Below are 202,821 nucleotides of genomic sequence, written 5' to 3'. Positions count from 1 at the left end.
CAGCTGTTGTAGATTAAAGGGCTTAAGCTTTAAGAAATTAAAAGTAAGAGAAAAATGTCTGGTTGCTCATTGCCCTGACTATCCTGTAATTATACAACAGAAAATTTCTGTTAGTTTGAAGAAAGTTTCAGATTTTTCTTCACTTTGGATGCACTTCATAAATGATGATGAGATGAGATAGCCTTTATTTGTCAGTTGCAGGTCTTTTGCCCACAACCGAGATGACAGACCTTGCCGACCGTACATACAATACACAAACATCACATTGGGGAGACAGGTCAGGCTAGGTAGCGAGGAAAAAAAACATTGAAATGTGTAACACAAAAGGATAATACAAGAATGCACAGATATCAACACACCATAGCACAATAAACACAGACAAGCAACATGGGAAAGAGTTCCAGTGTGTACATCTGATCTGGGACCGCTGCAATCTTTCGACTGCGCCTCCAACTGACCCGATGTCCACATCAGAGGGGAGGTAATCGTTGGAGGTGGCGTTGGATCCGGGGTAGGGAGGGTGATGCGTCGGTGAGTGCTTATCAGTATCAGTATATGTATGTGTGTGCGTGTCCATAGTTCAGCTGAGACAGTGTCCTTCGCCCTGCCAGGCTAAGTAAACAGTCTTCCAGCCAACCCTGGTGACCTTGCATGGAATGGGAAGGAACAGATTAAACACAGTCGTTATCAGGGTGTTTTGTTCAGCTCCGGCCTTGCAGCTGGCGCCGAGAGGGAATTAAAAAAACTAAAATATCAGGAACTTCTCTGTCATTTAACTATTACTTGATTACTTTGTTATAGTATGAATGGCCCTGGGGGAGAGCTTTATCAGTAGAAAAAGCTGATAAAGGAAAGATGTCGAAAATTTATGCCCTCTAACATTTTCCAAAGCTCTTTTGGGCCGGATTGGAGTCTTAGCCCGGCCAATTCTGCCCCCCTGGCCTTATGTTTGAGACTCCTGCACTATATAATTTCCTATTTGACGTAAGATATGAAAACATAACAGCCATAACGAAAACTCTAGAACTGTTTGGATTCATTTATAACCATGAAAACCTAAATAATAAATTAACACTTAGATAACAAAACGTATTGCGAACTAATCTGTGCATTCAGAACAATACTAAGAAAACTTGCATGTGTGGGATTTGGATGTGTTTCCCACACTCACTGCATAACAGCTCAAGCTCCCTTGCAGTCTTATGTCAGTTCTTTTGAACTCTTATCACCACTGTCCTTTGGAAAAACAAATACACACATGTACAGTTTCACCTCATCACTTATTAATTCAATAGTAAGGTTTTCAAGTACTATAACAGTTCACCCAAAGCTAGTATGAAATTGTCTGTAATTCTATCCATCTATTCTCTTTCGCTTCTAAAAGCGTATCCCAGCTGCCATAGGGCGAGAGGTATGATCTATAATTAACTGACAAAAAATGTCCAGATGAGGATATTTTTACTGCTCTGAAATCTAAATTACTATTATAACAGATGATTATACATACAAAAATCCGATATTTTGTCAGTTACGAATAAATCATTCTAAATGTATTAAATGACCTGTCTCCAAAGGTCCTTTTAAAGTAATTCATAAGTTTCAGAAATTGTAGTTTCAAATTTAAGGTGGAAACTTGATCCTTTTGTTACATATCAAATTATATCTTATTTGTATATCACCTAATAACTGTTACAAAATAGTAACACTTAATGCGTTACTGCTGGGATTTCTGACTTTGCCCCTGGAGATGAATAAAGTATCCATCTATGTATGTATTGAAAACTCTTCTATTTCCAATTTGACTAATATAAATTCTTATGGCTTATACAGGAAATTTAAACAGATTTTAAATTATTTTTCTCCTCATTAAAATAAATTAATACAAGAAAGATAACCAAAGAAATTAGTGGCAAATATCAGCTTTTATTGCCAGTAGGAATTTGACTATATGAGAGAATATGATGCATTTTATTACAACATGAACTTTTGCATCAACACGTTAAACCAAATCTTCTTTAACTTAGTTCTTCAATCAGCTTATCGCTATCTTTTCTCTTCCCTTTCTGTAAATTTTCAACTTCAGTCTTGGCTTTCTGCATGCTGTTCCTTGCACTCTCTCTTTTTCTGTGTTCGCTCCACAGCTCAACTGCCAGTCTATGAATCTGATGTACATTGTCAATCACCCAGGCTTGAAAGAATTCACACTTCTTGCTTGCCAGGAAGTACTTCCGTCTCTTTTCCACTTCCTCTCCATCTTTAGACAGGGCCATTTTGGCCCGGGAGAGCACAGAACGAAGTTGACTCAAGGCTGCCAGGGAGTATCCAGCAGCATCCTTTCTGTCTCTGCCAGTCATGATGTGAGCCACGGCCTCCACGGCCCTGGCAGGGGCAAGAAGGTCCTCCTTGTCAAGGTAACCTCCATCTAAAATGAGAGCTTCTCCACAGCCTAAGGCCTCTTGGAGAGAGGTGAACACCTTGCTTGAGTTCAGTGCCTCAGACAGAGCAAGAATCATGTCACAGAACTCAAACATCAGTGAATCGGTGTCACCGTTAAACAGGCACAGGGTAAAAGCATAGCCAAAAAGTGCATTCACTAAACCATAGCAAACCAGAGGAGAAGGATTTGGACATAAGGAACTCAGCTTTGGAATTTTTGAAGAAATTGGGGGTACTGCTGAACTTCCTTTGCCTTTGCTCGTTTCCTTCCCGGTTCCTCCTTTCAAGCTTTTTGGCTTTGATTTGATTCGTTTCTGAACACCTTGTGAGGTTTTCACTCCATTATCAATGTCCTGCTTTTCCATAGTTGTCACAGTTTCTCTTTCCTTTCTGCTTACTTCTTCCTCAAGCACTTCCACCAGTGCTCTGCCTCCCTCCTCATGTTCTTCCCACCATGGCTTCCAAAGGGGAACCAGGCCACCAAGAGCTCCATCCTTCATGAGACTCACAAAACTCTCTTTCTCTTTGTTGTTGAGAAGTTCCCACAGCTCCTCTTCTGAAAGTTTGTCAATCTCGAGCCCTGAGAGCCGATCAGCCAAGTCCAGCTCTCCTTGTGCACTTTCAGCATCCTCATCAGTGTCTCCAGGAATCAGCGCACCTCCTCCAATCTCTTCAAGTTTTCCCAAAATATCCTCAATCTCTGTTGCATTCTCTTCTCCAGATTGCTGAAGCTCTGCTAACCTGGCCAGGAGCTCCACAGCCTGCACTTTCTCAGCTGCCTCTCCTTCCCTATCATCTGTGTCATCTGACACAACACCCGCCTCTTTTAACAAACTCTCCATCCCCCCTTGTGTCATTTCTGCCTTTTGTTTGAGTCCCACAAGAATCTCCTGCATTTTCTTTCTCCCTTCAGTCTCAGTTGTCCCCATTTCCTTCAGCTCCTGTAGAACAGACTCCTTGTAAAACTCTTCAGAGCATGCAGAGTGATCAGGGCTCTTGTAGCACTCCAGGCCACAGTACTGCAGGTTACACCTGGGACAGGTGTAGCAAGGAGGTTTACTTTTACACAACATGCAAAGTCCACTTCTTCCAGAGACACCACCATCCTCTGGAGCATTATCATGGCTCCTGGCAGGTGTGAGAAGCTCATTTCCAGACGTAGCTCCTCTGTGCGGAAGCAGAATGCCATCTCTGGTCACTGTTTCGGACTCCTCATCCGTCCACTCCTCCTTTGGACCGATGTCTGTGAGAAGACTCCTCACGGACGGAGGCAGTCCCCGTCTAATTACTGGATTCATTAGAACTGAACCGACACGCGGTTTTGGAAGAAATCAGGAGAGAGCGTTATGGTGCAGGAGCAGTAACCTACAGATATGGAAAAGGCACGTTAGTTTCGATTAACGACACTTGTTAAAGTGCTACGAACGGAAAATGCATATTTTGCGCAGCGTCCATCATTTATCAGCTTTAAAAATACTTTAAGCATCGCCAGAATGCTTTCATAACCTTATAGCCGTTTCTTTTTTAATGATAAATGCTCTACTTACTTCACAGCAATTCGCACTGGCATTTGTTTTCCCTCTCACGCCGCCACGACGCCTTTTGATGACGTAGAGCTACGCAGTTTTCAGCGCTGCGCTGACGTAAGACTGCAGTTTTTGTGATATTGCATAATAATAATTTGCATAATTACTGGATTGTTTTTATCAGTAAATCTACATTAATAGGATTACAGGGAGGAAAAACTGGGTAATCAATCCAGTTTTAGAAGAAAATCATGTATTAAAGTAGTTTGCATTAAGACATTTTTTAAAAAGCAAAAATGTTCACATTTACTGAAAAAAAAGATGTAGTGATGCAAATTAATTCAAAAATTCTTATCATTCAACATCTTGAAAAAATAGTATTCATCATACTTTAAAGACATCATAGTATCGTATAATCCTATTACAACATTTTGCTCTGGGGCTGATGGCTTCTGGTTCCTAGAGCTTCTGAACGCAGAATGGGAGGCAGAGTCTTATTTTCCCATGGAACCAGCTCTGATTTTGGATTCTGGTGACAGACACCCACTCTGCTTATAAGATTAGGCTTAACACTTTACTTTTTGAAAATGCTTATAGTTAGGGCTCGGTTAGGTGATCCTGAACCATCTCTTACTTATGCTGGAATAGGTTTTCCTGCAATGGGACTTTGTGTGATGCAATGAGAATTTCTTCTCGACTCTGATCTTCCTGCTCCACATGTGTTCATACACCACCATGTATCGTTGGATTTTATCTTCTCTTTCCACCACGCCAATACGCTCCTGGCACATGGCTACCTGAGCCTGGACTGTGCAAGGTTTCCTTCTGTTTCTTCCTGTTAAAAGTATGTTTGTCCGTCCCACTGTTGCCATGTGCTGGCTCACAGCAAGTCTGATTGTTGGGGTTTTACTCTTATAGTGTCTTTACTTTACAATTTAAACCGACTTAAGGAGACTGATGTCATATCTGAGACTAACTAAATTTTCCTAACTAGGTGCAGGACACCCTGGGTAGCTTCAGGGGCATTTCCAGTCAGTCAGAGAGGCTAAAGGTGAATAAGAAGATTTTATCCCAAAATAAAAACCAAGCAAAAGCACTTGAAAATTGGTTGTAAGTTCAGTGATATCAATTTTCACAGACCTCCATAAAAGAAGACAGCAAATAAACTAAATGCTTGATGAGCGCCAGCATAACCCTAGGGCCTTCTTTTAGCGCTTCGCTTGGACAGGTTTCCAGTCTATCTAGGGCTAATGCAGAGAGAACCACATGCATTCATATACAGCCGATTTAGAATCACCAGTTAACCTAACATGGATGCATTCACACAGAAACCCCCATCTGACCAAATTATAGTAGGATATGGTTCCTGCTCCTACTATTAACAACACATTACTTATTTGGTTTACTTATATGGTTTAAAAATGTGATGACAAAATTAAAGTAAGATTTGATTTCTGTAAAAACAATATACTTTTATAACCAAAATGTATTTTTATGTAATGAAGGTAGGCTAACAGGTTTTAATATCATATATCATTTAGCAAATATGCCGTTTATAGTGAAAACATAATGAGAATATTTATTTAACATTAATGCTGTAAATAATTACTTTGGTCTACACTACGATTTTTCAGTTAATCTTCATATTTTTAATCTCAGATTAAGCAGATAAAGCAGGATTATCTTAAACTATGCTTTCTATCAGCTCCTCATTTGATCCACTGTCTTAAATAAGTTGTTTTAGACGTTTAGATGTTCTTACTGGCTGCCTGTCCAAAACAGAAGTTTTAAACAGCGGGTGGGCGGAGCTTCAGCCATAAAGCTAGAGATGTGCGATTGAGATTACCATCATTTGCCGCTCTTACTGACATCACAACGAGCCAAGTCAGTAAAAACTGACTAAAACATACTGTTGAAAAAATCTGAAGCCTAAGCCTGCTTGTACATATGGACTACTGAGCTATTAGAACATTTTCCCAAAAACTCTTGTAGAAAATGGATTTATGGAAAATAGAAAAAATAGAGAAAAGCATAATCGATCCCTGGTCAGCATGGTGGTGCGGTACATGATCGCCTCATAGCAGTAAGGCTCCTGGTTCAAACCTGCCAGCCAGCTAAGGCCTTTCTGTGTGGAGTTTTTGTGCTCTTCTTGTGCCTGCCTGGGTTTTCTACAGGTACTCTGGCATCTTTCCAATACATGCTGGTTAACTGGTGATTCTAAATTGTCCACAGGTTGTCTGGGGCCCTATTTGTAAGCACTGGGTGGCTTTTTCAGAGCCCCATTTAAAAAAAGGCCATTTTTTGTGTAATCATGATTGTAACTGCATTTTAATTGATTTGTAAATTGATTTGCATAGATGCGGGCGTGAGCTAATGAATGAGTCAGTTAAAAATGACAAGTGAATTAAAAATGTAAATAATTGCCTCCCTTTAAACATTGGAAATTAAATGTCCTAATATTTTAATAGGATGTCTCCTTTTTAAGCCTGACTTTTTGTGTGTGTGGCATGCATGTCTGAGTTTGTTGTGTGTGTCTTCCTGACTGCACTGTGTGTCTACATCTCCCGTAGGGCTGTTTGCTATGAGGTGATTGTCTCCTGTAGGGGGGTCAAGCATGGTAAAGGTCATGCAGGTGGGGAGTTGTCAGATGGCTGTCCACCCCTCACTGGGCCAAGGGGCTCTCGTGCCGCCTGTCAAAGCCTGTGGCGAAGCAGGGAGAAGAAAGGGTGTCTGGAGACGACGTGTGCCATGCTGTCTTGGCCCCGCCCCTGGCTGCCGTGCCAGCAGTTCTAGGTAGGCAGCTGCCTCCTCTTATCTCGCTTTTGCTTCTGTCTTATTCCCTGTGACATGTGTAGTACCCCAACACAAAAGCTCCATGACTTACTCACTGACTACTACACTGATGACAAGAAGTAATGCAGATTCTTATCCATGTTAGGGAGGCTTTCAGACCAGGCCCATTTTCTTTCTGAGACTCCTTTAAAAAAAAACAACAACTTTATTTTCCATTTATTAGTACAGATATAGAAAAGACATAAATAGTGTTTATGATGGTTCTATGGTTAGGGTCATAACCACAGGACTTCCCAGCGAAATGTTGTGTATTGCCTAGACTTATGGCTCCTGGCATAGATACAATCTTATAATTCTCAAATGATAATAATACTACCTAAAATACCCCCATTATTCATTACACATGTGCCATCTATGTGCCAACAAGGTGGAAGATTTTCTATACCGATTTAAATTGAACGCGGGAGAAAGTATATTATAACAGAAGCATTATAAGAGGAGAAAGGACTTTGAATTAAGTAGATCAGCATCCCATGGCACTAGCTAATATTATGTGGGTCAAATATGGACTAAATACCACAACATGCCTGACATTGGGGCAATATAATGTTAACTTATTGCTGAAATCAGAGTCATCTTGAGTCAAAGACAACTGTAAATACAGTCCATGGTATCTATCCTCTTATACCATGGTCTACAGACTGCAGGAAACTCTGAATTGTCCTCATAAAGATAGATGTACACACACACACACACACACACACACACACACACACACACACACACACACACACACACACACACACACACACACACACACACACACACACAAATCCTGTTGTCTGCCACCAGCTGATAGGTGACAGGGAGCAGGCTCTGCCTTTTGGGCATGTCCAGCCCTGGAATGTCTGAAGCTGTCTACTGTACAGCAGCAGGGTGTGTGTGTGTGTGTGTGTGTGTGTGTGTGTGTGTGTGTGTGTGTGTGTGTGTGTGTGTGTGTGTGTGTGTGTGTGTGTTTGGAGCAAAAGAGAGTAGACGTATGTTGATGTGGACTGTTCTGTCACCTGTCAGCTCAACAGGATCTGGCGTTATAGAACACCCAAAAGCAAGGCTGTGTAATGGTGAGTGTATTAAGGGTGGAGGGTCCTGCCTCTGTTAAATATCCGGCTTCCATTTGAGGAGCCAGAAGCCAGTGTTTCATTCTGACTGACAGAGATTCTCACACTTTTACTTCCTCTTTAAATCCCATTAAGTGTAATGCGTGGAACAATATTCTCAGGAACATGATGAAATTATTTTTGACCTAATATAAAATAGCAAAAATATCACTGGGGGTATTAAATAGTAAGAGAGAAGAATGAGAATGACTCCTTGTAAAACATTAAATAATATAAAAAATATCTTTTGCAGAAGTGTCTAAACTGGGATTACAGCAGCACATTAAGTTTTTGGAGAACACAATGAAACAAAATTAATAAAGAGAATCAACATAGATACAATAACAGTATATCAGTCAATACCCAGTTACAAAGATATTAAAAACATGCTAAACCGATATAAATTTTATGGATCGTTTAAGAAGTGCTAACATGTTTTTAAAATTGTATGTTGGACTGTAATAACAGTGGGCACCATTCCTTCTGTTTTTGAGTTGTTCCCATCGTCATTGAGAAACTTGTACAACTATGATTGTATGAATGTGGTTTGAAAGTCTGTGTGTGTGTGTGTGTGCGTGTGTGTGTGTGTGTGTGTGTGTGTGTGTGTGTGTGTGTGTGTGTGTGTGTGCGTGCGTGCATCAGTGTATGTCGCTGTGTTGGAACTGAAAGCTGACATAGCAACACCCTGTTTCCCCCCTCACCCTTTCATCTTTCCTCCACAAACCTTTTTTCATGAATGAGCTCCTGCTTCCACACCATGAGAGCATCAATGTACTCCTTCAATAATTCATCTCTGGGATCTATTATTTACATATCACTTTTACTTCATCACAAAAAGGCATCAATGTTCACCCACACACCTTTCCTCTCCCTTTCTCCCTTCCTTTGCCAGGTCACTCAATCCACATAAACAAATCCCTGTTTCCTGGGCAGCTCCTCAGTCTGCCTCAGCTAGTGGACTCTACCTATGAGCATGTGCTTGTCTGTGTGTGTGTGTGTGTGTGTTTGTGCAGTGCAGCGTGTGATGTGCTAAAACACAGGTAGATGGGGCGGTAGCCTCTCAGTGACCTAAAGCGGCTGCTGACAGCAGTGACAGCAGAAACAAGCATGGAGAAGCAAAAAGAAACCTCACACCACTCTAGAAGTCAACTTTCCATGTGTCGCTGCACCTCTCAAAGCACGCAGGAAATAAAGGGTACAGTGTATCACGGTAGCCTACACCAGTAATTTCATGTACTATCCCCTTTGTTTACACCAGCGATTTTATGTACTGTAATTTTGCAGGCTTCAGAGTTTATACTTTTTCTGGTAGTTACTCAGTCAGTCATTCACTGGTTGTCTCTCTTCTCTCTTTTTTCAGCATCATTTTTTTTTACAATCTTCCACTCTAGATCTGTTTCTGTGTGTTTAAAAATGTATTTTTGTTACTGTCTAAAAGGTATAGATCTGAAATTGCTGAAATTTCTATGAATTCATTTCATTGCTGCAGAAACAGCAACCCCCTTCAACCCACTATTGATGTTTGTAAGTTTTAAAAGTTTTCATTTTGTTTGTCCTGTTAAGCTACAGGGCAGCATGCTGGTGTAGCAATTAGTATTGAGCCCTCATAGCAAGGTTCTGGCTTTGAATCCAGTTTGTGGCCTTTCTGTGCCCCTCTGTGGGTTCTCTGTCTGAGTGGCTCCAGCAATACAAAGATATGCACATGAGGTTAATTGGTGATTCTAAAATGGCCAAAGGTGTCTGTCCATCTGTGGAAAGACAACAGGTCCAAGGTGTCCCTCTCATTCAATGTCAGCTGGCATAAGCTCCATCCCCCTGTGTGATCCTGAACTGGATAAGTAGAACAAAATCGAGGGCTGGCTGAATGGATGGATGATGAGCTAGAAGCTCTTCAATAATCCAAACTCTGCCCTTCACATTATTATGCTGTTTGCCTTTATATGCATTTATAGATGTTTCTGGAAGCCTTTATCATCACAACAAGGTTTAAAGGCAAAAATCAAAATGCATTTAATTAATTTCATTTCAAAGTTTTTAAGGTAACAAAATAAATAGAAGATAATAGAAATGCGAGAAATACATTTAATGTTTATTTATTTTCTTTAAGCATATCTTTATTTTGCACACAAACAGATGTACAGTGGGGCAAAAAAGTATTTAGTCAGCCACCGATTGTGCAAGTTCCCCCACTTAAAATGATGACAGAGGTCAGTAATTTGCACCAGAGGTACACTTCAACTGTGAGAGACAGAATGTGAAAAATAAATCCATGAATTCACATGGTAGGATTTGTAAAGAATTTATTCGTAAATTAGGGTGGAAAATAAGTATTTGGTCACCTCAAACAAGGAAAATCTCTGGCTCTCACAGACCTGTAACGTCTTCTGTAAGAAGCTTTTCTGTCCCCCACTCGTTACCTGTATGAATGGCACCTGTTTGAACTCATCATCTGTATAAAAGACACCTGTCCACAGCCTCAAACAGTCAGACTCCAAACTCCGCCATGGCCAAGACCAAAGAGCTTTCGAAGGACACCAGGAAAAGTATTGTAGACCTGCACCAGACTGGGAAGAGTGAATCTACAATAGGCAAGCAGCTTGGTGTGAAAAAATCAACTGTGGGAGCAATCATCAGAAAATGGAAGACATACAAGACCACTGATAATCTCCCACGATCTGGGGCTCCACGCAAGATCTCATCCCGTGGGGTCAAAATGATCATGAGAACGGTGAGCAAAGATCCCAGAACCACACGGGGGGACCTGGCGAATGACCTGCAGAGAGCTGGGACCAAAGTAACAAAGGTCACCATCAGTAACACACTACAACGGCAGGGAATCAAATCCCGCAGTGCCAGACGTGTTCCGCTGCTGAAGCCAGTGCATGTCCAGGCCCGTCTGAAGTTTGCCAGAGAGCACATGGATGATACAGCAGAGGATTGGGAGAATGTCATGTGGTCAGATGAAACCAAAGTAGAACTTTTTGGTATAAACTCAACTCGTCGTGTTTGGAGGAAGAAGAATACTGAGTTGCATCCCAAGAACACCATACCTACTGTGAAGCATGGTGGTGGAAACATCATGCTATGGGGCTGTTTTTCTGCCAAGGGGACAGGACGACTGATCCGTGTTAAGGACAGAATGAATGGGGCCATGTATCGTGAGATTTTGAGCCAAAACCTCCTTCCATCAGTGAGAACTTTGAAGATGAAACGAGGCTGGGTCTTCCAACATGACAATGATCCAAAACACACCGCCCGGGCAACAAAGGAGTGGCTCCGTAAGAAGCATTTGAAAGTCCTGGAGTGGCCTAGCCAGTCTCCGGACCTCAACCCCATAGAAAATCTGTGGCGGGAGTTGAAAGTCCGTGTTGCTCGGCGACAGCCCCAAAACATCACTGCTCTCGAGAAGATCTGCATGGAGGAACGGGCCAAAATACCAGCTACTGTGTGTGCAAACCTGGTAAAGACCTATAGTAAACGTTTGACCTCTGTTATTGCCAACAAAGGTTATGTTACAAAGTATTGAGTTGTATTTTTGTTATTGACCAAATACTTATTTTCCACCCTGATTTACGAATAAATTCTTTACAAATCCTACCATGTGGATTCATGGATTTTTTTTCACATTCTGTCTCTCACAGTTGAGGTGTACCTCTGGTGCAAATTACTGACCTCTGTCATCATTTTAAGTGGGGGAACTTGCACAATCGGTGGCTGACTAAATACTTTTTTGCCCCACTGTATACAAAACACACCCAAACCATGTGAAGGCAGAAAGCTACATTTATCAAAATGCACCCCAGTCAAACCGACACTCAAATCTTTATTTGTGGTTTATTGTATCATGAATGGCTACGTCTCAGTCTCCAATCCCTCCAGTCCACTGCCAATGTGCCTCTGGGCAAGATATTGAACCCCAGATTGCTCCTGATGCATACATCAGTGTGTGTTAGTTAAAAAGAGTGCTATTAGGATAGCCACTGTATTTTTAGTTGACAGACCAACAAGATAACAGATTTGATTTATTGGTAAGAATCTGATACAAAAGCTGAAAGAAAAACTTATAATTATTATAATTAAATAACGTATGGTAGTATTGCATGTGGGGAATGTCATGAAAAAAATTCCAAACTTGAACTGAGGAAACATTTTTTATCTTCAAACTCACAGTAAATAATAAAGGAAAGAAAAAATGCAATATAACGTACTGTATTTACTCATCTCTACACTGCACTTTACTCTGGGTTAAATTTGAGGGATGTTTTTATAGATATGACACACAAAAAAGAAGAAGTGCTGGGAGGGTTTTCAGACTTGCCTGTAGATTTTTCACAATAGCAGGTTGTGTAACAAGTAAAAAGCCTTAGGGAAAAGCGCTTGAGACATGCCTGTCCTCTTTAGAGGAGAGATAGACATGACAAAAACAAGTGGACATTCAAAGCCCTTAACAAGCAGTGGTTAGTCATTACAAGCTCAAGTTGCACAGGGACAGAACTTTATTTCAGATGTTAAAGGAGATCCCAGAAATTTAAAAAAGTCAGGCTGAATTACTGGGAATATTTTCCTTTTAATGGGTTAGTACAGATCATAGTAACTCATCCAGTTTAAGCAGTATATCTGTATCTGTATATATATTTAATATATATCTGGAACACAGTACAAATAACACATGAAACTAAAACAAGATATCACTTTCCTGTGTTTCTGTTTCCTCTCTGTCCTCTCTGTCTTCTTAAGCCATGAGAAATAAGCTTCCTACTTTTTTTCCCCTCTACTTGCCCTTGTCCCTCTCTCTTCTTCTCTATCACACCATTCCCGCAGGAGACTGACTGTGTATCGGTGTATCACCCGCATCCATCTCTCTAACCTCCAGCCCTGCCTTCCCTCATCCCCACGAGAGGGAGCAGCAGATCAAGAAAAGGGGAAAGATTCGTGGAAGGAGGGAGGGAGCGAAAGAGAAGTGTTTCTGTGTCCCAAAGGATTGTTCTCTGTCTGTCTAAATCAGGAAGTGAGAATGTGACGGCAGGAGAGACAGAGCAGAGACATCCTTTCAGTGTGTGTGTGTGTGTGTGTGTGCACCTTGTTGAGCTGAGGTGTCATATATGTGAAGATCACAGCTTCACGCTGGTGGCAACCAGGGATGATGCTCTAAATCACTGAAATGCCAGAGACAACCGTTGTGATATGGGCCGTGTCTGTGTGTGTTTGTGCGCGTGAATGTCTTTTGGGACGTTTGATGGAGATTAATACTACTTTTAGAGTCCAAAAGTGAAAATGTTATCTAGTATGTCGCCTTGGGAAAAAAAAGTGTGTGACATTGTCTGATATAGACACACACACTCACTTGCACAAGTGGTCTAGATCACCAGTTCTCAGCCTTTTGTGTCTAGTGTATTTGAAAAGCCTGAAAAGTGAACTGAAGCACCCCTTCACTGACCATCCATGAAACTCTCATGTTGAAAATGTGATCATTTTAATTGATTTTTTTGTTATTTAACAACAATAATAATTTAAAGCACAAATAGTAGCCTCGATTTTTCAAGCATGCATCTATTCATTTTAATTCCCATGATATTTATTTTCATTACAACCATTTGTCCATGCTTTTTTGTGTAAATGTAAACAAATAAACAAAACACTACTATGTTTTGTTTTTGTTTTATTTTGGTTATCTATAAATATTCTCCCCATCTTACTAAGTTTGGTTGGGAATCACATTATTCATAATACTCACTATCCCCAGCATATGCACCCACACACAAACACACCTAGCAACATAACATTCGCTGCCTTCCTTGGATGAATAATTAGATGGACACGGAGCTGTCTCTCTGTTTTCCCCTCACACATTAAGCTACATGAATGTAGGCCAACTCACTGTCGACTTCACTTGCCTCTCATCACAATCAAAACAACACATAGATGTTGTCTTCTCTTGTTCATCAACCTCTGTCTATCCCTTGTTACCTCTATCTATCTTTAACTTTCTTTTTCATGAGGTGTGAGTCACAAAGAATTGTCTTGCAGATCAGCAGCACAACTGTCCCCGAGAAGAGGCAACATACACAGACTCTCACACGCTGACGTTGATATAGTCATAGTCACATCATTATATCTGCATTAGCAGGGAAAGCCCTTCACGCTCCAACACCTACATGCCTTCAGTGCAGCTTCTCATGTGTGTTGTAACTGATTTACAGTGTCCCTGTTCTATCTTGACAGATCATGCTCAGGAAATATGTAGTACATGGCATATTATGTTTGTGTCATATACTTTATATATAGCATAGCTCTGACTTTTGAATACATTTCTTTAATTGAGACCAAGAAATAACCAGAAAAGTTGGTGTATTGAGATAAAAGGAATATATATAAGCGGCACGGAAAGCTGCTTTTATAGTTGCTATTTAAGCACGGTTATAAAGTTTGCTGAATAATGGGAAAAAAAAAAAATACGCAACTAAAGACAAAAATGTCTTATTCAAATTCAAATGGGAATTTATACCCAGCACATCATTTTGACAAATTCCTACACCTTTATTTTTATCCTTTTTAGCATTTTATCTAAAAGACAATGAGAATTGTGGCGATTTGGACACAAAATGTAAATTATAACCATGGATAATAATGATATTCCACTATTTATGCCACATCTTACATACTGAGCTCCTTTTGATTGACTTAAAACCCCCATTTGATGGCAAATCTAGTTCTTTGTAACTAACAAAGTTATCATTAATGTAAAACTGGAATGAGTTCAACTGAGACACTGTCGTGTGCAAAAGCCACATTTTTGCATGCTCATGTCATAAATCTATCACTTTGAATAGCAAATAAGAGTAAAGTACAGACCAGACAAAAATCCTCTATCACTAAAAGGTATAATACACAAATACAGGCAAACATATGAAAAATGGGTTATGTGACTGGGCCATTACCTAAAGCAAGGTAAAGCAAGACAACAGATGAAATATTGAGAAGGGACAGGGGAGCACTTGGCATTTTGGGCACGCACATTATCACGCACTCGTACTGGGTTAGTGTTAGCTGGAAAAGGTTGTGCGTTAGGGTCTTTGACAGTGCTCTGACCCTGGCTGCGATGTTGACATTAGTGGACACATCACCTCTGCTTCGGGAAAAGGCCGACGGTGAGACCGCCCTCAAGCACAACACAAGGTTCTCTGTGTGAAGCACACGTTTATAGGCTTTGTGAAGGTAGAAGTATTAAATCAGTAACCTCTGCATCTCAAGTTAAAAAATAACTGTATAAAAGCAACTTTTCATATTCATCATAGCTTTACAACACAATGACAAAGTCTGGATATTTTACTTTGCTTGAGCCTTTGTGTGACTTTACTTTCTCATCGCTGTCATGTGACATATCAAGTTTTTGTCTTTCACAGATTGCTGTGCCTATGCTGGAGGACTGCGTGAACAGCAGAAGAACAGCAAAATGCAAAGAAAGAAGCATGTAAATGAATAACGCAACGCTGATTCCAACAACACGTCTGTCATCGACAGTGGAGACGCGGGTTCTCTCAGCCGTGACATGGAATTGGTGAGCAGGAAAAGATGGAAAGATCAACAAGAAAAGCAAACTAATAGGTAATGTTTGCTTTCAGCTTTAACCCTAACAATCTGTCACTCTTGTCTGTGTTGTTGTTTCCTTAACCTCTGCGTCTTCTCCATATGTTTGTCTGAGCACATATGTATGAAAGCCAGAGACGTCTCTGCTGTATGGTGTGGAATGTCAGGCTTGTCTCATCAGATTAGGGTGCAGTGAGGAGGATGGTGCCTACAATTGTACTCAAATGGAGGCACCTCAGCGATGCATACTACAATGCCACCACCCTTGATCTCCCCCACACCGCATGTCCTTGGCACTTTTTAGTTTAAGGGTCTTTGTTCCCCTAGGGTTAGGGGTTAGAACTGCCTCTAAGAAAACTGGCCTGGGGCAACCTTGTACAAATGAGTTTGCTTTGAAGTCGATGATGATGTGGCATTTTACTATATAGTAAAATCTATCCCTATGTAGCTTTTTGCTTTGTTGCAGTTTGTGCTTCAGCTCAGTTTACAGTCCGCTCCCTCCAGCCTCAGCATAAATAGCCAATTTGGCAAAAAACTTTATATAATTCATCTGTAAAACTGTTTTTCTCTCATTCCCTCATTACTCGTGTTTTCCTTCCACTTTTCTAATTTCCTGCATCTTCTAGCTTCACTTAGATTTTCTCTTGACCCCTGGCATCCATCCATCTATCCACCAGCCCTTTGGTATCTTGTCCATCCCTGTGTTTGTCTCCTGTCTAGCCTCGAGTCACGCTAAACACAACCTCCATATTATCCTCAACCCAATCACCTCTCTATCCTTGGGCCTGACGGTTGCAGGTGGATGTAGCAGGTCTGTCACAAGGTGGCAAATCTGTCATTTGCTGTGTTGTGCACGTGTGCGTTTCTATGTGTTTCAGTGCGGGTGGGTGGGCAGATGAGCGTGTGTATGTTAAGAGGGGCATGAAGACAGCTGTCATGCTGTCTCAGGATCATATGCTGGCTGTCAGAGATGCTGTAAAGAAACTGACATCCAAACCATGCAACACGCATACACCGCACATGAACACACAGAGAGAATTTGGACATTTAAAGCTATTTGGGGATTTTTAGAAATACAAATAAATATTTTAAAACGTACATTTTTCAGTGAAAACAGTGACAGTGAAGTATCCTTGCGCTTTAGGGAGGCTGACCTCTGCTCTGAAACATCTGTTGACAGAGGTCAAGTAAAGAGAAACATTCCCTATTACTAAAATATTTTGATTCATTATTTATGTTCATCAAACAAAGCAGTAAAAAGTGTTCATAAACATGACATGACTTGCACTGGTCCTCACATCTGATGTCCCCCTTTTTCAGGTCTTCTCCAGTCTGCTTTGTGTTTGTTTTTTAGTTTTCTCTAAAGTCTGTGCATGTATAAGAATGTACGCATGTGCCTCTGCTTGTGTTTGTGTGTGCATTAATAAATGTGCTCATGCATGTCTACATGTAAGACTGTGTTGGGGGATTTCTCAGGAGAAGGTGAATGTCTCATTTTTTGGTCCCCAGCCTGTCCAGGTAAATAACACATTCACACACCAGTGGGCAAACCATCGACCTCCCCTTTCACGCACATCACCCTTTTCTCGTGTACACTATTGATCCCCTCACACTCTTCTCTTCTCTTCTCTTCTCTTCTCTTCTCTTCTCTTCTCTTCTCTTCTCTTCTCTTCTCTTCTCTTCTCTTCTCTTCCAAGCTACCTGGTGGTATTTCTTTCTGATGTCCAGTGAGACAGGGGAGCCAGGCAGGTCTCCACTGGCCACAGTGCAGCTGTCGTTTCAGGTTAAAGCAGGCGAGAAGTGGCTGAGGAGGAGGTGGAGAGGAATGAATAAGTGAAGAGGCTGCAGACTGGACTCATGTTAAATGTAGAAAGGCTAACAGACCAGACTGCTGTTGATTTCTCTCTCTCTCTCTCTCTCTCTCTCTCTCTCTCTCTCTGTGTGTGTGTGTGTGTGTTAGTGTGTGAGACAGAGAGAGTGAGAGAAAGAAAGAGACTGAGTATGATTCTACGTGTGCACATGGGCGATACGGAGGACCTGCTGCCTGTCCCGCTGAGCTTCCAATTAGCACACACCACTAGAGCAGGACACATACACACAGAGACACACAAACACACACGGAGGACCCTAGAGAGAGGCCTCAAACCTGCCTGTCAGCTGCTGTTAGATCACACTGCACTTAGCTGACACAACAAAACACACAAACACCTACACACTTATATGCAAAGTTTTACAGTGATTAACATTCAAGGATAAAACCTGCGTTCATATTCAGTTAAAGTTGAGGGCGCACTGAACTGCTGCTGATCTGGTTGCTCGTGAGAATATTAAAAGTTACGAATGTGTTCATAAAGAATAGGAAAAGTATTTAATTTAAATTTGCTTCAAGTTCTCTCGAATCCTTCTATCTAATGTATGCGAACACACACACACACTAACACAATATTATCGCACAAAAACCTTCGCTGCACCACCTATTTTGTCCTTGTACATATTTTAATGATGTCATCAATAATAGACACGTTCTGAGGACAGGCAAAATAGGATCTTGCAGCGCTGCCACACACGTATTCAGACGTGCATACGCTCAAAAAATGTGGGTCAGGCTGTGAGATTTCTTAATCTTTAATTAAGAATATCTGCTGGTTTGTCAGTGAGCCCATTAGTGTGCCCTTTGCTGGTGAGCCTCCCTCTCTACGATTGGCTCAGCCTTCTGCACTGTGTCTACTATCTACTACCGAACTGTTTTCAGAATAACAAGCCTGCGCTAGATCAAATAAAAGAGAGCTTCCTTTTATTGGTTTGTAAATATTTTTTTTTTTTTTTTACTAGATTGGATTAGTAGCCTGCCTGGTATTCGTTTAGAATAATTTTAGCACAGGTCTCAGATGCTTAAGTGTGCGTGAAACCTAATTCTAATGGTCTTCGCCATTTTGATGATATGATATTGACATATGGGAAACTACATATAATAAAATCACATCATGTGTGATAAATTCAGTGACGCTGAACTGATTGCTGTTGAAAAGTCTTCCGATTCTGCTCCAGCAGAGTCATTAGAAAGCATCAGCCAAAGAGGCCTCTGGTAAGGACTGGGAGATGAGATAAATTTAATCTCACTGCACAAGAACACTTCAGCAACTTGACATGAAGCATAGAGATGACAAAGGTCATTATGAATGGCAAAAAATAACAGATTGTGTCCCACTCCTAGGTCCTTCCCAAGTCTGACATCACCATCTTAGTACAACCACTCATCAAGGTCACGAGTCTTTTTATGCAGCCCCCACCACCTCCAGTTCTCGCCTTGAACTTTGCATCTTAAGAGCATCTTTCATTAAAGCCAAAACAAATCTACCTTGGTGCGTTCCCCCGGGTGTGATTGACGTGACACCACAAGCTCAGGGCCAAGCAGAAATGAAGACTGAGAAAGAGCTCGGGCAGATGATGAGGATGAGGATGAACTGAACGCAGACACAGAGGTGGTGGCCTTCTTCCTGCCTGCTCAGGGAGAAGATTGTCCTTGCTTTGTTAAATGATTTCTTCCAGCTGAACTCTTCCCCCAATATCAGTCAAAAAGAGATCACACAGAGAAAACGAAGATTGCATGTATACCCAGAGTTCCCCGGGTCACCTTGGCATACAGCTCACGCAGTAAATCAATCCATTTATTGCCATTTCAATAACCATTCAGGTTATTTTTGTCACTAGATGCCGTTCACTGTCCAAGTTACAGTCAGAAACTCACAAAGTATTCTTTATATTTTCCAAGACGTGCACATTTTATAACTTTTATGTAAAAATGAGCTGGTTTGGAAGCCAGTTCAGTTTGATTGAGCTAATCAACACAAATACAGATGCAATTTAAAAATGACTCACTTGTGTAAGGAAAAAATACATTTTAATGCTGCCCATAAATATTTTGGTGGGCAGGATGATGTGCAGACATACCCTAGAGTAAGTTTCTTTAATTCATGCCCATCTGCCTCTCCTGGCATTTAGGACAAGAAACTGATTGAGCATTCAACCTTTTAAAAGATTTTGAGACCATCAATTTTATATCACAACCCAAACGTGCCTTTTCGACCCCTTCGTGCATGTATTCGCTAGCCTTACCTCTTTTTCCCACTAGATGGAGGTGTGATACTTCCACAACACTCCTTCATCCATGACGCAGCACAGAAAGTAAACTCACCCAGAGGTCTAATTTACAAACTCAGCTCAAATTCTGTAGAGGTAAATACTGAAGATTCTGTATTGTGAGGATTTTTAGGTCAGTATAGCTTGATGTTTGCAATATTTTCATTTATGACCTGGGAGATCTCATGTGTTAAAGACTGAGCAGCTATAGCACAGTGAAATGGCATTAACGCCATGCTCAGAGGCAAATCAAAAGCTTGTTCTACAGGAACATTAAGCCACAGATTTACTACCCTGCACAGGTTTAACCTGCCAGTCTGGAACTGAAGTGGAAACTTCAAAATCAACTGGAGAAAGACACAACGACCATGTTTTCCACAACAGAGTAAATTGAACACTTAAATATGATCCATTTACATATTGCTGACATTTAACTAATTTGTTCCCTTTCTTTCTTTCTTTCTATCTTTCTTTCTTAAATAAGGCTGATTCAAAATGTCACTTGCTGATTAATGGCAACATATGGCTGCAGCACATGCCCTCTAACACTACTATATAAGCTATGAATGGACATGTTCCTGTGATACACTAAAACCTGTGGGTGTGTCCAAGCATGTGTCTGCTACTGGACGTTATCGGCATGTGATCAAAATAGTTTCTGTGTGTATCTTTCCCGTGCATGTGTGAGATACTTTCACAGTATGACATATGCTTGAAAAACACATATGTCAGCAAGTGCTGGCATATGCGAATGACATATGAACACTGTTTTCACTACACGGGCATGCGTGTGTGAATTTATACATTGAGGGTAAGCCTGTGTGTGGTAGTAGTAATCCGCACCAGGCAGCTGCGCTCGTTCGTATTCAGCCCCAAGGCACTTCTAGGCCTACTTGCTGATTAGGGATCAGAGAGAGAGAAAGAGGACAGAGTGAAATGGTATAGAGCGGGGATGAGAGACAAAGAGAAAGAAAAAGGTCCTCTCTCATTTAGTAAAGAGTTTGTTAATGTCTATAATCCCATTAAGCAGGGGGAACAGCTTGACCCCTCACATAACATGCATTAATATGTATGGGCGAGTGTGTGGTTGCAGTGTATATTCTTTTTCTCTCATACAAACAACCCCAGACACTTGATACAGCGCATCCAGGAAAAGAAATTGATTGCCCTTATAAACATTTGATAAGGCCCTAATGTAACATTGCAAGCTGTTAAGGAGAATTGGAGCAGCGAGTCATGAAAATGACATGTAAATCAAATGAGCGTTGTATATTTTCAGGCACAATTTGCCAGCAATTATTGTGTTGACCTGGCTCCTCGGTTGACAAAAGAAACCTGTTCCCTCTGAGGAGCAGGAAATCAGCTTTTCAAGTGCTCTTGTGTTTGAAGAGTGGTGAGCAAGGCAAGGCGTGATTGCTGCACTCTGCAGAGAGGATCGCACATGGGGTGATTTCATACAAGGTGAGAGAAAGCAGTGAAGGCCAAAGCTAGTTGTTTTCTTTTCCTTCACAATATACATGCAAGCAGCACTTAACTCAATGTTATCTCAGCTAACTCACACTGAATCGATCCATGCTGAAAAAAATATGATAAAGAAGAAGATTCAGTATTAAAAAAAGAAAAGAAGACCCTCCAGCTTGTGGCCTCCTTCAACCTAAAGCCCCGATGGATGGATGGATGGATGGATGATATGTGCAAAATTTAACCTGAATTCCAAAATGTTGGGTTGCTGTGTAAAATCTAAATAAAAAACAACATACAATAATTTGTGAACCTCAAATGTTATTCACAACAGAATCGTATCACAATAGAAAAAGTATTAAATTTCTAAGCTGAGAAAATGTACCATTCTAAGAAAGACATGAACTCATTTTGAATTTGGTAGTAACATGTCTCAAAAAAGTTGGGGCAAGGCTATGTTTACTACTGTGTAGCTGTGGTAAACATGGGCTTCTGTTAACAGCAGACTGTAAACATCTGGGAACTAAAAGGAGAGGAATGTTGTCCCATTCTGGTCTCATATAGGACTAGTAGTCATGAGTCTTCTTCATCATATTTTTATTTTATTCATACTATCATGATGCACTAAATGTTTTTAATTGATGAAAAGTCTGAACTGTCTGCAGGCCAATTCAGGACCTGGATTCCAGAATTGAGGGTGGGGGTGGGGGGCTTTTTTAAGTGAGCACTAATAAAAAGCCAGATGGTTCCTTTCCACTTTAGTCTGGAGGATGTGTCCATGTTTTCCAAAAAATAATTTAAATTTTGATTTCTCTGACCACAGAACACTTTTCCATTGCGCCTCAGTACATTTGAATGTCACTTGATCTGGAGAAAATGCCAGGATTGCAGGATCATGGTCACCCATGGCTTCTTCTTTGCTTGATAGATGGCAAGATGAACTGCATTCAATGACCTTGAATGGAGGAAGTGTTACTGAGCCCATGCTGTGATTTCCACGCTTGTTCTTAATGCACTGCTGCCTGACTGCCTGAAGAACATGAACATCTAATATTGATTTTTAGTCTTGTCCCTTTTATATTGAGGGACATTATTCAGAAATTCTCTAAAAATGTATACACTCAGTTTTTTGCAGACTTGTTATCCTCTGACCATCTTGACTTCTTAGAAATTCTGCCTCTTTGTGATGCTCGTTTTTGAGATGTCCAATTTTAAAAAACAGATATTACTGGTATTACTTGTGATTACTTACATGTGTTCCCACTTAACGTAAATAGTTGCAAAATGTTTCTTCAGTTTCTCCACTTAGTTTTCCAGCATTTTTTTCCTGCCACCTCCTGCCGCCATCCCAACTTTTTTGAGATTCGTTGCTCCCATCTAATTCAAAACATGCCAATGTTTTCCATGAAATCAAAAAAGTATATCAGTTTAAACATTTGGTGCGCTTTATGTGTTCTATTGTGAATAAAATGTGGAGTTATGAGATTTGAAAATCACTTAATTTTGTTTTTATTTACATTTTACATGTCATTCGAGGCTCTTTTGGAATTGGGTTTGTATTTACATATAAGCAGCTGGATAGCTAACATCTTATGCACTGTATAATGCACTGTATATTAGATGTGATATAACACAAGATTTGCCAATAAGACTGCAAATCCAAACTGAATTGGCTGGTTAAAACTAATTAATTGACTGCATTATTTTTACACAACCAGAATCAAATGAAATGAAATGACATGAAATAATAAGCTTAAAAACATTAAATAATGTTGAATCAAGAAAACATTAAATAATAATAAAGTTACTCTATTTGGATTGTGTTGAAAAAAATTGCTACAAATCTTATGAACAATTATTTCACATAATAAACAGACCTCTTATCACTCTTGGATAGATTAAGGTTCTGTTTAAGCACAAATTTTCTTTAACTAATTTGTTTTATAAGATAAGATTACATTGTTTGGAAACATGTTGTTTGTCTTGTTTTTTGAGGAAGACTAGTGATGGTATACCTGTTCTGAGTTTATGAGTAACGCAGTACAGAGTACCTTAAAGAAAAAACAGCTTTCCTTACATGCATATTTTAAACTTGCTCTAAAATTTTGCATAAACTACAGGAAGAACTTTTGTTGCCAGTGGGAAATCTCTGACATACTCACTAAATTGTCATATACATTATTGATGGGATACTTTAAGTGTTCCCAATAACTTAGAAGTGCACAGAGAGACACAAAGGCACCAACGTGATGACGTCATGTTGAGCACAGTATATACTGCAAAAGAGAGGAAGTAGTGTTCATGTTTTCATTTGAAAATGAATGTTAAATTCACCTCCACATTAAATGCGAACAAATTACTTTAATTGCAGGTCATCATAAAAGCACCACTGCCTCAACAATGCCTTCTGAGTGCAACTCAGCAATTTATTTAAATTAATAAGACCCTCCACAGCCACCATGCCCGTTTGGGCTCATAGAGCTGGGCCCAATGGGCTGAGGCTCGTCAACAAGCACGCCCTAAAACACATCCAGCCATCACAGGCACGGTAAACTAGTCGCTTGAATCACTGGGCGTGATAATGGATGGAATTTTGTTTCAACAAATAAAGTTCAACTTATTATTTAATTAGGCTGAAAGTTAACCTTCACTCTTTATTATCTCTAATGCATATAGACCTGTATTATAGCATATTAATATATATTAACAACTCTCACTCTATCATGCTATCATGTAGTTACCTGTGGTCTTACATTTATTTTAGTTGAAGAGAAGCTTCATATGTGAATATGGTTATTTACACAGCATGTAAATAAAGTTGGAGCAGCATCTACAAACTGACAGTCATTTGTTTATGACTGATTCATTTAAAAATATTTTATAGATGAATTATAAGTAATTACTCTGTGTTAGTCCTGCCACACACTGTCCAGGGTGTACCCTGTATGACAGCAGGATTAGGCTCCAGCCCCATTCTGCAACCCTGAATTGGATACGCAGAATAACATGGGTGGATTTAATTTAGTAGTAACAGCTTTTTGGTTGCCATATTGTTGAAATTCCTTCTCTGTCATGACACTTTGCTCACTGTTTGTTATTGGGAAATAAACTTAACTTACTTAAGAAAAAAATATATTATAATGTCTATGATTATATCTAGCTTATTAAAATTAATAACCATGGCTTGATGAATTGATTGCCTTTAATGTTTTCAGAACATTAGGTCTAGAAGCTGAAGCAGTCGCTGCTGACCGACATCGATGGAGATCACTAGCTGCCCGATGCGCCGCCCGGCGTAGGAGGAACTAAGTACTAAGTAAGTAAGGTCTAGAGGTAACTGATGTTTGATGATAGAAATTTCTTACTAATATTTACTTAATGGCTTGGAGGAATCGTCAGTCTGAAGATTGATGATCAGTTTTTACATGGAAGATAATTTGAAGATAGTTTTTACAACTTAGCAACCCAAAAAGTTGTTGTGATATTAATTTGGAGTGGATTTAAAAAACGTTCACTATGTGATCCATAGCACAGTGGGTAACAAATGACTGAATTTACTACTTAGAATGTAAATTTCCATTGTCTATGTAACCATTTTGCCTCACATTTGAGTTTCGGTTATAAAAGACAACCTTCAGTCCATTTCTTCCTAGATTTCCTCAAGGTGCAATTAACAATGTCTCACTTGGCCACAATATTAAAGCCACATGTCTAATGCCATGAAGATGTCCTGTATGTTGCCAAAAGAGTTTGGATCAGTTGGGGTATGGACACTAGATCCCATGAGTGTTCTGTTTGGCAACTGGATATTTAGATCCTTTACTTCTTGTTCATTGCGAGGAGAAGCCTCCATAGACTTGCAGTCTTGGTAGTTTGTATGCAGGTCAGAACCTAGTGCTTTTTGCAGGGTCCTGCTAGGGGTAGGCACAGCCTTTTGGGAGTGCCATGTGTTGCTTGACCTGTGGCTGTGATTAGGTAATTGGTAACACTGATACTTTCCACAGCTCAGTCCCATGAATATTGTAGCTAAAGGAGTAATTCTCTTCACTCCATTTGTCCTTGGCTTTAATATTGTGGGGGTGATCAGTACTAAGTGTTACAGGGCAATGGAAGTGGCAACAACTAAATGGGGTGTTGCACCGTTTTTATCAATTACTTCCGAACTGTGCTATTTATGGCACGCAGGCACCTCTCTTCTGAAAACAGCATATGATCTGAGGAGAAATTATAAATCTCATAATCTCACCAAAGGCAAATAAAAGATGGATTTTCACAGTTTATGTTTTTAGAGAAACAAATTGACTGGTACATTAGCTGACCAATCGTATCTCAGCTTCGAATCAGTTTTTATCCAATCACAGAAGAGAGCGATAGTCTTGCCCCTCCCAAAAACTGGATTCTGAAAAAGAACGTCATCTACCTTTTTACGTTTAGCTTTAGCAAAAATTAGCTAGGTGTTCAATCATAGATAAATCCTGCCGAACCAAGCGTATTTTCTTTTGAACCGACAGCCTAAGTAAGAGCGATATATTTGGCGCTCCCTGGTATTACAGTGCCAAACATGTATGTAAAAGCCTTACGTCGATGCAGAGACATGTTGAAAGGAGAACTGGTCGTGTGAAACGCTGGCTAGCTTACTCAAAGCTAACTGACGAACAGGGGCCGAGAAGCGAAAGTGGCTAATATTAAGGACTGCTAAGCCTATCACAACAAGGCTGGGTGTCTTAGCATTTCTACCGTGATCACGAGAAGAGGGGCTGATAGAGGGAGAGTGAGAGTGATTCCTTTCATACGCAGTAAGTAACAGTTGGTACTCGGAATGAGCAACGAATCTACACTGGCTAGCGACCCGCTAACGTGTAACGTTAGACAAACAGTTTGACAACTGTGAACTTCGCTAGCTGGTTAGCTAGGAAGTTAGCTAACCAGAGTGGCCTCTGTTTTAGGTAACGAGAATCGAGAATTGGCTTGATTTTACTTCAGGATCTCAAAGTACCGTTATTTATATGTCTTTATTGGGACAGGGAGTACGATATTGTCGTTGACGCCGGTGTAGCCACACTTACTAACACGCCCGAGCTCCATTCAGGTGATTTTCACATTAATTGTAGCGTTTCACGCACTTGTCAATATTCAAATGGGTTATCAGCATCACTCTGCTGGCGGATTAATGATTATCATTCCAACGTTTGGGTCTATCCATGTGATCCGAGAAGGTTTGGTTTGTCTTTATTTGCTTGTGGCATGTGTCGACAGTTTTTCTCCACTAAAATTATTTTTAATCTGATTCATGAATATTTGCAACAGGTGCGACTTACGTGGAACTAGTTTTAACGTGTAGCTTATTCTGGTTACTGCTTAGCATAAAGCTAGCTTTTGTTTTAGACGTCAACATATTGTTTACTAACAATGTACGTAGTAGAGTCTAGCTTTATTTAAAGCTTCTATTCCCATTTGCTCCCATGAAGCTCCAGTACAGGGATTAACTTGTTTTATTGCCTTGTTGTGGGTACTTTTATTGGGTTGTTGGTGTGTGTGGCAGTGTGTTTGTGTGACGGTGTATTCCAGAAATGGCAGCAGCATCAGTGGCATGTTTGTCTTGGCACCTTGATGTGAAATCCTGCAATAGCCATGCTCTTTTAGCCTATGACTGCACTGGGTGCATGGGCTTGTCCAAAGGCCTTTATCTATACCCATGTGGTTACGTTAGTGTGAACTGAAAGGGTTCACAGGCAGATGCATGCTCAGATGTAGTGGCAAGCCTTGAATAACTGAGAGATTAATTTGTGTTTCTGCTTATGTCTCAGAACAGGGTGATAGTATTGGTTAAGATTCTTGAATCAGCTTGTGGGGTTATGTAAATGCTGTGCACGTGCTTTTATAATGTATCCCAAAGGAACTGAAAGTGGTTTTAGTGCATGCTTAAGTACTCCTATGTTTAAAGTCCCTCATCATTTTGCCACTTCTGAGAGTTGAGAAATGATGAGAAAACAGAGGTACATATATACAGTGCAATGCAAAAGTATTTGCTCCCTGTCTGATTTCTTAATTTTTTAAACTTATTTTTCACATTTACATGTTTCAGATCATGAGACAAATTTTAATATTAGACAAGGCTAACCTGAGGAAATATATAATGTTGAATCAAGAAACCACTTAAATTGAACCTGCCTGACAAAGTGAAGTAGGCTAAAAGAGCTCAAAGGGCAACACATCATGGTACGATCTAAAGAAACTCAAGAACAGCAGAAAAACAAAGTCACTGGCATCTGTCAGTCTGGAAAGTGCTTCGAAGCCCTTTCTAAAACTTTGGGAACCTAGCAGACCACGGTGAGAGCCATTATCCACAAATGGAGAAAACTTTAAATAGTGGTGAAGATTCTCAGGGGCTTTTGACCAAAATTACTCCAAGTGCACATCAGTTACTCATCAAGGAGGTCACAAAATAACCCAGAACAGAATTGCAGCACACTCTGTAAAGTCAGAGATCATGATTTAACAATAAGCAAGCGACTTCTGTGGTGGTTTGTTGCTTCAGGATTTGGACAATGATCCAAAACACACCAGCAAGTCCACCTCTGAACGTCTCAAAAAAACCAAAGAGAAAATATAGGTTTTGATGTCGCCTAGCCAAAGCCCAGACTTGAATCCCTCTGGTGTCGCTGAATTAAAACAATTCTGCAAAGAAGAGTGGGACAAAATTCCTCCACAGAAAAAGCCTCATTGCCAGTTATTGCTGCCAATGCTGGCACAACCAGCTAATAGGTTTAGGGGGCAATTACTTTCACACATAGGGTCAGGTAGGTCTCAGTATTTTTTTTTTTCCTTAATAAATTGAATCATCATTGTATTTAACCAGGTTATCTTTGTCTAATATTATAAGTTTGATGATCTGAAACATGTTACAAAAATGGGGGAAAAAAAAAAAAAAAGGAGGGGGCGGGGGCACTTTTTCACAGCACAGTATATTGCAGAGAAAGCACCTGCAGTCCAGTATGACATGACACGTGTACTTTCAACCTCTTTGGTCTGGACAGACATCCCCATCATCTGTTCAAAGGACACTTGTTCCAGGAAATTGACAGCTTCAAAGATGAGTCAGCAAAGAGAGGGGGGATCTGTTTGTTTCACTTGTCAAATTTGTTTAAAAAAAAAATAAAAAAAAAAATCAGAAACTTTTTTTGAGGTAAAGTTGTTTTAATCTTTTTAATCATAACTGAGAACAGTGTGTTATACCAGCTGTTCACTGCCTTCTTTATAAAATCATCAAATGTGGATTTGGCTAATGGGTACTAGCAAAAAGATGATTCATGGCTAAAAGTCAATATAAGCACATTAGTAGAAACTGAGCATTTACATGCCTGTATGTTGTGGATGTTCTCTTCAGAGATGGACTCAATTGTAGAGTTAAACTATAACAGTCACAGCTCAGTTTGTTTTGGGTTTTTTTGTTTTTTTTAAATATTGACTAGCTGCATGTGTTTTTTATAATTTGTTTTTGGTATTGTGATCTAAGGTGGTCATAGCTTTCTTAGTTAAACTATGATGCCTTAAGCTTCAACTATTTGCCATTGCCATCTTGATATTTTGGTAAATCTGACAGTGACAGACATTTAACAACTTATCAGTCACAAGTTGTTGGCATACGCCGAATAATCGTCCTTTCCAAACATGAGCATAATTTGCAAAAGTTCAATTCATGATGCCCTGGAACTACTGTCAGTCTTCAGAATGGATTTTACTTAGTTCATACAACAGCAGAGCTGCTGGGCTCTGCTATGGGGTTATAGCAAATTTCTCCAGGTAGAGGATAGGAATATAAATCTGAACACAAATAAGATTTAAAAAGAAAAGTGAATACTTTGGGAAAGAAATATGACCAATGGTTACTTTTGAGGTGGTAATGCAGCCATGTCAGTTCATAAGAATAAATCAACAGCACTAAGGTGTTTCCTTTATTGAGTTAGCTTTGAAGTTGATGACTTCCATGCTCCCTTTAAATATGTTGCATTACAGTATAGTTGTTGGGTTAACTTTTTGTTTCCTAACTCCACTACTTTAGTTGTGTCCAACTAAAGAAAGGGCGCAGCAGTGGGATATTGTCATGGGCTAATATCCCATTCAGGCTTTTACTTTTTACCTTAATTTCCCCTTATCAGCTCCTCAGCATAGTACAGCACCTCTACAGCAAGCTACACTGCTACCATGCTGCATTTCCTATCAGTCTAATATTATCATCATGTCTTTTTCCCCACACAAAACAGTACAGTAGTTTAGTAAGGTGATGCTGACTTCTAAAGGTAGATTGGCCATTATATCACACACTGTACCTTTCATGTCATCGAGTCAGGAGAGAGAGCTGTAAGACATTAGTAATAGTTCACTGTGTTAAGCCTGTGGTCTGCATTTGACGAGCTAATCTCACCCTGCGTGGATCCTGTCAGCAGCTGACTGTTAAATTGAGTTAACTTGTTAAAGCTATCCTGAAGCTGAGAGTGGTGTTTTTTTCTGGGGCGCCTCAAACAGAAACCAGTGGGGAAAAAATATTTTGGCCTAGTAAATCATAGCAAATCCCGCCTCTGCTTTTTGGTCACCTTCATAAACTACATGAATGTTCAGACAGACATACATGTGGCAGTTCATGTGCAGTCACGTCTGGCCACTACCACTGTTGCTATGACAACCACTCAGCTGCCACTCCAAGCTGGGTAGCCATGGAGACATCAGACTTTGGGTGACATCAGTCTGTGGTGTACAAATTACCTATGCTGGTATTTATTTTTAATGAACACCTGGGGAATTGGCAACTGCCAAAGATTTAGGCTTTTAACCAAACGGCAATTATCAGGACTGTAATAAAATATTTTTAATGAATTTAAAAAAATTGTTTTTTTAAGTGGTTCAAACTTGAATGTGTATCATATGCCAAAAAATAGACTTTTTTGGCATATGATACACATTCAAGTTTGAATACAGACTCTGCTTTACCTGTGTAAGCAGTCAAATGTTAAAGGCCCACTTTGAGCCAGGTATGGTACACGTGATGTGTATGTAGTTGCAGCATAGGTGAGAGCAAATAATGTTTTTTGGTGATTGTGGAAATTGCTTTGATATCTGCTCAGTGTTGTGTGTGTGTGACCGCATTTGTCGTCAAGGTAATAATTCAAGTGTTCTGGACTACTGATGCTTTTCCTCCCTTTGATATGTGATCAGTGACCAAGTGTGTTTGTCTGTCATGCACCTGTTGAATATCATCTAAATTTTGGAAGTCACATCAAACGCTTTGATAACAAACCATTGGCACAGTAAAGAGGGAGAAACTTGGATAAGCATTATTTATGTCTTAGAGATCAGAAGATAAAAAAAGAAAAAAAGAATTCTTTTAAAAAAGGATTCTTTATAAAAATTAAAAACAGATTAGACTCCTTTCAGTCATTATAGAAAGCAGAAGTTTGAAGGAAAAAAAAAAAAAAGTATTTTCTTAATTTCAAAAGTTTATCCACTGGTTACATCATACATAATTTAAAAAACCCAAACCCTTGATCATTACAAAGAAGGGATCTTGTGGTTGTTTTACTCTGGGGTGTACTTTGCTGGCTTCTTATGGGTATGCTTTAGGGTTGGGCGATTGGACGAATATATCGACTATTGACAATAGGCTGAGCCTATCATTGATAGTTTTTACAAGGGCCATTTATTTATTTATTTGCCCATGAGTAAGTTTGCTAATAATGGTGGAGCCTAATAGAAGCAGTCAACAGAAAAAAAAAAAATAGCGCTGTTTTAACAGCACCCTCTTTCATCTGCGAGCAAATGCACCCTCTTCAGAGTTTGCCCAAATGCTTGTTGATAAAGCTACAGAAGCTGGTGATAGCCTAGCATATTTAACTGGATGGTGGACACGTACATGCTCATGCAAGTTAGAGTACTTTGCTCACACTATATGTCTGCACAAGTGGTACACTACTTTGATTACATCCTTATGTTTACCTCTTTCATCTGGTTTAAAGAAAGCCAAAGAAATCCCAAATTGGTGACTTTATTTATTTATTTAGTGCTGTCAACATTAACACGCTGTCATCACGACTAACGCGATTAACAATGAACCCATCTGGAGCGTAAACGGAGTCAAAATCCCTGAAATGTCTCTGTCAACACATTTCGGCAGTTTGTCCAAATTTTGTTCATTCTGCGCTCCAGATTGGTTGAGAGCGTTAAAATCGTGATGACCGTGGTTAACCCGCGTTAATGCTGACAGTATATTTTTTTTTAGTTAGTTTGTCTATGTTTGGACTTCTTCTGTATTGTAAACGCGCAAATCAGTCCGTGCATGATTGCATTGCCCCGCCCATAAAAGTCTACCCATGCGCGAATACATCACCCATCGCCGGAAATTTTGCAAACACTGCCATATATATCTTGCCAACTAATTTCACCTTGTATCAGCCAGCAGCCACTTGCAGTTGGTTGGGGAATATATGTTTTTGAGATGTTACAGGCAAATTTCTAGGACAGTAGGACTGGAGCTTTAGCTATAAAAATGAAATGAGATGCACCTGCCATTGCACAGCTCAGACTGTTACTTGATTGTAGTGCTGTCAAAATTGCTCAAAAATCACATTTGCTTATTATTCATTCATAAATTCCAAAACAATTCCCAAAGAATCAAACTATTTGACTGTGCGCTACTTTGACACACAGTAGGGCTGTTCAATTAATCGAATGTTAATTTCAAGTACAGTTTTGGCTTCCAGCAGTTAAACAGCATAATATAGATAAAGTGTGATGTGTGAGTGAGGTGCATGCTGTCAGCCTGGCAGTGTAGCGTGATATTAGTTGTCTTTGAAGCCTTTCTGTTCTTTTAGTTAGGTGGGGGAAAGATGAGTACACAAAGCGGTCTAAATGCTTCATATGTAGATGAGGGTGACTCACTCACTGAGTCCCCTTCATCTATGTCTAGTTAGCATTCACATGTGTCATTTTGTTGATGAAATCTGTGTTTTTAGATTTGACTTTAAATCATAAGTTAATAGCAAACAGTGGGCACTTATCTATTTTTATTTTTTGAGAGGAACCTTTTAGCTCTGTCCACATGTACATTAACAGACACCATCCTTTGAGTATGCCTGCAACTTACTTGTAAGTAGCACTTATTGATATTTTCAGATATACGGTATGGGTTATTGTGCAATTTCCGTGGCTAAGATTCCATTAAGCAGTGTGACAATCAATAAGACTGTAAAAGTTAATGTTCTCACATTGCATAACCAATAAACAGACTGGATAGAGAATTTCTCTCTGCTATCCAGCAGCGTAATGCTGCTGTGCATTTAGCTAATGCAGGTGCAGTTATTGATAGATAACGCATCCTCTTGAACACTCTGTGAAGTTTGTTAATGCTTTTTGAAGGCAGTTCTGGCTACCCAGAGAAGCTTTTAAACTTTCTTCTGTCTCTTTAAGGATAAATCTAAGTAGCTGCTATTTGTGGATGCGATGTGCAGTGATCACCAATAAGAAATAAGAAACAGTTGATATGTTCCTTAAGCCTTACATAGAAAGTATAAGAAACACAGGAAGAAAATTTCCAGCAACCCAAAAGTTAAATATTCTCCTTAAATATCTGTGGGGATATTTGTAGTCTTTGTGTTTTCAGAATATGCCAAAGCCATGTGAGATTTGTAAGCTGTTTATTTTGGCTAAATAACTTTTTTTCATATCACCCAGCACTAGTTAGAAGAGGAGATGATGGCTGTAAAGCAGTCAAAGATGGGTAGATACCAAAGAAATGGTAACATTTCAAAATCATGAATATATTGCAAGAGAACACTATTTGTCCTCCCCTAGTTATATTATGCAAATCTTTATATATTCCTTCACGATTTCTACAACCTTTCCTAATATCATTAGTAATCATGAAGATTGAAACTTTAATATTGTCCAGTTAGTTTTTCTCAAAAATTAATGGTTGGTATGACTGGCAGTTATCAGGTCTTACTAATACAAATCTCTGATGGATAGTTTGGAATGAGTCCGTCTGTATTTATCATGTATTGATTAGAGCAGGGCGATATGACCAAAAATAATTATCACGATATACATTTGAAAATTTGCGATAACGATATAACTAACGATATAATTGACACTAGACAAAATACTTTACAACTCCACAACTTTATTAGTGCAAAAAAAACCCCATCAATGTATTTTCACTTAAACAAGCAGCTGTTTTTTTTATGTGCATTAAAGTTCTATAAAAATTTAACAGTGCAAATGCAAATTCCTTGCTGACAGTTTAACCAAAAGGCATTTCCAGTGGAAATTGGCCGACATATCCTCAGCTTAACCATGTATAATATCCACAAAACTTAAAAAGAGGTTATACACACACAATGCGGTAATATTATGTTGAAGCACATTACGTATCACTCAGCGAGGCTCCTGCCTACGATAGTCATAATGCTCCGACAATCCATCAAGCGGTGCGGGTTCGTAGCTTAGCAAAGTCGTACTAAAACATTTGACAGATTTTCAAGCGCCGTGTACCACACACAATCGTTTCGAGGTCAGTAAACAAAACCAGAATTCATACATAAGGCACACGGGATTATAAGGGGCACTGTTGATTTTCAGAAAAATCAAAGGATTGATTTTAAGTGTGCCGTATTTTCCAAACAACACGGTAATAATGACAATCTGCTAGCATGCTCTACCAAAAATAGTGCTTTGTTGTGTATCTGACGGACAAAAGCTAAACCAGTGCCACACCACTGAAGTTGCAGCATTTTTACAAACCAATTCTGGTTCATCCGTTTCATTCAACGAACCGCTTTCGCCCTTCTCATTCTCGGTCGCCGCCACGCTTTTTCCACCATGTGCGTATGAAAACAAAGGCACTGCACATGCGTGTTTTACCCATATTATATCGCGATATTTCATTTTCTTATCGTTGCCCAACATTATACCGGTATTACCGTGAACGGTATGATATGGCCCAGCCCTAGTATTGATGCTGATAAGGGTTGTCACCATACTGGAATTTCAAAACTTGATACCGATACTCCGTACTGTTTTTGATACTCAAGGGAAAATGTAATTTCATTTGAGATGGTGATGGTAAAATGCAGGTAATATAACCAGGTACAACACAATAGCTCACACATCTAAATAATTTAGTAGAAGGAAAAACGGTTTGCTAAAGCTAAAACATGGTATGATTTATGATCAAAAAGTTGATTGCTGTAAAAGATATAACCACTCACTACCTGCATTTTAAAACTTTAAAAGTCACTGTTTGTATCAGTGTTATTCCAAATGAGTATCTAATTCAATATTAATTTTAGTGTGAATTAATATCTGAGTATCAAGTTTTTTTTTTTTTTTTTTTGACTACCCAAATGCTGTTGTATATAAACTGAATGCAGTGTCAGCAAGCAACTTTCACACAATGCTACTATAAATCTAGTAGAGATTGAGAACACATTATGAATAGTGATAAGTTATGTGTTTTACTTGAAACAGCATTTTCTGCACTTTTCCTGAAATCTACCAAACACAGTCTTGGCAGTGAATAATTAAGACTCTGTATTGTAATCTACCAGCATAGTAGAAACATAATTAACTGTTCAGTACTGATTCATTGTCTGATTTTCTTTCTCTGTCCCTTGTTTCTTTTTGTTTTTCCTCTCCAACAGCTAGCAGTGGGTCTCTCAGGGCAGAGCCATGGGTGCGTTCCTGGACAAGCCCAAAACAGAGAAGTACAACTCACATGGCGAGGGCAATGGCCTGCACTATGGGCTAAGCTCCATGCAGGGCTGGCGGGTGGAGATGGAGGATGCTCATACAGCTGTGTTGGGCCTTCCAGCCCTTGGTATGACTGACTGGTCCTTTTTTGCTGTGTACGATGGCCACGCAGGCTCTAAAGTTGCCAATTACTGCTCCAAGCATCTTCTTGAGCACATAATCACCGCTAGCTTAGGGGCTGGAAACACACAAGGCTCTCAGTCTGGATCAGACGGCTCCAACGCTTCAGTACCAGTTCCGCCTGCAGTGGAGGCTGTGAAAGCCGGCATCCGGACAGGCTTCCTGAAAATAGATGAGCACATGCGCAGCTTCTCCGACCTTCGAAATGGCATGGACCGCAGTGGCTCTACGGCAGTGGGAATTCTTCTGTCACCTGATCATTTCTTCTTCATTAACTGTGGGGATTCTCGAGCAGTTCTCTACCGCAATTCACAGGTGTGCTTCTCCACACTTGACCACAAGCCTTGCAACCCACGTGAGAGAGAGCGCATCCAGAATGCTGGCGGTTCAGTGATGATTCAAAGGGTTAATGGGTCACTGGCTGTATCAAGGGCCTTGGGGGACTATGATTACAAGTGTGTGGATGGTAAGGGTCCCACAGAGCAACTGGTTAGTCCTGAACCAGAGGTGTTTGTGATGGTTCGGGCACCAGAACAGGATCAGTTTGTGATTTTAGCGTGTGATGGAATCTGGGACGTTATGTCCAATGAGGAGTTGTGCGAGTTTGTGAAATCGAGGCTTGAGATCTGTGATGATCTGGAGAAAGTCTGCAATGAAGTGGTGGATACCTGTTTGCACAAGGTATGTACTTATTTGTTTTGGAGTTTATCATTTGTATATTTTGCTGTGACATCCTCTGCTTTCTTTTGACCTATGGAGACGTACATGTGTAGAAAACTTTGTCAGCAAGATGTCCATTTGAATTTCCTGCCAGCGAAGAACACTATATGATGAAGAAAGTTTTAGAGAATGTGTTTTTTTTTGTTGAAAAAGAGCTATTTGTAACTGCTTTAATGGCTCAGTAAACGTTCCCTTACTAAAAAAAAGGAGACAGAGAAATTGTTTTGGCAGTCTTGAAAACAGGACAAAGTAAAAATGAAAAGAATGAAGTACAGAGCTTTGAAGTACAAAATGCTTGAAAGATGGCTTCAAGTCTTGCAGGTTACTCCTTAATCCTGACCAGCAGCTGTTATCTGCTTGAATTCAATAGATAATAGAGGGGGAAAATGCATTTTATTGCTTATTTACTGTATGTTTTTGATACCGTCATGTTCTACTTGGCTCTGAGTTACAGTGCAGGTTATTCAGTCACTTATTCCCTATGAAAAATGCAAGCTATACAACATCTTCTCTTAACCTGCTCTTTCTTCTCTTTCTTTATTCGTCTGTCCTTTGGTCCGTTTTAGGGGAGTCGGGATAACATGAGTGTTGTGATAGTGTGTTTGCCCAATGCTCCCAAAGTATCCGAGGAAGCTGTGAGGAAAGACACTGAGCTCAACAGTTACCTGGAGTCTCGAGTTGAAGGTGAGAGTGGCTGAATGGAGAAAAATAATGTTTTATTCAACGTATTAATTGTCTTTGTGTGAATGAATTCTACACATAAAATAGGGTATTGAGGGGAAAAAATAGGCAGCTGGGGATTTATTGATAACCTTCCTTTATAAGTTTTTTTTCCCCCATATTTACACCCATCTTATTTCTACTGAAAATGTGCACCATATCTGTATATTCCCTCGATTGACCTTGCTACTTGCTATTGTCTAACCTCCAGCCAAATTTGCTCAGGCTCACAGCAGAAGAATGACACCATCATGACCTCCTTTTCCACTTCAGCGAGCATCTCCCCTCTTTATTCCCTCTCTGCTCCTCTCCTCCCTTCCTTCACTCAAACATTCACTGTCTTGTTGGAATGAATTTCCTTCTCCTTTCCTGTACTCTTTGCCCATTTCTTCTTTCTAATTTCAACCCCTTTTTTTTTTATGTCTCTGGGAACACAAGACCCTTTGAACACAGAGCAGCCTTCTGGTCAGCTCTCTTCGTTCGCTATGTGCTGTTTGAGATGCCGGTCACTTAAGAAATACATTTTTTAGCTCTGAGGAATAACTTAAAATGAATCCTTAAGGTTTTTGTTTTTACCTGTCCGATATCAGTCTCATCTTGAAATAAAATTTAAAAAAAAAATAAGGCCTTAAAATCAACCGTAAGAAATTGAGATTAAAAGACAGGTAATTATTTTATGTGATAAAGTAAGTTCATGTTGGCTGAAAAGCACTCTAAAATGGGTCAAAATCATTCCACTTTTGAAGGTACAGTTCAGAAGTTCAAACAGTGTTTGTGTAAAGCAGGCTAGATGCTTGGCTTAGGGTACTGTCTAATACTGGAAGACAGAGGAGAGAGGGAATAGAACAAAACAGAGAGGGAGGAATTCTCTGGCGGAACATTATCTTGGCCTTATGCCACTCCCAACTCAGTTGCAGGCCTCTTTCTGTCACCATCTTTCTCCCTCTCCTCGTCTCAGAAATACACTGGCTTCCACAAATTGACTTGTATGTTTTCCATCTTCACTTCCTTTCTCCTCATTTGTCACAATTTTGGTCTCTGTCCTTCTGCTGTTCTGCTCTCCCTCCTCTGTCTTTGCACAGATGTTCATGGCTATCATCAGCTCTTTTAATACCGACTTGTGTAACAACATGTCTGGTGCTGTTTTAGAGATGCTGTCTCGGCCAGGGGAGGAGGGGTTTCCAGATCTGGTAACAGTGATGAGAAACCTGTCCACTGACAGCGGCATGCCCCCTCTGCCACCAGGGGGTGGTCTTGCCAGCAAGTAAGCACCATTTGACATTTATTAAAATGTATGATTAAAATATGAAAGCGTTAAACATCTGTAATACTTCATTATGTGCTCAGACAGTGATAATTACAGAAATGTTACAATTTGATTTATTTTTAACAGCTACACCTTTACTCCACTTAGTCTTCCACTGTCTTGTAGCTTTGATTGATGGCTCCAACCAATACCTTTATGAAGTTTTTTGTATCTGTGTTCCACTTGCAGACGCAGTGTTATTGAAGCAGTATACAACCGTCTGAACCCATACAGGGAGGAGGATGGAGTAAGTATCAGTATATAGAAACATAGGTGCTTTGTCTTTGACCATTTAGACATAAAATACTAAAAATGTTAAGGGCACATGGCAAATTTGAGATTTCAACTGTCTTATGTCTCAAGTTTCTTTAACGTATGACTTTAAATGCACTTAGTTGGTTGTAGTTGTACATTTAAATTAACAGTTGATCAGCTAATTATGTAGTCACAGAGTATGTGTGTACGCTCTGTGTAGAATATTCCCATGAAATACCAGTGGGAGATCTTCTTTTGTTAATCTTATGTTGATTCATCTCATGAGGTGGCCTAAGCTGGTGATTTATAGACAAAGTATAAAATTACTGACTTAAGATGTGGCTTTGAGCCCATCCCCTTTCAGTTATGTTAAATGCTGTTTTTCTCTACGCATGGTGCAAGATGATACAGCTTTGTCAGGAAATGTTTGAGTGGAACTATGAAGTTGCAAGTGAAGACATTCATTTTCAGGTTATCTGCTTCAAATAGGCTCTTTTTAATGGTTCATTTTATTTGCCTCCACCGCTTGGAGCTTTCTTTATCCTAACAGAAAAGTGTATGATAAAGACAGGCTTTTAAGTGGAGTTATCTGACACTGGTATGAGAAGTTTTCCCATGTTTGAGCATGAGAATGTGATATGTACACTTCTAAATTTACTTTGCTGCTGAATGGTAGATGTTGCAAATTTTTTAAATTTGCCAATAAGAACACAGGCATTCACGCTCTTATACTGACACCCATTCACATACTGAATGAGGTAGTAAATCTACAATAAAATAACAGCAGATAAAGGCAAATACTAATAGCAAATAGAAGAGAAGAACATCCACCATTTAAAGCTTTCAAGTTTAATGTTTAATAAAAGGGTTTCCCCTGTAAGCCTGGTTTTCAAATGTTGTAGTGGTTGTAAGTGACAGTGGCAGGAGATACTGTGCAGTGACTTTGACAGTGCTGTTTAACTCATTACATTACCTTCTGCTTTTGCTACTGGCAGACGTTTTCCACTTTAGTCAGCATTTTAAAATTTGTGTCCTCATATTCGCCGTTGACATATGTAGACACTGTTTTATACAGCATGTGAATACAAGATGGAATCCAAAATTATGTCCCAAGGAAAGTAATGACTTATTTTTATTTGCCAGTAAAGACAGACACCCTTTGTTACTGTGATTTTTTTTTTTTTTCTTTTTTTTTTTTTTTTTTTATTCTCTACAACCATAGACTGTATATGAAAGATAGCAATGGATATTTTAGTTTCAAACTTTGCATTTTAAATTCTTCAGTGTAAGCATTTTGGCTACCACAACTTTGGTGTTGGAGGCAGAAGTGACCTTATTTGGACAATAAGGGTGTGTACTAAGCTAGCAACTGGCAAACTTAGTTGACAGTTTGTAGACTGCACTGGTGCAATACACACTCTACTGCTAATTAGTGCTAAATAGTAGACTAATAAAATACTAGGGTATGAGTAAACAACACTGAAGGACAAACACACGGGTTGTATTACACAAGCTGTGTTATTTGTCAGATAATAAAGGCACCAGCAGCACACACAGGCTGTTCAATTTATTGACTAAACTTAGTGACTGATTTAGATTCTGTTTGTGGAATTCTGACAGGGGATGGTAGCTAAGATGGCTATTTTCATACCCTAAATAAACTGAGGGGCTGTATGCAGCACCAGTGTAAGAAAAATAAAGATTGTTTTGAACTGTGAACCATTCAAAGCTGAAATGAACATAATGGGTCTGGTTCACTTGAGGTGGATTGCATAAATAAGCTTTTCACTAATGTTTATTGGAAAGTTAAAAAAATGTCCTGGTGTTCTTTTCTAACTATTGATGCAGCTTCATGTTCTTTGAGGTAATGGATAGTGTGTTATTGACTGAGGGTGCCAAGGCACTTGTTGAGCCAGGTTTTTAACCTGCATTTATATTTGCAGGTTACAACACATAAGCTCATTATAACCATAGAGTAGGAAAAACAATCAGTTTATATGAACAGTATTTTTATTGTTGTCCTCTTTCAAATATAGGCCTGTTTCTCTATTTCTATTATTATTATTATTATTATTATTGAGGTAAACTGTTTGAGTGCTTATGAAATGTTTGCACTCCAACAAGTTTTGTCCAAGGGTTCCGTGTTTTCTACAGAGATGGAAAATACAGAATTTTAAATCTTTGATTTTGCAGCTGTTGTTACCTGCCTGCATGTTTCACACAAACATGTTCTTTGACAATCACGACATGAAAAAAGGGGATACATAAAGAAGTTAACTGCACAATTAACTGATTTCTTTTTTTGTGGACCCATTTATTTTATTTTAAAAAGAGAGAAACGTTTGATTGTTTTCACTATTTACTTGCCACTTAATTACTTTTGGTATAGTACGAATGGCTATGGGGGGGGGTGTCTGTTAAATTTATGAAAATATAGTTAGAAGTCCAAAATTTATGTCTTCCTTCACATTTATCATAGCCGTCCAGTGGGCCGGATTGGAGTCTGTCGGTGCAATTTTGGCCCCTGGGCCTTATGTTTGAGACCCCTGTTGCAGTAAATGGCTTACAGTATTGCATGTGTGAACTTGTAAATGTTTATAAAGGATTGACAAATTTTGTGTCTGTGAGAGAATCTCACACTGAGATTGAGGCCACTATCGTGTTGTTTAGAATGATAAGCACTGCAGTGTCCTTAAAGAGCTCTACCTGCATATAAGGGGTCTTGTGTGGTGTGGGTGTGTGTGTCCTGTTAGCTGGATGTGATATTTGCCTCATGGTGTTGTCTTGGATTTTCTGTAATGAGTTAGAGGTACTGTGATTGTTTGCTTTGTGTATACATAATCATGGAAAAGAAATGCCTACATGAAACGGATATTGGCGCCCCCTTAAAACTACAGTGGGTAGGTTCTGTGTGTGACTGTACACTGTGACAAAAAGTTTTGAGTGCTACCACCTGCTAGGTGTTAGGAGAAGGAAACAAGGCTGCTTGTCATAACATTGTCAAATAGAGCCATCCTAGTTTAACCTCGGCAGGTTTCTTTGTCTACATTAAGTGGCTAAGCCGTCCTACACAGCTGCTAGAAAGAAGCATGTCATAGTAGCTCAATTAGTGCTGGTTGCACCCTTCATTTAAACATATTTTGCACATGGTGTGTAGTAAGGTACGCACCTGTAGTCACATACACATTGACAAGGGATGTATCTATTGTCTAACTGTGTGTTCACCCTCTGATTAACGCAGCCCTCCTGTTTCATTTGGTAAGTGATCACATATATAACTGTTACACCCCCACCTCCCCCTTTTCCAACCCCTCATCTACACACATGCATACAACCACACATGCACACATGTGTACAAACACACATTCTTACAGGCATGTAAGTGGTGACCTGCTACACAAATCCTCCCTGTCACACCTTCATCTGTCTCTACTCCCTGCTCTGATCTGCTGTCCTGCATGTGGAGCTCCATTTAAGAGTTTAAGGCGTGTTCATGTGGACGTCTGCAGACATGATTGTCGAGGTCTGATGAGGATGAATGATAAAGGTGTTTCTAGTCCTGTCCGTCCCCCCCCCTCTCACGTCACAGGCATACAAACACGCATGCACTGTTCCTACACGCATGCATCGCTGTCTCACTCAGTCTTTCAGCAGCTGCACGCAACTATACAACAGTCTGTGTTTCTGTGTCCCTCCTCGAAATAAGACGGAAGGCCTTGGAGTTGTTTTGTTGGAATATGTTAAAGAAAGACTCCGGAGATGGAGGTTGAAAACGTTTACTGCCTCACGCTGCTGTTGTAACAGCATTGTAAATATATTGTGTTGTTTCTTTGTTGAGTTGTGTTGGTCATAAGGAAAACTGACCTTCAAGTCTGGGTTTGGGGGAATAAATCCTTGAGTTTTACTTTTAAAATGTTTTGTTTAGGTTTTTTTTTTTTTTTTTTTTTTTTTAATAAAAAGTGTCTTTTTTTTTCTTCCCACCCTTCTCTCCTTCCTTTGTTTCCTGACTTTTCTCTTATTTCTTCTTCCTCTATTTTACTCTCCTTTGCCTCCCTGTTTTCTCCTCTCCCTCTTTTCCTTTTGCAGAGTGGAGCGGAATTGGAGTACCACTGGTAGCTGTCCAGCACAACTGCCTGATCGAAAATACAGGACCACTATTCCACATGAGATTACATTCTTTGTCACCTTTTTTAATTTTTTCTGTAATTCATTCCCCCCCCCCCCCCACACTGAGAATAACTGAAGCTGAAATCTTGGTTTTAAAAACACCTAATGTGGAGGACTGCAAAACTGTTTTTGTTCCTTTTTTTTTTTTTTTTTTTTTAAATAGACAAACTATGGGGGGGGGGGGCACTGCGTTCATGTTCCGACTCCAGAACTACATCTACAATATAAACACAGCGAGGAGGAGGAGAGGCCAACAAGCACAGTTTCTCTTGCCCCTTGTTTTCTTTTTTTTTTTCTCCTTTTTTTTTGTGGATTTGCAGAGACAGAGGTCACAGGTCTGAATCTTTTAGGGTTCTGTGGTGCCTTGCTTAGACCAGAGAGAGAGGGAGGGAGAGAAGGGAGGACCTCATAACTCGCCAGCCAGCCACGACCAAAACCAACCACTTGTGGATTCATTGTAAACACTGAGAAGGCTTAAAGTGGTTTGTGGCATTATTTGTTTGGAAGTGTGAACTTTTTCTTGCACCTGACGGGGAGTTGATCGACCACACAAGCCTGCAACTCAACTACACACCTTAAGCTATACTGTCCAGTTCAGGATCTGGGCATTACTGGTACACAAACAGGAGCCAACTCTTCACTTATTAATGGACATGGCTCACTGGAGATCACCTTACAGAACTCACAGAAATGTAATAAAAATAACTAAATGAATCACTATCCAAAGACCTTGAGGTTAAACCCTCAAATTCAGGGTCTGAAAGCCTGAGAATCCACACCTGACGATAAGGGGAGCACTTATGTGAGAGACTTTCTGGCACCAAATCCCAGTTTGACTCCTGGATATTATGTCCAGACTTAAATGGGACGTGGACTGGTTTGCCCAGCTGCAACTACATTAAACTTGAGCGTGATAGCGACTCTTCTTGCATGTCTGCTTACTTTCTGTCTGCTCATCTCTTTCAGGATATTGTCACTTGATTTGTCACTCTTCCCTTCTGTCTGCCTTATATTTTAATTTTTTGTTGTTTTAACTTCAGTTTCTCTGCTGCTTCATGAGGCAGAAGAGACTCAGCTCTCATTTTGCATTTGCAGACAATGCCAGAATCATAAGCTTTTGAGCCTGCTGTTGTGGAAGATATTATAGAAAGATAGAAACTGTATATGAAATTCATAAATATAAAAAATATATATAGGGAGATATCTATATAGACAGAAATATTTTGATTTGTTTGTTGTCCCTTAAATTCCCAGCCATGGTATTCATTGCGGCCTAATCTGGGGGGGGGAAAAAAAAGGGGGGGGGGGGGACACCCCCACCCAATAGCCCAACCCATGATGCTGCACGCACTGTTCCCACACAGCAGCGTTCCAAAGACAGGGTTTGGGGTAAAGGAATTCCAACCGCCCCCTCATCCTTAACACATGCGCACACACAATCCTGCTCATGCTACAGCTTGCCTTTTTCTATCTCTCTGATATCCTGTGTGTGTGTATATATATTAAAAAAAAGAAAGAAGAAAAAACAAAAATACCTTTTTTTGGGGTTTAGATTGTAAACATTTATTTACTTAAAAATATGCTTTTTTTTTTTGGTATACTTTTTTTTTTTTTTTTTTTAAATTACTATTGCTGTGGTCGTGTTACAAATGGATAAAGAAAACACGAGGAACCTGAAACATACCTTTTACAACATATTGGGAGACTTTGGTTTCGGCTATTCACTGTATGAAGTTGAAGGAGGGACACTGTAGGCTGAGGAGAAGGGGTTCTCCACTGAGAGTTAAATTCGCAGTCACTGAATTGGTGTTCTTTTTCTTTTTTCCCCTCTTTCCCCACAACCACCTTCATTGACTTTACCTTGAAGGCACAGGGCAGTTGCTGATTTAGGTTGGGTTTGAGTTTACCAGGAGTCTTTTGTGTTAACCTAAGCACTAAAAAAAATTGATGGAAGCTTTAGAGATGGATATTTATCAGGAAAAAAAACTCAAGTCTTTTACAGTGTGCACACACATGCATTGTCTATGTGTGTGTAGTATTTAGATGGGGTTAAAATATGCTATAAATACAAACCTGTAATATACAGGTATATATATTCAATCATTTAATGGCAAATGTAATGTGCTTTCTGAAGTGGCAGTATTGGAAGAGAATAGACCTAACAGAGATTGCTGGCTGGTTAATGTTATTGTGGTACACTTGCTCTTGGTGCCATATGACAAATAGGTACTTGAATGTGTAGTTCTTTTGCAGTTACAGTTGTTTTAATGCAATGGTATAACTTTTCTTTGTGGTGGAGGGAGTGGGAGGGGTGGTATCTCCTATTGGTGCATGTTTTGTGATTGAGGAAGGAGTGTAATTTGCGTGTGATATGCACTGGGTGGGCGGGTGGGTGATAATGTGGACAATGTTCGGTGTGGTGGAACACAATGTTGGAGAGGAAAGGCAGTGATAGAGGAACAACCTGTAGATGAACTGGAGCACAAATGAGGATATTAATTCACTTTTAGGTACTTAACGTACAAATTAATTTCCCTTATTTTAAACCCCCCAAACTGCATGTTTCCCATCATTCCCATTGTGAATGTTGTCATATCTCAGATTCGCATACTTTTTAACATTGTGCAAGCTTTTACCACACTGAACATGGTCTTCAGTTAAGGTTTTTGTTTAAGCTATATCAGACACTGGGCTTGGAGAGAATTTAAGGGAGGGAAGGACAGAGAAACATTTATTTTTCTGAATGTAATTCTTCATTAGTCACACTGATTCCACTGCATGGACGGAATACAAGCAGCACTGCAGGTTCACATTCTCTCCTCATCGGTCATTTAATGGCAGAACAAGCTACCTTGGCTTCCTTTGTTTAAAATAAAATAAAATATATACTTGATCATTATTCTGATTGTGGAATATAATGTCAGAACTTATGTGGGAAGACATAAGATAAAGGAGTTTTTGAAAGTTTGGCAATGCCTGGATAATTTGACCCTGACTTGTTGCTATGATTTAACGTTCTGTTGAGTAAAGAGAATTTTACAAGCATTTGGTCTCCTGAACCTGTCAGTTATTTTTGGGCCGGTTTGAAGGTTTGCATTCCCTGTGGGCTTTTTAGCATAGACATGTGTTTCTGGTCACTCTTTATATACAAGTAGAAGTTCTGTACAAGAATAAGTTACCATATAGGTCAGAAAAGAGAGCAGTAACTTCAAATTCAAATTTTATTTGTCACGTACACAGTCATACACAGTACGATATGTAGTGAAATGCTTGGACAACTGCTCGTGACCTAAAGAAAACAAAAAAGGAAAAGGCTATGAATAAGATAGGAAATAAATATGAAAAATTAAAAAGGGTAAATTTAACTAGGAAGGAATAAAATATAAATTAAGGTTAAAAATGAAATAACTGTACAACACAAATTAGAATGAAGGGTAAATACTGGGAGAATAAGATAAAATATATAAATTAAAGTTGAAAATAAAATAACTGTACAACAAAATACACAATATAGAACTATATAAGAATGTATGAAGAAATATAAATAAATATATACACAATAACAGCAGCATATACACAATAACAGCAGCGTGATTTAAGTAATGAAGTGAAAACAATGTCCAGAATGTCCAGTGTGTGTAAGAACTCGGATGGTGCGCTCAGCTGACCGCACAACCCTCTGTAGAGCTCGTCTGTCCTGCATGGTGCTGTTCCCGAACCAGGTTAAGATGTTTCCCGTCAGGATGCTCTCTATGGTGCACGAGTAAAAGTTCCTGAGCACCTTGGAGGGCAGTTGGAAGTCTCTCAAGCGTCTGAGGTGGTAGAGACGCTGTCGGGCCTTTTTCACCACGGTGTTGATGTGACAGGACCATGACAGGTCCTGCGTGATGTGAACTCCGAGGTATTTGAAGCTGTCCACTCTCTCCACTGGGCACTCGTTGATGACAGGGGTCTGGTAGTTCCTCTCCTGCTTAGTGCTGAAGTCCACTATCAGCTCCTTTGTCTTACTGACGTTTAGAAGGAGGTTCCTCTGGCACCAGTTCTCCAGATTCCTAATCTCCTTCAGGTAGGCCGTCTCGTTGTTATCAGAGATCAGGCCCACCACGACGGTGTCGTCAGCAAACTTGATGATGGTGGTGGAGCTGGTAGTGGCCACACAGTCATATGTGTACAAAGAGTACAGCAGGGGCTCAGAACACACCCCTGGGGGGCTCCAGTGCTGAGAGTGGTGGAGGCTGAGACATGTCCGCCCATCCTTACTGCCTGTGGTCTGCCAGTTAGGAAGTTGGAGATCCACAGACACATAGATGAGCTGAGTCCCAGATGCTCCAGCTTGGTGGTGAGTGTGGAGGGAATTATGGTGTTAAATGCAGAGCTGTAGTCTATGAAGAGCATTTTAACATAATTCCCCCTTCTAGTGTCCAAGTGAGTGAGTGATGTGTGGAGGAGATGAGAGATGGCATCGTCTGTGGAACGATTTGGACGGTAAGCGAACTGTAGTGGGTCCCAGTGTGTCTGGTAGTGAAGAAATGATGAAGTCTCTGACCAGGCGTTCAAAGCACTTCATCACTACTGAGGTGAGGGCTACAGGGCGATAGTCATTGAGAGAAGCAGGGTGGGGTTTCTTCGGGACAGGAACAATGATGGACTCTTTGAAGCATGTGGGGATCACCGACTGAGATAGAGAGATGTTGAATATCTCAGTGAACACAGGAGCTAGCTGGTATGCGCAGTCTCTTAGGATACGACCTGGGATGCCGTCTGGTCCTGCTGCTTTCCTGGTGTTCACTCTCTTGAAGGCTCTCCTTACTTCATGCTCGGAGATGACGAGCACGTTTCCGGTGCTGGCAGTATCTTCCTGTCTGCAGCCGTTAGCCGTTAACTCTAACATTAAGATTGAAAGACTGACACAGGCACACAAATGTGTCAAGGGTTCTTTTTTTTGTAATTTATCATAAGTCACAAGATGGTAAATCAGTGGCAAGAATAATACAAGATTGATTCCTAGAAATCTGTGATACTGTAAAGTGCAAATTAAAAAGGAATTCTATCATTTGTAAATCTTAAACCCATGTATTTTCTTCACAAGGGAAAATAGAAAACATCAAATGCTTAAAGTGAAAAAATGTAGCATTAAAAAAAGTCCCTGAAATGTTTAGACATTTTTAGCATCCCTTCTTCTCTCGACAACAGTTCATTAACTTGTAGGAACTGAGACCAGTTCCAAAGGTTTTCAGTTTGATCTTTAATCTGTATGGAGGGCTCAGGGGTTAGAGGTCACCAAAAACACACTGCTAGTAGAGTTAAAGCATACCTGGGTAAGGAAAATAGTGTAACACTATCAGTCATGGATTAGCCTCACCAGAGGCTGGACCTCAACATTACTGAAACAATGTGGGATCATCTTGATAAGGAACTCTACAAAAGGCAGCCAACATCCAAAGAAGAGCTTTGAAACGTTCTTTAAGAAGCCTGGTCAACCATTCCTAAAGACTTCTTAAAAAATTACAAAAATGCTTACCTACGAGAGGCTGTGTTAAAAATAAATAAATAAAGGTGATCACACCAAATATACACTTTAAGATTTGTTAGAACAAAGTCAGATGAGTGAAACTCCCCTTTCTGCCAGCGTTAAGAAGTTTAAGTATACATTTAATCCCGGAGATAATATAAGATAAACAAGTGCAATTTCAGCAGTACATCTTTCTACATAAATGTGTAAAAAATAAAGACAAAGTTCTGCTAGCTCACTGTCTAGAACGTCCCGTATTTATTAACAATGACGTTTTTGTTAATTGACAGCAAATTTTTCTATTTAGTTTGCAGAAATTTCTAAAGATGGTAAAAAAAAAACGGGAATACTGTATTTCTCTCATTAACTAATGGATACACAATTAAAACACTTTATCGTAGTACGAATGACTGTGACAGAAGTTATTGATCAGCAGGAAAAGCTGTAAAATTTACAAAAACACAGTTAAAGTCTAAAAATGTATGTCCTCCAACACATTTTCCAAAGGCATCCTATGGGCCGGATTGGAGACTGTCTGTGTCCAATTTTGGCCCCAGAACTTTAAGTTGGACACCCTTGATTTAGGTTGTATTTTATGTATATTTTTTCAGTGTAGGATCTGTGAGCTGTGAAAGGAAATGTTAATCAACACGTTGTGATGCGTTTTCTAAAAATTAAAGAAATGGAGTAGCTCTTGGGGTTTTGAAATATCTTCTGTATTTTAATGTTGGTGTTAAAGTTCACAAATCCCAAAATAGGAAACACATTTAGTTCAGGTGCATCTTTATCGCCTACAATATTAAAAGGCATCTTGCACCTTGGTGCTTTTGTTTGGTTCGGAAGGTTTTGAAGTAACTGATGTCTCAGTCGTAGTTAATACTGTGTACTGAAAAAAACCCGCTAATCTGTAACCAGTCCCATCAACTCTCCACTTTATCACATTCCACAGGTGTGTCAGAGACAGGCTCTACTCCGTGTACTATGACCCTCTGACTGTAGTCATATATTTAATCTGCGCTCTCCGAGTCACTCATTGTTCTTGAGGCGAGCTACACAACCCGACACGGTTCGTTTTAACAAACAACATGAGTTATACAAACGACTCCGACAGCGTGGAGCTCGGGGAGTGCACCAGAAACCCGGGTTATAAGGATGCAGACGGAGACGGGCCAGCAGCGAGGGACAACATCAGCGTCTCCGACAGCGAGGAGAAGCGGGACTCCATCGGCGTGAAGCGGCTCTCAGACGCGCGAGATGAGTACACGCAGATCAAACCGTACGCCGGGATGCCTAAGGAGGTGCTGGTGCTGTACTCCTCTAAGGCCCGGTACCGAGTGCCCCGTGAGATCCTGTTCTGGCTAACGGTGTGCTGCACCCTGGCTCTGGTGGCGGTCACCATCGCGGTGATCGCGCTTTCTCCGAAGTGCCTGAGCTGGTGGCAGGCCTCCCCGGTGTACCAGATTTACCCCCGGTCCTTCAAAGACTCCGACGGGGATGGGGTGGGAGACCTCAAAGGTAAGACACCCAAAGCACTGCTGCAAGCTCCGATAACGACTATTCGAAGATTTTCATTAAAACAGGTGTTTTTATGGACGACACCAATGACGCTCCGCTTCCAACAGTGGAAGGCACATGCTGTTACACTTTTGAGTCACTTAGAGCGTTTCCATATTTTAATGTGCATTTCAAACTACTGTACTTTTAACACCTTTAGGCCATATTATAAATACTTCCCCATATACTCTTATAGATTTGAGTAGCCTACTATTGAAATCCTGCAAAATCGCTGTGATTTTTTTGCCAGATAAAGCCTCCTATGAACTCTCCAGTCTTCTTCTTTTTTTTTTTTTTTAAAAAAAAACCATGTAGCACCCTTTCTGAGATTGTGGATTTACAAAAATTTGGCAAAGTATACACCGTGTCCTGGTAGATTTTTTACTCTGTCAACCTAACAGCTGCTCTTATCAATTTCTTATATTTGGTCACTTATACAAGAGTAAATTATTAACTTTATTTAACCATTAGTAAAGTATACCAAGGGAATTGTAAAACTGCATCTCGTTGTTTTCAATGGCTCATTTATAATATTAAATATGCAGATGCTTTTTAGAGGGAAATGACAGCTGCTCTCACTATATTGCATTATTTCCTATAAAAATTTGCTAATGCAATGCAGTATTATCTTTTCCTATCCATAGTCCTTCAGTTTATTAGGACTCTGAATTTCAGCACCGAGTGGTTACAGTAGATCCTGTATCTCCTGTCTGACAGGCATCAGGGAGAAGCTGGACCACTTTGAATACCTTAACATCAAGTCAATTTGGATCAGCCCTTTCTACCGTTCTCCCATGAAAGACTTTGGGTATGATGTGGAGGACTTCCGTGATATTGATCCACTCTTTGGAACCATGAAGGACTTTGAGGACCTCCTGGCAGCAATGCACAGCAAAGGTGTGCACTTTGAATACCCTTGTTTATGTGAAAATGTGAAGCTAGAAGGTGGTTTTGGGGAGTAAGATTGTTTTTTTATAGCAGGCTGCATGTCTGACACACAAATACCCATCTCCATTTCCACCAGGTTTGAAGCTGATCATGGATTTCATTCCAAATCATACCAGTGATCTACACCGCTGGTTCAACTTGAGCCGGACTAGAGATCCTCACTATGAGGATTATTACGTCTGGACTGACTGCAAACCAGACGGACCGAAGCCTAATAACTGGGTTGGTGCTTGTACTGTTATTTTCTACCTGGTCTATGATTTTGTCTTCTGCACATTTTCACTGAACCTTCACCAAGTTCATAGTACTAAAAAGGTGCAATGTACTGGAATTTAGATCCGATTTGTTTCCCATCTTGCACTCAGGTGAGTATCTTTGGGAACTCATCATGGACATACGATGAAGTTAGAGGGCAATGCTACCTCCACCAGTTTCTCAAGGAGCAACCAGACCTGAACTTCAGAAACCCAGATGTCATCAAAGAGATGATTGTAAGATTACTGGAACATGCAGTGACACACACACGAACAGACACACAAAAGCTCAGCTACTGACTCATTTCTTAAAGTACATTCAGTGATGCATGTGCTAAAATCATGTATTTTCTTCATCTGTTCTGTCTTTCACTGTATTATCATTTTTGTGTCCTTTGTCCACATTTAACAGTAATGTGTGACACACTGATTATACATTAACTTGTACCAGTTAACCTATGTTTTTAATTGTGGCTGCACACAGCGCAAAGTACAACAGAAGCAATAATGGGCTGTACATAAACATTATTTCTACTCAACTGTCTTTGCTATAGTTGAATGATTTTATCTTTCTGCAGCCTTTTCACACATAATGTAGATGCTAGTTTAATTGCTCTATATACATTTTTTCCCCCTCAATTTTAGGATATAATTCATTTCTGGCTGGAGAAGGGAGTGGATGGCTTCAGGATGGATGCAGTGAAGCACATGCTGGAGGCTCCACACATGAGGGATGAACCACAGGTTGATCCAAACAAACCACCCGTGAGTGTTAAACTACACATCTAACCTCATTGGTTTTGTTGAGTTCAGATAAAATCAATAGATGGGCACACTGAGGTCATACTGAGATAGACAGAAATAACAAAAACATATCTCCAACAACACTACACCACCACCACTAGCCTGAACCTTTGATAAAAGTCATGATAGATCCATGCTTTCATGTGAATTGTAACCTCAGTTTCCAGGAGTGACAACCAGTGTGGTCTTCTGCTGCTGTAGCTCATCTGCTTCAGGGTTCAAGTTTTTCGGTATTCAGAGACGCTCTTATGCACACCTTATTTGTGATGATGTTTTTTTGAGTCACTGTTGCATTCATATCCGCTCAAAGCAGTCGGGCCATTTTCCTCTGACATAAAAGCGCTAGGACTTTCAAGCATTTTTAAGTTGGGAGTTGTTATGATGCAAAATCAATTTTAAGATTATGCATTTGTTTTGGTAAAAGATTAACCACCAGGTTAATTTACCCCTAAGTCGGGGCTCATTTTGCCCAACAGCCACGACTGTGGAAAAAGAAAACCAGAGCCACGTTTTGGCTAAAGCAATCACACGTGTTTACTCACTGGCACTTCATCAACATGTGATATAACTTTATAACCTAAGATAAATAGCTTTTGATGTGAAACTGATAGATCATATCTGTTATGCCAATAAAAACTTCGACAGGCAAAAAGCATTTTATAGTGACAAACTTTAAATGTGGTTCAGGGGGTTGGGAAGCTCATCTGTAACCGGAAGGTTGCCCTTTCGATCCCCCAAGCTCTCTCTGTCCTGGTCGTTGTGTCCTTGGGCAAGAAACTTCACCTACCGCCTACTGGTGTTGGCCAGAGGGGCCGATGGCGCGATATGGCAGCCTCGCTTCTGTCAGTCTGCCCCAGGGCAGCCGTGGCTACAACTGTGGTTTGCCTGCACCAGTGTGTGAATGTGAGAGTGAATGAATAGTGGAATTGTAAAGCGCTTTGGGTGCCTAGAAAAGCGCTATATAAATGCAATCCATTATAAATATCTACTTCATCTATAAGGTTCTTTGTTCCGCTTCTTCTTCTTCCAAGCTGTCACTTAGAGTTATGCAGGCATAATTAGATTTTATTGACTTATGTAATATCTGAAATGTCCGAGTCCAAAATTTAACAATCTGATCCATGAAAGCAGCTTTACTGAAGAAGCACTTTCCCTTGTTGCTAGTAGAACAAAATTAATCAAAAGCTGAGTGGGACTGTTCACACTGTGTATGATGTATCACTGATTATTTATCTCTAGCTGAAATGTCAGCTTCATAATCATGTGAAGAACACACGGTTTGTGAAACTCAAAGGGTTCGTGATACATGCTGAATTAAGGTCAAAGAGGCTGAAGATATTTCTCACAGAGGAAAGATTAGAAGCAAAGGAGCATATTTTGGTGGATTAGCAAGTCATTGGAGTTTACTTACGACTGCAGGGTAAAACCATAACACTGGGACTCTTTTACTCACCGATGACTGAGAATTTATACCCACAGATTTGCAGTTAGGTTACATTTTTACAGTCTGATCATGTTTAACCACGAGGTAATCTTTAAAAAAAACAACACTAACTCTTTGCCATCTTAGAAACAGTAATGCATTTTTACAAACCACTGGAACTACAATTCTGCAATTGAGAAAGATATGTAAAAGTTTATAGGTGTATTAAGAGTTTTATCACATCCTCAGTCGTGATTCAGCTAAATATGAATCAGAAACCATCTGTCTCTACATTATTGCTTTAGTGGTTTATGCTGTGGTTGCTGTTGGCTGAATGGTTCACTTGCCTGTTATTAGGCCAGCTTAATGGCTTGAGATTATCTTTCACAAAAAGACATGCACATTAGGTGTAATTTTAGAACTGTGACATCACTGTCTCTGTGCAGGTCTATGGCTCATTCCCTTATATCTGTAAACCCAATGCTTTACACTCTGGTAACACCAATAGTTGTCCAGTGAGTCAGATTTCCTCAGCGCCTCCATAATTAGAACTTAACAAGATGTTTTTTCTTCCTTTGCCTTTCTCGCCCATTTTATTTGGACAGTTACAAAAATAACAAATCTGAAGAATTAGCAGAAACTTTCTTAATCCACAGTTTCTCACTCAGCAAACTTTGCTCAAAGAAAATACAAACTCTAACTCCAGCACACAGCCTGAAAGTAGCTAAGCTATACTAAAATTGCATAATCACTACATAACCTTATACATATTTCTATCCAGGAGTTGGTAACTACAGAGTGGGATCTTCACAGTGACTACACCACCAGTCAGGTGGGCTTGCACGACATACTGAGGGAGTTTAGAGCACAGATGGACATCTACAGTCAAGAGCCTGGCAGATACAGGTAGGAAAGTGATTAAGTGCATTCAATATTACTATGGCAGAAAAGACAAACTTGTAATGCACTCGCCTACTTAATTATTACTACCTGTAATTATCATGTCACAATCATCCTTAATTTTAAAGACCTTTTGCTTATGCAATGCACTAATGTTCAAACCAAACGATTTCATTAAATCGTTTGGTTTGAAACGATTTAATGAAATCTAGAATAAGGAATTAAGCCCAGATTTTTTAAAATGATTTCAAATAAGGACACACTGGTATTTTAGAGTAAGATAAACAAAATCAGCTAATGGACGATATCCTGACATAAGTCATCGTGGTTTCTGTGTCATATCACATGCTAAATAAATTCCTCCTGTGCTGCAGATTCATGGTAACAGAGTCATACGATTATGAAGAGGTGTACAAGACCATGATGTACTATGGCACCAGGCTGGAAAAGGAAGGTGACTTCCCCTTTAACTTTTACCTGCTGGATCTACCCCAAAACACCAGTGGAGTATGGGCTAAGCATCTGGTCCACCTCTGGATGGGCAACATGCCCAAAGGAAAATGGCCCAACTGGGTGGTGAGTTCTTAAACTCATATTTATTTCCTCGCTTTTTACAATTGTAAAAACCACAGGATCAGTAGCGTCATGTCCTGCATACTGTGGCACATAACATGCCGAAATCATGTGTCGGCAGCATTCATAAGAATGAACTGTCGAGTCATCCTTAGTAGACTGTCTGCCTGAGATCATGCTTCTCACACTTGTGTTGTCATATCTTTCAAACCACAGGTCGGTTTATGTATTTGTTAATCATCAACCCCTTTGCAGTGACAGTTTGACAAACACTAGGCAAAGAAATTAAATTTGTCAAAAACACTCCTGTAAAACCTAAATAATTAGTAGCTGAGTAAAAGTAAATTAAGCATGTTTATTTTCTGTAATTATTATTGATTAGGCTCAAAAGTATAGCCTTTTTACTTTATGTGCATCTTCAGACTTTAGCACCTAACACATATTAAGAAAACAAATATGTTTCAGCCCACCTCCTTACTTCCTAATTTCTTAATCAACCCTTTGTCTTGTTTTTCTCTTACCTACACTGTTATCAGGTTGGAAACCATGACAGGACTCGGATTTCTTCCAGTGCTGGTCGACTCTATGTTCGTGCCATCAACATGCTGCTGCTGACCCTTCCAGGCACAGCCACCACCTACTACGGCGAGGAGATCGGCATGGAGAACATTAACGTGACAGCAAGTCAGATACAAGACCCAGCCGGCAAATACAATACAGTCAGTACTGTGCACACACTGAAGAAACCTTTAAACCCTCACTGTCACACATCTCTGTGAGAGCTCCTTAAAAATAACCAGTTTAATGTCATTTTATTAATAACAATAAATAAACATAAATATAACAACATAAATGTCTTTACTTTAAAGGACATTTTTGCAGTCTTGTTGCATCTAATACACTGGCGACTGTATACATGAGCAAATATACCAAAATGATTCCTCTGCTTTCACTGCAGAGTGCCAGTCGAGACCCTCAGCGTTCTCCATTGCAGTGGAATGCTGACACGAACGCAGGTTTTAATGAGAAAACAAATCTCACCTGGTTGCCACTACACCCCGATTATGAAACGGTCAACGTGGAGGTATAGATCTGTTTTTCTAATGTTCAACTTTGAAGAAAGATCGTTTTCTTATGTGTATCTTTCTATGGTTCATCTGTCCTCCTCCCATTCCTTTATTCCCAGGCCCAGATGAAAGATGATGGTTCTGTTCTGGCTCAGTACCGCTTCCTGAACACCCTGCGTCAATCAGAGCTCCCCCTTAACCGTGGATGGTTCTGCTACGTCCACGCTGATGCCAATGTCTTCTCTTACATCAGAGAGCTTGATGGACTTAAGCGAGCTTTCCTCATAGTGGTTAACTTTGGTAAAGAATCAGCTGTCACAGATCTCTCCTCTGTTCGTGAGCTGCCAGACCAGTTGAAGGTGCTGATGAGCACCAACATAGCCAATGATGGCAAAGTGTTTCCGAAGTCTCGCATCCAGACAGAAGTAGGAGAGGGTTTGGTGATTCAGTACTCCACCAACACTCGGTTTAATCCCAACCATCCTGAAGAGTGCTACATCTCTGAGAAGGCTTGCTATTTGGAGACCATAGACATACTTTATAAATGCTAGTAAAAATGGAGATGAGTATCCAATAACTGCTGTATTACAGAAACCATCAAAGCATTAAGATTTTTCTCTGGTGTTTCCTCTACAAGGTAGTGATTTCTTATCTTTGAAAGTGTAATTGCTGTTATTATTATTAGATTTGGGCACCAGTCTGTCTAGTTGCCGTGATGGAAGATGCTCCGTTTTTCATGCCCGACTGCTTCTTCATAGCCTCGCTATCTTCTCCGCTTGCGTGGAGGCCGAGGAGGGTCCAGGCCAAGCTCCATGTACAGAAATGCAAGCTTGAGGGCTTCCTTTGTTATGGAATAAAAAACAACAAACAGTATGTATCTGTCATCACCCATCCAAGTGCTAAAACTCAAACTTTTACATTCATAAGGCAAATTATAGATTATATATTAAGAAGGCTTTCTCAGATTTGGCTGTTTATCACACACGTACATGACGTCATGGTGCATTTGTAATAAACAAAATCACATCTACAGGTAAAAGGACTCCTTGATTTAACTGACTTTGTACCTCAATTTTAAAGCTGTGAGACAGATAGTATATTGCAATCAAGCGCTTGCTCTGTGCTTACTAATATTTCATGTCTCAGTGTTGGTGTGCATTCTGATGGGACATTAAGAACTCATAATTTTCAGAAAGTAAAAATGTCTCATACCAGAAAATATTTGTGTCCAATTTTCAGATAATTTGTCCTTAAAAAGACTGCAAAATAAAAACATCGATCTTTTCAAGAAGGTTTTAGCTTCAGGAAAATTAATTTACCTCCTCCAGCATTAGCTCAAAGTCTTCTGTTCCAAGGTGATTTGCTCCAGGTTGGATATTCAGAGCTATGTTTGGTGCTGGTTTACACTCTAAAATTAAACATACACAAAGAGATTCAAGAGCCAAGTACGGGCAGAAGACAATACTTAAAATTAACATTTTCTTTAAAATGTTCTTTTCTCTGCTCCCCTTCTCTGCCCATTTCCCCCCCAAATCATCTTTTTCAGTCTTCTGTCTTTGCTTTCACTCATTTATCCTCCCATCTGATATCCCCCTGCCTCCCCTCCCTGTCTCTGTGGTATGGACTGTTTCACAAGTGCGGTCTTGACCTTGACAGCTCCCAGTCTGTGGCGTCTAATCTCTTGCTCTGATACACTATCTCTTTACCATGCTAATGGGCCTGCCCACCCGCCTGGATGTGTCTATGCCATCAGCACTTTATCAAAGACTCCGGAGAACAGAGAGAGACAGATTAGGGAGACATATACACACACACACACACACACACACACACACACAGACACTTAAGCTGCCTGGTGTATGTGTGAACAACAGAAAAGTGAGCGAGGGTAACGGAGAGAGATAATGTGTGCATTTGAAACAGGAGCAGAGGAGGCAGTGCGAGAGAGAGGGGTGTAAATAAGGAGTACCACCAACGTGGTGAAGGGAGATTATAAGTGAGAGGGAGAAAGAGCCTGTCAGGGGGAAATTAGAGCAATTAGCTGACACACACATACGCACACTCACAGACACACACACACACAAAACGCATGTATACACAGAGGCAAGCTTTACTACAAGGTGACCTATGCAACATTTTGGTCATCAACTTAAATGCTGTTAGCACTTCCCCTGACAGATAGCCATGCATCTGCTACTGCTACCTCTCCCAACATGCACACTGAAACTACTATTGGGGGATGACCCTATGCTATTAAAACCTCTGATCATGCAGAAATTACTCCTAAAAAGACGAGGACAATGTATGCTGAGATGCACACAAAGACAAATGCACACCCCCATAGAATGAGGTACTCAAACACACAATAATATGCATGGCTGCAGACTTGGAGAAATGACTTGATTACCTGACTTTGGCTTCATGCTGGAGTGTGTATGAACGGCTTTCTTTAGTTGTTCAGTGTATTTAAGGACGCCTGCCAGAGGAACCATGTTGTCACCACTGTAGGCTGTCAGCAGCATCGATGGGTAATGCTGTATCACACAAACACAGACACACACACACGCATTTTAAATTACATACTGTAGTTTACATTATGATGTTTACCAAATGTATTAATTATCAATGGCCCTAAATGTGTCCCTACAGTGTTTCATGGAATTAAACCAAACATCCTATAATAGATGTCATTAGTTTTTTTCAAAAACTGGCTGAAAAGCTTTAATTGAACTAGAGCTGTTTTGAATAATGGCTCTGGACCAAAATGTTAGCCGGGAGAATTTAAAACTGGGTTTCAGCTTTGGCTGAAATAGATGTCAGTTACCTCGCATTAGGTACAGGACAATTTTTATTGCATTGGAAATTTGAAATCAAATACACCAACCTGGTCCACCTACAGGTAAGACTGAGTCCCAGAAAGGTTGGGACTCACCTGCAGTTTCTTACCTGCTCAAAGCATCCGTCAATGCATTTGATCAGCATTCAACTATGATTGAGGTGATTGAAACACGTATGTGCATATGCAAACAAATGTATAAAGCAAAACATTACATGAAGTGGTAACACAAACAAAAAGACTATTTTCTGTTAAGCCAGTTAAGAAAAATATAGCTGCATTTTTTTTTTATATTCTGTTTTCCTCTCCATACCTGAGGAGTGATGTTGTGAAGGGGACAGTAGGAGGTGATGATATGTCTCTGTTCTGGGTTTCCCACTGGGTCCCCCCATTCATCTCTATCCTCTAAAGTTAGAGGCAGGCTGTGATCCTCCATAGTCCCTAACACATCCAGAAACGGAGCCTGAAAACAGGAAAAGGTGTGGTTTTGGAAGTGTTTAGCTCACATTTTTACTACAAGTAACTATAGAAAGACTCAGTCAAGAATATTCATCATTTTGGTCAATTTAACAACAATGTTGCATGGTTCAGGGTTTAAGCACAAAACCTCCAACGATTTAATTTCTTACCTGCAGGGTGACAGCCCGCATCAATATTGGGTGTCTGTTGCACAGAGCTCCCACTGGCACAGCCCCAGCACTGCAGGCTGTAAGAGCGGTGAGAGAAGGAGAGGAGACTCCTAAGGAGAAAAGGTGATGGAGACAGGCTTGGAGGTCCTCAACTCCTCTCCGCTTCCCTCCCACGCAGGCTTGTCTGTGCCAAGAAAGGCCACGCTCCCCTCCACCTCTACAGAGTGTAAAAGCAAAGAACAAGTTACTTCAACTCATGGGGAGCACAAAGTTTGAATTACATATTTCACTTGCCCGCTATGACAACAATGACTTGTCTGTCATTTCCCTAAAACAATGTCAGTTTTGGTCATATAAAGCATGTCTCTCATCAGTAAATAACTTTTTGAGCCAACAGGGTTTGGTTAGCTTCCTAGAGGAGTGACATTATACCTGACATGGCAGTAGGCCAGAGCCCAGCCCTGCTCCAGCATCACTTTTTTCTCTGGGTAGAACTCCATGTTAAGATCTCTGCCATAAGCACCATAGACATGGACCAGCAGCGGTGCCTGTCTCAAATGCTCCACAGGTACTGTATGAAACAATGTCACAGGCACAAAGGTACCGTCCTACAAAAACACACAGAGATGCACTTTCAGACTAAAGGAATTAATGGTAAATTATCTAGAAATAAGTCTATAAAATTTGCTACAATTATACGCCTCTGTGTTAGGTGATGATGTATGAAGAAGCACAAAATGCCCTTCTCTGTATGGTGATAAATGCTAAATGCTTAGAGCCCTGCTGACATTGTCTTATTATTTGCGCAAATTATATTTCAAGTTTCCTCACTTGGCTGCAGGCCTCCAAGCGTGTAGTGATATAATCAGCTTGGTTCTCTGGGGAGGATCCATCTCCAGTGCCTGATAAAAGGAGCCCATTCTCAGGGTGTAGACAGTATGGAACCGGCGGATGGACTGGAGAGGATATCAGGAATTCTAGCATATTTTGTTGGTCAGCCAAGCCTGGTTTCTTGGTTTTAATGGCACAAGCCCAGGATGGAAGCTTTAGCATGAGTGTAGAAATAAAAAGCTTTGAGAATATATTAATAACACTAAACCACAAACCCATAAAATTACAAAAAGTAAAGACTAAGAACAACCAAAAGGTGGTTAAAGTCTCAAACGCTAACAAGCACATAAGTATGCAAGAAATTGTGTAATAATTACCTGTACTATGTTTGCATTCTTGGGGTGGATCAGAGGGACCACAATGAGAGCTAGTTCACTAACTGGCGTTCTTGCAACCAACACACAATGGTCTCCAACCACGTCCATGTCTTTAATTGTAGTGCCAGGTTCAGGCGCAAACAAAGAGACCCAGGAATCCATTGATGGCTCTGAGACAGGAGCCTGAACCACCTGGAAATTAAACGGAAAGATGAATGTCCTTCACTGAAAATCAATGTTTTAACTGGATATTAAATGTAGCACTCTGTAAAATACCACTGGTAAGTTAAAAGAGCAAGTTGTGAATAGAGACCAATTGAAACAGAACATAAGGAAAATTATAGCATGTCAAAACACAGAAACCTTTTTAAACCATTTTAACTTCTGACATTTTGTTTTCCATGTGCATTTGAAGAGAAAGTGAACAGTAGGTAAAAGCAGGTATACTCCTGTAGTTACAGAGTACACTGCATTCATGCCTGAGTCTGAATCATACGTGGTAAGTTCTGCTAGTCATTATGTATTTATATATGTGTATTTTTGTCTGCATTATTCCTTATATTGTCACTATAGGACCAAACACTTATCCAGGTTTCCTTGGTAATGATGGGCAATCACTCATGTAAAATCTAAAAATACTAGTATAATAAGCCGACTTCTCCAGTGCTCCACGTGGTATAGGAGATTGAGCTGGCGTGGCTGAACCACAAATGGATCTAAATTTGATGTTGCTATATCACTTAGCAGCACCTCTGAACTTGTCCTGCTGTTACAGTTGATGGTCAGGATCTGTCGGTCTCTGGTCAGGGCAACCTCCACAAACACACTGGGGAGATGTCAGCAGGTCAATTAGAGATGGTGTGGGAGTAGACGCAGCTTACATGCTGCATCGCTTACACTTACTCAGGCTGCATTTCCTCAAATACAGAGGTTATCCTGCTTCCACTGGAGGTGAGATCCAGACGAAACACTGCGCTGGAACGTAGACCTTCCAGAGTCGAGTAAAATAGTATCTCATCTGTGGCCCACTCTTCACACATGCACACAATAATATGCAGTATTTTAAGTTTTACATCAGTGCTCTTACCTGTAACACAACTAAAATGAATTTTTATTGTGCAAAAAATTACCAAAGCTAAAGACTTTCTCCAGGGTTAGTGTCACATGTTGGGGATGCAGAGGTAGGAATCTTCTCCTTTCAAGCCTCACGACCACACACCTGATTCATCACAAAATTAACATCCTCTTTCTAATTCAGTAAGTACAGTAGTTTAAAATGCCTTGTTTGATTTACCTCAGCTCTTCCGTGTGAGTACATTTTAGCGACGCTGCAAGATGCCTTTCCTGTGGGGATAGACGGATTCTCTGGACCGTCCACTGAAATCTCTGCTTTCTCTTATTATTTTCAAGTCCCGTCTTCTCCAACTCTCCAGAGATTTGTCTTAGATTTAACACCTGCTCTGGCTCCAGGTGACCTAAAAACAGAAGAAATAAGTTGGAAAGATTTCTAATGATGGACTGCATAAAAAGTTGCACATGCAGTAACAGGGATATAGTAGAAAAAAAAAATCCCTGTTGAGAAAATGGTCTTCTGCTGCTAAACTTTAGGCTTTCAGAACTGCTAACATGAGTGGTTTAAAGACCCTCATCATGTTTGCTGCTTACTCTGTTTCTTGTCCATTCTGTATATCCCATCTTCTTCAGTGAAATATAAATGGTGATGTCCAGAGACCTTTGACAAGATAAATAACAACAACAGATATGATTAACATAATTTGAGGCTACCAAATAATCCTTTTCATGATATAGAAACTCAATTGCCAAACAAGTCATATTTATTGTTGTCCATCAGTCCCACTAAGATAATATTCAAAATCATTATAAAATAGACAAATCCAAAACGAAAGGGCATCCTCACCACTGAGTAATCAGGTATATTGGAGAACCTGTGGTATGCATCCTTTAATCTCCTCCTGAAATACTTCTGTAAGTCCCTGTACCTCTCGAGTCCGGAGCTTAGATGGTCAGACGATGATAACGAAGTATCCTAAAATAAAACAGCTTCAAAAATTACTGCAATATTCCTCCACCTATTTATTGAAGTGTCACAGTCTTTTTGAGTAAGCAAAGCACTACTGTACTTATAGTGTGAGCAATAGTTAAAGATACAAGCGCTATGTTCAGCAAGTCATTGTTAGATAACCTGGCTGCCTAACAATGTCTGTTTTTGTGTAATTCTAAGGATTGACAAGGAGGTGACATGAAAAGTGTTCAATGATAAAACTTAAGTTTCGGGAAACGTGACTGTTTAACTCTGAAGTGAGCAAAACACCAGAAGATTTGTTTATTGCTCTAATTGTGTTTATTAAATCTATACTGATTTTTTTTTTTTTTATCAATGATGGAATTTATTAAAAAAAAATAGATGCTATGATGTCATTAGTTACAGTTTTCAATTGTATGCAAAAAAAACCCCTGACTTTTAAACAGATATTTAAATTTCTTTCAGTAATTTTGGTCTGCTATTTGTTACAAAACTAATTATCCTAATTTGAATAATATTAGAAAAAAAAAAAATTACAAATCTTAAGCTAAATTTGAGTGAATCACTGTTAAAGTATACTGCTTTTATTTGAACATGACTGGCTACATATACTTTGATAAACCACAAATTATAATGAAGTCACCACAGTGTTTTTTCATCCTTGATTACTTAATGCTTCTGTTTGAAAGAAAATATAATCCAAATTCACAAACAAATTCATTTTAGAGGTGTAATTAAAACACTTTGTGCAGAAACACTCAAAATTAAGATCTATTATGATCACATTCTTGAGTTTATAAATTCCCCAGTGTGATTGGCTGTATTGAAGCAGGTAGATGAGAGCCTGGAGAGGTGGGGGTATGCTTTGGGGAGAAGAGGTCAGCAGAAACAAGACAGAATACATGTATCTGAGTGAGAAAGAAACAGGTGTAACACTGAAGAGAAGAGGAGTGAAAATAGAGTTTAAACACCTGGGGTAAACCATCCAAAACGAAAAACAGTCCACACACAAAGATAGGTGAAGGAAAAAGTGAAGGTGTGGTGGAGTGGGTGGGCACGATATATCAAGGGTGATTTGTGACTGAAGGATAGCAGCAAGAGTGAAAGAGAAGGTTTAGTAGATGGTAGCAAGATCTACTATGATGCATGGTTTGGAGAGGGTGGTGCTAGCAAAAGGAAAGGAGGCAGAGCTGAAGATGATAAGATTTCCACTGGGAATGACCAGGATTAACAAGATTAGTAATGAGTACATTTGAGGAACAGCTCAGATTGAGCAGTTTGGAGACAAAGTCAGAGTGGCAAGGCTGGGATGGTTTGGACATGTGCAGAGGAGAGACAGTAAATATAGTGGCAAAAAGGATGATGAATATGGAGCTGACAGGCAAGGGGAAAAGAGATGATTCCTGGATGTAGAGAAGAAGGACATGCAGAGGGCTGGTGTGACAGGGATAGGGTGAGATGGAGGCCACTGTGGTGACACCTAAAGGGAGCAGCTGACAGTAGACAAAATAGTCCCATACGACTTTATATTTGTCTTGTCAAACCAATAGGCTAATTCCTATTTAAAACAATGATAGTGATGGCAATGTAGGAAAGGCTTTTATAAATAAATGACTGCGTTCATAAATGATCCAATTTGAATCTAAAGTTATTTTAAAATGCTAACCATTTGGATAGAAGAGCTTTGGGCATATTTATATAGTACTCACATAAACACATGCATAACAAAACACATAGGAGGCGTTTGCCAGCACAGCGAGCCAGATTCAGAGTGTCAATTTCAGCACTATGCCCTTATCTGTGTCTCCTTACAAGACTAGTTTTGTCAACCCGGCAGAAAGACACGGTTTTCAATAATGAATGAGTTAGCGTTATCAGCGAGACGGGAGACCAGCATGTAATTCTGCACCAAGCCAAAGGTAAGTAAAAACAGCATCTTTAACGTTGAATGAACTCCTTACCGACGAGCAACAACGCTGAAGGGACCAGGAGAGCCATGTTTTCCGTTTACAAGCGGTTAGCTCCCAGAATTTTACCCGAAATTGCATCGGAACACGAGCAGATAAGAAAAACAAAGGCGATATACACGCCATGACAAATGTTTAACCGTTAATGAGATAAAATGAACCGGTGACAGCGACGTTTGCGTGATTTTAATTAGCTAACGGTTACTATCAGGTACAGTTAGGGCATTTTAATTGCCCTATAATCCTCGCTGCTTTCTTCTACGTTAATTCTTCAGCTACGCACAACAGCCAGCGAGAACATTTTCAGGCACATGTACGATTTCCTAAACGAATACCCGCTTGATGACGTAGCGAGCAATGCCAGGCAAAACTAATCAAATCCGTTTGTGAGCAGCCCTCAGTTATAATTGTGAAATCGAGCGCGATCGTTTAACATGCCTGGACTTGCAAAAGTGTACGGAAGTAGCATGCATCCTTTGTGGGTGTAACAGGTGATGACAGTGAAGCGGTGTATGTGATCATTTCTGCATCGCTATAGAAAAAAAGCCTTATTTTTTTGTATTACCGCACCGCTGTAACTGTGACAGCTGCATAAACAGGATTTAAACAAATGCTTACGGGTTTATCTCCTACCAGAAGTACGAAGATAAAATGGACAGGGACTCTTCTGGTGCTGCAGAAAGGACCGAGCCGGCGTCACCTTTGGGGAAAAATATTCACGAAGACACTCGCGCAACTGATTCCCGCGCCTCCCGGTCAGGGACCTGTAGAAATACTGATGTCGCACGAGCTAGGTGGACCCTGCTGAGACAGGTATGCAAGCACAGAACTCTCATGGTTGCACTGCTGTCCCTGAAGGAAGAACAAGGATGATGGGAACCCAGAGTTCCCTGTCAGGCTTCCCAAAAACTCTATTGTTTACTTAACTTTTAAAAGGATCATGAACTGCACTGTATTTACTTTCTTGCCCCAAAAGGAGGGGGCAGTTTCTGTACAATCTGATAATCCAGCACTTAATAATAAGTATAATAATAAGTATAATAATATACTTATTACAGTACAGCAGTCTTTTTTTCTGCTGATCTGCTTTAACATACAGTATTGTCTGAATTATTGTATAACACGTCAGCTTCACAGCTTTGCTGGTAACAGTAGCTTTGTTAACACTTGAAAGCCAACTTTTCCCCTCCCCACAACTTCTGAAAACCTTGCACGCACTAGAGCAGTAACTGTTCCCTTACATGGACATTATGCAGCTCTTACATTTGGCTGACAAAAATATCTCCCTCCAGGAGGTGCAAAAAGCCCCAGACTGCTTTTTGGCACTTTTTCCTGAACAGTAATAAACTGAAATTGTATGGACTGCATATTGCACAGTACTGTGTTTTCCATATACAGTATGTTGTATGTAGTAGTATAGTAGTAAGCATAATACTTAACCTGATTTTTTGTCTTTTCTTTCTAAAACATTTATGCAACATAATGAATACTTTCACGGATTTACTGTGTACAATAACACATTTGTCACATTGCGTGGAGAGAGCCCATGGAGACACAGGGTGAACATGCAAATTCCACACAAAAACATCCCAGGATCTTCTTGCTGTTAGGCAAAGTTGCTAACACTACACTACTGTACTCAAAAACCAAACTCAATCTTTTGTGTTTTCTTTCTGAAAAAATGTATTAAACATAATAAATACTGTCAAGGATTTACTGTAAACAACAGATCATTTGTCACCATATTTAAATGTTATACTAATCCCAAAAGACCTCTTGTCTTTTGGACTGGAGGAAGGCTGTATTTATTTCCACTTTCTTATTTTCTTGTCACAGGTGTTGCGTCAGAAGCAGGTGGAGAATCCGGAGGTCAAACAAGTGTCTGTTCGCAGGTTTGCCACATTTGACCTTTTCAGCAGAAAAAGGCTTGTGGCACGAGACCACAGTGATACCTCAGATGACCAGTGGGTGGAGTACAGAAGTGTCTACTTTCCTGAGTACAGTGCCTTACTTAGGTACACACACATGAATGGATCCACATAAGGCTCTTGTTTCATTCTGGCATTTGTAAAGCACAGTGACACTGCAAAACACAAAGGGCCATTTTGTAATACTGCAATATTATACTAGTTAAAAACTACTGTGAATATTTTTTTACAATGTTATTTATCTTGTGTCATCAAAAGTAAAGACTTTAGTAAAGTTGAGTTGATGAGAAAAACAAACAAAGAGAAGTATATATGAAGTACCACAAAGCTTTGGTCGTGTGGGTGGAAAGAAAATATCTAAAACATGTTTTGATTTTAAATTAAAAGCAGATTTAAAAAAGGAATAATTTCATATGTAGCAAAAATACAGCCCAATGCTTTTCTGCAAAATAGCTGTGTCAGAGATATGTAAAAATATGACAAACCTAATTAGTGTTCACTTTTTGATGCTTTTGCTATTGAACAAAGCTCAGAATGGTAAATCTGCACTTTAGTCTTCTTCATCTATTATCTATATAAAAAAAAGGATAGTTTATGTTCCAAGCGTGCTGTATAATCATTTATATTTTTGTATCTCTAAGGGATAACATGGGACCTCTTAGAGTTAATGAAGTGCTCAACAGTTTTGACAACACCGGTAATGTCTGTAAGTACATGCTTTATCTTACTAGGCATTGTCTTTGTAATGTGTTTGAGTGTTTATCAGAGCATGCATATGATTATGTTCACAGCGGAGTTCATTTTACCCATAGTGCTCCCTGGCTTTTATCCTTGACACACAAGCACACCCACGCTACAAGTTTGGGTTAACCTCATGCTGTGTTCTGTTAGTGTTTGATTGATGGTTTGATGCAGGTGGTTTGATTCCCTCTCTCTGAATTGGAGTGTGTCTCTCATGTGCTGCTTCTACAGTGATTTATCATGTGCTCATTCCTCCCAACTACCTTCAGATGTCCTTTAGAAGTAAAGTGGGTTGCAGTCTTATTGCTTCAGTCGACACTGATGAGTGGTTTGGGAGAAAGGAAAGACCATGAGTCAAGGAGGGATTTGCACATGCTCCATGATATGGAGTGGTCACTTCACTCGCTCTGACCTTCATTCTTTGAAACTGTTTTAAAGTGTTAGACTATCAGAAGTGGGTTTACTTCTGATTTTTTTTTTTATTCAGGCTGTTCTGTACAGTTTCTTGTTGATGTATTGTAGCACTGTGTATTTAACCACAGCGGCAATTTCAGCTACAGTTTGGATTTTTTTTCTCCAAAATGTGATTTCAGGCAATTCTTTATATGCACAGTTAATGTAACTGCAGTTGTTTCTTACAATTATCAATGCATTTTGCACAATCCGTGACTTGCCCAAAATATAACATGAATGTTTTGTCTATATTAGTAAAAAGATCTCTTTAACTATACCTCAATATTAAAAATATTGCAGCAACATGACAGGAACAAATGTCTTATTGCAATATGAACAAGGGATTTGTAAGTATCATGTTCAATATATGTGCTTCTTGTTCACTTTGAGCCATTTTATACAGGTTTTTGTGAAGCTCCATCTTCCCAGGCATGTGACTGGTTAGAGAAAGGTCATGGGTTAGTGCTACTCAGCCAGATGGTTCCACGGGAGTCAGGGGTGAATGCCATGGCTAGAGGCTACTTCACTGCACACTGGAATCAGATTAGTAATGACAGAGCTCAGTGGCAACTCTCATTCCAACCTGCTAGAATGGGTAATCCTTTTTCTCCACAAGGAGACAAGAGGATCAATACTTTTTTCTTTGGAGAGTGAAAAAGAAGAGGTCATCATGTTTTTGGATTGTTCCACTCCACTTCACCGCTCTTTCTGGTTTGCAGATACCTCATTCGCTCTGTTTTTCATTCTTTTCCTTCTTTAGAGTATATATAAAGTAGTAACTTGTATAAAGGCTTTCTCCTTCACACAAGAAATCTCCAACTACTTAGAGCATACCCCCTCATCCACATTCCTCTTTCTCAATTTTCCCCTCTCACCATTGCTCCCCTTTCTTCCTTCTACCCCTCCACCTCTCTGTCTTCCCAGCTGGAGTCATGCTTTGCCAGATGGGTAACTGAGTTCCTGACTTGGTCAGTGGATTAGCACAGCCGGAGATGAGAGCATAGAAGAGGAAAAGGGGGAGATGGTGGGTGGGCATGCCGGAGGTGTGTGTGTGTGTGGGTGTGTGTGTAGAAAGGAGTAGAGAGCCACCAGCAAGGGGACCTCACTCGTCAAACAATAGGGCAGCCATCTCCCTCCTGTTCTCCATCCCATGTTTGGGGCTAGTAATGCGTGAGATCAATTAGGACTGGTTGAGAGGAGGCACTGAAAGGCCCAGAGGTGACCCTGTCAGAGCTCTGGGGTATATTTTTGAGGGCGGGAGTCAGAGAGAAACCTCTCTAAAATACACAAACACACATACTTACTTATGTGTGCTCGTCACAAAGATATACAGGCAGGGACAATACTTAGAGAATCTACTGCTACTGTGCTAATTAACACATATTCATTTCACCCACCACCACTCCCTCTCCACCTTTCCTGCTGTCTTGATAATCCCCTACCCCTGAGGTGTGGACAAGCCCAAATCCTAGGGGTCCTTGTCCTTCTGAATAGCGGGCTAAAAAGCCTGGCCGGATTAGCACACTGCTTCCAAAATGTGTGGACTCAGCTTAAAATTGCTACCCCCCCTCTCAGCGTGACCCTCTGTCCCAGCTATTGTATTTATCCCACAGTATATTGAACAATATATTGTTTCTTAAGGCGAAGATAAAGTCAGTACTTTCATTTTAAGACCAGTGGACCTTGCAAGGCTTCTCAGTGAAGAATTTAGGTTATGACAAATGTATTATGGATAACTTTTAAATAATGTACCATTTTTAATATATGGGATGATACAGTTTCCTTTCTTCAAGCTTGTGTTTGGGTTGTGCTGGAACCTATCCCTGTTGTCATAGAGTGAGAGGTGGGGTACAATCTAGACAGGTGGCTAATCTATCTCCTATAATGTATATATGGATTAATATTAGTGGAAAATGCTGGTATAACTACCTTTCTAACACTACAACAAGGCAAGCGGACTCAAGAAACTACTTAAGTGAGCAGAATAAAATAAAAGTAAGAGAATTAAAATGGCAAACCTAAATAGCTGCTTTAATATCTTTTTCCACAAAATCAGAAATCATTGACCTACTACTACCTTTTCTTTTTTTTTTTGGAACGGAGTGGGTTCAGGTTTGTTTTCTGTGGAATGACATCAGTCAGACCAGGACTTGTGAATGGCTCTTCCTTGGGGAACCTACATGTCCTAAAGATGGCACACACTTGACAGGTGACTGGAACATGACGTTCACTTGGTAAAATATATACATAGAAAGCACCCCATCTGGTGGTTATCCAGAGGTCATGAATCTGCAGTAACATTTGCTGCTTGTTATGTCTTTTCATTGTATGATTGGGACTATTTCAGTCTGGACTTGATCACTTTTAACTATCTGAACTCTGAACTCCTGACCTTCCCGGTTCTTTAGCTTGTAATTGTTAGAAAGCTTTGTATGGGTGTCGTTAGGAGTTTTAGCAGTGCTTGTTTCCGGCTAAGGGGTCAGGATTTTAGCACACAATTCATGCCCCTCGGGGCACAGGATGTGTGAATGTGTGTGTGTCTTTAAGAGGGTTTGGATAAAGCTTGTTGACGTCGCGGGGCTTTTGGTAAGAGGGCTTGTTGGGCTGTGGGGTTACTTGTTGGGTTAATGTTTCAAGCAAAGGTCACTGTGACAAACCAAAGTGCTTGTATGGACACACACACTAATTTTTCTTGTGTGCATGTGCCAGTACTTATAGCATTACACGTTGTGTCGGGATGCAAATCTGTTTGTATTTCCACTTTGTGGGTTACACAAATTGTTTGGGGACAAAAAGCAAGACTCCATTATGTAAATCAATACATTTTAGGTGGAAGACATGATAGAGGTCAGGGTTTGGTTAAGATAAGGTTTAGTGTTATACATATAGCGGTTGTGGTTATGGTTATGGTTACGATATGTCAGCAGGAAATGAATGTAAGTCAATACAATGTCCTCTGAAGCACTGGAAACATGACAGTGAGATTGTGTGTGCATATAATCAAGAGCCTAGCGTCCTAATGAAGCCTAATAGAAGCTTCTTCACTACAGCTGTCATTGTCTAAATGACTACTAGCCTTTCAGCCTCTCAGTCATCCCTATTATCTCCCACAGACTTCACCTATCACCCCTGCTGGTAAATACTATAAACCCTGAATGTTTGAGTGTTTGAGGGAGGGTTGTGGAGAGCCGATTTCTGATGTTTGTGGTGGTATGGGGGCTGTTTATGACTGGAGGATGTATTTGGAAAGATAAGAGGGGTATCAGCATACAGAACATACTAGATACATAAATAGCCTATCAAATAGGCCATTGAACAGTGCACGTGCAGGCTTGTGTTATTGTCACTTTCTGTTGAAGTGGTGGACAGGTATGTTTGTATCTGTGTGTTTTCCGTATTCAGAGGCACTGTCACCTTTATGTATGTGTGTTTAATGTTTTATACCAGTGTCTAAGTGTTCTTAGTGACTGTGTTTGTGTGTGTGCACACGTTTGAAGCTGCACATGTGCGTGTGTGTTGTAATAGGTGCCCCCCCGTAGCCTCCCCTTGTGCCAGGCCTTTAGCGGAGCCCTGTTTGCATAATTATGCTAATTCATTGTGCCATAGTGCTAATTAGACCTTGTTAGACAATAGCGCTAGACTGGGAGCTGGCTGACATACACACACAGACACACACATAGTATGCTCTCTCAGACTGTTGTGTCAATGACAAGGTTTGCGGTCCCCCTCTGCGCTGTTTATAACATGCTCTCTATAGAAATGGCTCTCTACTGGTGTGCTCTGGACTGAGCTCAGGTGTCTCTTACGATTTTGATTTAAGCTAATGGAACAAAAATCAATGTGAAGCAAGACTGCTACACGAGCTTCTTTACAATATAACACAATTGGTACATGCCCTTATTTTCATTGTCTCTTATTTCTCAAAGCTGTTGCTTAATTGCTCCTTTGCCAGCAGTTTTTCTAATCTCTGCTTATTTTATCATTGTACATTATGATGATAAGATATAATGGGCACTTCAGATTTTATTCAATAAACCATATGATCTGAATATGAGTCAATCCAGACCCCAAGCAAAAAATCCATGAATATCTTACGATTTCCAAAAAATCCACATTTCTTAGTTTCTTATTTTCTAAAAAGGATGGTGTGATATTCTAATAGCCTATTATGTCCAATGTAATCGATTCAAAATAATAATACTAATAATAATAATAATGAAAAATAAGATAAAGTCAGCTTGGTGTTATATATACTTCTCATGAGCAACCTACCATCATTTAACATGCTCCAAAAAAGGCTGAAGAGGCTTGAGATGCTTTTGATGGTAACTGCTTGGATCTCTTGTTTAATGGGAAAAAACATCAGTTTTGGACTTGTATTGGTTTTATATTGAAGCCTGCAGAAGAGGTTTCACTATCTATCTATGAAGGAAGGATAGATAGACACACTATATATATCCACAACAATTTTCAGAGTTGCTGTTCTCTTCAAGCATTTTGTTTGTGTGGCTTTGTTTTTGATAGACGATAAGAAATTGTTTGGTTAATATGCCTCAAATAAGCCAAATGAAATGCACAAAGCACAATTAAATGCTACTTTTGTATGTTCTGTACAGTTTAAAAATGACACATTGGGGGGAAAAAAGTCCAGCATTTTTAGCCATCTTCACAGCAATTGTTTCTAAGTCTATAATTTAACCGCTAAACACAAAAAGACAGTCGCACAGTAAGTGGATGTGGCTTAGTGTGTATGCACATGTGCTTGTTGTGCGTGTGTCACTTTGTAGTGTAGGAGTGGGGGTTGGAGGTATTGTAAGTATGACTTGAGTGGCTTGGGGGCACATTGAAAGAGTTGCTGGTTGATTTAATTGAAAGTAATTGATTTTTGCTTCCGTACCCTTGTCTCCTCCATCCGTTGACTGGAGGAAATAAGAAACAGGGACTCGCCTGAAGTACCGTTGGGTGTTAGAAGCTTCTTGACACTCGAGAAGTAAACAGTCGCCACACTGCATCTAAACACAAGTTGATGCTAATGTGCAGATGCAGGCTGAAATGTTTATGTACGTGCACGCACACACACAGACACACATGCAAATGCGTGCTGAAGGTCCCTGCAGTACAGCGTCATTATGACTTTGAGCACAATAGTGATTGAAGGTGAGCAGTTGGGTGTAGCTTTGCTTAAGGAGTTCTTTCCCTTTATAGCCAGTAGTTGATTTTGTGAATTTGTGCATGACTGAGAGTTTGTGTGTGTGTCCAGATGCGTGTGCACTTGCGCACTATTACCAGTAAGCGGTGGGGATTAAGTTCAGGAAATGAGTAGAGCGTTAAAGGGTGCTTCCCTGCCTAGCGCTCTTGCATTGTCACCACTGCTAATACTCAGCTAATTACAAGGACATACTTTAACAGCAAGCTCAGCCCGTAACCCTCATGTCTCTCCACTTGGCTCCCCCTTTTCTTAGGTTACCCCCTTACCCTAGAATTAGAGGATGAAAAAAAGAGTGAAAGAAAAGAGAAAGAGTAATAACAGATCGCTCCCCTCCCTAAAAGCTCACCCTGCCTCTGGACGGATACAATAATTGGATTTTTCCCCATTTAAGTCACCCAACCCCTATGTGCCCCTCCTGGCTGTGTTCCCTATCGTGCATAAGCTCTACATACACTGGCCTCTTCAACCATGTAAAACATACACACAAAGAACGAGTGTGTTAGAAGAGAATATATATCACTTAGTCACGTTTGCTACCACTTTATTTAAAATCTGACAGTCTGGACAAAGAAGTGGTCTGGTAGTTATACTTTCTACACAAACAGTGGTAATCATGGAAAAAAAACTTGTTTTTTACCTGTAAAAAGGAATGTTTTAACCTTCAAATATTTCAATCTGCGCTCAAGCATAATGATTAATTCAAATCTATAAAAGCTTCAAAGGCATTTTTCTGATTAATCAAGTACGCAATATATGATCTTTTACATTGTCACAATGGTGAATGCCCACTTAGGCATAACTGCACAGTAGCATATAAAAGTTGGATAAATTTAGTCCATGCTGCATATCCATATCCATGCTGCTTCATTCAACTAATTGACAAATATATACCTATAGCATTAAAAAATACATCCTTGGGGATAAGATGGGGTTTTACTTATACTAACTGTTGGTGTGCTCTTTGTGAATGTGCCTTTTGTGTGTACCATAAATGTATGCACAAACACAAATGTGCTGAGTATGTTTCCATTAGAGAGCTAAGTGATTAGTGTGTGGTAGTTAATTTGGCTCTCCTCCCACTTGTACCCATCAAGTGCACCACTATGTACTTTCACAGGCACAAGCGCATGAGTGTGAGTGTGTTTGTTTATGCGTAAGCAAGTCTCTGTGTGAATGTCCCTAATGATGTTTTAAAACAAATAGATGATTAATGTGATTAGTGCGTTAGTTGGAGAGTGGAGCAGCTATAGCAAATGGCTACATGGCCATATGGGAATATGTTTTGGCTTCACTCCAAACACTCTGTTTGCGTTTGTGTGCTACAGAGTTTATTTGCTTTGCATTGGTTTCGCTATTTTCACCTGCTGTAGTGCTATGAAATTGAGTTGTGCTCTTTTTAAATAGCTTTTTAATCCAGTTTTTTTGTGTGCGCTTCAGTTGGTGACGAGGTAACTTTTATAAAGCTGGTGGAAAGTGTTTATGTTATACACAGGGCTCATTTTCTGTCAGCACTTTCTTTTATCTGCAGAAACACATCAGGTCTTGTTGGATTACCTGGTGTAAAGGCTTTATCTTTGTATTCACTTTAATTTGAAGTGTCAAAATGGACGTGCAAAGTATGTTTTTTGACATCACTGTAATTCTGATAATTATCAGTAAATGATTACAGCTCACTGCATCATTAGTGCTTGAGACTATTTGTCAAAAAGCCCTAACAGAGAGGAGGAGCAGCTGCTTGTCAACCTTGAGCCTTTCAACATGTCTTTGCTGAAATGGCTAATGTGTTTGCTATTTAGCTAAAGAGCCATTAACTTGCTTTGTGACTCACTATATAGCTTTAATGCACAAACTGCTACAGTCACTTGTTCATTCTGTCAGTCTCTCTCTCTCTGTCTGTCTGGAGACTCTCTAAATAGCCCCACGGGGGCCTTTAACTGTCAGTTGACTGTGCTAATGCTAGGTGTTGACGCTAATGGCTGTGCTACATGCTAATGTGAGTTAGTGTAGGCCTTTGAGGGGAAAGTTAACTGATTTTCAAGTGCCCCCCTGAGAGACTGCCCTAATCAGTAACAAGCTGAAGCATCTCTCTGGGGCTCCAGGTTGAAGAGACTGGAACTGTTGTGGCTACGCTAGCTGGTAACTGCCATAGTGTGGTATTTACTCTGTCTTTTAGAACATAATGAGATGGAAGTTGACTGAGTTTGACATTAGACTTGTGAGAAAGCTACAAAGACTAAAGGGGTGATATAGTAATAGCTGTAAATGCATATATGGCACACTATAAATGTATATACTTATGTGGACTTTGGTGAACTTTAGACTTTTTTCTTTTACTCCCTGGTTCTTGCTTGCTTGTTCTCTCTCACACACATACAGGCGTCTCTGTATCTGTCCACAGCAGGCCATGGCGCCACAGACCTTTGTGTCTGCCCACTGAGGCTGAAATATACTCTCTCTGACTCCCCCACTCTCTTTCTTTCTCTTTTTCTTTCACATATGCAGTGAACAGAAGGAAAAGAATAGGAGAGATTACAGGAGGGTAGTGAGTGAGGTGCAGGCATGAAGAGGTCTAGTCATAATTTTAAAACGAGCCCAGCTGTTTCTCATGCACCATGATACTTTGCAAATTATAATTGTATAGTAATGTTTTTCTGTGACTAATCTAGGTTTTAATGCATATCTAACTGATAATATTATGATAGAAATCCCTTTATTGGGATAGATGTTTTTTGGTAGCTGTAATTTAATTTTGTGTCATTGCAAAGACAGAATATTCACATAGTGGGTTTTTTTCTCCTGTTTTTATAGCCATGTATATCCGCAGTGGCTTTTTCGTTAATTTTGGAGGTTTAATGTTGACTAGGAAAATGATCGCATAAGCTCTGGCGTTAGGAATATGAAAATCTTGCCTGAAAAGGATAACCTTTTTATAAATGATTAAAGAATAGAGTTATTTATTGGAGCCGTATCTCGTGCCAAAGTTTCTTGTTTTTTGAGACAATGGCCAAGAAGACACAATACTGTGGTATCACATATCTGCTCTTTCCAAGTGAAGTGTTATATATTTGGGCTGTACAGGAGCTGATGGAAACAATTAAGAAAGAAGGAAAAGGTCTAATATAAAATATTACAAAATAATGTATACATAAAATCTGAAAAATAGGTTTAAAAAAGTGCACAGTGCTGATAAGCTTTTAAACAAGCTAGGCTTTCATGTCATGCTAGTTATTTACTCCCATTATTCTTTCATTTCTAAAGATAAAATACAGCCTCAATATCCCATTAGATACTTGTGCTAATGAACAAAACATACATTTTGAGGCCTTATGTGCACATGTGCACAACAAATCGGTGTCTCAGTAGGGACAGAGGGGATTACTGAAAGATTGGTGTCCTACCCGGTGGCTGGATGGATTCCCTCCAAACTCCCAATGCTTCCCCACTGGGCCTTTTATCGTGTGTGTGTGTGTGTGTGTGTGTAGAGTAGAGAGTGAAGGTTAAGTGCAGGATCACAGATGGACACATAATTTTTAGTGCCCTATCTTCTTCCTCCCTCCCTCCTTACTATTTCTGTGGGTCTCTTTTTATTCTCTACTTCTCTTATTGTGGTTTTAATCCTAAACTAAACTTTTTTTTAGGTTTTAGCTGTTGGTATTTAGTGGGAGGCTAAGTTTACCTGCCATAACTATAGGAAATCTTGAAATTTTTCAGAAATTTCCATGGAAAGCCATAAACTAGTTCCCCTCTCACCATACTTTAAGACCATATCAATTATAAGGCCAAAACAAGACATTAGTAGGTGTTATTTTCGGTTTGTGAGTGAGTTTCAGTATTTACAGAAATATTATGTAATGGAGAATGTGATTAAACGATAATAAAAATGATAATTTGGTGTCAAGTATAATTATTTATCACATGTAAGTTTAAAATTCATCAGATTACCTCATTCAGACCTTCAAATGCTGAGATTTTTCTGAAGTAGTAGTTTCTAAAGAAGTTGTTTAAAAGATATTTCAGTGGGGCAGAGTGGAGTAGTAGCTTACCACGTCAGTGCTACAGGTTCTAATTTTCTTGTACTGCTGGTAACATCTTCGCTCACTGATTCATTGCTTTCCACCCTCTCGGCTGCACTTCTTCCCTCCCTCTCTGCCTTCCTGGCACTCTCTCCACCCACCAGTGATTGCACAATCTTCCCATCACCACCACAATCATAACAGCCCAGAGTCTGTGCCAGTGTGTAACCACCGCCAGTCTACACACACGCACTCGCACGCGCACACGTGTCCTCGAGGAGACATACAGCTGAAGCTTTTATGCCGCTTTCCCAAGTGGCTGTTTTCGAGCACAGCCACAATGGAGGGCCTAATGTGGATTTGTTTAGAGAGCTGGTTAATTGGAGTAGGATGCTCTAATTGCACCTCTTTCATGATGTGCGTTTCTGCATGTTTGTGGAGGTGTGTGTGCGTGTGTCACCTGGCCTTTGTTTGGACTGTGTGTGGGAAAACATTTGCTCAGCCATAGCTACAGTATATAAACACTATAAGCTACATAACACGCATAAGGGGTGTAAAGTGCCTAAGTACAGAGAGAGAGAGAAAGATAAATAGTGCACCTTGTAATAGGTATAAGCTGGTGTATGTGCAGAGTGACCAATGTATCTGAATACACAACTGTGCATCTGTCTCTTTTTGTCAGTGTTGTCCCCCAGCTGGGGGTGCTCTAAGTCTTTGTATGACTCTGCTTTAGTTGCTTATGTTTCTGCCTGTGTGGATGAATGCCTGGCTGTGTGTACAAAGAAGCTTCTGGCCACTTTTAGCATCTTTGTTGTCATGCCACAATGTCCTTTTAAAGAGGAACACTAAACCCTGACACATAGTGGAGATACCCACACACTTTCTCCCTATCACACTATCAGGTTCTCAGCTTCCTCACAAGAAAACTATGACTGACAAATCAAACATCCTGATGCTTCTGCATGGCATCACTGAATAACAGGCATTGAAAATCGGCTGAATAATATAGCCTTTTCAGTCTGAATTAGCACTCTCTGCCACCGTTAGAAAGTATTTGGAAACATTTTAGGTTTTTATTTTTAGCTCTTTCTAAATATTTCCTGTCACTTTTATTTTCACCATTTCTATTTTCACCTCCTCTCTCTTGACTTGTCTGTACTTTCTGTCAGTCGAGTTCGCTTTCTGTCTCAGCTCAGCATCCACTTGATGATGATAATGTGCGAGCGGGTGTCTCTGTGTGAGTGATAACACATGGCATGCCCTACGTGGGCCATAGGCCTAGATTTAATCAATCATTGTCATTTAAGGCCATCCCTCAAGCAAACACACACACACACATACACGGATGCAGACCATGGCACTTTAGTGGTCAGCTGAAAATTAGCGTTTTATACTTTGCTTGTCCGAGAAAAGACACGGACACTCTCCATCTTTCTTTAGACTTTTCCTTCTTTGTTTGTGTTCTTCTGTCATTTTTTTAATCATTGTTTGGTATTATGAGAGCAGAGAGTGATCTCTTTTGTTAGCATAAGCGTATGTGTTTGCCCTTCTCTTTGCCTGAGTGTGCCCCTATGTGTGTGCCTACATGTTTTTGAAGGGCCAGTCTAAATGGAGATGTATTATTAGTAACCATTCTGAGTTTGGCCACTGTTGTCCTCTAGCAAGGTAATCAGATCACTTAAAAGGCTACTTGGTCTATGGTCTGTGGCCTAAAGCTTTCTGTCTCTCCTTGTATGTCTCTGTCTCTCTCTATCCTTTAATGCCCCTCTCCAGAACACACAAAAACCCCAGAAGCCATGGCCATCACCCCTTATCTTCTCTCTCCTCAGTCAGCCGCTTCTCCTCACTACCACTCCTGTCCTTTACCTCCATGGGGGGAAAAAGGACAAGGTCATGAAGATAAACATAGAAAAGTGAAAGTGGGAGCAAGAGGGAGAGAGGGAGGGAGAGAGAGAAAGATCTGAAGTGAACCGTCTCATTTGGACATTAGCCCCTGGGCTGTGGTGGTGAGAGGCCAGCTAGCCTAGCGGATAATGCCCAATTGTGTATAAGGCATTTTTTTTTAGCTTCAGTTAGCTGGCTGCTTTGACAAGCTATTACTGGAAAGAAAGGAAGAGCAGGGTAATGCAAGGCCTCTTGGGAGGGTGACTATGACTGTATATATGTGTGTGTACATATATATATATATATATCTATATGTGTGTGTGTGTGTGTGTGTGTGTGTGTGTGTGTGTGTGTGTGTGTGTGTGAGAGAGAGAGAGAGAGAGAGGTGGATAAGCTGCCTTTTGGACCTAGTGGCAAAGACATTGCTTTACTTACACATCACTGGTGGACTGAAGAGTGTGCAATACACCCGGATGCATAATGGTCTGTGTGTGTGTGTGTGTCTTGTCTCTTGACAGCATGCTTAGTGGACTATTTCCATCCATGCGTGCATGGTGATGGACAACATTGCCACAGAGAGTCAGCTCTTTGCGCTGCATATGAACCTTGTTCACTTCAGTAGACTGTTTAGTGAAAGGTCTCTTAACTTCAGTGACACGGTGAAGGTTGATAGTGGAACCCTTGAAAATTCTCCTATAGAGATACATGGGAAAGTTAAAAAAAAGTCTTTGCAAAGATAGTATATTTTAGTTATGATTGTGTTAATAAAATAACAGTTTTACTGGTAGCCAGTGGCCTTTTCTGTTTGTTTGTCCGTGTAATAAAAGTTACAGTTATGCCTACATTACATAATGTAGAGTGTGGGTAAGCCTTAAGCTTCTTACTGTAAAATCTGTGTGGAGTCATATTTGTCCTGTTTAACCGTGTCCCAAAGATATGATAGCTAAGAAGAGATTTTTTTCTTTCTTTAAAAAATGTAATAATGCAGCATTATATCCTATCTAGTTTTCTTTTTAATGACATTTACCTGTACAGATATGCCATTGTGTGCCACAGTGTGATGGAAGGCTCAGTTATGTTGTTGTAATGACCGATGTTTTAAACTCTGCTTCTTTTCCTCTGTATCTTTGTTTGTTGTCAGATGCATGCATTTCAGTAATATTTACCACAACACCCATAGTCCTGCGCTCATGAGTGTTCGCCTGTGTTTTTCTTTGGTCTGACGTGGTTGCTTAACAGCCGATATCCACAGACTGCATGACTGCTGAAAGGCATTTAGAGTCAGTCTGTCTGGGGTACTTTGATCTTAAGTGTCCATCTCAGAGAATCTGTAAAATGCTCTATAGATGTTTACGATGACTCAGAGTAATTTTAGCCTAAAATACACATTGATGGAAAGCACTGGAAAATGGATATATCTTTACGGAGGTCAGGTGGTCACATAGAGCCTTGTATCTACAAATTTATACTCTCTGAATAAGTGTTGACTTGTTGCACCCAGCCATAAGTCTCATTTTTCCAGTCTTTCTCAAACATTATGAATCTCTCGTTCATGTTGCAGTTTTTCGTCGTTTCTGTTTCATACTTCAAACACAGTCTTGGTCATATGGTGTTAATTAAAAGTGTTTGTGTCACAGTGAGGGTGACGTTTGACCACTTGGATGTAACCTCTAGGTGAACATTGTTAAGAAAGAAAGAAAGAAAGTGTACTTTATTGATCCACGTGGGGAAATTCCTCTCTGCATTTAACCCATTCACTCAGTGAAGCAGTGGGCAGCCATTGGGCGCCCGGGGAGCAGTGTGTAGGGACGGTACCTTGCTCAGGGGTACCTCAGGGTAGCTGTTCAGGGGAATCGAACCCCCGGCCTTGCGATCATGGGGCCACCACTCTACCTACTGAGCTATCCCTGCCCTACAGGGATAGCTACATTGTTAGTAAATTTGAAGAAATTCCTTAAAGATGTCCAACTCATTCCTACTGGAATGGGGCATACGGACAGACAGGCATGTGTGTATTGCATTTAAAGATGAAAAAATCCAGAAAATATGATAGTCCTGTTCTTCATATTCAGCAACAGCAATGTACAAAAAGTAAAATATTGCTGGGATGGGATAGCAGGGGAGAGGCAGAGAGAGAGAGGGAAGAGGAGAATGCCTAATAGAGATATATCATTACACTGTTATATGTGTAATCTATTGTGCTGTCATTGAACAGCAGCAGCATGGGTTTGGCAGTAGGCCACGCACACACACAGACACACACACAGACACACACACACACACTTACACACAGACACACGCACATGCTGTGCCTCCAGTTGGGCAGTAATAGAGGGTGTGAGTGTATTAGTCGCTACAGTCCAAGTGTTAAGTGCTGGCCTGGTGTGTGTGAGATCGATGACAGCCGGCCCCTCATTCTGACACACACACACACACTCACACACACACAAACACACAAACAAACACACACACACACACACACACATCAGACACTGTGACACATAGCCTGAGGTCAGGGGTCATACACAAACACCTCAGTCTCTAAAACGCACTCAGATATCTCTCTGTATTTCTGTGTGTATGTATCAAAAACACTTTATATGTCTATAACACACACATTCACACACTGCCATACATATACTCATCTTGTGACCGTGGGGAGGGGCCTGCTGTCAAGCACCGGTGGTCCATCGATACTCTGGCAGAGCACTAATGCCTGCTGTCTGCTGATGGACACTGGCCTGCCTCCAGGGACCATTAGACTCACTGGGACACAGGCAGACACACAAACGCAAATCAGTACACTAACATGAAACACATAAACAAACCTAGTACTCTCATGAACCCACGAAACATAGCGTTTTCATACAAAAATAAAACAATCTGCATGTAAAATACATACATACACATGTTTTTTCAATAATATTATAATGCACTACGCAGCTACACATGGAGCAGTAGTGAAATCTGCTTCAAGGGAATGTGAAATAAGGCAAAAACAATGACACAATAATTATAATTGTTAGGCATAAGACATTATACACGTGGCTACTATAAGGACACTTCACTATTACCTAATTGGGCTCTTAATACTATGTTCATGAAATCTGGGTGATGACCAAATAAGGATAGTCACCAGTATAAGGGGGCAAAATGAGATTCAGGGAAAGGTATTCCCAATGTGGATATTTCCTGTTTTGGGGAACTTGAACCAAAATAATTTTGATGGATGAATGGCATAAAAACCGTTCCTTTTCAACCATATCTCTTATATTGAATCTGGCATCTTTACGTTGGATCTAAAATGACTTTTCCAAAGTTTTTCTGTGTAGGTCTCTGGCAGTACTCGTCATTTCCTGCACTATATTGCTAGGAGTCTATAATCCCAATGCACAATCCTCTTTTTTCCTGTCCTGAGCTGGGCAGTAGGGTCACGAGGTCATCAGTGTTCACATGGCTAAAAATCATCATAGTGCTGCAGGTTCAAGTGCTATGTTCTTATCCTTTGCCTTGCTAGCCATCGAACTGCAATCCAGACACCATTAGTGCTACTCTTCTCTACTTTACTGTGGCTATTTGGTCCTTTTCTTCATTCTCGTTTTCAGACCCTTCATTTTTGTAGCTCCCTCAGATTCATCCAATTGAACACACTCTCACAGATCAGTATTACTCACTGAGTGTCAAGCTCAGCACCTTTTTAGGTGAATTAGCTGAACAGCATACGCGCTGAAGTGTGTGAAAGAGAAGAAGATGAGAGAACAGATGCCTGGGAGGCCCTAAAGTGGATGAAGTGCAGTTGGTTGGAACTCTCTCGGTGCAAATCAATTATCTGTAAAGCTGTATGATAATCAATACACGAAAAATTGATTTAACAAACCAACCTCCGTGTCACTAAAAGGACCTATTTTTGTTATTATTGTTCTTCCTTCCGTCGTCTTCGTCCCTCTGTCAGCCGTGTCCCAGAGCGTGTAACAGTTACATCTCTGTAGAAAAATATGTTAAATCAAAGTGAAATGAGGAAAATTTAACAACAGCTTTTTTTTCAAACATGTGAAATTGTTTTAGTTTGAAGGGCAATAATCTCCACGCTCTGCCGATCCGTAACTTTTAAAAAATATTTTCTTTTTAGTTATATTACATATTCAGCAGCCTTTATTAAAATCAAAGAGTTATACTTAATAAACATCACAAAACAGCATTGTTATTTGATTCAGTACTCTTCTATGAGTTCCTCATTATGCCAGCTAATTACTACTCAGCACTGTAACGGCCTTTGTTTTATTGGCTCAGCACAATAAAAAGGCATCCCTTGAGCTCAGAAAGAAACAGTCCCATAATAACTAGGGGAAAAGCAAGAAATAATAAAGCCTTTGATGGTGTTTGGAGTATGTCCATATTAGATGAAAAAAGCAATAATTAGAGTTGATAGAGATTTATGGCACATAAGCGACTTGATGTCTTCTGAGATTTATGTGTATATGTGACTGCTGTGTTAGTGGAAGCCAATTTTTTTTCCTTTCTGTCCCCATGCATGTTTTTTTTGTTTTGTTTTATTTATTATGGGGAAAAATAAAGTTGTCAGCAAGAACCAGGAGGAGAGTTGCAGAAGACACAAGTCTGTGAGCAACACAGAGGCGAAGAAAAAGTGAAAGATGATGAGCCAGAAAGCAGTGAAAGGACACCTTGAAAGAGAGAAAAGAGAGAGATGGGTCCTGACAGGAGAAGGGGACTGTCTGTAGATTTGCCTGCATCAAATCCAGGCGCCTGCGGGCATCATCACAGTACAGGCATATACACACACAGATATACACACAGATGCACAGTGATAACCCATCAGCACTGGCCAAGTGTTGTTTAATCCAACCTGACTTGCACTCGACAGAAAAAGCAAATTCACTTCCACTCACAGTCTGAAAAACGGAGCGCTCTTCACATAAATGGCAGCGCTCTGAATTACCCCGTTTATATGTGTGTGTGTGTGTCTTTGTGTATGTGTCTGTGTAGCTCATGTTTTTATTTTTGGGATGTTTTTTTTTTCAGTGTGTCTGTGCGTGTGTTTACATGTATTGGTGGTGACAAGCTCTTCAGCAGTACCCCCTTCATTGTGTGACAGGCAGATAGCTAGGCTGCTCTGCTCCCTATTGTTTGGGGGCTGTCATCAAACCCTGCTTGTACAGCCAGTTATACAGCCCGCGCGCGTGTTTGTGTATGCATGGGTGTGTGGGAGACAGAGTTTGCTCTTTGTTGGTCTTTCTCATCTTCACATGTGCTAATGCATGCACCTGAACCTATTTGTGTGTTAATGAGTGCATGGATGCACCATGTGCACAGGTGAGTGTGTTGGATTTGTTTATGATGGTGGTGCAGTGAGAAAAAGAGGAGGAAAATCAGCACCGACAAGCCATTGTTTAACAGACTTATATAGTTTGGCTGGAGCACTCTACTGTACTCCCCTCTCCTCTCCATTGTTATGTGACTTGTCATTAAGCCCTTGTTGCCCAGTCAAAATGTGCAGGAGTGCTTGTTAGGCACAGCGCTGTCATTTGTGGAGAGGAGTAGGTGAGCCTAGCACACACACATGCACATGAACACACACAAGCAGAGGTACAAGAGGGCAGAAGCACAGAGTGGGTACTGCAGATGTTAAAAATTATTTTTGCTCAATATCTATGGTGCTCGATGTATTATTAACATTCTCATGTAATGCTGTTAAAAAAGGCACGAGCTGTGTTGATGAAATTAGAAGTCCTGCATTGTTGAAAGAGTAAAGGAGAAAATTCCACACAGTTTTTGGAAGAATAAAAATTTTTTTTTTTTTACATAAGAGGTGGAAACTAGAAGGAAAATCCTGTGACTGTGACTGTTCTTGAATGAAATGAATGCAAATAGAAATTAAGGATATTCTTTGGTATTCAAAGTTGGGAAATAGATTTTAAAAAAAAAACCCAGAGATCAGTTTTTATTGTTTTGTGTAAATTATTGCTCAAAGAAGAATTGTATGCATCTTTTTATATTACATTTGAAAGTCCTGTTTTAGTTTAACTATGAGAAAAAAAGTGCAGTTAAGGATGTTTGTTGTAATGGGGCTAGATTTATGCTTCTTTGAAACAGTGGTCATATGCAAAGAAAAGGTGCTTGCAGGAAGTGGCCCACTTTAATGTTAACAATAAGTCAACCTAAAGGAATTTGCACATATTGTGCTCATTTGTTTTTTTTCACAGCCTTGAAAAGCACATCACAAACATAGGCACAGACATATCTCTAGATATCACCACATCACCACGTCTTGGGTGGGAAGTTTAAACACTTCCATTGTACAATAAAACACTGATCGACATGATCACCTGCAAAGCTGGACTCATCAGGACAGATTGACAAGCAGGCAGGCAGACAGACAGTTCAGTATCCTTTTCTAGTTTATTTCCTGTGTCAGGAGGGGACAAGGACAAACAGGTGACATCACTTCCTGCTGAGGACAATCACACAGGAACGGGTCAGGAGCCTCCAGAAGTGCCGTCATTGCCATAACAACCTGACTGACACGCACACACAAACGCAGAGGCAGTCGCACACATATACACAGTCTGACACTATTGTTAGCTCCTAGCTGCTCTGTTTATTGATATAATTTTGAAGCATTGTGCATTTCTGTCTGCGTGGCTGTCTTTCCCGCAAATTCACTTCCTTTATGCTTTTCTGTCTGCCTCATATTTTGGTTGGATACATTGTGAATTTGGTCATATCGCTCTAATTCTTAAGCTTAATCCTGCAAAACAGTTAAACATTTTCGGTTTTTATAAGGCGTTCTCTTAACTTGCGAATTCAAGTTGTGTTATTTAAAATGAACTCCCCTTAAAATTCTACTAGGAACAGTTTCTGTCATATTTCTGGCCTGGACATAGAAAGGAGGCTGGTCTCCAAGTATTCAGCTACACTTGAAACCCCAGAACTATTCCAATTGTCTTCAAACCACGTCTTTATTGATATATACTAAGGTGTCAAAACTCGTCACTACAAACAGGCGGGGTCGCCAAATGTCATCTTTATGTGGGGAATGAGTTAACCATCTAAAAGTGTTGCCGTTTGAAAGACATTTTAACATCTGAAATATTTAAACTATGTTTACAAAACATGCCTGGAAGTAACTAAAGTCTGTCTGATACTAAGCATTTATCTCTATCACAACCTCTGTCTCACCTCTTTTAAGTTGTGTTAAATAACAAAAAAAACAAAAACATGATTGAATAGTATGAATGAATTGTAATCTTTTGAGATTTTTTTATTTTTTTTTGCATTGAAGGGTCACTTATTCAATCATAAGACTCAGTACAAAACCATCAAAACATAAGAGGTACAGTAACATGTTTACTACTGCGTACATCAGTTTGGTATTTTACAGTTATCTGTCCAATGGAAAAAAAAAATGAAGACCTTGTGGAAGTAGTTGGATGAGGCTTCTCATGGTCACAGTGCTGCTCCTTGTAGCTGCAGTACCTCTTCTTTCCTGAAGGTGGGAGCAGTGGCTGCAGTTTAATAGCTCTGGTAGAGGAAGAACTACAGCGCAGGCAGAGCAGCTCCTAAAAACGGTGGACTTTCCTTGTTTGAGTAAGAACAAAACACGAAATTCAAATATTGTGCAAATAACTGTGGTTGTTTATTTCTCTATTAATAAAGTTTTACTTATGTAGCTGAGGTGTAATGTAATGGCTATAATAAAATGTAGTTTTGTGTTTGTTTGTTTTTTATTAATTCTTTTTGACTGCAATCTCTTTTATTTTCCCACTGGTGAACTGTATAGAAAAGGGTACAGTAAACAGTTGATTACACATTGCCACTTTCCACAGATTCGCCTTGATGTGTGCTCTTATGTGTGCGTTAATTGATTGTCCCATTGTTACGGATTGTCTTGTGGTTGCCATCAGTCAATAGTGCCAGGTCTTAGTATTCCTGAGTGAGATCAGAACAAGTAGGGAGAAAGAGGAAAGATATCGATCAGGTATGATGTACATCAAGTTCCAAGTTTACCTGACTTCCAAAATGCTGGCATCATCACCGCAGCACACCGCTGATGCCCCCTTCTCCTCTCACTTTCTTCCTGCCTCCTTTCCTCACTGTCCTTTTGTCTCAGCTGTGTGGATTTTGTGTGTGCGTACGCATGCTTGAGCTGCAGATAAAGACTAAATTGAGCTGTTTTGATTGTTCAGTCAGAGCGCCCACAGCACAAGGCCCCTCGGCTAAGGAGCGCGCGCACACACACACATGCACACACTCCTTCACGTTGAGCCCTGTTCCAGTCACTCTGCACTTGTTCCCCAATGCTTTTTTTATTAAGTGTTGTTGGCAACAGCTGGGAAAATTCTTGTGATTACGAGTCAGAATAACTTTCTGTCCATGGAATGAGGCGGGCTATTTGTTAACACCAATCTCTGAAAATTAGTCCTCTTTCGTGCCTTCATGTTTCACTAACACTAATCAAGGTTTACATGTCTTGCTTTTCGGGGTTAGATTAGCTCTAGGCCTCACTATAGGGATGTTGGTTTGTTCAAAGTGACATGAAAAGGAAATAGATTTTAAGATTTAGCTAAACGAGTTTGTATTTCGTTAGTTTTCAGTTTTCAGGAATTTTGTAATTAGTTGGATAATTTAATAGATTACATTCTTATGAAATGTATTTTCATGTAGCGGTGTCAGCCACTAAGGCTCTTCATAGATTCACTATACAAGTATAAGGTAAGCATTAGCCCTGTGATAGACCCTGTGGCAGCTCCACTCTTCTTGTGACCCGGAATTGGATAAGGTGAAAAAATACATGCAACATAACAAACCAAAACAACAAAAGAACAGACTTTGGTGCATGCAATAACAAGCTCTAGGTCACAAATCTACCTACTAAAAGGCAGAAAGCTTGGCTGTATTACACACTATTTCCGCTGGACCTGAGTGGGTAGACCCACAATTGTTTTTAAATGAAAATAAAACACAAGGAGTGCCATCATAGTACTTAGCAGAGGTCTCCTATGGGAATCCCTCTCCTCATATATTAGATTTAAAGAGATACATTGGCTTGTCTCTTTTCCCGGGAATACGTATTTGTTGATTTGAAAGGGACTGAACCTGAACCAGAGTCCAGTGATACCATACAATTATGCAAATGCACACTTAAAAACAAACTGCACGCAAACGGTTTGGCAGAAACGCTTCAGGAGAGTGAGAGGTGTGCACGTGTGCACATGAATGCTGGCATGCAAAAACAAATGCACTGGACATTGTTCTCAGCCTGCACAGACACACAAAATACACACACTCCTGGGATGATGTCTGGCTAGGTGGATAAAGTAGTGCTATTGTAATTCGATAGATGGCTTTCCCTAAGATAATCTTCCTTAAACAGATGATCATTTTGGGAGTAGATTTGATTGATGTGGGACGGGCAGAGAAACAACAAGAAAAAGAGACAGAGAATGTTATTCTAGTCTCTCTCTCTGTGTGTGTGTGTGTGTGTGTGTGTGTGTGTGTGTGTGTGTGTGTGTGTGTGTGTGTGTGTGTGTGAGTGAGAGAGAGATGAAAAATGAAATGGGTATGCATGGCGAAGAACATTATTTTATACCATCTTGACTCCAACTTATGCCCAAATTGTGACTTTTCCCTGTTACTGTGGCTCTGTTATCTTTGTTCATCTGGCCAATCACTCTCTTATTTAATTTTATGTTTTAAGAAAAATGATTTCTTTCATATAGCATCTGATTGTGTGGGTCTAAATGCACATTTGCGTTTGACTCGCATCACTTTGCACTGACCTGTTTGCAAAACTGCAACATTAGCACACAGTACCTCTTTTAAACTCTGACCCATAAGACAATTGTAACACTGGCTCTCAGCCAATATGGGAAAAAACAGTGTTGGTTTAATTCAGGCGTTAGCAGTCGTATCCATTGGATGTGATTTATTAGGAATTGGCTAAAATACAAACTAGGAAATATTAGCGAATACTGTAAATGCAAATTTTCAATACATCAGATCAGACATTTGCTGGGTTCCTGGTACAAAGCTCATGTGATGCCAGATTAACCCAGTGTATGGGTTGTGCAGTCTGATATATGCATCTGCTACTAAAACAAAACGCCACTGAGTATTTAATATATAGTAATACTGTGTAATTCCAGTATTTACTCCTTGTTGTATCTTTACATGATAGTTTTGAGTTTGTAAACATTTCTTCCTAACATTTCATCCTCCTTTTTTTTTTTTTCAAAGCTGCAGGATGACTTTGGTGCACCAACTTTGCACCCCTCTGTCTTCTTCCTCATCAGCGTCTCTGGGCCTGAACTTCATTTTCTAACTACTCATCCCCTTTTCCATCCTTCTGCTATTCCAAATGGCCTTTGCAGAAACATGCAGATACTGGAGTAAAAAAAAAAAAAACAAACCTTTGAAACTCCTTTCTTTTGCCCACTTCCAACTGCAGTGTATTTTGTGCTTTTCTCTCTTGCTCTCGTTCCCTTGCTTTCTCTCTCCCTCTCCCTCTCTGTGCTCTTGTTCCTCTTTCCCAACATAATCCTCCGCTCAAGCCCCTAGGTTGCCGTAGAAACATCAATAACATTCCTGCTTGACAACATCTTAGTGCATTAAAGTGGTCGTAGGGAGACCTGGCCCAACAGAAGCACACACAGAGTTACAGACACACACACTGTAACCCATGAGCAGGATTCCTGTGAAAATGGCAACCAATAGGCCACCTAAATATGTGAGAAAAACAAGAAAGCTCATGTAGAATACTACAATACTACATGCTCAAATAAACTATATGATAGAAACCAGTAAGGTAGTTTTAAGGATCGAGGACAGGAAAACCTTTTCAGTTTGAGTTCACAATTTATTTTGGGTTAAAATGTTGATCAGTGATTAGTAGATATAAAAAATAATCTGACTGAACTCCTCCACATTCTGAGCTTATTGGCATCTCTAACTATAAAATGTTGGATATATATTAAAAATGAATTTCTAACTATATTTGAATTTTCTGTGATATTTTATTACAGAACCAATTTATGACCAGCTGTCGGTCACAGCATTGAACTTGTTTCTTTTTAAACACTTTAATATTAACGTACACATTGCTTTTTTTTTAAATGGAGCAGTGTCTTAAGTCCCAGGTGTGTTTGAACTATGACCTTCCTATCCTATGTGTCCCAGTGAAGGTTTAGAGGCTGCAACTATTTATTATTTTTACTACTGATTTACCTGAATGGTACTGCAATTTGTCAGACGATTTCCTGCATTTACCCTCATCTGAATCCTTTTCAGTAAAACGAGGCACAGGTAAATGATTTCTTTTTGAGACGGGATCATTGAGCTAGATGCTTTCTTAGCGTTTCTGAAGAGGATATGCGTGCTCGAAGAAGAGTCTGTGGGAGTGACAGTATCCACTAGAGTCCACTCTCGGCTTAGAGTAACATCACTTTCTGTTTCTCTCTCTCTGTCACTTTCTTCCCTGTCTGTCTCTCTTCCTGCCTCCCTCCCTTTCTCTCGCTTAGTCCATCTCAATTAATACGCTCCCACCTCCCTTCGAGGGCCTATTATACATTAGCCCTCTAAATCGAATCTCATGGAAATTGCCAGGGAGACGAACGCTGCTACTTTGACTGACACACTGCTGGATTTGTATTCAGCGCAAAGAACAGCCGGGCACCTACACATGTAAAATTACATACACAGCGCGTGAACACACTTGAGCAGTTACCGAACATGAAAGCGAGCAGTTTGGACACCCAAACACATACTCACATAGGTGTGCTTTTGAATAGTCAAAGATTTAAAGATAAATATATATTTATTTATAAATACACATACATGGGGCAGGAGCTACAAGCGCACATAGGTGTGTTTGTGTGTGTGTGTTTGTGTGCGATGTGATAACGATGCTCTCTTGTGGTGACAGTGGCTGCAGATTGGACAGACCTGTCATCATCCCAGTCAAATTATTCTGATTGGCTGCTGATTTCCTGATGGAGTCCCTCTGTGTGTGTTATGTGTGTTTTGCTGTTTGATTGAGAGCCCGTGTGGTTGCATTCTTGCATATGGGAATTGTGTGTGTTGTGTGATTTCTTGACGGAAGCCCCGTTTCATCATCTGTTGCAATTCCCACCTGTCTCCACAGTGGTTGTGCTGTGTCTAATCACTTGATGTGATTTGTGTTGGTAAAACAACGCACCTTCCTCTGATGAGGGCCTGCCCCCCAGTGTGTGCATGTGTGTGTGTGTGCGTGTGTGATGAAGGCACCCTTCAGGGCGTACAAATCAACATTGTCAAGATCCCGCTGTCCGATTGAGACAAACCTTTTTGTTTGATGCACACATACTCAGAAGCACACACACACACAGAGGCTCTGAGGCCTTGCAAAACAACATAAAATTGTCTTATGAATCAATCAGGACACTTTTTTTTTTTTTACCTTCCTCCTCTGTATCATTTATGTTGGCAAATTCTTCTCTCTGTCCCTCTTACGCACACACCTTGTGAGTGCCCTAGTCAGACAACCACATAATGGGCTAAAGAGGTACATGAAACAAATGGTTTTCCAGTTAGCTGCCTCACTAATGCTAACAGGACATGTCACACAATAAGAAGAATAAGAAAGCGGGTGAGAAAGATAAGGAGGGAAAGTGGAGTTGGGAACGCTATTTATGTAGGGACAGATAGGAACCGAGACAGACAGTGTTGAAAATATACACGGACTGGTGGCATCGTTAGGTACATCTGTTCAGGTGCTTGTAGGTGCAAAATTCTAATCAGCATGACAGCAGCTCAATGGATTTAATGTTGTAATCATGGTCAATGTGACCTGCTGAAGTCCAAAACCAATGATCAAGAGGCGGGTTAAGTGACTTGAAACATGGCATAATTGTTGGTGTCAGATGGGCTGGTTAACATCAGCCAAGAGCTGATAATTCAACAGGAGGTTACTTACAGGGAATCAACGAAGAGCAGAGGACCTGAGGGAAACACCAAGGAAGACCGCTGCAACAAATCAGGATAACGAGACAGGGGGAGTAAAACTCAATATTAAGCACACGAGACACACGACTGTCAAAAAAAACCAGGAACTAACAAATACTTAGACCAGAACTAAGATAAATAAACTTGACAGAACTAAACAGGGACACAACCGGGGAGACAGAAAAGTAAAAACAAAAACAAAACAAAACACGGAGACTGAGTCAGATGCTAAAACACAAGGGAAGGAGGAATAGTCAGGTATGAAACCAAAAAACAAAAGACTCTAAGAAAACTCTTAGGTCAAAGACTCATAAGAGGCTTCTGCTCTGACCCCAGTCTGCAACAACCACCTCTTCCCCCCATCCCTGGTGGACTCCTCCTTCAGTATATGGGCAAGAAAAGGTATCAAATGTTTTCATGACTTCTTCAAAGATAACATTTTTCTCAGCTTTAGTGAACTTTGTTCTTTGTATGATTTGCCCTCGTATCATTTGTTCCGCTACTTTCAAATAAGACACTGTGCATCTTCTATCTGGCCAGAGTTTCCAAGTCAGCCTCTCAAGCCTTGGTGGGAAGACTTATTCCAGTTGAAGCCTCACAGTAAGGCTCTAATATCACAAATCTATACTTTAATTATGGCATCGGGCAATTACTCAACCAAGAAAATTGCCTCGAGTTGGGAACAGGAACTGGGTCTTCAGTTTGTTGAAGGTTACTGGGACAAAGTAATTGACAGAATTCATTCTTCAGCCTCATGTGCAAGACTCTCCCTTATTCAGTTTAAGACGGTATACAGATTACACTTCTCAACATCTAGATTATCTCAAATATACCCCACCATTCCGGACCTGTGCAACAGATGCAACACCTCCCCCTGTGATTTAACTCATATGTTTTTTGCCTGCCCATCACTTCAATTATTCTGGACTTTTTATTCTGAAGTGCTCTCTCATGTTTTGAGTGTCACTCTCAAACCATGTCCACTAGTTGCCATTTTTGGTGTTTCTGAGGACGCCACCCTGAACCTTAGTCGTAAGCAACTGGATATTATCGCTTTCACTTCACTGCTGGCACGGCGTCGAATTTTGCTGTCTTGGAAAGCTCCTCACCCTCCAGCCCGATCACGTTGGCTGGAAGATGTTATGTTCTTTTTAAAAATGGAGAAAATAAAATTTAGACTCAGAGGAAATGTTAATAAGTTCTCACAGATGTGGCAGCCTTTTATCACTTACTTTAACTCGTTGAAAACACTTACAATAGACTAAACTTTTGTACCACAGGGTTCCCTTCTGTTATGGTTTTGGGAGGGAGTTGATTTTTTTTAAATTATTTTTTTTTTTTTGTTTGTTTTTTTTGTTGTTTTCTGTGCGTGGGTTGTTGGGTTTTTTTTGTTTTTCTTCCTTTTTTTTTTCTTTTTTCTGTTTTATTGTTATCATCCGAATTTCAATGGCCTAATTTGTTTTGATATATGTCTTTATATCGGTTGATACTTGCTGTATTGGGCCTGATATGTTAAATTACATGTGCAAAACTTTATAAATAAAGAGGGGGAAAAAAAAGACTCATAAGAGAACTGAAGACAATACAGAATCATGAAACAAAAATGATCAAAAATACAAGGCTAAAGAAAACTCAAAACATTCCCAAAACTCAAAACCCTTGACAAATGGTCAGACTGCTTTGAGCTAAGAGGAGGACAAGGGTAATTTAGATGACCACTTGTTATAACCAAGGTACACAGAAGTGTATCTCTAAGTGCGCAACACATCGAAACTTGAAGAAGATGTGCCGTGTATCAGTAGTTCAGGCTGGTGTTGTTGGTGGAGATGGAGATATTTCCTTGACACCCTCCTTTGGTACCAAAGAACAGCAGCTCAATGGATTTAATGTTGTAAACGTATTTTTAATGGAGAAAGGTGACAGAATTATTGCTGAGAAAAAAGTATTTAATGAACAAGGACTAGATATTTAAAGTAACTAAACCACTAACACCAATAAACTGTATAGGGTACTCTAAAGGGGCTAGTGTTATTTTGAATGGCAGTTATGTACTACAGCGTCAAATATACCAGTGTGTAGTTAGTAGGGGTGGTAGCACCAAAAGCCACAAATTTGTCAGCTGGAAGACAGCATTTTGTATCCTTTTGGTGAGCTTTGTGTATTTTAGTTTTGTTTTTATTCACTGTTTAGTTTCACTTTCTATTTGTTAGTAAAGTCATTTAAATTATGGTTTGAATGAGAGCACAGACCATCACAACATTAATCCTCCAATTCGAAACATTTCACTTAAAAGTACTCAGCGCATTTAGAAGTGACATAAAGAGGTCCTCCCATTGTATTATTGTAGCAATCAGTGCCTTACATGACCACTGCCAAAAGACAGCTCATGTGTATCTCTGACACGCCGTTATTTGACACACCCTGTGTTTACAATTGATATCTTATCAATCGTATAATTCCTGAGTACTGACTTAATTTCTTTTATAACAGAGTAGATCCAGTATTAGACTGGAGGCCGAAACTGAAGTTTTGTTTAGTAATTTTTCCATACATTTTGATCTAAATAGTTTGTCCAACAAATGTGCAGAGTTGTTGCACATAAGGACTAAATTGCATTAAAGACTGAAGGACAGCAGGGACAAGAAATAAGACAGAACAAGACAAAGGCACAGGAAGTTAAAGAACATTCCACCTTTTCTGCACCCCCAACCTCTTTCCTACCCTTACATCCACATTTCACCCATGAGACTGTGTTGCCAATCTGTGCCAGGCTGTGAAACATTAGCGCCATGCAATATTTAACAGGACTAAGTCAGGCTTTTAGGCTCAGATGGGTGTAGACTCTATATGTTTAGAGGCAAGCCTGTAGCAAGAACAATCTGATTAGCTGACATGCTAGAGCTTTCATTGCTCAGTGTTGGTGTGCAGCTGCGTATGTTACTTTTATGTGTGCATATTCTTAAAGTGTATGTCTGCCATCATGAAAGAATCTGTCCTTTTCAACCAATATGGGGTTGAAAAGTCCACGACACAGAAATATGTTGAATGAGTTGTTGAGAATAGCAGCTGTGTTCGTCACAGAAGTTGCTTCTTTATTTTCCTATTTCAATTCTTCTTTTTCATATTCAAGTGTGACCCGTTGTACGCATTCAAAAAGAAGTGACGATGTTAAAGTGTTTGTGGAAGCGGGAGCTGAGGTTCTTCCACAGGTTTTGTGTCATGTGCATGCAGAACCACAAACAAAGAAGATTCTTCCCTCCTGCCATATCACAAGGCGCTGTGTGTCTTCCTTGAACAATAACCCACCACAAAAGAGAGAAAAAGCTTCCAAAACGTTGCACTGTACAGCAAAGGACTCTCACATTAAAAGGTATATGTACACTCCAGAACATAAGAAAATAACAAAAAAATTTAAATAACTTATTCTGTTGTTGCTTTAGCTGTAAACAGAGAGCTGAAGATTTTAGCTGGTTCTTTGGGCAATGACTGTTTCTGCCTGTTTTTCTTTCTTTCTTTTCTTTTTCTTTTTTTCTTTCTTGCCCTCATTCTCTCTCCTCCTGAAATACTCCAATGGAAGTACAGAGAATAAGCAAATGAGGTTATGTTGGAGAAATTTTGAATATGCAGTGGTCCCTCGCTATAACGTGGTTCGTCTTTCGCGGCCTCGTTGTTTCGCAGATTTTTTTTCTTTGTGCAATTTTGAATGCTTTTTTTTTTTTTTTTTTTTTTAAACAGCGCATTGTGTTCTGCATCCTGACTGGCTGTAGTCAGGATGCCTTCAGCTTGTCAAATTTACATAAATCTTCGATCGTTAGCAGTGTGACTCTGAAGTTCTGTACTGTATGTCTGTAAGCTTTCTCCCCAACAAACACAACAATGTCGATGAAACGTTTTGCACCGTCAGAGGCAACCGCGGGAGGCTTTGTTTTCATTCTATAATACTGGACTTATTTTTCTACGAAAGAAAAATAAGTTGAAGTTGAGAAAAGTGTGAAAATGTTCATGCCTGTCTGAGAAAAGCGTATAAATACTTGCATTTCAAAGGTTCTTTAGCTTTTCTTATGATAGGTGTATACAAAAAAAAGAACATCCAAACACACCATTTTCATTTCTCCACTTTTTCTAAAGTCAGCTGATTTCAGTTTGTGTAAATGGAGAAGAAAAGTTTTGAAATCATTTGTAAATTTTTGAGGAGTAGAAATATTGAGCCTGCTGCACTGAGCTGTGGCCGCAAGGTGGTTGGTGCCTGTTGTAGTGGTAACCCCCAGAACCAGCTGGTGGACACCAGAGGTGAAGGGAGTCATCAGGCTGAAGGAGTTCTGTCTGGTGTGGTTAGCCTGTAGGACTTCGGAGGCAGCCGATGGGTACTGACAGTTCAAGCAGAACTCTGCTTGGGTGGTGGCTGAAGCAAAAACTCGGGTGTGGGAGGAGTTTAGTGAGGGCATGGAAAAAGGCTTTCCGACTGTCTCTAAGCATTTCTGGCAAACCGTCAGGTGACGCAATAAAGGAAAACTGTCAAATACTGCTGACTGCAACTGAGGATATTGTTGGGTGATGGGAAGGATACTTGGAGGACCTGCTTAATCCCACTGACATGTCTTCTGTAGAGGAAGGAGTCTATGGATGGCTAATAGATGTATGGATGGATGGAATATGGAGGTTACTTATTTTTATTGCATGAAAGGACAAAAAGGCACAATAGTAAAATGCAAACTGAATCCTGGACAAAAGCAACTGCAAACACAATATTGGCTGTTAGCAAACATCTGCATGGACACATGCTAACAGAAAGATAGCGAATAACCCAGAGTGATGTTAAAGCTGAGTATATGCTGATCTCAGACAGGCAGTAAGATCCTGGACGGCAGTGATGAGCAGTCAGGCTTGTAGAATTGTAGCCTCCATTTATATCAATGTTTCTATAGTAAAATGATAGTGGCGATCACTTTGAAGCATCTTTAGGTGGATTTTGAACTTTACTTTGTGTTCATACTTAAACATCAGAAGAAAAATGGTCTTCAAGGATTTTTGTCAGTGTGTGGGAGTGTAGCCTATAGTTTATATTGTTCACTGTTAGTTCTGCATTTCTGGCTGTCTTGGGATGTAACATAACAGTAATGTTAACCACTAGTGTAACAAATTATTCTCTCCATGTAATAATTAAGTAACGTTATGAGTAACAACTCCAATACTGGATAGCAACGATTAGTCTACCATTTGTTTACTTTATTCGGAGAAAATTAAAAACATTTAAAACACCGCAATTTGCCCTGTTTTCACTTTCGCTTTTCAGTAACATTATTTAAAAATGAAAAAATCTAATCAAATCACTGGCTGGCTGATAGATGATTTTGTTAAGTTGACTGGGTTGGTTTGGTTCTTTGCTTGATACATGTCACAGAAATAAAGACAAAAACACACACGAATGTTTGAAGGCATTATCTTACAAGCGTGTGAGCTAAAAATATAATAAGCATTTTACTATATACACGATCTCCTACAAATGATTCAACTTAGTTACATTTGATTTATGTAGCCCAACTTGACAATAGTGTTCTTGAGGTCCTTCATATTGTGAGGTAAAGACCCAACACTATTTGAGATGAAGACCCAATGATCACACAATCTCCTGTTAGCAAGCACTTGACAACAGAGGGGAGAATAAACCTCCTTTTAACAGGAAACCGGTGCAAGGACGAGCAGCTATATGCCCTGACCTGTTGTAGGATGAATGCAAAGACATGAGAGAAATTCAGAGCACTGGCAAACAATAGATATTACTAGTATATTACTAGACTGATGCATCCGAAGAGACAACGCATTTTCTTCTCTGCTCTTTGCCCCTATTTTTAAAACTAGCCATTCTCATTTTTACTACTTGAATTGAAACTCAGTTTCTTCTATTTGATATCTTATTGTTTTCCTCTTTCCTCTTACCCTCCTCTCCTGTCTTCCTAGCCCTCCCTTCTCCTCTAAAATACAGTTCACATTTGTTTCATTCCCTAGTGGCACTTTAAATCTGTAGGAGCAGCCAGGTCCCTCTTATGTGCAGCACATACAGTACATATTTATTTTATTTTTTTTACACAATTTATCACCTATTCGCACATTTACTTGCATATATTCTTATCCCAGCGTTCTGAATTTACTGCTCTGGTAAACTGTTACAGCGACCCACGCCATCTAACCTCATGTTAATCCACCATCTGACTCCTCTCACTGCCTCTCTTTCTGTTTCTCATCCCTCTCTGGCAAACAGCCGCTCTTGAATAATTGCAGTGAAGAAGAAATTTTCAATGCATACAAGATGGGCTCTGCAGCATCTCTCTCTCTCTGCCCCTCTGAAAGTCTATCTCTTCTCCTTAATCCTACCTTGTCTAACTGAAGAGCCTGGGTTTATACACATACATACACTGTAAAAAAAAATCAATATTTAAGAGAATTTTTCTTTGAAAACTTAAACTTACTTTAAACAAATAAAATATTAGTAATAATACAAAAAGAGACTGAATTAACATGTCCATTATAAAATAATGAGAAACCTGTAATTGTGAGTGAACGTCAGACGTTTTTTTTTTTTTATTTATATGAAGTAGATTGTGATTCTGTTAAGTACTGATTAATGTATAGGATTTCTCACATTAAATTACATAACGAAACCCAAAGTACAGTGTTTTTCCTGTAATTTTAAACCCGATTTATTTCTATTAAAGCAGTGTTTGACTGTATTATTTGGTATGTTGTTTTTATACGTGTAAATATCTTTTTATTTAACATAAAGCATGCGGGAGGGTTGCTCTCTGCTCTTTTCATGATTCTAGATTATCTTTGTTTTACTGCTTTTCTGATGCTCTGCCTGCTGCTTTTTTTCTGTTCTGTTTTAACAGATTTCTTTTACAGTGCGCACACTTACATACACACACATATACACACACACACACACACACATGTTATACCTGATTTGTATGACTGCAGGATGAAATGCATAGGGAAAGAAACTTATCTCTCATTGGCACCATGTTACTTGATACACACTCTCAAACAATAATTGTTTGGTAGCACCTACTCGTATATACACTCATCCACACGTACACATACACACACTCATTCACATACATTCACAGGTCAATTGCTGTTTGTAACATTACCTTAATGAGAAGTGGTTTTTGGTATAACAAAACACTCGAGTTGTTGATCATCCACTTTGCCCATACATCTGCTCAATAGAGCAGTGTGTATCTATTTGTATCAATGTGTAGGTGTGTAAATGCAAGATCATACAATATGCTGAGTGTTTTAACACTGTCATGATTAGTGCAGTCCTGTGTTGTCAAGTGGGAGGAATGGCTTCCATGTCTAAACAAGCACAAACATAATAATGTTTACACACACACAAAAAAGCACCAACGCACACACAACACAACAATGCATCCCACGGAGAGATTTTCGAGAGGTAGAGTGTTATGCTCACTTGACAAATAATACAGACAAACCTTAACACCAGTATGCGGTTGCGCGTGTGTGTGTATGTATGTTTGCCACCACCTCAGAGGATGAAGTTAATGCGCACACACACACACACACCGACATACACAGGCACCTCACTTTCCTGTGTGTTAATCCCCCCTCCCTCCAGCTGTGCAATCATAATTTTAAAGGTGTTGTCTGTATAATTTCTGTGGATTATGTGATTAGGAAGCTATTGTGGCAGATTAATGTGTGAATGAGGTTAACCCGTGATGAAATGGCTTTTGTCAGCCGGTGCCCTCTGCAGCCTATTGCTGTGCTCTGTCCTTGTCCTTTTGTCTGTCTTTGTGTGTGTGTGTATGTGTGTGTGTTTAAGAGAGACAGGTGGAATCCAAAGCCTCCTAATCTTTAAGCCACCATATTAATTTATGATCATATGTCTTGATTTATTTTGTTAATGTAATAGATGTTAGCCTGTTTTAACCCTTAGTTCAGTTAAAGGGACAGTTCAACCTAAAATAAAATTGACATATAGCTGTTTTGCAGTTTTTGCAGATTAAAGCTGTTGAGATTGAAGCCTTCAGTTGTTTAGTTGAGCTAAATAATTCTTTCCTTGGCTCAGATAACCACAGACATACATAGTTTATTTTTGGAAATCTTAACGTGGTTGTGTCCATGACATTCACAAATGTGTTGCAAACATTGCAGCTAAGCTGAGGTTTAGCTTTTTTCAGTCAACAGTTGTAGACAGTAGGAAGAAAATTGGTTAGTAGATTTAAAAATAATGCTTACAAAATCGTTTATTCTCTTCAGTATGAACTGAGGGCCATCTAGTTCCTTTATATTCAAGAAAGGACAGAAACTCTCCAAAACTAATATCTCGAAAGCTGGGCAACTCACACCACAACAACTTGGATAAATAGCACTACAGGAAAGATGAAAAATAGATAAATTTAATTTAGGGGGTGAGCTGTCCCTTTTAAACTCGTACATCTTCTCATCCCATTTCCTATTTCCTGCCGTCTTCTACCCCTCACCTCCTCCTGCTACATTTTGACTGTGGAGAGAGGCTGTGTGACATAGACACAGCTCAGAGCAAGAGCTGTTGTTGGATCTAGATGGAGCTCTGAAGAGAGGAGGAGGCATGGCTGTGGCACAGCCTGGAGTCAGCTGTCACAAATAGAACATTTAATAGTGTCTCTCTTTCCCTCCGTCTCTCTGGAGCTGGTCTGCTGTCGGTTCAGGTCATTCCAGATAGGACTCTATCTTAGGATGATCTCACTGACAGCACCCACTTTAGACTAATCACTCCATTTAGACTGGAGTGGCCCTGGGGTGGGAGGGAGAGAGAGGAAAAGAGAAATAAAAAGAGAGAGATGACAGAGATGAACAGTTACTACCCCGCAGGAGGAGAGAAAATGAGGGGAAGAGCTGAGCGAGGGCCGTGAATGCTGAGAGAGAGAGAAGTGCCAGACATAATGAAAGAAAAAGAGAGATGGCAAGCAAGTTTATTTTAGGGCCTGTTTATGAAGCATAATAAATGTTAATTGAAATAAGGAGTGTTTTGCTAACCTTAGGGTATTTGTGAAAATATATATGTCTGAGTCTGTTTATGCAGGCCTCATCATCTGTTTGAGCTTTTGCAGTAAACAGGACAAAGAGACTGTTTTAAAGTTAACCGTCACCTAAAGTGCACTCATCGTTTCTTTGTGTTTCTTGCCATAACCAATATCAGTGTTGTTGTCCGTAATACTAATTTAGATGTGAATAGATGGGGATTTGTGCTCATTCATAAGCATTTCCTTGGTTGGAAAAACAAATAGCAATAAGAAATGTGTAGGTGTGATACAGGTACAGGTTTGGAGAAGTTGATGTAGTCTTTCAGTTTTCCAGTTCAGACATTAAGTTGGCAGCCACATAGTATTGACTAGACGAGCATGTTGTATCCAGCAGATTTCTTTGTAGTGACTGAGTCATGAAATGAAAATGCAAAGGCGTTTCTGATCAAACAAACCTGTTTCAGCACACAAATTATTATCGTTACAGTAAATTGACTTACTTGGTGATAAAGATGATCAGATCACTCAATCTCTTTACTAGATTTTCCTCTGAGAGGCTTGGATTTTATTAAGCTGCCTTTTTTCCTTTGTCCGTTCAGTCACAGTGGACAGGGAAACTGGTGGCAACCGCCCAACCTTCATGCTGTTTATTTCAGCAAACCACAGCGGTGTAAAATAAAACACATTGCTCTCTGTCTGCCTCTGTCGGAGTGTTAATTCCAGGAATACAGTAAAGCAAGGGTTTTCAGGACATGCCCCCTTATCGCCATTGTCGAGTTACACTTTGTCATTTCAGAAGGTAAAACAACAATGCAGAGAGGCTGATTTTTAATTCCTTAGTCTCTGACTGACTGCACAAGTTTGCATTACTTCCCTTTTAGAAATTGTTCATCCATGGAGTGGAGTGGCTTCAGAATACTTGCACATGCACTGCCTATTCAAAGAATTCGGCGGTCTCTGATGGAACCGTGTGTTTACTCTAGTCCAGGGTGTGTTTGTGCATGTATGGAGTCTTTTTGCTGTATGCCAGCTAATAATGTACAATAGCTCTCCCTCTCTCCCATGTGCGCCTCCTGTCCTCTCTCTGTGTGGTCAGATAACCTCAACCTGTCATTCCTCATCGTCCACCTCTCCTCTCCCATTCTTCCGTCTCTCTTTCCATCCGTTCATCCCTGGGTGTCCCTATTCACTCAGTGATAGAGTTAGTCCGACTCACAGTTGCCTTTCAATGTCGGTGAACACACACACACACACACACACACACACATATATATCTATATATACACACAGGAACACATACGCACAGACTTTGTGTTTGCCACCCATTTACCTGACTCAATGCCTCTATTCTCTGGCTCCAAATTGACCATTGGCTGGACAGATGGATGGATGACCCATGGTGGTCCCGCTCTCTACTTTTTCTCTCTCCCACATACACGCATACAGTCACAGACACACACAATAGAGGTATGCCCAAAGGGCTTTGAGAACACAAACATGTGTTCGGAAAATATTCTTTTTTTGGACTTTTTATAACTCTACCTCAATTTCCTTCTCTCTCACTCAGGCAGACATGAGCAGGATTTTGTGAATAAGTGTTGATGAACCGTTTCAGTTAAACCAATGTTGTACATTTCATTACAAATATGTGCAGGTTAAATAGTCAAGTGACTTTGGAAGTACAGTACCGTGCAAAAGACTTGAGCCACCTGTCATTTCTGTATATTTTCCTCAGAAAATGCAAAAACATTTGTGCAGCTGTTCATTGAAACAAGCGCACACATTTATGACAACAAGGTTTGTACAATTCTAAAAAGCCTGAAAGTCATATATAGATTATATGTTATCACCTACAAAGAATTTCATTGTAACTCTAAGTATAAGAGCAAAAAAACATAGACATACAACTACCAAAGTACAACAATAAGATACGTAGATGTGGCCAAATTAATATGACAGGTATTTTCCCAATGAATAATCCGTTAGTTTCCTAAAACCCAGCATCATACCCTGAATGTCCAGAAGTTCAACCCAGCCAAAGGTTTTCCATTCACAATAAGACAGTTAGAAAATTCTCCGATTTTTGACATGTTAGAAAGGAAAGGAACTGAATAACAGATGAATTATGATATAAATGACCAATTTGTTTGTTTAGTTTAGTTGTAAAAGAAACGGATGATATCATGTGTAAGCACAATGCAGAACTACTTCGCATAATATTTACAGTGTAGTTAGATCTATGGAGTGAAAAATGTACAGCATCGCTGATATACTTATGAAAGGTCTGGCCTCGGCATGGCACGCGTTTGCTGAGCTTTTGTATCATACATAACCGCGGCTTTGTCAACAGTCTGCGGGGCAGATCTCTTCCATCTCAGGTTAATCCCACAGAGAGAGAGGGATCCCAAACCTGAATATTACCGCAGCTCAAATCTCCTCACAGTCAGACGCCACTACTCACATCTCACACCTTCACACAGAGGGGTTTGCATGTCAAGATAAGTGGAAAAGGTAAAGGGAGACAAACACACTTCTGCGCAGCACACTGAATAGCAAATGCACACACGCAGGCAAAGTACATATTCGTATAAAAACATACACACGCACGGAGATAGACCCATACAGAGGAAAGCCACACGTACAGTATGAATACACACAGATGCATGCGCACGCACTCATACGCAGACACACACTGGCAGTGAAGCTCATCTGTGTGCTATCTGCTCTCTTCTCTCTGCAGTAGGCAGATAAGTGCCATAGTCAAACCAGCGAGGGAGAAACACTGTAGTAGATAGGCCCTGTAGCTGCACTCCGTATGCCCTGCGGTGGCTCTGTGCATGATTGTGTTTGGAGGGACTAAAGCAGAAATTTGCTTTAAATGTACAGAAATCATTCCTCGAGAATATCAAAATTTTATGTAAACTTTTAATATAAGTTAACATGAGAACGTAAAAGTACTTGTTAGGGTTGAGTTAACTGAATTCTGCAGTCTTCTTTATTTGTGCACAATGGAAACAAAAAATCTAAAATTATTCTTCGCACACTAAATTCAGATTTCTAGTTTAAAGGTTTGTCTTCGATTAACAATGCTGTCATGCCCTGTTCCCCTAAATTCACATTTATTCAATATTTCTACTACCATAGAAAATTAGCAAATGCTCTGATCTGTCATTTCAAGTGCTGTTGGCAAGATGAGTGATAAGACCTGAAGTCACCTTCCTCTCCTGCTATTCAGAATATTTCCACTTTAGAAATGGCTTCTTTTGACGCTACATGTCTTTGTCTAATCTGTTATGCTTTTCTTTATGGAGCCATCTCCCCCATTTCCTATTTTCCCTGGCTATTCGGATCTCCCCTCATTATTTGTATAATCATGTGTTTACTGTCTGCACAAGGATTAAAAGGATGACCCCAGACTGCTAACAACCGATAATGAGAATGAACTCTATAATAGCCAGATAACTGGTTTGCTGTTTTATGGTCTCGTTTTTGGTTTGCTTCTCTTTAGCCTATGATCTATGAGTCAACGGTTGCATGAACTAAATTTTGTTGGAATTAACACTGGCAGACTGAGGCACTGTCGTAGACTGCTGGAATGGCCTGAAACAATATGCCGTTTTTGTTTGGACCTTAGCATTTTCTATACAGCTGCAGCATCTTTGAACCTCTTTGACTTCTTTGCCAAGATTCCTGTCTGCCTCTGTGCGCTCACTCGAGCCGGTGTAGTATTGTACAGTAAAGCACTGGTCTGAAGAGCTCCATTGATCTGTACACTGACCAATAGACCCATAGACTGCTGCAAAGTCCTATGGGTAATATAAAAAGTGGCTGCAGTTTATCTCCTAGCAACATACAGTAACATTATCCTGAGGTCTTTCTTCCTCTGTGTTAGGCTCTTTTTTTCTTTCTTCTCCTTTTTTTATTTTATTTTGTTCTGCCTTCTCAGACCCAACAAACACTTGAGTAGACTCCTTTTCACTGCCACTACTCCCAGTGTGTGTGTATGTGTGTGTGTGTGTCCCTCAGGGGTCCTTGTGCATGTCCATCTCTGTGCTTTCTACCATGCAGGATAAAAGCCTTTCAGCTGTGACTGCTGCCAAATCAGCCCCTGCCACACCATTGCAACTCCACTCCAGCACCGGTTAACTATCACACTGCTGTCATTAGAGACAGAGCATGTGTGTCTGTGTGTAGGTGTGTGAGAGAGACTAGGAGAGAGAAAGAGATACAGAAGATGAGAGAGAAAATGAATAGCAGGCTCAGCAATCTGGGTCACAGGATTCAGACGACTGAGCACTAGTGATATGTTTCTGATCAGGTCCACTACAGTGGACTGTCTCAGCACTAGCTAAGAAAACACTCACACTGGACACTTTGGAGGTATTGTATGCTTTGCTATTTCCAGTAAATTTGAGAAAAAGTGCAAGTGTGTGCATTTAAAAATTCTAAAAACAGACAAAAACACTTTTTAAAATATTTTTTGGCAGTTAGTCTTTATTGGATAGGCCACTGGAGAGAGTTTTACAGGAATTCTAGGGAAAGAGGAAATGGTTTAGAGTTGACTTGAATCCTAACTCCTGCTGTAGCCTTTGGCATATGGGTGACCTGACCTCAACCAGGTAAACCACAGGAGCATCTAGAACCACAATTTTTTTACCAAAACAAGCACCAGTCCATTAGTGCTTTTGACATATGCCTGAAGAGCCAAAACCCTGCAGAAGCCTTTCAGTAAGTTAAAAAAACAAAACAAAAGATAACATCTAATGTTGAATTTGTCATACTAACAGTGTCACTTTTGTAAATATGTTTAGAGCTTTAAAAAATAGTTCCAAGAAATGAACAGCTTAAAACTATATTACGGCAAAAAATATGACACACTACAGTTTATATGTGAGTCCTCACAGTTTTCAGAGCACATAACCCTCTGCAAAAAAAATATGAATCTTTGGAGGATGTTCATAACTAAACACTTTGGCTTCATGAAAAATACCCCAAAGAGTAGAGGATTATTGTGGATTCACTCAGTGTTGAAGAAGAAACTATAGAATCAGCTTGTAATTTGCATTTCTAAAACAAATATCTGCACAAATCTAAATATGCAAAATCATCGGCTGTTAAAAGGGTACACAGACCTTCACAAGCTGTTGCACCTGGCTGATTGAAAGGAAGCATGGCCCCAACAAAAGAACTGTCATCTGGAACAATGGAATAGACAATAGAAAGGATTATACAACTCCTTCAAGAAGAAAATCTGACATGGAGTGTGGCAAAAGATGTTGGTTGTACCCAGTCAGCTGTGTCTAAAATCTGAAGCAAGAACAAACAAGTTGGGAAGGTTATAAAAGAAGACAATAGGGATATGTTACAGAAGATATCAGAGCAATGGGATGGAAAACTCTGCCTTGGAAATAAGGCTGCACAACAAAATAAATGAAAAACTAAGTCAGTGTTTGTGACAGAAGTATAAGAAATCATCTAAATTAAATGGGATTTACACAGAGAAAGACAAAAAACAAGTACTACACGCAAGTATGGTAACATCTAAACAGAAGAAAACGAGGTTACAGTGTGCTAAAGAAAAGCAATAATTAAACTGTGCATCGTTGAATTAAAGTAATGATACATATAAAGTTTACTGCTTGAAGAAAAGGACCAGGGGTGATTGGAAACATTACCCCAACAAAGGTGCACAGGTGTATTTTGGATTATGTAACTTTTCATGATTATGTAACTTTTCCAGCTCATAAAATATCACAGAACAAAAAGGATTAAAGTTGTTTTTATTTATGGTGAAAAATGCAACAAGCAAATCCTAGTAAACTGATCTGTTAACCACTATCTGAAAAAGTTGGGACATAAACAATATTCATGTTGTTTTTCTTGAGTGAAATGTTTTATTTCTCCTCAATAAATAAATGAGCAATAAAGCAACAGGTAATTTGGATACCACTTATTGAATACATTCTAAACATTCAAAAGGACCCCGAAAAGAAAAAGGTTAAATAAACTCTTCTTCATGTTATGTTCAAAGGGTTTAAGTTAGAGCCTCTCCAAGCAGCTGAATGAAGGATTTATTGGGCACTGCTGCTCTCTAACTGCTACGGTAGCAACTTAAGGTTAAACCAAAATAAGAAACTTAGTAGGGTTAATAGGTCACTTCCACTCTCGAACTCCCACTAACCAGCTCATAATCCAGGTGGCTTACCTGTTGATTGTGTATCAGAGACCCTAAGTGGCTTTGCTCAAGAAAGTCCTTTAAGGGATCAAACAGTTGTACTATACAGCCCACATGATGAGATGGCCTCAGATACTGAGCAACAAATGCAGACTTTACACTTCATTTGCATTTCATTATTTGCTTTGACTAAAAATGAAATAAAAGTGCAAAACAACTTTTTCAATCCTTTATTTTTTTTTTCTATGGTTATTTTGTAAATTGTTTATCCGTCCTCCACATCAGCTTAGAGGACCTGTATGTTGGGATGTTGGTGGCTTTGCTCACTACCGTTTCTGCTAGGCTATGGCCAGAACTTGGACTTGTCATTTAATTTGTTTCCCTTTCTTTTCATTTAATTTGTTTAATTGTCACACGTTCTCCTTTGCAGTGAATTGTTAAGTTCATCAGGATATGATAACCATACTATACATGATGGCTTATGTGGGACATGCATGATAACTGTCCACTCTGTAAAGGGTTTTTGTTTGTGTGAAGCTACTTTTGGCAGCTGCTACACAATCACTTAAACGGGGAAAGTGCCCTATTAACCTGCGCATTGTGAGCTGCAGTGGAGTTTCGTGGTCTTTGACCAAAAAGTAGGGAGACTTAGCTACCCCTGTAGCTCTAAATGTTAATTAAAAGAATTAAAAATAAAAGAATGATTACTTTCAGTTTAGTTGTATTTGCTTATTTCAGTTCTTTACATTTTATACTGAATTAACTCTGCTAGAGGTAATGCCAGTGTTGCTGTTTGCTATTTTGTCCATTTGTCTGTCACCACGATTACCCAAAGACTACCGATCCAATGTTCCTAAAATTTGTTAGAGTGATGGGTCATGGACAAGGGAAGAGCCTCTTAAAGTTTGGTATTGATCAAAATGGTTTATTTAAATTGGATGGGTTTCAGATTTGCATGTCATAGGTCTACCTATAACTACCAATTTTCAACAGTCAAAGGGTCTCTGTCAAAAGCTTTTCTATTTTCATTAAAGGTAAAACATAGGAGCAGGTTTGCCTCTGATTCCTAGTTCTTTCATATTGCAAAGACTTTCATTAACAGGATTCTGCAGAATCTTTCTGCAGAGTGTAGGGAGGGTGTTTGCAAAGTCACGAGGTCTTCATTTTTGGTTTGCTTGATAAAGAAACCTTCCTCCCCCTCAGTAACAGCTCCTCCTGTCTTTACAAACGACATATGCAACATTTCTACAGCAGTACTCTCATGTATGTGGTGCATTAATTACATAAAGGCATCTGCCTTTATGTGTTGAATAGTGATGTTCCTCCTAGTCTGTTTTGAACACTGTAGTTCACAGTTGACGTGTCCTTAGGAGGGTTGTGCGGTGTGGGTCTATTTAACAGCTTTACAAAATTCTTGCTATCTGTGTAGCTGCTGCTCTGGACCCCAGGTCTACAGTACATATGGGTCAGTCTATTGGCAACCTGTTCAGGTTCCTACTGGGAGCTAATTGTCAGACTGTCAGTATGGTTCTTTTTGCTAACCTTCACACTCCTTTTCAGCTCTCTGTTTGCCTTTGCAGGCTCTGCTTGTCCCTTTGCTTTCTCTACTTTAGTGCAGCCTGTGTGCAACTTGTCTTTTACTCTCTGTCTACTCTGCAAAGAAGAGATGAAAGATTCAGATATGTTCATTCCTTGTGCTTATTTGTCTTTGGTCCCAACACTTCCTGACAGGTCCTTGTTAAAGTCCTTTTCTGTGCCATTGGGTCAAGGCTTCCACACAGTGCATCGTTTTTGAACCTGTGTTTGCTGTCTCTGTCCAGTTTTTCTTCAATTTTAGTTTCAACTTGGGTCTTTGCTCCCCTCTTTACCCCTAGGACACAAGGATTATTTTCATTCTGTGTGATTATTTCACACATCCGCACATCAAGGTCCAGTAAAAAAGATCAGCCTGTTCTGGTTCAGCATTTACAGCGTCATAATAAAAATAGTTTATATTGAAACATGTTTTTTAATGTTTGTTTTATTAAAATGTGACTGTAAACAGTTTGGTCTGGGGATCAGTTTGTTGACTGTATAGGTTCAACTAAAAATATTAGGTCACATCACTATAGAATAAAAGCAAATGTATAACATGCAGGTGCTCTAACAAAATAAAAGCCCACACATACACATGTGAATTATTATTATTGTTCTAATAACACACACACAAAGCATATAAATACATGATTTAGTGCAACCCTCTCTACTGCTCCTGACAGTTGGAATGAAATCATGAGCAGAAAATTGGGACAAATTAGGGGCAATTAAATGACAGTTGGACAGTAATATGTTCATTTTCTGTCTTCTGTAAGTGGTACGGACAGAGAGCGGGGGGAAAAAACGAGGGAGGAAGTGGAACATATTAGTCACATAGACAAAGCAAATTCCTAGAAAGCAATGAATGTAGGTGCTTGGTATAAATTCAAACAGGAAAGCGGTTAGTCAGCTTTCACTGTGACAGTCAGCCAGTCAATAAGTCAGGGAGAGAAAGAGAGGCAATTGGAGATGTGCTCCCTTTATCTCCAATCAGCTAGGGCTGGAAGAGCACCATTGACCTCAATCACAAACCTGCACAGGTTTGTCTTTGGAGCTTTTTTTTTTTTTTATGATGCTTGTGTGTTTATCTATGTACGCAAGCCACAACACAGTTTTCATTACGTGTTCTGGTTTTAGAATTTACACTTTAAGTGCCGTGTAGTTATTTATGCTAACGGAGACATTTCAAATCTTTGCTTCCGTAAACGTAACCTCTCTCGTCTCTCTAGTTTCCTCTTTTTGGTTTCAAAGTGGATAGCACCGTAAAGCTCCTCCACCAGATTGACAGTCCTTTCACAGATTTGGTAACTACTGTTGGGGAGGTCTCTGTCTCCTTAAACAAGAATACTCCCCTGGAGCCTTGAATGTGACTGGAAAAAAAAAATTGGTGAGAAAATCCTCAGCAGGAATGCAAAAGGTTAGCAAAGTGGCAAAGAGATGGGGGTGCTGAGAGCTGACACATAAATGGAACAACGAACAAGAGAGAGGAGAGGAGCGCTTTTTGACAGCAGAGGTGAGGGGTCAGATGTAATCAGCACCTCTGTAATTCTTCTCAGCAAGTCAATTCTCTGTTTGTTTGTTTTTAATATTCTCTCTCCTCCTATCCCGGGTGTGTATTTGTATGTGTGTTTGTTGGGAGGTGCGGCTGAGGAATGAGGAGATGAGAGGCTGACTATCAGATGGCACGTGACTGTGTGGTTAGCCCCCTTTCAGCTCACGTTGTGGGTCTTTGATTATTTTCGGGGGCTACAAAGAATAAAACATTGCTAGTTTTTATCTTTGTGCTTGAGTTTGTAGAGCGGAGGGGTTAAAGTGATGCATTTGGAGCAAAAATTTAAGCACTTTTTCTCTTTATATACTTTCCCCTGCAACCTTTTCTGTGCTGTCAATCATTCCTATTGTCATGGTGAGGAAGCGAATTGCATTAACATGGAAATAACACATTAGGTATGCTTCAGTTTGCATGTTTGCCATATGGCATACGGTATGTCTCATTCAGTGTATCTGGTGTTTGTGAGCTGTGAGTTAACCGTGTTCTCCTTAGTGTGTGTGTGTGTATACAGGTTAGCACTGACCCATATGAATGGGTCTGTCTCTCTCTTTCAGTCACACACACATGCAAGCAGCTGTCATTAAAACAAAGACATAATGACCCTTATGCTCATCCCACATTACACTAACCAGCCCGTTCTCCCCTCACAGCTGGCTTGTGTGTTTGTGTATGTGTGTCCTGTTGTGTGTGTCTTTGCATGTTGTGCAGTCAGAAAGTGTTGTTGAGGAAACAACAGGGCTGATAATTGGACATGTCCGTCGAACACACGCAAACAAGTGCTGTCCCCTCCCTACCGAGGAGCTATAAACATGTAAATGAGAATGTCGCTCTCCTCCTTTCCCACCTCTCCGTCCATCCCCTCCATTCCATCACTCATTACTTCGTCCAGGGGCCAATCAGCGTGTGCGGGAGAACAGGACACGTCGTCTAGTTGATCCTGGCAGGGATGCTGGCTGAATATGAAGGCAGGGGGCTATGCGTGCTCATTAACATGTATGGCAGGGGATAGTGCTTTTTTTGGTTTATTTTTGAAAGACAGGAAGATGATAACTTATCTGTTGGGCTTAGAACAAATAAGAACAATCATATGCATTTTTGTTTTTTGACTTGGAGTAGGCAGAGAGCACAGTAAAGGTCACAGAAAATATTTTCAAAATAGTTTTGCAGGTTTCAGAGGAATGTGAAAGTTATATGAATTATGTTCAGTAGTTTTTTCAGTCAACAAAGGGCTTTATTTGTGTTCTTTTGCAGCACTAATTCTGTAGAAAACTGAATTGTGTGAAAAATAATAAATTGAGATGACAAACATGGTTTTAGTTAGGGCTGCTCGATTATGGCAAAAATGGTAATCACGATTATTTTCACTGAAATTGAGAACTCGATTATTTGACGATATTTATTTAACAATAACAATGTATTGAATAACGACTTTAAAGATTGTCAAAAAATAATATAAAATAGTGTGCAAATACTGATAACAGTGCAAATGTTTGCAATATAAAAACTAAATGAAAAATGTAAACATCTATGTTTAGTGAACTTTGCAGTGTTGCTCTGTGGTGCAGCTACGACACCGTAGCAAAGTTTACACACTGTGTCTACTTGATCCACGTCTGACTCCGCGAACCCATAATGTTTCCACACCACTGAAGTTTTTTTTTACCTCTTTTTTCAACCAACGGCAGTCACTCTCCTCTCCAAATAACTTCTGCTTAGCTTTCCGAGCTTCCCTCGGGTCCTCTTAATTGTTGTGACACGTGTTCGAAATGCAGAGAGGTGCGCTCGATTTGCCACACGGAGCAGCGCGAGAGTAAAGCACGAGGGAGGGGCTAATAATCGGCTCAGTCATTTTTAATGATCGTTGAAAGCCCAGATCGTAATCGAGATTAAAATTCGATTAATTGAGCAGCCCTAGTTTTAGTTAACATTTTCTGTATTTAACCACAACAAGGATTTAACCTCCATTTACCTTAAAACTTTGCTTTATATGCCAGCATTAGTTATTATAGAGAAAACCTGGCAACCCACTGGCTAGTCTTTGGGCCTGTCAATCAGTCACAAAACTATTAAGCTAAATCTTTTTAGTTTGTTGCCTATCAAATACCATACCGAATACCATCAATCATTTGCTGCATGAAGTCTGCTTCAACAGGATTGTTCAACACAACTTTGACTACAGCTCAACTACAAACAAAAGTCAGAAGGTTATTTTTTTTTAAACCATATTTGCAGTTGCAAAATAAGCATAATAGGCTGTAAGTGTTAGTTTTAGGTTGTGTGCAGCAGTTTGACAGAAAAGTGATGGTTTCCTTTGTCGAGACCGATTCCGTGTGTTACAGATCTTCATAGTTTTGTTTTTGGTATGAATTCAGTCAGCTCAAATACTTGACAATGGGCTGAAAATAGTAATAGTAAGTCCATCAGTCAGTCAGTTAGTCAGTCAGTCAGTCAGTCAGTCACACAGCAAGCTTTTCAGCCAGTCAAATTTCTGTCAAATTTCTAAACAGTTTTTCAGTCAGCCTGATAGTTAGTCAAACAGCATTTCAGTCAATCTAGAGTCAGTCATTTATCTTCCTGCTCCTCTATAATAGGCAGTATTAGACTAAGTACTGTTGACTAGCTGTGCTAGTGGCAGTGTTGCATTTACACAGAAAAGCTTCCATCAGTATCCATACAACACCAGCAATTGTGGCGTCTGGGAGGCCACAGGAAAGGTAATTTGAGCAAAAGAAAATGACACCTTGAGGAAAAAAAGGAAGATCGAGCAGTGAAAAGCAGAAAGTAAAAAGAAAAGAAGAGAAAAATACATGGTGATTTACGCAAAAGTCCAAATGACAGGGAATTGGCCACAGACACCTGACTGTGTTATTATATCACCATCAACAACGGCGTGCTCCTCTGCCGGGAGAAAGGCGGCGAGAGGCAGGAAAGAAAGGAAAATAAAAAAATAAATAAAATAAGTGAAGATCTCCCCAACACAAACAAAACCCCCCAAACAAACGTGTTTTCCTTTGGCTCGTGCAGTGAGTGCAAGGCTATCAATTCAACCTCCCTGGGGCTTTTTTAAACGGCACCATTGCTCGCATCTCGTTGTTGTCGTATTGTTTGTCGGCGTCCAGGCGGGGCCAGGCAGAGGAGGTGGTATCAAGACGAAGAAGGGACAATTTGATGGATGTTTGTTGATATCTAGACCACTATGGCTCTGATTGCCTAACATTAAACCAGCAATAACAGGCCAATCATCCCACTTACACCTCCACACGCCAAGCTGCCGAATTGGATCAAACTAGCTTTTTCTCTCTGTCTCACTCATCCTCGCTCTCTCTCTCTCTCAGTCGATTCCTTGCTCTTTTCTCCTCTCTCCTGACATGCTTATTAGCTGATATTGATCCAGGCTGGTCAATTGTCAGCTCCTCTCATCCGCACCGTATTGACGGCATAATCAGTGAGAGAGAGGAATGGAGGTAGAGACGCAGGGAGGGAGGTGTAGGATGATGGGCAGATGAAATTTTCTGTCAGTGGGTAAATTATTGGCTGCTGCCTTGTTGATCCACAAAACTACTCATACCTCCCGGACACACGCAAACACACTCAATATCAGTCTCATTCACGAAAGCTAAGTTAATATTTGAGTGCATTTATATAAAAAATGTTTAAAGTAAAAACTGATGTTCATTAAATGTTCAGACTAATCTGTCCTTAATAATATTCTTTGCTCTGGAAATGAAGAGCGCCTCCACTTTCCAGCCAGAGAAACAAGCTAAATTAATTTCACAGTGTGTTCCCTTATTTAAAAGCAAATCACTTAAAACTTATGCAAACATTAAGCGTCAAAGGAAAATCGATCTTTCCAAAAATATCCAAATATGTATCGTAGGTTTTACAGGACTTGTGTCAAGTATAACACATCCCAAGTTGTAGAGACTTTAGTTAAAGTGTATGGCTCATTGTCAGATGCCAGTCATGCTCAAACAAGCTTAAGTTCTCGGTTTGTTCTCCACATTGTTGACAATGTTTTTTCAAAAATAGCTTTGGGATTCACTTCAAGCACTAACCCATTGTTTAGGATTTGAAAATGCCTTTGTGTGTGTGGGTCTATGGTGAGTATGCGAGCATATTATAATTAGAAAATGAATTCTCATTTGATAAGTGGAGTGTCATGTCACATATGCCACTTGTGTTGCGACTGTGCCATGGCCCCATAGAGCCTCCCCTGACTACCCTGCCTCGCTGCCCAGCTTCAGGGCTCCGTCTCTGGGGAGAGAAGCAGCTGGCATGGCCTCTCTCTCGCTGGAGGGCTGGTGCCCATCTTATGTTCTCCCTAACACTGTGCAACACACACATACACACTTGTAAAAAACCCCACAGTCACACACAGCTCCTTCTGCACATTAAGGTTTAATCAGGCACTTAGCTGGGCATCTGTTACGGCTCTGTCAGCACAGCGCGTTAAGGACCTGTCGCCGCAGGTTACAAGCCTAACAGATCCGCGGACTGATAGACCCCTGGCCCACTTACTGGTTGACGTCACAGCTTTTTCTGCTCAGTTTGAGGAACCTTTCTGAGCTGCCAGGATGACCTCCAAGTCAGTTGAATTTATTTGGCTTTTATTCAGTTATAAGAGTAAATAACAACACAAGGATTGAGTCAAGAGAGAAGTTGCATGCAGATGTACGGTTGTCATTGCGATTGGTTTGCATGGTACTATGTCTCAATTTTATATGTCTCTTGAGCTTCTTTCAAACCTTACATATATTGTTTTCCTAATCTCTAATCCTATTCCACATGTTGTAGGAGTCCAGGCTTAAACAAAATGTACCTGTCATATTTGAATATTGTAGAGAAAAAATGTTGCTCCGACACTCACAGGAATTCTTATTTCATTATCTCAAGGCCAGGCAGCAGAACATTTTTTTTCTATTTAATGGGATCTCTATGTTTGCATCATAGTAGGTTGTCTAAAAAGAGAAGGATCGGGAAAGCTAAAAGCGTCTATATTAATGATATCCATATTCAGGATAACCAGGTCATAAAGGTTTGGTTGCAAACCTTGATTAGTCATTCTTAGCAAGAGGTAAAGGAGAAGTATGATATAATGTGTTGAGAGTAAAGTAAATCAAATGCATAGACAAATGTCGGGGATCGGGGGACGAAGACTGGCTAATTGAGTAGCTAACTCACATTGCCATCCACAGGCTGTACATAAATATTTGAATAGATAAATGATAGCTAAAGTATTGAACTGTTAGAGGATGTCATTTGGAAAGGTGTTGGAAATAATAAAATTAAAGAAAAAAGTTTAAAAGAAAGAGAATGGCACAGGTGAAAGCATTATTAGACAGACAGACGCGGTCACCTTGGCAGCTTCTTCATTGATCTGAGGAAGTAGTCTGCTCTTTCCTCAGGCACCCATCTTCACACACACAAACTCCAACACACTGTATTGAATGAACTTCCTTAGTGAATCTGTCATCAGGGAGTTGGCTAGTACCATATGAGTTGTTTTGCATGTACGCATAGCACATGCACACGATCCCAAAATACCACTCCCCGTTCACACCTGCTGCAAAAGCACTGTCTTTGCCGTTTTCTCCTCATGGATCCCGTTGACACACAAATTTCCTATTCCCATGCACACACACGCACACACACCTTCCTGTAGGTTTTGAGGTGACATTGACGTTGACAGTTTGAGCACGGGTTGGGTTTTTTTCTCTACGACAAGTAAAATTAGCAGTCTGCCAGGAATTCTTTTCTCTGTTTTTTTTTTTTCTGCCTGCCTGTCCACTCACTCTCTCTCTTTCTCTGTAGATGCTCTGTTCAGTGGCCTGCCACATCGTTTCTCTTCCCTGTCAGCGTACACACATACTTGCACACTGTTTCGTTCCTCTGTCAGCCTCTCTGTGCTGCCTGACGACTTAATAGCTCCCAGTGAGTGGATTTAAGCAGTCTGCCTGTGTGTGTTTATGTGCACTTGTCACGCCTGCAATATTCATATGGTGATGAGAAATATTCATTTCGTGGGGGTGGGTGGGTGCTTACGTCCTCGGATAGGAACGTAATTTTTTTGTTCCTTGTGCTCAGACTCCTCCTGGGCTCAGATTGTAAATATTTTCACTTTCCCGCTTTTACCAATCTGCGCAATTGTGGGACAAAATCAGGAGTTTTTGTTGAGACGTATCGGTTAATGGGAACTGATAGAAGCTTAACATTCATAACCTGCTGCCAGACCCTCGGATAATTTCAAACTGTCTTTTTTCCGTTCTTTTTTTCCCCAAATTAGAATTGTTGCTTTGGGGTAATGCCTGGAATAGCTACTAAGGCTTGATTTTGGTCTGGTCAGAATGTAAAAAAAAATTTAACCAGGCGCGTTAGTGTGCAAGATACATTAGTGCGAAAAATAAAGTTTTCATATGACCCCTTTGCAGTTTTATGTAAAAACAGCACACCCTATGATTCATAGATTTGGGAATCACCATACATCCCACGATACGATATTATCACAATACTTAATGCACGATACGATATTATTGCGATTTTTTAAAAAATATCTGCGATATTCAGATTCTGTACATAAAGGTAAACTTTATCAATATTCATTTTATCTAATATCAAAGTCTCACACTCAGTCTTTCTCTCATTTCAGTCAGTTTTATTGTTGACAAACGGAACGGTTTGTATTACATACTAGTCCAACTTAACTGAATGCAACCATCTGGTACAATTATAGCTATTCTGAACTATGCAATTTAGGAAAACTATGCAGCCCCTTCAGCAACTGAAGAATTTGAAAGTAAATTAAAACAAAATATAATTTTACATTAAATAAAAAAGTTTTAAACTTAATTAAAATAAAACATGTCTTAAATTAAAATAAGTAAATGTTTATTGCTGCCAAAAAAAAGTTAAACACATTTGGACAGTGAAGGAATGTCAGGATTCTTGCTCAGAAAAAGGATCAACATGCTCTGAAGTCAGAGCACAAAAACGTTTTTTGTAACAAAATATCGATTTCTGCCGTCCCTGTATCGATACATTATTAGCAAACAAAATATCACGATACTACACAGTATCGATTTTTTCCCCCACCCCTAATGATTCAGTAGACTAACTTTATAAGCAGTCTCTTTTATGACTTTACTACTCCTCTTTATAACTTCAGTTTTTTAGGTTTATGCACAGCTCTTTTAAAGTCCCACCACAGCATTACAGTTACAGTTGACTGATGTCTTGACTTTGACTGATGCATTGATTCTTTACTTTTTCAGTCAATCTGTTGTAGATTTGCTGATTGGGATCTTTGTCCTGTTGCAGGAATTTCGCTGTTAGATAGGTGACCTCACATTTGACTTGAGAATGCTTTGACATATAGATCAGATCATGAGGCTGCAAAATACTGTGCTTGATGGGATCACATGTTTGTGCTGATGTGCTGTGTTGCTTTAAATGTGGAGCTGTGCATTATGGTCAGACATTGTTTCAATGTCCAACTCACATAGGAACGATTTGTGTCCTTGATATTGGGTTGGAGGATCACCGAAACTATCCAAACTTTTAGAAGAAGTTAACATCGATTTGAAATTCCAGTATATTTTGAAGAGTTTCACAGAAGAAAGCGCCAGAGTTCGTAGACAAACCACGTTAACCAATGGACTTGTTGGTCTGCTGCTGGCCTGTGTGGCTGTTTGATTTGGTATGTGTATTTTTAATTGTTTTAATGAGTTAGTTTAACAGTTTTTTCTAAAACACAAAGTCAGATGAGAATGTTTTTCTTATTTTCTGCTCCTCTTTCGCTGTTTCCTTTCCTGAAGTGGGCGGCCAGTCTCGGCTGCCACCGGTCCAAGCCTTATCTTGACACCGGAGCAGCAATCACAGGCCGGGAGATTGCGCGCTGTTTATTTTGTGTCAGTGTGTTCACTACGACCCTAGGGCCAGAATGCAAACACGCACACATGCACACGCACGCTCACACATCGTCACAGCGTTGCTCACTCAATCACCACACATCCCTGTTTAAAATGGATGGATGATATCTTGCCTTTCACTATTCACATCTCTGTTTCTCTCTCTCAGCAGTATGACGCTTAATCTCAGTGTCGCTCTTTTTTGTCTGATACAGGGCAGTCCCAATGCATTTTTATTCACTATCTTATATTGCTTTTTTTTTTTATTCAAAGCCTCTTTTGTATCTGTGTGTGTCTGTCTCTGTGTGTGTACCTTTGTGTGGATGTATATGGAAAAAGAGTTTTTGTATATGTGTTCAGAAATTTTAGTGTGTGTTTGCATGTGTATATGGATTTGTGTGTGTCTATGTGCAGACTTTAGGTCGCTCTCTACTTAAGTAAAAATCAGCTAAGCAGCACCATCTGTAACAACATCTGTAACCCTCCAAACCAATGACAGGGCTTGTCTGCACTGACTGACAGCAGACATTGTCCCTGCCCCTGCTGGTAACTTGTGGCAGCAAATTGGTCTTCTTGGGTGATGATGGGGTGACTGGTGTGTTGCTGTGTGTGTGCATGACAGAGAGAGAGGGGTGGCAGAAAGGATGACTGGAGCTTATTCCTCCCAATCAAATACTAACCCTGACTGTATGAGTGAATGTTCACGTGCGTGCGCACTTTCCTCCCGCTCACTCATCTCAAGACTCTGACAGTTTGCTATTGTTGGCCTGCCTCTGTCACAGATGTCAGACAGGCAGAACAAGTCAGTCAAACCTACCTCATCACCCAAAAGAAAAGGAAAAAAAAGCAGTTATAATTTCCATCCTAATGCACAATCATTAGCAAACTCATCAGTCATAAGATGTTTACAATGCCCAGTGACCCGAATGGCTGTTTCTTGTGACATTTAATTGTCACTGTGCCCAACAGCATTCCCAAACTCTTCACGGTTCACGTTTAAAGCCACACTTGTAAACTGCCGTGAGTTACACAGCATAAATTAACAGAGGAGGAAACACTGAGAGCTCTTCCAGGCACTGTCATAAAAATCAGTTTAATTTCCTGCTTTCTTTTTTGGTTGTTTTGAGAATTCACACACACTTACAAATATACGCAGCTTTAGTTGCTCTTGGGCTTAAAGTATTTCTTTCTTCTTGTTGTACCACATTTATGCCCCTCCTAACTACTCAGTTCTCTCTTTTTGGTGTGTAATGCTCAGGTAGTCTTTCCCATATCCTTTTCTGTCCATTCTTTATAAAAGAAGAAAAAAATGGAAATTGTGTGACACTGGCCTTTCTCCAAAGTTGGTTTGGACAATCCGTCTGTCCCATCTGTTGAAAAACTGGACTATGTGTCACGTTTTGTTCCTAGAACACTAAGGAAAATAAAGTGTCTGTAAAGAAACGATGATGGAAATATTTGTTTTTCTCTGATAGCCTCATCTGGCTACTTTAAATCACAGAGGTGAATATCTCACTCAGAGTGAGCCCTCATATGCACATACACACAAGTGTGTGAAGGAGGAGGCTTTCCATGGTACAATAGTGGACCAAGGGGCACGTCCATTATGCTTCAGCATGGCTGTATAAGTGCTTCTTTGTCACTTTGCACAATGGACACATTGTGCAGGTAGTGTGAGTAACTTTGTGGTGTGTTTTACTTGGAGTTGAACAGACATTTTTCTTCTTTTTTTTTTTAAAATTTATTTCTGTGTTCTGTATAATAACAATGTTCCACTGATTGTGTATGTGCACACAATTGTGATTTTTCAGTTTGACTTCTTGCATTCAGAAACTATTCAGTCACCATCAGCGGCTCCCCATCGCCCCAGTAAAGGCCCTCCCTGCCTGGACATTTGAAAAGAGACATTGGAGAAACGAGGAAATGACCCGTGCTTAGCCACACAACATGCTAGCTGTGCTCAGACAATCAGCATAGCATTAGTAGGACTGTTGAATAGAGCCATCATGGCTTCCTAGCCCTGGGGAGCCAGTGATCTGCCTATGGGCTTTATGGAGAGTGGGGGTCCTGCAGAGTTGCCAAGGGCCAGAGTAGAGGCCCATGTGGACCCAGTTAGAAACTCCTCCTAGCTTCACAGGAGCGAGTGTTTTTGTGCTGCTATCTGATTGGTCTCAGAAATTGTCCTGCAGTAATGGCAATTGACAAATATCTGGAAACGTAAAGAACTAGCTTGAGAGGAAAGAGCAACAAGTCCTGAAACAGATGGTCAGTGTTGGGAAGGTTACTTTTAAAATGTATTCCATTACAGAATACAGAATACATGCCCCAAAATGCATTCTGTAACGTATTCCGTTACGTTACTCAATGAGAGTAACGTATTCTGAATACTTTGGATTACTTAATATATTATCATGCTTTTTACAACTATCGTGAATGTACTATTGCTGGGTGATTTATTACTATCACTGAAGGTCCGCGACTCCGAACTGTAGTAAAGGGACCTCTGACTAATACGGCGGGGTCCCTGTCGGCTCGTAGCCGAAAAATAGCTTTACTTTGTTGTGTGGGTCAACTTTTCTTGCGAGAGACAGAGAGAGGCATTGAAAGGCTGCTCCAACGGAACTTGTTGTTTTCGGAGTAAAACACGAACACGGTGTACAGTCGAGTCTTAATAGCTTACTTACAACTGGGCTCGTCAGGCACTCTTCTTGGCTGAAGTGGTTATTATTATATTTACATGCTTCCAGCTCCCGTTTTTCCTCGATGACTGCTCGTACCTTTCCACTCCCCTTTTTCTCCCTCCTCGCGCTCACAGACCCATAACGTGTATGGCAGTCCATTCTCCCTGCAGCACGGACTACACTGCCCATGATGCTACATTCTTTAGAGCTATGCTTGTAGCATTCTGCCTGTTAGCTTAGCACAACAACAACGAAAAGGCGCTCTCTCACCCAGGAAACACACAGTCGCAGAGAGAGAGAGAGAGAGCGTTGCCCTGTAACCATGGCAACCGTAACGCTGCCGCCTGGAACAACAGAACGTAGCTGTCAAACAGAACCCAAACAGTCCTGACCCGCGACAATATGAAACAGGAAAGTACCGCAGTGTAATCCATTTATTTCAACAAAGTAACTGTATTCTGAATACCACATTTTTAAACGGTAACTGTAACGGAATACAGTTACTCATATTTTGTATTTTGAATACGTAACGGCGGTACATGTATTCCGTTACTTCCCAACACTGCAGATGGTATGGACCCTTCAAAGCCCTTATCGCATAATCGCAGAAAACTGTAGCAATTTCTCAAAGATACTCGAAACAACCAGCTTGTATATAACTGCTGCACATTTAAAGGGAAGACGTGGCCACAGCAAGTATTGGTTTGATTTAGTTCTTTTTTTCCCCCGTTTCCTGGTTTGTATAGTATTCATTGATAAATAGAAATAAATTGATATGGACATTTTCAAGGATTCTTAGTTTACTGAATTTTGTTAATTAAAACATTACTGAAGTTTTCATCCATGCAAACTGTCAATAAGTTGCTCTGGTTAAAGTATGTCTAAGTTTCACGTGGTACTAATTTGAGCTTTACCGACCTGTTTGCCTGCACACTTCACACATTAAGTGTGATAAATCTGTTATATTTTCTGTACTTTCCTCTGTTCCCCTGCCTCCCTTCCTCCCTCAGGTGTTGTGGAAGGTATTATTTTGAAGAGACCTGTGAGAGAAAGAGAGAGAAGCAGACAGAAAAAGCTATAGGGGGAGTCAGAGAGGGCTAAGTGGCCTTTCGTTGCCCCCAGGGTGTGCTCCGTTGGCGTCCGTGGGTGCTCTTTGTCCAGAGCTTTCACTGTGATTAGAGCGTTTGAGTTGACAATTCACTTAAGACCCCCTTTCTTTCTTTGCTCTCCCTTCTACTCTTTCTCTCGCTCCCACAGTGCCCCCCTGCACCTCCACCCTCCATCCTGTTGCTTTCTCTCACACACTCTCAGGGTATATTACCTGTTCATGTAATGCAGTTAAGCTCAGCTAGAAGCCTTTCCTCGTAATACCACTTAATTCCCCATGTGGCAGCCAAGGTAAATGCAGGAGAGAAAAGAAAGCGAGTGATGACCAGCGATGGTGGTGCTGGGGTGAGTTGGGGAATGAACTAGGAAAGTGAGAGAGGGAGAGGGGGGAGATGAGAAGAGAGAGTGGGAGCAGGCAGGAAAGGTACCATCTACCCTATTGCTGCTTGGTGAGCCTTTGCCATCAACCCAGTGTGATAATGGCTCTGATTGCAGAAGACCAGCGTACCTCTGCCTGAGAGCCTCATGTAAAATATAGGACATTTTGCAAAAGGCAGTAAATATGTGAGGCCTGGAGTGGTGGCTGGAGGCTGCACTTGGATTAGTCCTGGCAGCTAAGTGTGAATGTCCAACCTCCAACTGGGAAAATTCAATGTAACTTAATGTTAAGCTGTAAAACTAGCAATTTAAGGTGGCATTCAGAATACTACCTGATTTTACAGACAGGGATGTGACATCCTGTCAGCCTAAGATACGTAAAGGGAGTTATGCATGTTGTGTTTTGGCAGATGAGCTTGAAACAAATAGTCAGATTACGTAAACAATATGATGTGACAAGGTTCATACAACATAAAGAGAAGGCTATATACACACACAGGAACACAGTGAGGGCTAATAAGGGGTGTGGAAACAGGTGGGTAACAACGGGTCAAGATAATTAACATAATGAGACAGGGGAAGTTAAACTAGACACAGAGGGCAATAACTACCATAATAAAACAGGAGGTAAGGCACAACTAAACAGAGGAACGAGATTAACTTCGTGTAAGGAAAGACTGAACGCTGAAAGACAAAGGACAAACAATAAGACGATTAAACAGGTGGAGGAACAGAAAGGAAGCACAGAGAGAACTAACTCAAATACAAAAAAATGAGTAGCTCACAATAACTTGGAGTTTAGAATAAAAAAAAATTGATTTTTATCCAAAGAACAGAAAACTTAACCAAGAACATATTCACTAAGAGAAAAATTAGGAACCCTTCTGTAAGACTAAAGATAAATACAAAGCAACTGGGGACAAAAATACTGTGGAAAAACCCCCTAAAAGTTTCAAGATGACAACTATAAAAATCAACAACAAAGCATATAAGAAACTGAAGGAGAAAATACCCAAATTCAAACGCAACAAACAGGCTGAGCACATATAGAGGACAGGGGAGAGGTAAAATAAACAAAATATATATAAACAATTCTATATTTCATTAAGAACAAGGAGCAAAACTTAAATATTAAGGATGCTCAAAACAAAAAGTCTATGTCTGTGTCAGAAAACGAGCCATGAACACCCAGGCACAGCCAATGACTACAGCATGGCTTTAAAATCACACTAATTCAATATCCCGTGTAATATTTAAATGTATGATATGATATAATATTATATTTAAATTCTCAGGCTTCTTAGACTTATGATAACTTCTTATATCCTTAAATGTTGCTTTAAGTGCCTCTTTTTTTGATGCAGGTTATTCCTTTACAACTATGTAAATATTCATATAATAACATAAAATGCCAAAAATTGTGTTTTTCTGTCTTTATTCATAAAATTCTTACGCTTAGGAAGGTTCTGAGGATCATATGTTAATACACATTAAAGTTTTTATATAATGGACAGTTAATTGATTAAGCTGCAGATTATTTAATAATATAAATGCTACACTTTGTGGTCAAAAGAGTTTGGCAGCTCTGCTCTCAAAAAGTGAAAACCTTACCTGATTTAGCGTCAGCAGCCATTCTGTCCCCGTACAGGCGTTCACCTCTTCCAGTGCTCCGGTTGCTGTTAGAAGTCCTATACTCTCCACTTGCCTTGTCCGCTTGTGCTCCTCTACTGTGTAAATTCAGGTGACCTTTAACTTGAATTTTATTTGGGTAATAGAAGAAAGTCAAAGAGACATAAATCTGATGAATAGAGCAGAGAGGGAAGAAGAGTTTTGTTATTGTGACCGAATAAACTCTTGCAATTATTACATGTTGTTAATGAGTACATAATGGTGCTCACTGCGGTTCAGTTCGGTTTAGTAACTTTCCCCCTTACAGCAACACTCCACTAAAATCTGGCTGATCTGGGGGAATGAATCCATGTGCACAATGTCAATAAAATTGTGACGTTCTGCTCTTTGGTTTGTGTGATTTCACTAAAGATTGCTGTTTGATGTCTGAGTTGAAGCCAGAGAGCCAGCTTAATTGGTGTCGTAGCAGGAAATGCACAATGACACACCACTGAAGGGGATCACAGACAAAACTTTTTAATGTTCCCCGTAGTTTGGGCTTCTGACTTGACTTGTTTTAGTCTCTGACCTGTTTCTTTATTGCTCTTTCTTTCCCTCTGTTCAAAAATGTACTGAAGAACAAACTAATCTGAAATTAACTGAATGAAAAAGTATCTTTTCTTAAAATCTACAACCCAATATCCAGCCAGTGATAGAAAACGAGAGAAGAAAAAATAAGTAGGAGGAAAGAGAAGAAATTGCCAAAGAGAAAAAGGCATGGAGGAGAAGAGGGCAGGGAGAAGAAAGAGGAGCAGGAGGGGCTGACATTGCTCCTGGGTTAGTGCTCCAAAACGGAGTGCTAAAATCGTTTCAGCTCAGATAAAGCTCTGGCCACTGCCAGGCCGCCCCAGGATATCTGCCCCGCTCATCTGCCTCTCCAATGAAACGCCTGCACACAGGGAGCCTTCAGGCAGCCCGTCACACACACACACACCAAAGCGCTCGCACACGCGGACACTAACTCAGTTGGAAATACACACAGGCACCGCTGTATCACACACTATGCATACACTTGCCTGCCTCTCATGGTGAGTTTGTTGCACAGCAATTTATTTCTCTTGAGAGAGAGTGAGAGAGAGTGTGACATAGAGCCCAGGGGTTCGTCTTCCTCTTATGAACCTCCCAAATTAACACTCTACCTCCATCTCACCTCCTATCAGTCAATGCTGCTCACACCCGTTTGACTCATCTGCACATTCAGTTCACAGTCACTACTTTGCTTTGCTTTTCATCTTTCTAATATTCTTTCAGTGACTGGACTGAGACTAAGAGACAGGAAGGGAGCAGAGAAGAGAGTAAAGTGGGATCAAAGTCAATAAGATTTCTGTGGATTTTGTGCTAAAGCAGTGGTAGAAATACTTGCAATTTTTTAAGTTATTAATGTCTAATAGAAAAAAGAAAACTCACAGATAATCGCACTGAATAAGGGTACGTTCGGTTTAGTTTGGTCAGCTTGGTGCTGGCTCGTCCTGGACTGGGAGCACCTTGGCGGGCAGTTAGTTTTTAAAGTGGCTAAAACACATACAGTTACTGTATTTTCTGTAGCACCTCCTACCCTCATCCAGACTTAAAGCACAAAATGCTGCTCCTGTGTTAGTTTTTATCAACTGATACACTGATACACAGCTGTCATCTTTTTGACAAGTGAGTACAACAACCAAATATAACCAAAAAGTGTGGTAAGACTGGGCAATTAATGTAGCTTTTCAAGGAAGATGCCATACATGTGCAATTTTAGTGAGTGAGTGAAACAGATGTTTTTGGATTGTGGAAATTTGATCCAACTTTAAAAAATGTTATTTTAAAAAAGATATTACCAGGATAATCTTTAGTTGCAGCTTCACATGCATGGAGGTGTATATTGCCTGTGGTTACTACAGGTGTTGTTTGGATAATACTTGCATATGTGATACCTGTTTTGCCACAGTAAGAGCATTCACAGTCTACTTAAGTTAAAACACAGTTAAAACAAAGCCACAGTCAATTTGACAATTTTGCCCCCCAGCATCGCTGTCATTCAGTCCTAAACAGATCTGCCTCTCCGTGTTTACCTCCTTCACCCTTCTTTTTGGTTCTTATAACCTCCCTTTTATTATGTCTTCATCCATCTCCTCTCTTTTTCCTTCGGCACCTCTTCACTGAGATAGAAAATCTAGGTCTCATGTTTAAAGCATCAGTGCAGTTGTTGGGCAGACCCCTGGATATCTACCCCCCCCCCCCCCTTTCTTCCCCTCACCCACTCCACATCTCTCTAACTCTTCCTGAATATATCTTTTTATCCTCTTGTCAGTTGCCTCTCTCCGAATTTTGCTGTCTTTTTGGTGTACAGCCCATCCATGGCCTCCTCTCTCCTACGCTGATGAGCTCACAGAAGTAGAAAAAAAACCCCATCCTTAAGTGCAGACATGTTTTCATCGAAAATTATACACACTCTGCTATATTCCTACTTATCTCATACTGACTTGTGGTGGAGTGGGTGTAGGAATTCAGGTTATAATTTCCTGTCTGTCTTTTTTATGTATAACTGGAAGAGAAGGTCACATATCAAAAAAGTCTGCGGAAGAGAATATTAGTGAGTTTAGTGAGACAACCATGACAGAAAAAGTGAAATATAAAAATGTAATAGCATTTCTTCAAGTGTTATAAAAGCATTATCAGTAAGGTGTTCACTGACTGAAGCAATCTCAGCTTCAAGGTAGAAATAATAGTTGTGGCTGTGGAGCTTTTGATGGTTGACAGCAGATGAAGCTCAGTTGTCAGTTGTGAAGACTTAACTAATTGATTTGTTGATCATCAGAAAATTAGTATGCAAATGAGATAATTTGCTGTATTTCTCTGCTCTGCGTCGTTGGAAACAGAATATCTTTTGGTTGGGGACTTTTGATTCATAAATTCATAAAAACTCAGTTTTCACTGTTTTCTTATATCGGCAAACAGTTGATTCTTAACGTCGCGGTTTTGTTGTCAGGTTCAGGGGCATCTCCTTGTGCACTTCTAAAGAGCTTCTAGCACTGTTGCTATTTTTAAATTGTTCTTTTACTTGGATGAGATGAATTTGCAATTCATCTGGATTTCCTCCAGATGCATACCCTTCAACTTGAATTTCATTTTAGGGAAGTCTTGTCAGAAGAATGGATTGAGAGGGAAGATTAAAAAGGCGCATGTTGAATGTTCTTACTTGGATACCTCAGATGTTGAAGTAGAAGTCAGAACTAGTTAGAACCTGGGGGGATGTATTCACAAATGTTCAACCATGTAGATATTTAAAAAACAAAACAAAGGAACAACAAAGCAACGAGATTGCTCCTGGTTGTGTCTGTGATGTGTCTCCTTCAGGTCTGGACGTCGCCTCACTGAAGACCGGTGCCTGTGTTGTAGTTGGTGACTCTGCTCTCTTCACTAGATCTTCAGTATGAAGTCTGGTCAGGCTCAGACAGAAGCTGATGGATGCTGTCTGCTCAAGTTTAATAATCTTATTTAAATTGCAGATCTTAATATCAATTGTTTTTTTTTTTTTTTAAACACAATGATTTTAAAAAGCTGTCCTGGAAGTGTTGCAGTGTTCTTTATCGCACTAAGATGGGAATGAAATTCAGTGTTATTGATCTTAAAATTACATTCATATAACATGCTACTCAAGTACTGAAAAAAAAACCAGACTAGAAAAGGACATGAGAGACACAGAAGCTAAACGGAAACTGAAAAAATGTTGGATTTTCGTTGGTTTTTGTCTTCCATCAGGACATTTGGAGGTGGAGCTGATCTGATAGGGAGAGGGAAATTTATGTGATTTAAGGACAGTAAAATAAAGAAATACACTGATATTAATTATATCACTGTATAATTGTGGTTAGTTGGTTATCACTGCATGTTTCTTATTGAAAAGAACAAGTCTTTCGTTCTTTCTTTCTTCCCCACTTTTTTTTCTTGTCCTAATTGTTTATACATTAACATTCAAGAAAGTAGATAGCTTGGTGCAGGTGACACCCTGTAATTTGACATCCTTGCCTTTCTCCAAGGAAGAAGAGAGATGCAATCTATGGCAATCTTCACTTTGTGTGTGTGTGTGTGTGTGTGTGTGTGTGTGTGTGTGTGCCTGCGCACAGCATAATCTAGGGTTGTCACATGGCCCTATGCCACTCTCCGTATGCTAATCAATGAATGAAGCTCTGCAAAGCTCTCGTCTGCCAGCTAAACCCAACACCTCAGTGCTGATATGTCTATTAGCCACATGTCAGACCCCCTCTTTGTTTCTGTCTCCTCCTGTCTCTTGCCACATTGCATCCCCTTGATTGTTCCCCCCCCTCACTGTAATTCTCTGCTGCTGTATCTCTCTCACTCTCCGTCTATTTCTTTTTCAGATATAGATATACTTCATTCAACTCCTCTCCTGTAAGCCCAACTTTCTCTCGGTTCCTTTGCTCACAATGCCTGCACATCACATGTAATTTCATCAAGTGCACATTCTCTTCTATTCACTGTCCACAAGAAGTGCAAGCCATGATGGGATAGGTGGTGAAGGAAGCCAGTTCACGATGTTGTTGTCAAGCTTGGTGCATTTTCTTTCACTCCAACTGTAGCACACTGTTACATTCATTCAACAATTGAATCCGAAAAGAAAACACGCTACATCCAACAGCTCAGCTTGGCTTCTTGGTCCAGCTCTTTTCTCACCAAGTAGAACGATCCTCTAGAAAAGAAAGCAAAAGTTGGACTTGAAAAAGTTTTAAAGTTTAAATTCAGCATGGATGCGGAATGCAGAATGCTTCCTTGAATGGCATGAGCTTAATAAAATAAAAAATAAAAGGCCCACTGCTTTTGTGATAGTTAAAGCTATAAAGATAAGCAAGAGTACCTAAACTTTAAAAGTTGCACAGACTTAGTTTATGCAACTACTTATAGGTACACTTGTTCATCATGTGTCATCGTCTCCTGGGCTTTATAATTGAAGCTGGCAATTGCTAAAGTGCTATACTTACTATAATACAATACAATAATGAGGTAAATCTAAAATGATAATTACTTGGTTAATCTCTACGTGTCTACTGGGTTAGAAAAATATATATTACCGGTACAAAAGTTATTATGATGAGTAACATAAACACCCATCCTTAGAGCAGACACATTACAGACACTAAGAAAAAGGTGTTTGATGTCTACATTTTTCGTGTGTGGCCTTCTCTCTAAATTGGCACTCATTCATCAAATCTTTGAGAACCCCTGCTGTACGCTGAGGCTCTGCTCTATGATATCACTCCTGCTGCAGTACTGTCCTCTGTAACCACAACCACCACCAGATGAGGTTCAAGAAAAGAATCTTTCATGTTGACACAAATACTGATAGACAGGTAGAGGAGAGATAAAATGAGATGTAGACATGCGTTTGTCTTAATGCTTTTGCAGACTTGAAGACAAACGCACGGCGGGCAGAGAACTGTGCAGGCAGTTACAGTATTGGAGCAGTTAGACAGGCAGTCAGCCCTGGCATTTTGCTGCAGATAAGTAAGCTATCAGAGGAGGGGGATAAATAGCAGAGTAAAGATTGGTACCGGCCCCCTCAGAGAGGAGCGGGGGGCCACAATGCAGGCGTGGTGGGCAGATAGCCCCCTGCTCTCATTATACTCTGCCTAATCCAAAACGATGTTTACTCAGAGAGAGAGAGGGAGAGAGAAAGAGAGAGATTGAGAGAGAGGCCACGCTTATCGAAGCTCTGCACAGTCCTTCAAGCGTGTGTGCGAGTGCATGTTTGTGTGCATGTGCTGGTGTGTCAGTGTGTGTGTGAGTGCATGCTAAAATGAGCCTTTTCCAATGGAAAAAGGGATCAGGAGTGTCTCCAAGGCGGACTCTGTTGGCTAGAATGTCGATGCTTATCACACACCGCCTGGCTCTTCTGGTGAAAGGCGAATAGGCTATCTAAACTGCCTATTCACAGCATGTGTATTTACCATACCAGAAAGGCAGAATGATCATTTTGTAATTGCTATTAATATTAACACATTGCTAATAATAGCTCAAGCTTTTATAAAGCAGTATCTAATCTAATTTGTCAGGGGATGAAGGTCTAAAGGGCATAAATCATTGTGCTTTTTTTGCTTAGTAAGATTCTAGAAAATAAAATAGTTACATTTGTTCTTTTTGGTCTTTATCCCTGTTGATATGCAGCTTACTTTAAAGATTTATTGAAGACTCATAAGGTTAAAGGGTCTTTATAATGTTTTAAACTGATTGCAGTTTTATTTTCATTACTAGGATATATGTCATATATAACTAGAATTGTACAATTGCAATGTCAACATAACCTGCTCTCTTCAGTTAGACCTTCTAGTAAGAAAAAACACATCACTAAAAACACAATAAGCAGAAGAAACCTAATACTCCATAAACTACTATTTAATCAAATTCATTTGGTTTTATTTATAAACTAGCAATTCACAATAAAAGTGGTTTTGACGCACTTTATAAAGCAAGGCTAAGATCTTACAATGTTAGATATAACCCAGTCAATAAGATACCCTGTGAGCAAGCACTTGGTATCGGTGGGGAGGAAGAACTCCCTTTTAACAGGAAGAGATCTCTATGAGAATCAGGCTGAGGGAGGTTTTGGGGGTTGAGATAGAAAGAAAAGGAGAGCATAGAGAGATTATGAGGCTAGAATGAATCAAAGTCTTGATTAACAAACTGTTTATGAGGAGTGAAAGTCTGCACACTGTGAATATAACTTTTTCTTTTTTTAAATAGCTGTCTTTTTGTCAATAGTGGATGTATGGTGGCAATATATATAAAATATACTATAGTATATGGTAAATGGTAAATGGCCTGTATTTGTATAGCGCTTTACTAGTCCCAAAGGACCCCAAAGCGCTTTACACATCCAGTCATCCACACATTCACACACATATTATTTAAAGAGTAATTTAATTTTTGTATGAGGTACTACTCACTACATACAATATATATGTATGTGTGTGTGTGATTTTGTTAATCCACAGCTGATAAAACGAACTAGAAGCAGGTCACCTGTGCCTCAGGGTGATGCCATGCACAGACAGAAGCACCCATACTCACAAATGCTTGCATCGTTGTGAAGAATCTTTGTTGGTCTGTTTCTGGCTTTCTTAACCATTTTACTTTCACCCTCTCTCTGATTCTCTCTTTCACCCACACAAACAGAGAGCATACATGCACACAGCTATGTGGTCTTATGAACTGTGTTTACCCTGCCTATGCTGGCTGGGGTAATCCTGGCCTTCACTAAAGTGGCCATGTGAGAGGACAGATTGTCAGTTGATCATGGCCAGCCGAGAGCCTTATCCCTTATTGGATCGGCCATGGAGGAGGCTTAGGAATTATCTGAGGCTTCGCTTAATGTGGAGACAGATCACCACCAGAGAGCCACAGAGTCTGAAGACATACTAGGCCTGAGGGGAGAGAAAGACACTGTGTGTGTGTGTGTGTGTGTCTGCTTGTGTGTATAAGAGAGTAACAGAGAGGTGTGTGTATCAGTATGTAGTAGTGTGTGCGTGCACAAAGCAAAATCATGGCCCACTTAACCCCCATCTTGACACCTCCACCACCCCCTGCCCAGAGTCTATTTTTTTCATCATCCATTCCTCTCTTTCGTACCTCTCTCCCTCCTATGCCCTTTCTCATTCCCATACCTCTCTTTCTCTGTGTTGCACTTTTCCGCCTCTTCATCACTTCTTCATTTTCCTTACTTATGTCGCGTTCTGTCATTACTCAACAGATGCTTTATGACCTGACTTTCTAACCCCATACCCATCACTTCGTCATATTTCTTCCTACCCAGTTCATGTCACTGCTCTTTTACACTCCTCATTTTCCCAACACATCCCTCTCAACTCCATTCATCATCTTCTTCTTATGCATCCTCTTGATAGTCCTATACAGGAGTATTCTGTCCTCAGCAGGAAACCCGGCAGTGGCAGATGAAAGAAATGTGAAAACAAACATTTTATTTCCTCGAGTGAAAGGAAAGCGAGCTAAATTTCTGCTTGTTAAGGAAAACTGTTTACCAGTCCCTCATATCTCATCACACTCCAGTGTTGCAAAGACAAATATACAGCCCCTTGCACACACACCAGTATATGATTAGGTTGGTTGTCTTATAACTAAACTGACCTTTATCATGCTAAAAGAAGAGATGACTGAAAACCCAACTAACTGCAAAGAGCTTGACTTGAATGAATGAACTTGAGTGAATGTTTACACAGTCTGAAAAGCAGCAGTTTAGATTGTTTTCAGCACCAGCTAACTTAAGCAGATCTTGTTATCTTTCAAATGAAAGTGTTCCGGCAGTGTTTAATTAATTCTTGGTATTGAGAACAGAGTAAAAGCCTCGTCTCAAGTACTGTTAGCTTATCTTGGCTTAGTTAGATGATAATACCTGGATCCCCTTTGAGATACTTGAAATAACCCTTTAGCTAAGTTTCCTGGCCTCAAAATACCTCAAGAAGATGCAGAGGACACAGGCAGGGAAAGGGTACCTGGGTTACCAGGTTACCTTTCCTAGACTGCTGCCACCTGGAAAGGCAGCACCAAGAAAACAGCAGGATAGATGGATAATTCTATCCCTGTGCGTGTGATTACTGACTGAAGCCAGATTAGCGCTGCCGTAAGTTGTGTAGTAACTGGGGTCAGTTAGTGGTCACCAGAATGAAAACAAATGAAGACAGTGCTGATATACATTAGATTCAGTGCATTGTAGAAACTAACATTTCAGCAGGACCTTCACCCCATGGAATATTAACATGGTGAATATTTTATTTTATAAAGGGTCCATAGGGTTATGTTTGCAATCAAGCATGTCTTTGGCCAACGTTTTAAGACAAGTTAAAAACTACAAAAATGTTTTTATCCAACGCATTTTTGCATGTTATGTTTTCTTCATTGAAAATATGTATTTCTGGCTTTGGTGGTGTACATTTGATGGCTATATAATTACATTATAAATTTAATCTTAAACAAACTGCTGTGTTCTGGGATGCAGGACTGTGCAAAAGTCATGAACCCCCATTTCTATTTTTCTAGGAAAATAGGAAATTGTTCCAGTAATTTGAACATGTTTCTATTGAAACATGTTCAAAAATATATAAAAATGCAGTATATAGAGTTCTTGCAGTTCTAATGAGCTTGAAAGGCAATTTTTGTTATAATAACCCATATTCTTCAAAACAGCTGGCAAAATTTCTTGTGATTTCTTTAAGAAGTCACCAGGAATACTCCTCTGTGCTTCTTGAATGACATTTAAAGCTCTTCTTTGGATGTTGGCTTCCTTTTGTTCTGTTTTATATCAAGATATCAATAATGTTGAGGTCTAGGCTCTGGGAGGCTAAATCATGACTGATAGTATTGCATTGTATGTTTTTACTGTACCGGCAGAGTGTTTGTGATCGCTGCCATGCTGAAAAATGAAGCTATTGTCAATCAGATACTTTCCAGATGGGGTTGCATGATGGATCGAAATCTAAATGTACTTTCCTGTATTCATAGTTCCACTAATATTCACAAGATCCCCAACACCACTGGCTGAATTGCCAGAAAGCCCCAAACCATGACAAAGCCTCCACTGTGTTTTGTACATGGCTGTAGACACTGGTTGTACCGCTCTCCCAACATCCGCCACACATTTGGAACACGATTTGAACCAAAGATTTCATACTTGGATTCATCACTCCACTCAACTTGTTCCCACTGTTTTCCAACCCAGTTCTCATTTCATTCCTTAAGAATTCCTTAAGCTAATCGACAGCCTCACTTACTCTGGTGAACAATAGATCAACTGAAGGCTTAGAAACATTTCTCAAGTTTTGCTTTGCTGGAATCTTTCCAATTTCAGAGACCTAACTTTCAAATATCGTTCATCTGCTATAGATAGTTTTTCAGGGTTGTCGCTTCTGCTTTTGTCCTCCTTTGTTCAATTTCCTTAGTTGTTTTTTTTAAGGACATGCTGTGCACCAAGCGGAGATAGCAGAGATATTCTCAGCTAATAACTCTTTGGCAATCTCCTTATTGGTGCAGAAATGCTCATTTATGCCTGTCAAACAACATTTTTCATAGATTCAACTAAAGAAATGGGAACATTTCTGTTCCATTTGCCTCTCATAAAAACCAACTACTATTAACATAGAGCTTAAAGATCCAACTGAATTAAGAATTGTCTTTGTCTGTTATGTATAGACACAGTGTTGGGTGGGTCATCCAATGAGTTATGTGTCTTTATTATGCTTGAACGATTGATAGGTCAGTGTTAAGTAGCTTAACAAACAAAAACGAGCAACTGTATGGAGAACAACAAGAAAGATAAAAGAAACTCAGCAGGAACACTTCAATGATATATAGAAGTAAAATTGGAAATTCCCCTCTGCAAATTTCATATATGCACAGAGTTTTTAGATGAGAAAAATGCTTTATATTAACCTGAGTGACCACATGACATCTTACAGAGTTAACAATGATCGTGCCAAACACACAGTCCCGTAGCCACACATATGGTTTTCAGGATAATAGTAGTGACAAGGTTTAGTTCCTGGGACTGATAAATATATTAGACACACGCACACACGCGCGCACACACACACACACACACACACACACACACACACACACACACACACACACACACACACACACACACACACACACACACCTGGACTGCTTTCTTACTTCATCTAGTAATTGAAGGTGGGAAATAATTTCATTATCCTGAGTAGGAAGAGTAATCTGTTCTCTGCTCTTGATCCCTTCATTTCCTACAGTGCACCTCGACCTAGGAGGCACACACACAAAAACAGATGCCACATACTTATCACACATGCAAGCACACATAGTTCTTATCACCTTGGGCTATTAATGTTATTGGAGTTGGGGATTAACCATCAGAGTCACATATTGCTTTACAAAGCTGTATTACCCAGTGGTGTCTTACTCTCACAAACATGTGTGCGCACTTTTGCAGTACATATGCACATAACCTTGTATGAATAGACTTTGTTGTGTGAGGGAGTGTGGGCAACAGTTACAGGACTGGCTCAATAAAAGTGATGAAAGTGGGGATTTTACATTATTGTGATTGAACTGAACTCTTAGATACTCTGTTAACTGGTGTTATTTTCTATATAGCAAAGTGACACATAGTCTTTTACGGTGGAAAGATTTGTCATGATTTGTGTACATGATCAGAAGCCAGCAGCTGATGAAAGTGTGAAGAGCCTAATTTTTACTTCTGCTTTTAGTAGCACATACCCACTTTAATGTTACATTACCACCCTCTACTGTTCATCTGCTCAAGATGTTCTGGTTGACCCTTTATGTCAAGTGTCATCTGTTGACATAGAGGGAAGGGGCTAAACTGTTATTTGACGGGGCAAAGGTCTGGGTTCTCATGCTATTAAATATAATGTGAGCATACAATCAGAAAGAAAAGGATCAAAGTTGAAGGGAGAACTGCGATGCTTCTGAAGACAGACAATATCCAGTATAATGTGCATATATATTTTACAGTGTGTTATTTTAACCAAATTCCTTGCAAAGATAAACCCACAATGAGCTTCATCGTTGCTCTAGCTGACCCTTTTCTTTATTGGCACAGCCTGGAGCTGCAGTTTATGTCACATACAATGTCCTCATGCTGAAAACACTCACAATATGGTACAAAATTGTTTATCGTATGAAAAACTGTGAGCTGTGGAACCGGCTCCCAGTTTGGATTCAGGAGATAGACAATCTCTCTGCTTTTAAGATTAGGCTTAAAACTGCTTTTTGATAAAGCATATAATTGGGGCTGGATCAGCTGACTCTGAATCCTTCCTTAGTTATGCTGCAATAGGCCCAGGCTGCTGGGGTCTTCCCATAAAGCGCTCTTCACGCACTTTTTATCAACACCACTCTGCATTAGTTATTATTAATCTCTGACTCTCTTCCACAGTGTGTCTTTTGCCCTGTCTTCCTCCCACCGGTCACAACAGATGATTGCCCCTTCTTGATCCTGGTTATTCTGGAGGTTTCTTCCTGTTAAAAGGGAGTTTTTTCTTCCCACTGTCACCACGTTCTCGCTCACGAGGGGTTGTCTGATTGTTGCAAACCCTATATAGACCCTTGAGGTGACTGTTGTTGTGATTTGATGCTATATAAGTAAAATAGAATTGAACTGAACTGAAAATTTTATCATACTTTTATTTTTTCCACTGCTGTTTGAGTAAACCTACTCAGCTTCTTGAGTAAATTATTTGTTATCTAAATTAATGATGGCTAACACAATTTTAACTTTTAAGAGTAAAACTAGATTAATAATAAGAAAATGTCACATAACAGTTACTTGCATGACGAGCTCCAGCATTGCTCTACCTTTGTGCCACTGACCAGCGTGTTGCCTGACAGCATAAAGTTTTCCATACTGTGTGGCAAGCTCCTGAGTAAAGGGGAGTAACAAATGAAATTTAAAATGTCACCGTATTTCAGCCTTGAATGTCTTGACACTTTCTAGAAGTGTAGCTACTCTGGCTGTCATTGTATTTTTATGTGTGTGTGTGTGTGTGAGAGATGTAGAAAGCGTGTTTTTTTTCCCTTTTTTTAATGGGGGAAAGGAATATTTGGACATTTTATCAATAGGCATTATTAAATCCTGCTTGCTTGAGCTAATCTTGGCAGACCGGAGCGAGAGGAAAGAGAGAGAGTTAGAGCGAGAGCGGGTGAGAGAGGTAGCCATAGAGAGGGAGAGCGAGAGAGCAGTGATGTCTACCCCATGAGGTGAACAGAGACCGCCTGTAAGCCGCTTATTATATCGACTACCACCTTTTCTCTCTCCTCCTCCTCCTCCGTTCCTCCCCTCCCCAGTTTTCTCTCGTTACCTCGCTCATTTTCTATCTCTGTATCCCTCGCTTGCTTGCTTTCTGAAACTCATTCTATATCCCCTCATTCTCTATTTTAAACAACTCCCTCATACAAACCTGCGCACGCAAACACACAAGCACACGCTCATACACACAAATTCACATGTGCCCACAAATACACACAGACAGCACCAAGGCGAACCTTCTTGTTCAAAGCCAGAAGCAAAAAGCTGAAGTTTTATTCAAATGAATGTTTACTTCTTCTACTGCCAAGATGTGTGTATTTGTCACCGGGTATATATGTGTATGCTGAGAGAGAGGGGGAACGGTACAGAGGATGCAAGTGTGCACGTTTTAGTGTGCGTTACATGCACGGCAGAAGAAGAAGGGCTGACAGTAGGTGATAAGCCAGACAGGCCTGCACGCTGTGATTATCACCCACTGGACCCCCTGTCACATACACATACGCGCACATTCAGGCACACACACTTGCATACACAGTGCCCAATGAGAGAGAGTGTGTGGCAAGGATTTAGGATAGGACAGACGTGGAGACAGACAAACAGACAGAGAAGCCTTGGATCACAGGCAAGGTGGAAAGCACAAGAGAAGCAAATGAACAGAGACTGGAGAAAAAAAAACAATGCATCCAATTATGTTTCACTGAACACTCATTGTTTTTTTTTGGGTTTTATGTATCAATATTCATTTCTTTTAATGTTTTGGTAAAGATATCAAAGCGTTTTATCACTGTAGATATGCAAGATAGACGTTTGTAACATGTAACATCAGTCAGGCGTTGTAAATAACATGCTCTGTCTTGGTCTCTCTCTGATATAGGTGTGTGGCCATCTGAAGAGGTGATGGCGCATTACTGTCTGCAGAAACGTCACATGTTCAAGTGAGTTTTTCCTCTCTTTAGATCTACTCACTTCATCGACAAACAACTCACCTGTTTCCCCAAATGCACAAAAGCTAACAGCAGTTATAAGTTCTGTAGTATGACATCAGTAAAATATTTACAACTTAAACGTTCATTTTTATTTTATTGTAAAGAAGTGAGGTATTCAGAAAGATCTTCTGCAGCATATATAACTCTCTACTTTCAACCATATTTTTCTACATGAATACCCCACTTATGACAGGAAGCTGTTTTATGATAATGAAACAAAAAGAGCACCATCATTCTTTCTCTGAAACAATTTGGAAAGCAATACTTTCTTTTTTGCACTGACAGATTGTCAAACTACAATAGAGAAATAATAGAAACCTGACTTTAAAATATGTCTACTCTTCAGTAAAATTAAGGAGAAAATTGAAATGACAAATCACTTCCAGGAAGGTGGAGGAAAGTTAAGTAGAAGTGGGAAGGGTAACACATTTAATACACCAGAATATTTCTGTTGTTCTACTTTGAGATTTAAGTAATATTTTAATCGACCTTTTAACAGTGCAGAGTTTTACAAGTTCATAAATTTAATTGGCAGAAAATCAGTCTGAAACACGGGCTTTCTGAAAGTCACTCAAATGTAAATCAGACTTACACCTGCAGTAAATGCTTGGACCTTTCTGTGCAAATCTGTTGTTCTGTGCTGCTCTTTCCCCTGCTCTTGTCTGCTGAGCATCGGCCTGCCCTGTGGCACAGGGCTGAAAAGCACCCAGGCACTTTTGATTTCCACTCAAGGTGGAACGTCACCCTTTGATTTCCTGTTTTAACATTCAAGAGGCGGGAGGCAAGGAAGAGAGGGGTATTGATCAGAGCAGCGAAGTGAAGGTCAGCAAGCGAGGGAGGGAGGCAGGGAGGGATGAAAGAGGACAGTGGTTGAGATGGAGGGGAAGGGAGATGAAAGGAGGAAGAGGATGGAAAGAGGGGTTGAGTGAGCATCCGAGCTACAGGACTCTGGGTGTCTGGTGTGGATGTGTGTGTGTGTATTCCTCAGATTTCCCGCTGATTGAGCTTGTGCTTCTCAGTGTTCAATATTCAGCTTTCAGGTTGATGGTTGAATTGATATTTCTTACCCTGCTGTGTTTCCCGTGTGTGTGTGTTCTAGTGTTTGTATGATAGTATGCGTGTGTGCGCGAGTGTGTATCTACATCTATGTGCATCTACTGTACAGTATGAACTCAAGTGTGTGTTTTAGTACTAAACTGCTGGTTTGGCTCAGCAAAGTGAATCTCACTCCAACTCGTCTCTCTCTTTTTTCATCTGTCTCTCAGGGGTGCAGTGTGTGAGTTAGGAGGAGGTATGACTTGCCTTGGTGGGCTCATGGTAAGTGAGAATACACACAGATATTTCTGTGAGAGAAATAGCTTGGCTTGCCTAATGAAACCAACCCTCACCGATCAATACACACACAGCATGTGCACGGAGTATCCATACCTATTCAGACACTATCATTTACTGCTTGTGGGCATCTGTCTGTGTTTGTATATCTGTGTGTACCTTTACAGGTATATGCATACAAACTCTCTACGTAGATGATGTTAATTAAGTTAAGCACTACTGTTCAGAGTTAATAAAACAGCTTCTGCTTTTGTTTAGCGCCCAACTGCCTGAACATCTCCACAGTATGTCCACACTGTCATTTAGGAGGACTCAGCAGTTAGAAAAATTTATAAATTTCATTCAAAATGTTATTCAGTACCAGACTATAGAGGTATTTTGCATTTCATGTGAAGTTTGCATGTCCTTCCTGTGCTCGTTCAGGGTTTCTCCCACAGTCGAAAACATGCCAGACTGATGCAGTTTGCCCAGCACCCTAAAAAAAGAAATTCCAAATCTTACATATTTATTTAAAAAAAATAAACCCACTGCAACTGAAAATGCATTTATGTAGCTCAACTAACATAGTTTATGTTACATGGAGAATTGTGAAGTTTATGAATTTGACAAAGACGATGTGAACGTTGTGAAAACATTATGATAACTGGATAATTTCAGCATGATATATACAATTTCATTTTGCATGTCAGCAAAAATATTCATTCCAACTGCAACTCAGGTATTTTACAAACACTCACACACACACACACACACACACACACACACACACACACACACACACACACACTGCAGGTGTGCTGCAGTCTGTCAGCCATAGGGTTTATTAGCAAGGGCCTTAAGGGCTTCTCCACATAGCAGGCGTCAGCGTCCCATCGATCTGTTAGGTTCCATTCTATGTGTGCGTGTGTGTGTGTGTTTGAAAGCTGGGTTTTATCTCTTGGCAGTCAATACACCATGTTTTGACATTGGTGGCTTGAGATGGAATCCTTCCTTCACACCTCTCCTTCTCCTCTTCCCTCTTTCATCCGTCACTGACACCACATTCACCACATGTTGTCCATGTGAGCACTGATTTTTTTCCCCCCTCCTTTGTTTTCAGTTTACTTTCTTTATAATTATTTTGCTCTAGATTAAAATGCCAAAAATGCCAAAAGCAACAATATGTTTACATATACAACAGGAGAAACGTACATCTTATAATCCTAGACTCTGCATTAGGTTGTGCTTTCATTGCACAGGTTTACATATTTGGTTTATGAGAAAAACGTATGAATACTGTATTTTACTAATTAGATGCACTTCATTTAGTACATAAAACAAAGTAAACTCTTTTTTTTTTACTGTTAAAATGTGCAAGATTTTTGACTGGATGTCAGGTTAATTGGTGGGTAACAGCCTTTGTTTAGATGAAGATCCTTGTTATTATGCTACAGGATACCTTCACTTCACATGTTCAGCACACTGGATGGCAGAATATATTCCTCCAAAAGCAGTACATACCGTTCATGTGTGGTACGGTGGTGACAGCGGGTGGTAGGATGCTGCTCATGAACTGTCAGGTTGGGTTCTGTCTTTCAGTTCAATGCACTAGTTGAGCCTGAGGTGCCATCCTCTGTCTGAGCAGATGGTGGGACACACAGCACGCTGTGACCCTCTCACACAACCTTCAGGGTCAACATGTGTCGTGTGTTCTGTTTCAGAAAATCTTTGGTCTACTACATCATACAGCTTCTTTTTGCCATTTCAATCTTAGGATTTATATGCATACCACCACAATAACTACTTGCAGTTACACTCACCTGTGTGTATATGCACATACACACTCCTTAACAGAAATAGACAGCCTGACACACACCCACCGATATAATAAAAGCATTTGCAATGAAAAGAGAATGTGAAAGATGAGGTTATAGTAAAGCACACACCTCACTATCTATATCTCCCTCACGCAGAGACACGCGACGCGACGCAGCGCAAAAGCTTTCTTTTCATTCTCTCGTCTCCCTCCATCTCTTTTCTCTCCGCCTCTCGCAGTCTACACTGCAAAGTTATATGAAGGGCATCAGGCAGGCCTGGCGAGCCGAGTGCAGAGTGACAGCGGCAAACGGAGTGATGGCTCGGCCTGATAAACACCCAGCGTCAAATGAAAAGGCTCTGCGCTTGCCATCATCCCCTGTCACAATGCAATTACTGAACAGAGTGATAGCAAGATAGCAGCCCCCACCGCTAGCCACAATGATAAAAGTATTGACTGATTTGATTGAATGATTAAAATAATGCAGACATAAAAATGGGGTGAAGATAGAGAGCGAAATGGCAGCGAGGAGAGGGAGCAATGGAGAGAAAGGGCGGGGAGGGCTGGGCTGCAAGAGTGAAGCTTTGTAGATATGGTTATGTCATTATTGTGTGTCTGTGTGTTCAGATGTTTGCGACATCTAAGAGTGCTTTTGGTTTTGTTCTTTTGTTCCATGTTGTTTCATTTCTCTGTCTCTTCCCTATCTCTCTGTTTCTCAGGTTGCCATTTGTGCTGACGTGACGGAAGTCCTGCTATCAGATGGGAATGAGAAGTCCATTCAGAGTATCCTTACATCGTCCTCCCCTCGCCTTCTCTTAACGTCTATCTCTTCATCTCGGCCTCGTTCCTCTACCTCATATTTATTTATCTGCAATCATACTTCTGTGAATTCTTTTTTTTATTTTCCTGATGGGTTTTAAGTACACAGTTTCCCTTCCCATTCCCATTTATTGATGTAATGTGATAAATCTACATGATATGCTGTAGATTACATGATATGGGAGACTTTCATATATTTAAAACATCAATTCTAGGACAATTTGACAATTGTGTAATTATAAAAACAAATCCACAGATTGAAAAATTCTGTAAGCAAAACAGAAATGCTTCTGTGTTTAAGGCAGTATAGTCAACAATTCTAAAACAGCTTCCACAATGATTGGTGCACCTACTAAACTAGCAGCTACGTGTATATATACGCCAATTACATAACTGTAGTCAATTAAATACAGATATCCTAATCACAAAGTTTCTGCTTAAACCACTGCACCAGTTGTTACTGACAATTAAAAGCTGAAAACATTCTAATTAGCATGCTGCAATCTAAGCTGTCATTAATGCTAATGAAATATTCTAGTATTTTATTTTCTTCCATGCTGTGTGATCAAGACTTTTTCACTGGCACTGCTATAGCTACGAAGTGACTTTTTCGAGTGAGCGTGTCGTGTCCTTCATGTTCCAGCCTTGAAATCAAAGATTGGATTGTAGTGTGGAAGAATAGCCATCTACCTCTTTTATCTTTAGGCAAACGCAGCAGATGGGGCACCCACAGTGACAAATACCCAGCACTACTGCTCAAAATGGCATCTACCAATCCTAACTGCCTACAATACCAAGTTAAGAGCACAGTAATTGCCATCCTGTCAGAATTTGTTTAAGACTTCATCTAATGCTAAGGCTAGGGTTAGGGCTTGATGAGCATTTTAGAAGCAAGAACAATCAAGGTTTGTTAAAAATGTTTTTTTTGTGCGTGTGTGTGTGTGGTTAAGATTTAGGCCTATAATTAAGTTTTTAGGACAAATCTTTAGGTGAGTTTTTTGGCAACATTTGTTCACTGAGTGGGTTATTGATCAACTCTGTCAGTTTGCAAACCGTCTTGCTCTTCTTTTCTACTCTATATTTACACTTCTCCCTGTCTAATCTCCTTTGTAGCCCCTTGTTTTGCCTCTTTTCTTCCATCTCCTTTCATCATTCCTGTCATTTTTCTCCCATCCTCTCAGATCTTGCTTTATTCGCCGAGCAACTACACAGACAAAAAGAAGCTCTGACTCGCTGCAGTTGTTTCACAAAAGCAGGAAATATAAATACACATTTCTTCCCCATTGACCGATATGGCCATATTTAGCTCTGCTTACAATATCTCTGTCCCAGCCAGCTACAATGCTCCGTTAGTGATCACAATAAGACCAAACAATAACATTTTGGAGCCTGTAAAGCACACGCACAGACACACATACACACACTTGGGCACACAAACAATGCACCATTGACCGGCAGCTTTGTTTCACAGAACAAACACATAGAGAGAATTGTAAGTGAAATCATACCGAGAATGGATCGAACATACACTGAAAGAGAAAGGGGGGTTGAGAAAAATACATAATTTGTTCTGGGCTCAGCCAAATTGGCCCATTCACATACCGCAGGCACTGTGTGGTATTTCCTCTTGTAAAGGAAGCTGTTGGTCTTAGCCTTGTGCTAATGGCTACTGTTTATCTCGCATGGCATTATTGTGCCGCTAGTGTTAGAATAGAAAACGATAAGGAATTGTGATAGGGTTCAGTTTTATACAGTGAAATAGATGAGAAGATATGCAAGAACGAAATGTGAACTGATGACATTTAGATATATCTTGAGAATAGATTTTCCGTTTTTTCTTAGAAGTTGTTGACCTCATTTATAGTGCAGAAAGATACACAAATACACACCGACTATAGAGTGGAGAGCCTCTGTTGCTCTGACCTTGAATACTCATGCTGAAAATCAATGGAAATGTTCCATTAAGAATGATTGATGCATGTCATTGGCTGCTGCTTGTCTGCTTCTAGTGATGGGAGCAAATATTCTTCCACTTTAATGTTCAATAATACTCAAATCTCGCTCTTCAACTTTTTCCTTTTTATGTGTGTGTGTGTGTGTGTGTGTGTGTGTGTGTGTGTGTGTGTGTGTGTGTGTGTGTGTGTGTGTGTGCGTGCGTGCATGTGCTTTCAACTGGCGTGTGTGTGTGTGCTGACCTCTCCTCTTGTGGTGTGCTGGTGATGAGATTACAGTAAGCTGCTCTGCTCTTTGCCCTTTCATCCCTATGCATAGCACACTCATGCACAGGTGTCCAGTATGTGTGTTTTGTGTTCATGCTAACCTACATATTATTGTGAATCTGTGTCCAGGAGGGGTCTTTGATTTTGAATTGACTCTCCAGCTATCAATCCGTGCATCAGCTTCTCATCCATCCCTGCTCTCTCTCTGTCTTTCTCTCTCTTCCTCGCTCGGTGCTCTCTGTCTTTGTCGATTGGATTTGTCTCAAGTCTTTGCAGGCTTTAAAGACAAGGAAATCCTAATTGAATTGCTTTGCAACTCCACAAGCCAGTGTATTAATAGACAACTTGACATCAATCACCCAGCCTTTGTGTGTCTTGGTGCGTGTGTGTGTGCATGCATATGAGAAGGACAGTGTGAGTTTTGTATCTGTGGTTAAAAGCCTTCCCATTGATCCAGCTAGAGGCTGCTGTGATCTGCTTCCGTAGACTGGCTCTCTTTCCCTGGAGATGATCTCTGCTCACTGAAGCTTTCTCCATGTAGATGCCTACCATATGTGGTTTTACCTGAAAAGGGTCTTAGAGTTTATCATTCCTGATGCACCTCTTTGGCTTTTGGCTTTGTACAGTTCCAAAAACCTTAATATCTTTAAGTGGATCGTCACCAGTAGTTTAAATCTTTGAATTTTGCATTTTTAACAGACTTCCCACGTTTGCATTTAAAAAAAGAGTCTATAAAGTTCTAATGAACTTAAAAGTCAGTATTTGGTATGAATACTTTTCTAATTTCTTTGGTCCTGGAAAAGTTCTCCAGGTCTCTTGTGGGACATTCAAAGCTCTTCTTTGTATGTTTGCTGCATTTTTTCCACTCTGTCCAGCCAATGACAAGCCTAAAGATACAACTTAAAGTTGGTTCTATGCTAAGTTATCTCTTATGTGTAGGCACAACATGGGTTTATGCTTTGAGTTAGGTGCCTTTTTTTGCTTGAATGATTCATAGGTCCGTGTTAAAATGGCTTAACAATCAAAGTCACACACACAAATAAAGGACCTTCAGAAAGCCTGGAGAACTACTACTCAAGACCACCACAAAACTACAAGAAGGTTTGGCTCCTTGGAAGCAAAATACATAGAATTGAAGTGTGACTTGAAACTTCTATTTCTAAAAAAATATATTCTGATAATAGTATTAAATAAAATCCAACAGAAGTTTTTACACCAGAAATTTCTATCGAAAAACTGCACTGTACACTATCTTGAACAATTAATTTCATGGATACAAATATTTCAGTTCTGCTCATGTTTCAAAATGTATTTATGTCCTAATTGCAGTGATTTAGCACACACCCCTTGACTTTTTCCTTTCTCTCTGATCTACTCTTAGCATCTTTCTTTTATTTATTTTAGTTTTTTTATTGAATTGTATGTCCAGAGATTGAATCTTGTATGCTTCATCAATCCTTGACTGTGGCACGCCAGATGTTCGAGGGCTGGTTGAGAAAAACAGGCAAGCTGGAAAGTTTGGCTCAACATATGTATCTTCCAGGTAAGACCATTTTTTTACTTGCCTTGGCACTTTAATGCCATTTTATTGTGTGAATGTCAGAATTTTATCTTCAATAAATATGCCACTTAAAAAATGTTTATATGAAATGGTTAGTTACATACTGTAATACCCGTTCTTTAAGTGCAAAATATGTATATGCACACGCTTGTGGGATCATCAAAGAAAAAGACCCTCTTTGATAGGGGTTTCTCATCCGGAAACCAATGAGATAACTTTCCATTGCACACGCGCACACACACACAGACTCACACCTCATATGCAAGGACGGGCTAAAACGTAGTTAATTGTTGTCCCTGCCTTAAAAAGGCTTTTTTTCCATTGACTGACGATTTTGGTCCCCTACCTCTTCTCTCTCTTTCGCTGTCTCGCGTTTCTGCGCATATTTACATGAGTGGAAGATGGAGTGAAAAAGTAAACGTATAATTAGGCTACATTACTTTGATTGTTTTCTTTTCAGATTATGCCTGCTGTCATCTCTGCTCCGCAAGAGAGGGCGAAGGGCACGATGCGATTGTACAAGGGGATGGATGGGGAGGGGCATGTCGTGTGATGGTGTGCGCACATCCACGCATATGTGTGCGCGTGTGTTGGGACCGCCTGCTGTGATTCGAGATTGTGTTTCTAGCGGGGCCTAATGTTTTGTTTACTGAGTGTTAATAATGCCTAATTAATAATCCCCCAATCTGCCTGACAGTGTGAATAAGAGGAAGGGAAAATGGTGTGGAAGAAGAGATGGAGAGAAAAACGGAGCTCCTCTAACGGTACACGGTATCAGCACAGTCTTTATACAATCTCAGAGGCAAACTGGAGCATGAAAGAAATGGCATATCGAACTCTGGTAACCGACAACAAAAACTTAAACATCAATGCAGTTAGGCTCATAGCAGTGGCCAGTAATTGAGAAAGTAATTATTGAAATGCAGAGTCAGATACCACAGCCTGATGACTGAGGCTGGAAACCTGGCAAACCAGAGACCGCAGAACCCTCAGCCTGCATAAACAGCAAGAATTTGACTCTATTAAAACATGAAAAACGTGATATTTATGTTAGGGCGATCGTGGCTCAAAGAGTTGGCAGTTCATCTTGTAACCGGAAGGTTTCCGGTTCGAGCCCCGGCTCGGACAGTCTCGGTCGTTGTGTCCTTGGGCAAGACACTTCACCTATCGCCTACTGGTGGTGGTCAGAGGGGCTGATGCGCGATATGGCAGCCTTGCTTCTGTCAGTCTGCCCAGGGCAGCTGTGGCTACAACTGTAGCTTGCCTCCACCAGTGTGTGAATGTGAGAGTGAATGAATAGTGGAATTGTACAGCGCTTTGAGGGCCCCGAAAAGCGCTATATAAATTATTATTATTATTATTAAAATCTATCAGTGCCATAAACACACAGATATACGTTAATATCTGTCACTATCAACCAATGGCATCATCTACTGGTTTTGCCTTGAAACTGAGCTGGAGCCTAGAGAAGTTTTAGTCCAAATTCTTCAAAATATCAGAAGTGGCTGGAGTGGGGGGCATTACACTTGAAATCTGATTTGAGAACATGTTTAATGTGTATGGCAACATTAATATGTGAAGTACTGGACAAGGTTCCTCATTAATACCAAAAATTAATTTAAAAAAGTACATACAAATTGGGACTAGATAAGCAATTATCAGTGAAATATCTATCTTAATCCCTTGCAGATGTATGAGTCCAGCTAAATCAAGAAGAAAACATAATTAATGACAGGTGATTGTGGTGCCACAATCCCTGAATCCCAACAAACCAAAGTTCACAAAGAAACAGGGTGACCTTCCTGGCTTGACCATCAGAACACTGACTACAGGCAGTGATTTTAGCTAAAGACGTCACAAGAATTGTGGATGAAAATTACTGACATTTTATTCCAGGTTAGAAGCTGATACCTTTTTATTAGTAACCCTCAATTGTATAGCACTTAAGGTACTGTTGCTCTAGTTTCGAACTGTGATGATTACTTTTTGAGGAGAACCTGCAGATGAATACATTAAATTACTACATACTGCATAGAGCCATGGGGGTATAAGCTCTCCCCGTTTCAAACAACAGCTCATCCTACCGTATGTATCTTCAAATGTATAGTGTTTTTTTCTAGTGTGAATAGGGTTGAGTAGCATACGTTGTGTAAGGTGAAAACCATTGGGTGTCACTGCACTTTGTCAGTCATCGTATCTATCGAGCAAGAAAGAGGAGAGTGTGGATGTTGACTGGAAACCTCTATAGAGGTGGCCTTTAAGGGTGCATGTGTGTGTTCACATGGTATAAATGTCAAGTGTCATGTCAGAAGTCACCTCTCTTTACCTCACAGGTGACATGTCTTCCCTTCCTGATGCTTTCTCCAGGTCTCCTCTGAAGCAGAAAAACAGTGGGGGTCAGTAAGAGACCTGTCAGAGAGCCAGAAGCTCTAAAGGGAGCAGTGAGGGAAGAAAAAGGAAAAAAGAGGCTTTTGCTTGGTGTAGTGTTTTATCAGTACTGGTTGTCTTCTGTCACCTTCCCTTCAGATACTCAACTTTAGTCTCTCTTTTATGTGTGTGTTACAGGGTAGTAAGGTGGGACTGTGAGATGGATATTTCTGCACTGGAGGGTCACTTTGATTTCATCATGTGTGCAGACTGGTAGGTATACACACACACACACACACACACACACACACACACACACACACACACACACACACACACACACACACACACACAGAGCCAGTACATATACACGATCTGTGTGTGCGTTCATGACATTAATTTTCACTTCTGTGTGACAGTCTTTACATGGCCCCCCACCAGCGCCTGGACCTTCCCCTGCCTTGTCCACACACTCACATTCACACATACATGCATATGCTCAGACACCCGCCTGCCTCCATTTTACACCAAATTGCCTCGTTTTCTGCTTGGTGTCCCAGCAAATGGATGACTTAGGCAAATTGCAAATAATTGCATCTTGACAAGGAAGGAGACTCGGTAAGATAGAGAAAGAGTTGAGGGTGGATGGAGGGAGGAGCAGAAATGGAGATGGAAATGGAGAGATAGAGCAACATAAACATAACAATTAGCCCATCGGTCACTGAAATGTAGATCTTCAGACAAATCGGGAACTACATCTTTTTTTTCTGCTTCAAGCTGGTGTTCCATAATAACCCAGTAAGATACTGTAATCTAGGTGTTCATAGAGGAATCTGGGCCGCAGGGTTCTGTTTTCAGGTTGTCAAAAACTTCAACCCGATTTGCCTCCAACGCATCCACTGGTATGTGTGAATATGTGAATTTTTGCTAAAAGTATTGTGGCCTAGAAAATCAAGTGTTTGAATTAATGTGTGTGAGGATGGGTGAATGAGTAAGACAGTGCTCTGAGTGCTCAAACAGAGTAGAAAAGCATTGTGTGTACCAGTTCATACATACGCAAGAAGAATTAAAAAAAAAAAAATAGCTAACTGTCATTTGGAGTATCAAGGCTTCTTTGAGTCGCTGTGAAACTTTCCGCTAAAACACTTCGCTACTTAATGTATGTTGGCAATGAAGTAGAATCTGTCAGGAGATAACACGTATGCTGTACCTGTCGCAGTGGCAACCCAACGTCTTCTAGTGGTTAAATGAATCCTCAAGATGAAACTTTAGGACTTTTGAACTTTGTTGTTCCAGAAAACTTTCAACCAGATATCCGGTGTGGAAGGTGATTATAAAATTGACAGAGAATTTGGCCTAAATAAAATTCATAGAAGCCAAAAGATCCCCAGAGAAGAAAATACAGCGGGCTGTTTAGAAGGGGCGGGGCGGGGCACTGCTGACATAGGCTGATGATACTATCCTGTGATTATGAACATTCAGAATACTGTCTGTTTGACATTTCAGCTTATGTCTGATAGGGGCAATGCAAACCCAGAGTGCAGAATGTATGGTTGGGAGACAGTAGCATTAACAAAAAAACAAAAGGAGGTAAATTTGTTCAGACGAAGCATAGTGGATATATTAGACAGAGGATGATAAAGATAGAGCTTCCAGGCAGAAAGAAAAGAGCAGGATTACAGTGAAAATTCATGGATGTCGTGAAGGAGAACATGCAGAGGGCTGGTGTGCTTATCCCTAAAAAGAGCACTTGAATGAAGAAGATGTCCTTTTCTTGTTTTCTTTTCTTTTTCCAACTTTTTTCATGTTGTTCAGCCACACAAAGATGACATAGATTTTGTCGGTATTTTCAGGTAGTCCTCATTTTACTTCTATATATGTGTGAATGCATCCATGTCTGTGAACCCGTGATCATCCCAAGATTTATTCTGAGATTTTGACACTGTCTGAATATAATGGCGTGTTTTGAATGACATGCCTCCCTAGTGTCCAAGTTTAGAACTGTAACAAAGGGCTTAAAGTCTTTTTAAGGCTCCAGTTTTATTATCCTCTTCAGTCACCCTGAAAGCGTTTAGGGTTTCCAACACAACTCTGAAAACTGTCCTGTTTGTGGAACAGTACACAAGCACTTCCTTTGGCGTTATAAAACCTTTGCAGGTGGATAAATGGCATTTACCGTCCACCACTCCTGCACATTGACTTACACACATTCACATACAAACATACTCTGAAAAGATGGACATTCTGTTGGTTGAAGCAAAATCACTTTGCCTACTTCATCTTGTGCATAGTCTGTGTGTATCTGTCTGCACAAGTACGTGCATGTGCGCTAAGTGCAGCATTAGCAAACAGCGTTATCATTATTTTAATGTCACAGTCATTATGAGTAATAGCCAGGTATAACACCCAGAGAGAGAAAGAGAGCTGTCCGCTAATAGAGGATATTTTACAGTGAACTAGTGTATACGCACGTGTGTGTGTATGACGGACAGAAGCATACAACGTGAGAACCGAGTAAATTGCATGTAAAGTTTTGATATCACAGGTTCTTTTCACCATTTCTCTCAGCAGAGATTTATCTTGTAGTTGTGAGTCTGTAAACGTGTGCGCGTGTGCTGCAAGATGTTTTTGTGTAGCGTCCTCTTTTCTCAAGTGTATGCAAGTGAGCGATTGTGTGATAATTGCAGTGGTGGTGGCTGAAGAGTGATGGCTGGTCAATTAACGGGAACGTCATTGTGATGATCACCTGCGAAAAGGTCAACAATGCAACTTCCACTCCATTAATTATGACTCCTGCTGATATCAGGGGGACCACTGCTGAGAAGACAGGAGAGATGAGAGGAGAGGAAAAGGGAAGAAACTTATTTGGAAATCCTGATTATCCTGGGGGTGTTGTCTAAATTCTGCCTTTAGAAAGGTTATTTAAATGCTTTCACTTAATGAATCTGTTACCACTTAGAACTCAGAAACTTTATCATCTAAACCAGAAGTGGCACACTCCTCTAACATAGTCAGCCATATTCAATACAGCCTAATATGGTCTCTAGCAGAGCACACCAGTGAAACTAACATAAGATACATGATATAATATAAACTGTGTCCCTCTTTTTTTTTCACTGTAAAGACTTTTAATCCCAGAGGTGTCTTTATAGCGAAAGAAGTCCCGTTTCAACAATACATTGCAGTTTTTCTCTGTTAAAGAAACAATAAAGAAACAATGCAGTAGTAAATATAGAAACCAAGCAGAACAGCTCTTTGGGTTTAACTTTAAGAAACAAATATAATAAACAAATTGTATTTTTGCTAATTCAGAGAAGATGTCTATAAATTTCTACAGTAAATAGTGAAAAACAGGAACTCCTCTGCTATTTATTTATGGATTACCTAACAATACAAAAACTCATTTTATCTATCAGTTATTTTCAGTAATTCAGCTGTTAAAGTGAAAGTATACAGTGAAAATGTAATTTTTAAATCATAGGTGTTTATATTCTGTGTTGGTATTATTAGATGTGAAATCAGAGCCAGAGCCAATCAGAACAGCTTTTAAGGTTATTGAGGTTACTTCATAAACACCTTAGGCACCAAAACCCCCCCAATTTTATTAGTGGACTCATGGCCATTTACCTCTAAATGGAAAAATTGCAAAAAAGAAGTAATTTTCTGCTGTGGGCACCTGAATTTTAAGGATAATTAACTTTTCATGATGTGTGGCCTAGAAAGTAATAAGTTAAAAAATTAAAGACTTGTGCCAGTAATATAAACAACACAACTGGAAGGAGCAAACAGGACTGCCTAACTGTGAATAAAAGGTCAGCAGCTCAATGAAGTGTTAGAATGTGCAAAGGTAAAAGACTTTTTTTCTTTTATTTTAACATAACTTGTATTCCTTTCTTAAGAGTGAAAGTCACTCTCAGGTTTATTGAATGTTTTGAGGGAGGTTTTTCAGCAGATGATCTAGCTATACAGAAAGTCACCCAGTCAACTATGAACACTTGCTAGTCAGAAAACAAACTGTCACTCACTCAATGTTTTAACAAAAAAAGAGGCTTTGTTGAGTTTATAGTTAATACAGTACAATGAGATAGAAGATGGGTTAAAGAAGGAAGCAAGCAGTTCATTTCAGTTCACGCTGTATTTATGAGACAATTTTGGTCAAATATGAAAGTCTTATGTGGAAACTTTCAGCCATTTACTCCGAGAAAGGAAGTTTCAGTGAAGTAGGACCCAGCATAGCAGAAATAGTGTTGTGTGCCTCCTCACATTTGTGTTTGTCTGGCAGGGAGAGAGAGGGGGATTCCTGCAGTGGGCATGAGGGTGGCAGAGAATCTTTGGCTGGGATGTTGGCATGTCTGCTTTCTCCAAAAGCTGTCCATGTGTAGGGAGTGAGATAAAGCCCTGTTTGTGTGTGTGTGACAGTGAGTTTGTGCAAGTTTCTGCATCCTTCTGGTTTTCACTGTATCTATGTAATTGTCATCTTCTGTTTATTCATATTTGCAGTCCTGTATCCATACACACCTGTTTTTGTGTTTCACTTTACTGCTCATTGTTATGCTGGATTGCATTAGTTTAGAGACACATTACTGGCACACGCACACAGAACACAAATATATCTTTGTTGAAAGCTCCGTGTGATGCTTTTTAGTAATATCCCTCTGAGCCGAAGGTCAGAAATATGTATGTCTTTTGCAGTATTAATGTTGTTGAATCAATAAACAAGTGAGTGTTGCTTCAACATGTTCATAAGATGAAGAAAGAACATTAGTTTTAATATTTATGATTAATTTTAAAAAACAACATCTAGTTTAGCACTACTTTTGTGGCAGCAATTTACTTACAGAATTATTTATTTAAAATTTAAAATTTGCGTTTTGTGATACTGGAATGGTACACGGGTGGCATGGTGGTGTATGCTAGCACTATCCTGGATCCAAATCCACCAGGTTAAATCTCTATATTGGCCATAGGTGTGATTGTGAGTGTGAAAGGTTGTCTGTCTCTTTGTGTACTACACCTTTCTCCCTGTGACAGCTGGGATAGGTTCCCCATTGTGAAACTGAATTGGATAAGCAGACTCAGTACAAACTGTTGTGACGTTGTGTTGCTGTTTCCGTCTTAAGTAGGTTAGTCTTGTTTTCCCACATGACTGCAATGTAGTGAGAGTAAATTTCCTGGATAGCCTGGGACTAAATAATCTGACATGAATCAATTGAATTTAATCAAGTGAAACTCAAATAAATCATCACTGCATGTTCTCCTGGGGCTAGGTTAACTGATGATTCTGCGATAGACTGGTGACCTGTCCAGGTTGTATCCCGCCCTTCGCCCTATGACAGCTGAGATAGGCTCCAGCCCCCCTGCCCTGATAAGGATAAGTGGAAGAGAATGGATGGATGGATGATAATACTTTCTTTTATATTGTTATAATGCATATAAAAAATATATACCATTGCACCGTAATCCTTGGGAACATAGACTGAGTAAATGATGTCATTTGTTTTTATAGTCTCACAATTGAGGCCTTGACATCATCAGTGCACGTATGTGTATAAGCAGACAAATTTAGTAGCAACAGATTCACACACCCGTTCGCCCTTTGACCTCTGGTCTGTTTTGACTGATTTTGCTGGGCTGTCCTGGGTGGGTGGGGTCATCACAAGACAATAGGCCTCTGACAGTCTGAGTTCATCAGAGGTGACCTTAAAGGGAAAGAGCACTTATTTTGTGAATCTAAAATAATACCTCAAAACTTTAAAAAGAAAAGACAGAGAATGCATTAAAGAATGTGGAAGATTTTTAAACAGGAATGTGGTTTTAAATTGTAAACACTATATTAAACATCCCAGAAGCCAAACTGCTTCAAAAAATATTTTTAATGCATTACTAGCACCATATAAAAAGAGATACAGAGTGAAGTACCTCAATCAGGAATGCAAACCCTGCTGTAGAGGTGACTGATATTTAGTGAAATCATATTTTAAAAAAACTTAATAGCAAGAAAACTTAAAAAAATAAATACTGTAAATTGTTATGTGTCAAACTTTAAAAAAAGCAATGCCCAAATTTTCCGAATTTTAAAAACTCAAAAGGCTTCAAGAGAGAGGTTAGCAACCACCTGGCAACCACCGGTCCTGAGTAGTTGTAGGGGGTTGCTGCCTGTTGCTTGGTGTAATCAGTTTCAAAGGGGGTTATTGTTACCCCCATACCTGAGGTAATAATCTTAAACTAATGGCTCCATAATTCCTTTATAGATCTTGGTAAATGGCTCATTAAAAGTTTACTTTGTGTAACTTGTCCAGCCTTATTTGTGGTTTAGCTTTCAAGCCACAATATTCTACTTGAATTGCAGACATCAGCATTGACCATTGCTCATTTTTTAAAACTGTTGCCCTCTGAATGACACTATGTCCTTCCCTTGGCCTTAGCGTGTGTCTGTACATGTGTGTTTACACGTCTGTCCCAGCCGTTACCTCCACCCAACAAGCTCACTTCCTTGTTTTCCTTGCCACTCACTTTTCCTGTGAACTGATATCTGTGGCAAAATAAACCAAACTGAAACCTCTCACCTTTCAAGTCAAATAAACTTCACACCTCCGTGTAGCCTTGGAAGAGTAAGCAGCTTTACATATATGTGCTCACATGTTTGTTTTAATGTTGGTTTGTGCAGTGTTTTTACCCCCCCCCCCCCAAAAAAAAAAAAAAAAAAAAGCAAGCACATATCTATTTATGTACCGGCAAACATGGAGAGAGCAGATCCTGTTACATGCACCTCTCATTCCTCGTGGGGATCAGAGGATTTTGAATGAGGAAAGGTCAGAGACTGTGATTGGAAGGTTGAATCCAGATTGCCACTCCACTGGACAGTTGGACGGATGTGCAGGATTATGTCAAATCTGCACTGTATTGTTGCATTTTAGTCAAATTACTCCACTCTCATCTGTGATAATAGACACACACACTCATAGTGCACTACTCCATTGCATAATGGATTGAAATTTGTCTTTGTGAGTAGATAGACAGGTGCTACTTTCCTTTGAATGACTGGAGCTGATTTAAGCCTGTGTGCTCGTGTTGTGTGTTACTTTAGTTGTGGCAAAATAAATCTGTTTCCACGGTTAAATCATGGGCACCTACTCACTTTTTGGGGTTGAAAAAGCAGGTTTCCATTATGTCAGTCTTTAAATTTTAAGGTAGAAGACTTCAAGGTTAGGTGAGTCTCCACAAAATCAATCTAAATCAATGTAATGCCCTTTAAAAGAGCTTTTTCTTCAGTAATGTTCTCCAACCATCTTTGCGATTCTTGTTGGAGGGCGGTAAATGCAGTGATAAAACTCCTCCGGTCTTCTTCAACACTTTTTGATTAGCGGTTTCAGAAAAGGCAGCCTCATACACTTCTTTATTCATTTTTCAGTTGGTGCATTTCAACCACAAATACATTTTTTGTATTTTTGCGTGTCAGGATTTTTGGAGACCTTGATACTCAATGCAAAACTAATTCAAGTTTTTTCTTCTGTAAGGTTTTTAACAATTACATTGAAAACAAAAATATAAAATATATCAAGCTTTCATTTTTTGTTGACCTAATAATGCCATAAATAACATACATAATTATAGATGCCTGAATTTGAAATATTCAGTCTGAAAACAAGCTTACATGCTTCCTGCATTACCACAAACACTGTGATACAAACACCTCATTGTGTCTGTTGCACCATCTTGAATCAAAATAATAACGTATATTAGTTTTTACAAGTTAGAAGGGTTCATTTGTCACTAATACTGTGAATATAGTGACATAAACCTGTCACTTTTCACTTCTCAAAAAGAAACGTTCTTAGGTATTAAAATTAAATTGACATTTATTTGTTATCTCCTGTCATGTACCACATTTTGTTTTGAGGGGGAAAAAATAGAGAACAGCTGTCACAGCGAGTGGAATGAGCCGTGTGGAGAAAAATAAAGGAGGATCCAATTGCAGGCACTCGTGGAGGTGCGAAGGATGTTTATTGTAAGACAAAACACAAGTTAAAACAGCAAACAGAACTAAAGATAACCTGAACTGGGAAAACTAAACTACTAAACACGAGCATGAAGGAGGGTGAGCAGAGGCATCTGTCGGGAGAACACATGGATGAAACACAGACCAGCGACTACAACATAAGAAGACACGACTTAAATACACACAGAAGAACACGGGGAGATTACACACAGGTGGGGAACACAGCTGGAAGTAATTGACGAAACGAGACAAGGGAGGCAAAACTGAATACACTCACATGAGACACGGATTTTCACAATAAAACAGGAAAGAAGAAACCATTTCACGAAGACGCAGACAGAACTGAACCTACACTAAACATGAGACACAACCAAAGAACTAATCCCTAAAGAAAAATAAACAGAAACATAGAATTCTAATAATAATCAACAAAGCACAAGAGTATCAGAAAATAATCCATTATGCAAAAATAAACCACAACCTAAGAAACTCAAAACGCTGGGTCAAAATGGCCCAGAACTGTGACAACAGCAGGGAAATAAAAAAAATCCCACCTCTTTCTAGTTTCTTTTGAGCTCCCTTTTTTGAGGTTGAAGGCTTGGGGCTATTAAAAAAAAAAACAAATAAATCCCCAACATTAATAATAAAAATAATAATGACCATTATGAAAAAAGGAGTGTGGAGCCTTAATTTTTACTATAAAACAAAACCAAATACATAAATGGTAAAATTAAGAGTTGAGACTCAATTTAATAGTGAAATATATTTTTTTCAATGTTTTAAAAAAAAAAAAAAAAAAAAAAAATTTAATGTTTTTTTTTGGTATATTTGTTTCCAAAAAAATCAATAATAATTATAATATGCTGGATTTTATGATTTATTAAGTTTTTTTTTTTTTAATGTGATATTCTGCATTTAAAAGAAAACATTCTTATCTGTGTTTCAGTCTGCTTCTTTTCTTTTTCTGCTTCACACAAATGTCCTCTTTCTAAAGACAAGTGTAGTTTTGTGACTCCAATAGAGGCCTGTTGTTTACCAGTCATGTTATCAGCTACTTATATTTAGATCACATTTTTTTGTGTGATGACAGAAAAACTTACACTAAAGTGAGTAAAACAAGCCCTACGTGTTGGACAAGCACAAATATAAACACAGCGCAGCTTAAACATATACTTATAGCTTAAGTGCATTAGCACTTTAATTATTTAAAACAGGTGTAAAATATAGTGTGTGTAAAGTTGTACACATGGAGCACGAATACTCTAATTCACCTATACGCACAAAAATGAACGCACTGTTTCTTACATGCACATCTGCGAGTTACTGTACGTGAGTGCTCACAGAGGCCAGTTAATTTGGATTTGTGAACATGATTTGTTTTAATTTTTTCTCTCGTGTGTTGTTTATGTTGTTAAATCTTCATATTAACTTCAGAGAGCACACTCTGGGTATTAATTCCACCAATCCAAAGTGCTTTACCGCCGCTTTTTAGCATCTCAGTAAAAGTGTGCATGTCTGCTCATACACTCGCGTATGTTTACTGTAGGAGATAGCATCTGTGCACATTGGATTTTCTGATGTTCTGCATTCCTCTCAGTGCTGAGGTGAATGCTTTCTGAAACCCCGAAACAAAACGGAAGAGCATCTTACTCATGCAAATTGTTTTTCTCCTCTTCCTCTTGGTGGATTTATTTGTAAACAAAAGCAAATAAATAGTCTGCTGCTTTATCTAGAACCGCTATCGTATGAATGCATTCTAATCCCACTCTCCCTCTCCCCCCTAGTTTGTTTCTGGACCAGTACAGAGCCAGCCTGGTTGATGCTATAAGGAGATTACTGCAACCCAGCGTAAGTGTGCGTGTGCATGTGTTTGCGTTTGCCTTTGTGTGTCTACTGTATATATCTCTGCTTATCCCCTTTCTCTAAATCACCTCCCACTCTTCTCAGTCATAATTAGGCTTTGCCCAAAACCCTATAGACATTAACAGTCTGACAGGATTAATATCATGTAATGCTTTAATGCTTATTATAAGCAACTTGAATGGATCGCTCTGATCTCCGTCTCTCTCTTCCCTTCCCTTCCCTTAATCATAAATCCGAGGCAACTTTTCCCTTTTGGCCTCGCGATAAGACCCCACGCTGTGACAGCCAAAGCAAATGGGGGGAAAAAAGCAAAAGGCTGGAAGAGATAGGGTTGAGATTTCTATTCATCTGAGGGAAGAGGGGTGCGTTTTAAGTACAGAGGCCAGACTGTTATGAGAAATATCTGTTTATGAAAAAGAGGTGAAAATGGCACCAAAGGGAAGGAGATGGGGAGGAGAGGAAGCAGGTGAGGACACAGAAAAGGAAGAATGAGGAGGGAGAGAGAGAGGGATGAGGATGATGAGGATATGGCGGAGATGGACTCCAAGAACAGATGGAGACTGAAGGGAGGAAAAAGTGCAGTGGGGAAAAAGTCCCATCTTGAATAATTTATAACTGGCCATCCACATACTCATTGTTAAAAATAATGACTAAATTTAAACACAACTATATTAAATTATCATGAGCTGACTGCTTTTTGCACAAGAAATAGACTTGACTGATTTATGGCTAATCTCAGTGTCTTGAATAAGATTAGAATCACTCCCATTTTACCGGACTGGTGCTGAAATCTTCATAGCAAATTCCTCAAAAAGCATCTTCATTGCTATGACCAGGGGTAAATACTAACCTGTGTCTTTTGCAGTTCTTGGTTAGTCAACCTTCAAAATTAAGATTTTTTAGTACCTCTTTTGCAAACAGCTGAGGTCCTCAGAAAGAGTGAGAGATTATAATGTCAGCATTATATTCAACTGGTTTCCAGCAATGACACGCGTTTCTTCAGCTGACATTTTAGACGGTGGCATAAGCAATTACACTTGCAGCCTGAAGTTGCTGTGGTCAAAAGCCGAATGCTGTCAAATGAGAGACGTGACATCTGGCCATTGTTGTACATCTGTGTGTTAAGTCTCTCTTCATGTGTCTCTCTCTTTAATCCAATGGAGATAATTCGGGGGCTAATATGATTTGAGTGTCGGCCATCAGACTGACGCTGCCACAACAAGCTTTGCCAAATATTTAATAATTTGCTAAGCTGATTAAACAATTAACAAAACAATTAATTCTCCCATCTAATGGCACTAATTTGTTGTTTCTGACAAAGGTGGTCCATCCGGTGGGCTGGATCCTCTTAATCAGCTGATTAGTGTTGGGAGGAATTTTGTCTGTTTGTTTGCGTTTGCTCTGTTTTTTTTTGTGAGACAGGAGAAATGCTACTGGATATAAAGATGAAAAATCATCCGTCGGACTCACTGATCCTGCTGTTTTTGCTGCCTTTGTGTTCTTTAGCTTGTGTTGTGTCGTTGTACATTGTGCATTAGGTGTATTTGCTGTATGTGTGTGATTGTGTGAGCATCCCTCTTTGCGCTGTTTAATTAAAACAATAATAACATGATCAACATGAAATAAAACTGAAAGCTGAAGGATTTCAAAGAAACTTTGAACCTGTTGGTAATCCTCTTAGTATATGCAGGATGTCTGTTGTGCATGCGCACGCACAGACACACACACACACGCTTTTCCTTCTCTGGCTTTTTCACACATAGACGCACCAACACACAATCACATACTCAAGTAGACAAATTCACACCTTTGCATTTCTGCTCACATTTTCTGGATTTATTGGATTAGAAGAGCTTTGCCTTTCATTTTTGTTTAGTTTATCATCTAAAATGTACCATGAAAAAGACACACTAGCAATTACCTCTGTTTTCCCTTTGTGAAAGCTAAACAACAACTAATGGTGTGATAGTACGTGTGAAGTACCCCAGAAATATACTCTTAATTTATTCACTGTCCAACTTTAGAAAAACTTGTTTTCTATTCAGGGCATGGCATTGGTGTTCGCTCCTCAGCGAGGGGAAACTCTAAGACTCTTCTGTCAACTGGCCCAGCAAGCTGGATTTTGCATCTCTCAGCACCAGCAGTATGATGCTCAGGTCTGGGATGTCCACTTGAAGGTAAGAAACATGTCCAAGAAAGGAAAAACAACATTTATTCAACATGAAGTAGAATTAATCACTGTTTTGCTAAAGATAGTGGTCCATACATATGGCAGAAGAACAGTGTGTTTATAAATAGTTTATAAAAATGCATCAAAATGCATTTGAAGATATAGTATGAGATGCATTTTCAAGCACAGAAGCAGCATTGTCTGCAATAGTGGTATTCATAGCACTATTCTTTTGCACTATAGCTTTTGTTTGAGCATTTTGGTTGTTGGTATCTTTTTTGTTTTCCCAAACTAGTCTACTTAACGAACTAGTAGAGAACACAAGAAGACTAATGAAATGGCAATAAAATGGAGACAGTCTGCTATCGCTTCAAATGAGGTCAAATTGGTTGTTATAATACAGTGATTAGCTGTGACAAATTGGAGAAAATTACAATTCTGTTGCCGTCTACATATCGAAGAAATCACAATAAACTGAAATTCAGAATAACTACTTGTATTCCGTGAAAACAGATATTCAGGTGTTAGCAATCCATCTGTGTTCATCAATTAGACAGCAGTTATTTGCTAACCTTTACCAATCTGTCTGAGGTGACTAGTTGATCACTGCAACAACTGGCAATAAAAATTAAGCTTCACTCCAACACTGTCTCCCACACACAATGACCAGGAACTAGAGCAGGGCAATATGACCAAAAATATTTATCACGATATACATTTGAAAAGTTGTGATAACGATATAACTGACGATATAATTGACACTAGACAAAATACTTTACAACTCTACAACTTTATTAGTGCAAAAAAAAAAAATCCATCGATGTATTTTCACTTAAACAAGCAGCTGTTTTTTTTATGTGCATTAAAGTTATATAAAAAATTAACAGTGCAAATACAAATTCCTTGCTGACAGTTTAACCAAAAGGCATTTCCAGTGGAAATTGGCCGACATATCCTCAGCATAACCATGTATAATATCCATAAAACTTAAAAAGAGGTTATACACACACACAATACGGTAATATTATGTTGAAGCACATTACGTATCACTCAGCGAGGCTTCTGCCTACGGTAGCCGTAATGCTCCGACAATCCATCAAGTGGTGCGGGTTCGTAGCTTAGCAAAGTCGTACTAAAACATTTGACAGATTTTCGAGCGCCGTGTACCACACACAATCGTTTCGAGGTCAGTAAACAAAACCAGAATTCATATATAAGGCACACGGGATTATAAGGGGCTCTGTCGATTTTCAGAAAAATCAAAGGATTGATTTTAAGTGTGCTGTATGTTCCAAACAACACGGTAATAACGACGGCCCGCTAGCATGCTCTACCAAAAATAGTGCTTTGTTGTGTATCTGACGGATGAAAGCTAAACCAGTTCCACAGCATTTTTACAAACCAATTCTGGTTCATCAGTTTCATTTAACGATCCACTTTCGCTCTTCTCATTCTTCGTCACTGCCATGCTTTTTCCACCATGTGCGTATGAAAACAAAGGCACTGCGCATGCGCGTTATACCCATATTCTATCACGATATTTCATTTTCTTATCGTTGCCCAACATTATACCGGTATTACCGTGAACGGTATGATATGGCCCAGCCCTACCAGGAACCACTGATTTTTCCTAGTCACAATGAGGTTACCGTCCTTTTTTTTCTACTCTGCGGTGACCGAGCTATTAATGAAACCATACTTTACAAAATGAGCATGATGATCAAGACTTGAAAGTGGTGATTGAGACCAAAAAACTAAATGTGCACAGAGCTAATAAGTTAGGCTAGAAGTAGGGTCATTTTCTCAGAAATTCATACCTGATCACTGATCATTAGTGGTCATTAGAAGGAACAAGGGTTTTACATTGCTTTAGCATTTCAGACCTGAACGCTGTCTATTTGTTATGTGCAGCCTAACAGGTACAGAATTGCATAAAAGTATAGATTTTATGTAGTTATAGCTTGCATTGAAAGTTGATATTATGTATTTGCGACAACTCAATTGATTAAAATGAAAGCATATCTGGTTGAGAAACAGGTGAGCTGATGGACTGAAATGTTCTCTGTGCAGACACTTGACTACACTATGTTTGATTCAAGAAGAAAATAAAAGTGTTGTTTCAGTTTTTTAAGACTTTGCCTTGCTATCATCATTACAGCTGTGAAGTTCTCTAAAGAAAATCTGCAGTTCTCATTCTGAGCAAAAATATATTGGTTAATTCAATGAACTGAAATGAACTTGAAAGAAAACAGAGTTAAACTGTTTTACTTCTCTCTCAAAATTGTGCAGAATCTTTTGCTAGTCGAAAAAGAAAGCAGCACCAATCCGGGTTGTGTAATGTGCTCTCAGCTTTAATAAAGACCAGCAGATTAGCCTGTTGTTTGATGTTTAGAGACACACTAGAGCAAAAACAAGCTGCTTTAACTTGGCACAGTGACAATGAGAAAGGGAAGGAGAGAAAAGGAGAGTGAAAAAGAGAAAAGGGCCGACAGAAAGCACATGAGTAGGCTGTGTTAAAAGAAGTGGTGTCCAGCTGTTAACTCCATTACACACACAGCTACAGAAGAACAGGACAGCGAGAAGTGGGCTAAATTGGTGCGCACACATTCACCTACGCTGGTGGGAGAATTGGACAGACTGGCCATTAAAGTGCCTGTTAAAGTGGCCTGAACCTCAGCAAGGAATATTTCACTCCTTTTCTCTGTCTCGATCTTTGCTGTTGGTCCTTGACTAACTTTAATTTTGATATCTAAGTGACTCTGGAGCCTTTTAAACCGCATTTAGGATAAGCACTCATTTAGAGAAGGGACTGACTCAACATTTTACAATTACATGGCATAATGTCACAATCCACATCTGAGAAAGTAAAGTAAAGTTCACCACAGACACCAAAATTTTAATTTTGGTGTCTGTTACCGGCTGGTGGCCTTTAAAACTTGAAACTGTACACAACTAATTGGAATTAGCAAGCATGTTTTTTGTTGTAGATATTAATGTATAATATGATTTTGTATAGTTCTGGTGGTTCTACTCTCAGGTGGAGTGGGAATAGCTAAAGCTATAAAGAAAATTACCAAAATTATAGTGAAAAAAGTGACGAGTGGGAAAGAAACAAGCAGGGAGAGAGGGATGGATTAAAAGGGATATATAGGAAGAAATGAATAGCTTTGGTGGGATTTTAGCGGGTGTTGTCTTACACCGAATGCAGAATTTAAAGAGATAAAATTCCTTTTTATTGTATAAAACCTCAACTGGTCAAGAAAATTGCAAAGTGAAAACAGTGGTTGGCGACCAAAATAATTTCAATCATGTGACTTGGAAGAAGAACTTGGAGTCTTGTTGCCTAGGTATCAGGTCTGCGACCACTCACAACCAGTTTCTGCCTTTATAGCAACTTTAATGCATCATGAAGGCAATTAGTTTGCAACCGAATGGACTCGAGTTGGTAATTACATGCCATCAGTTTGTGATAATATGGTGATTAACTGTAATAAATTGCTTAAAAACTGCAAATATGGGGGAGCACTCATGAGCCATTTATATAGTTGTTGTGTTTTCACGTGGCTCTACTAGCCAGGTATTCAGTTCACTATTTTAAATGGCTCGCTGCATTTTTGACTTGTTCCACTTCTCATAGATTTGAAACTGCCTCTACAAATAGTAATTTAGTTGCTTATTAAAGGTGATTTAACTGCACAATGACGTAGGTGCTCAGCAACCCTACTTTAATATAGAAATATAACCAGCTGAGTCAAGTCCTCTCTTTCAGAGAGATCTTGCAGACAATTTGTAATCGGTGCAGACTAACTCAGATTGATTACAAGGTGTTGACAATCTGTGTGCATTTATAAAGTAGACCGCAATTATTTGCGAACATTAACCAATCTGTGTGTGAGCGATTGCAGTCAGTCTGAGTCGGGCCGCAGTTATTTGAAGACACGTTGTCTCCATTCAGGCAACCTCTGCACACATTGACCCTCTGTGCCACCAGCTGATCGCAGCAACTACTTGCAATTGTGTCCGACAGCAAATAAGAAAATGCAACCACCTTTTCCCCCCTTCAAGTCACAAGGTGGTTGACATCCTGTTTTCGCTCTTGTATGTCTCTGAGACACCAGTGTGTACACACTGTTAATAGTAACATTTTTAAATGTGCTTTTTCCTCTTTTCTTTGGAATCCAAGAGGACTGTCTGAACATTCAGGTCACTCTTGAAATACACACTTATTGCTACGTGATATGCATACATTAGTACACTGTCACACACGCACACAAACACAGCAGGGTCAGGTGCTGTGTTTGGATATCAGGGCAACTTGAAGTGCCCCCCTCACATCTGAAGGTGATTAAGTCTCCCCTGCTTATCTTCTGATGAACACTCAGAACAACCCCTGTGTGGATTGACTGACCATTCTAGACACACACACACACACACACACACACACACACACACACACACACACACACACACACACTAAGAAACAAGCTATATCACTATCCCACACAGACCAGACATCACTCAGACAGCACATTGGCTAGACATTACACACAAACACACGCTCCACACGATGATGATGATATCACTGCGAAACACAAACTACCTCTACACACACACACACACACACACACACACACACACACACACACACACACACACACACACACAATGAACAGCTGCTACTAATTTGCACTACAGATTACTCCTGCTATATTTGTTTTCAGTGATTGGTTTAGAAGAGAAGAAAAATGCATATCACAGCTAACAGTGAACCACAGTATAGATTTTCTTTCAGTTTCTTTCAAAGACATATCCACCAGAGGGACGTTAAAGGACACTCTTTCACTGCATAGTGTATTGTAAATCTTTTTTTTTTGTCCAGAATAAGCATGTGGCTATATACAGTTGGTGCTGAAGTCTGCTTCATGAAAGTAACATATTACATATAACCTTTTAAAAAAGTAATGCATTACATTACTTATTTACTTCTTGTAGAAAGTAATTTGTTGCATTACTCCTTATATTTATTTTTTGGCCAAGAGACATTGTCCCACTTTTATCAGTTAACGATAAAAGCCTGGTGCTACAATACCAGTGTCTCCCCCACCAAGTAATTTGTAGCTCTATTTAACTGTTTTGCAGAAAAATGTAATATGATTATAATATTGAAAATAATAAAAATGGAACTATAATAAAAACAGAAAAAAAACCCTTCACTTACTTATTTTGTTCATTTTGAAGTACAAAATGAATGCAATTTTCACCTCACCATTTCCAACACACAAGCTGGTGCAGTTAGGCCATTTGTTGGACAAGGACACACTTTTTTGCTTCAGTGTGCCACCACAGCTTTTACAAAAAAAACCCAAAAAACTTTCAGCTTTAGTTTCACGGGCTTTACTAGCATTTTGTATTACCTGTTTAACATTTTCAACCATTCTTATAAAGAGTTCCTTCAGAGTCTCAAAAGTAATTGGGCAATTGACTGACAGACAGTTTTATGGCCAGGTGAGGCCTATTCACATGAAGCAGACATAATATCTAATTACGGTAAGCATATTGATTGACATTGTTAAAATAACTTTCCACTATATTTTAAATATGAGACTGAAGAGATGACAGTGCAAGTGGGAGAGCGCATCATTAAGCTCAAAATAAATAAATGAATAAACATTCATGAAGAATTATTTCCTTGGTTTATAAAAACAACTTGAAAACATCTAACCAAGATAATAACAGTCTTGAGGACGTAGGAATATATTTATCAGGGTCTACATTTAAGAGATGCCTTCACAACGCCTTTACTGGGAGTTTACAGCAAAGTGCAAACTGCTGGTTACACTCAAGAACAAGAAGGTTTAGAATACACCTAACATCCTTCCTTTCTGAAAAGAGTCCTTAAACAGATGAAACCAAGATTAAATTGTACCAGAACCATGAAAAGAGAAAAGTATGGAGAAGGAAACAATTCATTATTGAAACCATACAAACATGATCTCTCAACCATGCTGGAGGCAATGTAATGGCATGGGCAGTATGGATGGCAATGGAATCAGATTAGCAGTTTTAGTGATGATGTGACTGTTGATAGAAGTAGCAGGGTGAATTCGAAAGTATATCAACCCAATAGAGTATGCTCTTCAGTTACTAAAGACAAAACTGAAGGCATGAAAGACACGTAAACAACTGAAGGTGGCTGCAGTAAAGGCCTAGCACAGCATCTCAGGGAAGGAAATGCAGCATTTGTTGATGTCTAGACTTCAAGTAGTAATTGCCTGAAGTCTAAAACCTTGCTTTTCACCTAAGAATGAACAACCATCCTTACGGGGCACTGCTATAGCCCAACTCACTGACGCACTTGACCATTTCTTGCATATCATTCCATTTTGTTCGTTCTTGCTTCATTGGCTTTATAAATCTGATGGGAAAAAATGTGTATTAATATTAGGTGTTAGTCAAAATTTGGACAGAGATTTAAGTAAATGACAAGTTGGCAGCACACTAAAGTCAAAGTCCAAACTTACTGAAACCAAACAGTTTTAAGACAGTAACATAATGTAAGTATAATTCCTAATTATATTTCTATCATTTTGGTGCTTTGAGTTGAATCATAAGCTTCTCCATCTGGCACAGATGCTGTTAAGCGTGTACTCCCAGTAGCTATGAATATTCTGTCCTTCCTCTTTGTGCCAGGTTTGGCACTTGTCAGATTTTGTTTGGAATATACTGCCAGTTGTAATGTTTGCTTTGCATGTGTTTGTGTGAAGAGAAAGAGAAGGGAGGGTTTTTTAGCAATTCTTTACAAACCTTCTCCAGACCCCCAGCTCGCTACTCTGCAGTTTTCCAAACATGCACACACTTTCACCCTCTGACACAAACACACTCAAGGGACTGCTGACAGCAGGCAGGCAAGCAGGCAGGCAGGCCCGTTGTGCATTGGTAGTGTTTCTTAAGATCTGTGTGTGTTTGTGTGCGTGTGTATGTGTTAAAGTGTAAGGCGTGTGCTAGGACAGGCAGACAGGGCTAGCTGCGTTATCCTCTTATCCCCACTGTTGTGGAATAGAGAGGCAAGCAGCTGGAGGGACTGCAAGCAGACTGATAATGCCAGCACTATTTTCTAACCCGCCATCTTAATCTTGTTACTCAAATGGTTGTGAAGAGAGAGTCATGAATTTTAATTTCTCTCGTACACACACACATACACACACATAAAGAGAGAGAGTGTGTGCATATGTGTACATCCCCCGTCTCCCTCACATGCATAAATAGTATCCCCACTGTGTCCGTGGACTTGCACTCTCTTCCCTGCCTCCTTTTTCGGGGCCTCTGTTTTTCTCTTCCTCCTCTCTCCCCCCTCAGCTGCCTGACTTAACCCCCCCCCCATCTCCGACATATCTTCCTTCACCCTTCTCCGGTCTCCCTCCCTCTGTTCCCCTCTATCTTCCCATTTCCTACATCACGACCCACTTCTCTATTTATTCAAGCCTGTCCTTCTATCCCTTCTTCAACTCATCTCTCCATCCACCCAATCCCTCATTCTCTGTTTCCTAATCCTGCTGAGAGAGACCCCAGACATCCGGTTCATCCCAGCTTCCCTTGTCTCAGAGCCCCCTCCTTCCTCTTGTTCCACCTTGTTCACTGTTTTTTTGGTCTGCACAAGCAGGGCAAGAATAAAGGGGAAAAAAAGAAGAGGGAGGCAGAAGCTGGGCCGAAAGTGGCAATAAAATAAATGACTTGCACCTTGGAAAGAAAATAATAAAGAAAAAAAGATTTCAGGGAAGGTGGGGTGGGGGGTCGAGTTGAGAGCCGATTTAGCCAGCCACCCATGAAGCTGATTAGGCGGCCTGCGATCAGGAGGAACAGCTTTGCTTGTTAAACTTTTCACCTCTGCGAGCTCTCAGCCCTCACCGTGTTAAGCCCCCCCCCTCCTTCTTCTCGATCCCTCCATCCTTCCCTCTCTATCCCTCCATCCCGCAATCTATCGCTTCCCTTTTCCTTCTGCCTGGTAGAATTTGAATGTGAATGTGAATGCTGGTTGTAGTCCCCATAGCAGGCTTAGTAGAGGGGGCAGGCAGCTGCCCATCCACGCCCAACCACCCCCTGGGTCGTCTGCTTTCGGTCTCCCTGCCACCCTCTTTCTCACTGACTCTCTCTCTTCAAGGGTCACAGGTTGAACTATGGGCCGGTGCCTGGAGGGATGGCTACAGGAAGATAACACATATAAGGGGAGGGAGAGAAGGGAGGGGCCAAAGGAGAGAGTGGGGGGCAGGCTGGAGCTGATTGTTCATCTTCAACAAAAAGGAAAAAGAAGCACGAGAAGAGATGGTGTCGAGTTAGCATTGCATATTTTATAAGTCAAGGTGCGGGAATGACGTGTGATGAGAGAGGTGTGCCAAGCAAGCCATTAAAGTGACACCAACGTCTCCTGCAGGATATATACAAGAGCACCTCTTTGTCAAATTATATTCCTCTGTACAGCTGACATGGACGTCTAACAAAGACCAATGAATCAGCACTAAACACTTTTTCTAAGAGAAAAAAAAAACAGTTTAAAAAACACTAAGTCAAAAAGGTACAATGAATGTGTGGTTGAACATATTTTAACCTTAAACATGCTGTATTGTTGGTGAGGTTGCAGCATATAGCAGCTGAAAGCTGGTAGGTTATTGTGTCAGTCTAAAATCAGATAACTAAATCAGATGGCCTGTAGGGACTCAGATTTCACAGCACCCTTCTTCAGAGCAGAAGTCAAAAAAATCTCCTTTAGACATTGTTTTTTTAAAAATATGGCTTTACAATTGTGATATGGAGAAAACCACTGCAATGTTGGTTCGATTCTGCTGTGGGCCCATTGTTGAATATCATCCTTGCTATGCCTTCCTCCTGACTCTTTCTATCACTATCACATAATAAGGCAAAATGTCATGAATAAAACAACCTCATGGCTTTATGACATTGGGTCAAATTAATTATATTTTTTTAGGTTTCAAATGTGATTTTTCAATGTTGGAAAAATTGAATTAACCCCCCCCCCCCCCCAAACCACAGGATCATGATTTTCACGAGTGCTGCAAAATAGCTTAATTTGTTGTAAGAACAGCACATAATCAGTATTTGAGTTTGCGATGTAAGTAGGCTTGGGTTACTTTCAGAGCACTTGCTTGCAACTGACGGGAACGAATCTGAGGTCAGTCTCAGTTTTTGCTTGTTATGAAGAGTCCTTTTCACACAGTTCTCGACTATCCTGTTCTCACCCTGTACACACAGACAGGCACACACATAGACAGTCAAACACTCTCACATGAGCAGACCCACTAAACTCACTTTCATAAGCCTCTGATCATTTGGCCAGACACTAAGTGAGCTGATTAGCTGGTGCATGCACAAACTGCCAAGTCTGCTTAAAAGGGCACTGAGTGGGCACCAGGGGGGAACCCCACAAGGCTGTCTGTGTGAGACAGTGTATATATGTGTAGGGGGTATTCATATTGGAGTAGGAACAGATTGTCAGTTAATAGATAGATTATCCTTTATGCACAAATGACCAACTCCTGAATATTAGCATCAGATTGAAGAAAACATGTAATTTCAATTACTTTGAATATGACATGGTTGTTTTTACCACATGGGCTGGTCTGAGTATGGGGATTTTCCACGCAACATTCTGTAGGGTTTACAGAGAATCACCCACAAAAGAAAAAATATCCTGTGGGCGTTTCTCTGAGCAAAAATGTCTTCTTGATGTGAGGTGTCAAAGGACAAAGGGCAGCCTGCTTCAAGCTTATAGAAAAATCACAGCAACTCAAATAACCACTCGTTACAACCAAGGTACGCAGAAGAGCATCTCTGAACACACAGCTTGAGGCAGATGGGCTACAGCAGCAGAAGACCATACCAGGTGCTCCTCCTGTCAGCTATGAACAGGGAACCAAGGCTAACATTTACGAATACAGCAATATTAAAGATTAGAAGTTTGGAAAAACATTGCCTGGTTCGGACGATAGGACAATTTGGCCTAAACAATATGAAAGCATGGTTTGTAGAAACAGTTCAGGCTGGTGATTTTGTAATTTTCTTTAGACACCTTGGGCCCCAACTGAGCATCATTTAAATGCCACAGACCATGTATCTTTTTATGACCGCAGTGTGCACATCTTCTGATGGCTGCTTGCACATCACAAAGATCATATCAATTCAAACTGTTTTTTCAATATGTCAATGAGTTCATCTGATCTCAATCTAGTACAGCGCCTTTGAGGTGTTGTTATTATTATTATTGTTATTATTATTTGTAGCAAGTTATATCTAATAAACTGCCGAATGTAATGCATATAGGTGTTTTTAAGGTGTTTTTATTTCCTGTTAACCTTCCGTGTATGTGTTTCATATAAAATGTTCAGTATTTGAATTTATGTATACATTTAATTAATATAGTCAGTCTTTTCTTTTCTTTTCTTTAACACACTGGTGTCAGAAATGAAACAGAATCCTGAATGAATATCTAATAAGAATTTCTGTAAGGTTTTTGGCCTGTTTATTTATTGTTTTCTATGTTTTGTGTTTTTCAGATGCTGAGGGAGGGAAAAGAAGTATACGATGAGAATATCCACTATCCTCACCTAATCACATTGACCAAAGGACCTCAACCTGTCAGCCCCACTCAGTAATACAGAACAAGTGAGCCTTTAACAGTATACAGTTCCTTTGTATTACTTGCTAGATATTTTAATTTAGCATCAAAAAGCTACTGTCCATCTAAAAATAGTCTCTCACCAGCCATCCCTTTAACCAGGTGGCCTGCCATTCTTGTAATTGACCAAACATCTAAGCTCTAGTCAGCCTGTTGCTCATCCCTTTTCTTAATCTTTCATCCAAGAAAGGGGATCACATTGCCAAACTGTCATCTGGCCAACCAGGTAACCTTTGAGTACTGTGTCAGACCTTTAGTGACCTTCACTAGCCAGTTAGTTGCTTAGTCAGTTAACCAGCTATTCAATCAGTCAGTTGCACTGACATTTTCTCCATCGTTCCTGATACAGGTGGCAGTTGTTCAGTCAGTTGCCCCGATTAAACTTAGTCAGCATTAATCCATGCCGCTGTGTTTCTGGCCTCAGCATGGAGGCCTGCTCTACTTCATTAACTGTTACAGGCTGCTCACAGCTTCCTCTCTTTCCTGTTTTAATGTCTTTAAATGCAACTCATTCATTCCAGTCAGAGGTCAATATTAAGAATTTATTTTCTACATTGCATTTGCATATTATGCACGTTCAGACTAACGAGCTACAGATTGGATTTGATACAACAAAATTGCATTTTCAAAGCTCTGTTGATAATATAATCTGTGTTTTAACTGTACAACAGACATTTGTTCTGAGTACCTAAAACTTCTGCTTGACTGGTATTTTGTTTTTTAAAAAAAAATCAAAATGCTGTTGATGAAATTATTAATCAGACTTACTTGTCATCCTCAGCTGCATATTTTCAGCTGGCTGCACTCAAAACAGTTACTGACAGTGCAAAGATATGAAACATAACACCTACTGGTTTGAACCTTCAGGACATGTGTGTGTGTCTAAAGAGAGAAGAAATACATACACAAATAATGACATCACCATTTGCATTTATTGACAAGTGACCCTGAAACTGTGGAATCAATAAATTATATTAGTATTTTTTGTGAAGTAGATTTATTAATTATCCCTCAGTTTCCACTAAGTAAAGACAATCTGCTGCTATTATTAACTGGCATGTTCACCATGCTCTGTGACTGCAGCACCTTGATCTAAAGTCCTGCCAGCCAGGAGCAGCTTAGATCTCTCAGTGTGACATGGCTGTATGTAAACGCCTATGATTTATTGAGCGCATTGCTTTTATTAAACAGTAGGCCTATTTGTTAATTAAGTATTTCTTGTGTGCAACAAAAATATTTTACCATTTCATGAATCAGAAAAGGGTTTGTTTCTTTTCTTTCCTTCCCTGTGCCACAAATACAGAATACCTAAAAATATCTTTTTTAGTATTCATGTGACTAGAATACGAGAACAGAAACACACAGCTCAGTGATTTTAATGATGATGATGATGATTTTAAATTAAAAATTTTTTTTGTGGAATCATCCCTCAAAATCAATACGATAATAATATGATAATTGCTTTTACTTCTGCTGCTTACTGCATTTTTTCCCAGCTGCTCTACTCAGGTCTTTTCTCATGCATTCACCTGTTTCCTGTTTCTGCTATCGTTACAAAAAAACAGCAAGTGCCAGTGGGTCACTCAAATCTAAAGCTGTACCTAACACTGCAGGGGGGTTTCCATAATTCACTGTGATTCATTACCTTATACAGCAGCCAAGAAGCTATGCAGAATCTCCTGGTCGCCAGTGTTTACATTGTTCATATTAAAAAAGAATTCGCTGGTAGAGAATGCCAGTTTATTAGTGGTTTTGGGGGGTTTCAATTATTCAAAACTGTTTCCAGTGCGAAGATTTGAACGGTTATTTAGTAATGTTATTTTTCTTCTGTACTGCAGTTTACTGTGTATGTCACATATATGTAGGATAACATAAATGTCCTCACAGCTGATTCTGAATATAGTGTTTTCATCACTGTCTAGTGTGACATCACCAGTGCTACCAGTTCGGTATTAGGCATCACTGTTTACTGTGGCCTCTGTGCTACTGTGCTGCTTCTTTCCAAATTATTGCCTGTGTTACTGGCAAAATCTTCTCCTGTGACGCCTTCAAACATGAACACACCGTCAGTTCTGTATTTATGATACTAATGCTTAGACTTACCACTTCTCACTGTGACAACAGACATTCAAGAAACTGCTGACAGGTGGCATTATTCTGATTTTGCTGCCTAATATCAGAAATATGGGGAAATCCTTAAAAAATGTTAATTTGCAGGCCATGTCCACAGTACTTTGTGAGAGCGTAAGGTTGGTTTTTGTTTTTTTCCATTGATCTTTTTCTACATGTCTTTTTTCAGCCACCAGAAATAGAAATACAATAAAAAACACAGTTTGAATAAAATTGAGATGTGGTTTGCTGTACAGAGCCTCATGTTAATGGTGTGGAAGAATAGCTGTAAGAGTTTTTATAATTGAGTTTTTTGATTGCATAATATTCAGATAAAATGTCAGATATATCAATAAAAATCGAATGACTTTTATGTATGTGGACATGGCCTAATGTAGTGAGTTTCTCCATTCAGTATTTTCCTTCTGCTTCAGTGTAATTTTATGAGTGGGTGTTTTTTTTTTCTTTTCTTTTTTTGTGGACAAATAAAGATAAACACATTTGCTTCAAAAATGCTGACTTTCTCTTTAATTTGTCAATTTAAAAAATATGCTGTACCAGTATATCATGTATTAAATGCTTCCAGTGCTGCTTTATCCATATACAAAACAAACTTACTTTTAAAATGTCAATGCAACAAAAACCAAGAAAACATTTACAAAAACACAGTTTATCCTTCTTAGATAGATTTTATTAGATGGGATATATTTGTTATTTTTCCTGAATAAATGGTCACTATAGAAAATTTGTGTCTCACTATTGACATTTAGACTTAAATGTTCACAAATGTACTTAGTTTTCTCCAGGCCCAGATCATCTGTGGACTGTGTTTGAAACACAATGGCCTCCTGCAGGCTAAGCTGGCTGCAGACAAGGTAACACACACATATGCGCTCACACACATGCACACATATCAAGCCCAGTCAACAGTCTTCCCCTCCACAGGAAGAAAAGAGAGAGGGATAAAGGAGGGAGGGAAGGGAGTACACAGCAGCTAATCCTGCAGGCTCACTCTTCTGTTTATCTGTCAGAAGAAGGGGGGGAGAGTTTGTAGAAAGGGGGGCAACCAGCGAGGCCTCCTGATCTGTCTTTTGATATTTTAAAGAGGTCTGTTCTCTCCTCCCCAACATTCTGCTGGAGAGGCGGAGAGGAGAGATAGAAAGACACTACAGACAGCAGCAGAGAGGGAAAGGCAAAGGCTGGAAAAAGACAAAAAGGCAGAGGAGGAGGAGGAAAACGAGAAATGGGACAAGATACGCTGAATGGCAGGGAGCAAAGGCAGAGTGAAACAGCTGGAAATGAGGTGAAACTAGATCGAAACAGCAGGGAAAAGCTTCGGCCTTGAAAGAAAAGGGAAGTTGACTGAGAGACTGAGATTGACCGGCCAAGTGAGTGATCGAACAGAGAAAAAGAGCGCGACAGAGTGCTCCCAGCTCGACACAAGGGCCCCATTAACTTGACCACTTGCCCTTTGCACACAAAGGCAGGGCCAGCCCACTGCCCCTCCCACCCAATTATCCACGATTAGGCTCAGTGCACTGTGTCAAGATGGAGAGGGAAGGAAAAGAAGAGAGGGGAGAAATGCGAGCACAGGGAGGAGGAAGAAGGGGACAGAAAGAGCAAAGGAAAGAGAGCAAGGACTTAAAGGGTGAATGATGACAGGAAACAAAATTGTCATTAACAATGAATGCATTCGAACATTTTATTGAGCACCCTTCATGCAAAGGATTCTTGTAGCCGTCAATAGTTCAGCACATATTGTCTCCAGAAAATTTTAACCACTTTGATTCATAGCTTTCTGTGTTTTTTCTGTTTGCATGGTTCTTTATGTTTTATGTCTGTGTAGGTTCTCAGTCATCTGGGTCATAGTAATCTGAGGAGCTTGGAAAGAAAAGTGACTGGACTGTGACTTTAAGTTTGTTGAAGACATTTCACCTCTCATCTGATAAGGCTCTGAATTGAAGAACTGAAGAAGCTTCTCGGATGAGAGGTCAAACGTCTTCAAGAGACTTAAAGCAGTCCATGCTCCTTAGTATATACGTTGCATATGTTTTATCTCAAAAGCACTGAGATGTTTTTTTCTTGGGTTTTTGATGCTTGTTATTTTCCCTAGAATCAATGATATCATTAAAATAATCCCTTTAAAAATGCATATGCTTGAAGATATTGTTCCCTAGACATTAAATAACAAAGAGCAATGAGAGCATTCATTTGAAGCTGTGTTTCTGATCTTGTGACCAGTGGATGGCTATTATTCACTCTTGTTCCCTCTGTTTTGGTTTCTAGCAACTCTCTCTTATGCTTCCCATGTTTTCACTCACTAATATATTTTTTGTTTGGTACTGGCCAGGAAGTATACAAAGGGTTTTAGCTGCCCTCAGGTACTTTCACACTAATATTTTTATGTGCTACATTTACACCTCTACTCCACTGCTCTTGGAACTCTAAAATTGAGACTTCTGCGTCAATTTTACTTTAAAAACTGTGCGACTGTGTTTTAATATGGTAGCTAAAGATGGTATTACAAATTTTATAATTTAAATTTTGTTTCGTCCTACTCGTGAGTACTCCTTTCCCAGTGCTATAGCTTACACTAAACAATGATAAACCCAGTGCTACATATATATATATACATATGTATGTGTGTGTGTGTGTGTGTGTGTGTGTGTGTGTGTGTGTGTGTGTGTGTGTGTGTGTGTGTGTGTGTGTGTGATGCCACCACCTACAATCTGTGTTATGCTTCACATAATTGTGGGTAATAATGCAGGTCTTAATCTTAACCAATCGCTGTCTTTCACCCATAGTATGCATTTTAGTTTTAGTTATTTTTATTTTTTTGTATTTATTTTTCTGCAAGCAGCCCGCCCTCTGAGCACAAACATGCTCAACATATCGTACATTGTCATTTTTAAGCACAATTTCTCACTTGTATTAGTTTGGTTGTACCCTCAGTAAACTAAAGCAGTTGGAAGGGTATTTAACCCAAACAATGAGCCGAAAAATGCTTAAAAGCTCAGTGAAGCTTTACCCAGCAGAGATGGGTAATAATTCACATCACACATTAACAGTTTTTTAATCCACTCTTAGTAAAATGGCAAAACTAGAAATGGCTACTTTATGTGAAGTACGTTAAGCCGCCTTCAACTCTGTGTGTGTGTGTGTGTGTGTGTCTATATATATATATATATATATATATATATATATATGTATGTATACACATATATTATGTATATGTATGTATACACATATATATATTATGTATATATATGTATACACACACACATATATATATATATATATATATATATCCATCCATCCATCCATCATATATATATATATATATATATATATATATATATATATATATATATATATATATGTGTGTGTGTGTGTGTGTGTTGTGTGTTGTGTGGCAGTGTTTTTGTCTCATGTGCTTTGTTCAAACTAGCTAGCATCTTTGGGGCCCTGGGTTGGTTGCCATTGCAGAATGCCACACATGCTGCAGTCCTGTATCATTACAATTCATTTTTCCACTTTTCCATTTTCACTAAGATGTTTTCGGTGCCCCAATTACTGAACAGTTCCCCAAAATTTCTTAAAACATACTAATTTTTGTTTTTTAAGTACAAGGTCAAAAATATGTATTTAATGTGGGATAAATGGATTGACTGTTTTGTTCAGCCTTTGTGTTTTATTCAATTTACCTTCATTTTACAACACTCCCAATTTCCATTCCATTGTTTTGTGTTTATGGGGGGGATTAGTAGTGCACAAACAATTTAAAGGAACCTCTTATTCATGACCTGCAGAACATGCACTAGAATACATTTACATGTTTTGTCTTATACACTAAAACCACTTTTAAAAAAAATTTATTTGTTATATTATGTGATTAAAAATAATTACTATAGATACTTAGATACTATAAAAGAATGTATACAGATGTAAATGTGTATAAATAGAATAAATATGTGTTTGTGGTTAATATATTTAGAAATGTCAAATAATACCAGTCCATCCACCTGCAGTAGATACTCTATGGCTGTTTGGTCATAAGCCAACCAAATGTTGTAATAAAGGAACAAAGAACATATGTGATGTAGGATGTCAGCTAAACTTTTACTTTTTCAAAATTAACACAATTTTGACCTTGACAGATATCTACCATTTCGACATCATGCGGACCTGTAATGAACTGAAAATTTCACGCTGGATAAACTTGAATTCATCACTGATTTAAAATAGGCTGACGTGAAGTGTTTGTAGTTGCCTGAAATTTTAAAGGTCATAATTGGCTAGACTTTATTTTAGGCTGGAAAGCAACACTCGTAGGATATTTGGCTCAAGTATTTAAATACAGATGCTGCCGTTGGGGTAGTGTCTTACACTCCTGTATGAGAGAGTGTACAGTGTGTGAGTTTCACAACCCAAGATGTTTACAAGACCACTGCTCACTTTTGTACCCCCCACCACCACCACCACACACACACACACACACACACACACACACACACACACACACACACACACACACACACACCAACCACCCCCACCCCCACCTCACCACTCTGTCCATCGGTCAAAATCTCTCAAAACCTTTCAAGCCTTTTCCCTCTCTCCTCCTCCTCAAGGCAATTTAAGGAGGGCTTTTTAAATGATCCACTCATTATCGGTAGTGGAGTCACTTTGGTTTTTCAGCTTTGTCTGCTTGCCTTCCTGCTTCCTAGCCTCACTCTCTCCTCTTTGCCTCTCACTGTTTTTTAAGGGTCTTTTTCTGCTTGCGCCCCTACCCACCCTCACAGCCTCCCACTCCTCCCTCCAGAATGGCTTTTTGGTCCGTTTGTTTGTGCTCATGAAGTGGAATGCAGCAAAGTCCCTGAGAGCATTTTTTTTTTTTAATTTAGAAAGCCATCGAGTATGAGTTGACGTGGCTGAGTGGGAGCTTCCCCACCTCTCACAAGTGCACAGAAACACACTTTTACAGCCCTGTACACACACCTGATGCTGGCCTTGACGACAATAATGTTTTTCATTACAGGAGAAGGAACTGAGAAGCATGTGGAGGTGGAATTCTGTGGTATTAATGTAGTCACCTGGAGCAGAGTGGAATAGGATGTGTGGTTTTGTGTACTTTGTGCATCATTTAAACAAAAACAAAACAAGTTTTGCTGCTTCATGATACGTTTAACACAAGTATACACGCAACATTAAGTGTAAGTGCAATTCCCATTTGTTCTTTAGAAGGTTTGCCTGGCTCGGTAGGCGGCTTGTTGTTATCCTCAGTTACCTGTTCAGGCTTTCCATCTTTAATACCCATTAAACCTCTCCATCTGGACATGCAGGAGGCTAAGTTCACTGACTGACTTATTATCTGACTGACTTGAGGGAGCTGAGGTCAATCCAGAGACTGGCGATGCATACACACACATTCAATTTCACACAGTACAGTGATGCTTACACATGAGCTTATAGCAATGGACTGCTAATTGAGTGGGCTGCACTGTTGACGAAAGCACTCGACTTATCGCTGATTAGGTCAGGCTGGGCGGAAGTGGGATACACTTAGACGGAAAGCAGAAAACAGGCTGCAGAACGTATAAGACGGCACGAGTGGTTTGTGTTGATTGAGAGTCCTTCCTATAAATGTTGACAGTCTCTTGTGGCAGTGTTTACCCTACTTTTAATGGGAGAGGGCCGACATTAGCCACCTTAGGAGCCATGCTAAATTAACACCTGCCTCTTTGCATAAAGGCAGCTTCTTTCTGAGCTATTGTCTGTCTGTGACTTCATCACTCATTTAATCAGCGAGGCCACAGTACGTCTGTGGAAAAACAGCTTTGTCAGTGAGCATGTAAATCTTAGCATTTAATGGCTATTCAGTGAGGAATCCAGCTGTATTATTCGAGAAGTAAGAGTTATATGAAAAAAAGTGTTTTACTCTTACACAACAATATAGTTTTGTATATTTGATCAAAAATAGTATAATTTACACTTAATTACTATTGTAAAAACAAAACAAAAGGCCAATTTCCTGTGTTGAACACTGGACCACAACTGACTTCCAGAGAAGGTGGGTCACTGCTAGATTATATTTTAGCCATAAATGCATATATTGTATTTTAAAGAGCAAAAAAGTGTAGTTTATTTAAATGCTCCTTGACTAAACAACTTTACAGCAAGCATAAACATGTTTACAGCCTGGTTTAAAGAAAATCCTTCCAGTCTTTCTCCTTGATGACAACTATAAGTTGCACTTTTTTTTAACCTAATGAACTGGCTTTTCTTGTGTTACTGACCACTTAAAGCGCTATAGACTAGCAACCACAAATAACCATACATGCAATACATGCATACTGTGGTGTGCTCTCAACACTTTTTCTTCCCCAGCCAGGAAGCTGGAGTACTCAGAGAGAACTACGTGTAGCCACTGCACCATTGCAGAATTAATATGGCCTCTCTCAGCTCCAAAAGGTAGGATTGCAGTGGCCAAAATGCTAAAATCAACATTTCAAAACTTGACTTGCCAAACCAAGTTGGTTGGTGTTGCTATTCTATGTCCATCTTTTATATAGCTTTACCTTCTAGGGGAGTAATAGCAAAACTGAGTCATTGTGTTTAGGATTGCATTGTGCATTTTCTTTCCTCACCCGCCTGTGGTTCTCAAAAAACAAAAATAAGTTGTGGAATTTTTAAGTGATTAAGTTTAATTTCAGTGACTTTTCCCCCCAGTTTTAATATGAATGTCACCAAGCTATCCACCTGTCATACTGTCTTTAAATCATCCAGCATAGTCATCTGACAGTCAGCCTCTTCACCTTGTTGTTTCCATCTATCCATCATTTTTTTCTCCCCCTCTCTCTTGCCCACCCACCTATCCTCTTTGGCCTATGTGCCTGTGGTCGCCAGGGAAACGGTTCTAACCTGCCGACCCATGTTCCCGTGGGCCATGGGGCCATTAGGGGCCAGTCAACGAGCCTCTCTTCCTGCCACAAGTGGTGCTGGCGGGATGGAGAGGGCCCTCGTCTCTGCTTTGAAGGTCAATGAGGCCGCAGCCCGGCACTCTGCCATTGACTCTTAGGCCCCCCACCTCACAAACCAGCACTGCAAAATTCAGCTTAAAACGAAGGTCCAATTCAACCACACAGATATAATCATTGTTAGAAGCCCCAGGTATGAGGGCATATCCTGGCCATAACAGCAAAATTGCTGTTACACTTTTGCCCCATACAGATAGATCATCCTTAAAATAATCCTTTTTTGTAACTACATGCAGTCTGACAAATCTACTTTGAAAAACTTAATATAGCTTAAAATAACCTTATTGTAAACATGTATTCTCTAAAAGACATCACTATTAACTCTGAATTAGGTTTAAATGCTGCTTCCTTTACTAGTTTTATTTGAATTTTCCTTGCACACATGAAAGCATACCCATTTGCGCTATTTTAAGACAATGAGGTAATAATTGGGAATCTCAGGAAAAGATGATGTGGAGAAGAAAAAAACGATTGTGATTCTCTTCCATACCATGAATCAGTAAACAGAAAATTAGATTAAGCATTTGACAGAATGCAAAACCGCAGTTTAATCAGTCACTTTTCCCACAGTCAGGGTGGCATGCACCTGTTCCAAACAATTTTCTGGTCATTCTGTTTGGGGGAGGTAAATACTCCAGTAGCCCTCTTGTCTGCCTCCTTAGGGGGAAATGTACATAGATTATTTCTACACTAATCCTTCTGCGACAAAAAGGCATTTTGCTTCAATACGGCAATTGGGTAAGGGTTTCAACAGATACACTCTTACAAACACACACACGCATTTCCCGTCCATATGTGCACAAGGACATTGGTGCAATTAACCTTTAGCTGATTCAGTCCTAGTACTCTGTTTGATTGAATAGAGCTGGAGTGTTCCCTAAGCCATAACCACAACCTCCTGTGAGTGATTGAGAGAATGTGTGTGTGTGTGTGTGTGTGTGTGTGTGTGTGTGTGTCAGTGAGAGAGAGAAACAGAGAGAGGATGAGCATTTCTTAAATGCTGAATTTTGTTCTTTAGGTAATAAAGAATAAAATAAAAGTAGGGTAGGTGGTCCCTGTCAAAGTTCTTATCTTATAAATTCCAGTGCAGTCCTGCCTATAAATGTTTGTGAAAAAAGAGTGTGTTTGTGTATGTGTCTGTGCTCTTGTCCCTGAAACACTATAAGTGCAGCCACTTCTCCAGCCAATGAGTTTAGACTCTAAGTGTCATTGTTATGGCCTGGGTTTATCCTGCAGAGGGAGAATCCTCTGTTTCAGCTTGAGTCTAGCCTGTGGCCCTGGCACACTGTCATCTGTCAAGAGACTACTAGCCTCAAGTTCTCTCTTTGTTATTGGCTTCAATGGATTGAGCTAAGTATGTACTAAAAATATTGGAACCCCCCAAAATATTGGCAAAATTCAAAGGAGTCAGCTTACTGTTGCCCTGCATGTGTATATACATATATTATGTTCCTCTTTTTATGCATTTTATTGTCTTGCTTTGTGTACATGCATGTGTCATATTGCATCTATGATTACCTGTGCAACTGTTAACTTAGTATTAAGCCCAGTCTCACCAGGATCTAAGCCATGTAATACTGCCATTTGCCTGTAGAGCAGTTTGTGCCCTTTGGTGCCAGCTGATTGAAACAAGTGCCCAGCTGCTGAGACAAAAACTGAGCACTTTACTTGTTGCAGTTGCTGGCCTGATTCCCATGCAGCTTTGCTGTGCCTGCCAGTGAGCCTTGATAGGAAACAACAGTGCCAACATTTACCCACTTATGTCTTTGGAGAAATGATGCAGACGTAGACCTCTTCAGTTTTTCTGAATCAGCCGAGACTGGATATAAGCTTTTCATATATCGATTAAAAACACCACTAATCCAATTGTTTATTTGGCAATATAATAATCAGATACATGGATGTTGCTTTTACACATGCCATCTAAAAACTGTTGCAGACCGAGCATAACATCTACTCAATGGGAAGAGAATTCCCTGAGGATAGTGGCCTCACTAACACAGACACATTGCAAAAACTGCTCAGAAACAGTTTGAGGAACAGATCTTTGAACCAACTACCTTTAAAATTCCCAATACATCTGTGATGTACAACAGTTTTTATCTTTGGGGGTCACATTTCTACAGTACCCAAAGGTACTTCATCCAGCATCCCGGAGTCAGGCCTCATGAGTCACCCCCAGATGTGTTCGTACTCGTATCAGAGCTGTTTTGGAGGCATGAGCCAATAGCAGGCAGATCGTTTCATTGTTGTGCCTGACATGTTGATCAGAGAAGCTACATGTCAGGATTTACGTCACTTCATTATTATTATTATTCTTGATAGATAACCTTTTTAGAGTTGAACTGACATTTAATTGATCATGTATCAGTTTTTATTTCACATTTTGTTTTTACTTTAGTAACAAAAATGAACTCAATGAGTGGTCCCTCTTTAATCGTCGACTTGTTGTCTGGATTCAGCAGACAACAGTATAATATATAGTAGTGACTGGAGAACCCAGTACTATGTTAGCTAGAACAGCTATTTAAATCACGGCTAACAATGTAGTAATACTTCAAAAAAGTTGCAGTAAAAGATTGTGTTTGCAGTCTTATTTCCATCTTGTGTCTCTACTTGTCCGTGTAATACTGTATGTTCAGACAACTTATCACCAAGAAGCTGATTTCAGTTAATTGAGCCTCAAATTAACATTATCTGTAGCTATGCAGTTTAATATTATGCTTTTTATACTGTTTAACATACTTGTGTCTCTAACAACTTAGTGATATTAATTGGTAGGTTTCCACGTCTCTGAGTATTTATGCATAAACATCAGCAATCTATTACTGTTTTGTGTTTGCTGGGTGTTGGGTAAATGGCCATGTTTATCCACCTCTTTACTTGTATTTTTATAGGTATATATAGTAACTGTTTTGAAACATCTGTGACCACATGTGTAGAAAGTGTGTCTGTGCACACGAGTGTTACTGTATAGCCCCGCGTCCCCTGCAGCGTACTCATGTTATAACATGGCTTCGCTAGCTTAGAGTCATGCAGCTTTCTGTTGTGTGCTGCTAACTCACACTGCTCTATTAATTAGCTGTTTGATGCTGTTAATTGGGCTCCCACTGCTGCACTAATTGATAACGCCATTGCCATTGACAACACGAAACACAAACACAGAGAAGTCTCTTGCCGACAACCTATTCAAGCCCCAGAGACTGAGAGTGGGTTGGGTAAAAAGCGGGAGGAAGTGAAGGATGAGCGTCAGAAGCAAAAGGCTTGAGAAGGAATGAAAAGAGAAACAAAAAGTGATGAGAAAGAGTAAGATGTTGGAGTTTTCATGTTTTACAATGCAATTTCCCAAAGTTATTCTACATACTGATTACTGTTTTGGTATTCACGACTTGTGGCTAACTCTCACAAACAACAGTCTGTGTTTAGGTTTCCATTGGATGAAAATGTAAATGCAATCTCATGTGTCAACACCTGGTAATAGCAATATCATCTTTCTATTGCTCTGTGATTTGCATAGCTTTACACCCCTCACCTCTCTAATGGCACTGTTCAGCTATTCATTGAAATGTCTGTTATCATATATAGCATGTGTTTTTACCTGTCACTATCTAAAACCTGAGATGCCGATGCTGAGCTTTGGAAGTCAAAACAATATTATATGAGCAATCACACTGTAAAATTCATTTTGAGAGGAGGAATTTTTATATCAGAATTTCACCAATTAGTATTTCACGCGGGTGCCGCTGAAAAGTGCTGTAATTGTCACTTTTTCAAGCAAAGGTCTCGTTCTTCAGAAGCTTTACTTTTATAGTTGAGGGCCCAAAGATTCGCCTTCAATTTTCACACTTTGAGATGGATCTCAACCACTAATTTATTTAACCTGTTTACTGAACTCGAGATGTATACAGAGCAGAGATAAAGGGGCTGTTATCGTCACCTTAGCCAGCCTCAATCAGGATGTCGGTCCTGATCAGAACTGAATAAATGGTTGCTCACACTTCCATTATCACCTGACTTTTTATCTAGTAGCCAAATTTGTTGAATATTCTTAGGTTTAAAAAAACAAAAAAACTACATGTCTCGACACTATTGGATGAATTCCCCTCAAGATGAGGATGAGTTGTATTATCATGGAAAGTCCAAAAACTGCAAAAGAACAAATTGTACAAAACAATGTTTTAATATATGCGCATTTAGCGTGCTAACAAAAACAGTGACTAGGGTGACCACTATGAATCTTATCTGGTAAATATCAGGATGTTTTCACTTAATTCAAATCAGAATGAAGTGTAGCTCTACAGAGCTGCAGGTATAGACTTAGCCTTCTTTGTCCTTTGTCCTTATGTTTTCTCCTTTTTTGTCCTACTACAAGTGTGTGCATGGTTCCATAGTGAGTGCAGAACAGCCTTTTAATGGTGGCAGTAGTGACAAATTACAGACCAGACCAGGCTTAATACCACACACGTGCACGCGCGCACACATACACACAAACACACAACACACAAATCTTTGGACATCTGGACATGCACGTAACCCACCTTATGGTAGACAATGCAGCAAGCTCAACAGTACACACACACAAACACAAGCACACAGTCTTTTGCTAAGGCTTTTTCATCCATTTTCTAAAGAAGAGTACTCTCACTCTTCAGCTGGTATATGGCCTTCCTACTCTCTTGCTATTATATGTCTTTCCATTAGAGGCAATTACGGCTCAGACTACATCGCTACCTCCAACATTCTCATACGGTTTTATCACTTTTGGTCAAAGAGCTTGCTTGTTCATGTCAAGTATGCATTGTACACGCCAGAAAACAAGTTATATGATACTTCGGTTAATAATGGCATCTAACTTAGTATTTTTTTTTAAATGCAAAGCTTCGTAACCTATATGCATTTAAAAGTAATGTATTTTTTAATTGTTGTCTAGTTTTTTTTAAATTCAGCTTCACTATACCACATGTTTTGTTAAAATTAAACAAAGATAAAAGATTGAATTGATTTATTATATGCATAAAGAAATGAATCATCATAAATCTATTAAATCTATTGAGAACAGCATGCATTCTTCTTGAACACTTACAAAGCCTTAGTCAAACACTTGCTGCCCTCAGTTTAGATCTGTGGACACCATACAGTAATAAACGTCTGTTAAAGTCCCATTGCTCCTGAGAGACTCCTAAACCAGCCGCGACCTGACAAAATGGCGTCTGACAACATAAAAGACAACTTCCTATATTTGGCCCCAGTGGCCAATAGTGGCCTGCTCTCATACATCAAACACAGCTCAATAGGAAATGTCCCTGCGGAGACAATAACAACCTTGGTGGCTTTGATTTAGCTGGAAACCCCACTGTACAAACACTGCACGCAAGGTTGTGTCCCGAGGCCAAAAGGTACCCAAATCTTCCTACACCGGATAAAGGTTTTTATTATGTTCACTGTCCAACTTCAAACACTCCCTGAACTTCCTGCCAGCAAAGAGAATATGTTTCCTATGTCACCGGGCCATTGTGATTGTGTGCAAATGCAATGTATTATTAATAACCTTTAGTAGAATTTTACAAAATAAAAAAAATTAAAGTTTTTTTTTTAATGAATTTGCATAGATTTGTATAGTATAGATTGGATAGAACTGTAACCTTTATATATGTATATTTGGCTGGCTCAAAAGGCAGATGGATGGATGGATGGATGGATAGATAATGTATACACAACCTTGATTGTCATCTTTTAAAAAGCCACAAAACAAACCATACCTCTACAAAAATTCGGATTTAGTTGGGTTTACTTGTATTATTGCATAGCCGTTTGTGCTGTGTATTATCCCTAAAAAACAGAAACCAAAAGCAGAATGTCTTCTACAGAGAACAGATTTGCATATCTGCCATGCCTCCTGACAGGCGGAGAAGTGCTATCCTGACAGGCCTAATGAACTAGCCGTTTAAGTGGTCAAATTATACACTCATCCCTTTTTATCCTCTGATATCCTGTCTTTGTACAGGTGATGGAAAGGCAACTTTCCCCATTCACAGCCCTTTAGAAAAACCTACCTCTCCTAATCCCTACTCCCCTCTCTCTCTCACTCTCTCTCTCTTGCTCTCATTCTCACTCCATCTCTCTACCCTCTATTCCATGACATTGGCGGAAAGTGCAAGCATTCATAGAATCGTAGAGAGAGAGAGAGCGGCAGAAGGGAAAAGGCAGTGCTCTGAGGCCCTTTGTGGAAAGAAATCATGTCGGAAAATAGAGCTAGGGCAAGAGAGAGAGAGTAAACGAGGCAGTGAGAGAGAGAGAGGCTGTCACAGACCTCAATGGCAGCATTATGTAAATGGCTGACATCCCCTGATGTAAAGCTGAATAGAGACACATTAATGTCTTGTGTATATTTAAAAAGCCTGGGCCCAACTCCTCAGGATTGCGAGCGGCAGATCCCGTAATCATGTTGACGAAGTAATGGCAGAGAATTAGTTGTCCATTAAAAGTGTATTATGCACCACGCTGGCACATGAAATTACTCTCAAATAGTGGAATGGCTGAGGGGGAGTGACGAGGGAGAGCAAGATAGAGATGGAGGGGAGTGGGAGGAGGACGTTGATGGATAGTTTATGCATGTGTATATGCATGCTCAGGGGTGTGCACGGGCATTCATGTGTGCCTGTGTGTATGAATTCCCCTGCTCTGACTTGGGGAGGCAGGTGATTGACATCTTTAGACTTTGAGAAATCAAAGCAGTGTGAGTGTGTGTGGATGGGCGCACAGCGGGACCTGAAAGATTCTAATGAGGTTATAGAGGGCTGGGTGTCACACACACACACACACACACACACACACACACACACACACACACACACACACACACACACACACACACACACACACACACAGACATTTACATGTGCACAACAACACTCTTTTCTCCACACACAAGTATACATGGGTGACAAGTTAAAAGTATGAGGGAAAAGCTTGTAATGGGATAATAAGATGGAGAAAAGAGGGGGGGGGGGGGGGATCTTCCAAATTAGTGAATAGATGAAGGCTTATTCTTTACCCCCTTGGCTTTTGTTGTTCTCTTGCACCGCATGAACCACAGCTGACGTTAATGTAGTACTTGATATGAAGAAGAAACATTTTTGTGATACAAAAAGTGGCCTCCTAAGTGGCACTCATAAAAGGAAAAATCTTGCTGTACATGCAGGTGGTGTCAGTTATCTCTTCTCAGTCGTCTTTGAGCGACAGTCTTTAGAGTCTGCTGTCATCTTTGTCAGATTGCAGTGTCCCTTTGTCAGGCCTCATGTGTGGTATTTGCAGACCGCAATGTGAGAAACTCCAGAAGTTAGTGATTCTTGAAAAACAGCTTCCAACACAAATTCCCCCTACATTTGTTACACTTGTCAAATAACACGAATATCACTTTTCTGTGAGCTCTTTCCCTGCAGCCTTATTCAAAGAGCTCATGTCACATGCACCGAGGTTTGAGTTTTTTAGATGCCAGCCAAATACAGTGAAGTTAAAATAAACATCTAAGTGATGGTTTGCCGTCCCACCTCCCACCCTCCTCCCATCTTTCTTTTTTCCTCCATTCTTCTCTCATGTCTGAGGCGATAGAAATGTAATTCAGATGTCAAAACGCCCCATCTCGCTCTCTCCCGCTCGCCCTCTCCCCCATCTCTCTGTCTTTCTCTGTCCTTTTCTAGTCCGTCGTTCCTATTGTTCTTCTGGCTGCTCCTTTATCGAGCGAGACATCGCCGAGAGGGGGAAGAAAAGAAAAAGATGACATGCTTTCTCAGCCCGTTGCAGCGCGTCCCCGGCAAGAGTGGCTTGTCATTTGAGCGATAGAGGAGTGACAGCTTCAACTGTAGAGGGAACACCCCTGCGCCATAATGGGACTGACTGGGCTGCCACAGACCTGTCTGTCTGCCTGTCAGTCAAACCTGTCCATCAGCTCTCTGTGACACAAACCTGTCTTTCCATCTGCACTGTACCACTGTTTGGCCTTTTGTCTGTCTTGCAGCCTATAGGGAAGTGTACAATCTGTGCCATTTTTTTCAGTCTGTTTTATTTAATTGATTGCATATTTCACAGATCGATCTACATGTGGCCCCTGTTCTTTTTCTGAGTCATTTACTCTCTGAACCTGCATTTACCCAGTATTTCTCCCTATGACATCCTACCTTTCCATCCACTACAGTATGTATCGGACCATCTAGCAACCCAGTCAGCTGTCGAATTACACATTTGACAGTCATTTGATTGCTATGACATTTCAGTATAGTTTATCCTGCTCTTTCCATAGCACCCTACTGTACATGATATATACAGTAGAACAATAAGATGCAGATGCCCTCCTCCTGTTCTCGAAAAGTGCACTTTTCTCACACCTGTAAATGCAGTTGCTGGAAGTGCACTGACTGGCTTTGGACTTCAAATGGTATGAAATATAGATGATAGGCTGCTTTCATACTGATTTGATCACATCAGATGGTACAAGGACATCTTTAGCTTTTTATATTGCTTTACTTTAAAGCTTGCCATCATTTGACATTTTTTTGACATTTTCTTATGGAATTACAGTTGAAAAAGGTAAAAAAGTGATGAATTTGTAACATTTGACTCCTGCCAAATAATTGTACAGATATAATGTTATGTCTGTCTGACACAATGAAAAGGTGAAGTATCTCCCAAGAAACATTCGTACGCCTTCACCCCCCCCCCCCGTATCGAAATGAACACATCTGTTCACTACCCCCTAAGCCGTTCCACTATTTTGAGTAATTTCATGAAAAAATATTTAAATTATTTTGTCAGATAATCAAAATGTGCACAACTAAACACGAAGCACACCCAGCGCTTCATTATCAATATAAATTTTACCTTTTTTAAAAGGTGGGTTCCAGTCAGGTACACCCTAATTTCAAACCCAATTTTTTTTCTCATCTCCTTTCCTCGCTGCCAGTCTAAAACCGACAATAGCCATCTGAGCCCCTCCAAGGGAGGCCACTGGGGCACAAAAGCACAACGGAAATGAGGGATAACTTCTAGGAAATCTGGCCTCTCCTCTTTATTACCTCCCTCTTTCCTCCCCTCTAGTATATTTCTCCTTGTTTCTCTCTACCTACCTTTTGGAACTAAGTGATAACTTTTGGAGCACATTAGCCACTCCTGTCCTACTCCTATAGCACTCACCTTTATGTCTTTTCCCCCTTTTTAACGCAACATTCTTTTTGTCTTAGTCTCTATCTGTTTCTATCCTTCTTTTTCTCCGTGTAGGCTAATTTGAGGGGAGGTTTTTGTCCCTCAGACGCATTCAGACCTTGTGGTTTCTCAGCCATGGGTAACATGGGTTTACTAAGTCATAGTTAAAAGACCTTTTCTGTAAATGTGTGAGTATGTGTGTTTCTGAGGGGTTACAAGTGAGAGGAAGGGGGTCAGGAAAAGGAACAGAACTTTCTCTTTTGTGTTGTTTTGTGTTGCTCAGAGGAAGAGCACAACAAAAAGGGGAGAACCCAAATTATTTGTCTGCCCTCCCCTCCTTCCGTCCCCCACCTCCACCCTCCTTGTTCACGCACTTACTTATAAGACCCTGCTGAATGGGCAAAAATAGCCTCGAGGGTGAAGAGAGCCACACAGACAGATGGACCACAGTGTGGAGATGTTTGTCCAACAGAGAAGGAGAAAGAGCTGGAGAAAGAAATGGGGAGTCAGGACCACCAGAGTGTCACCCTCGCTCTGTCTCCCCTCTCTTCCCCTTCCTCTTCTTTGGCAGTAGGTCACCATTCAGTCCAGTGTGATGACAATGATGTCCAGTGTGTAGTCTGGAGAAAAGAAGTCAGTGTCTCAGGGACAGCTTGACTGCTTCGCATTAACTACAGTGTGTGTGTGCATGAGTGTGTGCAGGGCTGAAGGGGTTAGAGTGCATAAAAAGGTGACATTAAGGAAGTCGCTTAGAATGACTTAAATGTCTCCAAAATTGCAAAAATCTGGACAATATGGACATGTTAAAAATTCTATAGTCTGACAAAGTGAAGCTGTTGGGTTTCTCAAGAATGAAAAAATGTATTACACATTTTCCTTCCCGTTTTCAAGTCTTTCTTTTGAATTTCTATTTTGAGGCAGAACTGTCGAACACAAAGTAAAACAACTTAATAAACGTGTTTGTTTTAAGGTAGTTCCTTTCATTCATTTCAATGTCTGTACTTTTTCTTAATTTGAGACAATGTGAACAATGGAAAAATTACTCTTTCGTGTAATTTTCTTCCCACTCAGGCTTTTCATTTTGACTAAATGAGAATCTTCTCAGAATTGTTTTAATTTGTGTATTGTTTGTTTGTTTTGTGTGTGTGTGTGTGTGTTATTTTCTGTGCTATGTTTGTTACAGAGTGTGACTTACTTTAACATTTTAACCTAAATCATAAGTAAGTTAACTGAAAAGGTGAAGCAGTTATGTCTATTTGGGTATTTTAAACCAAAGACCACTTTGGGATAAAAAAAAAATAGTTGCTGTCTCTTTTGCTTAATGCCTATTCCTGTTTTGGAGACTGACTGCTTCGCTGACTCTCAGCTACAATGGCTGGCTTCCTACCTAACTTTATACAATACTAGTTTGCAAAAACAAAATAAGGTAAAGCCACCTGGGCTACATAAAAAATGGATTGGAATATTGCAATGTTTCCATTCAGATTACATTTTCAATATATACTCGTGCACATGTAACAGCAGCTTGATATTGGCACTTACAGCAGTTTGTTAAGGTCAGTGAAAGATTACGGTCTCTTACCAAACTCTTACCAAAGCAACAATCTTTATATGTAAATTAAGCACCTTGAAACACATAATTTAAGAACACATTTGAATCACATTTTGACAGTAAATTTCCTACCATAAAATCATTGGTAGGATAAAAATGTATTTTTTGCAACAGACTAACTTAATGAAGGCCATATTCTTTTTAAAAAACAAACAAAGACAAAACAGCCCCCCCCCCCAAGAAAAAACAAAACAAAAACTGGCCTTCATCGAAGATGGGAAATAATAATTATATAATTAGGAAGAATGTCAATACAAGGCATCAACGGTTTGATCTGTGGTTTTAAATAACCTATATTTTGAATAAAAAAAGAAAAAAGTTTTTGCTTTACTTAATTTCCACATTTTTCTTTTACACTCCTAAAACAAAATGTGTTCATTTCAGCAAAAGTTGTTTCATTTTTTGGCACATCAGTGTGTCAATATAAGGCCTACACATTTCAGGTTATTTTTAACACAGCTACTATGTCGACAGTATTAACACAACTTTTCTGTTAGATATTCAAACACAGCGATTGTGTAAAAACTGACACAGTATGTGAGCTTCTTATAATGACACACTGATACATTACTGTGTTAAAAATGTCATATGGAATCACATGAAAACACTCATATATTTAAAATAAAAAAACAAAATTCTTCCAATATTTTTAACATACATATTTTTACTACATTTTATAATTTAAAATACGCGTCTAACATTTTATTATCATCAAAATATATAAATCTTACCCCCCCCCCAATTAAATTTTATCATGTTAGGTTATCAACAAACATTGCTGAAAATAGCTGGCATTAGATTGACCCACGTAATGATGTGTCTGGGATTTAAATAATCTCTATCTTCCTTCCTTGCAGGGTCATTTATGTTGTTTTTTTCCAGCAATCCAACAAGTGTAAAAATTTGAATACGTGTGAAGAAATTCAACTAAATAGAATTTTGACACCAATACTGTTGCACTGGACAACCGCTATCGGCTGGTCCATGACTGTTTTTGCACATCTAATGCTCCTCTGTCACTGACAGTTGTTAGGTGACAAATGCAACTGAGCTACAAATAGAGCAGTGAAGTCATTAAGAGCTGGAGAATTACCTGCTGGATCTGTTCCAGCCTCTACTACAACTTTGAGTCCAGAAATGTACACCTTATAAATCTGCTCCAGGAACCAGAGGACAGCCTGCAATTAGACAGGCCACACAAAGGTGCAAACCTTGAACAGCTGTTCAGCAGCTTCATCCCCACATGGAACAGCAACAATGACTGCATACTTCGGCATACTTCTGGGCAGTTTGGTATCTCCTGCAAATGATGCAAGATTGGCAGGTCTTCCCTAATGGTTCTCAAGCAAACACAAGGTACTTATTCTAGGCTGTATCACAAAAAGTTTGAAATACTATATTATGAAACCAGTGCGGTGAGATGACCACAAAGCAAAATCAAAAGAATGAATTGAGTGATACAACACTGCAGTGATTCCATCCCGCTCCTCATCCTGATGTCATCGGTGATGAACACATGAAGTGTTGTGAAGTTTCATGCCTACATGAAAATAGATAACAAATTAGATACCTGATCCTTACCTCAGTTATCCTGAACAATTTAACTGTCTTATTTATTGCAATAAAACCCCAAAAAGCAGTCCTCATCCATTTGTCTTCTATTTATGAAGGAAAGGGTCATGTTTAAAATCTTGTGATTAAATAAAATCTTATGATTTCTGTGACATTTGTTCAGTGTATTAAGAAGTTATTGGTGATCATAGCAAGAAGGAGTTAGTTAAGAGGTGTGGGATGCCCACGAATTGTGGACACTAATGATCAGATGCAGTTGCTATGTGAGGCTGAACCATAGTAGGGTACCGTGGTATGGTGTAAGGCCAGAGAGCTGGAATAAGGCATCAGTCACTACAGTACAGTGCATTTAAAAATAAAAAAACTCAAGCATAGTTTTAAGGCAATTTAAATTTACTTGGTTTTCATTCGCTGTGTATCATTTGTAACAACTTATGATCCTTATCTCTCCACAAAATCGTCGACAGTAACCTTTAGATCCTTTACATTCTGGAAATAAGTCTGGGGTCATCATTTGGATCTGTGAGTTTGAGTGCATTCAGTTCACAGCCATGAGTACACACATGTTAAGCTACAACAGTATGATAAACAAACTGAGGTTTATGTTACATTTATAATGTATGTTTAGCAAGGCAAGAACTATTAGCTAGCTGGGTAGGTAGGTCTTGAAGGTTATTAGTTAAAGCTAATGTTGCATTTAGCTCAGACTAACATAGCACTCACTGCCAAGTAAAGTTCTGTGCAAAAGTCTTCAGCACCCCTCAATGTTTTTATATTTTGCTCCCAAAGAGCAAGAATTTCTTGCAAATTTTAACGTAGTAGCAGTACTTCTAAAGGCTTTCTGAAGGCATTTAAAAATGTTCTTCAGCTTTACACTCATTTTCAGTCCAGTCCTTGAACATTACTGTTTTCAGAGGAATTTTTGTTAAGACACTTAACGCTGACCTATGAATTGTTCAAGCATAAAAAAACACATCTAACTCAAAGGGATGTGTTGTGTCAAAACACAACAGACAACTTAGCAAAGAACCAAGTTTAAATTGTATCTTTAGAATTTGTTACAAGCAGCTTGTTGCAAAAATGCATAATTTGTTCCCATGTCTTTGGATCTATGAAAAAGACCACATCCCACATGCAATGGCATCTGGAAAGCGTCTGATAGGCAATGGTTTTGATTTTCAGTTTGACAATGATCTAAAACACGCTGCCAATTCTGTAAAAGCATACCTGGATAGAAAACATACAGTGGCAAACTGGAGAACTATTCCTAAGAGGGTTTGGCCTGTCAAAGAGGGGTGGACATTGATTTTCAACCGCATCGTTAGAAATGTATAAGCTCTGTTTTTACCTTATGTTCTGTATTTCCATGTATATTTGCACATGGTTAGATGATTCACTACACATATGTCCCATTTTCCTGGCAAAAAATCTAGAGAAATGAGGGGTGGCTCAAGCCTTTTGTACAGTACTGTATTTGTAAAATTTCACTTCCTGCAGTTTTCATCTTAACAGCTGAAGTAAAAATCTGAATTCAACATTGAACTAAATCTCACCAAAATCTGCTTGTGTTACCCTCGAGCTGACCCCATCATTTTTCCTCCTCTTTCTCTTCACTTGTTTTCATTCTCCATGGCTTGTTTTCATTCTCTTCTTCTCAGAATAACATTGAGTTTGGCCACACGGTGTGTTAGGTGTACACTAGAGAGAGAGGGAGAGAGAGGCCTGTGTCCCATTAATCTGCCACATATGGTGGATCTGCAAATGACAGATCCTTAATGGTAAACATTGACGGATAGCGTTTGCTTGTTTCTATTGGTGAGCTGGATGGGTACACTTGTGATAAGTGCTCCATTGCCGAGGAGAGAGATGGTGTAAATGGGGCAGGAGAATACCACTAATAAAGCGCCCCCAGCCCCTACCCCCACCTCTGCTCCTCAAGCTAGACCTTTTGTCCCACCTGCTATTCTGTAGCTGCAAAATTAGGCTGCACCCCTCCTCTTTCTCATTCCTCCTTTCTTTATCCACCTCTTTTTCTTTTGGGTGAACGGCCATGTGAAGAGGTTCATTACCGCTGTGGCTGGCTCAACTCAGGTATGGCTGGGTCTGTTCCCACTATAGACCCATAGCTCTCTCTGTGTCTGGCCCCTCTGGCTCCCTGGAAAAGGGAAACATGGCACACAAAGGTCCTGTTAGCACTTCCTATGAAATCAGTAGTTTTCTCTAGAGGTACAACGCTCCAATTACCTAACACTCAGAAGATGCTATACCCCCCACACAACACAACTCAGGTCTTCAGGGTGTGTGTAGTGAGTGTCTTAGCCCTCACCATCATGGTATTCTTCAAGGAATGGCCCATGCTAGTTGGCTAATTAGCAGTGAAGACACTCTTTTCTTCCTCCTATCCTTGTGCTTTTCTGCTCCACCTCTTCTTGCTTCCTATGAGTGCATTTTATTATACATTCTTTCTCCAAGATGATGAACCCAGCTTCCTCTTATACTCCTGCCTTAACACTATACACTATACGCGCAGCTCATCTAGGCCTACTAAAATGCTCAGTGAGGACCCAAGAAGAGCCTTTCATGGCAGGGCATACTACATGGAGATCAGGGGTCCTGGGTCCTTGGATGAATGGTTGTCCTTCTTGCTGATGCTCTCGCATCCTTGTTAGGGTGTATGTAGACTTTATTAATAGAAGACTTTCCTAACCAAGGATTGTGGAGGTTTGAATAACCCTTGTAAAACTGTAACACATTTTAAAAGCAACAAATAGGGTGGATGCGTAAAACTGCCTCGCTATTTTACATTACCACATGCAAACATCACTTTACATTCCAAAATGTGAAATTTATTCAGCATAAAATCCTTGACTGTTTGAAGGACAGCAAAACATGTCAATCTGTAACATTATGTAATAGTGGTGGTTTACCTACATACCAACAGTCACACTGTAATTTAATTTTGTAGTGAAGATCTTAAGCCAAACGCGACCCAGAGGCCAATACAGTTAGAACCTGGGTGGTCTCAAATATCACCATGAGAGTTAAGTGCAGTGAAAGCAGCGCATAAGTGAATCAGGAAGAAGGGATAAAAGTGTCTCCTCAGTACAATAAGACAGGTGTGGAGAGGAAAGAACTGCAGAGGTGGAGGAGGGGACAGAGGAGAAGAGGGAGATGAGAGGAAATGTGCATTCACTGACCACAGACGCGGACTTACGTTTCACTTTGCGCAAAAACATAGCAGCCCTCTTTTTTTTCCTTCCTTTCTCTTTATTTTGATGTTTTTGTTACTATTTTTTAAAAAAAAAATAAATTAATAAATGGAGATAAGGAATAGCATTGAATGTCACCTTAACAGCTGGTTTTAGTACAACAAATTTAGCTAATAAAAGGAAATACTTATTTATATATAAATTTTATATATATAATAGTAAACAGAGACAACAACAAAACTATAGGTATTATTACAGTATTATTACAGTAACATTACCGCTAATGGTGTTGGTGCAGATTCTCATCTTGATTCCTATCATATCAGTAGATGGGATTAATGGATTCCTGAGCTTGATGCTTGAATTAAAATACACTTCCCCCATGCAAGGTGTGGAGATAAACACATTCAAGTCTGGACCTTTGAACCAGCAACAACTCTGCCCATCTGCCACTCAGGTGTAGGAATTTTAAGCCAAGGGAACATTGATACCTCACTCACCACAACTGTAAGCAGCCTACAAACCAATGATCTGGTTTGCAGGTTGACCTTTGACCCAGAAAAATTACTTTCATTTCAAATAATTCAACTATATATAGTTTACGCTGGTGATTGAGCTAAAATACTTAAGAAATCTGATTATGCTGTTGCATCCCTTTCATATATGTGAATTACAGTTTTATCTTATGCAATACATTTCAGTGTTTGTGTAGAGCACAGGTTTGTGTAGAGCACAGGCTCGAATGAAAGAGGAAAACACATTTGAATATTTTGAATGAACTGTCTTGGAATTTCCAGTTTTCATCATCAATACAGTGATATTAAATAAATTAGCGGTTGCAGTCAAATAGGCTGGCTTTTACATGGAAACACAAATAATAAGAATACCAACAACAACAACAACAATAATAATAATTATAGTACTACTACTACTACTACTACTACTAATAATAATGGTATCATTTGTAAGAATTAAAAAATTAACATGTACGTTATTTAAAGTTTTCCCCCCTTTTTGTGTGTCATCTATTTTCTCCTGCAGTTAAATATGTACAAATGAGTTTCAGCTCCAGAATAAAAAGCGATTAAGGCAGAGAGGATTATTTTGAATGAGGTCAGTGTTGATGTGAATTAAAACAGCGTCTCCACTGGAGGCCTAGTCACTCAACCAGACAGTGCCGAGGAGGCTTATATTGGGAGAGGCGTTAAAATCCATTTTCTCATCTCTCTCTCTCCCTCTCTCTCCATTCCCTGCACCACCTCTTCTCCATCTCCCTTCTCGTCTGAGAAAGCCGAGTACTGAAAGACAAGACGCATCATCATGCCATTAAATATTTAAGCAAAACACTGAAACTATATGAAAGATTAAGGGTGCATAAAAATAATTAAGGATTATCGCAATGAAAAATGCATGCTCGGTGTAACCTAGGAGTTCATGATATGAACAATACAATATTAATGATCTGGAGTGGAGGACTGTGCAGGCAATTCCGTAGCCTCATTAAAAGGAATGTGTTTGTGTCTGGCCTGGGCAAAGCTGCAAGCTACAGATACCAGATCAGCCCTCACTGTTTACAGGTCGACTAAACAAACAAAGGTAATGAATCCATACAGTGTAATAAGAGGTGTGCGTGCCTGTGTGCGTGTGCGTGTGGTGAGATAGGGATACTTTACCACGGGTCTTTCTTAATAAAACACGCCGATATTAAACCATCTAGCAGGTTATGTGTAATGTAACATTTTCCTACTTGCACTTTTAGATTACACTGAATTGAATGCTGCAAAATAAAATAAAAAAGGCAGTGCGACTGTGCCAAAGAAGGTCATTTTCAATGCAGGTCAAATACCGGGGATATATTCAGGACCACAGAAATTAGAAAGCACCAATACCTTAAATTACATTACCATGAACATACTCCGTTTCTTTCACTGAATTATAACAGAACAACCTCATATATCTTTTATGTCTGTGGCCCACTTTTGAGGCGAAGTGTGCTCATTTCTCGCGGGACATTGATATTTTAACAGTTTTAATTATTGGACGAGAGAGGCTGCGAGGCCGGTGCTGTGATGAGGTTTCCCCACATCGTTGGTTTTTAACAATGTCAGCTCTTTGACACATTTTCAGGTCATTCTACGCTGAATGAAATACAAATGAAACCCATCGCCAATTGGAATAAGGTATCAATAATTGGAGGCACAGCGTAAAAGGCCGCGACCGGAGAATTTGGCTGATATGACCTCTCCTCAAACTGAGGATTAGGGGCCAAACATAATAATGAGAAAGTCATTGTGTCAGCGGATTATGCAACTATCTTTAGGTGCCAGCACACACCCTATGTGATGGAGTGAAAATGTGTACGTTTAAATGAAAAATGTTAGAAAAATTAGCTCATGGTGCCTAAAGGGAAAATGCATCGTGCATATCCATAATAGCGCTCCCGGGAAAATATATTACTAAATCGCATTTTTTTAAACATCTAGTGTCCCTTTCAAATGATTTTACCAGTTTCCCTCTCAAAATGTGACATTAAAACGCTTTACTAGTTTATAAATGACGATCATTTACTTGAAAATCCCCTAAACCAGTTGTAATCACAACCTATTATCCAACTGATTTAACTTTAAAGATAGAAAAATGATTTTTTTTAAACAAATGACGCACTGAGATTGATCTTTTTATACACTCTTGCGCGCATCTTGGCAGCGCTGTTGTCGGTGCCTTCTCACAGTGAGACGCTACCTCCATTAGTGCGGGTGACCGCACACTGCGACTCTGTGCGCGCCCCCCGCTCAAGCTGAAAGATTAGACGCAGATCCCGCCGCTATTATGAATTCAAATACATCCTCCCGTGATTGAAGGGAACCATTACAATAAGTCACGGGCGGCTGCTGATAATGGCACAAGGCAAGCACAGCCTTCAGCAGCATGACAGGATATTGAACGAAGGTGAAAAGTTAACAAAATTATCAAATAGCCAAGACCGTGTTCGCTCAGATGTCATCGGGCTGCGAAATAAAATAATAATACAAGAAAAAGCGGGTTTCTGCACAAATGCCAAAGCCTACAAGTCTAAATTATGCCCTGACATTCACTGGTAAAGAACAGAAGCAGCCCCCATTATTGTGCGTAACAGAGTAATAGACTTGTGCAGCTTTACATGTGGTAGTTATACCTACACGTTAGCCAGGGGCCTATACAGTACAAAGGCAACGTAATGACTGTGCTTGGTGATTGGGTCTCATGTTACAAACTAATTTTTAGTCCGTTCGCATTTATGCCCACAACCTCTTTGTCAGTGTGTTTTTATTTTTAACCACACGTCGAAATTAAAAGGGTGGCCTTGCAGTGACTGTCTATTCTCTCCGCAGCCAGACACAGAGGGGCAGCAGCAGCTCCCTAATCAACTCAACAGACTCCCTGCCTTGTATTGTTCCTCGGTGGCATAATTTTGCTCAGCAATTGTCAGAGTTAAGGCTAGCACATTGCAGCTACTTAAACGGAAGAGAAGGGAAAACCTAGCAAATAATACCAGCAACAATTAAATAATCGGGAAAGCTCACCATTTAGAGGTAACAGAGAGAATAAAAACACTGCGTGATAAGCGTTTACTGATTCTACTGTATACTTTACTTTTAGTACTGAAAAAATGGTTGTCGTTTTAGTGATTTGCCATTTTAAACAGGTGATGATAATGCACTTTATTTTCCACACAAATGCAAAAGTTAGAGTTTTTTTTTTCTTTAAAAAAATATTTATGCTAATGTGAGTGTGCGCCTCATGGAGTCGTTCTGCGGGGAGAAATGATAGTCGCATTAACCCTTCAACTCTTATTTCATGGCTGCCTCGTTAAGAAGCTTGTGGATTTAATTACCAGCGGTGGAGGCTGGGAAGGTACAAGGCCCCGTGTCGCCGTGTAATTGGAAGCATTTCTCTCTACACCCAACTTAACATTTTCCACCCATCTCTAATTGTCGAGTACAATTCGTGCTCATTAATAAGGAGAATTATGTAATTTTCAAAACAGGACTTTGGTGTAGATGATTGGGGGCGGTAGGGGGACTTGAAGCCACATTCACTACAAATACACTGCATGGCCTGTACTGCCGCATATAGGCAAAGCTATAATTAAAACCATCAATTTTAAAAGGCTGCTTTTGTGCATACATAGCATTAGTGTTTGTGCAACTCCATGTGGCTATACAGTCTGTACATACATACCATATTTTAGCTTGTGAAGTCAATTTCAAAATAGCTGCCTTTTAAAATCTATTGTGCACCAGCTAATCTCCAGAACATTAAGCTGTCCTAACAAATCAAAAGAAAAAAGAAAAAAACAAACACCTATTAACTCATGTACAGTTTGCTTTAAATGGTTAAAATGTGGCTTGTACTGAAACATTGCAATCTGGGGACCATCCTTTTTCTTCATACAGGTAAATCAAGCCCTTACCTTCCTAATGTATACAAATTGTCTAAAATTGTCTACTGTCTAAGCTTTTAAAATGAAAGCTTCAAGCTATCAAGTTTCTTCTATTTTTTAAAGCAAATACAAAATGAATTGTTATTAGATGTTTTTAATACAGACGTGGTTTGAGGAATTCAGGAGCACGTTGAGAAGGCTGTAAAAAGTGCTAAAAATATTTGACCTTTCCTTAGGAGCCTCAGAATCTAAATTAGTTTGACTCTTGTAATAGACAAGATGTCTTTTCTGTGGCTACTGTATGGCTGTCGCGTCTTCATTAATTAACTCCACCTCCTCTGTCCTTATCAGTTCTCTTTTTATTCACTTCCCTGTTCTGTCTCCTCACTGCCCTCCACACATAGCGGCTAACAGAACTGTGTGGGGTTTTTTTTCAGTTTGCGCACATAGTCATATCTTCTCTCTCTCTTGTTTTAATCACCATTCAGTAGCCCCCGATGACTGTGTGAATGGCAACATTTAATAGGCCACACTTCATTTGCTCTTTTAAAATTGGCTCGCGTTGATGGCAAACAACAACGACAGGCCCCCGTCTGGAATAGAGAAATCACACACGGTGACAGTCGTGGCGAGGCGTGGGCTAAACCCTGTTGCAAATGAAGTCCTCAGCCACAAGACTCCATTAAAACGTTGCAATGTGATATCAATCTGGAACTTTATTATTGTCTGGCCCGCTTCCCCCACAGCAGCGCTGCCATCACTGTAGCCACCGCCATACTTCATTCTGCATTATCAGAAAACACAGTCATTAAAAAGCATTTGACCTTTTTGCAGCGAGTATTGAGAAATTACCTTTCCTATTTGCTTCTCACCCCCTCCCCCTCCTCCTTCCCACCTTGCTCGGCGAATAAATCACTTCACAGCAAATTGTAATGCAACTCCTCCTTTGCTCTGAGTGGCGTTAGGTTCGCTTTGCCTCGACAGTGCCTGAGGAGATACAGCCGTAATTAAATGTTACATCTGCCAATTGTTTCACGGGGAAGATGAAGAGGGAGGGTTCGGCTGGAGAGCAGAGGAAGAGGGGATGGGGGAGGAAGCAGTGGAGGAAACAAGTAGAGATGACACAATGCTCCACTATGGACTGTTTGGAGAAGAGAGGAGAGGAAAGGAGAGTGTGGAGAAAAAACAGACAGACGGAAAAAGCTCTTGGCCTCACATTGAGCATCTCAGTGTCATCATTCCCGTCTATATTGATCTTATGTGCGTGTGTCTACGTATCCATGTGCGAGTGTGTGTGAACCAGACAGACAGATGGAGTATTAGAAGTGTAGCAGCGTATCCTAACACTTTGAAATCCTCTGCTCAGACAGCAGCTATCTCAGATATCTTGGCCTGACTGCCGTTCGCTGCCTCTCACTGACACCTGGAACCAATCTCCTTGCATAGCAGAAAACAACCCAAGTGCCAAGTGCCTTGTGCGTGTGATAATGAATACTTATTGTCTTATGATGCATCTCATCATACACCTCAGCATCTACCGACACACATTCGGGCTATGCACTCAAACCTGCTGCATGTGTATGTGCCCGGTGACACACACTAATGTAGCACACACAGAGCACCACCCCATGACTACAAAGTGAGCCTTTGTTTATCCCCCGGTGAAATGAAAACTACAACAGGAGTTGCTCTAGTTGTTACATATCACTCTGTGAGCAATTAGCAAACTGCACAGGTGATAGAAGGAAAAAAACCCAAAGCACCATTCCACATGACACCGCACGCCTATCTGTCCAATTTCTGGAAAGAGCAAGTGTGTGTATGTTTGAATATTTTACCTTCATTTTTGTATGAGATTGTTTGGGACTTATCTAGCCTTTTTAGACAAAAGCATGAGAAGTGGCATAAAAGTAAATGGAGCGCTAGGGCCATTTAACCTATGGCCCCTTTAACTCATCTGTATTCGAAGGCTCAATTTGCCCACATTATACAAAAACACATTTTCTCTGTTACCTTTAGTGGTATCGGTCTGTGCAAAACAGTTGTGCTTTTCTTTGCCCTGGTTTTGAGATATCCGTCTCTGACATTTCTACTGTTACCCCAATACAATGGATGTGAATTGAATTTCCTTTGCGTTGTGCACTGCATTGAAAAATGGCATTTAGAGAATTCAGCGTTTTTCAGCAGAATCAGAGTCCCTTCCAGTTTTCTTGGGGATTATTCTTGTTTTTGGCAGGAGATAGCTTTAGTTAAAGCTCAGAGTAAGGTGTGTAGCTTATCTATGAGAAAGAGGACAGTGATTCTGTTGAGGGGTGTAAATATTTTGTAAATGTTATATAATCCCATTTACTCCCTCAACATCTGGATGACTAAAACCCAAACTCTGTAGTTATATGCTATAATTTTTTGTAAACAATACAAATTTATTATGGTGTAACTGAACTAATTGTCTTCAGAAAGTACTTTTATTTTATTTTTTTAATTATAGTTTTTTTCAGCCACTTTTGTCAGGTGGCTTGCTGACAAAAGTGCTGCATATCAGTACTTATCAATAATAAATACTTTAAAGAAATACAGTAAAATGTAGGCATTATAATACAATGTATCCCTAGGCTGTTACATTAATGTAAGCTGTGCCACAGTAGCAAATCTACAAGGGGATGAGGCATGGATAAATTGAGGGGTTGTATAGAAGAAACCCAGCCTTACGTGCCTTAGGGTAGAGATACATTTCCATAACAGCGATAAATTGGATTTAACGGCAAATCATAGGCAACAATGGTTGAGGACGCTAAGGGCTGTTGTCTGCCCCACCCTACAGCGAGGATCTACAAAGACGTCTCTGTGTGTCTGCATGCAAGTGTGTGCCTTGTTGGCTAAGTGGCCTCGTCTCAGTCAAGGTATGAAATCGCTCTGACCGTAAGCACCTTCTCTTTCCAGCCGTGACCTGTTATCCATTTAGTTGAAGAGAGTCAGGGGAGTCCTTGTTTCTGCCCACAGGCGAATGCCAGCACAGGCACAATCCGAACAAACCCTGCCAGACAGACTTCAACAGGGAGTACCTACCTGTTACACCTGCTAGTCAGGTCTACAGGTGCCACAGAGGTATAGAAATACCAAGGCCTATAAGAGCCAGTGGGATGTGATCCAAAAGAATTTGCTTGCTAGGTGAAGTAGTTCTGAGTTTCTAGTGTAAGCAAATATAATTTCAGCTACACTAAATTTATCAGAAACTTTTTGAATAGATATTTAAATGTCATTTATTTTTTATGTTGCAAGTTTCTTGGCTGGCTATCCTCTTGGTTTTAATACCAGTGACAAAAGCTGTTGTTCCTGAACGAGTTAAATTTAAAGCATTTACTTCAAAACAGCTACAAAATGAACAAAATATTTGCAAAAATAGTCACAACAGTCAGTTTGAGCAGAATGGACCTCATTTTAAAAAGCAAAGAACACAGAGGATGATATTGTCAAAGAGCAGCAGACAGAGAAATCAGCAAAATACACACTCACACTCACACACAAATACGCACACCTCCCACTGCTGGTGATAACAAACAGTGATTAGCATGTGAAAAACAACACAGACAGGGTGTAAGCAAGCAGATGCCTGTTTCCCTATTAGCCATGTTGATTAGCCTACTGTCTTAATATCTTTGTTTTGGTGGATGTGTTTCTCTCCCTCTCTTTCCCACTGTTCACGACACACCCAGGGCCACCCTGTAAAACCTAAACTTATCCTAAAGCCAATTCCTGCCTCTTTTAGCCAGAAAAACAAATACACAATCAAAAAACACTAAGCCAATTTCCTCCCTTGCCGAAGCTTATTCACAGAGACACTCACACACACAC

General features: G+C 39.9%; 5 protein-coding genes and 2 long non-coding RNA genes across 11 annotated transcripts; 5 read left to right on the top strand and 2 right to left on the bottom strand.

Moving 5' to 3' along the window:
- Positions 1-1,903: 1,903 nt before the first annotated feature.
- Positions 1,904-4,061, bottom strand: znhit2 (zinc finger, HIT-type containing 2). The gene is made up of 2 exons (XM_040037130.1): positions 3,984-4,061; positions 1,904-3,801 (listed from the first exon to the last, which is right to left on the bottom strand). Exon 2 carries the CDS (start codon positions 3,732-3,734, stop codon positions 2,016-2,018), a length of 1,719 nt encoding a protein of 572 aa, XP_039893064.1. The 5' UTR covers positions 3,735-3,801; positions 3,984-4,061; the 3' UTR covers positions 1,904-2,015.
- On the top strand, positions 3,795-21,407 carry LOC120736811. Its single transcript, XR_005696611.1, has 3 exons — positions 3,795-6,755; positions 12,734-15,517; positions 17,197-21,407. It is a non-coding gene; the product is annotated as an uncharacterized LOC120736811 (long non-coding RNA).
- A 4,072-nt stretch (positions 21,408-25,479) lies between these two features.
- ppm1ba (protein phosphatase, Mg2+/Mn2+ dependent, 1Ba) lies at positions 25,480-45,233 on the top strand. Of its 4 annotated transcripts, XM_040037134.1 has the most exons (7): positions 25,480-25,896; positions 34,792-35,701; positions 36,307-36,424; positions 37,610-37,724; positions 37,956-38,013; positions 41,263-41,279; positions 42,108-45,233. In XM_040037134.1, coding segments are annotated over exons 2-7 (1,191 nt in total). In that variant the 5' UTR covers positions 25,480-25,896; positions 34,792-34,819; the 3' UTR covers positions 42,109-45,233. The 4 variants fall into 4 exon arrangements, with proteins under 4 accessions (XP_039893068.1, XP_039893065.1, XP_039893067.1 ...); XM_040037131.1 differs by lacking the exon at positions 41,263-41,279 and having other exon boundaries at positions 25,481-25,896; XM_040037133.1 differs by lacking the exon at positions 41,263-41,279 and having other exon boundaries at positions 25,483-25,616.
- A 1,847-nt stretch (positions 45,234-47,080) lies between these two features.
- Positions 47,081-56,262, top strand: slc3a1 (solute carrier family 3 member 1). Its single transcript, XM_040037128.1, has 10 exons — positions 47,081-49,215; positions 49,972-50,151; positions 50,279-50,424; positions 50,568-50,693; positions 51,102-51,221; positions 53,465-53,589; positions 53,958-54,159; positions 54,693-54,875; positions 55,115-55,240; positions 55,343-56,262. The coding sequence occupies exons 1-10, from the start codon at positions 48,786-48,788 to the stop codon at positions 55,772-55,774; spliced, it is 2,070 nt and encodes a 689-aa protein (XP_039893062.1). The 5' UTR covers positions 47,081-48,785; the 3' UTR covers positions 55,775-56,262.
- Positions 55,466-64,208, bottom strand: prepl (prolyl endopeptidase like). The gene is made up of 16 exons (XM_040037120.1): positions 63,902-64,208; positions 61,815-61,943; positions 61,562-61,628; positions 61,191-61,371; positions 61,027-61,115; positions 60,800-60,926; positions 60,536-60,722; positions 60,161-60,174; positions 59,897-60,116; positions 59,520-59,732; positions 59,121-59,296; positions 58,689-58,905; positions 58,373-58,522; positions 57,631-57,757; positions 56,543-56,631; positions 55,466-56,064 (listed from the first exon to the last, which is right to left on the bottom strand). Exons 1-16 carry the CDS (start codon positions 64,031-64,033, stop codon positions 55,987-55,989), a joined length of 2,196 nt encoding a protein of 731 aa, XP_039893054.1. The 5' UTR covers positions 64,034-64,208; the 3' UTR covers positions 55,466-55,986.
- Positions 63,018-174,509, top strand: camkmt (calmodulin-lysine N-methyltransferase). Of its 2 annotated transcripts, none has more exons than XM_040037135.1 (12): positions 63,018-63,859; positions 64,544-64,720; positions 65,744-65,922; positions 66,477-66,541; positions 136,886-136,946; positions 138,263-138,314; positions 140,844-140,907; positions 144,639-144,705; positions 147,289-147,363; positions 156,874-156,937; positions 158,998-159,129; positions 169,688-174,509. In XM_040037135.1, the coding sequence occupies exons 2-12, from the start codon at positions 64,559-64,561 to the stop codon at positions 169,784-169,786; spliced, it is 1,020 nt and encodes a 339-aa protein (XP_039893069.1). In that variant the 5' UTR covers positions 63,018-63,859; positions 64,544-64,558; the 3' UTR covers positions 169,787-174,509. The 2 variants fall into 2 exon arrangements, with proteins under 2 accessions (XP_039893069.1, XP_039893070.1); XM_040037136.1 differs by lacking the exon at positions 63,018-63,859 and adding an exon at positions 64,323-64,398.
- LOC120736812 lies at positions 77,478-110,841 on the top strand. Its single transcript, XR_005696612.1, has 3 exons — positions 77,478-77,488; positions 90,847-90,851; positions 94,899-110,841. It is a non-coding gene; the product is annotated as an uncharacterized LOC120736812 (long non-coding RNA).
- Positions 174,510-202,821: the final 28,312 nt, after the last annotated feature.

Source organism: Simochromis diagramma, unplaced genomic scaffold (genome assembly GCF_900408965.1).
Source record: "Simochromis diagramma unplaced genomic scaffold, fSimDia1.1 OVJJ01000330.1, whole genome shotgun sequence".
NCBI classification, from domain to species: Eukaryota; Metazoa; Chordata; class Actinopteri; order Cichliformes; family Cichlidae; genus Simochromis; species Simochromis diagramma.
The sequence above is the reverse complement of the archived record's forward strand: the minus strand, read 5'-3'. Positions and strand labels throughout refer to the sequence as shown.

Bases quoted from the DNA above. Each gene is read 5' to 3' on its own strand.
- znhit2 (XM_040037130.1), bottom strand. From the start codon at position 3,734: ATGAATCCAGTAATTAGACGGGGACTGCCTCCGTCCGTGAGGAGTCTT.
- prepl (XM_040037120.1), bottom strand. From the start codon at position 64,033: ATGGCGTGTATATCGCCTTTGTTTTTCTTATCTGCTCGTGTTCCGATG. The intron at 58,906-59,120 runs GTATAATGTCAC...TACACTCTGTAG, and splicing joins CTGGCCTACTGCCATGTCAG to AGGTGGAGGGGAGCGTGGCC. The intron at 56,632-57,630 runs GTAATCAAGTCA...GTTTAATTTTAG, and splicing joins CAGCATGAAGCCAAAGTCAG to AGTGTAAACCAGCACCAAAC.
- camkmt (XM_040037135.1), top strand. From the start codon at position 64,559: ATGGACAGGGACTCTTCTGGTGCTGCAGAAAGGACCGAGCCGGCGTCA. The intron at 138,315-140,843 runs GTAAGTGAGAAT...TCTGTTTCTCAG, and splicing joins CTTGCCTTGGTGGGCTCATG to GTTGCCATTTGTGCTGACGT. The intron at 147,364-156,873 runs GTAGGTATACAC...TCTCCCCCCTAG, and splicing joins TTCATCATGTGTGCAGACTG to TTTGTTTCTGGACCAGTACA.
- ppm1ba (XM_040037131.1), top strand. From the start codon at position 34,820: ATGGGTGCGTTCCTGGACAAGCCCAAAACAGAGAAGTACAACTCACAT. The intron at 35,702-36,306 runs GTATGTACTTAT...GGTCCGTTTTAG, and splicing joins TGGATACCTGTTTGCACAAG to GGGAGTCGGGATAACATGAG. The intron at 38,014-42,107 runs GTAAGTATCAGT...TTCCTTTTGCAG, and splicing joins CATACAGGGAGGAGGATGGA to AGTGGAGCGGAATTGGAGTA.
- slc3a1 (XM_040037128.1), top strand. From the start codon at position 48,786: ATGAGTTATACAAACGACTCCGACAGCGTGGAGCTCGGGGAGTGCACC. The intron at 50,152-50,278 runs GTGTGCACTTTG...CATTTCCACCAG, and splicing joins GGCAGCAATGCACAGCAAAG to GTTTGAAGCTGATCATGGAT. The intron at 55,241-55,342 runs GTATAGATCTGT...CTTTATTCCCAG, and splicing joins ATGAAACGGTCAACGTGGAG to GCCCAGATGAAAGATGATGG.